General features: G+C 37.0%; 9 protein-coding genes across 10 annotated transcripts; 1 reads left to right on the top strand and 8 right to left on the bottom strand.

The window, feature by feature from the left end:
- The first annotated feature begins 4,435 nt into the window (after positions 1-4,435).
- LOC142339365 (phospholipase A and acyltransferase 5-like) lies at positions 4,436-6,778 on the top strand. The gene is made up of 3 exons (XM_075389367.1): positions 4,436-4,584; positions 5,258-5,785; positions 6,581-6,778. The coding sequence occupies exons 2-3, from the start codon at positions 5,591-5,593 to the stop codon at positions 6,776-6,778; spliced, it is 393 nt and encodes a 130-aa protein (XP_075245482.1). The 5' UTR covers positions 4,436-4,584; positions 5,258-5,590.
- Positions 6,779-15,278: 8,500 nt separating this feature from the next.
- On the bottom strand, positions 15,279-221,611 carry LOC142339364 (protein LZIC-like). Of its 2 annotated transcripts, none has more exons than XM_075389365.1 (7): positions 221,601-221,611; positions 28,532-28,631; positions 28,330-28,459; positions 23,625-23,723; positions 23,467-23,562; positions 23,136-23,208; positions 15,279-15,619 (listed from the first exon to the last, which is right to left on the bottom strand). In XM_075389365.1, the coding sequence occupies exons 2-7, from the start codon at positions 28,621-28,623 to the stop codon at positions 15,441-15,443; spliced, it is 669 nt and encodes a 222-aa protein (XP_075245480.1). In that variant the 5' UTR covers positions 28,624-28,631; positions 221,601-221,611; the 3' UTR covers positions 15,279-15,440. The 2 variants fall into 2 exon arrangements, with proteins under 2 accessions (XP_075245480.1, XP_075245481.1); XM_075389366.1 differs by lacking the exon at positions 15,279-15,619 and adding an exon at positions 22,839-23,029.
- LOC142339986 (uncharacterized) lies at positions 62,541-77,954 on the bottom strand. Its single transcript, XM_075390368.1, has 6 exons — positions 77,450-77,954; positions 70,451-70,706; positions 69,090-69,310; positions 64,601-64,762; positions 64,110-64,232; positions 62,541-62,989 (listed from the first exon to the last, which is right to left on the bottom strand). The coding sequence occupies exons 1-6, from the start codon at positions 77,795-77,797 to the stop codon at positions 62,873-62,875; spliced, it is 1,227 nt and encodes a 408-aa protein (XP_075246483.1). The 5' UTR covers positions 77,798-77,954; the 3' UTR covers positions 62,541-62,872.
- Positions 86,780-139,026, bottom strand: LOC142339363 (ubiquitin-protein ligase E3C-like). The gene is made up of 18 exons (XM_075389364.1): positions 138,817-139,026; positions 138,356-138,484; positions 137,905-138,054; positions 136,651-136,766; positions 136,312-136,448; positions 124,542-125,110; positions 119,725-119,802; positions 119,181-119,368; positions 117,793-117,879; positions 117,200-117,587; positions 102,470-102,622; positions 102,005-102,253; positions 101,463-101,619; positions 100,823-101,073; positions 97,725-97,840; positions 97,398-97,488; positions 87,482-87,889; positions 86,780-87,111 (listed from the first exon to the last, which is right to left on the bottom strand). Exons 1-18 carry the CDS (start codon positions 138,877-138,879, stop codon positions 86,941-86,943), a joined length of 3,501 nt encoding a protein of 1,166 aa, XP_075245479.1. The 5' UTR covers positions 138,880-139,026; the 3' UTR covers positions 86,780-86,940.
- On the bottom strand, positions 168,509-175,209 carry LOC142339362 (pre-rRNA 2'-O-ribose RNA methyltransferase FTSJ3-like). Its single transcript, XM_075389363.1, has 3 exons — positions 173,738-175,209; positions 171,827-172,385; positions 168,509-169,263 (listed from the first exon to the last, which is right to left on the bottom strand). Exons 1-3 carry the CDS (start codon positions 175,160-175,162, stop codon positions 168,644-168,646), a joined length of 2,604 nt encoding a protein of 867 aa, XP_075245478.1. The 5' UTR covers positions 175,163-175,209; the 3' UTR covers positions 168,509-168,643.
- LOC142339985 (pre-rRNA 2'-O-ribose RNA methyltransferase FTSJ3-like) lies at positions 176,648-177,706 on the bottom strand. Its single transcript, XM_075390367.1, has one exon. The coding sequence runs from the start codon at positions 177,608-177,610 to the stop codon at positions 177,158-177,160; it is 453 nt and encodes a 150-aa protein (XP_075246482.1). The 5' UTR covers positions 177,611-177,706; the 3' UTR covers positions 176,648-177,157.
- On the bottom strand, positions 177,685-178,506 carry LOC142339984 (N-acetylglucosaminyl-phosphatidylinositol de-N-acetylase-like). The gene has a single exon (XM_075390366.1). The coding sequence runs from the start codon at positions 178,483-178,485 to the stop codon at positions 177,709-177,711; it is 777 nt and encodes a 258-aa protein (XP_075246481.1). The 5' UTR covers positions 178,486-178,506; the 3' UTR covers positions 177,685-177,708.
- Positions 221,612-232,716: 11,105 nt separating the features above from the next.
- On the bottom strand, positions 232,717-234,389 carry LOC142340359 (uncharacterized). Its single transcript, XM_075390933.1, has 2 exons — positions 233,599-234,389; positions 232,717-233,263 (listed from the first exon to the last, which is right to left on the bottom strand). Exons 1-2 carry the CDS (start codon positions 234,387-234,389, stop codon positions 232,717-232,719), a joined length of 1,338 nt encoding a protein of 445 aa, XP_075247048.1.
- A 12,420-nt stretch (positions 234,390-246,809) lies between these two features.
- On the bottom strand, positions 246,810-251,376 carry LOC142339983 (carboxylic ester hydrolase-like). Its single transcript, XM_075390365.1, has 3 exons — positions 250,381-251,376; positions 247,618-248,026; positions 246,810-247,331 (listed from the first exon to the last, which is right to left on the bottom strand). The coding sequence occupies exons 1-3, from the start codon at positions 250,997-250,999 to the stop codon at positions 246,848-246,850; spliced, it is 1,512 nt and encodes a 503-aa protein (XP_075246480.1). The 5' UTR covers positions 251,000-251,376; the 3' UTR covers positions 246,810-246,847.
- Between the last annotated feature and the right edge of the window lie 736 nt (positions 251,377-252,112).

The following is a 252,112-nucleotide window of genomic DNA, read 5'->3' as shown; positions in this document are numbered from 1 at the left end:
GCATAGTACATGCTACAAAAATAAACTTCGAAAAAACGGAGGGAACAGAAAGCGGAGGCATACTACAAATTGTTTTCAGAAACGCATTCACTTCGGCGAAGCGCATTCAATTGCTCGGCTCAACAAGTTTTGGATGTCTAGTATAATGTGTTTTGCATCCTTTTGTTACTTGAAGCAAAATGTTTTTTACTTCAAAATCTCATCTGTTGACAAACAGTCACGAGTGCAGCAAGGAGATCCACTGGGTCCACTTTTGTTTTCATTGCCCATCTGGGCCCTTATGTACGAAATTGAAAGCAAATTATCAAACCTCTGGCAACATTGCTGGTATCTTGATGACAGCATTATTGCAGGTACCGAAATCAAACTTTGCAACGCGTTGGAAATTCTCACAGAATTAGGAGAAAAATGAGGTTTCGAACTCAGGAAGGATAAGTGCGAGCTATGGTCAATAGAAATCATGACGAAAAATGAAAGATTGATCGAGAGAAACTGTGTAGATAAAATTTAAATTTTCGTAGCTGCAATAGGGTCTGATGCTTTTCTTTCCTCCTGTTTATAAAAGTGCGTACAAAATTAAAGGCACATTTAGACAATTTAGCATATGTGGACGATCCACAATGTGCCCTTGGTATTTTGCGTTTCTGAATTGGTGCCCCCAAAATGGTCTACACTTTGAGATGCAATTATACTTCGGACGAATCAAAGAAAATCCTACGAAATATTGATTCGGTTCAGTGTGCAATCTTTGAAGGAATTCTGGGATTTTTGATGTCAAATACCTCTTGGGACCAAGCATGCCCCCAAATCAACAAAACCGGTGTAGGAATAAGACGATCAGCAGATCAGGTTCAGGCTGCATACGTTGCCTCTGTTTTTCAATCCTGTGTTCTTATAGAAAAACTAGCAGGCCATTTCCCAACTCAGACATCTGGTTTGTTAAGACAATTGATTATTAGGGCGAAATTGAGGCGACACATCCCGCTCAAAGAAAAATTGAGAAAGAAATTGATAACTTAGCTTGCAGCAGCTTGTTAGGAAAGCAAATTTCCATGAGAAAAAGCTCGTTTGCATTCTCTTACTTTACCGCAGTGTAGTGCCTGGTTATCCGCTGGTTGTTAAATTATACGAGAACGAGAGAAAATGCCATTCTTGTAAATCTGAGACTCCAGATGTAATGAGCGATCATGCCGTGTCTTGCCATGGTCGGGGTGATATGATCTCTTGTCATGATCGTATAGGAGACAAATTTATATCAGCTTGATCGGGAGCTCTTTTGCCTCTCATCTGAACAGAAGAGTTTACTGCCCGACAATAACTCCAGACCGGGCGACATTTTTTACTTGTATGGAATGCTGGTCAACCAGCAGCATTGGACGTAACCGTCATCTCTCCCTTGAAATCAAGCCTCAGTATAAATGCGTCGGAGAAGAGTGGTCTTGCCCTGTCAGCTGCTGAGGACAGGATGCACGAACAGTACCCCTCGAAATGTTTTGAAGTCGGAATGCAATTCATCCCTCTGGTTTTCATGTCGTTTGGGGGGGTTTCAGAGACAGTTCGTAAAACCCTCAAATGAATTGCTACTCTGGCTGATGACAGAAGTTTGCAGCCGGCGGGGTTGTCGTTAGTTTTCAGTAGGCTATCTCAATCAGTCTCTGTAACAGAAATTCGTGGAGGGGATGCGAGATTATGGACACATATGAAATGTGAGCAAATCTTTGAATCCTTATCCCGCCAGTTAAGAGGCGAGTCGGCTTTGAGAAATGTGTCACCCATGAGCGGGGACAATCTATACTGATAATTTTTTGACGACTCGCCCAACGAGTGGGGAACTCAAAAGGTTATGTTTTATCAAACGGGTTGGAATTCAGTGGCGGGAAAAATCAGAATGCAAAAACAGGAAGTATTATCTCAAAAAACATTTTCAAGAAGGAAGCCAGTGTGATGCCATTGGTTATTCGGGCTGATTTGTGATGATAACAATGATCGTTTATGAACCCAGAATTTCTAATTGTAAATTTTCAACTCCAAAAAAGTCTATTAATAACTGAGGTCCTGGTAGCTTGTCAGTTAGCAGCTAAAAGATCATGTAGTTGCTAGTGATCATTCATGGCTGATATAAAGAAGATATCTTAAAAAATACGATCCGATCTTGTTATAGCCGACTATGTTATTGGAAAAGACAAAGCCAAAATAAAATTCAATTACAGGTTTTTGCTCATTATTTCGGAAAACTTATGCTAAAAAGTTTCCAGCTTATGGTAACTAAAATGCAGAAACTGTCCGAAGCTGTTTTCAGTTGGGAAAAGGTACATTTCTAATACTATCAAAACGTCGCATCATCTTGCAAACAAAGTAAATCAATTTAAAGAGTTTTTATCGGAACGTTTTGCAACTAAAACATGCAACGGTTATCAAATAGTGGCACTCGGATTTCTTTTCTGTGCTTAAGCATCGTGACCTTGCAAGAAGATATCAAGAATTCTGTGTTAATTTAAAACTTAACAAAAAAGTAACTACTAATGTTACAAAGAGCGCTCCTGCGTATCACTCCAAATAATCTGATCTACTGGGCTAAGTCCAAACGTGCATTTTTCTCCAATTTTCGATCAACAGGTGAATATGTTTTTCTCAGTACTTAGACGCGGGCATCTTAAAGGACAAAAACAATGCTACGCTTCAACAGCTGTTGATATTTAAGTTTCTTTCGCAAAAAGAAGAGACTCCGAACACCCAACCAACTGGGTTAACACAGTACGGATAACAAAACAAAAACTCAATTAAACTCCAATTTCATACACTAAAGATGGCTCTTAATTTTTTTTTAATTATCTCTAATTTTACTTGCTGGTATCAATATCAAAAGCAAATCTAAATGCCGCCCTTTGCTTAAACTAGAAATGCAAACTCAGACAATTGCTCATAACGGCTCTTTAATGGTGTTCAAACAAATTCAAAAAATTTGCGTGAATTACGAAAAATTGACGACAGTAGCAGGAAACTTAGAATCTCACAATTGCCCACTTTCTGAATAGTAATTAGCGAAACAATCCATTGGGTAACAGAAAAGCTATCATCTCAGCAGTTAGCAGAATAAACAATTTCCAGTGCTTTTTACGGATTACGTACAACTATGCCGACGTTTAAGAGTGCCGAAACTGAAATTGATTCTAAAATTGCCGAAACTGCTATTACCAATTAATTATCAAATAATGCTAACCGAATGTTATTTTCAATGCAACTAGGGCACGCTGGTCAGTATTCGGTTGTGATAGATTCATATCAAGTCCCATGGGCCGCTGAGGCATGGCCGTGCTCAGCAATTATCATTGTTTGTTTCAAATATTTCTCCCTCCAATTATCTTGTCCTAATAAATAATAAAATCCAAAATCTCACAACTTCATTGTGATTGGTTCAGAAATTTTGCGCTCATTTCAGTTAAAGTGATTTGATTGGTTTAGAAATTTATCGGGTGAAAAATTGAATAAATTTTCGGCACTCTTATAATCGGCATAGTATTACGTCGGCAAAGTTGAACGTCACCCTTCTCACGGGTAGGTTGTCATCAAAGATTACGTACAACTATGCCGACGTAATACTATGCCGACGTTTAAGAGTGCCGAAACTGAAATTGATTCTAAAATTGCCGAAACTGCTATTATCAATTAATGCTAACCGAATGTTGTTTTCAATGCAACTAGGACACGCTGGTCAGTATTCGGTTGTGATAGATTGATATCAAGTCCCATGGGCCGCTGAGGCATGGCCGTGGTCAGCAATTATCATTGTTTGTTTTAAATATTTCTCCCTCCAATTATCTTGTCCTAATAAATAATAAAATCCAAAATCTCACAACTTCATTGTGATTGGTTCAAAAATTTTTGCGCTCATTTCAGTTAAAGTGATTTGATTGGTTTAGAAATTTATCGGGTGAAAAATTGAAAAAATTTTCGGCACTCTTATAATCGGCATAGTATTACGTCGGCATAGTTGAACGTCACCGTCATCAAATAAAATGAAATTTGTATCGCGGATAGATAACTTTCAGCGGTCTTTTGGGTATGTATATTCAGCTATATTAATGGGTGCAAAACAACGTCACTTGCATGTTTTCGCTAAATGATATGCAAAAATTTAAAAGGTACAAGGCTGTGAAACTGCTGTGAATTGGAAAGCAATTCATTTAATTTTTTTCTCTTGTTGCCGCAAATTTTTTTGACGCTGTAGTCCAGAAAAGTTATCGGATAATTACTGAATTTCTAACAAAACCAATTATTTCAGCATTTTTTAAACCAAGCGCGTCGTTTTATACTAAAACAATCTGTACAATTTATTTTGTTATTCGATGTTCACAAATGGCCACGAGATAGAATTTCACAAGAGAAAGTTATCAAAACCGACAAAATGAAACCATTAATTCAACGTAATGTTAAATTGTATAGTTCACACAAAATAAAATTTGTTTCTACTCAATTTTGTAAAAACCGCTCAAGAAGACAAGAAAACAACAACTGATCCACAACAATTTAATTGCATTAATATTTCAAGTATGGGGATTCAATTCAACAACAGAGCAAACAGAGGTAAGATTAATTTTTTGTTTTTCGAAGATTAGTTAACTCAATTACTCAGCATTTTATCTTTTTGTGTCTCGAGAAACAGCAAAGTTACCGAAGTTAGAATATAAATCGTGGAACCTTTCGACAATTAGAGGTCAGCCTCGGGCGCAAGTGTCCTCGGCTTTCATCTGTAATTGCCTTAGAGAACCCAGGGTACAATTTCATGGGTCACTAAAACTTCGAGGCAGACAGCTTAGTTGGAAAGATTGAACTTAGACTTAAAGAAGAGGAATCTAACTTATTAGTGGTGGAAATATTGAATTATCTGGCGATATTGTTGTCTCTGATCTTAAAGTTGCTCCAAAAAGGTCTATTGGGTCAAAAAATTTCAACAGTGAAGATGAGTTGGAGAAAAAGATGATTGAAGTTGCTGTGAAGCACACAAAAAATAGAAAAATTGAAAACTTTTCTTTCACTAACCTGCTTAGCTTCACTTTCAATTGAAATTCAATTTTCGTACCCTTTAATTCTCTAAATACGTTAGAACAAAATCTTAGGCCCCCTCGGGCCTCATGCTCAGCACTCGGGCGCAAATGCCCTGTTGTCAGGGCATTAAGTCCCCCGGGCGAGAAAGATTCTGTTCTAGCTTATACTTAGGTTTTGAAAAACAATGTTCTATTATACGCTTCGCAATTAGGAGTTACCCGTTAATTGGAGCCATTTTTGAAAAAAATCAGAAATCGCGACTTTCAATGCGGCAGAAAATCATTATCCAAGGCAACTAAAGACGTAACTTGTGAACGGAAACAACGAATCGCTCAGCTAAGCAAATCTGATTACAAGCGTATGTCAAAATAATTTACTTCAATTAACCGAAAGAGACCATCAGCCGGAGTAGTGATAAACTGCTGGAACTGCTGGAGTAGTGATAAAACTGGTTGTTATTGCTATACCTCTCAAATAATTACACAGCTTTTCGGGGAAGATCGTTGAGAACGAACTTCGAGGAAAAAAGGGAAGTCTCTAAATCATGTCTGCAAACAAACAAAGTTGTCCTAACACGATGAAAATGCCTGTACCGGGGGACATGGTGAGGATTAAGAGGAGGCTGTACTCCCACTGGGGCATCTGTGTGTCCAAACACGACATGGTACATCTATCTCCACCCGGACAGAACCATGAAGTCAACATGATTAAGAGTCTGGGAGTGAGCATGCCAGTCCAGGTACTACTAATTGGAATTTATTAAGTTAACATTGTTTTCTTTTACCAAATATCATGATTAGCAAAGAATACAGTTGAATTTCTTAAATTGTACCATTTATATGATATGATGTACAGTTCAAAATTGGATAAGCACAGATGTACGACATCAATCCAAATGCTTGTTTAGTTGACTATTACGCGTGTTTAATTTACTATTACTCGGTAAGGCGAAAAATTGATTATGTCGAATTTAATTTGGAGAGGAATGAAGAGAACATTACGTTGTTATTATTATTGGTAGCAAAAAATTAATTTTGAATCGGAGGATTATGTCCCTGATTTCAAATATTTACGTGATCGCATCTGTGGAAGTGATCGCAATAATGAGAACTGACTAATTTTACACAAATATGTTATGATGCTGATGTCTAACTTTGAGTAAATGTTTCGAAATAGTTAACATTTTTCGGCAGCAAAAGATTTGTAAGGAAAATTTCACCAATGTTTAGAACTGTTGGCAAGGAGCAACAGTGGGCAAAGGGCATCCAATGAATATTGTACCAAAAGAACCTATCAGGTCACATTTTTTGTAAACACCACCAAACACTGACGTCATTGAAGAAAGCTGATTAACTGGGCTCTCTGACGTCCAATCGCAACACAAATATTACAAACGGTCAAAATTAACTGAGGGCGGAACACCCACACAAAGTCTAATAAAGCAATTGCTATAAACGCGTTCAAAAGTTGAATCTAAATGAGCGTACAATAAAATTCTCTTTGTTTATTTCACATTGTTGCTGCATGTTTGCAGGTGACAATATCAAAGATAGAAGATGTTGCATGTGGAAACGAGTACTATGCTGACAATTACCTGGACGGAGAAGAAGGGTTCAACCCCCGCCCAATCAAAGAGATCTGTCAGTATGCAATGGGCCAGTTAGAAGAACCAGAGCAGGACTTTGACCTCGTCTGGAACAATTGTGAAAAGTTCGCCATTATGTGCAGGTAGTGTGGAACAATTGGTAGTTATGATAGTCATACACTCTGGTTGGTTAACTATGTGCAGCCGTTACTCGTCATCTAATTATGCGTTGATTTAAGTGACATTTTACCCAACCCAATATGCAAAAATGCACATTTAACTCCCGTTGATCTGTCCATTCAATGGTCCCGTAACAAATTATCAGTTCCTATTACTAGAGTTTTGATCGGTGTCAGGACAAAATTTTAAATGCAAAGCATCTTCATTAGGCCATATGCTTCGGGCCCATTTCCACGCCTCAGCGGCATGTGAGACTTGGCAAGAATCTATCACAACCAAACATGATATCAAAATATCAGCTTGAGTGTGATAAAAAGAAGCTTGTACTAGCAACTGCTAAATCGCGCCATTAAACTAATACATCAACGGGAGTAATTTAGGTATTGTGACCTTGGGTATTTTGTCACATTGGGTGTTTTGGCATTGGCTAAATGGTCACCATGTCACCATGTATGGTCTTAGGTGCAGAACTTGATCTGATGTTTGGTTTCATCATCGGGTCGCCCAGGGCCGTTCAATCTACAGACCTGATTCGCGTGGCAATTTTCCTGCCTTCTCGTCTGATTTTGAGGTTGATTCGCTCAGCAAAATCTTGTTTGGGCTTGAAATATATTTCCGCTCTGCGAATTATTAGCAGTAATCAGTTGTTAATTTCGCTGCCCCATTTCCATGTTGACAGCGATGCTCAAAGCGCGTGGCAGTTCAACTGTATCTCTTAAAACCTCTCTTTGAATCTCATTACCGATCATTTTTGCGATAAATATGTCGCGCACCACCGCCTCCTCGGAGCCTTCGAAGATACAGTTTTCAGCGATTTCTTTCAAGGTACTGTAGAATTGTTCTACACTTTCACTTTTCTTGGAAATATATATGTCAAAAGTAATATTTCGAGGACATATGGCGTTTGTATCTAGAATTTACCATAAGTGTCTAGCGGTCAAATTGTTTACATCATAATGAGGGTACTTTTTGTTCAATATTCTTCGTCCTTCTGAACAGATAGTGAGATATTCGCACTTCTGATCTGATTTCATTGAGTCCAATGTCACTTTTGGCCACTGTTTGCTATCTCATTTCCCACTGAAGTTTTAGCTCTGGGTTTTGGATTTGTCTGTCTTGTTCCTGATGATCCGCAGCATCTTCAATTGCTTCTTCATACAGTTCCTGGAGAAATCGAACGCGCTCGGATATATTATCCAAGAGTTCGTCCAAAACGATGGTTCGTTTTGCTAAGACCACTAATTTCACTTGTGTCTTCCACTTTTCCAATTGTTTTAATTCAAACGAGCTGTTTATCATGATAATGCATGAATAAGATTTAAAATGCAATAAAGTATGTTTTCCTAAGTTTGAAATGTTGAAATGAAAGACTATAGCTCATTTGGTGAAAAGTTGCCGCCACGATCATGCTTCAGCGGCACGTAGAATTTGACATGAAAACTATCACAAACGAGCATGAGATCGAATTATCCGCTTCATTTCAATAAAGCATGCTTGCAATACCAACTGCTTTTTGGCAATCGGCTTATTGTTCCGACCCCTCTTGAGGGGGGAGGAACTATATACTCAAATGGGTTTTTTTTGTTCAGTCAATTTTCGCCGATCGATATATTCATCGTAGAGAGTTGAGACTGGTATCATTGGAAAGCTCGTCCAGCTTAGAATATGGAATTAAAAAGATTTTTTTAATTTTCGTTTTCTACAGGGAGTTATCGATGTTTAAATTTCTGAGAAAAGTAGAGTGAATTCACGTTGTTTTTATTCACATTTTCCAAAATTTTTGTCTAAATTTCCGTCAATTTTCCAAAAATTTGTTAAAATTTTTAAGAATAGTGCCGTTCGTTTTTTTTAAAGACAAATAAGCATTGTTGATTTTTCTGATTTAATTTTTTTGGTCAAAAACTGTGGATAAATATTTCAACATTCAGCCTTTTTCATCAAAACAACACGAAATAAGCTACTTTAGTCCACTTTGATTAAATTTGCCGCACTACACCCCCAAACAACACTAATACAATCCTTATAGACTCAGAAAGGGGCTATTCCTACCTCAACTTCCACTGAGAATGCTCTGTAATTAAAACTTTGCCGTTTTTTGCTAACTTTACTCGTTGATTATCAAAAATGCATAAACTATGTTTGAGTTCTCAACTAAGAAATTATCTATATCTACAACATTCGAAAAATCAATTGTTCCTAACGGACAAAAAAATTAGCAGGGCTAGTTTTGGGCCAAACTTGGACTGTTACAATCCAATAAGAGTTCGGATTGTAATCAGTCTGTCTTTTTTTTAAAAAAAAAAATTTTTTAATAATAAAGAACAGAACATATCAAATCAAAGCTCAGGAGGGATAGGTCCAATTGGCTTCCTAAGAAGCTCCAAGCTATTGCATTTAGTTTTTTACTGAAAAGTTTACGATCCTTTCGAATTTTAAGAATAATTGATTTTTAAGTAAAAAATGGCTTAATGAACTTTTCCTCTATTTTTTTTCTTCATTTGGTCAACTTGTAGCTTAGTGTCAGCAAAGAAAAAATGCTTCTTCATTCTACAGATTTAAAATTTAGTCTTGATTGCGTTTTCAGGCCTGAAGTTATTGTTTTCTGGCCTTGATTCTACTAGATTTCAGATTTTCTTGTTTTTAGATATTTTACAGTTTTTCACGTTTTCTAGTCACATTATCACATTATTGGCAGTTCTCATATCAGATTATTAGAGTTCAAAGTAAAGCGCAATTGAACATATTAGCATCCTGAAAGATATAGATTATCGTTTTAACGGCCTCGACACTTATTTCTTGAAGAAATTAATTGAACTTTATAATGTCTTTAACTGTCATTTTTACTTTGTCGTTTCGGTCGTATGAAAGTTCCTGTATAGTGATAGGATTCACTGGCTTTTCATGCAAGAATAGATGAGCCGATATTCTGATATTAAGAGATAGCTGATGGCTTTCATGACTTTGAAGACAATCGTTTTCCAGAACTAAAAAAAAACTTTTTAACTTCGCAAGTTTGATCTTTTTATTTTTCTTTTTGTTTCCTAATCTCGTTAATTACAGGTCAAATATGACAATATGGGGATGTCAACTGAATGTGTTAAAGGGGATTTATGTCCCAAAATCTATTTTTTTAAAGAATGCGTTATGACTTTACTGACTTCGACAATGCTTTTTCACAAAGGAAGTAAAATAATTTGTCATATTTGACGTTATTTTTGTAGACGCTAGACATATTCTGGACAATTGCAGGTCTCAAAGGCTTCCTTTGGATGAATGAACGACCCTATTTAAATACGAGCCATTTTATAATTAACGTTCTTCATGACTTTGGTTATAATTTTGTTTCGAAAAAAAATCAAAATTATTACATACTTTTGCCCTTTTCTCTTTTTGTCAGCTTCTTACCTAAGTAGTCGAGGAACTATTCAAAGATGGTAAGATGGAAAATGCTGAACACAAAGAAGAATTACGAAAGTTTGTTACAATTTTTAGATTATTGGGCAATCAAAACTTTTAACGTTGTCGATAACGCTAGCACCATCAGGTTAGTTCCCGTACAAAACCGTGTAAACCGACTTCAAAATTGGTTGCTGTAGACACCGCGAGTACCATCCGGGTGAGCAAGCAGAGAGAGGCATCCTAGCCAGTGTTGCAACATCGGCTGGTCTGGTGGCTGCATCCGCAACTACTCTCATTGCACTGCTACTATTCAAAAGACAGCAATCTAAGTGAGAATTGAAATCGAATGAATAGAATCAAATACATTTTTATCCAATTTCATCTTGTGTAAAAGACACCTGAGTTCCCGAGGTTAGTGGCACAGCAAATCAGCGCTGAATCAGTCTAAAGACAATCTGTTTTTTAGGATGGCCAGTACTCTGTTCATGTCGCAATTTACACTGGCTAGTCTTGAGTTTTAAGTAGAATTTAGAGCATGAAAAATAACAGGTTACGATTATCTCCCGCCAACAAGGTTTGCTTTGTGCGATTCAAACTTCCGCGTGGGTACTTACACTTAATTTGCGTAGCAAATCGTAAACACCAACTAAACCCAATGGGTTTTGTGGCAATTGCCTACAACCTAGCTTAAGAATAAAGAGCGTGTATACTACCCCGTAGGTTGGTGGCACAGCAAATCAGCGCTGAATCAGTCAAAAGACAATCTGTTTTCTGGATGGCCAGTACTCTGTTCATGTCACAATTTACACTGGTTAGTCTTATTTTTGATTAAAATTTACTTCATGAAAATTATTATGTTCAGCTTAACTTCCGCCAACAAGGTTTGCTTTATATGCGATTCATGTAAATGCGATTCATTCGCGTGGGTACATGTAATATTTAATTTGCGTAGCAAGTCGTAACCACTGAGCTAAATGCGCTTCGTTGTAATTGCTTACAAACCAGCTTAAATATTAATAGCGTTTGTACTACTATAGTAATTACTAGTTATAAGCCACAAAAATATGACATTACTGTGCTCAGAATTAATTTTGTGGTATGAGTAAGTTTCAAACTATACAGGACAAATTTAGCCTGGGCGAACTCTATGACCTCAATATAATCATAATGAAGAAATACTGCACATAAGGAAACTTAAAATATTCTGGAGATACAATGTTTCAGAACTGAATTAACTTTTTACTGTTGAAATGAGTTGGTTCAGCGCTGAAAAGCTCTGCGACTCAAATCCGGGACTATCGTAAATAATTGCTCTCGAAAGAGAAACAATTATTGCAAACGTGTGTGTCTTTTTCTATGCAAACTTTTTGCTTGACCGTTCTGCGCTTTTCTTCTAGAATAATCTTTGACTTGTCAAGTGAACTTTTTATGCATTCCTGCGTTGGTTGATTTTGAGGGATCTCAATTGCTCTCACTTCGAAAAAAGTTTATTGTTCAAACAAAACTGATTGTAAGAGACGCGACACCAGCGCCCCGGAAGCCGAGTAGTTAAAACCTCCTTCGAGGTCACAGAAGCGGAGGTTGGGGTTCAAATCTTACTGTCGAGACTCGAGTCCGCGTTCGGGTGCATTGAACCCAGTCACTTTTAAAAATAGCTACCTTAAAAGAAAGGCGTTCTCACATTTAGTTGGTAGCAAAATTCAAGGCACAATTTGTGGCCTTATGTTTAAGTGTCTATTTCAAAGAACACTTAAGAATTTAAATATCAAGACGGTTTCTCTTGATTTTCAAAACCTTAATATTCGCAAAGTGACAGCAGGGCGAATATTCGTCACATGTTTTTATTCAATTCAAAGAACTTCAATTTGATTGTAATCTGATGAAAATTTTATCAGAGTTCATAGTCTGGACAATGGTCCCACAAAATTATGATCATTGGTCGCACAAAAGTCTGGAAATAGACTTAAAAAATTTCTCAAAAAAACATAGCAAGGATGCCAGAAAGTTGGGATCTTTTTTAAAAGTCCCCGTCAGCTTCTCACCGACTAATATTTAGGCAATTTCTTTCTTTTTAATTCGCTTTACCTTTTGATCACGTTCTTCGTTTCACATAAGTCACGATTTTCATGCTTGCATTCTGACTTACCTCACTCACCGTTTCAACTGCGATATTAAAGTCTTTCTTGCTTTGAATTGTGCAATTCGGTGAATACAGTCGAAGTCAGAAGAGCATAATCAAAAGAAACGGTATAAACCGATAAAGCCCCGTCAACAAATCATACTGCATTAGGTTATCAAAGTTCATTAGAGCAATTGCTAGCCGATATTATCGTCCAGCTTAGTAGCTTTCGATTTGGAAGCTGAATCAAATATTGTTAAAGAATCTAACTGAAACTGCCCACCGAAAAAAAAACACTTTCTTGAAACTTAGGAAACATTTTGTCAATTTCTATTTCTTCATTTTTCCTTTTCTGTTTCAATCACAATGTTTGTCAAGCGTGTCAACGGCGGCTTTTTGCCAGAAATCTGCCGGCTCTGCTCAGCAATTGTCCCCTTTTGGAAAGGGGGGCTAATCTTGAATAGAAAGTTAGCCATTTTTTAACAAATCAGAAACAATCAAATAACTTTCATCGTACACGCATACTTTATTAAACTGAATAGAATAAAAATACGGCATTTTTTCTGTTTGTGCTCCCAGCTTAGTGGATTTTATTTTCTCCCCCAGGCGCGCGTGTCATATTTGTACATAATGATTTACTGTATAATGACACGTGCTCTGTAATTTGGAGTGCACAACGTACTGGGGGGGGCACAAATGGAAAAATCTAAAATACGCCATGCTATCGTAGTTAGCCAAACTGGAAAACAAATCAAATAGAATTTACAAATGGCAGGTCTGTGGGTGCGCTTTACGCGCGTCGTGGCTTCGCCGCGATAAACGACAAGCGATTTCCGGATTAAATCCTACAGCGCATATGAGGCAAGGCCGTGAGCAGTGGTCCGCAAATGTGCTTCAATTGATATTCAGCTATATAAAAACTGAAGGCCAAAAAAATTGTGGTAGAGTCTAGCACAGAAGGGGACGGTTCTCTCTGGGTAACAAAGAGGGGCAATTGTTGAAAAGTCTGATCAGAAATCAAAATCTGGGCTTAATTTGGACAATTGTCGCACAAAACTTTGCGCAAGGGTTGCACGAAAGTCTAATCAGAGACCAAAGTCTGAAAAAAAAGTTGCCCTAAGTCTGATCACAGAACATTAACTGGCCATCTTTATCTATTGCTCTCAAAAGAATTCTGTAGCAATTGTATTAGTCCTGTGGTCTTTTTGTATGCGATTTTTTGCCTGACAAATTTTTGATGAGACCCATCTGAGTTTTTGTCCTCAAAATGAATAAAGACTGTATTAAGTTCTTTTAGGGCCTTCGATCTAACCAGTCTCTATGCAATTCACCAAAACTGTTTTGAGAAAACTTCATGGTGTGAAGGGCGGTTCTTAAACTGGATTCAAAAATTTACCCTCCTTCACACCCAAACGCTAATTCCTTTAAATGATTTCAACAAAATTCGGCAAATTCTTGAGTTCTGGAACATTTGCTGATTTTTTTCTTTCAATTAGTCCCATTAATAACAGCTAGTAGCACTTAGTCTGAACAAAAAAATGGATACGTTTTTTAATGAGGCATTAATGAACCCATTTATTGTATTCAACAGATACCTAATTGTTTTTATGAATTGTAAAATAACTTTTTCTTGAAACATTCAGTTTTATTGGTTTGCCCGTAAGTAGTGTTTTTCAGTGCCTTTTTGCTTCGACTCAATAAAGACAGGCCTTACTGTTTTTCTGGTCTGGTGCCAACGAGTCCAATTTGGTATATTGGCGACATTTATTGATTGCTATTTCGTTTACAACTCTTATAATAGTCAATTTTGAAGTTTTGCTAGTAATTTTTGTTGTTTTTGATGACCTGTTACTTATGCTTATCAACAACGAATATTATCAGCTTGGTAAAAAATCAAAGTTATTATATACTTTTGCCCTTTTCTCTTTTTGTCAGCTTTTTACCTAGTCTCACTAATAAATGGACACATACTACATTATCGATGTTTGAAGAAGGCGCAATCGAATATATTTTGAGGGCCAAAACATGGCTCGACGGTTTTGACAGCGTTTTCTAGAAAGTTTCATTTGAATTTTTGTTTGTTGTTTGTTTTGTTGTTCTTTTCAGCCGCTTAAAAAAATTAATAAGGACAGGTCCTAAAACCCTTCTATAGAAGCATTGGTAATTGAAAGCCTTTGAGATTTTTACTTGATTTCTAATGGTTTCCTTTGAAGTTAATTGTTTTAAAAAAATAAGCGAAAATTTGAACTTTACTGTTTTTGTTCTTTTTTGTCTAATTGTAACAAAACTTTTTTATGGACTGGACCATATGTTTTCTGGTGATTTATAAGTTATTTTGTTTAGTTTTAGGTTTATCTGACGGTATGTTGACTTTGTTATTAAGTTTTGTTTTTTAAAACGGACAAAAATTTTTTGATGTAATTAATGTTTGTTGATGTTGTTGTTTGATTTTGCTGTTTGTCTACACTCGCTTTCTTAATATTGTCATATCACAGCAATATAATGCTTCAATTTTTACTCCACTGAGTTATTTGCTTTGGAGGCTCTCTTATCGTTTATACACAATTTTTTGAAAAATACTTGGGCTTTTTTGGGTTTTTTGGGATTCCCAAAAAATAACTTTTGCGTTTTTCTATCTGTTCCTCGTTTGGTAGGAAATTATGCCAAAATTGTGGATGGGCGGGGTCGGAACCTTATGTGCCATCGCACATTACCGAGCCGCCTTGTTGTACAAAAAGATCAAAGGGATTAAATTAGGTACTGATATCAGGTATTTCGGGGCATTGGGCAGTTTTTGACATCGGTTAATTATCACTTAACCGTTTATTGTACATATAGATTTTATCTAATCTTATAAGCAATGAGGCCGTGCCAAACTCATCGCATAGCAGTTTGAGAACGGATATTTTCTAATATACTTTGCTGCGCCTTTTTAACATTTTTAGTTAAGTAATTAATTAAAAACAAATTTGTTTTTCACAAATCTGTCGAGGAACTATTCAAAGATGGTAAGATGGAAAATGCTGAACACAAAAAGAATTACGAAAGTTTGTTACAGTTTTTAGAGTATTGGGCAATCAAAACGTTCTCGGTAACGCTAGCACCATCAGGTTAGTTCCCGTACAATACGGTGTAAACTGACGTCAAAATTGGTTGCTGTAGATACCGCGAGTACCATCCGGGTAAGCAAGCAGAGAGAGGCATCCTAGCCAGTGTTGCAACAGCGGCTGGTCTGGTGGCTGCATCAGCAACTACTCTCATTGCACTGCTACTATTCAGGTGACAGCAATCTAAGTGAGAATTGAAATAATAATAAATTGAAATAGAATCAAATACATTTTTATACAGTTTTATCTTGCGTAAAAGATCCCTGAGTTCCCGAGGTTGGTGGCACAGCAAATCAGTGCTGAATCAGTCTAAAGACAATCTGTTTTTCCTGGATGGCCAGTACTCTGTTCATGTCACAATTTACACTGGCATTGAGTTAAATTTAGTGCATGAAAAATAACATGTTACGCTTATCTCCAGCCAACAAGGTTTGCTTTGTGCGATTCAAACTTCCGCGTGGGTACTTGTAACCGTGACCGGTCAATTGGCCGACATACAAATTAGCCGACACACCTTTTAGCCGACACTTGAGCAAATATAAATACTCGAAAACCACAGTTCACGATAATTATCCGCGCATTAAGCGGTAAAGGTAGCGTCCCTTAGTTGTAAAACAAACATTAATTGGCTATTACTGCTAGCTACTTTGGTCATGCCTCAGCGGCCCGTGGGACTTGATATGAATCTATCACAATCGAACAAATTATTACGGCCGAACATAATTAAGTCGACGCTTCTAATAACACTATTTAAATTACACAGTTTCAATTTCGGTCTTTTTCACGTCGACTTTTTGAAATCTGTCGGCCAATTGGCGTGTCTCCTAATTTTTGTGTCGGCTAATACCCTTAGCCCCACTTGTAACACTTAATTTGCGTAGCAACTCGTAAACACTAACTAAACCCAATGAGCTATGTGGCAATTGCCTACAACCTAGCTTAAGAATAAAGAGCGTGTATACTACTATGGTAAACAATTGCTCTCGAAAGAGAAACAATTATTGCAAACGTGCGTGTCTTTTTCTATGCAAACTTTTTGCTTGACCGTTCTGCGTTTTCTTCTAGAATAATCTTTGACTTCTCAAGTGAATTTTTTATGCATTCTTTCGTTGGTTGACTTTGAGGGATCTCAATTGTTCTCACTTCGAAATAAAGTTTATTGTTCAAACAAAACTGATTGTAAGAGACGCGACCACAGGGCGCTGGAAGCCGAGCGGTTAATACCTCCTTCGAGGTCACAGAAGCGGAGGTTGGGGTTCAAATCTTACTGTCGAGACTCGAGTCCGGGTTCGTTGAACCCAGTCACATTTAAAAATAGCTACCTTAAAAGAAAAGCGTTCTCACATATAGTTGGTAGCAAAATTAAAGGCACAATTTGTGGCCTTATGTTTAAGTGTCTATTTCAAAGAATACTTAAGAATTTAAATATCAAGACGGTTTCTCTTGATTTTCAAAACCTTAATATTCGCAAAGTGACAGTAGGGCTAATATTCATCACATGTTTTTATTCAATTCAAAGAACTTCAATTTGATTGTAATCTGATGAAAGTCTGATCAGAGGTCAAAGTCTGGACATAGTCTGGACAGTGGTCGCACAAAATTATGATCATTGGTCGCACAAACGTCTGGAAATAGACTTAAAAAATTTCTCAAAAAAACATAGCAAGGATGCCAGAAAGTTGGGATCTTTTTTAAAAGTCCCCGTCAGCTTCTCACCGACTAATATTTAGGCAATCTCTTTCTTTTTAATTCGCTTTACCTTTTGATCACGTTCTTCGTTTCACATAAGTCACGATTTTCACGCTTGCGTACTGACTTACCTCACTCACTGTTTCAAATGAATCGATTTTAAATTCTTTCTTGCATTGAATTGCGCAATTCAGTGAATACAGTAGAAGTCAAAAGAGCATAATCAAAAGAAACGGGATAAACCGATAAAGCCCAGTCAATAAATCATACTGCATTAGGCTATCAAAGTTCATTAGAGCAATTGGTAGCCGACAGTATCATTAAGCTTAGTAGCTTTCAATTTGGAAGCTGAATTAAATATCGTTTAAGAATCTAACTGAAACTGCCCACCAAAAAAAAACACTTTCTTGAAACTTAGGAAAGATTTTGTCAACTTCTATTTCTTCTTTTTATTTTTCTGTTTCAATCCCGATGTTTGTCAAGCATGTCAACGGCGGATATTTGCCGGAAATCTGCTCAACAATTGTCCCCTTTTGGAAAGGGGGGCTAATCTTGAATAGAAAGTTAGCCATTTATTAACAAATCAGAAACAATCAAATAACTTTCTTCGTACACGCATACTTTAATAAACTGAATAAATAAAAATACGGAATTTTTTCTGTTTGTGCTCCCAGCTTAGTGGATTTTATTTTCTCCCCCAGGCGCGCGTGTCATATTTGTACATAATGATTTTCTGTATAATGACACGTGCTCTGTAATTTGGAGTGCACAACGTACTGGGGGGGGCACAAATGGAAAGATCCAAAATACGCCATGCTATCGTAATTAGCCAAATTGGAAAACAAATCAAATAGAATTTACAAATGGTAGGTCTGTGAGTGCGCTTCACGCGCGTCGTGGCTTCGCCGCGATAAACGACCAGCGATTTCCGGATTAAATCCTACAGCGCATATGAGGCAAGGCCGTGAGCAGTGGTCCGCAAATGTGTTTCAATTGATATTCAGCTATATATAAACTGAAGGCCAAAAATTTAGTGGTAGAGTATAGCACAGAAGGGAACGGTTCTCTACTGGGTAACAAAGAGGGGCAATTGTTGAAAAGTCTGATCAGAAATCAAAATCTGGGCTTAATTTGGACAATTGTCGCACAAAACTTTGCGCAAGGGTTGCACGAAAGTCTAATCAGAGACCAAAGTCTGAAAAAAAAGTTGCCCTAAGTCTGATCACAGAACATTAACTGACCATCTTTATCTATTGCTCTCAAAAGAATTCTGTAGCAATTGTATTAGTCCTGTGGTCTTTTTGTATGCGATTTTTTGCCTGACAAATTTTTGATGAGACCCATCTGAGTTTTTGTCCTCAAAATGAATAAAGACTGTATTAAGTTCTTTTAGGGCCTTCGATCTAACCAGTCTCTATGCAATTCACCAAAACTGTTTTGAGAAAACTTCATGGTGTGAAGGGCGGTTCTTAAACTGGATTCAAAAATTTACCCTCCTTCACACCCAAACGCTAATTCCTTTAAATGATTTCAACAAAATTCGGCAAATTCTTGAGTTCTGGAACATTTGCTTTTTTTCTTTCAATTAGTCCCATTAATAACAGCTAGTAGCACTTAGTCTGAACAAAAAAATGGATACGTTTTTTAATGAGGCATTAATGAACCCATTTATTGTATTCAACAGATACCTAATTGTTTTTATGAATTGTAAAATAATTTTTTCTTGAAACATTCAGTTTTATTGTTTTGCCCGTAAGTAGTGTTTTTCAGTGCCTTTTTGCTTCGACTCAATAAAGACAGGCCTTACTGTTTTTCTGGTCTGGTGCCAACGAGTCCAATTTGGTATATTGGCGACATTTATTGATTGCTATTTCGTTTACAACTCTTATAAAAGTCAATTTTGAAGTTTTGCTAGTAATTTTTGTTGTTTTTGATGTCCTGTTACTTATGCTTATCAACAATGAACATTATCAGCTTAAATTTTTATTTGCAGTGCCAAACTAATGTTCTTTTTGTTTTGACGCAGTTGATTGTTCTCTTGTTGGGTTCTCACTATTAATGACAGATCTCGTTCAACCAAGCTTTTTATCAAGGCAAAGTGGGAGCGTTTTTTATTTCAATTTAGAGTTAAGTCCCTATAAATTTTACTTCATCTGTTTTCAGACACGATTATTGAGCGTTTTGATTTTTACAATGTTGATTTTGTCTTTTCAATAAGACTTTGCAAGGACGACTCTCATTGGCTCTGCTTGCAGAAGGCTGGATAGATTGATCGTAAAACGTCTAAGGGTTGCTCTCGAACGACTAGAGGGAGCTGTAATCAATTGCACCCTGCTTCAAAAGCAGGCTGTAATTGATTACAGCTCCCTCTAGTAGTTCAAGAGCAACTCTTCCGACGTTTAGTCGGTTGTTTGATAGTAAATTTTTGATTTTATTCAATTTTTGAATTGTAATTAAGACTTTTTGTGCTATGTTTTTTCAACACCTTCAGGTTCATTTTTTGTAATGATGATTTGGTCAAGCGTCAAGAAGCCCAAGTTTGACTTTTTCGATAACTTCTACCACTCTCCAGTTGTTTTTGTGTGCATGATTTCATTTTCACTTTTTTTTCATCTGAGCATACCTTTCATGCAACACAAATTGAAATGACTTCTGCACTAATTTTTGGAATTAAATTGCAAATGTAAACTTAAAAATGACTAGAGGTCATCTATGCGTTATAAGCCAGGGTTTGGAAAACCATCTGAAAAAGGATAAATTGAAATGAGTATCTCTTATTCGGAATCACACTTCTGGCTTTAGTATTGAGCTAGAGGGAACGGGAGTATTCAAAAGTCTATTTCGCGGCTACTGTCCGACAACCTGTCAGCTGTTTTTCAAGCAAAGTATTGGGAATTTTATCGTAAAACTGAAGAAAACAAATTTTTAGCGAGACTGTGCATATCGCGAATTTACAAATCCATCTTAGGTGAATAAGATTTTTATTCAACATGATTAGATCAAAAATTAAAGATTAGAAAAAAAATGTTTTTTTTTTCGTTGATCCACTTTCTTGTTTTAAAAACTCACCGAATGCGCTGGTAAACTATTTCTTTGTTTGCGCTATCTTAAACTTTAGACCCAATACATAAGATAATTCTTCCAGCAATGTTTGAGACACTTGAAAACGGATCAAATTTGTATCCAGAATTGTTCATTTTTTCTGTTTTGTAATTTATTGTTTTTAAAACAAAAAGAAAATTTAAGCTCAATTTTTCTTCTCAATTTGAAATGGTTATTTATGATAGGTGTCAACAACTCGGTTAGGCATCGATAAAAATACAGCTCAATTGAGAAATTGTTTGGTAGGATTTCACATTAGTAAATGTGGAATAAAAAGGCAAATTGCAAATCAGCTCTTAACGATAAGACGGATCTTGTGGTTAAAAATTAGATCTTAAGTATTTAGTAAAGTTCAAACAATCAATTTTAGGTTCACTCCTGTAATCCTACAAGACCCAACATGTACGTTTCGCGGCAAAAGTGTATTGATTGCGAGGCAACGAAGGTTTTTAATTTGCCCTCAACCATTTCGTTCAACTCGCAAAAAATATAAAACCAACAGAACCGATCGTGGCTTACTTCAGTCCGAACCAAACATGAGGCCAACTCCACAAGCGTGACCTGAATCTGAAATAAAACAAAATTTATCTCCCACATTGTGAGACAAAATTTACATTCCCGTGCGTTATTTGCAAAGAGTTCGTCATTTGTGCAACCCTTTTCTTCTGCATTATGCAGCAATAACTGACTAAAAATTTTCAAAATTTACCAGTTTTTCTCTCTTGGCGTTCATTGTCGCCTAGCATTTCAGAAAAAAAACTCTCAAAAAAATTAATTTTGGCGAAAAATACTCAAACTGTTATTTCATGAAAACGATTCGTTAAACACACACAAGCTATTTTGAAATACGGACTATTTTGGATATCTTTCTTAGACATGCTCTTTTTTCTTGCTGAAATAATACAGGGATTGATTCCAATACCAATATATATAAGCCCTAGCGAAGACTAATTAGGGAAAAAATCAATTACTGGGTTTCTAAAATAGGTCTGCATGGTTATACCTTTGTTTTATTTATGATTTCTGTCTCAATGCCAACTCTCTTCATCTTAGATTTTGTTAAGCAACTGCTGTTTTAAATATACTTTGATCATTATGAGAGAACAAACCTGGAAACATCGAAAAGATTTGACGCAAACTGTTTTCAAGCTGTCAAATAAAAAACACAGCTGGCAAATTGCCAGAAAATAGCTTCATAGATCTGTAGTCTCAAAAAGAAGGTAAAATAGACAGACCAAAAAAGAAACTTATTCTTTTCATTAAGGGCTAAGATGTTAATTTTTGATTAAGAATCTGTATAACTGCAACTTGCTGTTTCTATTTGCTGCTCTCAAATAACCTTCAAGTAGAGTGACAAGCACTCAATTGACCTTATCTCTTTGAATTAAAGCAAAGAAAAGTCAATTTCAGAGTGAGTAAGTTATTTTTAAGAGTGAGGTAAGTCACGTGTGACCAAAAATTTAATCACCCGAAAAACAAAAAACTAGCTCCACTAAGAGTGAAAAACGACGTCACGCACGCAATTCAGTTGAAATTGCATGAACGATTGAACAAAACGCAGACTTGAATTGGTTGTGACGTCATATGGTCGTAACAAAAATCTTGACGACGAAAAAAAAACCAAGAGAAGGCCAATAATAGCCTCAGCTATCGCTTCGCGGCCATTAAACAACAAAATATTTAAACATTATAGGCGGCTGAGGGCGGTTATTGATGAAGATAAATACCGTACAATTTTTGACCTTAGGTCGATCAGCTGATAATATTTACGTAGTTGATAGTCAAGCCAAATTACAAAATGCAACCTCGCTCCAAACTAATTCGTTTTTCTGTGCTTCGAATGAAATAGTTTAAAGAGAGGTCACGTAATCATCGGTACATACTTTAGAGGCAAATTGCCCCAATTGATAGTCAACAGCAGGTGAAAAGATAAGATTGATTATTATTAATTCAAATTATTCAGGCAAAAAAGCAGGATGAGGTCAGCACCGCTGTTAAGTTGATTGCTATATCTTGACTTAAATAGCGTACAAAAAGACTTTTGTGGAAACAAAATTTTTTTAAAACAATGAGAAAGTGCGCAAAAATTTTAAGACGCAAATTTCAAAATTAGTAGCCTTAACATTTTTTTGAACAGTGAGCTTAACAAATTCCATAGTTAGTTCGGCACAATACAATTCAATTCCATGCAGAAATTACTTATACGAAGAAACTTGTTATGGTTGCAAGAGATCGGAAACTTTTCCAGTATTAAGTTGCACGGGCAAGCTCTAATAGTTTTATGCAGTTGTTTTGTAATATTTAAGAAACATGTCGACTACTGACTGATTAGCTATACCGTCAAGTTTACAGGCCGATTTTTCGAGTATTTTGGAGAAAATGTGTATTAGACTTACCTCTGCTTTTGAGCAATATGATCCGAAAATTAACAAGTAAACGGACGCAAGTTCAGCCGATTAAAATTGTGAATATGAGCAATTCAGATCACGCAAAAGTCAAGCAGTCGAGCGCAAAAACGGTCAAAATTGAATTTAAAAAGCAGGTCAAACAAGTTTCTTGTGCAGTTGCAATATATAACACTCGGGGAACTGTTTTTCGTCAAACGAAAAAGTCATATCAGGAAGACTAAATTTCTACTTTTATTGGCAATAAATAAAATGGACTTTGCAAAACAATTTAAATGGATCAAGTCAGCACCCGATTAGTAGGTCTTTGTCTCATGATATGCTGAGCACTCAGTCATTAGCAGGCTTCACTTCTTCAGATCTTTCACAGATGAAAGCATTTTTTCGTCGGAATCATCTGTTACAAAAACGATATTCAGATGATAAACCGATAAGTGACCCAACAAAACAACTCTACACAAGTGAGTATTGGTTCTGTAAACACGAACAAAAAATTAACTGACCTTGGCTTAGCTTTTGAAGCATTTCATTGGTAGCAGTTGCCCTCTCCAGAAACAGTTCCTCAGTTGTGTCAAGCTGGAACAAAAAGCTTGCGATAAGCATGAATTATAATTTCGAGCCCAACTAAACTCGAAAAATTTATAGTTAATTGCTAACCTGTAGATTATTTCGTTTTGAGAACTTTACGAAATTTTCATTACTCTTTTACTAGATGCAATTTAAATTTCGCACAACGCATTACTTGTCACCTCGATGAAAAGAAAAATCGCCCGAAGTCGGTCGAACTTTTGAAGCAAACATGAACAACCTACAGCTCTGTAACAACAAACTTACCTTTTCGCCCAACTTTTTGAGCGCCAACAAGATTTCAAGCCGAGTTGAGTTGTAGAATGTTTCGTCAATCTGTCGAAAAGTGTGTTCACGTTCAATCTAAACAAAAAAAAACCATTAATTGTTGTTAAGTCACCAACTTTCTTTAAAAAATTCGTTACCTGTTCTAGCTTCAATCTTAGCTGTCCTGGTTCTTTTCGCGTAAAAAATCGGATAACCTCTGGAGTTTTGAACGCCTCTGCTATAGCCGCCGATACTGCCTGAAATTAACAAGATATATCAATTGAAAGCTAGCTTCATTTAGTTTTTATTTTTGTTAATCAAATATGAGATACGTCTTTAAATAGTTTCCGATAAAATCTTTTATATTTTTGCAATTAAAAGAAAGTCCCTTCCCTAAAAGGGTAGTCGGTTAACTCGGAGGCAGCAAGTCAATACTCCTATGTATATTTATAAATAATGACAGAAGTGAAAAATTAAAGCATCAGAAGTTAAAGATAGAGAAAGTGACAAGCATCAGAATTATAATCAAAATAGATATGATAAATGGCAATCAAATATAATGTGTAGTGATTTTGAATCAGAATTAGAAGAAATATAGAAACATTCAGGACAACGGCCTCCCTTCCTCTACAATGGTTCCTATTGATGCTTCTACTGCAGGGCGCCAACTGATTTTTGTCCTACTGTATGCGATTACACCCGAAGATGAATCTTTCTTATCGCTGATCCTGGAAGCCAATCTGAATTTTTTGGAAGCCTGGAAGCCAATCTCAATTTTTGTTGTTGTTGTTGCTGTTCAAAAGTTTTAACTTTTAGTGCTCAATTTTTTCAGAAGTTGAATTTCTCTGCAATGCAGCGAATTAATCGACAAATCAATTGGGGAATTAAAGTTTGCTATATGAGAAAAAAGTTTGAGAGATCTAGAGATCTCTTAGTAAAATCAGACATTTTACCTGCAGAACTTTTAATAAGCCTGATGAGTGTTTCAAAACTTAGGAATGATATTTCATTATTGAAATCAGAGGGCACTGAGAGTTTTTTTTTTAAGTGGTAATGTCTTAGTAAGAAAAAACAACAGAACTGAACAGCTAATTCTGCTAAGGTCGAGCAGTCGATCATTACAAACAAGAAGCATCCAAAAATGGAATAAACTTCCGCGTGAAGTCCGGACTATCAGATCACGCTCACAGTTTAAACGCATGTTAAAACAGCATCTGTTCCAACAATTCAAACTTGTACCGTTGGAAAGGAACGTTGGTGGCTTCAAAAGTTATTTTTACCTTTAAAAAAACGGAACCACTAATTTTTATTTTTAACATTGAACTAATTTTGTATATAACATTTTAGACTTGTAATATTTAACCCCTGGGTTATATTTTCAATTTACTTGTTTAAAAAAAGATTCCGATATAAAAATTAAGATTATTGAGATCAGAAGATTATTCAGAGATGAATTGACTTACGACAATTTGCACAAACCCCAATTTTGCCTTTGGCCCCAAAGTTTCAAGAAAAACCGTTGGTGTAATTAAACAAATTTACTTCATTGCCGATTACTTCATTAATCGATATAATTATATCAACAAAAAATAGTTGATTTTTACTTTAAAAATTTATCATTTCCTGTCCTAAGATAAGCAAAACTTCAAAATGGCATCCTCCGTCTCACATTTAGCATTTAAGTGAAACCATTCTCTTAAATTAACTTACAACGAAGATATGAAAAACGGCAACAATTTTTATCTGAAAATTATACTGCAGAAGGACGGGGATTTTACAAAATAGTATCCAACGCACCATTGACAGGAGTTCTTTTTATTTAATACAGCCACGAAAATTCAAAAGGGGTAGGGATAAAATTCAACCAGTTACGGGGAATGATCCAACATTAGCTTGATTCAAAAGTTGGCCACAAAACTGTGCAGGTGGGTAAGTGACAACATTCAGCAGACCGATAACAATAATAGAAGAAATAACTTGAATTCAATAAAGGTCAACAATAACAGAACGGTGCTAACATCATTCGAGGTCAAACAAAAAGAGCAAAATCAAAGCAACTGATCGTGAAGACGAAAATTCAAAGTGCACTGTGTGCTGTTGGAATGAAAAATGAGCACCACGTCTGCTAATGAAATGAATAAATTACCAGTCAGTTTCTGGAGGTCAAGGTTTGGTATGAAATAGTATACATGTAAGTTCACGTTAGGTTTCAAATTAGGTTTATATGTACAGATTTATGGGTTGACTTCGGCATTAAATGCACAGGGTGAAGACTCCTCCTTGTAAGAGCGTTGTCCTCTGTGGCCTCTTATACAAAGGATTGTGCTTCTAAGTAGGGCGAAGCTCAGGGATGTTCTGATGAAATTTATGACGTTAGGATACGTGTCTTTCGTCTTTTCAGCAATTCTTGATGCAAGTCGTTTTATAACTATTGTGGAGCCGGGGCCGCTTCCTCCTGTGGTCGAGAAGATCAGAGGGATAAAAGAGCTATGCTCAACTTCAACAATTCTGTCCATGTATTTGGTTTTCTTCGTCGTTTCGTGGAACTTGTAGCTCTCTTTGATTCCAATACGTCTGTTTGTTGGAGCAAACGGGTTGAAGACTTTAACATCATAGTATGATTTCTCAAAGCGAGAACCCCATAGGCCTTTAGCTGAGATATCTAATCGTGCTTCCTCGTCCTTGCAGGTTGCGGGTTTTAGGCTCTCATTGCTGAGAGGCTGCAGGTGAGGTTCAACTTCGATATCGTAACAAGTTTTTCGCATAAGCTCGGCGAAGAGATCTCTTACTTCATTATGCCTGGTTATTGGATATCCTCCCTTAGGGCAGTGAAGGGCATGGGATACAAGAAACTTCGAGCCACACGCACACTTCTCGGGAATATTTTTGAATTGGCAGCCATATCGAATGCATAGAGCGTCTCTGAACTCGGTTTTGGTTAACCAAAGGTCATGTCGTTCTATTGGCAGTGCATTCAACCATGTAGACGCGCCTTTCTCACTGGCTAGTTGTACTGAATATTTGAGATCTTCGGTCATGTTTGCAAGAATTTCTTCTGACTTCTGTTTGTTTTGGGTTTGTTTTTGTCTTCGTATGTCTGTTTTGATTCTCTCTTGATGTAGTGTCGCTGTTGTTACGTCAAAATGATCTAGTGGGCTGCTGAGAAGTTTCGATTGGTCATACGCGGGGACTAAATCGTCAGGAGCTCTGATTGCCATCCCGCCATTCTTTACAGGTAGACTTAACAGGGATCTCATACCATCATCGGGGGAGTCCTGGTCGGTCATATTCGGTATTAGGCTTCTACGTATGATGTTCTCTGAGTCAGCTAGGATGGTATCAGCTTTTGGGGTTGTACGTAGCAAGAATGTCAATTTACTTTGAGCACCTCGGGAAAAACAGTGATAGGCTGCTTGCGGTGACGATTTGGCAAACTCGCTTAGGTTCTTCAGAAGTTTTTGTTGTGTTTCTGATTGCTCTTGAACAAACTTCTGGCAGGCTGCTTCAGACCCTATTACAGAGCCGAGAACTCGTGCACCGTCAACGATTTGTACGTTTGTGTTATTGAAAATATGTTTCGCTTTTTCAATGGTGTGAGGCTTGACAATTAGCTGGCATTTGGGGGCGTTGACAAAGTATCCAAATCATTCACCAATTTTGTTCAGCTGCTTGAAGAACAACAAGTTTTTCAATTGTTCCCGCTGCAGTGCCATCGTCAGCGTACCATTTTTGCGAAACTGATTCCATGTTCATTCTGTCTATCAGCGGCCTTGACGCAATGCCATACATTAGCATTGCCAAGGGATCCCCTTGTGTACACCCTTCCTGGGAAAGAAGGGTCTGCTTGTCGACGTACAGATTGCTGGGGGTTTGGTAGGAGTTGTTTAGGGCGCAGTAGATAGAAGGGCAGATTCTCCTTATGTTTTCAAGCGCTGTTGCTCTGTTCAGGTTGTTGAAGGCATTCGTTGCATCTATAAGTAGCAGAGCTTCACAGGAGTCTTTCTCAAATTCGGTTCGCAGGGAGTGAATAGAGTACTCGATTCCCGCGGTCTGACCCATGCAAAGCTGGTCGTTTCCGCCTATTGAGCGTAGTTCTGCATCCACACTTTTGGCGATACATCTTCCGACTATCCTCCGAAGTACTTCACCAATTCCTATCGGTCTAACTCCAGGGTTTTTCTCCAGAGGAATAAGTCGGCAGCTGTTGTATGGCATCAGGGTTTCTGATTCGACTTTTTGGGTCGCGATTCGTTTGGCAATAGCTGCGACTGTGTTCTTAAGGTTGTCAGAGTTCTTTTCGAAACAGGTCAAAATCCTTCTCCATTGCGCTGAGTCTAAGCCGGACGGACCATGTGCTCCGTTAGTGCGCAGGACAGCTTTTTCAACCAATGCTGCATCGATTCTTTCGAAGACTGCTGGGTGGTAAGCAAGGGGTTGTTGTCCTGTAACAAGACACTGTTCGTCCAACGAGGATGCAGGTGGGTGCTTCGAAAGAAGAATACTCAAAACATCGCTGTCTCCAATCTCGTGTTTCAACGGAAGGACTCCTCCTTTTTCGCCGGCCAGCACTCGCATCGCGCCTGAGACTTTTCCTTCTTTCATCATTTCATTGAAACGTTTGATTGGTTTGGGCTCACTTACTTTTTGTTTGGCTGCTGGCTTTCGTTTTTGCAATGCTCCTCCCTCATGGAAAAGTTCCGTCAGTTTTCCACTAAACCAAATGTCAAGACGTCGGCTTAGCGTTTTATTGGCAGAGTTGTCGTCGGCCTTCTTGGTCCGGCAGAGCAGTAAGTGGGGCATGATCATGGCAGCGAGCAATGAGCAGCGATAACAATAATGTCATAGAACACAATATTAACATACCTGTTTAAATCGTTCAAGGTCGGATTTCAGACTGACGTTCGAAATATTGTCCAATGACATCTGAAATTCCTCTAGTTGTCTGACTGTTTCACTGCGCATCTCATCATACTCATCTACATCCATTTCATCACTAGAGAAACACTATTAAGCCAAGCAACAGGAGTCCACAGTGAAAAACCTATTGAAGGCTAGAACAACTTACCGATTATCATCTATATCTTTCAGCTGAACTATCAAGCGATTCAACTGATCCTCCAGGTTTTTTCGTAGCTGCGTCTCTGGGAGAGTAGCCATTTTATCTAAAATTCACATGTATTGAGTTAAATCAGCATCACGTTTCCATTTGTCGTTGATAACAACTAAATTATGAAAATCCCCTCCCCTACACTGGGAGAATATTGGCTGCACGGGGGCCCTCCCAGCACTACGTCTTCATGAAGCAATTGAAATTTTTTAAATAAATGAAACTCAACAATGAAAACAAAACTAATGGCAAAAGTAGATGCGTCAAACAGCCACCCTTCTTCAACAACAGCTGCCTTCTTCAAAAACAGCTCCCTTCTTCACTAACAGCTCCCTTCTTCAACAACAGCTCCCTTCTTCAACAACTCCAAGAACACAACTATCTTTTCCAAACTGAACGCATACGTTGGCTACGTTGTATTTGTCAACAAGGAGCAAACTATATCGTTTCTATAGGAAGTTAAACGACGTGGTTTATAAGTTTTCCTCGAAAAGAAAACATTTAATCAAACAGTATTACTATGCATTGTTTTGATATAAAAACACAGTTGTTCAACATTGTTATCTGGCACGATATAATTAACAATACCCTCACCAAACATCCTTCAAACAATAATCGGGCTTGTCGCATTGACAAGTTGTTGAGTCTCATCGAACAATTTAAGCCTCGACTAGCTGCCATTGTTTACACCGCGAGATCCTCGGCTCCTAACATACTGGAGCAATTAAGGAATTCTCAAGTAGTGACCATCGACATCAGGAACAGTTTGCTTTCCACTCGAAAACGGAGAGATATTTCTATTACTACTACTACTACTACTACTATTGTTGAAGACATTGGTCATGTCCACCCACCAGTTTACTTGGAATTGAAATTTCTTTCAACAGTTCTAAATAACTCGAAAGACCTTCGTTGCCTAACCCAGAGGAAGCGTGGTTATCGGAAACACCCATCCTCCAAGAAAAGAAAGAAAGCACAAGTAAAGTCAGCCAACGAAGACCTGAGGTTAGTTCATTGTTTTGTTCTTTGTTGGGTTTTCTGCGTCCACGAGACTTAAGTGTTTCGAGGGCAACGAGATCTCGACTTCGGGACTTAACTTTGAAATGCCTCCTAGATCAAACTCCATTAGGGACCCATGCGGTCATTGCTCACTGCAGGTCAAAGATGATGCACATTGTGCTCTACAATGCATAGGTGTGACTTCTGGTTCCACCTAAAATGTACTTCTGTTCCAGCAGCCCTGTTAACTCACTTGAAAAAAGTTCAAGGATTGGTTTGGCTTTGTGAGTCTTTTGAATGTCCAGCTAAAGAAGCACTCTACATGTCATCTCCCAAAGTTGACGAAGTCCGGAAACTTCGTGAAAGCGTTGAGGAGCTGAAGAAGAATTTCATATCCGTTAACGAGATCAAACTTGAACTGACGAAGATAAAGTCCTTGGTCAATTCGTCTTCATCAGAGGTCAACATCAAAGTTGAACTGTCAAAACCCAAGCCTCGCACACCTGAACCACCTGCAGTGACACCAAAACTTTTCGAAAACTCCATTTCCGACCACTCAATACTAGTATTTGGGGTCGACGAACATGAGCCAACGTTGAAGTCCTCCGAAAGACTAGAAAAAACCTTACTACAGCAACAAATTTGATTGAAAAAGTAGATCCATCCAATTGCTCCATCGAAGACGTCCATCCATTTGGCAAGTTCACTCCCGATCATAAACCCAGACCACTAGTAGTAACTTTCCAAAGTCAATGGGACAAATGGATGGCGCTGTCGAAGTCTTATATGCTGAAGAACACGAAGTTCTTTCTGAAACCAATGCTAACTCCGGAAAAAAACGAGCCCTGGAGAAACAACTGCTCGATTTGCGTTTTAAGCTATGAAATCAAGGCATCCCCAAACAGACACCCTTGAGAAATCCTTGGAATTGGACAAAGTGCTCTGCATATCTGGAAAAGTTACTTCCAACCAGGATTCTTGCTTCAAACTCATCGAAAGCTTCAAGGAAAAAAGTCTTTCCCATCCAATGTTTTCCGGTAAATCGAAACTAGGTTCATGGATCGACGTTGCAAATGCTTTCAAAGATTTCTTTGCTTCGAATTTCAACACGAACTCGTACGATACAAGGATACCAGATGACAGCCAAAGTCTTATTTTCTTCAACGATTTCTGTGGTTCAATTACAGACTCTGATATTCTTCAAGTAATTCTTAACAGCACCCCTTGCACTTATGAGACCCATGATGAATTCCCAAATGGACTACAACATCAAAGTTGAACTGTCCAAACCCAAACCTCGCCCACCTGAACCACCTGCAGTGACACCAAAATTTTTCGAAAACTCCATTTCCGACCGCTCAATACTAGTACTTGGGGTCGGCGAACATGAGCCAACGTTGAAGTCCTCCAAAAGACTAGAAAAAGACCTTACTACAGAAAAAAACTTGATTGAAGAAGTAGATTCGTTCATTTGCTCCATCGAAGACGTCCACCGAATTGGCAAGTTCACTCCCGATCATAGGCCCAGACCAGTAGTAGTAACTTTCTAAAGTCAATGGGACAAATGGATGGCGCTGTCGAGGTCTTATATGCTGAAGAACACGAAGTTCTTTCTGCAACCAATGCTAACTCCGGAAAAAACGAGCCCTGGAGAAACAACTGCTCAATTTGCGTTTCAAGCTATCGAATCTAGGCATCCCCAAACACTAGATGAAAATTTTGAACATGAAACTTTGTCATGGGAACACAGTTTTGGACTACTCCAAAGCACCAGATGTTCTAGCAAAGCAAATTAAAGACAATTGACTAGCTAATGACGTTTACGTTTGTTTTTTTCTTCTGAACTTTCGAGGAATGCTATTGCTAGAAAAACGAGCTGTCCTCACAGCCCTCCTGCATAAACTCCAACCACACTTTGCTTTTCTCATCGAGACATGGCTAGATACGAAGCTTGAAAACTGTGACTTGTCAGCTGGGGGACCGTTTTCAGTTATTGGTAGACAAGACCGCATACTAGGTCAACATGGCGGGACTCTGATTTTGCAGAACACCTCCAAAACATCATGTGCGGAGTTACTTGGCAATCCTATCATAAGCAATGTCAATTTTTGTACTTCAGCTTTGATCAAAGTTGACGATCGTCTCGTACTCTTCATTTTGGTCTACCTGCCCCCACAAGGTAGTGAATATGAGGTCACAACTACATGCTTGGCTAGCTTTCTATATCATGGCTCGACTTTTCTGCTGAACTTTAACGAAAATATTGCATTTGAATACCGCCATATATGCCTTCTTGGTGATTTCAACTTTCCGAAAACTGATTGATTGGCATTCAGCTCTTCATTTGCGAGAAAAACCAGCTTTTTAAACATCTTGGATGACTATGAATTGTGCCCTACTATTCTCAACTCCACGCACAACCGTGGCAACTCCCTAAACAACATTCTCGTCACCTCATCTATCACCGGCTGTTACGACTGCCACGTCCTCCCACTCACTCCATTCTCAGATCATGCTCCCATATCAGCAAAAATAAACACAAAGTCCTCACCCTCCTCTATGAGAATCCGATATTATGTGTTTACTGAGCCACGCATTGTCACTTTTTGCTCACTATGGCAAAGTTACGCCTTCCTCAACTATCCTTCTGCGGACACGATCGCCGATTTCTTCCACCATCTGCATGTTAGTGTCTAACAGTCTTTCCGGAGCGTAACCAGAAAAACGGCGTCCCTGCCAACCTACTACTCATCCCATACTGTGCATACTTTGAAAAAACTGGCAACTAGCATGAGAAAGTATCATTCTGGTCATTATGTCGTGCGTAAATTTGAAGACACCCTTGAGAAATCCTTGGAAGATCCTTGGAAATTCCCCATTCAATGTTTTCCTTTACTTCGAAACTATGTTCATGGATCGACGTTGCAAACGCTTTCAACGATTTCTTTGCTTCGAATTTCAACACGAACTCGTACGATACAAGGATACCAGATGACAGCCAAAGTTTTCTTTTCTTCAATAATTTCTGTGGTTCAATTACCGACTCTGATATTCTTCAATTAATTCTAAACAGCACCCCTTGCACTTATGAGACCAATGAGGAGTTCCCAAATGGACTATTGAGGAAATGCTCTGTTCTTTTTGCAACATTGTTCCGGGTCGTCTTCAATTGTGTAATCCTGAACTGCCAATTCCCCGAAATATGGAAGTCTTCATTTATTAAAACTATTCACAAAGGAGCTTGCCGGAGCGACATCACCAATTACCGTCCAATTAGTCTGCTGCCTAAGATCTCCTTGATATTCGAAAAGTTACTCCACAATTTTTTTATTGATCTACTCAAGAATAAATTTTATCCGAGACAGTATGGTTTCCAGTCTAATAAATCTACAATTTGTCAGCTTCTAGAATATGTCAACTACCTCTATCTTAACAAGGGAGACATACTGTTCTCAATATACTTCGATTACGAGAAAGCCTTCGATCGTGTGCCACATTCCGTTCTAATAGTGAAACTCCGAAAAATTGGTCTGGACTCGTATATTGTTTCCTTCTTTGAAAGTTACCTCCTCGGAAAATTTCAAGCAGTACGAATCAACGGGTTTTCTTCGATGCACACAAGAGTTTTGAGTGGCGTACCCCAGGATTCAGTACTTGGGCACCTGCTCTTCTTGATTTTTATCAACGACCTGCTGTTTATTCTTCTGGGCAGTATTATGTGGTTATTTGCTGATGACGCGAAACTAGTTTTCAACTCTTTGAAACTCAATGATGATCTTGTACGTTTCTGCATTTGGAATCAAGCAAACGGGATGTTAGTCAACGCGACAAAGAGCCTATGTATTTCTTTTGGGACTGTCGAGCCCGTGTTAGAGTACGCCAGCATCACAATTCCCCAACCAGAGTGTGTGAATGATCTTGAAGTTTACTTCAACAGAAAGTTTAAATGGAACACGCATACTCATTGTAAAGTCACCAACAGCCGCAGAGCTTTCTACAAACTTAAAAAAACTATACTTTGGAACACTCCATCACTAATCAAGTACAAGCTCTATGTCGCCTATGTTGTTCCAATACTCTTCTATGGCTCTCAAATCTGTTGCTTGTCCCTTGCAGACCTCGGGGCTTTCGAGAATATACAAGAAAAGTGCTTGAGATGGTTTTACGGGAATTCTAGGAACTATTTGGACACTTTCTCACACATAAAATATTACCGATGGACTTTCAAATCCAAGTTGAGGACTGCCGACTGTTCCTTCTCTTGGCTCAAAGGAAGCTATTGAGCGACTTCTGTGATAATGTTGATATTTTATCTCTTGGTGTGACGAGAAGATGGAGAAACGAGTTCAAACTCAAACGTAAAAAAGCCTCTGGATCTTTCTACGAACGGTCCATTAACATGATTAAATTTCTATCGTCATGGGATAATCGATGATGACAACTTCAAGATAAACAAGATTGTTGATTATTTTGAATCCATCATTCCATTTTTCAATCCCTGTTTTCGATGCTCATAGTTTATTTTTTGCAAATGCCCCACTTTTGCAATTTCTTTGCTTCGAATTTCAACACGAACTCGTACGATACAAGGATACCAGATGACAGCCAAAGTCGTATTTTCTTCAACGATTTCTGTGGTTCAATTACAGACTCTGATATTCTTCAAGTAATTCTTAACAGCACCCCTTGCACTTATGAGACCCATGATGAATTCCCAAATGGACTACAACATCAAAGTTGAACTGTCGAAACCCAAACCTCGCCCACCTGAACCACCTGCAGTGACACCAAAACTTTTCGAAAACTCCATTTCCGACCACTCAATACTAATATTTGGGGTCGACGAACATGAGCCAACGTTGAAGTCCTCCGAAAGACTAGAAAAAACCTTACTACAGCAACAAATTTGATTGAAAAAGTAGATCCATCCAATTGCTCCATCGAAGACGTCCATCCATTTGGCAAGTTCACTCCCGATCATAAACCCAGAACACTAGTAGTAACTTTCCAAAGTCAATGGGACAAATGGATGGCGCTGTCGAAGTCTTATATGCTGAAGAACACGAAGTTCTTTCTGAAACCAATGCTAACTCCGGAAAAAAACGAGCCCTGGAGAAACAACTGCTCGATTTGCGTTTTAAGCTATCAAATCAAGGCATCCCCAAACAGACACCCTTGAGAAATCCTTGGAATTGGACAAAGTGCTCTGCATATCTGGGAAAGTTACTTCCAACCAGGATTCTTGCTTCAAACTCATCGAAAGCTTCAAGGAAAAAAGTTTTTCCCAACCAATGTTTTCCGGTAAATCGAAACTAGGTTCATGGATCGACGTTGCAAATGCTTTCAAAGATTTCTTTGCTTCGAATTTCAACACGAACTCGTACAAGACAAGGATACCAGATGACAGCCAAAGTTTTATTTTCTTCAATAATTTCTGTGGTTCAATTACCGACTCTGATATTCTTCAAGTAATTCTTAACAGCACCCCTTGCACTTATGAGAACCATGATGAATTCCCAAATGGACTACAACATCAAAGTTGAACTGTCGAAACCCACACCTCGCCCAGCTGAACCACCTGCAGTGACACCAAAACTTTTCGAAAACTCCATTTCCGACCGCTCAATACTAGTACCTGGGGTCGACGAACATGAGCCAACGTTGAAGTCCTCCAAAAGACTAGAAAAGGACCTTACTACAGAAAAAAACTTGATTGAAGAAGTAGATCCGTTCATTTGCTCCATCGAAGACGTCCACCGAATTGGCAAGTTCACTCCCGATCATAGGCCCAGACCAGTAGTAGTAACTTTCTAAAGTCAATGGGACAAATGGATGGCGCTGTCGAGGTCTTATATGCTGAAGAACACGAAGTTCTTTCTGCAACCAATGCTAACTCCGGAAAAAACGAGCCCTGGAGAAACAACTGCTCAATTTGCGTTTCAAGCTATCGAATCTAGGCATCCCCAAACACAAGATGAAAATTTTGAACATGAAACTTTGTCATGGGAACACAGTTTTGGACTACTCCAAAGCACCAGATGTTCTAGCAAAGCAAATTAAAGACAATTGACTAGCTAATGACGTTTACGTTTGTTTTCTTCTTCTGAACTTTCGAGGAATGCTATTGCTAGAAAAACGAGCTGTCCTCGCAGCCCTCCTGCATAAACTCCAACCACACTTTGCTTTTCTCATCGAGACATGGCTAGATACGAAGCTTGAAAACTGTGACTTGTCAGCTGGGGGACCGTTTTCAGTTATTGGTAGACAAGACCGCATACTAGGTCAACATGGCGGGACTCTGATTTTGCAGAACACCTCCAAAACATCATGTGCGGAGTTACTTGGCAATCCTATCATAAGCAATGTCAATTTTTGTACTTCAGCTTTGATCAAAGTTGACGATCGTCTCGTACTCTTCATTTTGGTCTACCTGCCCCCACAAGGTAGTGAATATGAGGTCACAACTACATGCTTGGCTAGCTTTCTATATCATGGCTCGACTTTTCTGCTGAACTTTAACGAAAATATTGCATTTGAATACCGCCATATATGCCTTCTTGGTGATTTCAACTTTCCGAAAACTGATTGATTGGCATTCAGCTCTTCATTTGCGAGAAAAACCAGCTTTTTAAACATCTTGGATGACTATGAATTGTGCCCTACTATTCTCAACTCCACGCACAACCGTGGAAACTCCCTAAACAACATTCTCGTCCCCTCATCTATCACCGGCTGTTTCGACTGCCACGTCCTCCCACTCACTCCATTCTCAGATCATGCTCCCATATCAGCAAAGATAAACACAAAGTCCTCACCCTCCTCTATGAGAATCCGATATTATGTGTTTACTGAGCCACGCATTGTCACTTTTTGCTCACTATGGCAAAGTTACGCCTTCCTCAACTATCCTTCTGCGGACACGATCGCCGATTTCTTCCACCATCTGCATGTTAGTGTCAAACAGTCATTCCGGAGCGTAACCAGAAAAACGGCGTCCCTGCCAACCTACTACTCATCCCATACTGTGCATACTTTGAAAAAACTGGCAACTAGCTTGAGAAAGTATCTTTCTGGTCATTATGTCGTGCGTAACCTTGAAGAAACCCTTGAGAAATCCTTGGAATTGGACAAAGTGCTCTACATATCTGGGAAAGTTAATTCCAACCTGAATTCTTGCTTCAAACTCATCGAAAGCTTCAAGGAAAAAAGTCTTCCCCATCCAATGTTTTCCTTTACTTCGAAACTATGTTCATGGATCGACGTTGCAAACGCTTTCAACGATTTTTTTGCTTCGAATTTCAACACGAACTCGTACGATACAAGGATACCAGATGACAGCCAAAGTTTTCTTTTCTTCAATAATTTCTGTGGTTCAATTACCGACTCTGATATTCTTCAATTAATTCTAAACAGCACCCCTTGCACTTATGAGACCAATGAGGAGTTCCCAAATGGACTATTCAGGAAATGCTCTGTTCTTTTTGCAACATTGTTCCGGGTCGTCTTCAATTGTGTAATCCTGAACTGCCAATTCCCCGAAATATGGAAGTCTTCATTTATTAAAACTATTCACAAAGGAGCTTGCCGGAGCGACATCACCAATTACCGTCCAATTAGTCTGCTGCCTAAGATCTCCTTGATATTCGAAAAGTTACTCCACAATTTTTTTATTGATCTACTCAAGAATAAATTTTATCCGAGACAGTATGGTTTCCAGTCTAATAAATCTACAATTTGTCAGCTTCTAGAATATGTCAACTACCTCTATCTTAACAAGGGAGACATACTGTTCTCAATATACTTCGATTACGAGAAAGCCTTCGATCGTGTGCCACATTCCGTTCTAATAGTGAAACTCCGAAAAATTGGTCTGGACTCGTATATTGTTTCCTTCTTTGAAAGTTACCTCCTCGGAAAATTTCAAGCAGTACGAATCAACGGGTTTTCTTCGATGCACACAAGAGTTTTGAGTGGCGTACCCCAGGATTCAGTACTTGGGCACCTGCTCTTCTTGATTTTTATCAACGACCTGCTGTTTATTCTTCTGGACAGTATTATGTGGTTATTTGCTGATGACGCGAAACTAGTATTCAACTCTTTGAAACTCAATGATGATCTTGTACGTTTCTGCATTTGGAATCAAGCTAACGGGATGTTAGTCAACGCGACAAAGAGCCTATGTATTTCTTTTGGGACTGTCGAGCCCGTGTTAGAGTACGCCAGCATCACAATTCCCCAACCAGAGTATGTGAATGATCTTGGAGTTTACTTCAACAGAAAGTTTAAATGGAACACGCATACTCATTGTAAAGTCACCAACAGCCGCAGAGCTTTCTACAAACTTAAAAAAACTATACTTTGGAACACTCCATCACTAATCAAGTACAAGCTCTATGTAGCCTATGTTGTTCCAATACTCTTCTATGGCTCTCAAAGGAAGCTATTGAGCGACTTCTGTGATAATGTTGAACTTTTATCTCTTGGTGTGACGAGAAGATGGAGAAACGAGTTCAAACTCAAACGTAAAAAAGCCTCTGGATCTTTCTACGAACGGTCCATTAACATGATTAACTTTTTCTATCGTCATGGGATAATCGATGATGACAACTTCAAGATAAACAAGATTGTTGATTATTTTGAATCCATCATTCCATTTTTCAATCCCTGTTTTCGATGCTCATAGTTTATTTTTTGCAATTGCCCCACATGTACGCGCTCTGTAAATATTAAATAGTAGAAATGGATTTCATTGGTTTTTTTATTGGACCTTAATCGGGAATTAAATCTTTCTCTCTCTCTCTCTCTCTAAATAGGACCTTGCTAAGTCATTTCAAATCCAAGTTTGGTATTTCTGCAGAGCACAACAAAGTTTGTTTATACACACGGAGCTTTCATTTCAACAATTGATGACGGTTAGTCATGCACACGTTTTCTATTATGCACAAATATGACACCTGTATTACTTCTGGTCTGCAGACTGTTGAATCATTTAATGAGTTTTTTTGCTACACAATTCAATCAAACTTCATACAGTTTTACATGCTGTCATTCTAATAATGTAGACAGCAATTCGCTTCAATATTGACAAAACCCAATGAAAATACGCAAGTCCCCAAAAACAGTAACAGCAAGACAAACGAAAACTAGAACTTCTGTGCAAGCCGTTCAAGTAAAATTAGCAAAAACAAGTGTTGTTTTGTCAAAAAACTTATTGCCTGAAATCCGAGTACACTGGTATCATTAAGAAGTTATCGATAAGAGTACACTTGTATCGGCTTCCTATTAAAATATATTTCAAAAGTCTACTCCAAATTTGTTTTGAATGCGCTGAAAAACAAAGGTAATGTATCTGCAAGTAGTGATCCTTCCAAAAAAACGGCTCTGAAAGAATGAAAGTCTCAAAATCCAGAAAAAAAACTTATGCAAGGGCAGTTGGATCTATCAATGCAGGAAAAGTAATGTATAAGCAGCAAAAATTTAATCAAAAAACTCTTGCAAAAACATTTTTTGTTTTGTCAAAGAACTTATTGCCTAAAATCCAAGTACACTGGTAGCGATGAGAAGTTGTATCGGCGTCCATTTAAAAATATTTCATAAATCTACTCCATATTTGTAATGAACGCGCTGAAAAACGAAGATAATGTCTCCACAAATATAGATCATTCCGAAAATAGGACTCTGAATGAATAAAAGTCTCAAAAACCAAAACAAAACTTATGCAAGGACAATTGGATCTAGCAGAGCAGGAAAAGTAACGTATGAGCATCAAAATATTAATAAAAAACTCTGGTTATCATGATTAGGAGAATAGATGAGTCGAAATCTAAGGAAGCTGCTGAAAGAATGCAAGAGTACCTCAAATACGTAGGAAAAATAATCGAGAAACTGAAAAATTAAAAGACAAAAAAATAGGTACGATTTGTAGAGTATAGTCAAGAAAACAAAAAGCCAACATAGAAGAGATCACCAACTCCAGTCGGCAAGCTGCTTAAAAACTACAATTACCATGACAGATCAATCTATATCAGATCTGAATTGCCTTCCCACGAAGCTAAAAAAGAAAAAGTTTTTATAAAAAGACGAAATCTAATTAACACGAAAAAAATCCAAAAGTTTTACATATTCGACATCCTAAACAAGAAAAGAGAGAGGGTGATAATTGGGTTATTGTTCCAAACGTCAGCGAAGGCAACTGGCAAGATAAAGATCGGCTGCTCCACAAATGCACACAAAAAATACAGGCGAAATCTGCGCGAGAATTGCAAGGTCTAAACAGACGAACAGGTTTTGCAAACAGTTTAGCACTTTGCGATTATGAAACAGTGTGTATAATAGAAACATGGTTAACCACTGATATCACTCATGAAAAATTTGTTTTACCCTTAGAGTTTATTACATCACGAAACGAAGGGACACAAATGATTTGTAACAGGGGTGAACATGGGGTCTTCTAATTGCTGTTTGCCGCTTGAGGATGAAAACGTGAGCATTGCTTTAACCCATGACAAGTACATTGTTGTTAAAATACTTTGTCAAATTTTTCGTTAAAAAACTTCTAAATCTACAATGCGCCCGACCGAAAAAAGCAACTACCGATGGTCATTAGGTGACTTCACAATTCTTCTCGAAAGTTTCAAAAGACCCCATTTTGAAGTTTAATTCTTTAAGCATGGTAACAGGCTATGTTAGTTTTACAGAAACAGTTTGGGCGTAGAAGTCCTCATCGAGAGTTTTTGAGGAACTATAATTAGACCGGCCAATAGAAAAAAGCCTTTCAAATATTGCAACCAGTCAGTCAGAAGTATTCTTATGTAGCCATTCCCACATAGTTCTGGGTTGCCACTATGATTATATTCAATTTAAAAACTAATGTTATGATGGCAGACCGTGCTCAGATCATTCTCCGGTATTCACTGAGGTAAATATACAACGCGAACAACATCCGAGCAAACAATAGGTTTGCCTTTAATGGTACTGATTGAAAGGAGTTTAATAGCAACATAACAACTGATCCTTTCAACCAATTTGGCTATGGCAATGTCGATTTCATTTTAAAACAATTTTTACAAATGACTTCAATACAAAATTAGAGAAAACGTGCCATTTGCCAACAAATATCCGGCCAGTTTGCACGCATGGATCTCCGATATCCCATATGATTAAGAAACTGAAAAATAAAAAGAGATGAGAGTAATCTGACGTCAGTTCCAAACTGAAGCTCAACTAATTAGAATCTAACACTCAACAAATTATTGACACTCATCTCTCAATTTTTAGAGCTGAGATCTTTGAAAGCCGACAATTTAGCAAAACACTAATATATACTTCATCGAATTGTACAAAACCAAAAGTACCACATACAATTTTTTGTGGAGGGCAAGGCAATTTATAACGGCCATTGTTATCAAAAACCAACAGATACCGTTTTCTTAGTAGTGTACCACTTCAAAGGTCATATCACTTCAGGATATGTAAACATGCGACAGAAGATTTTATCCTGCTCTGCTGAACAGAAAAAAAAAGAAAATATTAGAGGTGGTTTATAAGTTTTTCTCGAAAAGAAAACATTTAATTAACCAGCATTACTATGCATTGTTTCGATATAAAAGAACATTCGGAAAACCATTAGCCAATACCCAAACGAATATAAATAGGAAATTGCTAAATCATTCCAAATCCAAGTTTGGTATTTCTACTGAGCAGGACAAAGTTTGTTTATAAACACGGAGCTTCCACTTCAACAATTGATGTCTGTTTTCCGCCTCTCATAAGCCTAAAACAAGTTTTTTATTATGCACAAATATGGCATCTGTATTACTTCTGGTCTGCAGACTGTTGAAACATGCGCTTTTTTGCTACACAATTCAATCAAACTCCTTACAGTTTTACATGCTATCATTCTGATAATGTAGAAACCAAAACCGTTTCAATAATGACAAAACCCAATGAAAAAACACCAATCCCCAAAAACAGTAAAAGCAAAACAAACGAAAACTAGTACTTCGTGTGCAAGCCGTTCAAGCAAAATTAGCAAAAACAAATTTTATTTTGTCAAAAAAAACATATTGCCTAAAATCTAAGTACACTGGTAGCGATGAGAAGTTGTATCGGTGTCCTATTTAAAAATATTTCAGAAATCTACTCCATATTTGTAATGAACGCGCTGAAAAACCAAGATAATGTCTCTGCAAATATAGAACCTTCCGAAAAAAGGACTCTGAATGAATAAAAGTCTCAAAATCCAAAACATAACTTATGCAAAGGCAGTTGGATCTAGCAGAGCGGGAAATGTAACGTATGAGCTTCAAAATTCTAATTAAAAACACTGGTTACCATGATTAGGAGAATAGATGAGTCAAAATTTAAAAAAGCTGCTGAAAGAATGCAAGAGGACTTCTACTACGTAGGAAAAATAATCGAGGACCTGAACAATTAAGAAAGTAAAAAAAATGTTACAACTTGTAGGGTATATTCCGAAAAACAAAAAGCCAACATAGCAGAGATCACTTACTCAAGCCGGCAAGCTGCCTAAAAACTACAATTAAAATGACAGATCAATCTATATCAGGCCTGAATTGCCTCCCCAGGAAGCTAAAACAGAAAAAAAAGTTTTTCATAAAAAGACGAAAGCTAATCACCACAAAATAAATCGAAAAATTTTACATATTCGACATCCTGATCAAGAAAATAGAGAGGGTGATAATTGCGTTATTGTTCCAAACGTCAGTGAAAGCAACCGGGCAATTACAGATTGACTGCATTACAAATGCACACAAAAAATCCAGTCAAAATCTGGGCGAGATTTGCAAGGTCTAAACAGACGAACCGGTTATCCTAACAGTTTATCACCTTGCGAATATGAAACAGTGTGTATTATAGAAACCTGGTTCACCACTGATATCACTTATGAAACTTTTATTCAACCCTTTTTTACATCAAGAAAAGACAGGAACACAAATGATTTGGAAAGTGAACATGGGTAGTTCTAATTCCTGTTCGTCCCTCAAAGATGAAAACGTGAGCATTGCCTTAAATCATCACAAGTACATTGTTGTTAAAATACTTTGTCAATTTTGTTCGTTAAAAACTTCTAAATCTACAATGCGCCTGCCCGAAAAAAGCAAATTCCGATGGTCAGTAGATGACTTCACAAATCTTCTCCAAAGTTTCATAAAAACTTATTTTGAAAGTGAATTCTTCAAGCATGATAACAGGCGATAATATTTTTGCAGAAACAATTTGGGCGTAGAAGTCCTCATCGAGAGTTTATGAGGAACTATAATTAGACCGGCCTATAGAAAAAAGCCTTTCAAATATTGCAACAAGTCAGTCAGAAGTATTCTTATGTAGCCATTCCCACATAGTTCAGGGTTGCCACTATGATTATACTCTATTTAAAAACTAATGTTATGATGGCAAACCGTGCTCTGATCATTCTCCAGTTTTCACTGAGGTAAATTTACACCGCGACAAACATCCGAGCAAACAATAGGTTTGCCTTTAATGGTACTGATTGAAAGGAGTTTAATAGCAACATAACAACTGATCCTTTCAATCAATTTGGCTATAGCAATGTCGATTTAATTTTCAAACAATTATTACAAATGGCTTCAAAACAAAACTAGAGAAAGCATGCCATTTGCCAACAAAAATCGGGCTTGTTTGCACACATGGATCTCCGATGCAGTATCCCATATGATTAGGAAAAAGAATAATAAAAGAGATTAGAGAAATCTGACGTCAGGTTCAAACTGAAGCTCCAATAAATAGAATCTAATACTCAACAATTTATTGATACTGATCTCTCAATTTTTAGAGCTGAGATGTTTGAACGCCGACAATTTAGAAAGATACAAATATAGGCTTCATTGAATTGCACAAATTCAAAAGTACCACTTACAATATTTTGTTGAGAGCGAGGAATTTTTAAACGGCCATTGTTATCAAAAACCAACAGATACCGTAATAAAATTGTTTTTTCTTAGTAGTGTACCACTTCAAAGGACATATCACTTCAGGATATGTAAACCTGTGACAGAAATTTTTATCTTGCTCTACTGAACAGAAGAAAAAGAAATTATTAGAGGTGGTTTATAAGTTTTCCGCGAAAAGAAAACAATTAATCAACCAGTATTACCATGCATTGTTTCGATATAAAAGCACACTTCGAAACCATTAGCCAATACCCCAACCAATATAAATAGGAATTTGTTAAATCATTCCAAATACAAGTTTGGTATTTCTACTGAGCAGGACAAAGTTTGCTTATAAACACGGAGCTTCCACTTCAACAATTGATGTCTGTTTTCCGCCTCTCATAAGCCTAAAACAAGTTTTTTATTATGCACAAATATGGCATCTGTATTACTTCTGGTCTGCAGACTGTGGAAACACGAGCTTTTTTGCTACACAATTCAATCAAACTCCTTACAGTTTTACATGCTATCATTCTGATAATGTAGAAACCAAAACCATTTCAATAATAACAAAACCCAATGAAAATACACCAATCCCCAAAAACAGTAACAGCAAAACAATCGAAAATTAGTACTTCCTGTGCAAGCCGTTCAAGCAAAATTAGCAAAAACAAATGTTGTTTTGTCAAAAAAACATATTGCCTAAAATCCAAGTACACTGGTAGCGATGAGAAATTGTATCGGCGTGCTATTTAATTATATTTCAGAAATCTACTCCATATTTGTAGTGAACGCGCTGAAAAACGAAGATAATGTCTCCGCAAATATAGATCCTTCCGAAAATAGGACTCTGAATGAATAAAAGTCTCAAAATCCAAAACAAAACTTATGCAAGGGCAGTTGGATCTAGCAGAGCAGGAAAAGTAACGTATGAGCATCAAAATATTAATAAAAAACTCTGGTTATCATGATTAGGAGAATAGATGAGTCAAAATTTAAAAAAGCTGCTGAAAGAATGCAAGAGGACTTCTACTACGTAGGAAAAATAATCGAGGACCTGAACAATTAAGAAAGGAAAAAAAATTTATTACAAATTGTAGGGTATAGTCCGAAAAACAAAAAGCCAAAATAGCAGAGATCACTTACTCATGCCGGCAAGCTGCCTAAAAACTACAATTAAAATGACAGACCAATCTATATCAGGCCTGAATTGCCTCCCCAGGAAGCTAAGACAGAAAAAAAGTTTTTCATAAAAAGACGAAAGCTTTACATATTCGACATCCAGAACAAGAAAATAGAGAGGGTGATAATTGCGTTATTGTTCCAAACGTCAGTGAAAGCAACCGGGCAATTACAGATTGACTGCATTACAAATGCACACAAACAATTCAGTCGAAATCTGGGCGAGAAAAGCAAGGTCTAAACAGACGAACCAGATTTGATAACAGTTTATCACATTGCGATAATGAAACAGTGTGTATTATAGAAACATGGTTCACCACTGATATCACTTATGAAACTTTTATTCAACTCTTTTTTTACATTAAGAAAAGATGGGAACACAAATTATTTGGAAAATGAACATGGGTAATTCTAATTCTTGTTCGTCACTCAAAGATGAAAACGTGAGCATTGCTTTAACCCATGACAAGTACATTGTTGTTCAAATACATTGTCAATTTTTTTGTTAAAAACTTCTAAATGTACATTGCGCCCGCCCGAAAAAAGCAAATTCCGATGATCAGTAGATGACTTCACAAATCTTCTCGAAAGTTTCAGAAAAGCATATTTTGAACGTGAATTCTTTAAGTATGATAACAGGCGATGTTATTTTCGCAGAAACAATTTGGGCGTAGAAGTCCTCATCGAGAGTTTATGAGGAACTAAAATTGGACCGGCCTATAGAAAACAACCTTTCAAATATTGCAAAAAGTCAGCCAAAAGTGTTCTTATTTATCCATCCCCACTTAGTTCTGGGTGGCCACTATGATTATACTCTATTTAAAAACTAATGTTATGATGGCAGAGCGTGCTCTGATTATTCGCCAGTTTTCACTGAAGTAAATCGTTTACGTGACATACATTCGAGCAAACAATAGGTTTGCTTTTGATGGTACTGATTGCAAGGAGTTTAATAGAAACATAACAATTGATACTTTCATCCAATTTGGCTATAGCAATGTCGATTTCGTTTTAAAAAAATTATTTAAAATGGCTTCAAATCACAATTAGAGAAAGCATGCCATTTGTCAACAAAAATCGGGCCCGTTTGCACGCATGGATCTCCGATGCAGTACACCATATGATTAGGAAAAAGATTAATAAAAAGAGATTAGAGAAATCTGACGTCAGTTTCAAACTGAAGCTCCAATAAATAGAATCTGATACTCAACAATTTATTGATACTGATCTCTCAAATTTAAGAGTTGAGATCTTTGAACGCCGACAATTTAGCAAAATACAAATATATGCTTCATTGAATTGTACAAAATCAGAAGTACCACTGCGAGGCAAATTTAAACGGCCATTGTTATAAAAAAAAAACAGATACCGTAATAAAATTGCTTTTTCTTAGTAGTGTACCACTTCAAAGGACAAATCAATTCAGGATATGTAAACATGCGGCAGAAGATTTGACCCTGCTCTACTGAACCGAAAAAAGGAATTCATGCGAGGTGGTTTGTAAGTATAAAAACACAGTTGGAAAACTTTCAGCCAAAACCCAATCGATTATAAATAGGACCTTGCTAAATCATTCAAAATCCGAGTTTGTCTTTTCTGCTGAGTAGGACAATGTTTGTTTTTACACACGGAGTTTCTACTTCAACAATTGATGACTGTTTTCCGCCTGCCATGCACCTAAAAAACGTTTTTTATTAAGCAAAAAATTGACAACTGTATAACTTCTGGTCTGCAGACTGTTGAAACACGAGTTTTTTTGCTACACAATTCAATCAAACTTCTTACAGTTTTACAGAATGCTATTCTAATAATGTAAAAGCAAATCGTTTCAATAATGACATAACCCAATGAAATTACGCCAAACCCCGAAAACAGTAAGAGCTAAACAGACAAAAATTAGAACTGCCTGTGCAAGCCGTTCAAGCAAAATTAGCAAAAACAAATATTGTTTTGTCAAAAAATTTATTGCCTAAAATTCGAGTACACTGGCATCGATAAGAATTTGTATCGGCGTCCTATTTAAATATATTTCAAAAATCTACTTCATGTTTTAAAAAATTGCGCTGAAAAATAAAGGTAATGTCTCGGCAAACATTGATCCCTCCAAAAATAGGGCTCTGAATGAATAAAAGTCTCAAAATCCAAAACAAAAATCATGCAGGGACAGTTGGATCTGGCAATGCAGGAAAAGTAACCTATGAGCAGCAAAGTATTGATCAAGAGACTCTTGTAATCATCATCAGGAGAATAGATGAGTCAAAATCTAAGAAAGCTGCTGAAAGAACGCAAGAGTACTTCTACTCGGTAGGAGAATGGAGAAATACTCGAGGACCCGAACAATTAATAAAGGAAAAAAATAGGTACGACTTCTAGAGTATAGTCCAGAAAATAAAAAGCCAACATAGCAGAGATCACTTACTCAAGCCGGCAAGCTGCTTAAAAACTACATTTAAAATGGCAAATCAATCTATATCAGGCCTGAATTGCCTCCCCAGGAATCAAAAGAGAAAAATTTTTTATAATAAGACGAAAGCTAATCACCACAAAATAAATCAAAAAATTACACACATTCGACATCCTGAACAAGAAAAGAGAGAGGGTGATAATTGGGTTATTGATCCAAACGTCAGTGAAGGCAACCAGGCAAATAAAAATTGATTGCACCACAAATGCACACACAATATCCAGTCAAAATCTGGGCGAGAACTGCAAGATAAAAACAGACGAACGAGTTTTGCTAGCAGTTTATCACCTTGCGATTATGAAACAGGTTGTATAATAGAAACATGGTACCTTTTTTATTCTACCCTTTTAGTTTCTCTTTTATTTTACATCAGAAAAAAAAGGAACACAATGATTTGGAAAATGAACATGGGAAGTTCTTATTCCTGTTCGCCGCTCCAAGATGTTCGCCGTTGTATCGGCGTCCTTTTAAAAATATTTCATAAATCTACTCCATATTTGTAATGAACGCGCTGAAAAACGAAGATAATGTCTCCACAAATATAGATCATTCCAAAAATAGGACTCTGAATGAATAAAAGTCTCAAAAACCAAAACAAAACTTATGCAAGGACAATTGGATCTAGCAGAGCAGGAAAAGTAACGTATGAGCATCAAAATATTAATAAAAAACTCTGGTTATCATGATTAGGAGAATAGATGAGTCGAAATCTAAGGAAGCTGCTGAAAGAATGCAAGAGTACCTCAAATACGTAGGAAAAATAATCGAGAAACTGAAAAATTAAGAAGACAAAAAAATAGGTACGATTTGTAGAGTATAGTCAAGAAAACAAAAAGCCAACATAGAAGAGATCACCAACTCCAGTCGGCAAGCTGCTTAAAAACTACAATTACCATGACAGATCAATCTATATCAGACCTGAATTGCCTTCCCACGAAGCTAAAACAGAAAAAGTTTTTATAAAAAGACGAAATCTAATTAACACGAAAAAAATCCAAAAGATTTACATATTCGACATCCTAAACAAGAAAAGAGAGAGGGTGATAATTGGGTTATTGTTCCAAACGTCAGCGAAGGCAACTGGCAAAATAAAGATAGGCTGCTCCACAAATGCACACAAAAAATACAGGCGAAATCTGCGCGAGAATTGCAAGGTCTAAACAGACGAACAGGTTTTGCAAACAGTTTAGCACTTTGCGATTATGAAACAGTGTGTATAATAGAAACATGGTTAACCACTGATATCACTCATGAAAAATTTGTTTTACCCTTAGAGTTTATTACATCACGAAACGAAGGGACACAAATGATTTGTAACAGGGGTGAACATGGGGTCTTCTAATTGCTGTTTGCCGCTTGAGGATGAAAACGTGAGCATTGCTTTAACCCATGACAAGTACATTGTTGTTAAAATACTTTGTCAAATTTTTCGTTAAAAAACTTCTAAATCTACAATGCGCCCGACCGAAAAAAGCAACTACCGATGGTCATTAGGTGACTTCACAATTCTTCTCGAAAGTTTCAAAAGACCCCATTTTGAAGTTTAATTCTTTAAGCATGGTAACAGGCTATGTTAGTTTTACAGAAACAGTTTGGGCGTAGAAGTCCTCATCGAGAGTTTTTGAGGAACTATAATTAGACCGGCCAATAGAAAAAAGCCTTCCAAATATTGCAACCAGTCAGTCAGAAGTATTCTTATGTAGCCATTCCCACATAGTTCTGGGTTGCCACTATGATTATATTCAATTTAAAAACTAATGTTATGATGGAAGACCGTGCTCTGATGATTCTCCGGATTTAACTGAAGTAAGTCTCTTCCGTGACATACAAAAAATCCGAGAGAACAAAAGGTTTGCCTTTAATGGTACTGATTGGAAGGAGTTAAATAGCATTATAACAATTGATCTTTTCGACCAATTTGGCTATAGCAAGGTCGATTTCATTTAAAAACAACTTTTACAAATTGCTTCAAAATAAAATTAGAGAAAACATGCCATTTACCAACAAATATTGGACCAGTTTGCAAACATGGATCTCCGATGCACCATCCCGTATGATTAAAAGATTGAATAACAAAAAGAATTTAGAGAAATCTAGCGCCAGTTTCAAACCGAAGCTCCACTAATTAGAATCTAATAATCAGCAATTTTTTGATACTGATCTTTAAAATTTTAGAGCCGAGATCTTTGAAAGCCGACAATATAGCAAAATACAAATATATGCTTTATCGAATTGATAAATCCAAAAGTACCACTCATAATTTGTTGTTGAGAGCGAGGCATTTTTTAGCGGCCCTTGATATCAAAAACCAAGAGATACCGTAATAAAAATGTTTTTTTTGTAGCAGTTTACCACTTCAAAAGATATATCACTTCAGGGTACCTAAATATGCGGCAGAAGAATTGATCCTGCTCTACTGAATAGAAAAAAAGGGGATTTGAGCAAATAACATTGTTTCAGTAGATATCTGCTCGAGAAAAACATGCAGTTTTTGGCTAAATCAAAGATAAAAAATTTTTGCAAATCTACTTCATGCTATTTGTTTAGAGAGAGCTGACAAAGAATTTTTGGCTTTCCTTAATGTAAAAATTAAGGCTGATGGCGAGAAAAAATTCCTTGGCCACTGTTATTAGAAACCAACAGATACAGTATCATAATGTTTTTTCGCTCTGTACCACTTCGATACGAGAACAATGTACATCAAGGCTATATAAGAAGAACTTAAAAACAAACAGCAAATAGAGGGGCTTCCATTAAGATTTTCAGGATCTTCACATGCCATGATAACGTTTTTCTATTATGCTCTGTCGAAATGGTCTAACAGCAGCAAACAAAATCAGTTTTGGGCGAAATGATGAGGGAGCAATACGAATACAGCCGGTCCAGTATTTTTTGGTCACAATGAGGTGTGTTCTTTTCACGATGTTGTTGTCGTTGTTCAAAATGTAGAGGTAAAAATAATAATAGTTGAAACTTTAACTGCTGGGCGAGTAATGAGATCCTTTACTCTGGCTGTATTTTTCTCACTCTCTAGTGTGGTTTTGGTTTATTTTTTACGGGTGTGGTGTAGCCTCGTTTTTTCAGAGACTGGTAAAATTTTTTATGATCATTAAGATCTTTTGGTCAAATTAAAGAAATAAATTTTTCATTTTTTTTAAATTTAAATCAAAGTTTAAGCTACTAGCCATATCCTTCTGATTGAATAGCCGTTTTCTCCTCGAATGGGTGCCTAATCTTAGGCCCACTTTGTTATACGATTGCTCACTTTCATGAACGTTTCATGAGTTTTCTCCTAAATTTGCTTTAGCATTGAACACTGTAGCTCATGGGCAACAGAAAAGATTTCCGAAATAAACAGGTATGCCCCAGAGATCCTAAATCTGCGGCAGAAAAAATGATCCTGCTCTACTTAACACAAAAAAATGGGATTTGAGCAAATGAAATTTTTTAATAGATTTGTGCGTGACAAAATATACAGTTTTTGGCGATCCTCAAGAAAACAAAAGTTTTTGCATATTCACTACACGAAAGCTTACAATTTATTTACAGATAGGTGATGCAGAAACATTGGTATAAATAAATGTAAAAATTAACGTTTATGACGACGACGATTTTTCAATAGCCATTGATATCAGAGACCATCAGAAACGGTATAACATTTTTTGGAGCTTTGTACCACGTCGATAGAAGAACAATGTATCTTAAGGCTGAATATGAAGAATGTTAAAAGCAAACTGCAAGTAGAGGGGCTTTCATTTAGATTTTCAGGACCTTCACAAACCATGATAAAGGCTTCATATTATGTTCTATCAAAATGGTGTAACGCAAGCAATTATTATCAGTTTTGGACGAAATGATGACCGAGCAAAACGGAAAGAACTGTTCCAAAAGCTTTTTTCTTCCTAATGATTTTGTGTTCTTTTCACTATGTTGTGGTTTTTGTTCAAAATGTAGATGTATTACAGCTACCCCTTGAAAAATTACCTGCTGAGCAAGTTTTGGGATTCTTTACTCTGGATGTCTTTTTTCTTTCTCTAGTGTGGTATAGTTTGGGTTATTTTTTGGGGGTCGTAATGCAACTCCCTTCTTCAAAAACTGGTAATACTTTCTGGATAAACAAGAACTTTTGGTCAAATTGAAGAATTCATGTTTTCAAATTGCTTGAATTGAAACCATGTCATTAAGCTAGTAGCATTATCCTTTCTTTTGAATATCAATTTCCTCTTCCAAGAGGTTCCTATCTTTAGGCCCACTTTGCCATACGATAGCTCACCTTGATAAAGGTTTATTGATCTTTCTGCTAAATTTGCTTTTACATTGAACAAACTCTGTAGCTTATGGGCAACAGAAGGCATTTATGAAATAACAGGTATTCCCCAGAGATCTTCTATCCGTGGCAGAAGACGTGATACTGCTGTACTCAACAGAAAAAGAGGATTGGAGCAAATAAAATCTGTTAATAGATTTGTGCATGACAAAAAAATACAGTTCTTGGCAAACATCAGAAATACAAAAAATGAGCACAATCTTTACGCGAAAGCTTACAATTTTTTTAAAGAGAGGAGACAAAGAAATATTGGCATTTCTAAATGTAAAAATCAACGCTGGTGGCGAGGTGTTTTCAACGGCCATTGTTATCTGAAAACAACAGATACGGTATAACATTCTTTTTGGAGCTACGTACCAATTTGGTACAAAAACGATGTATCTCAAGGCGATATATGAAGAATCTTAAAATCCTACTGCAAATAAAGGCACTTCGATTAATATTTTCAGGACCTTAACCAGTCATGATATCGGCCCTCTATTAAATTCTGTAGAAGAGGTATAACGTCAGCAAATAATATCAATTTTTGACAAAATGATGAGCGAGCAACATGAAAAAAAACCGTTCCAGAAATTCTTGGTCACAATGATGTGTCTTCTTTTCACAATGATGTTTTCGTTGTTCAAAATGTAGAGGAATTACAAGTACCACTTGAAATTTTACCTGCTCAGCGAGTAATGAGGTTCTTTACTCTGGCTGTCATTCTCTCTCTTCCTAGTGTGGTAACTGTTGGGTAATTTTTAGGGGTGGAATGCAACTTTGTTGTTGCAAAAACTGGTTATATTTTCTATGATAATTAAGATCTATTGCTCCAATTAAAGAAAAAAGATATTCAATTTCATTAAAATTAACTTATAACAATAAGCTGCTAACAATATCTTCCTATTGAATATCATTTTTCTCCTATAATGTGTTCGTATCTTTGGGCCCAATTTGTCATACGACAGCTCACGTTGATGGACGTTTCATGAGCTTGCACTTGATTTTGCTTTTAAATTGAACACTGTAGCTCAAGGGCATTAGTAAGCATTTCAGAAACAAACAGATATGCCCCAGTGTGATATCCCTGACCGTAGAGATACGTACTTGAGCCACGAATCCACTTAGAAATTGTAGAGTGGGATTCGAGGTGCGAATCCCAGCTGTTACTAATTTGTGGGATTACCACTTTTAGTTTTGTTTAGCAATTGAGCTACGAATGTAGCTGTATTTTATCTGACGTGGAAATCCTCCTCGAATCCAACCGGATTCTTCTTATTGGAAAACAGAGTAGATTCAGAGCAACTGAATTAAGTGATGAAATTTATGAGAACAAAATATGATAAGAAGTGGGTGATGTGAACAAACTGAAAAGATGACTTATTAGTCGGCGCCAAACTTAACATATGTGAATTATGACTTTTAGTCAGACAAAGGCAATCTTAAAGTAAAACCATACATAAACAACTGAATATGAACTTAATATGGTACAACCGTACTACAGATCCTTGGCTCTAATTAAATATTATACTGCAACAGTGTAAAATTTAGGATATTGATAACATTTGTACTGGTTGGTATAATTAGTAAATTAATGAGACCAGCAACAATCAACAGAAATTTACAGTGGAATTGAGGGACTCATGCTGGTTAGATTACATTACATGTAAGTCCTTGACAGTTACGGTTAATCGTAAGTACAAAGCACAAATTGTTGCACAATAGTGGTGCGTATCCAAAACAGATTAAATGATTATGATTTACTGCGAGGAAACCAAATGAATTTTAACAATTTAAAAACTAAACACGTTCACAAAGAAAAAGCGAAATTTTAGCAGAAAATCAGCACAATTGTACTGCAAATCCAGATTTACATTAAATAACTGCTAATTGAATAAATTAAAAATTGAAATGCAATGAAGGAAAAAGTTTTGAACAATAGTTTACTTAGTTTTAAAATTGGTTTTCTGCGTCGAAGACGCTCATGCTAATCTCCCTTACATAGTCGTCGTATTCGTAACTCTCCGGAGACCAGGTTCCGACAGGGGGAGCTGCAGGAGGACTCACTACTGGTAGCTCGAATTCTGTTTCAGTTGCAGGAGGCTGTGACGCCTCTTCTTGGAGTATCGTTTCAATAACCGGATTTGCAGTCTTTTGTCTTTTGGAAGCAGGGACAGAGTCATCGCTAATGGAACAGACAGACTTCTCGAAACCAAAAAAGTCTGGAGCTCGTCGATTCCTTTTGGTTTTCGATTTAGACGGCGAAGCAGTGGACGGGGTGACCGATGACGCAGCAATAGAGGATGCATTGGACGTATTTAAATTGGTTGACGACTTGCTCGAGCAATTACTTCCCGGTTCTGGCTTCCTCGGTTTACGGGAAGACATGGCCTTCGAAATATTGCTATTGGCTGATGAAACTCCTGCGGCCGCATCAGACTGGGTAGGTCGATGGCGAATTTTGATCCCCCCACGATACTTCTTTTTAAGGTCCTTTGTGTGTCGGGCAATTTTTTCTTCCGTGGTTTTCTCATAGGGAAGAGGACGTTTTTGAGCGTGTTGCCATAACTCTGTATTACGTTCAGCGCGAGTGCCGAATTTGGCAATATCGCTGTTCCTCACACTTACCTCTGGAACTCCGGGTTCCTTAATAACTGTGGTTCAGACAACCGTACTGCCCGGGGCCAATGTTTCCCATAGACCACGAACAGCTCTCTTAGACCTCTTAGAAACCTTGCGCGCTAGTTTGATTTCCAGTTACTTTTGCGACCATGGAATGAGTTTATTTAGTTTCGGATGCATAATGAATCTGGACACCGATTTGTTCGTGTCACCATTATAACGACGTCCTGCATCCACTTGTGCCTTTTGCATCGCGTCTTCCACAGGAACTGTATCTGCGTCTAAATAGTGGTGGAGAATGTTTTCATATGATAAATTTGATGAATTTGATATTGTGCTAATATTACTTATTGGTGTATTTGGCTTTCTTCCAAAATGTGCTTGGAAAGGTGTTACATTTGTTGTCTATTGTTTGCATATACGCAATTGATATACTATTGACTTTATGGCTTCTTTAATTGTGAATGTGTTATTTCTACTATCTAATTTCATGCAGCTTAAGCGTCGTTCAATAGTTTGTATCAAACGCTCTACTAATCCAATAGCTCTATGGCCATTAGCAGGAGCGGTGATTATGTTAATATTATGTTGTTCACAGAAATTCTTAACTTTATATCCTTAAACAACGAGCTTGACCTAACCTAATATTTCGGGGAACACCGTGTATTTGAATGTATTCATCTGAAAATTTAATTACATTAGATTCGTTAGCTTTATCAAGGACTTCTACAGTTGGATATTATGAAAAACGGTCATTGCATGCAAGAAAATGTATATCCTGATTTTTTTTACTTGTAATAGGGCCGCCAAATTCAGTTTGTAATTCTTCATTAGGTTCTGACTAATTTAATAAAGGTTTCCATTTTGACGCCGGAACAACGGGTTGGAGATTCTTACCAATATCAGTACAAGGCTTGCACTGGGCAGCCTTGTTTAGAATTTCACGATGCATATATGGCCAAAATGCATATTTTCCCAGGGTTATCATACCCCAGCTGCCAAGGTGCGCGAGATGGAGACTCTCGAGTAGGGCGTCTTGAATGGAGTGTGGAATTGCCACACGTTCGTCCACACATACACAACCGGACCGTACGTGCAAGTCCCTCCGGTATGAGAACAAATAAGGGTTCACCTCTTTATACCGTTGTGGGTCGTTTTGCAAGATGCAATCTCGCACCTCTTTAAGGACCGCGTCCTTACTGGTGAGGACGGCCAGGAGTCCCTTAGTAAACAACTGCGTTAAGTTGTTTTTGAATACAACCTCCTTCGACAGTTCCAAATTGGGAGAGTTTTGGCCGTCATTTGAAGATTGGGTGGAATTCACGGCGGAGTTGGGGGTCAATTGGAATGTGACCCTGCTGTGGGTAGGGGGGTTGTGGGTTTGACCTCGGGCTTGTCATATTGAATTGAAAGATTGAATGAATATGGGTTGAGTTTGCTTGAGCTTTAAATTTCGGCTGGATTCGACTTGACTGTGTGTTTGAATTTGAGTTAGAATGGATTTGAGCTGCGTTTGCAGAGTTCTCGAGAGGCAACTGAGTGGTATTACGATTAATGGCAGAGAGCAAATTAGAATAGTTTGTTGAGTGAGGATGTGAGTGATTGACGCTGCAAAAGGGCTGTGGTGCAGTTTTGCTGTGTGATATTTACATAAATTGCTGCCATAGCGCCATGAATACGGGTAATTGTTGCTACCGCAAATTCTTCATCATATTTGTTTGTAACTTTTGCTTCTTGATTTGGTTGGCGGGAAATATAATCTACCAGCCCCATTTTTGCGCCTGATATGTGTTCAATATTAAAATCAAAAGGTAAAAGACGATCTATCCAACGGGTTAAACGACAATTATAAGATTTGTTGGACCGGTGTTCCTTCATGATTGAAAGTAGCGCTCGATGATCTGTGATGATTGTGAATGATTTGCCAAATAAATAGTGTTTAAAATATTCAACGGACCACACAACTCCTAATAATTCTAATTCGTCAACACTGTAACGTTCCTCGTTGGAGTTGAGGAAACGAGACGCGAATGCAACTGTATGCCAACCTGTAGGTGAGCGTTGCTCTAATGCTGCTCCTAATCCCGCTCTAGATGCGTCGCATTTGATCCGCGTTTCAAAGTGTGGATTATAATGTGTATTTTCCGTTGCATTTGCGACTTTATTTTTAATCGATTGAAAGTGAGTAATTGATCATTTCAAACAAATTTTATGTTCTTTTTAAGTAATGGCCGAAGTGGGTGGCACAATTGTGATAGGTGAGGGATGATTTTTCCTATATAGTGAACAGAGCCTAAGAATGATCGTAGTTGTTTTCAGTTGTTCCGTGCTGGTAGGGATAAGATGGCGGCTGTTTCTGATTCAAGTGGTGCGATTCCTGACTGAGTAAATTTATGTCCAGCCATTCAATTTCGGTTTTAGCGAAGTGACATTTAGGTAAATTTATTCTTAAATTATCCTCATCTAATTTTTTAAACATCTGTCGACTAACTTTAAGTGTTCTTCTTTAGAACCTCGACTAACTACGATTATATCGTCCAAAAAGCAATAAGTATTTTGAAGTCCGACTAAGGTATAATCCATTACTTTTTGGAATGCCGCTGCCCTATCAGTTAATCCGCAGAAACCGGTAATAAAACCATATGTACCAGTTCCCTCATCACTAATAATATTAAAGTTGCAATGCCGAGCCGTTTCCGGGTCTAGATTAAGTTGACTGTAAGCGTACTTCAAATCCAAAGTCGAAAAATATGCTGTCTCTTGTGAAACGGTTGTATATAAATTTTGTTGAATCGTGTCAATTAAATTATCAATTTTCGGCATTTAGTAATTTTTTATGAGTAGATTTATTCAAAATTTTGGAGTCTTAGGCCAGTTTTATTGTTTTGTCTCTCTTTACTCTGATGACTATTGGGGAAATGAAGTTTTTATCTGAACAACTGTTTAATTTTATGATATGTTTTTCGTCAAGTAGTTTTTTAAGTTCTGATTTAACTAGTGGTTGTAAATTAATTGGAACTCGTCGTTCTTTTTGATGTGTAGGTGTAAACTGTTTGTGAAATGTGGATTTGACTGAATGTTTCAAAGATTTACCGATTCTTGTGATGAGACCTGGAAAATCAAATGCAATCTGTTTCTTGATTAAACATCGGTTTTGATCAGTATTTGCGACTTGTTTCAACTGTGTGAGAGAAAAGCCTAGCTTTGAGAAGAGATCTCGTCCAATGGTGGGTTGACGACCATCTTCCACTACTGTTACATCAACGCCCGTGGCTATCTAGTCATTACATTTGATTCATGTATTAATCACACCAAAAATTTTGATTATATCATTAGAGAAACTTTTCAAGTCATGTATCTCTGGTGACTGTACCCAATAGCTTTCTTTGCATGCTCACACCACCGCGTTTGCGAGACTTTTACTATTAATTGTGCACACGCTTCCCGAATTCACCAATGCTTTTGTCGTCATATTCACGACACAAATGTCCAAATTCACTAGTTCCATCTCTCGATTGTCGCTTTTAACTGAAATCGTCGCAACACAATTATCATTATAGCCGTCATAATCCGAATCATAGGTTGCGTCGTATAGGCTCTGCTGCTTGAGTAGTCTGTCTATATTATTGACTTGTTCGGCCGCTGTTGTAGAGGTACCCACTGTGGCTGCCTCAGAAAAAGAATAATTTACATTATTTACTCTGGTTTTGGTTTATAGGTGAATCTAGGTTTGCGACAGACTTTTGCAAAGTACTTAACAAAACCACAATTTCTACAATTCTTTCCATGGGCAGGGCAATTTTTTCTATGCGAAGCTGACCATCCATAGCCACAGTTCGGACAAACTGTAGACTTGAGGAATTGGTTAGTCGATGGGCGTGATCTATTCCATGATCCTTGTACATTATTCACTGTCGTACTGGTAATTTCGTTTGTGGTCGTCTGAGCTGCGGTCCCAGATATGTTCAGTTGATTTTGTACTCCCTTTTCAATGTTCATGGCAACTTCTAGTGCCTTCTTTGCTGTTCTTGTCTCCTTTAGCAATTCACTTTGGATTTCGCCATTTTGCATGTTTGCTATGAAGACATCACGAATTATTAATTCCTCGTGGCTTCCTAAATCGCAATTCAAGGATAGTTCCCGAAGACAACCGTAGAATTTTTTCACAGGTTCTCCCTTCAGTTGTTTCGTGGTGAGAAAGGTATACCGATCGAGAGTGATGTTTCGTTGTTTAGTAAACACCCTATCTAGACTTTCCCAAAGATCCTTTGTTGTTACCCGATCAATCTGGATATTCGGTTCATGGGAACCAAATATTCGTCTACCCTCCATCCCCAGGCTGAGATACTTTAGAGAGACTGCTTTTTATCACAATACTTCCAGGGTTTTTCACCGCACAATATACCTATGAGTTCTATTTTCTGACAATGATTTAGCCACGAATTCTCCAATTGCTCTTTTCGGATTTTTCGATCTCCTTCGCTCTGAGATGTGCTGTTTTCAACATTATCCTCGTATATAGGTTCAGGAGGTAGGATGATTTTGTCTGGGGGATCTTCGAGTAGAGTATCGATTGAAATACCCTCTTTTGCCATGATAGCCAACTTCAACATGATCTGCTAGCGGTCCCATCTCAAGGGTGGTTCTAGTATTGGTTTCTCCCAAAAGAGTTCAATTCCAAGGAGTGCACGTTCGTTGGCTGCTGACTGCACCATGTGATATCCCTGACCGTAGAGATACGTATTTGAGCCACGAATCCACTTAGAAATTGTAGAGTGGGATTCGAGGTGCGAATCCAAGCTGTTACTAATTTGTGGGATTACCACTTTTAGTTTTGTTTAGCAATTGAGCTACGAATGTAGCTGTATTTTATCTGACGTGGAAATCCTCCTCGAATCCAACCGGATTCTTCTTATTGGAAAACAGAGTAGGTTAAGAGCAACTGATTTAAGTGATGAAATTTATGAGAATGAAATATGATAAGAAGTGGGTAATGAGAACAAACTGAAAAGATGACTTATTAGTCGGCGGCAAACTTAACATATGTGAATTAAGAATTTAGTCAGACAAGGGCAAACTTAAAGTGAAACTATATATATATATATATATATATATATATATATATATATATATATATATACATATATATATATATATATATATATATATATATATATGAACAACTGAATATGAACTTAATATGGTACAACCGAACCACACCAAGAGGCCCTAAATCTGCCACAGAAAGTATGATCTTTCTGTACTGAACGAAAAAAGGCATAAAGTTAACGAAATTTCTAACTGATATGTGCCAGAAAAAAACATACAGTTTTTCGCGAACCTCAAAAATACAAAAGTTTTTGCACATTCACTGCACAAAAACTTACAATTTGTTTAGAGAAAGGTGTCGAAGAATTATTGGCTTTCCTAGATGTAACAATTGACGTTGATGGCCAAGAAATGTTCAACGACTATTGTTATCAGTAACCAACAGATAGGGTTAAACAATATTATTTATGTAGCTGTGTAGCAATTTGATTTAAAAGCAATATATCTAAAAGCTATATATGAAAAATTTTAAAATCAAACTGCAAATAGAAGCCATTTGATTAAGATTTTCAATACCTTAACGAGTCGAGATAACGGTTTTTTATTACGTTCTATAGAGGGGGTCTAACGGCAGCAAATAATGTAAATTTTGGACGAGCGAGCAGTACAAAAACAACCGTTCCATAAATTTTTGGTTAAAACGATTTGTGTTCTTTTTACGATGGTGTTGTCGTTGTTCAAAATGAAGATGTAATAAGGTACCACTTGAAATTTTACCTGATCAACGAGTAATGAGGTCCTTTACTCTGACTGTCTTTCTCTCTCTCTCTCTCTCTAGTGTGGTAACTTTTAGGTTATTTTTTTAGGGGTGTAATGCAACCTCGTTTTCCAGAAAAACTGGTAATAATTTCTATGATCATTAAGATCTCTTCGTCAAATTAGAAAATCAGTTTATTCAATTTGATTAAATTTAAATCATAGCATTAAGATACTAGCAATATCTTTCATATTGAACACCAATTTTCTCTTCCAATGTGTTCATAGCATCAGGTCCACTGTGTCATACGATAGCTGATTTTGATGAACGTTTCGTGAAACTGCACATAACTTTGCTTTTGCATTGAACACTGTAAATCAAGAGCATTAGGAAGCATTTTAGAAAATAACAGGTAGGCGCCAGAGATCCTTAACCTGCAACAGGAAGTGTGATATTTCTGTACTGAACAAAAAAAGGCATAAAGTTAACAAAATTTTCAACTGATATGTAAGTGAAAAAAAATAAAGTTTTTTGGCGAACCTCAAAAATACAGAAATTTTGCAAATTCACTGCACAAAAACTGACAATTTGTTTAGAGAAAGATGTCGAAGAATTATTGGCTTTCCTAGATGTAACAATTGACGTTGATGGCCAAGAAATGTTAAACGGCTATTGTTATCAGAAACCAACAGATACGGTTAAACAATGTTTTTTGTAGCTGTGTACCACTTTGATGCAAGCGTAATGTATCTCACAGCTATATGTAAAGAATTTTAAGATCAGACCGCAAAAAGAAGCGCTTCGAATAAGATTTTCAGGACCTTAACGAGTCATGATAACGGCTTTCTATTATGTTCTGTGGAATTGGTCTAACGGCCACAAATATCAATGTTGGACGAAATGATAAGCGAGCAATACGAAAACAACTGTTCCAGTATTTATTTTGTGGTCGCAATGATGTGTGTTCGTTTCACGATGTTGTTGTCGTTGTTCAAAATGTGGAGGAAATACAAGTACCACTTGAAATTTTACCTGCTCAGCGAGTAATGAGGTCCTTTACTCGGGCTGTCTTCCTCTCTCTTTCTAGTGTGGTAACTGTTGGGTGATTTTTAGGGATGGAATGCAACCTTGTTTTTGCAGAAACTGGTAAAAAATTTTATGATCGTTAAGATATATTGGTCAAATTAAAGAAATAACTTATTCAATTTCTTTAAATTTAAATTAAAACAATAAGCTGCTAGCAATATCTCTCCTATTGAATATCAATTTTCTCCTCTAATGTGTTCATAACTTCAGGTCCACTTTATCAAACGATAGCTGACTTTGATTAACGTTTCATGAGCTTTCCTTAACTTTGCTTTTGCATTGAACACTGTAAATCAAGGGCATTAGTAAGCATTTCAGAAACAAACAGATATGCCCCAGAGACCCTAAATCTGCCACAGAAAGTATGATCTATCTGTACAGAACGAAAAAAGGCATAAAGTTAACAAAATTTCTAACTGATATGTGCCAGAAAAAAACATACAAATTTTCGCGAACCTCAAAAATACAAAAGTTTTTGCACATTCACTGCACAAAAACTTACAATTTGTTCAGAGAGACGTGACCAAGAATTATTGGTTTTCCTAAATATAAAAATTAACGTTGAAGGCCAAGAAATGTTCAACGGCCATTGTTACCAGAAACCAAGAGGTACGGTTAAATAATGTTTTTTTTTTGTAGCTGTGTACCACTTTCATGCAAGAGCAATGTATCTAAAAGCTATTTGTAAAGAATTTTAAGATCAGACTTTGATCAGACTGGTTGGGTTGTAGATTTGTTAACGACAAGCTTCTCTGCATTGTCAATACTTAGTTGTTTTAGAGCTAATAGATTGGTCTTCTAGTATGAATTGGTTGATTTTTTTGACTTGGTATACTTGCCAATCATAGTGCTACCTATTTTGTAAATAAATTACCTTTTGCTGCAACAGTTAGTTCGTATTTGGGACTAGACAACTCGGAATTGTACTTGTTTATTCCACAAAGTTCAAGCTATTATACATTTATGTTTGGATCTCAAGAGTATTAGAATGGCATTGTACAACCCTCTCTGTTACTTAGCATATTATGTTCTGTATACTTTGGAAAGTTTTCGTATTGAGGCTGTTATTTAAATCTTGCTGGCTCAAAACTGTTACTTTATGAATTACATGTAGAAAAACGAAATCAATTGTTTAGCGTAGCGTCTGTGAAAATGAAGAAAAAACGAGATAAATTGTGGAATTTCAGTCAAAATCGAACCAAACAAACTATTTTGATTTTTAATTACTTCTTGATTTTGTAGTAACACCACCCTTTCAAAAATTGCTTGAGTCAATAGGGCTAGCGTTAGCCGTAAATATCAATTTCAAAGATTTTGACCTTTGCTAGAGTTTTTTTCCAACTCCTGAAAACTCCTTTAGCAAGAAGTGAAAGTTGAATAGTTTGAAGGCAAAATATTAAATTCTTTGCTAGGATGCTTTACAATTATTTGCACTAAAAATCATCAATAGATCGTTTCCGCTGCTTCTGCTAGAAATTAACTAAAGTTCAATTGAAAGCTGTCAGGCTTTTGAAGAGAGTCTGATCAAGTATGTCTGCTCATATCTATTCTTAATTACTGGTCGTAAAATCGGCTTTTAAAAACAGTGCTCCGTGATAATTCAATTTTGATTTATAATATAAAGGATAAGTACAATCAGGGCAGATAGCGGAATGAATAGAAGGTATTCGATTTAAAAGCTTCATTTTTTGCTTCATTCGAAAAGCTTCATTCGATTTTTTGCTTCAATAATGAAATAAAAAATTTACTATTGTTTTACAATTGTTAGTAGCACAGAAGCAATTGTTTTGGACAGCAGTAATTGACGTCAATTTGGAGTATCCATATTATCTTAAGATAGATGCAAGAATGACAGTAAGTTTAGAAGGTGATTAGCAGCATAGTGATATGAAGTAACTGTATTTGAGTGCGTGTGCATTTATAATTCATCGGGAAGGTGTTCGGGTATTGTGGAGAACAATTTTGCAGTCAATTTCTTGTAGAGATCTGCGACTTCTTCTCTTCTGCTCTTGTTCTCCTCTCTCATCTTCTGCACCTGTTCACAAACACTACCATGAACAATGTAACCCTAGTCTAGATCTCAACTTATGAAAAGATTCTGGAAGTATGATGGGAGCGGGGAGTCAAAACTTACTATAAAACTACAGTCCGGTCCAGCATCAGAATTAGAGTCGAGCGTTCGTATTATCATGTGTCGAGCATTTATCGGCCGAATATGATCTTTCCATAAGTCGAGGCCTAAACTAGTCGGTGTTTTGAAAATTTCCGTGTGCTTTCCTTGTACAGAAAAATTTTCTTTCAGAGCTTTTTCATTTTGCAAAATCAAAACACCAAAATTTTGTTACAAATTAAACGTCAATGATGGCGTTTTGAGTGGAGTGCATGTCACTGTTCTTAGGTATTGTCAACTATATCAGAAATTGGTAGTTTCCTTGCTTGAACAATCGAGTAATTATACGCAGTTTAATGAATTTTTAGGCTGTCAACGTTCTAGAAACACCAATTATAGCAAAATAAAGGGCGGTTTAAACATTTCCAAGCCAATAGAACCAAGGTTTATTGTCCTCATAATACTTAATTTGGCATATGTCTTTAATAATATCAGACCCTCAAAACAGCGTTGTCGATGTGTTGATGATGAGAAAAAAACTGCAATGATAAGAAAAAACTGCAACTCAATGGCAAAAGAAAAGTGTACCCCAACAGACCAATTGCTGCTTCCTCTTCCTTTTTTATCCACTTCCTGCTTCGGCGTGACCAAAATCACCACTCAAATTGGACTTCCAAAATTACCAAAAATTAGTGAACAGATCTATTAAAAATACAGCGCCTCAGAACTATTCAAACTATTTGAATTGCGAAAAAAAACCACGATGAGACCAATAATAGCATTGATATCACTTCGCGACTGTTGATTAGGCTATTGATAAAAGACAGGTAAATTTATATGTTCGGTGTGACCTTGGAACATATATGGATCCGGTGCAAATTCAATCTGGACATTTTATCCTATCTGGGACTTAATTGGGACACCCTTTTCGCGAAACCGTTTCAGTTGGGTCTGATCAGAGCGATATTGGTTCGAAAAACTCATCCTGTGTTCTATTTTAAAGTGTCCTTTTATGACTCAAGGGGAGAAGGCAAAGGTGCTGTACCTGTCTGGCCATGTCCATCTTCATTCCTGGATGCAGCTGATCGTCAGTTTGGAACCTGTGAGTGTATCTCCTTTCCACCTCCTGTGAGTGACGTAACAGGTTCTCCTGCTTCTTCAGTTTGCCCTAAAAACAAAACCACCAAACATGGTCAGAAAAATAAAACGCAGAAGTATTAATAAGGGGCAAAGAAAAACATCGTAAAGTAATGATATTGATTGTTATTCAAAGTCTAATAACGACCCAGGTACGAGCAATTTACCCTGAGAAATTCTGTTTTCCAGCAATCAGCAATGAACCTTATAACATACACCAATTTTGAGGATATTGAAAAAGTTATTGCATATTTGACAAGCGTTCGGATTCGTAGAGAACTGTTGCAGCCTTCATCAATATTGTTTTTTTAAATCGTCTGGAGAAGGTTCAAGACAAAATATTTAACGTGCAAGATTCTTTGTACGAAATCCAATTATATTCATGTTTTAATATATTACCTGGAATGTCTCCAGTTCCGATTTGAAGGCATCCATCTCCTCTTTGGTGAAGTTTGCGCTCTGTGCCTCCTTCCACAGTTTGTTCACGAGGGGCTCCTTGAACCCACCCTTTCGAATATCCCTCTCAGTGTAGTGGTGCAGCCGGTCATAGCACGAGGCCACCTTGTGAAAAAATGTGTACTATTCTGCATAGTTACCCACACTGTTTGACATTAGGTTGTTAAATATGCATGCGAAATAAAATCCCAGATTGAGGTCTAGACCCAAATTGAGCTATGATCAGACCCACTCTAACACACTCGTGTGTTCCCAGACCAAAACTACAGGTCTGGACAGCAGTTCGAGCGCACAATAGTCTGGACCATGGCGATTATGATGTTGTCAGGACAATATACCAATGTCATCATACCCAATGCATTTGATATTTCTTTCAGTAATATTTTTTTCAGACTACAAATTAGCAGTCCCTATTACACGTATATTTAGCGTACTTAATGGCCATGGTCGTGCCTCAGCGGCCCCTGGGACCTGATATGAAACTATCAGAACCTAGGGTGTGATTAAATTATCCACTTGAGTATGTCAGAACATACATCTAAAAGCGGTGGTTAATTTCTAGTCGGATTTTTGAACGAATATATAGAGATGCATTGTTTATAATGGCATTGGGCATATCGTTATGCAACCATTATGATATCATGAGGTCTAAGGGTGATAGTTGAGAAAACTGATTGAAAATCATGATGACAAAATTTCTTAAAAATAAAAGAATTTTGTATCCAATCAAGGAGGCTCGGTAATGTGCGTACGTACATAATGTTCCGACCCCGCTCATCCACATTCTTGACTTAATTGGCTACCAAAGGATGAAGAGATAGAAAGCTTTCAAAAGCATACACATAGTTCAATACACAACCAATAAAAAATGATAATGCTACGCTAGGGGACCAATGAAAGTTGTTAATAATAGAACAACTAGAACGTACAAAAATAAAAATCAAACAACAAACATTATTTACGACAAACACTCGATGTCTATAGTAACAAAAGTCATAACAAAATCAAACTAGCATCAGATAAAAACCAAAACAAAATAACTTAAACTATACTTTTTTTAGAAAAAATATGGGACGTATCCCCAATGCGACTGGTTAACAGATCGAAAAAAAGAGCAAATAAGTGCGAAGTTCAAAAATACTTTTCCACTTTGAAAACAATTAATTTCACAAATATTAATCTCAATAGATATCAATTGAAATCACTAACATGTTCATTTATATCTTTATAGGAAGCAATTGAGACACGTCATTATTATATGTTCGATTGAGTAATATGTCACAGCCTATTGGATTAACGGTTATTGTTATAAGTTAAAAAAAACCAAAAATCCTTTGATATTTACAAATTTATGAAAATGTAACACTTTATGAAATCTCGTAGTAGCAGTAGTAACAAAGCCCAGAAACAAATGTTTAAAGCTAAAAGCGTTATAAAAATTATGCCATAGCTCACTGGAAATGGGTTGTGACCTTTGTTTACAGAGACTGAGCTATAAATCGACCGGAAAACTATTTGAAAAAGACGAATCTCAAAAACCCAAATTGATTTTTGAAAATAAAAATTTTCAGAAGTCATAACAAATAAAGGAGCACAACTGAAAACATTGAATTAGGTTTCAACATTTCAGGAAGCCAATTAAGTCTGTTAACAATGAGACTAATTCACGAGCCCACAAAAAAAAACAAATACATAAAGAAGCCAAAACTTCCAACAATTTTAAGACATGACACTGTTCAAGGCACTATCCTTTTAGTATGTTACCTGCAAGAACTGTAAACCATCATTTATTTTCATCCTAAAATCAACGAGTTGTCCTTATAAAAGGACTAATTAGACATGACAAAAGAAACCAAAAAAATGAACAGTAAACAAATCTCGAAAAAAATTTTGAAACCAAATGGTCGAAGCAAAGGAATCAGTCACAAAATATAACCAAACGCAAAACAATCGTTTGAATCAACAAAAGTAGTTGATACTTCTTTTGAATGAGAATGAGTCAACTGGTGACAAAAATAAAAGCAAAGAAGAGAGAGATGAAAAAAACAAAAAGCTACAAAATGAAATTTTTAACTAGAGTGAGTTATACGTCTTGGGGAGGCAGCTAATATCTATGGCTTGTGTGTTTATAGCGCACAGCAACGAAAATAAAGACAAACAGGCAAAATAAAAAAAAACCACAAAGTTTGCGAGATAACTGTGTCTCAGCCCAAAAAGCTTAAACTTTTCAACAAAAACAATTAACATATCCAGATACGCCTTTTTCCAACGTTGTGCATTTTTCCTACAAAACCTTTTGTTAATTGGACGTGTCATTATTGTTATAATTTGACAAGGATACAAATTGAACTCATAAAATATGCAATTATAATCAAAAATAAAAGAAAAATTGAAAACGCGTAGTACCAAAATAAAGAAACCATTAGTTGAAAACAAAACCGTTACCAACATTAATTTATTCGTCGCAGATAGTCAAGTTTAGTCTGTTTTCACTGGGACTGCGCCTGGAGTTGAGAGAAATATGATAAAATAGTGGCAAAATTCAAAATTTCGCCTAAATTTTCTCAAAACAAATATATTCAAAGTCGCAACAGAAAATAGATAACAACTGAAAAAAAGTCTACGTTCTTTTTAAAATTCTAAAAATCTAACTGGATCTTTAATTGGGACACTAAGTCATTGGGTTTCAAAAAGTATAAGAAATAAAAGCAAAACGCAAGAAGTCCGTAAAACTTTTACAAAAGCAATTTGTCAGCGCCATAAAAACCATGAATTGACTCTGAAACCAAATTATAATCTCGTTGGGTCACGTTTATTGTAAATAGTATCTGTCAATAATTGAGCCCTGATGTGAAATTCTTGTCCGTATTTTACTTAAAAAACATATACATAGCAGAAATGTTTTGAGAAAAAGTCCCGCGCCGTGAAAATCTAAAAATCATAAGGGTCCATGCTCAGGTCAAAATCAGCACAAATAAAGCAGTGCGTCTAACAAAACACTCCATTGTTGAAATGGTTGCGAAATAGATCAATTCTATACAAAAATTTCCAGTTTGTCAAAAAACAATAATGCATTTTGTATAATTATCGAGTTTGAATTTGTAAAAAACTGGCAAAATTATAATTGCAGAAGACTCTTGAAGCCAGCGGGAGTTCAACTAGCTCTTTTCTTGAGCTTATGAAGAATCTGACCGCAGTTTTAAAATGTGTCTACTTCCAGCGAATTTAAAGCAAGTTGGCTAAAAAAAAGCCATTTTTTCGATGAAAAAAGTCTTACTTTTGAAAAATGAAGCATAAATTCTATCCAAAAACTCGGATCGAACAATTTAGCAACACTCCGCTATCTTTAAAGATAAAGTCAATAACACTACAGTTAACAATTTTATAATATGTCTACAAAATTGATGAAAATATGGTAAAATTGACGAAAATTTGGTCAAAATTGACGAAAATTTGGTCAAAATTGAGGAAAATTTGGTCAAAATTGTCAAAAAAATGACGCTGAATTACGTCTAATATTCACAAAACTTTAAACCTTGATAACTCCCTATAAAAAAAATTAAAGAATTTTTTAAATTCCATATTCTACGCTGGATGGGCTTTCTAATGATACCACAACTCTTTACGATTATTATATCGATCGGCCAAAATTGTCTGAACAAAAAAAACCATTTGAGTATACAGTTCCTCCCCCCTCAAGAGGGGTCGGATCAATAAAGAAGAAAGAAATATAGGAGGACCATTGAATTTGCTAAATAATTTTCTAATTTAAATACTTACTTCGATCTCGTATTCATTCGTACATGAAAACTTCTGAAGCATTTGTGTGTTATTTCTGGAGAGCTGTTTGTTTCTGATTACAATTTTTATTGAATAAATGCTTCACATCTACCTCTCAATACGTTCCATAAATGAAAAGCGGGGAAAATTCTATAGGAAAACTGCATCTCAATCGAGCGTCAACTTTTATCGAGCTTCGAGGTTTTATAACTTTATTACGAAAAACATATTTTTTTAAGTTTTGAGTAAGAAAGGGAAGGAAACATTGATCTTTTCAACAATCTTCACCGCCCCCCCCCCCGCCCTTGGTACCTAGCAAAAACTTTCCTCTCATATCTTAGCTATACTTAATAACATCTAGTTAACGCACAATTCGGGTAAACTAATATTACTATAACTGGGAAAGCGGACCACTGTTTATGACCATGCTGCGCTGTTAGATGTTATCCGGAAATCGGAAGCCGGTTATCGTGGCAAAACCGCAACACGGGCGTTGAGCACGACCAACGACCCACCATTTGGAGTTTTTTTGCATTATATCCAAATTTAGCTAATTGTCCTAGCATATGGCTGCGACCCTTTATCGGGAGGGGGCAAATAGAAAAGATTCGTACATTGAACAATGATTATGCATATTGTATACATTTCTGACCTCTTTGCCGAGTTGACTGTAGATGAAGAGTGCCCTCCTGGACTCGTTCTTGCCGTGAGGCTCGTAGTACTTCTCCATAAATTTCTCAACTGCTTCCTCGCCTTGTTTGAACACTTTAGTGATGGCGTCATGACCCACCTCGTGCAGTTGGGCAAATGCTGCGTCATTTTCCAGGAAGTGGTTCATTGCCATAATCTGATCCTGGCAGTACATGAACTCCCCTGTCAAAAGTGGAAATTTTTCATGATGCATTAAACACTAGAGTTTATACATAATCAACGGAACTACCAACGTCACGGGCTTCCACAAGGGTATCTGCGACCTAAGCAGTTATGGCCAGACAAATTTGTGTCGCGGACTGAGGGGCGCAGATTAAAAAAAAGCAGGAGTTATTTGTCGTACCAAACAGACTTTAGCTACCCTTGATGCGCACCTCTACTTTCGCCGGAGCTTTAGTTATTTAGACATCAGATCTTCAGAGGAACGAATTTCAAGCCATGAGACGAGAGCTTATGTAAATTGCTCATTGAGGAGTTAGGTCCCGAGAGCTCCAGTTCTCTCTCTCTCTCTACCATCTTTCGGGACAAAAGCAGAACGTGTATTTTCTGGACCACAGGGATCCCACACAGTTTTCTCTACCACTATCAACCATCTTCTCAGTCGAGTAGCGATCATCTCCATCTCCCCCAATCAGAACAACCGTACTGAACATTCTTTTATTCGAAAAATACTAACACAAATGTAAGGTTTCACAAGCCAGATCATATTTCAAGAGATGGCAATTAGAGCAATCACGTTGTTAAGATCATGAAATCCATTTTAAAGATTGATGCGCTGATTCAAGGATGAAACAGTAAAGTTCATAATAGCTGATTGTGGTTGCCTCTAGTTAATAAGATTGATGACTGCGTTCGACTCTGGGTTTAACATTTTACGGGAAGACACAAGTATCTACGGATTTCATCTTACATACCATGAACTCGAAGGAGCTAAAGAATTTCACATCAAAAATATATGAAATATAAAAACGAAAACTAAATTTCAGTCGAACGAAGTTATTAATAAAAGGCATCATTTCCAGACCCAAGATATCGCCGCCAAAAATACGTAGGATTGACGGTGGATGAAGACAATAATTTAGGATAAGTGGTCAGATTGATGTAAATTTAATAAACTTATATGAATTCATTGCAAATCTATGTAACATGCTTGCAGATTAATAAAGCTTTCAACCGCTTATAATACAAATTTTCTAAGAATTTCCTCGGCATTGGGTGCACATATTTCAAGAAAGTTATTACAGATGCGCTCTGATCATAATCTTCTTCGCGGCCAATGGCCAAACATATTCAAGATGTTACCTTGCAACTCTTGGATATCCCGTTCCTCCAGAAACTCAAGATGCTTAACCCTACTCCAGTACTCCTTGAGTGTTGGGTCCTCCAGTACACTGTCGTTGTGAGGTGTGAGTTTGTAGGGACGAGGGTGGAGTTTTTCGTACTTGTCAAAGAAGGTCTTGAGTTTTTCTCGCAACTGAGTCACTTCTGGCGCATCTTCAGACAAGTTGTCCTTCTTTCGAAGTGTCTTCTCTATTGTGCTAATCTCTGTCAACTCTTCCTTTAAAAATAGTTTTACAAATAAAAAAAAAAGGGCAATTGAAATTTACACTTTCTTCTCACATACGTTCTTAGCTGCCGCCGTTTTTTACATGCTCAGCTGGACGTGTAAAAAGTGGTGGATCTTTTCCGTTTGTGCCCCCCAGCTTAGTGGGTGCATATTATTTGCAACCCCCAGACGCACGTGCAATATTTTTACATAATGATTTACTATGTAACGACACGTGCTCTGTCACTGGGGGGAGCATAACGTACTGGGGGGGGGGGGGCAACGGAAAAGATCCAAAGTGGTTTAAGTCGACTTAATGGATTGGTAATGTTTTCACAGTAGCGGTAAACTTGAAAGTCTGTTGTGCTTTATCAATGTACCATCTGGCCTCGAGTTCTTGGAAACTGGTGGCTCCCGTAAACATTTTCTTCTTTCCCGGTTCTCAGTGTACTTGTAGCCAGGTTCACGATGAACAAGAGAAGCTCTTGTTTTGAACAAAACCATTGCCACATTTAGCTATTCAAAACATTTATACAACTAACTACTTTAAAGCATTTCTCACATTAACGTCTAGTCACAGTACTTGCTCATGTAAAAATAATTATTCTAAACTGAACTTAGATTTGTTTGTTTTATACGTACTCTTTTCACTACTCAAATCAACAGTGCTCTCAAAGTTATGAAATAAACTTAGTTCACAAAAGTAAGAAGTACACATGAAAAAATCTTATTGTTTGAAACAGAATGCATATATTCATGAAATTGAGCTGCCTGAACGCAGTCAAGTACACATTGATGGATTTGACAGTACATTAATTGGTAGATTCGTTTTTCGTAATGAAAATTTTTGAGACATACATATTTGCTCCTTGTTAAACAAATAACATGATTTCAGAAAAAGGTTTGTTCTAAAAAAAACCGAGAGAGATGAAGACGAAAAAACTAAAGACTTTGCGAGAATTAGCCAAATCGGCGGGCAAGCATCTGACATGTAGACTCGGTTCACTAAACACCAAACGAGGACACGCGCGCAGGTGTTGTTGAACGTGTGACATTCGAGAAATATTGAATTTGCTGCATTAAAAACTAATTATTCCTAAATTGAGTCAATTTGAAGGCTTCAATCCTACACAATTCACCATCTTAAGTAAATCTAAGGCGTTAAAACTGCGGGTAAATTAAGCCTGACTTATTTCACCAACGCAATCTCACAGCAAAATTACCACATCAACTTAGAAACAGTCATCGCATGCAATAAGATACGTCGAAAAAACACAAAAAAACTCTTAGATACTTATCATAAAAGTTTTAAGAATCAGCAAAAATGCAAATATTACGCGGTTGAAAAATTGAACTAACCGTATTAGGATGATCGTAGAAGTAAAATTAGACGAAGTTGTTGACAAATCAACACTAAATGTAAATGTTCTGAGTTTATTTACCGATCACCAAAACCCACCATAATCTAATTTGTGCTATTATTATTGAGTTGCAAGATGAGCACTGTTAATAAGCGTGCTAGAAGTGGGGTGAGAATGATGAAAGTGGTGGTGAATAGTAAAGAAAAGAAGTTGGCAGACAGAGAATTGAGGCGGCGGATAAAAGAACTGGATCGGGAGCGTTTGATATTAGTAAGCATGGAGCAAATAGCCCGTGGGAAACGGCTATTTGCTGCCAGGAGTAATGAAACGGAAACAGGGACGGCATCAGAGGAGGAGATTATTAGGAAAATAAAGGAGAGGGAGGAGGCCAAGAAAAACTAAAGACTAAACTGGTATCTCGAATTATTATCATCATCATCATCGTCATCATCATTGTATCTATCTTCATCATCATTTTCGTTGTTTTATATATGTATATAGTCTTGATTTTCTAATTTAACTTACTGTAGTTTTGGCTCCAAATTCCGTGCGAGATTAACATGACCGAATCCTTCGTCATTTACCGAGAACGCAAGATAAAAAGTGGGAGCCGATGCGCCAGCGTGAGTTCCCTCATAACTTTCCCATTGACCTTCTGGCTGTCCTGGTGAACTAACAAAGATATAGATATTAGTTTCGAGCGCTCGCGCAATCATCCGTAGGTCGGTCGAACTGAGCCCGATAACATCTTCGGTCGAGTTACTAGATCGTACGCCATCGGAGAGATCAAATAGGTAACGAATCGATCCTGTTTGTCGCAGACGTTTCACCCAATCTTCGATAATCCACCAGAATCGCGATCCCCAGTAAGCACTACCGATAATGCTGAACATACGCAGTTGTACGTATAATGACTAGTACGTACGGCTCTAACTTGGAACTGAGTGACATCGAGAGAATCCGAAATGAAATAAATGTAGCTATGTGATTACAAAAGTATTGTTTATAGGATACTTCAAAGGATTATGTTACTTACTTCTGCAATACTCGAGAAAGTGATTTAGTTCCATCCAATGGGATTCGCAATTGCATACATAGTCGCGCTACTCAGACCCTGTTAATGTGAGCCATAGGTCCGGTCTCACGAACTTCGATACGTTGTTGGCACTTTTCGCACTGTGTCGCAATTCACTGGCAAATCGGACATAAACTTTCGACGTGGTACTTGCCACGAGCCAAAAACTCAAGCTACACGCGGTTAGGGTGACTTTTGTCTAGGTGCACCTTAAGTAGCGTAGGATATGCGTCTTCACTGTGAAAAACTGGTTTCCCATTTCTGCAAAATTTTCCGTTCCGGACAGTGAATTTTAATTATTCGTAAATTTGGTCAAATCTGAAAATTTTTACAAGTCGGGACCGAAATTTTTTTATCCCCCCGATTTTTTGAAACCGATATGGCTGAACCAAGCTGGGGTCACCATCACCCAAGACACCACTGAGCTATTTACAAACCAGGGTTGCTAAAGCCAGCTTCCCCCAAATTGGGGATAATAACACGTATAAGGGGAGAAAGTGATAATTTTTGGGTAAAATCCGAAATCGGCCATTTTTGAGTTTAAAGAACGATATTCATATTGGCTGCAATAAAGTGCTGAGCCTACGCTTGATTAGGTGGAATACGAACCATACCCCCAGACCGCCCTACGTAAACAAAAGACCCAGAAACACATATTTAGTAGGAAACTAAGTATAAGTTGACTTGTCTGCCATTTTGATTATTTTGGTAATTATGTGCTTACCTCGTGACTAGGCCGTAAACCTGCAACCGTTTAACTGATGCGTAGTCCCTTACTCGGACTTCCCCTATGTAAACAAACTGCCCGTAACATCGAAAAATCTCGGACCCTTTATATGTGTTTTAAAATGTATTTTATTTGAGCGGCCATCTTGACTGACCTTAATAAGTGCGTTCGTTATTTAATACGTCACCATACTGCGGCATTGGTGTTATTGAATGTAAAAAAAGTGGCCAATAGCATTGTAGAGAGCTGAATACTTGTGTCATAATGACGGTTGTTTGTTTAAGCAAACAAATTGTTTTTTCGGTTAGCGTTCTAGCGTCGTTCAAATCACTAGGTGACTAGTTAGTAGTAGAGCAATTTCTCTTGTAGTTTTCGTCTTACGGCGTTTATCGCGGGTATATAATCGAGCCGTATTTTATTGTTTTCCGGTATTTTTGGGTTGATTTGTGCTTAAGGATTACCAGTCAGTACTCTGGGTAGTTCTTAAGTGTATAATAGATAGTTAATGCTGTAGAATTGTTGTTATAGTTGGATAGCAGTTGTTGATTGTTGCTTATTTAGATTTATAAATACTGTTACTTTGGTTGATTATTTATCAATTTATTTTTTTAATTGAATAGTTGCACTAACTGTTTGTTTGAGCCGGAAAGAGCAAGTAAATGTGGTTATAAACAAGATCGAACCACCTAACAAAAAAATTTCGAATTTTGAGATCTGGGCGCTAGTTTCCGTTCTAGGCTGCCTAATAAATTTCAGAATCTTACGGCAGTCAATGTCGGATTTATCAATTTTGCTACTAATCTTCACCAACTGTTTTTAAAGTTACGGCTTAAAGTGTGTGTGTGTAAGTAAATTGGTTACGTCAAGCGAACTCAGTCCAATTTTTATTCCAGATTTTATATATCGGAAAATAGTTTGGACGATGAGTAACTCAATTCAACATGCAGTATCTTAGTAGTAATATAATGTCAATTAGACCGAAAACAAGGAAGGTTTCGATTCTAAATCTTGAATAGGATGACAATTGCCAGTTTAGCGATTACTTTTGAGAACAAATAAATCTTTGAGATTTTTCACAAATACTTATTAGTTAATTTGATGCAATACTGTTGGAGGTTATTACATGCTCAAAATCCGTGAAATTAAGTAACTTGTTTCAACGTATATACTAGTTACGCAAAATGAAAGTTGTTACAAAATACTGCAACACATTTCCACAAAATTCCGAAAGTTTTGAAATTGGCTTTTTTGAACACGGAATAGATATTGAAAAAAAATGTTGACATTCCGTAATAAACCACACGCATATTGTACCAGCCGATTGATTTCTTGAACAGTTTGTTTTTCATTTAGGAATTTTACAATGTTAAACGTTTCGAATGGGTCTTGTTTTCTTTCTTGACATTAATAAATTGAAAAACAGAACTTTCGAGCTGCCTACTTATAAAGTTGAAGAATAACGAAGAGATTTCTATCAGCTTACATCGATAATTGAAATTATTAAATTTGAAGATATAATCATGGTAAATTGATTGTTGTGTATTGAGTACTCTATTTCGATTAACAAACTGTTGACAATGTAAAACTTGCTCACGCAAACACAAGACAGTATTTGTTTTTCAGCAGTGCTGGAAGAGTGAAGTAAGTTCTTGGATCATACATTTTTTCTCTTTGTTAAACCTATAACTTGATTTCAGAAAAATGGTTTGTTCTGAATAAAAACATAGAGATGAAGACAAAATAAGAACACAAAAGAAAGCAAGCAAGAGTTTTAAAATAACTTCAAATGGAGTTTACTTTTGAGTTTTCTTGTGGCGACAATTATCGAAATTGACAGGCAAGCAAATCACATGTACCTTTGTTCAAATACCAGCACAGGGGGCACGCGCGAAGGTGTAGTTGCACGTGTGATATATGAGAAAAACTGAACTTGCTACAGTTTTATTCTTAAATTGAATGAATGTGAACGCTTCGATGCAAAACAATTCTCAATCTTTAGTAACTCTAGGACGTTAAAACTGCACGTGAATTCAGAATGACTTATTTCACGCACTCAAATTAACAGCAAAATAATTAGCCCAAATAAGAAACAGTCATCGCATGCTATGAGATTTGTTGAAAACAACAAAAACTGGGGAATAGTTGTCATAAAAATTTTCAGAACTTGTTTTTTGGATCTATTCTGTTTTGCCCCCCATTGTTTTTTACGCCCTCCAGTTACAAATTGTATGTTTTTATATAGCACGTTACTATGTAAGAAAACAGCACGTACTCCTGGGGGCGTTAAAAAAATAAGCTCACTAAGGTGGGGGGCCAAAACAGAATAGATCCTTTTTTTCTTGCCTCTAATAGTTTTTTTAAAAAAAGACTCGTCAAGCTACCTAATTAAAAAGTTGAAGAATAATGATGAGATCAGCTAACATCGATAGTTGGAACTAATACATTTTCCGGATCTACTCTGTTCCCCCCCCCCAGCTTAGTGAACAGAATTTTTTTATGACCCCCAGGCGCACGTGCTATTTTTTTTTTACATAGTAACATGCTTACTGGGGCGAAACAGAATAGATCCCATTTTCGATTTAACCCGGGTTGAAGTTTCTTTGATTTCATACAAGGATCATATATGATTTCATACTGTCCATACTTGATTTCTTAGTACGATCCCTGTATGAAACCAAAGAAATCATATATGATCCTTGTATGATTACCAAGAAATCATATATGATCCTTGTATGATTACCAAGAAATCATATATGATCCTAGTACGAATACCAGGAATCATACATCTTTGTTTTAAAAATATTTAACCATTTGTTTTTTTGTTTTTATTCAGTAGGGCATCACATATATGATTCCCCGGCATCACGTTGTGATCCGCCAAAAGACCCTAACATACAGTATTAATTGCAAGTTGGGCACAAACTAAAAGAGTAAGTCCAAACAATTAACAAAGTTTTTGACATACTCTGAAGCCAGTTTATACATATAAATGCTCATTTATAAAAAAAAATAGTCAAGAAAAAAATGCATATTACGTCATATTCGTTTTCTGAATACGTTTAAACCACAAAGTTATTATTTTAGCGCACACAAAGAATCAAATGTGGATTGCAAATGCGATATAATAATTTAATAAGTCCTCTGACTACATTATACGAGAATTTGTGGCACCAGTCAATGTATTATATGCCATATATGACCTTGTATGAAATCCAAGAAATTTTTCAACTTCAATGGAAAATCAAAATTATACAGTTTTTAGTCTTTGAATTTTTTGTATGATCCTTGTATGATTTCTAGGAAATCATATATGGTCCTTGTATGACTACCAAGAATTCATACAAATCATATATGATCTAGTATGATTACTAAGAATCATATATGACCTAGTACGAAATCAAAGAAGGTTATATGATGGTTGACCCGGGAACTTCATTGTAATTTTTTTGTGTATTGCTACCTCTAATTAGATTAAAAAACTGTTGAGAATGTAAAATCTGCTCATACAGACACATGAAAACGTTTTTTCAACATTGATGGAAGAGTGAAGTAAGTTTTTGAGACATAAATTGAGAAGCAAAACTTAATTTACCTTAATCTTTTTGAGGGTATCTGCCTCTGTTTGATTGTTGTACTTGCTCTTCGCTGCATTCCAAATATTCTCAATTCTAGGAGAACTGAAATCTCTCTGTGGTGGTTTCGGAAGTTTCGCTCTTCGATCCCTCTCTTTAATTCTGTATTCCCTCAAAGCAGCCAATCTCTCGGCCGCCGCTTGTTTGGGATCCTTACCATCGTTTTTGTCCTCTTTGGGCTCCTCAATGTCAAAAAGGGTCCGGGCGGTTTTGGCTGATGATTGTTCAACACACAAAATAATCAGAAAAAGAAGAATCAATGACAAAAGTGACGACCATCTTTGCATAAATAAGAAAGACGGCAACATTTCCTCTGACTCTGATTTTCTGCTAATAAGTTGAAACAGTCGTAGAATAGAAGTTATTTATTAACTTAAACAGTGAAGAGCAATCAGGTAAAAAGCCAACAATTTCTACTACACGCTTAATTCAGCGCAAAAGCTGACGTGTACAAAAACAAAACGTAACTAATAAACAAGCAGTGTTTCTACTAGCTGGATTTTAAATACTTTTTTACCTTTGCGTATTAATAACAACGCAGTTAATACCTTTCAGATGTTTCAGCTTTTGTATGCTAAAACTAGAGAACAAACAATGCGTATCAACAATTTTGTTTCTCAAGCACAAAAAGTTAATCTCTTAGTTCGATTTTTATATACTGTAAGCTAATTAGACAACATATTAAAGAAATAACATCTTCAAGCTGTCTCACTGTGAAGTAAAAAAGTATGTCATGTATACGCATTACTATGACGATAATATTTTCTTAAAATGTTTATCACATTTTGACATATTGATTTCAAGACTCCCGTTTAATTGTTCCGATACACATTAGGGGTGGTGTGGAGGAAATTGCTCAACTGGGTCTTTTTATTCAGTCACAGTTGTCCGATCAATATATTCATCACAAAGAGCTGTGAGTGGTATCATTAGAAAGCTCGCAACGTACAATATGCACAAAAAAAATTTTTTAATTTCATTTTTTCTTTCAAAAGAGTTGACAAGCTTTATAATTTTGTAACATTTAACATGTTTCCTTTGTTTTTTGTTCACAATTCCGTTTTTTGCTTAAATTGTCGTCAACTTCGCTCAAAAATAAGTTAAATTTGCTAACAATAGTGTTATTGGTTTAATCTTAAAAGATAAAGTCATTTGTTAAACGGTTTGATCCAACTTGTGAATAAAATTTAGGCTAAAATTTTTTATTTCAGCCTTTTTCAGCAAAAATGCCACCAAAGAAGCTTTTTATCAGACCATTCTTTTTAAACTAAACAGAAAAAACAATTCCAGAAACGGCTGACACAATCTTCTCAACCTCCAAAGAGGGTTAAATTTTCTTCCGCTTCCTATGAGACTTTTCCGGAATATAAACTCCTGTTTTTTGATACTTTAACTCGATAATTAAACAAAATTCATCTTTTAGAAAAAATTGTCGAATTTTTTTTGTTTTGCGAACATCTGGAACAATCATGTGATTTTAATAGACTAGCAGCACTAGCAAGGTCGGTTTTGGTCAAATCGAGGGTTTATACAATCGAAAAGTTCAGATTGTATTGGGGCTCTCTCACACTTTAAATATTTGTGCTTTCGTTTTTTTTAATGTTAACAACAGATGAAAATTCAGAACTCATTTTTTGTGACAGATGAGCTTTATGTGCACATAAGACTATCTTTATGTGCAAAAGTTTTCAAAGATTATAAACGTATTCTTTATCCTTGTCCTTTTTGATATTTTTATCTTCTTGTTATCTAGTCTGATTCAGAAAAATTGCCATATATTTTTTATTGGAATACAAGTTCCTAAACAGAATTTGTTATTCAGCGATTTTTAGAGAAAGAGATTTTGAGTCTAAAAATTTTCTCTCTTTCCTTATTTGGCGGAGAAACTTGTCAAACATGTGTAGAGCGTTAAAAAAATTAGTACTTCAATTTGACTTCCCATTGTCATTAAGAAGACGAAGAAAAGAGAACATTTTATTTAAAAGTTACTTCCCAAAAGAATTTAAAACCTTTTGAATTGTAAAAAAACACAATGAGACTAAAAATAGCTTGGCTATTGGGTCGCACTATTTTTTACTCAAAATAATTTGGTAAAAAATATAAAAAAAATGGTCGAAAATTACGCTAGAGTGAACATTTTCAAAAAAAATAAACCTGGATAACTTCTCGAAAAAAACAATAACAATTTATGTTTTTAATTTCAAACTTTACGCTTGATGGGCTATCTAATAGCACTACTGAGATCTTTTTACGTTAAATATATTGATCGATCTAATCGACTGGTAAAAATAGCAGCTGAGCTAAGTGAGGCCGGAACAAATATTGCTTTTAAAGCATCTTTTCAGTTAAGAGATACGCTTCTCCTTTCTTCGTAAGATTACTTATTAACTTTTAAGTTCAAGTAGTTCGCATTCTTTTTAAAATCAAAAAGAAATACTTTTGTTTCAGTTGAACTAAATTTCTAAGATTTTCGAGACATTTTTTTGAACTGAACTGGTTTCTGTTTCATGAAAGCAATAAATTAGATATGTGTTTTGTGCTGATTAGACAACTCATTAAAAACATTAACAAAAGGAAGCAATATTCATTTCAGATTATTTTGCAGCTCTTGCATTTTTCACGCAAAAATAGCAAAAACATAAACATTTTAATAATTGATAAATGTTTAGATAAACAAAAAGTAAAACTTTTTTGAATTTCTGGATTGAAATATTTCTGAAGCTAAATCTTTCTTTACAAATTTCCACAATCTTTATTTTATACCAACTTTCAAATGTTCAACTAAAAAAACATTTGACAAAGAGATTGGTCTTTCATAGTTAACTCATTTTCGAATAGTCGTTGAGTAATTGGCAAAAATTGCTCCTGCTAAATGAAGATGAATATTATCCTGGCCTTATTTTTTCCAGCTCAGCTAAAGCGTCGTTTGCGTTTAACTACTAAACGAAAAAAATTTAAAAGCATTATCTAAATTGGTTGAATATTAAACTTTCAATGATTTTACTATAAAGAAACAGTTGACAAAGAGATTGGTCTTTCATAGTATACTTATTTGCGAATCGTTGTTTTGTTATTGACAAAATTGATCCTGCTAATTATTGTGCAAAAACTTCGTCTGAACTTCCTTCATTAAGTCAAGAAAATACATTATGATAGCAATCTTTACAACAAATAATGAAGATTCTTTGTTTTCATGCAGCCAGAAATGTTCAACAATTTTGTTAGAAAGACACACGACTAAAATATTTGCTTCAAAGTTTGTCAGTGAGCTACTAAAATAGAGTTTTTGAAAAGGAATATCATGAGTATATGTTTTGAAAAGATTTTGTTATGTCTAATAGAATATTTGGTATTTCATAGGAACTCGGAGTCTAATTTTGTCAAAATAGATTGCAGACATGAGTTTCTTTTATTCGGTAAAACCCTGCAAGATCGCTAGAGTGAAGACCATAAAAGGCTGAAAATTTTAAGAACATAGCTGGCAGATTACCAGAAAATAGCCGCAATAGCCTCGTAGATCTGTGGTTTAAAAAAGAGCAGTAAAAAAGGCAGGCCAAAAAATTAAAGATGTTATATTTTGATTAAGACTCTGTTTAAACAATTGATGTCTCTATTAGCTGCATTCAAATATCCTTCATTTACTGTGATACACATTCACTTGACCTCATCGCTTTGAATTTAAGTAAAAAAAGTCAAATTCAAAGTGAGGAAGTCATTTTTGAGAGTGAGGTAAGTCACGCGTGACCAAAAACTTAATCACTCGAATGAACAAAAAAACTCACTCGACTAAGAGTGAGAAATGATGTTACGCATCCAATTCAGTTGAAATTGCATGAACAAATGAACAAAAAGCAGATGTGAAGTGGTTGCGACATCATATGGTCGTAACAAAAAAAAATCTAAAATCTTGACGACGAAAAAAATCATCGCAGGAGAAGTCCTGACGTACAATTAAACAATTTTTCATTGACTAAACAAGAAAACTATACCTAGAAAGGACTGTGAGTGAATTGAGACAACCATTTCTAAACAAAATCAGATAAAAAACAAAACAAACTCAAATTTGGTTTAACAAAAATTCTAGGCCTAGAAGGAACTATGAACAGATTGTGAAAACCGTTTAGAAAAAAAAATCCGATCCAAAAAATCGAAAAAACAGGAAAAAAAATAAAGTTGAATTGCCGAATGGGAACGAAAAACAACGAAAATTAGCGAGAAAGCTAATTTTCGTTCAAAAACTGTTTTCTCACTCTAATTTCAAAACATAGCCGGCAGATTGCCGGAAAATAGCCGCGATAGAAGCTTTTGGCCTGCCATGAATTGAAACAACTAAAAAAATGATTGACAGATCGACCGCCAGCTTTTTAATAGACCACTAGACTTTTTGGGTTAGAATAAGACTGTCATTTTTATGAGACACATTTGCTCTAAATGAAAAAGCCCTATGGAGCTTTTACAAAATTAATATTCAATATTAAAACTCTTGCCGAAACTCTTGCTGAAAATAGCCGCGATAGACACTTGTGGCCTTCCATAAACTGAAACAACCAAAGAAATAAGAGATAGATCGACCACCAGATTGATATTTGAAATCAAAAACTCAAGACCAATACTCACGAATCAGGGCGTATAAGTTTGGCACTATTTAGATGCACACTATTGATCTTCAACCAAAATGTTCATAAAAATTAAAGTTCCATAAGTGAGTTCAGAAGTCATTTTTTGACCAACAAACCATCATACAAAACAGACAAAATGATGCTACTGCAAGTCTTATCATAAGAATGTAATGAAACATAGCCAGCAGATTGCCGGAAAATAGCCGCGATAGACGCTTGTGGCCTTCCATGGACTTGAAACAACTAAAGAAATAAGATGGACAGAGTGACCACCAGTCCTTTAATAGAGCACTAGAATTTTGGGTTAGATTCGGACTCCAATTTTATGAGACATATACGCTCTATAAGAGAAAAGCCCTAATAGACCTTTTCAAACTTAATATTTGAAATCGAAAATTCAAGACACTAATACTCACGAATCAGGGCGTATAAGTTTGGCACTACTTAGATGCACACTATTGATCTTTAACTAAAATGTTCATAAAATTTAAAAATCCATAAGTGAGTTCAGAAGTCATTTTTTTGAGTGAGGTATATTTCGCAATTGTCCTATGAGCAGAAATGACGTCACGCACACAAATTTTAACTGCGAAGCAATAGTAGTTAGGGAAAAAGTCAATTCCAAGAAGTCAATTCCAAGAAGCCAGGTCGTAAGAATCATCGATGGAGACGACGAATTAAAAAAAAACATAGCAGGACAAGTCCTGACGAACAGTTCAAAGAACTTTCATTGACGAAACAATAAACGACTTATAACGGACTATGAGTGAATTGGGAAAACCATTTTTTAAAACATAGCTGGCAGATTGCCAGAAAATAGCCGCAACAGATTCGTAGATCGGCAGTCTAAGAAAAACAGTAAAAAAGACCAAAAAAATTCGTCTTCTCATTAAAGGCTGATCTGTTATAATTTGATTTAAAATCTGTATAAGTTATTGCTGCCTCTATTAGCTGGTCTCAAATAACCTTCATTTAGAGTGACACACACCCATTTGACCTTTTCTCTTTGAATTAAAGTAAACAAAAGTCAATTTCAAGTTGAAGTCATTTTTGAGAGTGAAGTAAGTCAAGTGTGACCAAAAATTTAATCACGCCAATGAACAAAAAACTCGCTCCACTAAGAGCGAAAAATGACGTCACACATGCAATTCAGTTGAAATTGCATGAACGAACGAACAAAAGTGACTGTGACGTCATAGCCGCGATAGACGCTTGTGATTTTCCATGATTTGAAACAATTAAAGAAATAAGATAGACAGATTGACAACCAATCCTTTAATAAACTACTAGACTTTTTGGTTAGATTCGGACTGTCATTTTTATGAGGCGCATACGCTCTGTAAGGGAAAACCCTAATAGAGCTCTTTCAAGGTTAACATTCGAAATCAAAAACTCAAGACTCTAATACTCACGAATTAGGGCATATACGTTCGGCTCTACTTTGATGCATATTATTGACTTTTAATTTGTAGCTGTTTACAAAATTTAAAGTTCCATAATTGAGTTCAGAAGTCACTTTTTTGAGTGAGGTAAGTCACGCAATTGACCCAAAAGCAGAAATGACGTCACGAACACAAATTTTAACTGCGAAGCAGTAGAAGTCACTGAATGAAATGAAAAAGTCAATTCCAAGAAGTCAAGGTAAGACAAAACAAAAATCTGTTCGACGATAAAAAAGATTGAGAGCGCAATATTAGCCGCCTGGAATTGCTGACGCGGCTTTTAAATAGAGTGATTAAAAAAATTTCACGCCGCAAAACCACTCGCTCTTTCGCTCCATTTCCTGTTTCGGCGTGACCAAAATCACTTCACCAATTTGACTTCAAAAATCATGAAAATTTGCGAACAGATCTTTAAAAAAAGACAGCGTCCCAAAACAATACAAACTCTTTGAATTGTAAAAAGAGAAGGCCAAACATGACCGACTAACGTCGGGCGAATTGCTCTCAAACAACCGGCGATCAGTTGAATTTGTCAGCAGCTAGCCACGGTTTAGTGACCTCTGGGAGCTACCTCTTCATCCCGTTTCAGAAGACGAAAGCCAAAAGGGTCAGATAAAAAATCGATCAAAGAAAAATTGCATAAAAGAGAAAAAAGGATTATATTTGCAACAAATTGCTTTTGAGAGCAAATAACAATGATTTTCTAAAAAGTGGTCATGTTAGGTCATTTAAGAAAATATGAATATTTTTCATAAACAACCTGTTAGGTCATTTATGAAAAAAAAACAATTCTACTATAACTAATTGTTATTAAGGATCAGAGTTGATGAATTTACGCCTAAACAGCAGCTGAAGTGCGGCATAAACAAAAAGAGAGAGAGATAGTGTGAGAGAAAGAGATAAAATGGGAACGAGAAAGAGAAAGAAAGGAACCCTAATCGAAAGAAAGAAAAAGAGACAGGAATATTTTCCATGATGGGATTCGACTCTGCAACTTCTAGTTTTCTCGCCTTGTTAAATAAATCATAGAAAACTGAAAAAGGTAAAATTAAAGTTTTCAATTTTGCAGCAAAAAACCAAAGCCATTTTTGTCTTAAAAGTTCTGTCAAGTAACCCATCTCAGAAACTTGAGAAGTTTCATTGGCCAGTAATGGTGGTTAAACTCGTAAAAGGACATGAAATATTGAAAAATTTTCAAAACAAAAAAGTCTTGCTAAAATTCAAGATAATGATATCTCAAGAACCATTTCATTGTCTCCGGAGACTATCCGGTATCCCTGTTTCAAGCCTGAATTAGTTTCACAGGATCATTAAGATCCATACATTTGGAACATAAAAATTATCCAAACATTTGAAAATTTGAAATTATAAATATTTTGAAAAATTGCTTAAATTCGTGATATTAAACTCTTTTAAGAACATTCCATTACATCTATCATCAATGCAGTAGCATATTGTCAAACCCTGGAAGTTCCCTGGCTCTTGAGGCTAGGGAAACCTGAAAATTGACAAAAAAAATTAAAACTTAAAAAATTTTAAGTTTATTAAAAAAAATAAAACAAAAAAGTAAAAACAAGAAAATCAAATCTGTTCAAATATGAATAAAAAAGGATCAAATTTTGTTATAAATTGAGATTCCAAAACAAAAATGTGTAACAAAAAAATTTCATCAAATTAACTAGTACGTACTGAAAACACTTATGTGAATTTTTTAAAAACACTTGAGGCCAAATTATGGAAAAAGTTATTAAAAACTACTTGCACTAAAACTAAAAAACTGGAAAAAGTTAATTATTTTTTTAATATTACAAAAGCAAATATATCCAAAGAAAAAATCGTTCCAATAGGGCATCCAGATGCTCGCAAGACAATAGGCAAGTCATAATAGGCTAAGAAAATTGTCTAAAATCAAAAACAAAAAAAACTGCAAAAAATTCACAAAAATAATTCCAACTTTTGCCTTTGTCATATTTCTTTGTCACAAAAAAATGATTCATATCCACAAAACTGTAACCAATTGTTATCTAAAATTTGCTCAACTAAAAAGGGTCTTATTAATACCCATTTGAGCTAGTAAAACAAAATCGTCAAAAACCGCAAAACATTCCCCGAAAATCAGCAAAATAAATTTAAAACCTCCGCATTAGCAAAAAATCCATATGAATTTTCAGAAACCCTCAAACGACTACCAGAACCAGACTAAAAATAAAACAAAATTATAGCCAAACCTCTTAACCAAAAAATATGAAAACTGCTTTAAAATGCCGCACGTGAACAAAAATTTGCTTAGAATTTTTTTGACACCTAAATTTCTCGCTCTCTAGAAAACAGCGATATGAACAAAAACCACTCTCTTTTCGCTCCACTCTTCATTTTGTTCAGCGACAAAATCACTCCAAACCTTTTCACGTGTTTCGTTTCCCGCTTCAAAATGCACTCCAATAAAATTGATTAAAAAAGACTCCAATACTCCTCTTCGAGTCGCAAAAAGACCGACAGGACTAATACAATTGCTACAAACTTCATTTGAGAGCAATTAATAATAGCCCCAGCTATCGCTGTGCGGCTACTAAAAAGAAACATAGCATGCCTTCTGAAAAACACAGACGCGTTTTCTGCTTTTCTTAAATCAAAGCCCCTCATTTAGATATGCAGTAAAATGAAATTTACTATGTTAATTTCTTCAAAGTCCATATCTATGCAAAACAGCAAAGGCCAAGTCATATTGTGACACAAAAAAGCGTAAATTTCAAACCTTGCCAGATTATTCCGCAAGCCTGATTGTTTTCGAAGGCTTTGCAAAAAATCCCTCCTTTTTTGTCACAGAAGCCAGCTGGTATCCATATGGATTCACAGTATATATTTATCTTCACTCTGCGATCTTCAGTATTCAACCTAATTTGGTGAAAATTAACAAAGATTGACTCTCGAAATTGACCATAGAATTAATACTGCGCTGCAAGCGTATCGACACACCAATATTCATGTTACTAGTCTGTTTCTTTGCTTCTCTTTTAAGACAGTTGTAAAGTGACAATATTGGTTTGTCGGTGAAATGAAATCTTCAGATCTCTTGAACCTCTAGGACAGATTCCACTTCCAAGCAAAGTATTCAATTTCATCACCCTTGTCAGATTGACCAGTTTCTATGGCAGACTTCGGTTCGGTTCATTTCTTGCAAGCTTTCATCTACGTGAAAACCGATTGTTCATACTCGAAGAAAAGCAAGTCATGGATATGTTAACTAAATTGAGATTAAGCACAAATATTTACAACAAATTAGTTGAGCTCTAATCTGATCCTACAAAATAAATATTCAGATTTGATTTTCGACCAAATGTCATTTTTAAACTCTCAGTTCTTCCAAGAAAGCAACAAATCAATTGCAGACTAGCTCAGTTCAAACCCACTCTTTGAATCGACGGCCATGATGAGTTTTTGCTCGAGTACCTCCTTGGATGGAAAAATGGGCAGTTTGAGCACATTCATACACACGCTGGCTGTCGGGAGTCTGTCCTCCGAGGGCCCTGCACTGTGGATCGCAATTGGCGGAAACACCTCCTGCAGAAAAATTAAGGCATAGTAAAATTCAATTCTCCTAGAATAGATTCTTTCAGCTGGCAATTATAGGCCGACCAAATCTGGTTATCGAGCGTGTTTTTAAATCAACGAGTACAAGAACAAATCAGGGAGTCTTTTCAACCAAAGCAAAAAAACAGCTGTTTTTTCATTCGAAATCCAATTTTATAAAACTGAACGTCATTCAACTTGATATCTCTATCTGTTAACCTCTTCAAGAGATTCATAGCATCAAAAATTACAGCTCCTTTATTTCCCAAACCAACAGTTTATTTGGGAACTCATTGCCGTACATTATATCAAAGGTGGTGGTAATGAGGGCGAAAACTTTCAGTCTCCAGTGCAAACTTACCTTAAATCCCAAAAGTGGTGGACGACTGCAACTGGTAATGAACTTAAGGAGCTCTGCTTTTCGTTTGTCATCCCAGGACTCCACAATCTGCCAGAAGCTCTCAATGTATGGATGGGAATCCGAGAAGGCACCATTAGAGTCTGACGAAGATCCAGCATAGACCGCGTTACGTCGCATGTCATCGACATCAATAGACACTGAAGCACCTGAGATTAGAGTCTGCAGCTCTGTAGGATTGAACATTCGTAACCAGTTTAAGGAAATTAGATCTGTCAATCCTGCGAGAAAGTGTGCGTGCTGTGTTCGGATCTGTCTGTTAAGCCAGTAGTCTGCCACAGTGTGCATGTAGAAAAGTCGATTCGCGTTGTCCACCACCACATTAGCACCATCTGGGATTAGCTCTACTGCCTAAAGTGACGTCCAAAATTAACAAACTAACCGAGAGACTCAGATCTTCAGCTTTTCTACTTCTGTGCAAACTATGCTAAAAAAATCAAGACGCAAAAATCCCACCAATTTTTGGATTTAGATTAAATAGAATGCACATAATATTAACGTCAGGCGAATTGCTCTCGAACGACAATTGGGGAGATGAGTACTGAGCTCAATCAGGGGTTTCAAATGGCGTTAATAAAAACCACTAATAACATTTAAAACGCAGAAAAGAACATAACCGGCATATTGTCGGAAAATAGCCACCGTTGAAACCCATAACCAAATCTGGTATTGAAAGAACCGAGAAAAAATTGATCGTTATGTAAAACTTTTTTTGAAAGTGCAAGCCATTTTGATTGATTTCGCAGCTACACATACTTGTTTCTTAAGAGAGCATAGATGGAGTAGTATCGAAACCTGGTAACGAAGACTAATTAACAAACTTCAATTACTGGGCATTTATGGGTCTATACCGTTTCTATTTCTGCTTTCGATACTGACTTTAGATTGCTTTGCTGAGCAACTGCTGCTTTAAAGCATTCTGAGCTGCCTGAGAGCAGAATAAAACAAGGCTAAAGAACTCAAACATAAGCGACCAAACTAACCGAATTGCGAGCGGTTGGCTTCAGTAGTAACCAGGTGGGGCTTAGGTGCGCCAGCATTAAGGAGTGAGCGGAGTTGAGGGGGAAGGGCGTCGAAATTGCCAGATGGAACGGGGGGAGTAAGAAACGCCCTTCACTAAATTTTCAGGAGTAGGAACCACCCTGCACGTCATGAATAAATGTCCTCAAAACAGGTGAATCACATACTTAGAGACTAGTAAGGCTCTGAAGAGAGCCGCTCAGCCAATTAATATCTTCGGGCTTTCAGGATGAAATAGTTGATGAAATAGATGAAATAGATATCAGGATGAAAAGTCGCAAGGGCCAGACAAAAATCGGTCCAGCACAAAATCGCATAAAAGAAGATCCCAGGTCTAAAATAATTGCTACAAACTTCGTTTGAGAGCAATTAAACAGATTTCACGCAAAACGAACAAGCTTTGAGCTAAGGTAAAACACATCAAATTTGACGAAACAGGTCCGACTAAGTAAAAATAAGCATGACCGGGAGACTCCAGAACCAAATTGAGGCAGATATTAACATGGGCCCAGCCAACTACTCGATAGCCAAAATTGAGAAAATCTGGTGAAATTTGGAAATTTTTTTCAGAAGTTCTTAACCCAAAACAGCTAGAGCAAAGAACTTGCAATAGAACTAGCTTGCATTCACTCAACATCTACCAACGGATAGAAAAGCAAGGAAAACGGTACAAAGAAACATAGCTGGCAGATTCCCAGAAAATAGCCGCACTAGCTTCGTAGATCTGCATTCTCAAAAAAAGTAAAAACGACAGACCAAAAAAATTCTTTATATTTTGATTTTGATTTAAAAAAATGGATAAGTTTTTGCTGCCTTTATGAGCTGCTGTCAAATAACCTTCATTTAGAGTGACACCCACCCATTTGACCGTATCTCTTTGAATTGAAGTAAATAAAAGTCGATTTCAAAGTGAGATAGTCATTTTTGAGAGTGAGGCAAGTCAAGTGTGACCAAAAATCTAATCACGCAAATGAAAAAAAAACTCGCTCCACTAAGAGCGAAAAATGACGTCACACACGCACTTCAGTTGCAATTTTAATACAAAATTCACTACAAAATGCCATTTCCTAACATATACGCCACGAAAAACTTTGTTCTGGATTAGTTACCTACGCAATACCCTCGAGAGAAAAGAAAATTACAACAAAGCTAGTTAAAAAAGCAGTGAAAAACAACAAATTTTTATCTATTTCAGTGAGATCAACTCTTTTTAACAATCAAGTGTCACCTCCAATCATAGAACAGCTCTAACTGAAAGGTTAAAAAGGAAAAATTATTGTGAAATGCACATCTCAGTAGAAATGGGCGAAAAAAACAGAGGACAAAAATGTTCCAAATACAACTATAATCACTCAAATTTCTTAACAAAAACAAAAATTACCCGGTATATCGCCGGAAAACAGCCTCCATTGATTCCTATAACCCCACTGGGGATTGAGGGAACAGAAAAACAAGGATAAAAATTGATTGCTGTACAAAAATATTTTTTAGGTGCGAACTATTTTGATTAGACTTCGTAGTTATGCATAGTCCTGTTTGTTAATGAGATAATGCAGGGGCTAGTATCAATTCCAAGAAGCATTAGAGATGTTAGCTAAACCTTATAAGAACAAGGTTCAAGTAGCAGGCATCTAAAATTGGGCTTTATGAGTTTATCCCGTATGTATTTTGATTTCGTTTTTCGATAGTGATTCTGCTCATTTTAGATTGCTTTGCTGAGCAACTGTTGTTCAAGAACAGCAGAAAGAGCAAATTAAAAAACTAGCCAAGAGAAGTCTAATAGATTTCACCCCAAATGTCGAAAAAGCCACAAAGTGAGGTAAAGCGAAACAAATTTTTATTCGACGATGTAAAAAAATAGGAGCGCAATTGATAGCCTGCTGAGAAGACGTGGGCGGCTATTAAAAACAACAGAAAATCAGAATCAGCCAAAAGTAAAATAACTAAAAACTACAACAACTACGCTCACCCAGTAGACTCCGCCAAATGCTACGAAAAGTAAGAAAAAAACTGCTAAAACAGCGTTCAAGGCAGCAAAATGACAAAAGCTCAAAATTGCGTCTAATATTTGCTTTAGATGATCAAAAATATATCCAAACATGCACTTAATAGTAATTATAATTGAAGAAACTACTTTGACTAAAAAAACTACTTTGGCTAAAACTAAAAAAGCTGCTCAAATGCCGCACATGAACAAAGATTATTTTCGCTTAGCAAAAATATTTTACATTTACTATTTCCACACTCTTTCAGAATGCTGTCAGAAAAAACATTTTGTCCCTTCTTTTGCTTTTTGTTTAGTAGATTGAACTAAACACTTATTTTCAAGTGCAGCATTGACTTTAACATTCTGTTTCAGTGACACTTAAAAATTTTATTAAAAACGGAAGATCACCAAGACTCATCTTCGAGCCGTAAAATATTAGCGTTGCAGCAATAGTCAGCTGGGGTGGAGTTTTAAAGGAGGGGTGTGGAGGTGTAACCACGGAGTCAGTAAATGACAGATAGGTGTGTGAAGGGCGTAGACGAGAGGTCGGTGTGGGTACGGGGGCAATGTTAATTATATGAGATAGATGACTGTTAACGCGTTAAATTTCAACTTTATAACCCCACTGACCATTGGGGTTGAAACAGTAGCGATAAAAACACAATTGACATCAGACTAATTTTTTCTAAGCGTCAAGAAACATTCGAAATTTGTTCGCTGGTTCATTAGATTCGATCTATAAATAAGGTAAATTCAGTCTCTTAATAGGAGGACAATAAGCTTAATCCAAATACCAGTTACTTCAAAGAAATCTGATCGCTTAATGAAATAATACTAGGTGAAGTCTTAGTACCCGCGCTTTATTGTGACTTATGAAAAAAGAAACATAGCTGGCAGATTGCCAGAAAATAGCCTCAATAGCTTCGTAGATCTACAGTCTAAGAAAAAACAGAAAGACAGACCAAAAAAATTGTTCTTTTCAATGAAGGCTGATATGTTATATTTTGATTTAAAATCTGTATAAGTTTCTGCTGCCTCTATTAGCTGCTCTCAAATAACCTTCAGTGACACGAACCCAATTGAACTTATCTCTTTGAATTAAATTAAACAAGCAGGCTCGCAATAACATTGCAAAAAATCATTCAACAGAATAGGAGGCTTGAATGAAATTAGGATTTTTTTATACCCAAGCTTGGGCTCGAAAATATGTCCCTCCTTTGAATGCCATAGGTCTTACCACATACGCCACCAATCCCTATTGTTTGCAAATATTGCCCTGTAGCAGCAAACTTTTGGTCAACTTATTTTTGGTTTTGCTGTGTCGCATGTTTAAGAAGCGGTAAGGCTTGTTAGGATGACGAGCTTCTCAATGGCGGCATAACGCGTCTCCAAACGCACATACTACGTTACGCAGCAAGTTCGAGGAGCTTTAAAAGATGCGGAAACTAGAAGCTTAATCATAGTGACATATCGCTATAAAAAATATAACATAGAAAGATGAAGAGGAGGAAAGGAAGAACAGAAATGGATGGAAAAAAACTATTATTTTTGGGCCAATAAAAAAGGAGGAATGTTTGGCACTAACTCGGGCGCGAACCAATGCCCCTCGCTCAAGAGTCATAGGTCTCATTCCTTACGCTACCGATGCGTACTGCACTGGACTATTGCTCTTTCTATAGCAGCAGAACTTTGATCAATGCGTTTATGGGATCGCCTATTTATGCGACATGTTTAATGAGCGTGAACACAAGTGCAGATAAGGAGCTTGAAAATGGAGGTACGGCGCGTCTCAAAACTCTTGTCTCATACGCTCTGCTGCAGCTCTAAGGGAAAATAAAGCATGTGACGATATGAGCCCTGTTAACCAGTTCGCCCATGTGCGACTTTCATTTAACAGAATCAGTGGTAAGACGGAAAAAATAATTTATCAGAGAAAGATAAAGATTTAAAGAGAAAAAAGAAAGACAAGAGTGGATCGAAGACAAAGATTACCTATTTTCGGTTCAAGACCTGAATAGCCATTTTTAGCAGTAAATTGGGTGCAAATTCATGCCCTTCGCTTAACTACCATAGGTCTTATCCCTGACGATACCGATGCGTAATGCATTTGTCTATTGCTCTTTCTGAAGCAGCAAAACATTAGTCGTTGGCTTTAACGCTCACCTGCTTTGGCAAGTTGTGCAGATTAGGAGCCAAAATATGACAAAAGAGAAAAATTGAAAAGAAAGAAACGAAAAAACGAAAAGGAACGATAAAATGAACGAGAGAAAAACAAAACACACTTCTCAAATGTGAGGTCCAGGAAATAATGCGTCTTCTGGCGTCTTTAGTTAGACTCGAACCTATGCCCCTCGCTTAAGAGCCATTGGTCTTATCATCTACGCTACCGCTGTCTGTTGCTTACGCCTATTGACCTTTAAAATGAGCAAATTTTTGGTTAGTGGCTAATTAGCTCGCTTGTTTTTGCTATGCGGCATGCTTTATGAGTGCGAAAAATGAGCGAATCAGGAGCTTAAATATGTCAACATAGCGCGTCTCAAAAAGCATGCATTACGCTAGGCTGCATGTTTAAGGACTAAAACATGTGAAGATAGGAGCTTAAACATTGTGGTACAGCATTCGAGTTAGAAATGATGTATAGATAAAAGTCAATTTCAAAGTGAGGAAGTCATTTTTGAGAGTGAGGAATGTCAAGAGTGACCAAAAATTTAATCACGCGACTGAACAAAAAAAAACTCGCTCCACTAAGAACGAAAAATGACGTCACGCACGCACTTCAGTTGAAAATGCATGACTAAATGAACAAAAAGCAGATTTGAAGTGGTTGTGACGTCATATGCTCGTAACAAAAATCTTGATGACGAAATAAAAAAACATAGCAGGACAAGTCCTGACGTACAATTCAAAGAATTTTCATTGACTAAAGGAAAACTAGACGTAGAAAGCACTTGGATTAATCATTTCCTAAAAAAAATTTCTTGCGAGAAATAGAAACTTGGTTCAAAAAAAACTAGATCTAGAATGAACTATGAATGGATTGGGAAAACCAATTAGAAAAAAATCCGATCCAAAAAATCGAAAAAACAGTAAAAATCGAAGTGAAATTGCCGCATGTGAACAAAAAATCACTAGCGAGAAAGCGAATTTTTGTTCAAACACCGTTTTCCCACTCTACTTTAAAATTAGAGCAAATAAATTTCACACCGCAAAACCAATAGCTTTTTCGCTCCATTTCCTGTTTCGGCGTGACCAAAATCACTACTCCAATTTGACTTCAAAAATCATGAAAATGTGTGAACAGATCTTAAAAAAAGCATAGCCAGAAGAATTCCGGAAAAGACTCGAAGTGAAAATCCGCTTAAATGCCATCCAACTACTCATCGGAAAAAACCTGCCTCCACTAATTTAGGATTATCTTGAAACGAAACCATAATACAAAAAGTAAAAAAAATCAAATCTATTAAAATAAGATAAATCTGATCAAATTTTGTCATGACTTGAGATCACGAAATAACTATCTCTGCCAAAATTACGTCATCAACTCAACTAGTACCTACTTAAACCACTTAATTAGAAATTTTAAAAACACTTGAAGCCAAATCATGAAAAAATTAGCTCTTACAAACAACTTTCACTAAAAAATTGGAAAGTTTTAAAAATTTTTAATATTACAAAAGCAAATAAATTCAAAGAAAAATTTGTTTCAGCCAATAGGATATCCAAATGCTCGCAAAACAATAGGCAAGCCATAATAGGCTAAGAAACTTGTCTAAAGACCAGAAAAAAAAACGAAAAATTGCAGAAAATTAAGACAAATAGTTCCAATTTTTGACATTTTTTGTCATATTTCTCAACAAAAAAAGAGCTTTATATCCACAAAACCATAAACTAACAATTGCTCAAGTAATGGGGGTCTTTTCCAAGCCATTTGAGGCAGTAAAAAAAAAGTCAAAAAAAGTCAAAAATTAGCCCAAAAATCAGCAAAATATATGAAAAACCACCGAATTAGCATAAAATTCATATAAATTTGCAAACCTTCAAACCACTACCAAACCCAGCCCAAAATTAAAGGGAAATCATAACCAAACCTCTTAACCAAAAAAACTGAAAAAAGCTGCGTTAAAATGCCGCACGTGAAAAATTTCGCTCGCTTACAGAATTTTTTTTCACAGCTCAATTTCTCGCTCTCTAGAAAACAGCGATATGACCAAAAAAACACTCTTTTCTCTCCTCTCTTCATTTTGTTCAGCAACAAAATCACTTCAATTTTTTTTACGTGTTTCATTTCGCGCTTCAAAATTCACTCCAATAAAATTGATTGAAACATAGCCGGCAGATTGCCGGAATAGCTGCGAAAGAATAGACCTGCGTGCAATATAGAGATAGAAACAGATACAGATCTAAATTTTAAAAAAAATCGACGCCGCTCAAAAAACTAAGTAAAAAACATTCAGCGATAAATTAATAACGCTTGTTAAAATTCATTCCACAGAAGACTCTTATTAGGGACCTTTATTGCACATATGAGTTCCTTTGACCTTAAACAAATTCAAATTAAACTTAAGTTTTAAAGTGCAAAAGTCATTTTATTGAGTGAGGTAAGTCACGTAAAATCAAAATCTAATCACGCAAATAACCTAAAAACGTTTGCTAAAGCGAGTGAGAAATGACGTCACGTGCGCAAATGCCATTAGTGAGAGGAAGAAGTCATTCAGAAAATTTGACTTTTTCAGCTTTGCTGTGTGAACAAATGTAAAACGAAAAAAGAGCGTCAGACGACGAAACAAAAAACATAGCCGGAAGAATTCCGGAAGCGACTCGAAGCACCAAAACTTCATAAAAAGCTGAAGCCATTACCTTTTGCATTAAACCATTAACTCATTACCTCCGCGGGTCTGATCTAAAAATCGGTGAAATTTAAACGACTGTCACCAAGAGAAAGAAAATGCAGCAAAATTTTATTATTAAAAACGTTTGGTAACGTTAAAAAAGTCTAAAAATTTTTAGGATGGTAAAAAAACTGATAACCTGACAAAGCTGACAGGGCAATCAATTGCCCTCAGATAATTAATGATTCTAATCTCAAAAAGATCGCGAAAGCAAACGGCAGATAAAAACTTTTCAAAAAAGACAGGAAAGTCAAAATTATTCAAAAAAGAGTGCTCAAACTTAAGCATCAGAGAACCACTACCATAAGATTTCTAATCACGGCAATTAAGACAAAAATAATACATGATTCTTCCTTGTTGTATATATGCTAGACAACATGATTTCATACTAATTCAAAAAATAAATTAATTATAGAAAAACAAAAGCAACAGAATAATATTCAAAGGCAAACAATCGTCTAAAAACAATACAAGCCCGGAAGAAAATTGCAATGAATAGTAATAAGTCGAAATGTTGGAAAAGACTTTCTAGCAAACTCCCAGTACTGCCTTATTTTGAATTAAATCAATTGCAAACCGAAGAAACCAAGATCTAAGAAAAAGCTGAATTCATTCAATTTTTTTAACAACTGAAAAAATCAATATAACGAATACAAAAGTAGGTGCCAGGACAAAACTAGAATGATACAAACGAGAATGTGAAGAATATAGACACAATGTTAGGAACACCGTAACAAAAAGACCAATTCTCGATTTTTGAAAGTTAAAAATCAAATTTAAAAAAATCAAAAAAAAAAAAACGAGTACATTTCATTGATCAGCATTTGAGACATAGAAAAGACAACGAGTCATTCAAGACAAAAATCCAACTTGCTGAACAGAATAAAACAAGAAAACGCAGAATTCAGACATACGAAACAATGAAACATTTTGCAAAAAAGTGGTCAAAAAATATTTAAGACTGCATTTATGAAAAAAATTTATCTGTTTTTTCAAAAACATAACAACAAAAAAGATTGAATTTTTATTGAAACGAAATTAAAGTCCCTCATGTTCCCCAAAATACTATTTCATGTAATTAAAAGCAAAATACAAACAAAAAAGTGAAAAAAATTGGCAAAAAATACGAAAATCGGATTAGCAAATGTACAATTTTATGAAACAAAATCACATCGAGGTAGAAGAGGCATTGGGTATATGAATTATCAAAGGGAAGTTGCCATAGTAACTGATTTTTGACAAAAAAACAGCTAAAACATCCAAAAATGAATAAATTAATAGAAAAAAAAGCCAAAAATTAACTAAAAAATCAAGAAATATGTGCCAATTTCGCATTTGAAACGCAATTTCAGGCTATGCAAAATACTGTGCTATCAGTTTCCGTGGTTTACATTTCAACATAGCATCGATTAAAAATTATTTCTACAAAAAACCAAATTACAAGCAAAAAAACTAGGCCACTTAGACGAAAAAACGGCTAAAAACGGTTATCTATATGTGCACTTCAGTCAAAAACTACTTTTCAATGTCAAAAAGTCATTCACTAAACGCAACGCATGATCAAAAAACTTCTCTCGCTCAGAAAAAAATTAGTTCACACTGCAATTTTACTCGCTTTCGCTTTTAGGTCAAAACATTGTCTGAACGAATAGTACTTCCGGTAAAAAAAAACCTTAAGAAAACCAATACTCCTCTTCGAGTCGTAAAAACCAAGAGCACCGCAATATAGCTTCGCTCAGCTTACAGCTTCGCAGCTATAAAAAAGGACTTCTCCAAGACAGCGCCCCAATACAATTCCAATTCTTTGAATTGTAATAAACCAAGAGAAGGCCAATAATAGCCCCAGCTATCGCTGTGCGGCTATCAAAAACGTTATGGGAAGGTAAAACGAATTTACGAAAAGGAGAGCGCCTAAAAAAGGAGAGCGCCGAAATGAAGCAGACTGGTAAACAATTTAACTCACCTGTATATTGCCCAGAACTTCTTGGTCACGGGCGAATGTTAAAGTGAGGTCTTCCACGTTGCCCTTATAAGCTTTCAAAGACAGCAGATTCCTAAAACACAAACAGTGTGAACTCGCCTACAATCAACAATCAAACTATCGAATCCACAATAACAAGCACCAAATGATCGCATCCAAATTTCAGGTTGACTGCAGCAAATCAAAGCACTGATATCATTCATTAAGGAAATAAGAATGCAGCATGCATTCAGATAGAAATACAACCAAAACTGTACTGGAATGATGTTCTTAGAGTGAAAACAAGTACCGTCATTTCAGAGAACTTACTGATGCAGTTCAGGGTCGAGAGACGCGAGATAGTTGATGTCAACTTGGCCAGAAAGGATCTTTGCTAAAAAGAAGGGAGCCAATGGCAACTCCACCAACAGATTCTCATAAAGAACCTAAACAAGACAGACGTCAACAGTACTTAGTGAAAATATTTTCAACTCTTCTCAATTGACAGAAGGATTTATTTATCGACAATATACATGTTACATAATAAACTATCAACTGAATTTTAACTTATGTGATATGTATATAGTGGATAAACAAATTATTTTAAACATAGCCGGCAGATTGCCGGAATAGCTGCGAAAGAATAGACCTGCGTGCCAGATAATAGAGATAGAAACAGATACAGATCTAAATTGAAAAAAAAAATCGACGCCGCTCAAAAAATTAGGTAAAAAAATTTAGCGATAAATTAATAAAGCTTGTTAAAATTCATTCCGCAGAAGCCTCTTATTAAGGACCTTTACTGCACATATGAGTTGCTTTGACCTTAAACAAATTCAAATTAAACTTAAGTTTTAAAGTGCAAAAGTCATTTTATTGAGTGAGGTAAGTCACGTATGATCAAAATCTAATCACGCAAAAGACTTTTGCTAAAGAGAGTGAGAAATGACGTCACGCGCTCAAACGCCGTTAGTGAGAGGAAGAAGTCATTCAGAAAATTTGACTTTTTCAGCTTTGCTGTGTGAACAAATGTAAAACGAAAAAAGAGCGTCAGACGACGAAACAAAAAACATAGCCGGAAGAATTCCGGAAGCGACTCGAAGCAACAAAAAAACACAAAAAGCTGAAGCCATTACCTTTTGTATTAAACCATTAACTCATTACCTCCGCGGGTCCGATCTAAAAATCGGTGAAATTTAAACCACTGTCACCAAGAGAAAGAAAATGCAGCAAAATTTTATTATTGAAAACGTTTGGTAACGTTAAAAAAGTCTGAAATATTTAGGATGGTCAAAAAACTGATAGCCTGACAAAGCTGACAGGGCGATCAATTGCCCTCCGATAATTAATGATTCTAATCTCAAAAAGATCGCGAAAGCAAACGGCAGATAAAAACTTTTCAAAAAAGACAGGAAAGTCAAAATTATTCAAAAAAGAGTGCTCAAACTTAAGAATCAGAGAACCACTACAATTAGATTTCTAATCACGGCAATTAAGACAAAAATAATGCATGATTCTTCCTTGTTGTATATATGCTAGACAACAAGATTTCATACTAATTCAAAAATTAAATTAATCAGAGAAAAACAAAAGCAACAGAATAATATTCAAAGGCAAACAATCGTCTAAAAACAATACCCAGCCCGGAATAAAATTGCAATGAATAGTAAAAAGTCGAAACGTTGGAAAAGACTTTCTAGCAAACTCCCAGTACTGCCTTATTTTGAATTAAATCAATTGCAAACCGAAGAAACCAAGATCTAAGAAAAAGCTGAATTCATTAAATTTTTTAACAACTGAAAAAATCAATATAACGAAAACAAAAGTAGGTGCCAGGACAAAACTAGAATGATACAAACGAGAATGTGAAAAATATGGACACAATGTTAGGAACACCGTAACAAAAAGACCAATTCTTGATTTTTGAAAGTTAAAAATCAAATTTAAAAAAATCAAGAAAAACGAGTACATTTCATTGATCAGTATTCGAGACATAGAAAAGACAACGAGTCAATCGAGACAAAAATCCAGCTTGCTGAACAGAATAAAACAAGAAACAGCAGAATTCAGACATACGAAACAATGAAACATTTTGCAAAAAAGTGGTCAAAAAATATTTAAGACTGCATTTATGAAAAAAATTTATCTGTTTTTTCAAAAACTTAACACCAAAAAATAATTGAATTTTTATTGAAACGAAATTAAAGTCCTCATCTTCCCCAAAATACTATTTCTAGTAATTAAAAGCAAAACACAAACAAAAAACTGAAAAAAATTGCAAAAAAAACTACCAAAATCGGATTAGCAAATGTACAATTTTATGAAACAAAATTTTGAGGTAGAAAGAGGTATTGAGTATATGAATTATCAAAGGGAAGTTTCCATATTAACTGATTTTTGACAAAAAACAGCTAAAAGATCCAAAAATGAAGAAATTAATAGAAAAAAAAGCCAAAAATTAACTAAAAAAATCAAGAAATATGTGCCAATTTCGCATTTGAAACGCAATTTCAGGCTATGCAAAATACTGTGCTAACAATTTCCCGGGTTTACATTTGAACATAGCATCGATTAAAAATTATTTCTACAAAAAACCAAATTACAAGCAAAAAAACTAGGCCACTTAGACGAAAAAACGGCTAAAAACGGTTATCTATATGTGCCATTCAGTCAAAAACTACTTTTCAATGTCAAAAAGTCATTCACTAAACGCAGCGCATGATCAAAAAACTTCTCTCGCTCAGAAAAAATTAGTTCACACTGCAATTTTACTCGCATTCGCTTTTAGGTCAAAACATTGTCTGAACGAATAGTACTTCAGTTAAAAAAAAACCTTAAGAAAACCAATACTCCTCTTCGAGTCGTAAAAAAACCAAGAGCACCGCAATATAGCTACGCTCAGCTTACAGCTTCGCAGCTATAAAAAAACATACCGAGGGCAGATAAATAAGCATTGTTTTGAAAAACCTATCGAATTGTGTTGGGCAATTTTTAAGTTTTTAGGACCCTTTGTTCACAGTGAAATTCATATTTTGTTCACAGTGAAATTCACATTTTGTTCACAGTGAAATTCATATTTTGTTCACAGTGAAATTCATATTTTGTTCACAGTGAAATTCATATTTTGTTCACAGCGAAATTCATATTTTGTTCACAGTGAAATTCACATTTTGTTCACAGTGAAATTCATATTTTGTTCACTGTGAAATTCACATTTTGTTTACAGTGAAATTCATATTTTGTTCACAGTGAAATTCATATTTTGTTCACAGTGAAATTCACATTTTGTTCACAGCGAAATTTGACATACAAAACATATGATCTATAATTGTTTCCAGATTGTGATATAGCCATCAAGATAAACCACACAGATCACAAAGCAATTGCGCAACACCAGTTAATGTTTAGTTATTTTCTGATGTATGTACCTTTCCGACCATTCTGCCGATGAAAAAGAAGTGCTGTTTCACAGCCGATACATCCATCAGCTGAGTCACTTGAGGGAAGGGGTAAAAGGCCCCCTCTGGAGTGGTGGTGAAGAAACCCAGCTTCGGGTCAAAAGCTGCCTTGATCAACTCCTGCAGGAAATCCCTCGTCAGTCCACCCCCGTCTATGCCAGCTTCCTCCACGCCAGTGAAGTTGCGCCACGTGACTTTGATGCGTCTCCTCAGATCACGCTCTGAATAACCAAAGTCTTCTTACTGTAATCATGTTCTGTAATATTTGAACACTTCAAGAATGCTATAAAACAGGAAAAGACGAATTCTCATTGTTGTCTTGCCCATAGTCGCTTCAAAATTTCCAATACTTTCTTTGCCCTAGAAAGTGTCTTTGAAAGCAACAAGCCTTGTTAACCTTGAAGGGTGATATGCCAGGGACATCCCAGCCTGAAGGGATATAATATTTGCATTTTTGTATTGCAGAACATCTTAGCATAACGGATGTCTAAAATTTGGTCAAACTGGCTTCAATTAATTGAACAAACCGTCTCACAATTAAAATTAAGCTTTGAAACGCCTCAGTTATTGAACGCATACAGTATCATCTATTCATGTACGGACTACTAACCGTTCTGCAATGAGAGGTAATCAAATGCGTCCTCATACACATGAGTCCTTCTGATGCTGATTGCAATATCACCAAAGTGCTGGTTCTGAGACACTCCCATTGGCAGACTTCTATCCTCCACTTCCATCTTGTCCAAGTGCAAAATCTTACGGAACAGCTGCAATAAAAACACACTGTATCAACATGCGAAAATCAATGTTTTTTTTATTTTCTCTCAGCTTTAGATTTTCACGATTTCAGAAACACCAAATCAAAATACATCTTGAGTTTACGGCAAGAATAAGATCCTGCTAATCAGCTATTTCATCGGTGAAAAAACTAACTCGCTGTTTCCACTTTAAAGCAATTTGCCAATCGTGTAGATGTCAAGCTATTTGCTGTTTTCTGTTGAGACGAGATTAATTAACTGGTTTTAAGGAAACTTCGATACTTTCTAACCTTCTATCTTGCTGTCTTCTTTAGAACGATTACCCTAATAACTCCTTGTCACAAAAAATAAAGGATGAAGATTAATTTTGGATATTCAATTATCCATATGGTACCTTGATGCGCTTGGGGAATGAGATTAGGAAAGCAAGGGAGGTCAACACAACTAGCAGCCTCCTATCCCTCATCGAGACCACTGACAGAATGTTGTTCTGACCAGAGACATCATCCTCTCCAGAGACAATTCCCGCCGTTCTCACAGGAGTAGCAGCGATTTTCTGTTGAGTGCCAGATGAGAGGTTAGTGTAGGAGGTGGAAAGGATTTGTTCTAAGTCCACACCTCTTCGAAGAGCTTCGCAAATAGTCTAAAACAGTGAGTTAAGAAGCAAGATTAACAACTCCACTTAATTTGTACCCATATCTAAATTTCCTACCAAATTTAACATTTTGTGCATTAAACGACAGCTCGTGGTCTCAAATTCAGGAAAACTGTTATGACAATTCGGGACGTGTTTTCAATCCGTTCACAAAAATCTAGCATCTATTTATTCGAGTTTTGAATAGTCTAGACTGAAATTTACCACATCATTAGGTTCCTTGGGAATGGCACACTTGTTGGATATCCAGAAGTCATGGCTTTCAACTGCTGCAGATGAAGAGGAGGCCCCTTCTGAGGAAGAGAAGCCCACTCTTTGGTCTCGTTCGTGCAACTGCCTCAGTAACTGACATACGAGCTAAACACGATCCCAATCATAACTTCGTTTATTTCCTAATTTAGACACATGAACGACTAGCGTCGGGCAATTGATCTCAAACGACCGGCGAGTGGTTGGCTTTGGTAGCAGCCAGCTGGGTCTCAGAAATGCTTGCATTGGGGGGGGGGGGGGTCAAGACATGGCGATGGTGGATAGTGTTGGACGAGAGGGGGTTCCAAATCGCCAGGTGGATGAGGGTCAACGGGAGGAGTATGGGGGGGGGGGGGTGTCTCATACTTTAAGACTCGCAAGGAATAAAACATTTAGTGAGGTAAGTCAGAAGTCAAACGTGAAAGGTGACTTATGCAAAGCGCAAAAAAAGGTAAAAACTAATTCAAAAAATAATATTCGTTGACAGCCTGACGGCCGCTAATGATAACACCAGTCATGTCCAATTTCAAAGGCACAGTAATTTACTTAGAACTCTCTTTCTAAGTTCTCAAGTGCGTTCTGAGCAATCAATTTAGAAAACTGTATCACCTTCTCCAGTGCGAGTCCAAAAATATATTTCACGAGCTCCGAGAGTTAATTAATGAATTTTAGCTACCGAAATTGTATTAAATTCAAGAACGGTTAAAAAAATGGTTTTGTCTGAATGTGGTTGGTTGACTCCGGCGTTTAGCTTTGAATGCTGGGTCCTCAGCCAGAAGACAAAATGGCCAAAAATGTAATACTTAAAAACTTGAATAGCAAATTAAAAAGCTTTAACTGTAAACTTTTCACTTAACTTCATGTGAAAAATGCTCATACGTGTCCTTCAAAGAAAAAACGCGTAGCTTACTTGAAAATGCAATTACACCGTAGTGATCTGCTTTCTTTTTAAAGAAGATAAATTTTCATCTTCTGTGAGCTTACACTTGATACCAAGAACAAGTAATTGATTTTTCTCAGTTACAGTTTACATACGTTTGCAAAAAACATCCTTCATGTCAAGTAACATGCAGGACTGTTTGGATTAAACCGTTTGTTTTTCACAACGTAAAAACAGAGCCGGCAGATTGCCGGAAAATAGCCGCGATAGACGCTTGTGGTCTTCCATTAATTGAAACAACTAAAGAAAACATAACCGACTAACGTCGGGCGAATTGCTCTCAAACGACCAGCAAGCGGTTGGCTTCGTCAGTAGCTAGCCGCGGTTTAGTGAGGCTAGCTTTAGCTTGATTCGACTCTTCAACTTTTAGTTTTCTAGCCTTGTTAGTAAATAAATCAAATAAAAACCTGATACTTAAAAATTTGCAAAATATTGCAAAAATTAGAAGAAAAGCTTCCAGATTTTGTAGTGAAAAAATGTCCAAAACTATTTTTTGTCTCTGGAGTTATGTCAAGTAACCCATTTGCAACACTTGAAAACTTCGTTAGCCAGTAATGATCGTTGAACTAAGAAAAGGACAAAAGTATTCAAAACTTTTGAAAACAATAGCAAATTTTAACAAAACCTTGCTAAAATTCAAGATATTAAAATCTTCGAAACCATTTCAAGGTCTCATATGACTATCCAGTATCCCTATTTCAAGCTATAAATAGTCTCACTGTCTCATAAAAATTCATAAACTTGGAACATGATAATAATTTTCCAAAAACTTAAAATGAAATTTTATCGAAAAATTGCTAAAGCTGGAGTCCTTAAAAAATTGATAACCATGATAACCATTCCAATAACTCCAGAAACCATGCAACAGCTTATCATGAAACCTTGGAGGAGCTCCCTAGGACCCTGGTGCCGGAAAAAATGATAAAAAAAAACAAAAAGATACAAAAAACTTGAAATTGCAAATAGTTTTTCAAACTGCTGATATTTCAATCTTGAAAAACATTCCATTACATTTAGAAACTATACAGTAAGCTATTGTCAAACCGTAGAGGAGGCTCCTCAGCTCTTCAGGCGGGAGAAACCTAAAAACCGACAAAGATTTTCAAAACTTAAAAATGCAAGTTTTATAAATAAAATCGAAAAGATTTGTCATAATAAAAATTTGAAAGCTATTCCATGGCCAATAAAACTTTTGCAGTAACTTACTATCAAACCCTAGCGGAGATTTTCTGTTGGGCTGATAACCCTGAATAATGAAGATGTCAAAAAAATTGAAAAAATCGCAAGTTGTGTAAAAAGAGATAAAATTCGTGGTGTTGAGATCTTGTAAAACATTCCATCTTATTTAGAAACTACAATAACCTATTGTCAAAACCTAGAGAAGGTTCCTCGGCTCGTGAGGCTGGAAACCTAAAAACGGACAAAAATTTCCAAAAAAATCAAAAAAAAGCAAGTTTTATCAAAAAATTGCTAAAATTTGTCATATTAAAAAACTGAAACCTATTCCATGGCGAAAAAAATTTTTTTAGTAACTTATTATGAACCCCCTAAGGACGTTTTCTGCCCCCTGCATCTGGAAAGAAGTGAATAATGAAAAATAAATGTCAAAAAATTGAAAAAAAATTGCAAGTCTTGTCAAAAAATGCTAAAACTCGTGATGTTAAAATGTTGAAACCATTCCAATACCACTAGAAACTATGCAGTAACCTAATATAAAATCCTAAAAAATTTTTTCTACACCTAGGACTGAAAAACTCAAAAAATGACAAAAAATTTCAAAACTTGAGAAAATTGTGAAAAGTAGTACAAAAGTAGTAGTGTTTTTAGCGATCGGTTGTTCGAACAGAGCCACGGGGGATGCACCGGGGGCTGATGGGGAGGGGGTGGGCACCAGTTGGTTGAGGGAGCAACAGCGCGGTGAGGGGGGGGGGTGGGCGTAATAAGGGGAGAAGTCATCAGTGGGGGTGGGGTGTCTTCAACCTCTAAAAACTGCCCTTCACGCCATAAGTATAGGTCTCCAAAACAGTTTGAGCTAAAACTGAGCTGAAAAGCTCTAAGAGCACTTAATGCCCGCCGGGCGCTACCTGTTTATCCCGTTCTTGAGGACGAAAAGTCAAAAGCGTCAGACATAAGATCGTTCAGCGAAAAATCACATAAAAGACCGACAGGACTAAAATAACTGCTACAAACTTCGTTTGAGAGCATTTAGTAAGATAGACAGATCGACCAGCAGTCCATTAATAGACCAGTAGACTTTAATTGAAACAACTGAAGAAAACATAACCGACTAACGTCGGGCGAATTGCTCTCAAACGACCGGCAAGCGGATGGCTTCGTCAGTAGTTAGCCGCGGTTAAGTGAGGTTAGCTTAAGCTTGATTCGACTCTTCAACTTTTAGTTTTCTAGCCTTGTTAGTAAATAAATCAAATGAAAACCTGATACTTGAAAATTTGCAAAATATTGCAAATATTAAAAGAAAAGCTTCCAGATTTCGCAGTAAAAAAAATTTCCAAATTAATTTTTTGCCCCTGGAGTTATGTCAAGTAACCCATCTGCAAGACTTGAAAAGCTTCGTTGGCCAGTAATGATCGTTGCACTCAGAAAAGGACAAAAGTACTCAAAAAATTTTGAAAACAATCGCAAAACAAAACCTTGCTAAAATTCAAGATATTAAAATCTTCGAAACCATTTCAATGTCTCAAATGACTATCCAGTATCCCTATTTCAAGCTATAAATAGTTTCACTGGCTCATAAAAATCCATAAACTTGGAACATGATAATAATTTTCCAAAAACTTGAAAACATTGATAACCATTCCATTAACTCTAGAAACTATGCAAAAACTCATCCTGGTGCCGGAAAAAATGATGAAGAAAACCGAAAAGGATCAAATAAATTTGAAAAAATTGCAAATATTTTTTTAAAAATTGCTAATATTTAAATCTTGAAAAACATTCCATCACATATAGAAACTATACAGTAACCTATTGTCAAGCCGTAGAGGAGGTTCCTCGGCTCTTCAGGCTGGAGAAGCATAAAAAACCGACAAAGATTTTCAAAACTTAAAATGCAAGTTTTATAAAAAAATCGATAAGATTTGTCATATTAAAAACTTGAAAGCTATCCTATGGCAAAAAAAACTTTTGCAGTAACTTATTATCAAACCCTGATGGAGATTTTCTGTTGGGCTGATAAACCTGAATAATGAAAATGTCAAAAAAATGAAAAATTGCAAGTTCAGTACAAAAAAGGCAAAAATTCGTGGTGTTTAGATCTTGAAAATTATTTCATTACATTAAGAAGCTATACAGTAACCTAATGTCAAACGCTAGCGGAGGTTCATCAGCTCTTGATGCTGGAGAAACCTAAAAACCGACTAAGATTTTCAAAACTTGAAAAAAATGCAAGTATTATAAAAAAAAATCGATAAGATTTGTCATATTAAAATCTTGAAAGCTATTCCATGGCAAACGAAACTTTTGCAGTAACTTATTATCAAACCCTAGCGGAGATTTTCTGCTGGGCTGATAAACCTGAATAATGAAGATGTCAAAAAAAATTGTAAAAATCGCAAGTTTTGTAAAAAAAAAAAGGTAAAATTCGTGGTGTTGAGATCTTGTAAAACATTCCATCTTATTTAGAAACTACAAAAACCCATTGTCAAGCCCTAGAGAAGGTTCCTCGGCTCGAGAGGCTGGAGAAACCTAAACACCGACGAAGATTTTCAAAACTTGAAAAAAAATGCAAGTATTTAAAAAAATCGATAAGATTTGTCATATTAAAAACTTGAAAGCTATTCCATGGCAAATGAAACTTTTGCCGTAACTTATTATCAAACCCTAACGGAGTTTTTCTGTTGGGCTGATAAACCTGAATAATGAAATTGTCAAAAAAATGAAAAATTGCAAGTTTTGTACAAAGGCTAAAAATCGTGGTGTTAAGATCTTGAAAATTATTTCATTATATTATGAAGCTATACAGTGACCTAATGTCAAACCCTAGCGGAGGTTCATCAGCTCTTGATGCTGGAGAAACCTAAAAACCGACTAAGATTTTCAAAACTTGAAAAAAAAGCAAGTATTATTTAAAAAAATCGATAACATTTGTCATATTAAAAACTTGAAAGCTATTCCATGGCAAATGAAACTTTTGCAGTAACTTATTATCAAACCCTAACGGAGATTTTCTGTTGGGCTGATAAACCTGAATAATGAAATTGTCAAAAAAATGAAAAATTGCAAGTTTTGTACAAAGGCTAAAAATCGTGGTGTTAAGATCTTGAAAATTATTTCATTATATTATGAAGCTATACAGTAACCTAATGTCAAACCCTAGCGGAGGTTCATCAGCTCTTTATGCTAGAGAAACCTACAAACCGACTAAGATTTTCAAAACTTGAAAAATGCAAGTATTATAAAAAAATCGATAAGATTTGTCATATTAAAATCTTGAAAGCTATTCCATGGCAAACGAAACTTTTGCAGTAACTTATTATCAAACCCTAGCGGAGATTTTCTGTTGGGCTGATAAACCTGAATAATGAAGATGTTAAAAAAATTGAAAAAATCGCAAGTTTTGTAAAAAAAAAAGGGTAAAATTCGTGGTGTTGAGATCTTGTAAAACATTCCATCTTATTTAGAAACTACAATAACCCATTGTCAAGCCCTAGAGAAGGTTCCTCGGCTCGAGAGGCTGGAGAAACCTAAACACCGACGAAGATTTTCAAAACACTTGAAAAAAATATAAGTTTTTAAAAAAAATCGCTGAGATTTGTCATATTAAAAAATTGAAAGCTACTCCATGGCAAATAAAACGTTTGCAATAACTTATTATCAAACCCTAACGGAGATTTTCCGTAAGGCTGAAAAACATGACTAATGACAGTGTCAAAAAAAAGAAAAAATGCAAGTTTTGTAAAAAAAATGCCAAAAATCATGGTGTTGAAATCTTGCAAAATATTTTATTACATTAAGAAGCTATACAGAAACCTAATGCCAAACCTTAGCGGAGGTTCATCAGCTCTTGATGCTGGAGAAACCAAAAAACCGACTAAGTTTTCAAAACTTGAAAATAATGCAAGTATTATAAAAAAAATCGATAAGATTTGTCATATTAAAATCTTGAAAGCTATTCCATGGCAAACGAAACTTTTGCAGTAACTTATCAAACCCTAACGGAGATTTTCTGTTGGGCTGATAAACCTGAATAATGAAAATGTCAAAAAAACGAAAAATTGCAAGTTTCGTACAAAAAAGGCTAAATTTCGTGGTGTTGAGATCTTGAAAATTATTTCATTACATTAGGAAGCTATACAGTAACCTAATGTCAAACCCGAGCGGAGGTTCATCAGCTCTTGATGCTGGAGAAACCTAAAAACCGACTAAGATTTTCAAAACTTAAAAATGCAAGTTTTATAAAAAAAAATCGATAAGATTTGTCATATTAAAAACTTGAAAGCTATCTCATGGCAAAAAAAACTTTTGCAGTAACTTATTATCAAACCCTGATGGAGATTTTCTGTTGGGCTGATAAACCTGAATAATGAAAATGTCAAAAAAACGAAAAATTGCAAGTTTCGTACAAAAAAGGCTAAATTTCGTGGTGTTGAGATCTTGAAAATTATTTCATTACATTAGGAAGCTATACAGTAACCTAATGTCAAACCCGAGCGGAGGTTCATCAGCTCTTGATGCTGGAGAAACCTAAAAACCGACTAAGATTTTCAAAACTTAAAAATGCAAGTTTTATAAAAAAAAATCGATAAGATTTGTCATATTAAAATCTTGAAAGCTATTCCATGGCAAACGAAACTTTTGCAGTAACTTATCAAACCCTAACGGAGATTTTCTGTTGGGCTGATAAACCTGAATAATGAAAATGTCAAAAAAACGAAAAATTGCAAGTTTCGTACAAAAAAGGCTAAATTTCGTGGTGTTGAGATCTTGAAAATTATTTCATTACATTAGGAAGCTAAACAGTAACCTAATGTCAAACCCTAGCGGAGGTTCATCAGCTCTTGATGCTGGAGAAACCTAAAAACCGACTAAGATTTTCAAAACTTGAAAAAAATGCAAGTATTATTAAAAAAAATCGATAAGATTTGTCATATTAAAAACTTCAAAGCTATTCCATGGCAAATGAAACTTTTGCAGTAACTTACTATCAAACCCTAGCGGAGATTTTCTGTTGGGCTGATAAACCTGAATAATGAAGATGTCAAAAATTGAAAAAATCGCAAGTTTTGTAAAAAAAAAGATAAAATTCGTGGTGTTGAGATCTTGTAAAACATTCCATCTTATTTAGAAACTACAATAACCCATTGTCAAACCCTAGAGAAGGTTCCTCGGCTCGAGAGGCTGGAGAAACCTAAAAACCGACGAAGATTTTCAAAACACTTGAAAAAAATAAATTTTTAAAAAAAATCGCTAAGATTTGTCATATTAAAAAATTGAAAGCTACTCCATGGCAAATAAAACGTTTGCAATAACTCATTATCAAACCCTAACGGAGATTTTCCGTAAGGCTGAAAAACATGATTAATGACAGTGTCAAAAAAAAGAAAAAATGCAAGTTTTGTAGAAAAAAAACGCCAAAAATCATGGTGTTGAGATCTTGAAAATTATTTCATTACATTATGAAGCTATACAGTAACCTAATGTCAAACCCTAGCGGAGGTTCATCAGCTCTTGATGCTGGAGAAACCAAAAAACCGACTAAGATTTTCAAACCTTGAAAAAAATGCAAGTATTATAAAAAATCGATAAGATTTGTCATATTAAAATCTTGAAAGCTATTCCATGGCAAACGAAACTTTTGCAGTAACTTATCAAACCCTAACGGAGATTTTCTGTTGGGCTGATAAACCTGAATAATGAAAATGTCAAAAAAACGAAAAATTGCAAGTTTCGTACAAAAAAGGCTAAATTTCGTGGTGTTGAGATCTTGAAAATTATTTCATTACATTAGGAAGCTATACAGTAACCTAATGTCAAACCCGAGCGGAGGTTCATCAGCTCTTGATGCTGGAGAAACCTAAAAACCGACTAAGATTTTCAAAACTTAAAAATGCAAGTTTTATAAAAAAAAATCGATAAGATTTGTCATATTAAAAACTTGAAAGCTATCTCATGGCAAAAAAAACTTTTGCAGTAACTTATTATCAAACCCTGATGGAGATTTTCTGTTGGGCTGATAAACCTGAATAATGAAAATGTCAAAAAAACGAAAAATTGCAAGTTTCGTACAAAAAAGGCTAAATTTCGTGGTGTTGAGATCTTGAAAATTATTTCATTACATTAGGAAGCTATACAGTAACCTAATGTCAAACCCGAGCGGAGGTTCATCAGCTCTTGATGCTGGAGAAACCTAAAAACCGACTAAGATTTTCAAAACTTAAAAATGCAAGTTTTATAAAAAAAAATCGATAAGATTTGTCATATTAAAATCTTGAAAGCTATTCCATGGCAAACGAAACTTTTGCAGTAACTTATCAAACCCTAACGGAGATTTTCTGTTGGGCTGATAAACCTGAATAATGAAAATGTCAAAAAAACGAAAAATTGCAAGTTTCGTACAAAAAAGGCTAAATTTCGTGGTGTTGAGATCTTGAAAATTATTTCATTACATTAGGAAGCTAAACAGTAACCTAATGTCAAACCCTAGCGGAGGTTCATCAGCTCTTGATGCTGGAGAAACCTAAAAACCGACTAAGATTTTCAAAACTTGAAAAAAATGCAAGTATTATTAAAAAAATCGATAAGATTTGTCATATTAAAAACTTCAAAGCTATTCCATGGCAAATGAAACTTTTGCAGTAACTTACTATCAAACCCTAGCGGAGATTTTCTGTTGGGCTGATAAACCTGAATAATGAAGATGTCAAAAATTGAAAAAATCGCAAGTTTTGTAAAAAAAAAGATAAAATTCGTGGTGTTGAGATCTTGTAAAACATTCCATCTTATTTAGAAACTACAATAACCCATTGTCAAACCCTAGAGAAGGTTCCTCGGCTCGAGAGGCTGGAGAAACCTAAAAACCGACGAAGATTTTCAAAACACTTGAAAAAAATAAATTTTTAAAAAAAATCGCTAAGATTTGTCATATTAAAAAATTGAAAGCTACTCCATGGCAAATAAAACGTTTGCAATAACTCATTATCAAACCCTAACGGAGATTTTCCGTAAGGCTGAAAAACATGATTAATGACAGTGTCAAAAAAAAGAAAAAATGCAAGTTTTGTAGAAAAAAAACGCCAAAAATCATGGTGTTGAGATCTTGAAAATTATTTCATTACATTATGAAGCTATACAGTAACCTAATGTCAAACCCTAGCGGAGGTTCATCAGCTCTTGATGCTGGAGAAACCAAAAAACCGACTAAGATTTTCAAACCTTGAAAAAAATGCAAGTATTATAAAAAATCGATAAGATTTGTCATATTAAAATCTTGAAAGCTATTCCATGGCAAACGAAACTTTTGCAGTAACTTATTATCAAACCCTAACGGAGATTTTCTGTTGGGCTGATAAACCTGAATAATGAAAATGTCAAAAAAATTAAAAATTGCAAGTTCTGTACAAAAAAGGCTAAAATTCGTGGTGTTTAGATCTTGAAAATTATTTCATTACATTAGGAAGCTAAACAGTAACCTAATGTCAAACCCTAGCGGAGGTTCATCAGCTCTTGATGCTGGAGAAACCTAAAAACCGACTAAGATTTTCAAAACTTGAAAAAAATGCAAGCATTATTAAAAAAATCGATAAGATTTGTCATATTAAAAACTTCAAAGCTATTCCATGGCAAATGAAACTTTTGCAGTAACTTACTATCAAACCCTAGCGGAGATTTTCTGTTGGGCTGATAAACCTGAATAATGAAGATGTCAAAAATTGAAAAAATCGCAAGTTTTGTAAAAAAAAAGATAAAATTCGTGGTGTTGAGATCTTGTAAAACATTCCATCTTATTTAGAAACTACAATAACCCATTGTCAAACCCTAGAGAAGGTTCCTCGGCTCGAGAGGCTGGAGAAACCTAAAAACCGACGAAGATTTTCAAAACACTTGAAAAAAATAAATTTTTAAAAAAAATCGCTAAGATTTGTCATATTAAAAAATTGAAAGCTACTCCATGGCAAATAAAACGTTTGCAATAACTCATTATCAAACCCTAACGGAGATTTTCCGTAAGGCTGAAAAACATGATTAATGACAGTGTCAAAAAAAAGAAAAAATGCAAGTTTTGTAGAAAAAAAACGCCAAAAATCATGGTGTTGAGATCTTGAAAATTATTTCATTACATTATGAAGCTATACAGTAACCTAATGTCAAACCCTAGCGGAGGTTCATCAGCTCTTGATGCTGGAGAAACCAAAAAACCGACTAAGATTTTCAAACCTTGAAAAAAATGCAAGTATTATAAAAAATCGATAAGATTTGTCATATTAAAATCTTGAAAGCTATTCCATGGCAAACGAAACTTTTGCAGTAACTTATTATCAAACCCTAACGGAGATTTTCTGTTGGGCTGATAAACCTGAATAATGAAAATGTCAAAAAAATGAAAAATTGCAAGTTTTGTACAAAAAAGGCTAAAATTCGTGGTGTTGAGATCTTCAAAATTATTTCATTACATTAAGAAGCTATACAGTAACCTAATGTCAAACCCGAGCGGAGGTTCATCAGCTCTTGGTGCTGGAGAAACCTTAAAACCGACTAAGATTTTCAAAACTTGAAAAAAATGCAAGTATTATAAACAAAATCGATAAGATTTGTCATATTAATTTCTTGAAAGCTATTCCATGGCAAATGAAACTTTTGCAGTAACTTACTATCAAAACCTAGCGGAGATTTTCTGTTTGGCTGATAAACCTGAATAATGAAGATGTCAAAAAAATTGAAAAAATCGCAAGTTTTGTAAAAAAAAAAAGATAAAATTCGTGGTGTTGAGATCTTGTAAAACATTCCATCTTATTTAGAAACTACAATAACCTATTGTCAAACCCTAGAGAAGGTTCCTCGGCTCGTGAGGCTGGAGAAACCTAAAAACCGACGAAGATTTTCAAAACACTTGAAAAAAATGCAAGTTTTTAAAAAAAATCGCTAAGATTTGTCATATTACAAAATTGAAAGCTACTCCATGGCAAATAAAACGTTTGCAATAACTTATTATCAAACCCTAACGGAGATTTTCCGTAAGGCTGAAAAACATGATTAATGACAGTGTCAAAAAAGAAGAAATGCAAGTTTTGTGAAAAAAAAAATGCCAAAAAACATGGTGTTGAAATCTTGAAAAATATTTTTTTACATTAAGAAGCTATACAGAAACCTAATGTCAACCTTAGCGAGGTTCATCAGCTCTTGATCCTGGAGAAACCAAAAAACCGACTAAGATTTTCAAAACTTGAAAAAAATGCAAGTATTATAAAAAAAATCGATAAGATTTGTCATAATAATTTCTTGAAAGCTATTCCATGGCAAATGAAACTTTTGCAGTAACTTATTATCAAACCCTAACAGAGATTTTCTGTTGGGCTGATAAACCTGAAATGAAAATGTCAAAAAAATGAAAAATTGCAAGTTTTGTACAAAGGCTAAAATTCGTGGTGTTGAGATCTTGAAAATTATTTCATTACATTATGACGCTATACAGTAACCCAATGTCAAACCCTAGCGGAGGTTCATCAGCTCTTGATGCTGGAGAAACCAAAAAACCGACTAAGATTTTCAAACCTTGAAAAAAATGCAAGTATTATAAAAAATTGATAAGATTTGTCATATTAAAATCTTGAAAGCTATTCCATGGCAAACAAAACTTTTGCAGTAACTTATTATCAAACCCTAACGGAGATTTTCTGTTGGGCTGATAAACCTGAATAATGAAAATGTCAAAAAAATTGAAAAAATCGCAAGTTTTGTAAAAAAAAAAGATAAAATTCGTGGTGTTGAGATCTTGTAAAACATTCCATCTTATTTAGAAACTACAATAACCTATTGTCAAAACCTAGAGAAGGTTTCTCGGCTCGTGAGGCTGGAGAAACCTAAAAACCGACTAAGATTTTCAAAACTTGAAAAAAATGCAAGTATTATTAAAAAAAATCGATAAGATTTGTCATATTAAAAACTTGAAAGCTATTCCATGGCAAATGAAACTTTTGCAGTAACTTATTATCAAACCCTAACGGAGATTTTCTGTTGGGCTGATAAACCTGAATAATGAAATTGTCAAAAAAATGAAAAATTGCAAGTTTTGTATAAAGGCTAAAAATCGTGGTGTTAAGATCTTGAAAATTATTTCATTATATTATGAAGCTATACAGTGACCTAATGTCAAACCCTAGCGGAGGTTCATCAGCTCTTGATGCTAGAGAAACCTAAAAACCGACTTAGATTTTCAAAAGTTAAAAAAATGCAAGTATTATAAAAAAAAATCGATAAGATTTGTCATAAGAAAAACTTGAAAGCTATTCCATGGCAAAAAACTTTTGCAGTAACTTATTATCAAACCCTAACGGAGATCTTCTGTTAGTCTGAAAAACCTGAATAATGACAATGTCAAAAAAAGTTGAAAATGCAAGTTTTATTAAAAAGATTTGTCAATAAAAAATTGAAAGCTAATCCATGGCATATAAAATTTTTTCAGTGACCTATTAAGAAACCTTTAAGGACGTTTCGGGCCCCCGCATCTGGTAAGAAGTGAATAATGAAAAATAATTGTCAAAAAATTTATGAAATTTGCACGTCTTGTTAAAAATATGCTAAAACTCGTGATGTTAAAATGTTGAAACCATTCCAATACCACTAGAAACTATGCAGTAACCTAATATAAAATCCTAGAAACTTTTTGACACCTAGGGCTGAAAAAACTCACAAAAATTTTCAAAAAGCTTGTGAAAAGTAGTTATTAGTGTTTTTAGCAATCGGTTGTTCGAACGGAGCCACGGGGGGGGGGGGGTGCTCCGGGGGACTGATGGGGAGGGGGTGGGCACCAGTTGGTTGTGGGGAGCAATAGTGGGGGGGGGGGCAACAGTGGGGGTGGGGTGGTGTCTCCTACCTCTAGGAACCGCCCTTCACAACATAAGTATAGGTTTCCAAAACAGTGAGCTGAAACAGAGCTGAAAAGCTCTAAGAGCACTTAATGCCCACTGGGTGCTACCTGTTTATCCCGTTTCTGAGGACGAAAAGTCAAAAGCGTCAGACGAAAAATCGGTCAAGCAAAAAATTGCATAAAAAACCGACAGGATTAATATAATTGCTACAAACTTTGATTGAGAGCATTTAATAAGATAGACATATCGACCACCAGTCCTTTAATCGACCACCACTAGACTTTTTGGGTTAGATTCGGACTCTCAATTTTATGACACATACGGTCTACAAGGAAAAATCCATAAAAGAGCTTCTTCAAAATTGATTTTCGAAATAAAAAAAATCGAGACTAATACTCAAGAATTAGAGCATATAAGTTTTGCACTACTGATTAGATGCACACGCTTGATCTCTAACAAGTAAACGTTCATAAAATTTAAAGTTCCATTAAGTGAGTTCACAAGTCACTTTTCGAGTGAGGTAAGTCACGCAATTGACCTAAAAGCAGAAATGACCTCACGCACACAAATTTTAATTGCAAAGCAGTAGAAGTCACGGAAGTCATTGAAAAGTCAATTGTAATAAGTCAAGTCGTAAGAATCATCGATGGAGACGACGAATTAAAAAACATAGCATGACAAGTCCTGGCGTACAATTCAAAGACTCTATATTGACAAAAACGATTAGACCTAGAATGGACTATGAGTGAACTGGGAAAACCATTTCTAAAAAATCAGATTAAATTGAAAAAAAACAAAATTAATGTAAAAATGTCGCATGTGAATAAAAAACCACTAGCAAAAAACCGAAACTTAGTTCAAGCAAAAAACTAAGCCTAGAATGAGCTATAAATGGATTGGGAAATTGCCTAAGGAAAAAATCTGATCCAAAAAATTGAAAAAACAGTAAATATCAAACTGAAATTGCCGCATGTGAACAAAAACCACTAGCGAGAAAGCGAATTTTTGCTCAAACACCGTTTTCTCACTCTACTTCAAAGTTAGAGCAAAAGAATTTCACGCCGCAAAACCACTCGCTTTTTCACTCCACTTGCTGTTTCGGCGTGACCAAAATCACTACTCCAATTTGACTTCGAAAATCAGGAAAGTGTGTGAACAGATCTTCAAAAAAAAAAGGCAGCGCTTCAATACAATTCAAATTCTTTGAATTGTACTAAAAAACCACGATGTCCCCAATAATAGCCGCTATTCGCTTCGCGGCTGTTAAAAATGAACGAAAAAATTCATCGAATTGCGGTGGGTTTATTGTAGCCAACTTAAAACAGAGAGAAGATTAATGGGGTTAACTTCAATGATACTTGAGTTTATTATAGTTCACTTATTTTGTATATTGCCTCACAACGTAAGAAAACACGCGTTAAAAAGGCACTAGAAAAACCAAATCGCTCAGGAGAACGCAATTGATGAAATTAACGATCGAGAGGGGGACGTTAAACTCAATTAGAGGACTGTTGATTTGAATTAGAACCATTTAAGTTTTTAAAAAGGGAAAAACTTTTGTATAAAAAGACACGATTGTAATAATTGTTTCAAAGTTCGTTCAAGAGCAATTAAAACTACAATTTTATACAAAAATATTAAAATTGGCTGCTTAAAGCAGAGCTGGACAAACGGTCTCAATTCACTTCGCATAAAACTCACCTTTAGCACAATGGAGCACCTCTGGAGATGGCTAATCTTGCTACTTCCAGAGTTTGAACTTCCGTTTGATGATGAAAATCCTTGCGATCTGTGCATCATACCATAACCACCACCCGATTCAGGGTGGATGATCTCAATCAATCCTAGAGCTGCGTCCTTCAAGTGGGTTATAATGTTCAGAGTTTCACCTTGAGTGAAGGGTAATCCACCGGAGTTTGCGTCAAACAGTTCCTTATCGTCTACCGTGATTAGCAAGAGAGTTGTAAGTCGACAGAAGGAGGCGACTGTTGGTAGAAACATGTGACTGGTGTAATCTATTGGTCTGATTGTTTCACCGCTTGGCAAAAGGTGTGCACTTTTCAACTGTTGGAGCATTGACATTTTCTGCCTAAACAAAGCTAACATTGATGTCCGCCATAAAGATTAACCTGGTTGTTACTCGTTTCTTCGGCTCCATTTGTCATTCAGTGATTCAAATTTACATTTTAAAAACAGACTGGAAATCAATGTTGTTCATTCTATGATAATGTGTAAAGTATTCTCGAGTCAAATCAATACAGTCAATAATATAAATGCGCATAGAGACCCCTTACCCTGATAATGATTGGCCCTGTGTTGAGGTTATAGTTCTCCAAATCTGCTTCAGCAAGCCACGCATGGAGGGAAGCAAGAATAGGGCCCTGAAAACACTCATTCATTATGCATCAACTCCTATCTCTCAAACATACCCGGCAGATTGCCGGAAAATAGCCGCCGTTGATTCCAATAAGCATGATTGGGATTGAAATAACAGAAGATATTGAAAAAAAAAAGATTTTTGTACAAAAACATTTTTTTAAGTCCGATTTATTTTGATGGCATTTCGTAGTTGAACATACTTCTGTTTCTTAGAGAGAGGCTACAGGGGCTCCTATCAATAACAATAAGCATTAGAGATGGTAAATAAGACTTATAGGAACGACGTTCAAATAGCGGGCATCTAAAATTGGGCTTTATGGGTTTATCCCGTTTCTATTTCTGACATCCATTTTTGTACTAACTCTGTTCATTTTGAATTGCTTTGCTGAGCAACTGATGTTCAAAATCACTTTTAGCAGAATGAGAGAAGAGAGAAACTAACCTAGAGAAGTCAAAAAGATTTCACGCAAAATGTTGAAAAGGCGGCAAAATTAGGTAAAGCGAAACATTTTTTTATTCGACGAAGTAAAAAAACATAGCAGGACAAGTCCTGACGTACAATTCAAAGAATTTTCATTGACTTAACAAACAACTAGACCTAGAACGGACAATGAGTGAATTGGGAAAACCATTTCTAAAAAATCAGATAAAAAAAAAACAAAATCAATTTCAAAATGCTGCTAGGGAGAACAAAAAACCACTAGTGAGATATGTAATTTTGATTCTAAAAAAAAACTAGGTCCAGAATGGGCTGTGAATGGATTGGGAAAACTAGTTAGAAAAAAATCCGATCCAAAAAATCGAAAAAACAGTAAAAATCGGAGTGAAATTGCCGCATGTGAACAAAAAACCACTACCGAGAAACCGAATTTTTGTTCAAACACCGTTTTCTCACTCTACTTTAAAATTAGAGCGAAAAAAATTCACGCCGCAAAACCACTAGCTTTTTCGCTCCATTTCCTGTTTCGGCGTGACCAAAATCACCACTCCAATTTGACTTCAAAAATCATGAAAATGTGTGAACAGATCTTAAAAAAAAAGACAGCGCCCCAATACAATTCAAATTCTTTGAATTGTAAAAAAAATAGGAGCGCTATAATAGCCGGCTGAGAAGATGAGGGCGGCTATTAATAACACTTTCCAAAAAATATCACAGCAAATTATCGTCAAATTAACTGGAATCATTTTTTCAACTTGCATAAGCTTCAGAAGCTACCGACAAGGAACTTCTGCTCATTTTCACCATAGCACCACCCCCGCATAGTTGTCTTAAACCTGAAGGTCCCCCAATTGGCAATCTTACCTGGACTTAGCATTGATCCTGTGCAAGCTGTAGATGAGAGAACAAAAATGAAGTGTGATCTTCTCAGACGAAGAATTTGCAACCACTGCCTGTGCTAGAGAGGGCATTAGTTGCGAACAAAACTCTTGAGACTCCAGCTGCTTAGAAACTGCATCAATAAGGTGCTCCTCAAAGCCAGAAAACATTCTCTAGAAAAGACAAGAAATAAAATTAACACCAGACATTACAAGACTTCTCTAGTGATAAGGTTTTTCAACAGCAAAATTTAATCCACGTAAGAGAGATCTTCAAACGTTCTCTAGATTCCAGTGGTTAATATACAGATCTGAAATTTCGTGGTGGAACTATAAAAACCATTCCTTTGAAACGTTTCTACAATTAAGAGGAACCCTGGTCATGAACACATTTTTTATAGGCAACCCTAGCTCCCCCATTGCTATGCGATACTCTGCATAATCCTCTTTTGATAAGGTCGGCTCTTCGATCACTGTTTCCTTAATAGCCCAACAGTTGATAATTTAACACTTAAGAGAGATGTTGATACCTGCTCTCCTTTGCGATTATCTCCATTTTCATCGTCATCGTCGCTGTCTGAGTCCTCGTGCATGCCCACCATCTGAACCTATGAAGTACAACAAATTAAATGACTTCACTCAATATTGATATTACTGTACTGCTGACACTCCGGTTAAACCGCTATCTCTCATTACGAACTTCTCTTTCCGTATATAATTTCGCTTATTTGGTTCCGACAAAATTTTCATATGTCAATGAAGAAACATTATTTCCGGTTTCAGCATTATCATAACTTTCCTCATCTACGCGACCACAATGGGCACAACAATCAAACTTATAATGGTGGTAAATCAACAAGACGTTGTTACGTAGCGTTAACAACAGGTAGCAAAGCCGGCAGATGCTAAATAGTAGCAAAAATAGACGACATTGCTTCATGGCCCCGCGAACGAAACAAAAACAAAAAATGTTCCACAAAAAATGACAAAAAGCGCGCTATTTCCATTGGCTTTCGTAGTTAGGCACACTCCTGTTTCTCAATCAAAGGATACAGATAATAGTATTATTATCAACAAGCCTTAGACCTGGCAACTAAGACTAATTAGAACAATGATCAAATACCGAGCATCTACAGTTTGGCTTTAAAGGGTTTATCCCGTTTCTTTTTTGTTTAGTTTTTGAACAAGCTGTTATATAAAGTAATTATATATAGATAAGATATATATAGATAAAACAATTATTTTTGTTTCACGCAAAAAAACATAGAAGTCTTAAACTACACTCCAAAGAATTGAATGGAAAAGTGAAAAATTCTCGACTGAACGAAAAGACCGATTTAAACTACGAGTCAAACAGACTGATAAGAGTTTAAAACAATTGGAGAAAAATATAATACTATAGATGTAATAAGGGTATTAAAACCAACATTTCCTGTCCAAAACTCAAGAAAAACATGAAATATACGTACAAACAGAAATCTTGCTGGGCATGCAGCAGAAAAAAAGGCAAAACATCGAAAACTGTCAAACATCGCTTTGAAATTGTTAACGATTCCTGGATTTGACGTCTCCGAAAGCAACATTGACCTAATAAACCTTAAAAAACAACTCATTCTCAGGCTCAGCAAAGAAATTTTTTAGCCTCTATAAAAATGCATTATAAAAATATTCAAAATTTTCTTCGAAAGAACCTATTTCTCCATAAAACCGACAAAAAACAATCTCAGAAAATCGGAGATATTATTGGACATATAGGAGACAAGAAGAAACAAACAAAAACTGGTTATAAAATTAGCCAAAATTACTAAAAAGTCAAAACAAATTGTCAAAGCTATTACCTTCAAACCCCATTTTGTGCTGCCAAAAACACCCATTAACCTAAATGGAAAAAGCATCACTGTCTCCTTAAAGAAAAAACTCACAAAAATATCCCAAAACTCGCAAAAACTAGCTTTTGGTGCTCAAATCAGCATGAAAGATATACAGCAAAAATTATTATAAACGTTTCTGATAGCATAAATACATTTAAATTAGAACCTTCATCAAAAACAATTTGACAAAAAATCAACAAAATAAGAAAACTCATTCTGGGCTGAAAGACTTTAATAAACCTTTTCACCCTGAATTTAAGCCTTCCCAGTATTTTAAGCAAATTAAACACTTGAAAGATTACCAAGAGCAGCTTCGAGCCTCTAATTAAGCATAATGCCCCTTGAGCAATACCTATTTAGCTGGATTCTAAATCTCAAAACATCAGAAAGTATGAACACGGAAAGCTGACCATATTACATAACCAATTTTGCCAACCTAAATACCACAGCTGGGCTATCTTTAAACCAAAAACATCATCGGAACCCTACAAGCAGACTGAAGGCTACAAAATGACGGAAAAAAATATTCAGCAAAAAAAATTTTTTAAATGTCGCATCCATTTATCAGTGGTAGAAAAAGGTAGATTTGGTTTTTAAAAAAATTATCTGCCTGGTATTTCGTTGCCTTGTACTAGTTTTCGTTTTGGATTTCTGAGACATTATAAAAAAAATTAATGAAAAAATAAAACATAGCTGACAGATTGACAGAAAATAGCCGCAGTAGCTTTGTAGATCTGCAGTCTCAAAAAACAGTAAAAAAGATAAAAATTACTCTTTTCATTAAAGGATGATATGTTAAATTTTGATAAACAAATCTGTATAAGTTATTGCTGCCTCTATAAACTGCTCTTAAATAACCTCCAATTAGAGCAACACATTGACCTTATCTCTTTGAATTAAAGTAAATAAAAGTCAATTTCAAAGTGAGGAAGTCATTTTTGAGGGTGAGGTAAGTCACGCGTGACCAAAAACTTAATCACGCGAATGAAAACTAGCTCCACTAAGAGTGAGAAATGACGTCACCCACGCATTTCAGTTGAAATTGCATGAACGAATAAACAAAAAGCAGATTTGAAGTGGTTGTGACATCATATGGTCGTAACAAAAATCTTGAAATAAAAAAACCAAGAGAAGGTCAATAATAGCCCCAGCTATCGCTGTACGACTATTAATAAAAACCTGTTTCACGCACGCAGAAATTAAATTTCTAGCTTAGACTGGTGTGCACGGTAGAGTCTCTCTAACTAGAAAGCTAACAATCTAGCGCCAAGTAACTAAGGAGAAATGAATGAAAAAAATCAAGGATTCAGACATATTAAAAAAACGTGCTCCAAATTTTGAGAAAAACTCCTCAAACAAAAACAATATATCAAACCTAAAAGCTCTCCTTTTTGTTGTCCAAAATATGATATGAAACAGATACTGCTCCAAAAAAGAAAGAAAATGAAGAATAACTACAAAAAAATTGGTTTCAAATGGTTACATTGGGATTGCAACAGAATAACAAAAAAAATTAGGAGATAGAAATCAACCTAATTTTTTAGTGTCAAAGTACTGTTACTTGGTGTGTAAAATTCTGCATATTCGGTTAGATTCTAAAATTAGACTTAATTCAGCTTCTAAACTGGAGGCTATTAAGCATAATACTAATGCCAGCTAGCATTCGCTTTAATGAACTTTGATAACCTAATGCACTATGACTTAATGACCGGGCTTTAAATGTTTATCCAGTTTCTTTTGATTCTGCTCTTTCGACTTTGACCATAATCACTACATTAGGTAATTCAATACATAAAAGAATTTAAAATCCATTCAGTTGAAACAGTGACTGAAGTAAGTCAGAAGTCAAGCGTGAAAATCATGACTTTTCAAACAAAAAACGCAATCAAAGGTGAAGAGAATTTAAAAACATAGCAGGGCAAGTCCGGACGTACAATTCAAAGAAATTTCATTGACTAAACTAAAAACAAGACCTAAAACGGACTATGAGTGAATTGGGAAAACCATTTCTAAAAAAAATCAGATCAAAAAATTTAAAAAAAAAAACAGAAAATCGATGTCAAAATGCCCCATGTCAACGAAAAAACCACTAGCGAGAAACGGAAATTTGGTTCAAACAAAAAACTAGGCGTAGAATGAACTATGAATGGATTGGGAAAACCATTTAGAAAAAAATCCGATCCAAAAAATCGAAAAAAAATAAGTAAAAATCAAACTGAAATTGCCGCATATGAACAAAAAAACCACTAGCGAGAAAGCGAATTTTTGTTCAAACACTTTTTTCTCACTCTCCTTTAAAATTAGAGCGAAAAAAATTCACGCCGCAAAACCAATCGCTTTTTCGCTCCCTTTCCTGTTTCGCCGTGACGAAAATCACTATTCCAATTTTACTTCAAAAATCATGAAAATGTGTGAATAGAGAGCTTAAAAAAGACAGCTCCCCAATACAATTCAAATTATTTGAATAGTAAAAAGGAGAGCGCCTAAATAATAGCCGTTGAGAGGCTGACGGTGGTAATTAATAAACACTAAGAAACATAAAAGGATAGAAAAGAGTGGAAAACCATTAAGTTTTTGTCATAAATTTGTCATGAGCAACTTAGCAGTGAGCCGAAGAATATTATTTCCGTTTTGAAAGAAAGAAAAATAAAAGTAAAAGTGTCATCATACTAGGTGAAAAACTTAAAGGCCTGGTAAAGGCCAAGAAATTGAAAAAAAATTGCAAAAATCAGTCGACTTTCTTCCTCATTTTTCAATAATTTTGTGTTGTTTATGTCGCCAAAAAATCAAATCGGAACTATCAAGTCAAATAAAAACTATCAAATCAGCAATAAACGTATAAGAAAAAAAATATTTTTGCCACTCAATCCCATTCGGAAACACATGATTCAATTCATTTGCTGAAAAAATCTAAAACGTTATCAAAATCACCATAACAGTTGAAAACAAAAAAATTTTATCGAAAAACGACTAGTATCTACTCAAAATGTTTAAATTTCAAGAAAATACCTTGAAAACCAATAATACAGCCAATTCTGGCAAGAATAAATCAGCTAAAGTAATATAAAAGACGCGAACCAAATCTGCTTTTAATCTTGGGGAGAATGTTATTCACACCTACTTTTCATGCTCTCTTGAAAACGAGCCTCCAACAGAAAAGCACTCTTATCGCTCTGCTTTTAAATTCTCTTCAGCAGTTTGACTTAAACACGTGGTTTTCACACGCATCCTTTCCTGTTGCAAATACACTTCAAAAAAAATTAGCAGGGCACCAATACAAATCCCAAATTCTTTGGATTGTACAAAATATGACCGCAATAATAGCCAGCAGTAAAGATGATAACGGCTATTAATAAAAAAATTGCGAATTCGCTAATTTAGAGATAAACAGTTAATTTATTTAGGCAACAATGAGCGTTTCGCACATTTTCACCAAGAAATGTTTTTGCATGATCTTGAAATTGCCTCAGACGAACCTGTTTCCGATTAGTGTCAAGTCCAACCAAATCTACAATATAGCTGGCATACTTGTGAATGAGTTGTGACATCACAAACATCAACTTCTCCATATCCGACCTGTCCAATTTACTCACATTCAAAGCTGCTTCGACATTTGAGGCCATTCCGTTCGTCGGTAAAGATTTAAGAACTAGATTTATTAACAAGGTTATTTTGGCACAACTCAGCTCATCGCTTTCCACCTTCAGAAGCACAGTCTCCAACGCGACAATTAACCGTCTTCTATTCAATAAAGTTGCAATGTCTGTATTCAAAACCACAGCCATCCAAATGGATTCATTGCTTTTATGTCCGATATACAGCTCTTGAAGTAAAGCTATTTCTCTAATTGCAGATAAATTATCCGAAGTCGGATCTGAAGTTTCCGGATACGAGAGCATTGCTTTCAGTATCTGCAATACAAATTTGTACATTTCACTTCTTCTGTACAAATCCAGTTCACCATCATCATCTCCTGACTCCATATAGGAATATATAGAAGAAGGCATTTTCAGTCTCCATGCTGTTGTCAGCGCAGAAAAAAGACCTGAAAGCAGGAAAAATGCAAGTTAATTTTACACAAATCTCGAATGTTAGCTAGAGAGATTCTGCATGCCTGGCTAAGACTGTCAATTTTTACTGATGAGGAAATTGATATTCTGAAAATTTATGCCAAGAGCCTGTTTAGCTGCCTAAATACCCGAAACATAGCTGGCAGATTGCCAGAAAATAGCCGCAATAGCTTCGCAGATCTGCAGTCTAAAAAAACAGTAAAAAAGACAGACTAAAAAAATTCGTTTTTTCATTGAAGGCTGATATGCTATATTTTGATTAAAAATCTGTATGTTTTTGCTGCATCTATTAGCTGCTCTCAAATAACATTCATTTAGAGTGACGCACACCCATTTGACCTTATCTCTTTGAAAAAAAAGTAAATAAAAGTCAATTTCAAAGAGGAAGTCATTTTTGAGAGTGAGGTAAGTCAAGTGTGACCAAAAATTTAATCACGCGAATGAACAAAAAACTCGCTCCACAAAGATCAAAAAATGACGTCACGCACGCATTTCATTCGAAACTGAATGAACGAATTATAACAACCCGGTAGGTATTAAAAAAAACGAACGTTTGAATTGCGAATGCGGGATTCGAGATTGGGTTGTTTTAGTTTTTTTTTGTTGAAATTAACAACTTCAATTTAATTGATCTTACCTTGTTTTCTGTGCTCTATCTTTTTCTTTGGAAAATCGACAAAGTAAGTTTTTAGAATATTGAATTAAACTGAATAGGTTATTTATAAAAGCTTGTTGAGAAAAAGCTCAACTAACTGGATTGTAAGCAGAAAAGTATCAAGTGTCGTTTGGGCGAAGGAACATGGCCAACGGAACAAATTCTCAATTAGCTCTTGAAACACGCAAAAGCTAAATAAATTGCGTGCCAAATTGTGTTATCAATAATAAATACACTATGGTCCAGTGGCACGAAAGTAAAACAAAGCTTGAGCGGAAAGGCGCTATAAGATTAATAGATTAATAGCTGGAACATTATACTGCCTAAGGAATAATAATGGGGTAGGGCTGTTACATCACCCCGCTTAGGAAGGACATGTCCTCATGTCCCACTATTCTGTCTCCGAACCCGATGAGGACGATGAGCTCGAAGAACGCGAGCGAGGCTTCCTTTTTATTTTCTTGTTTTGTGGATTATGATTTCCCCGAAGTAATTGAGAACGCAGGGAGCGGAATTCGTTTTGGAGACCTCTGAGGTGACGACAGGTCGTTGAACAGGACTCAGAGGCAGACATAGTGTCCGTATTCACCCCTGCATTGCGGACCTTAGAGGATTTTGGCTTTTTAGGTTGTTTTTTCTCCAGCGTAACAACCTTCGCGGAGAGCAGACGATTTGCCGTCCGAGAATCATCTAGCATTTGATTCAGCTCGGAAATGCGAGCTTTTAGTTTGTCGATCTCATTGGTAGCCTGGTAAAGGTCACGCTCGTGAGCCTCACGAGATCGACGAAGTCGAATAAGTTGATCTCGAAGGTCGCGATTTTCAGCCGAGTTGTCAACAGGGATAGCGACTAGATCCGCAGGATCCAGCAGAGGCCTTCGCCTTGCATTGTAAGGATCCTGAAGGCGAACTTTCCCATTGCGGTAAAATTCAACAACCCGCAACACGGCATGCAAATTTGCTGAATACACCAAACCGTTGAGGCGTAAGGGACCGTTGCGAGGTGGACCCATAGCCTGGCGTGAATTGCTTCCTTCGAGCGGGCTGCTTCTCGAACCCGAAGCTGCTGTTGCAGAAGCAGTCTGAACGACTGGAATGTTTTTGGAAGGCGGACAAAAGATGATTGTCATTTCATCCGAAGAAGCAGATGAGCAGACATCCGTGTGCGGCTGAGGATCCCGATTTTGCGAGAGGTTTTGACGGAACTCAAGCGACTGATCACTTGCCCAGTTGCCAGTTATTCCTGTATCTGCTTGAGAGTCCATACTATCGTCCAGCAACGGAATTGCAGGCGAAGAAGCACCTGAAAGAAGATCTGTGTCCAGAAGAATATCAGGGCCTGGAGAAGCAGGCATAGTGTTGATTGACTCTGAGCTTGTCGACATCTAAAACAAGCAATGTCAATCATTTGTGTACAGAAGTGCATCAGGGCTGCTAGTGATTGATGAACGAAAAGAAAAAAATTTTGAATGAAGCAAAAGACAAAAATCAGAAAGCGGCAGTTTTTTTTTCTCTAAGACAGAACACTATAGGCGATAAAGAGTCAACCTGTGCTTAAATTTTTGTTGTGTAGCGGGCAGAATTTAATTGTGCTGACGGATAAATTGAATCAACTATTACAGTGCGATTATCAGGGTTCCCATCAGTTTCATTGACAAGTTGGTCATGATTGACAGGCGCAGATGCGTGTATATTATTTATGTGATTTTGAAGCATCTGCGTAAAAGGCGCAAGGGGGTTAAGAAGCCGGAAAACTGTCCAGAAAGGAACTCCATGAGAAAGGAGCCTAAGCGCAAATACAAGTTTCAATATATAGATAAAGAGCCCTAGAAGCGCTAAAGTTGTTAGCGTAATTACAGTGCACCTCTCGGCGTAGTACCAACCACCACTCGCAACAGATTGCAAATCAATCAAATATTTCCAAGCCGCCAAATTTTCTAGTTCTTCGGAAACGCTTGGATTAAAATGCATTAAACCAGGATGAGAATATTGGCTGCGAGGACCAAGATATACTTCTCGTCCCGAAATTGTTCGGCGCGAGTATTTTAGAACCCGAGCCTTTGCGCTCTGCCTCAAGTTCTGATAAGAAAAGAGACCAGCGGTGTGTAATGAAGGTAAGTTATCACTAAAATCTAGATGGCTGAAAACACTTAGAGATTCGGGCGTACGTGCGACCGAATAATCATCTCCATAGTGCATCCAGATGCCTTCAGACGTGCGGTACATGTAAGGTGCTATGGGATCACAAGCAGTCAAAGTATAGTTTGGATACACAACTTGTGTTATCGGATTCATGAAACGAATTTGCGTATCATTGCCCAAAAGAACAGGAACTTCCTCTGTGCAGTAGGGGAAGTCTGCAATTCGAGCTTCGACTTTAACACATTTGTGGACGTAAAGAACAGCTCCCGCTTTTTCAGCATGTATGCCTAACATGGAACCGGATCCGAGGAAGAGATTAGGATTGTCCAAGTTTGACGCTAAAGAAATGAGTCCATTTAAGATCATCTGACGCGTATTGCAAATTTCATTTTTGATGAAATTTACAATTCGTTGACGCGAAAGATGCGCGTTGACATGCACAAACTCAATTTTTGTCCCATAGACTAAGTTTGGAATTGCATCTGTGTTGTAATCTATTTCCGGAAGTTGCTCCGTTATAGGTTCAATGACAAAGTAAACACCAGAGTAGGTTGTTGGTCGGACCTTATATGAGCAAACACTAACAGTTGTGTTCAGAAGTTCTATATAAAAGACGCGGGAATCATCCCTGGAAGCAGTTTTTCCACTCAAATACATTGAATCAGCAGAAGAGATCTGAACGCCAGGATGCTCCGGAGAGAACTCAAATATTGATTTAATCTCACACTGACCGTAGAAATGCGGTAAATAGGTGATTGAGTCATGCTGAAAGTCAGAACCTGGAAAACTGCAGGACGTGGATCTTTCATTGGGATCTGTCAAGATTAAGGACCATGGAGAGCTGGTTTTGTCCAAAGTTGCGACTACTTTGCCGATGGTTAATTTTGCGTTTATAACACCAGATGCGTGAATTTTCGATCCACCTGGGGTAATCCAATCCACAGGCCAGGTGAAGTAAATTCCAGCTTTCTTGCCACCACGCATGAAAGAGTACGAATAGTCAAATACCTTGAAATTGCCAGGTTTGTATGGTCTACCATCAAACAAAAGATCCCCCTCAGTCATTTTAAAATTTTCATCTGCAAAACCTGGAAGTTTGAAATTGCGACCACTCCAAATTGCTCTGCAAACCCAAGTTTCTAATGCATAGAAAGTAGGCACTAGGCGAGAATACTCTTTTAAATACACAGAATCATCAAATCGGGCAGAATGCGCTAATCCGGTAACAGCGTAAGAAGCTTGAAACATGCAAAAACTCATTTGAATATCAACTTCGGGCGCATGAAGAACCAAACCACCAAAAGTAATGTTTTTGGTGCTTAATTTATCAGGCGTACACTGTTCACTCGGAAGAAGCGAGTAAATTTTTGTTGTGAGAACTTCCTCGATGTCATAGCCTACAAGTGTAGAGAAACTGCAATCTACTAGGCAAGTGAACAACAGCAACACTTGCTGCACAAAGAGCATCTAAACAAATCACTCAACATCACTGTCTGAATCAAAATAAGCTAAACGGAAAAATCCTGGATGCCGTGCATGATCAGCAACAGCTCTACGCGGTCGTTGAGGAACTGTTGTGGAACCTGAACCACTTTGATTTTCTGACAAAAAAACTGGCGGTGACGGAATGGCGGAACTTGTAGGGTTAGTAGTGTTTTGTAACCTATCAGAGGTAGAAGCCTGTCTTTCAGATAAATCAACCAACACAAGATCATCGTCTTCAGGGACTATGGGTTGAGGACTTGGTCTTACAGTTTGGTTGGAACGATTTCTGCGCAACCGCTGGTCTGATGGTGTAAAAGGTTTAATGCGATCGTAATGAGCAATCTGTTGTTTTTGAGTTTTGACGTCTTGTAGAACAAAATTAATTTGGTTAATAACCTTTTTCACGCAATGAGGTCCAGACCAGAAGCTCTTTAATTTAGGAGTTTGACCCTGTGAGCACACTGGTGAATGAAGAAGCACCAGGTCTCCTTCCTTATACGAAGGACCATGCTTCTTTTTGTCAAAGATAGCTTTTTGTCGGCGCATTTCCCATCCGTTTTTCTGAATTACGGACTCGAAAATGGTGGAAGATTCAACTAAACGTTGAAAAACATAATCCCGATGACCAACAATTGGAGTGGGCAATGTTGGATATAGCATATCAACAGGCATGCGCATTTCTTTCCCAAAAACTAATCGGAAAGGCGATTGACCTGTCGACTCATGAACTGCAGAACGATAGGCCATCATGAAAGATTGAAGATGAACAGACCAAACTTCATGCCGTTCTGCGCAGTACTTTGCCAACCCATCTTCCAAAGTGCGATTTATGCGTTCCACTTTTGCATTTCCTTGCGGGTGGTAAGGAGTAGATCTTGAGCTGGTTAACTGCAGCTTATTGCACATATCTGCGAAAAGGCGCGATGTGAACTGCGAACCGTTGTCACTGTGAATATATTCAGGTACACCAAATCGGGTGACCCATTGATCTAAGAAAGTGCTACAGATTGTCTCAGCCTTGATGTTCTGTAGGGGTGCAGCCTCGAACCAGCGAGTAAAATGGTCTCCAATCATTAGGATGTATTTATAAAATTTCTCATTCAACCGACTTTCTGGGAGAGGGCCAAGGATATCAACTGACACGCAAAGAAAAGGTTCATAGAATGCCCAGAGCTGCATTTCTTGCTGATGTGATTGTTTGGGATTCTTTCGTTTTTGACAAGTTGCACAACCTGAGATCCAGGAGTCCACATCATTTTTCAATCCTGGCCAGTAAAATCGCTGACGTACCCGATCAAGAGTTTTCTTATTGCCTAAATGTCCTGAAGCAGGTGAATCATGCAACTGAAGAAGAACTTTTTGAACCTGGTTAAGTGGAACGCAACACTGATGGAAAAGTGTAGATCCATCCAGTTGTTGAAATAGCCGGTACAAAACACCATCAATAATTTTCAATGTCTCGAATTGCTGCCAGTAACACTGCAAAGCAGATGGTCTACCAAACATTAAGGATCGAGGTGGTTTCTCACCTGTTCGACACCATGATTTGACTACAGACAGAGTTTTATCCTGATCTTGCGTTTCTGAAAAGTGCGGAGACGAAGAAACAGATGTGACAGAAGTAGCAGATAAATTCAAAGGTGGTAATCTGGAAAGAGCATCAGCATTTGCAATAGTTTTTCCAGGCCGATGGACAATTTCAAAATTGAACATACTTAATTTTTCTAGCCAACGCGCTACTATTGCATCAGGCTCTTTGAACGAATAGAGCCAAACGAGGGCGCGATGGTCAGTAATTATCTGAAATTTTTGCCCAAGAAGAAATTCTTTGAAGTATGATGTGAAGAACACCACAGCAAAGAGTTCACGTTTCGTAGCCGAGTAGTTTCTTTGACCTTTTTGCAGCACTTTGCTAGCATATGCAATAACCTTTTCACCATTTTTCTGTTTTTGTGATAGCACTGCGCCAATTCCAGTAAGCGATGCGTCAGTACAAAGAACGAATTGATCCTTTTCATTTGGAAAACCTAAGATTGGAGCGGATACTAGCGCTGTTTTCAATTTCTCGAAAGCTTTTTGGCAGTCTGCTGTCCAATGGAACGTTGTTGTTTTATTCATCAATTGGTACAGAGGGTTCGCAATCAAACCAAAATTGAGAACAAACTTTCTATAGAAGCCAACAAGGCCCATGAACGATCTTAACTGACGAATAGTTTGTGGAACTGGGTATTTCTCCACAGCTGCTATTTTAGCAGGATCAGTGTGTATCCCGTCAGCAGAGACTACATGACCCAGAAATACTAACTTCGTTTGGAATAAGGAACATTTGGCAGGTGAAATTTTCAAATTTGCTTCCCGTATGCGTTGGAACACAAGTTGAAGACGATGTATGTGTTCCTCGAAAGAACGACCAAAGACTATAATATCATCAAGATAAACCAGGACAATTTCATATGTCAACCCTGATAAAACAATTTCCATTAGTCTTTGAAATGCTCCAGGGGCATTGCAAAGACCCATTGGCATCCGTTTCCACTGATACAGTCCAAACGGCGTAATGAAAGAAGTAAGGTGTCGATCTTCTTCATCAATCTCCATTTGATGAAATCCACTGCAAAGGTCGAGGCTAGAGAAGAAAATGCTTCCCTCGAGATTATTTAGAATATCTGATATGCGCGGAAGAGGCCACGATGTTTTGACTGTTTGGGCATTTAGTTTCCGATAGTCAATAACAAGACGATATGACCCGTCACGTTTCGGAACTAACACGGTTGGAGCTGCCCACTCGGAATGAGTAGGAGATATGAGATCTTTTTCTTGGAGTTTGGTTATCTTATCCTTGAGATCTTTTCCTTTAGAAGGATTCATTGATCTGTATGGCACTCGGCTAGGCTGGGCGTCATCTTTCAACTGAATACGCAGTTTATGCAAATTACATGAGCCTAGATCCCATTTGTCGGTAGCAAACACGTCTGCAAACTGCTTGAGTAGACTAAAAGCGTCCTTTTGTTGTTTTTTTAGTGAGAGTGCTGAACTTTGATTTAAACAACTGCATCAAAGTTTCAGCTGAATTGATGTCAACAGCATTGAAACCAACAGTTTGAAGGACAGTCTCGTTGTAGGGTAAGATTTGCGCAATAGTTTGCGAAGGATATAAAGTTACGGAATTACAAGTAGGGTTAAGTACTCTTAGCCAAAATTCATTTTGAGAAACTGTTACAAGAGACGAGGCCACTAAAGGGGAGTTTAAACTGGTGAAACCTACGTGGGGCTCAACCAAACCCACAGTCGCGTCAGACGAAGTACGCGAACTGCTTGAAGAAAACTTATGCGCATGATGTGACTTTAGATTACATTTTACGAGTGCTTCACTTCGAGGTGGAATAAGGAAACGCGAAGTTACAGAACAAAGCGAAGTCTCAGTTGTCGGAGAATTATCCTCAAACCACTGAGACAACGGACTGATACATTCCAGTACTGCGTCACCTACATCTAATAAACCCCGAGAGAAGTCTACTGCACATTTTTGTTTGTGTAGGAGATCAAAACCGACCACACAAGGAACACTGAGGTGGGCACAAATGTAAAATTTGAAAGAAAACATGGGACCATTTTTAAACCAACGACATGGAAGCAAGCACATACCCTTAAATTGAAGCATAGAGCCATTTATGGCGGATGCTTGGATATCAGATGCTTCCAATGTAAGCGAAGGGCTAAAGTTGCTGAACTTGCCAAAAACATCGGCACGAATTACACTAATTGAAGCACCTGAATCAATCAGGGCAGGCAGTATATTATCGGCGATTATTATTTTGGAAAGAAGCGACTGTATGCCAAAAATACGCTTGTTTTGTGCCATGGGTTATTAAAAATGGAGAACAAACTCTTTCAAGGTGGACTATGGCGATAGAAGAAGCTATCGGTTAGAGTATGGTTTTGACTCTGGGCAATTACGTCGCTGATGTTGAGAAGAACCACAGTTCCAACAATTTTTGCAATTATTTTTAGTATGACCTTTACGATTACAACCATAACAAATAGTTGGTCCGGTGAACCTGACTTTTCTTTCATTACTGATTGAACGACTGTGTGAATTGTCAAGAAACGTTTTTCGCGGAGAGGAAGATTGACGACGTTCTCCGTGTTGCGATGGGCTACGAGAGAAAGTAGGTGACTTGCGTTTGTTAAACGGAGACAATCTGTAAGGAGAGTTGCTCCTGCGACCCGATTTTTTTGTTCATCGGACGAGAACGTGGTTGGTAACTAACTTGTCCGGCCATGAGTTTATCAACTTTACGCGAAAGTGCTTCAATGGAACTCACAGAAGTAGATGAAGGCGCAGTCTCATTTGCATTTGCTTCAAGACGGTAAATTGCGTCGAAGTGGAGTGCTGATTCTAAGGCCGCGTTAATGTCAGCCGGCTTGTTCTTTCTTAACTCTACCCTTACATGAATATTGTGAAGGCCATCAATGAAAGATTGAAGCACAATATGGTCTCTGATTGCCTGCGTGTCTTGGGGATAAGCCTTATTAGCTAGAAGTTTGAGCTCAGCTAAAAATTCACTTACTTTTTCGGACTCGCCTTGAATACGTTTTGCAAGGGATGACCGAAAAAATTCAGGAGGTTCCTGATATTGGCGCAAAAATTGCTTTTTAAGCTCTGAATAATCATTTTTTGTTGCGTCATCTAATGACTGATAAAATTCGATAGCACTGCCTCGTAAGCGCAAGGGAAAAATAGTATGACGCTTATCAATGTAAACCTGTTGACCAGCGCTGTCGTGTTGCGGAGTTCCATCACTATTGAATGCTTTTTTTAGCCAATTTTGTAACGAACTCAAGAGTTCGAATTGTGTTATATAGGCCTGAATATCACTTGTTCCGTTAAAAGGCTCCGGTAGAAGAAGTTTAGCTTCCAGAGCTGCGTCAGCCATTTGTTATTAATTACATGGAAATAAAAAATGCTGCACAAAGTTCCAACCTTGCGATTGGACCGGCAAGTCAGATATCGGTTGTTCAAAATTGTGGGGACCAGAAAAAGCTGGCCTCTAAGAGATAACAGAAAAGAACGCAGAGACTTTTTTTAACTTAGGATTTCAGGTCTCTCGTCTTAAGTTATGTATCGTTGAGGTTGCCGTAGCAGCCGCCGAAACCTCCCTTGCTAAGCCCCTTAGTCTTACTACGTGGGACCTACAAACACTGGGAATGTAGAAGCTGCGGAAGCAAGGAGCGTCTATTTTCCGATAAATCGGATAACGCTTGAGAAGCCTCTGAAATCAGTACCTATTTGTCAAAGCGTTCTAAAGTTAAAGGCAATTATTGCTCATCTAAGAAAAAGAACAACCGTTATCTGTCAAGCAGATCACAAAAACGACCGAATATTTGAGTTATTTTTCTCTTTTTTTTTTTTGAAAAGAAGGTAAAGAAAAAGCAGATGTTCCTGAAAATTGCAGGATAGCTTATTTTGGAAAAAAAAAATCCCACTCCTGTCACCAATATAACAACCCGGTAGGTATTAAAAAAAACGAACGTTTGAATTGCGAATGCGGGATTCGAGATTGGGTTGTTTTAGTTTTTTTTTGTTGAAATTAACAACTTCAATTTAATTGATCTTACCTTGTTTTCTGTGCTCTATCTTTTTCTTTGGAAAATCGACAAAGTAAGTTTTCAGAATATTGAATTAAACTGAATAGGTTATTTATAAAAGCTTGTTGAGAAAAAGCTCAACTAACTGGATTGTAAGCAGAAAAGTATCAAGTGTCGTTTGGGCGAAGGAACATGGCCAACGGAACAAATTCTCAATTAGCTCTTGAAACACGCAAAAGCTAAATAAATTGCGTGCCAAATTGTGTTATCAATAATAAATACACTATGGTCCAGTGGCACGAAAGTAAAACAAAGCTTGAGCGGAAAGGCGCTATAAGATTAATAGATTAATAGCTGGAACATTATACTGCCTAAGGAATAATAATGGGGTAGGGCTGTTACAGAATGAACAAAGAGCAGATTTAAAGTGGTTGTGACGTCATATGGTCGTAACAAAAATCGCGAAGACGAAATAAAAAACATAGCAGGACAAGTCCTGACGTACAATTCAAAGAATTTTCATTGACTAAACAAAAAATTAGACCCGGAAGGAACTATGAATGGATTGGAAAAACCATTTAGAAAAAAATCCTATCCAAAAAATCGAAAAAACAGTAAAAATCAAAGTGAAGTTGCCGCATGTGAACAAAAAAACCACTAGCGAGAAAACGAATTTTTGTTCAAACACCGTTTTCTCACTCTACTTTAAAATTAGAGTGAAAAAATTTCACGCCGCAAAACCACTCGCTTTTCCATTCCACTTCCTGTTTCGGCGTGACCAAAATCACCACTCCAATTTGACTTCAAAGATCATGAAATTGTGTGAACACATCTTTAAAAAAACAGCGCCCCAATACAATTCAAATTCTTTGAATTGTAAAAAACTAAGAGAAGGCCAATAATAGCCCCAGCTATTGCTGTGCGGCTATTAATAATTTTCTTCATTATGCGACTTAACTTAGAGACCTTTTACGATTGAACTTAGATTATTAACGTTCTGATAGCACAGAAAGCAACTTAATGTCCTGCTCAGTTAATAATAAGGGTCACAGTCTTTCGACTTATTTCCAAAATGGCGCCACTGTGCAATCTCAGCTTAGCCTCTCATCGGCATCAAATAATTGATGGTCAAAAAGCAGCATTAGATTTTATCAAATCGTAGTCTGAAGTAAAGATGTCATCAGGAATCAACATAGACCTTGTTTGTTCATTCAGAATGGGTCGTCCTATGAGCAAATTTTGCAATACATCAATTTAACTAGGCACAATCGATCTTTATTCACACCACGTCAGTATTCAACCCTACCGTGAATGACAGCATTCTCCTCGGATGAAGCTGAAGTGCTGCTAATCAGGGAGAGGGTGTCGTTCTTTGAGAGGAATTCCAAAATCCTCAGAGATGCTGTCATAACGCCATTGTTCACAGCACAATACTCGATATGCCTGGAAAATCATTTGCGGTCGTAACCACGAAGAAACCTCAGATGAATTTTTCATTAACTTGGGCATTTTATCAGCTTTAATATACCAAAAAAATTCCCAGTCCCCTTATCGTTGAACTATGTAGCTGAAGTCATCGAGCACATTATGCCCCTTTCAATTACAAACTCACATAAAGGTAGATTTTCTAATTAAGACTGATTACCTTTTAGAAATATAGATCAAGCAGCCAATGAAGTAGGTCCATCCGTTCGATGATCTTTCCTTGAGTGCTGTGACAAATGATGCTTTAAAAGACATCAAGTGCCTTGTGAAATGAACCTACATATAATAGCAAAACAACTATCAAACCTTATCTACTCTCAAATTATGTAATAAAAAACATTAAAAAAATGATAGACCTAGAATGCTCCAACCAAAGCGAATAATTTGAAATTTATTTGGCTGCAAAGTACGCAGAAGGTTCATAACATAGCCGGCAGTTGCCGGAAAATAGTCGCGACAGACGATTGTGGCCTTCCATGAATTGAAACAAAAGAAATAAGATTTTTGGTTACTAGACTTTCTTTTGGTTAGATAGCGACAAATTAAAACCACGATGCCCCCAATAATAGCCGCTATCGCTTCGCGGCTATTAATAAAACAACTCCAGTTCCATTCGAGCCGATATGGTTCCATTCGAGCCAGTTCCATGAAACATTGTAATCACAAAGGTACGTTGCGATCTATCAGTCAAATAACGTTTTACACCAAACAACAATAAAAAAATGTACTTCAGGTCATTAATTTAACATTGCGTTACGAAAAATGCATGGGTACGAAAGATGCAGTGCGTACACAAATCTGAACATAGCCAGCAGATTGCCGGAAAATAGCCGCGATAGACGCTTGTGGCTTTCCATGAATTGAAACGAAGAAATAAGATAGACGATTGACCACCAGTCCTTTAATAAACTACTAGACTTTTTGGTTAGACTCGGACTGTCATTTTTATGAGACGCATACGCTCTATAAGGAAAAAGCCCTAATAGAGCTCTTTCAAGATTAATATTCAAAATAAAAAAATCAAGACTCTAATACTCGAATTAGGGCATATACGTTTGGCACTACTTTGATGCACATTATTGACCTTTAACTAGTAAATGTTTACAAAATTTAAAGCTCATTAAACGAGATGTCGTTTTTTTAGTAAGGTAAGTCACACAATTGACCTAACAGCAAAACAAATGACGTCACGCACACAAATTTTAACTGCAAAGCAGCAGAAATCACTGAAATTGAAAAAGTCAATTCCAAGAAGTCAGGTCGCAAGAATCACCGATGGAGACGACGAATTGAAAACACTATGTCCCCAATAATAGCCGCTATAGCTTCGCGGCTATTAATATTCTTACAATTTCAGAAAAAGATAGGATTTTACGCTTCAAACTGACTATTTTTTTCTGCCTCAAATACTAACCCAAAGTGGAGTATCATGTTGTGGCTCGAATACATATCGCATCAAGTAGACCAGCTGACATAGATTAGCCTGGCTCAGGGTTGACACTTGAGAATTAGTTGAGTCACTTTGATTAAGAATGAACTCCAACTCAAGTCGACGCGATCTCCTCTGGAAAAGAAAACAGTGACATAATACAACACATGGTAGCACAGAATAACGATGCTTAAATAACTATGATAAAGATCAGCTATAATATCGAATACCTTCAATTTATCCTAGCTTTAACTTCGGCTGGTTCGTCGCGAGAAAAGTTGCAGATGACAGCAGAATCTTCTCGATCTAATGAAAATCTTACAGTACCTAATATTAGGGGTCCCGGAACTATTTAAACTTTAGCTCAAAGTATTTAAATAGCCTTTTGAGGAAGTAGTGCTCGATTATTGGATGTTTAGACAATAAGTGAACATACCAGTTTCACTCTGCATAGGGATGCTCGCGCCCAGGCCTGAAGCTTAATAGTAGCTCTCTCCACGTTGCGCGACTTTTCCCGCTTCTCTCTCGCTTTCCTCGAAGCATTCACAATATCACGTGCGGATGCCTGTAGTCACAAATTTTTACATTTAATTATTTCACGCTATTCACTGGGCAGTTCTTTCCCGTTATAAAAGAGTAATGCTTTGTAATTTTTAATGCTTTTTTCATTCTAATAATTAGATTGAAAATTTGTATACGAATTTTCAGTTAAAAAAAACAAAAGCTTGAATATACTAAGCACAGTAGTACAACTCGCATCTTTCTTGAATACAAATGCTGAAGACAAGATGCCACCGTTTGTTAAAAAATGAAACTTAAATCTTATATTAACTATATGCATTCTTACTGTTTACTTAGAGTTAATTAATACTTATATATTATTAAGTCTCTGCTCACCGATTGATAATTTCCGAGTGAGACTTGTGGTGAGGACTTGTAGGTTCCAGTAAAAGAGTACATATTGTCACGGATCTCCAGTCCAGGATGAAAACTTTTGTGACTTCACAGAAACGAGCACTCAATCAGAAATACTTGAATTCACAAGAAACAAAACTCCTCTATCATACACTATCTGAATAAGTCAGCATCTGATTGGTTTGTACCGCGGATAACAATGTATTGTGTCCGCGCGTTACTCGGACTCCTCTCATCCGCAGACCCTTGTAAGTTTTGTACCAAAACAGAGCTCAAAATGTGAACTTCTGAAAATATTCGACGTGACAAAAAACCGCACAACATGAAAAACAATAGAACTAGCTAATTTCAACTATATCATCAGAAAAAATAAATTAATAAGGATGCTTCAAACTTCAAAGCCAGCTGACACTTTCTCTGCAGGGATACCTGTCGGATAAAACCAATAATTTGCACCAATATTTGCGCGACAACTCATTATGCAAATCTTTACAAACCTTTGCAAAACATTATGCAAAGGACTTAGAATCGAAAACTCTTGATTTTTTGTTTGCAGACTGTTTCTCATAAAAATTTTACGTATTTGAATTTTCGAATTAAAAAAAACAGCAAGAGCAGCAATTTGAAAAATAAACTCATTCTACATAGTTGAATTGTAGCAGAATTTGATCATCCAACCAGATGACTTTAATGATTTGAAACATTGCCGGCAGACCACTGGAATAGCTGTTAAATAGACTTGCACACCGCCAAATTCACAAATATAGCATAACTAACTACCTCAAACTTGAGTCACTTTATGTCGATAAATTTCATTCCCGAATTTAATAACACGGAGTAGGCTTCTTCTTAACTTAGATTATTACGTCAATTCTACAACGAAATCCTGACGTGTATTTGGAATATACTATGGATACTCTACGTGTTTAACCATTTTCCCCTGACGTCAGTTTTGCATAGAAAAAAAACGTTATGGATTTGTGTCGACATAGTTAGGCTGACCTAATCAACGGTTGAGAATTGACATGTGCAACAAAAACAGCAGACTATAGGTAGAACTGAAACCACTACCCGAGAGGTGCGAAAAACTTAAAGTTTTGTATGTTAAATTGAAATAAATTGTCACAATCTCACTTGAGCAGTAAAATATTGTATCTTGCTAACGTGAAAAGTTTAATTTACTTTACAATCGAATTGCTATTCAAAGTTTAAGTATGTAAGTTAAAGAGAGGAGAAGGAAATCAGAGAACCTGTGATATCTAAACGTTAGGGTGACAAAAAATTCCATTTCTTGGACCGGCGACCGATTTATAATCAGTTCGTTGAAAGTAGAAACTGGTGTAAAGCAGATTTACAGTTCCTGGATTCGAGTTTTCTAAACCAAGAATTCAGATGGTTCCTCATCTCTATAGCTTTGATCCCAATGACCAACGAAGGACATGTTCCGACCAATAATTGGAGTCTGCTTATGGCAAAAGACTAATACTCTTCTGTGAATTGTGTTATATTTTGAAACTGAAGATTCCTTTATAAACATAAACAGCGAGCAACCTAGAGGGAGAAGGAAACAACTGTCCGGTTTTTAGTTCGCCTAATTTGAATTATTGTCGGAGTTATAAACCAAAACTCGAAATATTGTTTGATTAGTTGATTGGAAATAATTAAGCAGTTCCAGCAAACGAATTTAGCTGAACGATTGGTTATTTGGAGTAATAAAACAGCGTTTAATGCGGCGGTAACCTATATTAAAGCGGATATAAAGTTACAAAAGTAAATTTCACAACTCCCGACAGCTTCCACTGTTTCCCCACAGCTTGTAAACCGCTATAACGAATTGGACGGTATAAAACTTTCCTTGTCAATGATAGGAACGCAGCCGTTACACAAAGAAACACAAAAGATGAGTCGGAAAAGTTTTTGCGGCCGCCTTAAACTTTAATTCAAAGCGGGGGTGGTGCACCATTAAAAACATCTTGGGTGCAAAAAGTTGAGACAACGGGGAAGTTCGAACCACAATCTCCGGCATTAGCATTGGAAGCATTGGAAACATTACTACTAATGTAGCTAACAGAATCTCGTAAATTTTATCTTACAATCGACTTCATTTTAGCAAAGACAACTTCCAAATGCGAGCAATTTTAGTCAGGCAGACAGCAAAAAAAAATCAAGCCTGAAAAAGTCAAACAAACGAATGTTCGAGAACAAATGCAAAATGAAAAAGAACTTCAGTCGAATAAACAAAAAATTGCCAGAACAGTTCCAGAAGGGACTCGAGGCGTCGATACTTAAAAAAACAGTACTTGCAGCCAAAACCAATGACTTTTGTTTTAAAACGGAAATTTTCTTAAATCTTTAACCTCAGCAGACTGAAAAAAAATGGTTAAATTTGTTCCACACTGATAGCGAGCACTAACATCATTGGAACACTTTGAAACAAAATTAATTGCGACATCATTCAGTAAAATATAAAAAGCAGCACAAAAGTAAAACAAAAGACACAATTTTGACCAAAAAAACTACGGAAATCTTGACACCAAAAAAAATTTTATTATTAACACTTTTTAGCGTTAAAAATTGGCTAAAAGCTTTAGGATGGTCAAATACTGATACACTCAATACCTAACACGGTTCGAAATTGTCATGAAAAGATAACAGTCCTAAAAATCTAGAAATCTGCAATCAACACTGCGACCCAAAACACTTTGTGAAAGTACGGATATTACTTATAAGACAAAGGTTGGCAGTCATAGCAATTAATACAAAAATTAGATTTCAGTATCTCGTGTTATAGACAAAAATATCACAGATATAATAGACAAAATGAGTTCCAGCTATTGCAGCAAATTAATTAAGTATGAAAAACAGAATATATTCCAAAAGAAAAAAAATTAATACCAAAACTGAGGCCACAACAATATTCGCAAAAATAAAAATCAGTCCAACTGTCAAACCTTTTAAACGGAAAGCCAGCGAAATCTCATTCCAATTTCGTTAAACAAAATATATTGTCAACAAAATCGAAAACAAAAAACGAAACATGCTAAAATTATTAAATTTTTTTAAATATTTGCTAAAAGCAGAGAAAAATTACTATAGGTCTGGTCTTAAGAAACCGCTAGAAAATTACATGATAGAATCTGCAGAATAAAAACATTGTAAAAACCAGACATAAAACGACTTCTTGATTTTTAACATAGCCTGCAGATTGCCGGAAAATAGCCGCCGTTGACGCGCTAGACGCACATTGGGATTGAAACAGAAAAGAGAAAAATGTTACAAAATTTGTTCCTAAGTCAGAAAATAAATTTCTAGCTTAGACTCGTTTGCATGGTAGTCTCTCTAACTAGAAAGTTAACAATGTAGCGCAAAGTAAGTAAGGAGAAAATGAATGAAAAAAAATCAAGGACTCAGACATATTAAAAAAAACGTTCTCCAAACTTTTTTGAGTTTTTGAGAAAAACTCCTCAAACAAATCAATATTTCAAACCTAACAGCTGTCTTTTTTGTGGTCCAAAGTATGATATGAAACAGATACTGCGCCGAAAAAGAAAGAAAATAAGACTACCCAAAAAATTGGTTTCAAATTGTTACATTGGGATTGCAAGAGAAGAAGAGAAAATTCGGAGATAGAAATCAACCGAATTTTTTTAGTGTCAAAGTACTCTTACTTGGTGTGTAAATTCTGCATATTCGGTTAGATTCTAAAATTAGACTTAATTCAGCTTCTAAACTGGAAGCTATTAAGCATAATACTAATGCCAGCTAGCATTCGCTTTAATGAACTTCGATAACCTAATGCACCATGACTTAACGACCGGGCTAAATTGGTTTATCTCGTTTCTTTTGATTTTGCTCTTTTGACATTGACCGCATTCACAACATTGCATAATTCAATGCGTCAAAGAATTTAGAATCCATTCAGTTGAAACAGTGAGTGAGGTAAGTCAGAAGTCAAACGTGATAATCGTGCTTCATGTGAAACGAAAAACCTGATCAAAAGGTAAGGTGAATTTAAAAAAATAGAGAGCGCCTGAATAATAGCCGTTTGAGAGGCTGACGGCGGCTATTAAAGTTTAAAAAATCAAAACGAAAAACAATTGGATTAGAAAAACAAATACATTTCATTATTTAGCATTAGTGCTTAGTAAAACTATATAGCCAGGATAGTAGTATAAAAAAATGACTAGAACCTCAACGGGGGGGGGGACGGACATTTTTGGAAGCCTGATTTTCTCGGCCCAACAACGGGGTGGGACAATTTGAAATTTCTGCGGGCTGGCCACTTACAACGGAGTGGGACAATTAGAATTTTTTAAAATGAAGTAAAATGTCCCCCCTATTTTACATACTTACATACATATATACATATACACAATATATACATACATGCATATATATGTATATATGTATGTATGTTTGTATGTATGTATGTTTGTGTGTATTGTTGTATGCATGTATGAATGTATTTATGTATGTATATGTATGCATGTATGTGTATATGAGTATCTATATATGTATGTATGTATGTATGTATGTATGTATGTATGTATGTATGTATTATGTTAATGTATGTAGGTATATACATGTATATATGTAACGTGTATATGTATATATGTATATGTACGTATGTATGTATGTATGTACGTATGTTTGTGTGTATTGTTGTATGCATGTATGAATGTATTTATGTATGTATATGTATGCATGTATATGTATGTGAGTATCTATATATGTATGTATGTATGTATGTATGTATGTATTATGTAAATGTATATATGTATATGCATGTATATATGTAACTTGTATATGTATATATGTATATGTATGTATGTATACATGTATGTAGGTATGTATGTATGTTTGTGTATTGTTGTATGCATGTATTTATGTATGTATATGTATGCATGTATATGTATGTGAGTATCTATATATGTATGTATGGATGTATGTATGTATGTATGTATTATGTAAATGTATATATGTATATGCATGTATATATGTAACTTGTATATGTATATATGTATATGTATGTATGTATACATGTATGTAGGTATGTATGTATGTATGTATGTATGTTTGTGTGTATTGTTGTATGCATGTATGAATGTATTTATGTATGTATATGTATGCATGTATATGTATGTGAGTATCTATATATGTATGTATGTATGTATGTATGTATGTATTATGTAAATGTACATATGTATATGCATGTATATATGTAACTTGTATATGTATATATGTATATGTATGTATGTATACATGTATGTAGGTATGTATGTATGTATGTATGTATGTTTGTGTGTATTGTTGTATGCATGTATGAATGTATTTATGTATGTATATGTATGCATGTATATGTATGTGAGTATCTATATATGTATGTATGTATGTATGTATGTATGTATTATGTAAATGTACATATGTATATGCATGTATATATGTAACTTGTATATGTATATATGTATATGTATGTATGTATACATGTATGTAAGTATGTATGTATGTATGTATGTTTGTGTGTATTGTTGCATGCATGTATGAATGTTTTTATGTATGTATATGTATGCATGTATGTGTATGTGAGTATCTATATATGTATGTATGGATGTATGTATACATACACACATTCAAACATACATACATACATACATACATACATACATACATACATACATACATACATACGGATTTCAAGACAAACAAGTTTTTACCTAAGTATGTGCACAATTATGGTCATAATCACCTATGTCCATAAATGCATACATAAATTGGTGAAAACAACAGTAAAACAACTAACCTGATAGTAGATGTATAAAATCATTAATGATATATTAATTGGAGAGTCATCAGATCATGTTCAAACATGTTCAGGGTCACAAAACTGTCCAAAATAAATTGACCAATCGGAGTGCTTGATTTATTATTCAAGTTGACAACCAATCAGAATTGAAAGATTCATAAACAAAAACTCTAAACGCTCACGTTCAGTAAACAGTAAATAATGAACACAAAAGGAACAAAAGACATCAAGCTCATTCATGAGAAAGTTTTATCACTGAGTGGTAACATAAATTATACACACATATCTTATCGACATTTATATTTCGTAGCTGCTTGTTCTTTGTTAGATCCAGAAGTTAACGGAGAAATAGCACTTAAATTTAGACCCTATGGTGGTTTCATTGGAATTGATAATTCAAGACTAGATCCTTTATTGAAACGGAGCAAAGTGCTACGACTTCATGCTGCATTGCATGACGCCGCTGGATTTATAAAAGATTGCCGAAACAAAGGCCCTGGATATGTTTACGCTTTCCGTTACTCACCAGTAAACAATTGTCTTTTTAGACACCTGACAGGAATATTATTCATTCTATCAGTGAAAATTTTTCATTCACAATTGTTTCGTGAATAGGAATGCTAGAAAATTTTGGCAGCAAAACTACAAATATAATTGTCCTCGATCTCAAAGGTTTCAAAATCAAGTCACTTGGATTCATTATAAAAGAACTCAGTTTGTGTTAGAGTTACAACGATACAATATTTTTCAAACCACCGCTTAAATTCGCTGATTTACCCGCACACGATAGACAAACTGTTATTTGGCTGACCAATAACCTACACGGTCTTGATTGGGACCAAGGTGATATACCTTACTGTGATTTGAAAACAATCTGTCTGAGTTTCAGTTTCCGATTCACACGGAAAAACTTTTTTGCCAAAGGCATTGAAAAGTGTGAGCTCCTCAGTAAGCTTTTACAAAAAACTGTTTATAATCTGGAGGATCTAAGTTGTCCCCGAATCTCAGAGATAAAATCAGAAGAACAAGTTCCCTCCTGTTATCTTCATTCAAACTTTCGCTCAACAAACGATCAATTATCAAATCACTGCGCGGAACGTAAAGCAAGAATATTTTCACAGTGGACACAAAGTGATGCACAGAGAAGACACGGCAACTTTAACAACCTATCTGTCAGACAACTTGAAGATATTCACTTGCTTGACTCCACTTGACGATCAGCCGATTGTAATATTCAACAGAGTTCAGGATCCCTCTCCACCAATACAGAATAATTTTTCAAGTGATCAACAGAACCGAGCGAACTATCTCAACAATAAGCCAAACACAGCACAACAACCGCGTTACAATTCGCTTTATAGCGCAGCAGCAAAACGTTATTTTGCAACCATTACTCTTTCTCCCGACGAGCTAGACAGCTTTAGGGCTTTCCTGCCCGTGATAGATAATTTCTATCACTTCCAACTGTACGTAAAATAAACAGAGAGCTCGAGAACATCGGAATCAGTTCAATTATGGCTATGAACCAAACAAACCAGAAGCCTATGCAGTCCCCCAACGAGCAGCGAATCCCACGTTGGAAGCAATGGGCGGACAAAAAAGTTCCTCAATTTAGATTGAAAAAAACTCCACCAGAACGTGAGCTGTCACTTAATGAGATGCCGAATGAGTTGCGGTTATATGTCTTGGAGCACCCCGAAGTTGAAAAAGTCTTAAATCAACCATCGTTCAAGGAAAATGACTCATCAACTGTTTGTTATAAACTAGAGATAAAAAGTCATATTAAAGGTTTTAATTTGTTTGAGTTCTGGTACATGAAACAATTGCCCAGTGAATAATTCAAAAGTTAACATTTTATATCATTCTTGTTTCAATTCACTTTTCAATTAATTATTTTTCTCCAATGAATCAAAAAGACGAGGCTGACGCTGGTATCAGTAATTTAGTCTTTGATGTGAACAACAAGGAGAGGCCCCCATGGCGTTGTTGTTCAAATTCAACAGTGCCAAAGTCCGAAGTAATTTTTTTTGTTCAAGTGAGTATCATTGTCTTAATGATCATTCTTTGCTTCTCTATGCTCTTTCTATTATCAGAAAGCTGTGAAGAGAAATCAATTTGGATTGCTCTCTTATCGAGTTTAGTTGGTTACATTTTACCTAATCCCAAACTATGAACAAAGTTATTCTTACACATGACAGGGTATTTATGTCAATTGTAGGACCAAGTGGTTGTGGTAAAACAGAACTCCTTGTTTCGAATGCTAAAAGGTTCGACCTTTTATCCACGTTTTGAAAAAAATTTATTATTTTTACAAAGAGTTCCAACCACTTTTCAAAGATATCCAACGAGCTATACCAGGGATTGAGTTTCTAAAATACTCAGGCTTTGATATAACAAAAAAACTATCGCATTGTCTGCTTATCTATGACGATTCATGTGAAGAAATCTTCAACGATAAAGAATGTAAAAATAGCGACCTCAGGACGTCATCGCAAACTACATGTTATATACGTCAAGCATAATTTATTCCATCAAAGCAATTGGTCCAGAACCATTGATCTGAATACAACACACATATTCAAGTCGCTTCGTGACATTCAACAAATTGAATATCTTGGAAAACAGTTGAATTGTCTCCAACTGATTAAAGAAGCATACAAACTAGCAACTGCGGAGCCCTTTGGACATTTGATGATAGATCTCGACCCAAAAACCAGTCAGGGTTTACGTTTTTCATCGCAACTAATTGGACCGGATCCTTCTATTTTTTACATTTCGTCCCCTGAAGCAGTCATTACGGCAATTACAAATGAAAAAGAAACATTTGCTTATGCTCAAGCAATGGGCAAATAAGAGGAATGAGAACACAGCTCAAATAGAAATATTACATCAGGGCGATTTCATTTGGTTCTTGAGTGACTGTGTGATGAACGTACTCTCTGGAGTTGTACCAATCAATAAAGTTGAATTAAAAAAAATCGAGAAACCACTACGTAAACTTGCAGACAGGCGAGTTGAAAAAAGTGAGAGAAAAAAAATTTTTCGATCAGATTCTGGAATCCGTCTAATTAAACTGATTGCGTTACCTTGTATTGCTTTTCTGGAGCAAAATGCACACTGAAGAGTTTGTGCTAATTCCTCGTCAAATGTATGCGAATGAACAACCTCAAATTTCTCAACTTCTCAACAATAAAAATGTCCGAGAGAAAGCAAAACAAATATCACTGTTGCAAAGAAGCAAGTCTCCACCAGCACCTTCTACCACGCAACAAGACACGCAACAGCAGACCGATAATATTTTGGAGAATGCCAAAGATGAGTTGAATGAGACTAGAAATGACAAAATTGATACAAAAGTTTCAACTGAAATCAGGGAGCGAGTTTTGAGAGATATTAAACACCTTGACAGAAAAAAGTTTGAAAAAGCGAGCATAATATTGGAAAAAATAGAAGAGTCAGAATCTCTATCGCTGGATCAGACATCAAGACTAGTGGTTAATAAGTCAAGCACGGGAATTCTTGTCGCAGATTTTCTTTACGATCTACAACAAACAACATCTAAGCTTTCACTTAAACATTACAAAGTCCTGACCTTTCTAGATATCAGTTCACAATTAACTTGTAATACATACGCAAAAAAATTTCTTGCCTTATCACTAAACGAAAAGTTACAGTTGTTTGAGGATGAACCAGAAAACGAAGAATCAGGAGTCTCGAGAACAGAAGAATCAAAAGCTTCTGGCGACGATGAAGGAAGCTTTGAAGATGCAAAAGACGAAATCCAACCGTCTAGCTCGTGGACAAATTACTTCCTCTCACGTTAAACAATTGAACAAATCATACACAAAAGGTAGTGCAGCTTTTGGTAGTATTGCTAACTTGAAGAAAGCCAGTGGTTTACCAAGATCCAAAGTGGTTCAATACCTTCAGTCGAAAGCCCCATACACAAAATACAAACAATTCAGAAAAACTTTTCCGAGACTAAAAGCTGTTGCATACAGAATAAACGAAATCTGGTCTGTCGATGTGGCGTATATGGATAAAATTGCCCAACACAACAATGGAGTCAAGTATTTACTGGTGGCTGTTGATGTTTTATCGCGATACCTACGGGTGCAACCAATGAAAGCTTTATATGCAAAAGATGCTGTTGAAGCGTTCAAAAAAATGATAAAGCAGAAAAAGCCAGAAAGGGTTTGGACAGACAAGGGATCCGAGTTTAAAGGTGAAATCAAAACATTTTGTGAAAAGAAGGAGATTCATTTATATACAACAGAAAACGAAACCAAGTCGGCATTTGCTGAGAGGAATATTCAATCGCTCAAAAACATTATTCACAAATACCTGGAGGAAAATTGGACTTGGACTTATATTAAGGAATTGCCCCAGTTTGTAAATACTATAAACAGTCGTGTTAATCGTGTTACCCAACATGCACCTAATAAAACTTTTAAAAAACATGAACCGTTTCTAATATCCCTAGCAATTAGCACAAAAAAGTACAAGCTGAAACACGAAGAAGGAGAACTGGTTCGGATTGCAAAGCCAGACGAAATATTTAGGAAAGGTTATAAACAAAATTACACAGACGAAGTCTTCACAGTATTCAAGGTTGCCACCCTCAGTCCACCAACATACAACCTTATAGACGCAAACAACGTTATAATTGAAGGTAAATTTTATGAACCAGAATTAGTCCAAGTGAACGTCATTCCTGTCGAAGACTAAACATGAGTATTAATAAAGAATTTACTATTGATTTGATATCGAATGCATCAATGGGAATTTTTACCAATAATACAATGGCCAAATTTCGAAATCAACTTGCCCAACAATTACAGTTAGATGGAGATTGGCAAGTTGCCCTTGCTTCAATATCATTTCCATCAAACATCAATAATGTAAACTCAGCCGAAATAGTTGCGTATGTCAGTTCTGGCGCTGAACTTGATGCTTCACATAACCGCACCGGACAACTTTGACACTGTAACGCAAAAGTTAGTTTTGAAATTTGGACCTAACGAAGGTTTGTCATTCGAAGATGAAGAAGTACCCAGTATTCTTGGTTTTAAAGGAATAAGAGATATTTCGAATCATGGTTTTATTCATATTGGTTACAAGTCAGAAAATGCAGGCAACTCTTTGAACCGACATGTTGGAGATTTTCCAGTTGATATCACTTGTGGATCACAGTTAATATTTGTATACATTGATATAATTGAACATCAGAACGTTGGTGATGTGAGAGCTCCGGTAATAAAAATCATTGAGTCTGAAAGACGTTTGAGAAACGGTAGCATAAACACAGTGACACCCATACACCACAAGTCCTACACAAATTTGGATTACAAGCCAATATTATCAAACAACATTCAGAACATCCAGGTAGAGTTGAGAAACGAAACTGGAAAACTAATTCCTTTTACTGGAACCGGAAAAGTTATAGTCAGTTTAAAATTTCAAAAAATTATTTGATATGGAGGCATACTACAGCAATCAAGCATCTCAATCAATGCCGCATTTTTCCGGACACTACAGACAAAGGGGCAGCGGTTTTGGAGCCCTGGCTGCAGGTATTGGAAGAGTTGCTCTGCCATTAGCACGCAAATTTCTCTGGCCCGCAGCAAAAAAGATTGGTCGTGATTTACTGGTTCAAGGAGCACCGGAGTTAGTAGAAGTTGCAACCAAAAGAAAGTCAGCAAAACAAGCACTGAAAAGTACAGTAGCCAAAACAGCTCGCAAACAAATAGGTGGATCTCTTCAATCACGTATTGCATCAGGTCGTAAAATAATTAGACGAAAAAGACGACAATACACGAGACCTCGCTCAAACCAAAAACGAAAAATCTCAACCAGAAGAATCATTTCTCGAAAACCCGTCCAAAAAGGAGTCGTCTGGATTTTTTCTCGCGAGTGAAAAATGCGAACTAATATTGTAATACCATCTGAAGCCACTCACAGTTCTTTAGACTTATTTGAAAAACCACCTTTGCTGGTAACATTTGATCAATCATTCGAGCAAAAAACAGGACCGCTTTATTCGCCTTCAGGATCATCATTGGAATTTGAAGTTGTTGGTGATCGCAACAATTTTATTGACTTGCAAAAAATTTACCTGGAGATCAAGCGTCGAATACTTCAAACAGATGGAACGGATTTGCGCTACACAGCTGGTGACGCTAATGCCAGTGATCTTCCATATTTTGCTAATAATATCCTTCATTCACTTTTTGCCGACTGTACTGTTTCTGCAAATGGTATCAAAATTTCAACAGCTAATGGACACTATGCACCCAAAAGTTTCATAGAAACTGAATTCTCTCATGGGACAGACGCAAAGAAAACCTGGCTGAAATGTCAGGGTTACGAGTATGAAGAAAACCCCGGCACTATTCCAACAGCAATATCAGACATAAGAAAAAGAACAATGCGACAATCCGCACGTATAACGTTATATGGAAAGTTGGCGGTTGATTTCTTTTCATGTGAGAAACATTTGGTTAGTGGAGTTACCTTACGCATTTCAATGAGATCTCAAGATGACTTTGCCGTCATCAGCGAGGACCCAGCAAAACACTACAAGGTTAAAATAGATGAGGCGAATTTATTTATCAGGAAGATGACGGTGTCAGATGTTGTAGGTGCAATTGAGAAGACATTATTGAAAACTCCGGCAATTTACCGATACAATGAAGTAATTACCAAAACATTCTTGGCTACAACAGGCCAACAAAGCTGGAAACATGAGGATATTTTCACTAAAGAGCCAATCAGAAGAGTCATTGTTGCATTATGCGTTGGTACAGCATTCATCGGTACCAATACCGCTAATCCATTCCATTATCAAAAATTTGGTTTAAGAGAGATAACTATTTATCGAAATGGTTTTGCCACGGCTGGAACTCCAATGTCAACAACTGACAACAAGAGGTTGTACTACAATTCAATGAGTGCACTAGCTTATGTAGAAAACGGCCACGGAATACCTCCGAGTGAGTTCGCAAACCATTATATAATGGTATTTGATCTGACCAGCACTCAAGAGGCAACTCATGACTTTATTCATCCAGAGCTCACAAATTCATCATTGTCTGTTGAACTCAAGTTCGATGCAGCGTTAGCTCATAACGTTGAAATTTTTTTTCTTGGAGAAAAAGCGTCTACTATCTACATTGACTCGGCAAGAAACGCGTCTAAAAATGCTATTCCCATGATCACATACTAATGGACGAAGACCATATTCATCATCAAGTGAAAAAGTGTAAACACCTCAAATTCAAATTCAGAGGGGTTTATGCCGCTGATAATTATCCTCTGAACTTGCAAAGCAACACATTCATTATTGTTAATGCATCACGATCCAACTCTATTGGAACCCACTGGGTAGTGCTAGCTAAACGATATGCATACCCAATAATATACTTTGCAGATCCATTGGCTCTACCCTTGACTACCTACAAGGATATTTTCAACCGTTTACAACAGTGTAAACACTTGGAGATAATGATGGATATCATGGAACATAGAAGAGACATTCAGTCTCCATTGCAATCCTCAGACTCCCAGCTTTGTGGTTTATTTTGCATATATATTGTTCATTATTTTTATAGTGAGAAATTTCCATTTATACCTGATGTAAATGAATTAGCTTGTAAATGAATGCTAGCTTTTGTAAAACATATGAAGTAAAATTTAATTTAATTTTCAAACAACAACATTTTTTGAATATCAATTTTTACAAAATTGAAAGGTTATGAAAGAGTTTGAGGTTTCTCGCACAAAACTCCCGTGGCCACTAAGCAGAATAACCATTATCTGATAAAGAGTTGAGGAGTGTTCACCTAGCATAAGCTGGCAAAAATCGTTTCAAAGTTACATCAGGGACTGTAGAAAAACGTTTGTTTGCCGCAAAAGTACTAATAGATGTCGCTGTTGCCTCACTCAAAGGTGCTGGAAGTTTTTTCTGGTTCTTGGTAACTGAAGAAGAAGTTGATTTTGAAAGGTACTCAACAGCAACATGCAGTCGTGAAATAATTGCACCACGTTTAACAAAGTCTTTTTGCGTAGGCTGAATAAGTAATTTGAAAGAGTTAACAAGACACGGTATCATCGCAGGTACATAAAGAGAATCGAATATATTATCATCCTGCGAACCAAATTCATACATAACATGATAATGATTGGAGCCAAATGTACAACCTTCGATAACTGTTGCAGATGAGTGATAACCATATGCATAATTTTCAATTGTTGTGTTTTCAAGTTTTGGTTCCGTCTCAAAAATATTGTACTTGAAACGTTTTTGAAATTTCTTGAAATACTCAGGACTGTTCTCATACATTGCCTCAACCATAACGAACAAAAAAAGCTAATGAACTAACTATGAAAGCATGAACAATGACAGGAAGCAAAAGGTATAATAGAAATTATTCCGATTCCTCGTTGACTGTTACAGATGTTTTCGGTATCTTCTTTTGGCGCTGAGTCGGTGTTTTTCCGGCCCGTTTTGCTGGACGCTTCGAGTCATCAGTTGAATCCGGTTTTAGAAGTGAGTCGATCAAGCCAACTGGTTGATCAAGCATTTGTTCTAGTTTTTCTATGTTCTGACATATCAACCGTGTAATTTTTTAATTGAAATCCCAATCGACATGTTCACTATCACGTTTAAACAATTTCAAGGATAAAAAGGTGCCAGTGGTATGATAAGTCTTAACAGCAGCCCTAACAAGCCGTTTTGTATTGAGCGAGAGATCCAAATGAAAGTCGCTGTACTCAGCATCCTTAGACAAAATATTACCCATAATGTTGCATATATTCAGACACACTGTATCAAAGTGATCTGAAACGAAGAATGACTAATACATTACTGTTTGTTGGAATGTAAACAATTAAAAAACCCACGCCAACATGTCTAGACAAGATAACAGCTGAGCAAACAAACCCACCCACCCTAGCGTGTAAACAAATTTATACTCCTCTATATCAGCTATGACGTTTATACGAAATATGAAATTCAAAAGATCGGAAAAAATCTACCCTGCTGAATCAAGACCCATTCAATGTCACAATTGTCCAAGGCAATTTAAAAATTTCCATTCACTAATGCAACATCGCCGGGCCAAGCATTATAAAGGCCATAGCAGAAAACAGTTTTACAAGTCCCGACCTCTAAATCTAAAAACTGACAAATTTTCATTAGCAATGGATAAATTAGCTCGCCTACTCGAGTCTATTTATATTTCTCGAGAGCAACCCAATTGAACTTTGGTCAATATGACATAATTCTATTTATAGACATGACGGAATAATGATGAAATGATTAAGTCAAATAAACAAATCGGTCTGCAACAATTTTTTCAATCTTTCCGCCATTGGTTCTTTCTTGTTGTTCAATATAAGTTTTGTGAAAACTCTTTAGTTCTTTGGCACCTTATTACATTACTGCAAGTCTTTTGTTACTTAACCTTCTTCTTGAATTTGCTTTCATCCTGCTTTTCCTTTCAGTTCCATACGATATAATAACAAGTTTTCATTTCTCTTGGTATCTAGACTCGGTGCTGTTAAGTCTTTATAAAATTTTCCTTACAAAGAAAACTGTGTGCGTTGCTACCGTTTAAATCCGTAAAATCAGAACAAAAAACATCTCAATTGTTATCCATCACCTGTAATATGGCTGCTGAATATTTAGAAATTGCAAAGACAAGTGAGCGAGGCACTCGAACCCTTGTGCGAATGTGTCACAACTTCAAAAATATTGTCCTTGTAAAGGAAAGCTTTGATGATAAGACAGATTTATGGCACACAAAAAACAGCTTTATTGTTCCAGTTAATTACATTGAACCAATACTTGAATACACAAAACAAAACGATTTATTTCATCTTACAAAAACGCCAGAAAAATCGTTACGACAAGAAGAGTCTCCATTTGCTCATCGATATTATGGATGTATTACTCCCATTCAAACAAAAAAGCAGGATGTGAAAAAATTGGCGAAGCGAACAAGAAAACTTTTTGCAGACTACGATCATGACTGCATTGAAATTTGGGAGAATCAATTGGGGCAGCTAGAAGTTGAGCAAATATCTGGTTTTTGGAATTTTGATCAGTCGCCAAGTGAAGAAACAAAAACCCCGGAAAGCCTCCCGTTGCTTGTCAACAATTTTTCTGATGATATCAACTTCGATGAAACACCTCCATTGAGCCAGTGCTATGCCCCCGTCAAGAAGGTCATCAAGTTATCTCGACTCTAAACAAAACAAACCCACCTCAAACTCATTGTGCATATTGAACCTTTCATTTGTTGCTTTTCATTGTTCCAACGTATGAACTTTGTGTTTCCTTCTTTAAACTAGTTCTTAATTTAATTTTCTCTAACAATCAATCTTAGCGCTAGACATTGCATGATTTTTTGAGAGAAAGATTTAGGCGATGCGGCGAAATTCAGACATTGAACAGACAAGTATGTGAGACATTGCCGTAAAAAAATAAGCAAAAACAGACCGGGTTGAAATAAACCCAGTTAAAGCTTGGATTTTTTCATATCATGACAAACAGTCAATAAACATATTTCACCAATTGCTATTATTCAGTAGAGAAAGTGAAACAAAACTAGGCTATGTAAATAAGAAGTAAAACTGTGAGCTCAGAATCACCTGTGATGAACCAACAAAAACTAGCAACGCAGGTAAACAAGTGCATCTGTGATATTGACACAACAGTCTGGTAGACTTGCTGCCCCCCAACCACTATTTGTGGAGCAGTAGCTTTCAGTCCCAAAAGTAAACAAAAAAGACGCGCACTCTGATTGGTTGAGAGTGTTGTGAAAATGTGTCCCCTCCAACAATAAATTTTTCTCATTTGCTTTTTGCCTTAACTTTCAACTCAAGTTACAGACATAATTTTCAACAGTCTTATCAAAACTAATCAGCAACAGCAAAAAACTTTCATTCTTTCCTCTTGAAAACTTTCGCCCCAGTTCCTTATTTGTCTCAAGTTCTTACACCTGTAATGAATTCAGAGAAGTGTAGAGTTTGCAAAAAGCCACTTTCCGACAAACGAAGCTTACGTCGGCACATGAAAGATGTGCATAAACATTATGCACAAACAAACGTATTCGTGCGCGATGAGTGCGCATTTGCAAATGAAAAAGTTGTCGAGCTCGAGACGCATATGAGACAACAACACAACTCAACCCACCCACGCTATTGCCTATACTCCAGCAAGTTTTTCACAGACAACCTCAAGTACTTGGAGCACATGAATAAAAATCATGGACTGCCAGTATGGGATGCTAATGCTGAAAACAACCCAAGTTCTGGAATTCTTCCGTCCGAGCAAGCTTTCGGCGGTGTTTTGAAAACACATGACATACCAGTGGGAGAACATGAAATAGACTTGCTAAGTTTCAAGCGTAGCAAACGTGATGAGATTGAAAACTTTGTTCAACTCAACACCCAAAATCAAGCACAAAAACTTGAGTTTAGCGCACTGGTACAAGTCACAAAACCATCGAGCGATGAAAATGTTAGCAGCCAGCCAGATCGCATCAAAATATACATCAACTCAAAAATGCAGCGGGTCGACTTCACAGGCTTGAGCAAATCCTGTTTCCCTGGAATGGTTGAACAAATGCTGCTTGCCTCGAACAACTTTGCATCCCATGGTAGCGGCTGGACAGTAGATAGCATTGAAAACATTGAATTGAGGCTCGCCAGGTCAAAACCAATTGCTGCTTCTTCATATTTAGCTCTGCCTACTGAGCTAGCAAAATGTCAGTACCTGTTGAACATTCGAAACCGACAAGACGAGAAATGTTTTCTCTACTGCTATACAGCTCAGTACCATAACACATTCGGACCCCGGTTGATACCCGCCAATGCTTCATGGAGACAAAAGACAATTCCAATAATGTATAGTTCGGAAAATCCAGGAGCAAAACAAGCGGCTGGTGAATTCATGATGCCCATGGCTTTTCACCAGATGGAAAAATTTGAACTGCTGAACTTGGTACGCGTTAATGTTTTTCGACACTCGAACAAGAAACTGATTCCTTTCCGCATATCAAATAATAAAAACTACAATTTCAATCTGGATCTGCTCTTGCTTAGTGATGGATCAATGCATCACTATGTCCTGATCACAAATATCAAGGCACTTATTCATAAATATCTTGGAAAACACCAGCGCATTGACAACCATTTGTGTCGTAACTGTTTCCACATCAGCACCTCATTGGATCGATATGAGAGACATGAAGAAATATGCCATCAAAACACGCAAGCAATAATTAAAATGCCGAAAGCCGAACAGCAAAACTTTGAATTCAAAAATGTTCAAGCCCGATGGTTTGCGCCAATAGTTGGATTTTTTGATCTGGAGTCAATAATTGAACCAGTTGCTAACACTATTAATACACAACAAAACTCAGTTACTAGAGCATTGGAGGAACACAAGCCATGTAGTAATGCTTTGCATTCGTTGCTTTAAACGAAACAAAGCCATTCTACTTCGATCTCAAATGTGGTCCGAATGTCATGGTTGAATTTGTTAAGTCACTGGAACAAATTGCTAGGGATATATACGACGTGAAACAACAACACAAAAACTTTTCCGGCGAGCCAACAATCACTAAAGATCAAGCTAGTTTGTGTTGGATTTGTGAAACTGAATTGAATACATCCTCACAAGATCCCACTGTTCTAGACCACTGCCATTTCACAGGAAAATTTTTGGGATGGGCACATGCGCAGTGCAATTTGAAACGCAAAACTCTAAACTTCACCCCCCTATTTGCGCACAACTTGGCAAACTATGATCTTCATCACGTAGTATTAGCACTACAAAGTCTGAATGACAAAAACACAATTTCTGTTGTGCCAAGCACGAGTGAGAAATTCATCTCATTGCAAATTGGAGTGCATATGAAAACAACACAAAACAAGAAAGGTGTTTGGACAAGCCAGTATGAGTATATCAGACTATTGGACTCATTTAAGTTCATGAATGCACCGCTCGACAAGTTGGTACAGAACCTGCCATCTGATCAATTCACCTTATTGGAACAACATTTTCAAGCGTGGCCCACACCATCGGTTAATTTGCTAAAACAAAAAGGCTCGTTCCCTTATTGCTTCGTCGATAGCTTTGAAAAATTGCAAGAGGCCCAGCTTCCCCCTCTCGAGAAATGGACAAACAGTTTGCAGCAGTACGAGGTAACAGTGAGTGAAGATGAATACAAGCGAGCCCTCGAAGTGTTCAATTTATTCAAGTGCCGAAACATTGGTGACTACTACAACTTGTATTTGACAACAGATGTGTTTCTCCTCGCTGCAGTAGTACTCTGCTTTAGAAAAGTGTGCTATGATACATATGGGCTCGACTGCTGCCAGTATTACACGGCTTCAAACTTGTCAGGAGATGCAATGCTTAAAATATGCAACCCTCAACTACATCTTCTAACAGAAAGGGAACACCTCGACATGGTAGAAAGTCTTATAAAAGGAGGCGTGAGCTCGGTTTACAGCAAGCGGCTCTGTCGCGCAAATAACAAGTTTCTTTCGGACTACAAACCGAAGAACATTTCCTCATTCATAATAATGATCGATGCCAATAATCTGTATGGAGGAATCATGGAAAAATTCCCCCTACCCCTCCATGATTTCGAAATGTTTGACAAAAGTGAATGGACCGATGAGGAAGCCCAGGAAGTTTTGCGTCGAATATTGAATACGTCCGATGATGATGAGGTTGGATACATAGTTGAAGTCGATTTCAGTTATCCCGAAAGCCTGCACGATCTACACTCTGATTTTCATTTGGCGCCCACAAAAGAAGCGATTGATGAATGCTGGCTCAGTGAGTATCAAAGCAGCTTGTTGGCCGACATGCAAATTAAAAAACCCCCGCAGGTGAAAAAGCTCATTCAGACGTTGTTCGATAAACAGAATTACACTCTGCACTATCAAACCCTCAAACTCTATCTTGAACTAGGATTGGTAGTGACCAAGCTTCATAGAGTGCTTTCGTTCAAACAGCAAAAGTGGCTGGCACCGTACGTACAACTGAACATGGAAAAGCGAAAGCAAGCGAAGAATAAATATGAGGAGGATTTTTTCAAATTGATGGTTAACTCATCGTTTGGAAAAACTTGTGAGGGAAAGCGAAACCGAATGAAAGTCAGGATAACCCGCACGGAAGAGGAAACGCTAAAGTGGACAGACAAGCCCGAGTACCAATCATCAAAAATTATTAGAAGATCTTCACCCTATGCCTTCAGCAATCAGAAATACTTTGGGACAAACCAACCATAGTGGGTGCCTGTATATTGGATTTGGCAAAGAAGTTCATGTTCGAGTTTCACTACAAAGTCATGAAGAAAAACTTTGACTGCAATTTGCTTTAATCAGACACGGACTCTTTCGTATATGAAGTGCGTTCAAGAGACTTCTTTGCAGAAATACAACGGAAAAAGTCGGTCGCTGAACAGTTCGATTTCTCAAACTTTCCACCAGAACACCCCTTGTATAGCAGGGACAATGCACGTGTCACTCTTAAATTCAAAGATGAGATGGGAAGCCGGCCAATTGCTGAGTTTTGTGGACTCAAGCCAAAGCTGTATTCAATCAAGCTCGCTGAAGGCTAGTCTTTTTCACTAGCCCCCCTTTCACTCTACAAACACAAGTAATCAAAACAAACAGGCATATGCAAATCATTCTAGCAAATAAAGTTTGTTTGGGTATGGAAACAATGGAATGAATTTGAAATAAACTAAGTTTTTTTTCAGGTTGCACCAAACAGTCAGCAAAAGGGCTCACAAAAGATGCACGTCGCAGCATGACGCATGAATTGTACAAGCAAACTCTTTTGGGCGGTGAGGTGGTGCGTCTGCTCAACACGAGAATAGCTTCAAGCAACCACAGGCTGCACACAATTGTGGTCAACAAGAAATCTTTGTCAGGCTACGATGACAAACGATTTATTATGAATGACCAAGTTTCCATGCTGCCCTATGGTCATCGTTCAATAAGAGAGGATATGTTCTTCAAATCAATAATGAATGACCCCGATTGGGGCGCCGATGACTTGGGCGAAAGCGAGCAGGAAAGCGGGCAGCAGGCGCAGGAAAGCGGGCAGCAGGCGCAGGAAAGCGGGCAGCATGCGCAGGAAAGCGGGCAGCATGCGCAGGAAAGCGGGCAGCGGGCGCAGGAAAGCGGGCAGCATGCGCAGGAAAGCGGGCAGCATGCGCAGGAAAGCGGGCAGCGGGCGCAGGAAAGCGGGCAGCATGCGCAGGATAGCTCGCAGCAGGTAAAAAACAAAAAGCAGCAAAAAAAATAAACGTCAAACGCAACAGTCAGCAAACGTTCCAAAAACTAATAGCATTCTAAACACAAGTTTCAACTCAATTCCCGACCCAGGTTTTCACCAGCGAAATTATAGCGAGGACGAATTGAATCAAAATTTGGTAGATTTTGACAATTTGTCAGAGTTTTCGAACAGTGGTTCCTCTACAGACGCAGCTTGCGATGGATTCATTCTAAGTCAAGCGATGGAAGATTCAGATAGCAGCCCCCAACCTCTAATCACAATTGATGAACAACCGCCAGCCAACCTCCCAGTAACAATTGATCAACAAAATCTGCAAGATCAACCACCTACCAAAAAGAGGACTGACGAACCAAACAAACTAAAAAGTCTTGTAACATCCTGTATTTGTACCTATATTGTCCAAAAAACACTTGCAGCCGGGCTTATATGGCCCAATTGACTTTTTTAAAAAGTTAAATTTGTACCGTCCCCCCTTTTTGGGCTAGAAATTTCGTGTGTATAGTGAGAGTTTGTGATGGTGCACGCGTGAAGTGTGAGAAAGTGAAAGGTGTAGTCCAACGTACCAGGAGGGGTTGAACTGCCACAGCGTGTGACAGAGCACAGTTCTTCCTGCACATATCAGACTGTATCAAAATTCGTTTTTGCAACAAATTTGTGTCGCAGAGAACCTACTAAGTCAGCTTTTCCGCTGCCATACATGCAGGGTTTCTCTTATTATTGTGTTACACCCAATAATAGTCAGCAGAACCAGAATTTTTGAAAAATAGTTCCTACCCATATCGGTCTACTATAAAAAAGTCTTACTCAATTGTTGCGCAGGGTGATGTGAAGTTGTCCGTTTCCCAAATCATGAACAACCCGGTCTTGACGTTCAAAAATTTCTGGATTTTTGCACTTCCCGCAATGGCAGATGTGCAAGTCAATGAAGTCTCTGTTAAGGCAAATTTTTATTGGTCGAAGTGATTTTCCTGAAAGAGAACCGCTGTTGAACAAAAATTGATAATTTCTCTCATGTTTACCTATTGTTTTAGACTAAAACTGATTTACAAGCGTATTGGATTTCGATTTCCGGTACAATAAGAAATATAGTTTTGAAATGAACAGGGAACGGGTTTAACTGCAGCGTTTCCAAAGCTTCCTTAATTTTAAAACGACATTCGCGAGTTTTAAAGAGTTGAGTACCAAGGCTTGTAAAAACAAGGATTAGTTCGACAGGTCATTTTTGAATCTGACTGAGTTTTTTTTCAGTAAAGCAAAGCTCCATTACTATCTAAATTTACTTACTTGTCACAGACGCTGGACGCTTTCCTGTGTCGTTTTCCATTAACTGATTACTCTTTATATCTATCCCAAATTGGCAATTTTCAATTATTTTCCTCTCTTTTGGAAATACTGGATTCCTTATTATTTTATGAACGCTAATAACAATTGTGTTACATCTTGAAATATCACTATCTAAAAGAATGCAAACGCTCTTGGTGTGGGGGGGAGATATATGTGTCCCACTAAGTTGGTGGAGGAGGCGAATAGATTCAGAAATACTAATAAATCCATGCTAAACATTCAAGTAATTTACACCACCATTGACTTATTATTCTGAGAAAAAATATCAGACTTGGTTTGCATTTTCACAGCTCTTCATCCCCTCATCCCAAAGTCATTTTCCTTTTTCTGAAAACGTTTTTATTTAAAGAAAATCGGAATTGCCAATTTGTGAAATTGATTCAAACATCTGGAAACTTGACTGATAACAGAACTTGACGAGATTAGGTTTCCGTGCAGTGAAATAAAAAGAGAAACGATAGATCGAGCTAATGCTTTTATTAACGGCTATTGATATAGTATTATTTATTCCAGTTATGGATAGCTGTTATGCCAGCAGTTATGGATAACAGTTATATTTATTATATTTATACGAGATTTATTAAGCCAACTCAAATGATAAGAGAAAAATGGAATTTAATTACCTGCTAATCCTTGAAGTTTAAACAAAAATAGTGATAAAGACCACTAGAATTTAAGAATTTTGAGCGAAGTTTTATAAGCTTGAATCACTGTTTTTTAACCAAAAATGTTTATAAGCTGGTTTCCCTGGGTCCCCTGAAACCCTTTATTTAATTCCCATAATCTTGATTTTTTGATGTGTCGGCAAATTTTTTCTTTGATCTTGCCGCAAAAACCTAGTGGGGGACCAAAAAAGCTAAAATTCTGAACATTTTTGGCTGAAAATTGGGTTAGGTTTTGTTAAAATCGGATAAATGCACGCTTAAAATTTGCAGCGTCGAACAATAGCGCTTCTAAGTGACTGAATTTACGTAGTAAAACAAGGTCTAGCTAAAGCGAATTTGTCTAGCGCTGCACAATATGGCGGGAAATTAGCAAAATTTGCAAAGAATTAGAACTGGTTTCAATTAGCCTAAGAAAAATTTAGACGAATGGAATAATAATATAGCCCCATAAAATCTTCAAAAAAACTGACTAAAACCTCAAAAATAGGGGGGACATTTTATTCAAATTCAAAAAAAATTCAATTGTCCTACCCCGTTGTTGTCGGGCCGAGAAAATCAGGCTTCCAAAAATGTCCGTCCCCCCCCCCCCCCGTTGAGGTTCTAGTCATTTTTTATACTACTCAGGATCCTGCACAGAGTAAAGTGAAAACAGTTTAAAAAATTCGTATATAATTTCAAAAAAAACTTCAAAGTTGCATATATGAAAAAATTTTTCAACTCCAAAAAATAATTGATAATCCAAATACTAATAAAGAGAAATTAAAATTCCTCAAGGTGCAAACAAAAACTTCCTAGTTATTACAACCGCAATGCAAGAAAAATTAGAAAAACTGACAAAATCTGATTGGCATGCGTACAATACTAAAAAATACTCCACATTAAAAGGAAGCATTCAATGCATGAAGTATCAAAGAGAAGTTGCCATAAGCACTGATTTTGAAAACTTAAAAGTATAAAAATGAAAAATCAAAGAATAAGGCCACAACTTAACGCAAAATTTGAGAAACATGCGCCCATTTTACACTTCAAACTCAATGTTAAGACTATCGGAAACACTGTTGTATTAATTTCAGAGGGTGACATTAAAACAGCATCGACTAAAATATTTCCTCAGAAAACCAAATTACCACCGAAGCGGGCCAATTGGATGAAACAACGGCTGACGGTCATCAATATGCACCATTCTGTCAAAAACGCTTTTCAAAGTCAAAAATCAATCACATAAGAAGTTTGCTGACACGGAAAATTTTTCTGACTTTCTCTTAACGCCATCTGAACGAACAGTACTTCCGGTAAAAAAAAATCTCAAGAAAACCAATACTCCTCTTCGAGTCTTGAAAAAACCAAGAGCACCGCAATATAGCTGCGCTCGGCTTACAACTTCAAAGCTATAAAAAGAAAAGGTAAATTCATCAACCTCAGAATCGTTTTAAGTGAGCAACAAACAGCGTTGAATTGCATAATGGTCAACAAACAAAAAAACAAATGAGAAAAACCCAGCAGGCAGATTGCCAGAAAAAAGGCAGCATGAAAAAGTGGGAAAATGAATGAATGAACGAAAGTTGATTTGAACTGGATGTGACATAAGGCAGCAACAAAAACTTGATTACCAAAAAGACTGAACTACAATTCAAATAACTCTCATTCACTAAACAAAGAATGAGACCTAGATATTACTAGGAATATATTCAGAAAAAAACCTCGAAAATAAGTATGAAAGAGAGTTACAAATGCCTCACGTGAGAAAAAAGCCACTTACAAGAAATATTTTTATTTCGACCCCATTTTCTCCCTCTTCTTAAAAACTATATAGCGTAAATAACTTACGTCGCCAAACCGCGCTTTATCCCTGCGCTTTCTGTTGCCAAAACTACAACTCCTATTCGACTTAAACATCCACCAAATATGTTTAACAAAATCTCTAAAAAATGCCAGCATCCCAATAAGATCCGAGATCTCTGCAAAAGTCAACAGCAGGCCAAAAAAACAACTCAGCTATCGCAGCAACTTAAAAATAATTCAACTAATTAAATAAAAAGTCTTCAAGTCTCAGTTTCTTACGTGAGGAACCATATATAAAACATCGTAACCCAGCAAAACCAAAAATAAGTCAACTAAGATTTTTCGTATTCTGATGTCTATTCTTTTTTCAGAAATGTGTATTTCTAAATCATGCTGACAAAAACCCTTAAAACGCATTTAAACAAGCTCAAACTACTGCATGTCCACAATTATGACTGCAATAAATTGCCTTTATGACGCTTAAAAAAAACTTCTCCAGAAACATTTTCCGGATTATTTAACTTGCACCTGTTCGAACTTGAATAAAATGGCAACAATAGGTTCAAATCAAATTTTAGTTTTGATCAGCTTTAAACCTCTGTAACAGCAGCAATTCTCATAGCACTTCAAAATCACAAGCGAAGTGCAAAATATATGGGTAAAAAATCTCAAAAAGAGGTTAACAAACGCACACGCTGTATTATCTAGGCCAATTCAGTTTTCGTTCCAAAGCATATCACATCGAAAACAAGGAGGCTCGACAATGTGCGTTTGCACATAATGTTCGGACCCCGCTCGACAACATTTTAATTAATTGTTTTCCAAATGAAATATACAAAACTTTCCACAACTCACGATTTGTTCAAAAACAATCAGTGTATGAATACAAAATTCCTTTGGACTCAAACCAACTAAAAAATTTATGCATTAGAAGGCCATCGAGAACTCTCATTAACGAGACTAAAAGACGAAAAACAATCAGATTACATCAAAACATTAATTACGACTAAAACTCAACGTATACATTTAAAAAAAAACTACTTAATAAGAAGCTAAACTGCAGATAAACAAAGCTTAATTAAACAAAATACTTCAGTTCAGCATGAAGATATGGATTTGTCCTTCGAGACTAGTAGACAATAAAAAGAAAAGGGCAAAATAAAAAACGTTTAATATTTTTGAAGTCATTATAACCATTACCAATAAACTGAATGCATTCAATACATTCATTTATACTTGCATGCGAAACCATCAAGATCTGTCATTACTCATAATTGTCTTTTCACTGCAAAAACATGCAACGAATACAGGAAAACATCAAAAATCAACTCAATTTTGCGAGGAAACCATGTCCAAGCCATTAAAACAATAACCTAATCACTGAAAACATCAGATATATTCATTTGCGCTTTCCCTCATCGTCATCCATGTGATATGTCGCCAGCCATCAATTTAATAACAAGACAAGACTACAAATAAGAACCTCAATGATGGGCAAAGGTCGAAAATTTTAAAAAAACGAAAACTCAAGGCCAAGTATAAAAGCCAAAAACCATTGCTTAAAATATTCAACTACAGTGAACACTCAATTCCATTAGCAAGAGAAAGGATGATAGCTCTCTTTGCGGAGATTAAGCTGCAAGCTAACATAAATCAGGCAGGTGGCAAAGCTCAAAAATTATCTCTTTTATAAACAAACAAAAATTATTCTCAAAACAACCTTGGACTTTCGAACGAAAAAAAAAACTGGATAGAATAACTTATAACTCCTTATGGTGCCAATAAGACGAGTTATTAGTGAGATTTATTCATAAATTTTATTTATTCATGCAAAATGAGATTTATTCATGCAAAATAACAACAACACATGCAGAAATCAAACTTTCACTAACAATTTTCCGCAAAATATTGAAGCCATCAAACCATGCGTTTTTCAGTGAAATTCTAATATAAATTCCTTGGGACTCATTGCACATCAACAGGATCTGTCAATAATCTCGCCTTGATTTGAAATCATTCCGGTCTGTAAATAATCTATGCAAAACAAAAAAAATTCAAAAATATTTCAAAAATTAATTGAACCAATAAAAACCGATTGCTTCCCGTCCATTAGAAATATACACTGCAACATTAAAAAAATTCGACTCAAACATCTCCCAAATATGTTTAGAAAACCTCTAAAAATGACAGCATCCCAATAAGATCAAAAATCTCTGCAAAAGTCAACAGCAGGCAAAAAAAATAGCTCAACTCAGCTATAAAAATCTCTGCAAAAGTCAACAGCAGTTAAAAAAATAGCTCAACTCAGCTATCGCAGCAATTTAGAAATAATTCAATTATTTAAATTATAAGTCTTCAATTCTCAGTTTTTTTACGTTTGAGGAACCCTATATAAAACAGTCTAACCCAACACAACCAAAAAAAACTCAACTAAGATTTTTCGTATTCTGGTGTCTACTCTTTTTTTTCGAAAACGTGTATTTCTAAATTATGCTGACAAAAACCCTTAAAACGCATTTAAACATGCTCAAACTACTGCATATCTATAATTATGACTTCAATTAACTGCCTTTGACGGTTAAAAACCTTCTCCAGAAACATTTTCCGGATTATTTAACTTGCACCTGTTCCAACTTGAATAAAATGGCAACAATAAGTTCAAATCAAATTTTAGTTGTCAACAGCTTTAAACCTCTGTCACAGCAAAATAAAATAAGTCCGAAAAACCGTTCACGTGAAAAAGCAAACTTTGAAAAAAACAAACAAAAAAACTTCTGCTCTAAGATCTGCTTCAACTACAAAAGCATGGCTGAGAAATAGAATAATTGTTTATATTTCGTAGCATTTGAGATGTAATCTTTCGCAGCGCTTGGTCTCATAGCACTTCAAAATCACGAGCGAAGAGCAAAAAATATGGGTAAAAAATCTTTCAAAGAGAGCTTAACAAACGCACACGATATATTATCAAGTCCAAATCAGTTTTCCTTCCAAAGCATATCCAATTCCATTGAAAGTACATTGAAAACAAGGAGGCTCGATAATGTGCGTTTGTACATAATGTTCCGGTCCGCTCGACCACATTTTAATTAATTGTTTTCCAAATGAGATATACAAAACTTTCCAAAACTCACGATTTGTTCAAAAACAATCGGTGTATGAATACAAAATTCCTTAGAACTCAAACCAATTAAAAAATTTAACAACGATGCATTAGAAGGCCATCGGGAACTTTTAGAAGGCCATTGAGAACTCTCATTAACGAGACTACAAGACGAAAACCAATAAGATTACATCAAAACATTAATTACGACTAAAACTCAACGTATACATTTAAAAAAAACACTACTTAATAAGAAGCTAAACTGCAGATAAACAAAGCTTAATTAAACAAAATACTTCAGTTCAGCATGAAGATATGGATTTGTCCTTCGAGACTAGTAGACAATAAAAAGAAAAGGGCAAAATAAAAAACGTTTAATATTTTTGAAGTCATTATAACCATTACCTATTAACTGAATGCATTCAATACTTTCATTTATACTTGCCTGCGAAGCCATACAGAGCTGTCATTATCCATAATTGTCTTTTCACAGCAAAAACCTCTAAGGGGGCCAACCTCTAAGAACCGCCCTTCACACCATAAGTATAAGTCTCCAAAACAGCTTCTGTGAATAGCATATTTGGAGACTTGTGAGCTGAAAGGCTCTAAAAGAATTTAATACGCTCTGGGCGCTACCTGCTATCCTTTAATCCTAAACATCGCAAAGGAAAAAAAGACCATCAGGACTAATATAATGGTATCGAACTTTGTTTGAGAGCTATTAAAAACTATTCAACAAATTAGCTGTCTGAGATTTCAGGACCAAAACATTTTATAATAATTCAATTGCAATTGTACTTAAAAACTGATACTTTTGCGGCTCGCAATTTTGGAAAATTTCACAAACCAGACAAATTTTGGAACAGCTGTCAATTGCTGCCTTTTTACATCATCTACAATAATGAAATGAATATTCATTTCAAGTCTCCGAATAAAATTATTTTGTCTGAAAATTTTTTATTCTAATAGTTACGTTCCTACGAGACAAAAAACCAGGAAGACAATTCTAAGCAAATTCTAAAACAGGTTGTAGACACACAAAATAATTCCTTTTTAAAAATCTTTTCAATGAATTCAATATGAAATACTATTACATAGGTTCCGAGTTCAATCTACCAAACTATGTCCAACGGTATATAATTGAAAATAATCCAGATAAGAAGACCATTACGGTAGAAGCTGTGAAACAATTTGATAAAAACCGACTCTTTTGCCCTTAATTAAACTGAGACAATAACATTCAAGCTGCCAATTAACCATCTTTGGCATGAACATGCAACATAAACTCAGTTCTCCGCAATAAGCTACAAAGACAGATAACTGTGGATAAAGCTTGGCCAAAATTTAGTGCTTATTTTTATGCGTCTTTTTTATAACTTCAATTAAAACTGTCAACACCAGTTCCAGAATGATAAAAACATTCAAACAAGGAAAAATTGTTCTAGTAATGAGACGAAATAGGAAGAAATTTGTATAATGGAGATACAAACCTTTACGATAAAAAAATAAATTTTGAGCTTGTTTTATAAATGTTTTATATTATAGCGGGTAATTAACTTTTCTATGGTACCAACGTTAGTGTAAAATAAGTATTGACGATTACTGAAATATTCTTTAAAACCTTTGAACAATCCCCTGTGTTAAGAAAACAACAATTTGGACAAAGATCAAATTAGAAGCTTTCAGACTGCATTCAACATAAGATCCATTCATTAGATACTATTAACTGATATTTTACAGGATCTTTAAATAACATCGTTCAACTCACACAAAAAGGAAATTCTATTCGATCACGGTCTCTTTTTATTTTTAGACATATGCCTCATCTTATTGACTTTTTGTGGCTTGGTGCTCTTTTTAACGGCTGTCTTGCCTTTCTTCTTGGCATTCCTCATCTTCTGTTTCTGGTTGTACTTGTCAGCTTTTAGACGACTATCCACAAATTTGACTGGACCTTTTTTGCTTTTACCTTTACTTGGTTTCACAGCTTTACCACTGCCTTTCTTCCTTGTTACAACGTATGTCTTATCCTTGTTAAATTTCTTGTCAACTTTCGCTTTTTTATACAGCCCTTTGATCTGGAGAAGTTTCTCGCGCTCTGAGGCCCCTTGTGTGTTTGCTATTTTCTCCGCCTTTCCTCGGATATTTTCTAATTTCTTCATAGTTTTCGCCTTTTTTCTAGCTTTTGCTTCCGCGACTTTTTTGATAGGACGAGAGTTTATTTCCTTTAGTCTCTCGCGGTACATTTGGACTAGTTCCTTGCTCACAGGAACTATTGGTCGGGTGTGTCTGTCCTCCTCGTGTTTGAACCACTTCGGTTTCTCCGTGTCGTTATCATCATATACAAATCTATTGAACCCGCCTTCAATGATTTCTCGCCTCCGCTTCGCTGAGAAAGCAATTTCATGACCTGTGAAAAATGAACATAGTTTCCAGCAAAATTGGTTGATCGACAATTGGATTTTCTTCAAAACTTATCCTTTATTCATTTCTCAAATGTATGGGTGAGCTTAATCTTCACAAACTATTACGCAACCAAATGACAAAATTTTGGAAATATAAAATGTAAGGCACTTAATTTTCGGAGAGCTAGATGAAGCCGCGAAAGAATTCGAAAAATGTTATAGACTTGACTTAAATCAAGCACATTTCAGAGAGCTATATGTAAAAAATATTTTAAAAACCAATGGCGAAGACAAAAAAACTGCATTACTAAACCAGACACTAATAATTATAAGAATGGTTGATAGCAACTTAAGGGTAAAACTGATAGATACCAGTCAAATTGCACTACTAATCCTCCGGTGTCTCAAAAACTCATCGAAGATCTGACCGGTTACATGAGAATTTGTCAATGCCAAAATAGCCCATACACTCTCCTTGATCTTTTCGTTCAATAATCCGAATACACTATATTTATGCGTCTAATATTTAGTAAATACAATTTCGTATCAACATAGCTAGGGTCATCTTATTTTCCGTTCTTATTTTGATTGACCAATCGCAATTAACTAATTTGAAAAGAATACAAACACCGACCAATCGAATTGCTTCGATAATTTTTACCCTATTCGATGTGAAGCATCGGCTATTTTTATTGACAACGTCGATAGGGAAATATCACGAGTGATTTTTTTGGATAAATTTGTCTCAAGTTCGGTTGTGATATATTCATATCAAGTCCCAAAGGGCCAAAGCGACATGGCCATCGCACGCACAGAATGGCCGATTGCTGAAAATCATTACGAATAGAGATTAGGCTTTGTTGATTTTATACCAACAGAATCCTTTCTTCTAAAACACCCCCAAGTTATTATTTTCAAACATTACTATTCCTAATTGAAAACTCGTAACAATGGTTACGTGCAAGAGAGCCGACGTAATAAAGAGCCGACGTTAGAAAGCGCCGAAACCTAACTTGATTTAAAAAGAGTCAAAAGCAAGAAGTTACCTTTTATTACCCTAAACTGTTAGTTGATTACCAAGAAATGTACTTAAGTGGGTTAATTGGTCTCATGTTCGGTTGTGATAGCTTCATATCAAGTCCCATAAGCCGCTGAGGCATGGCCATGTCCCGCAATAATTTCAAGATAATTATTTATTAATTCGCCTTCAGTTTTTTTACTAAAAAATATTAAAACTTCAATTCTTAGATACTCGGCTATGATTGGTTGAGAATTTGGTAGTCTCATTTCAGAAAGCAATTTGATTGGCTGCAAAATTTATCTTAATTTATCGACTAATAATTGAAATATTTTCTGCTCTTTCAATCTGCTCTTTTCAGTTCGGCTCTCTTACAAGTCACCCGTAACAATTGCCGTTGCTAAGGGTATTACTGACACACAAATTAGAAGACACATCAATTGGTCAACAGATTTACTCAGTACGATGTGAAAATGACGGAAATTGGATTAGTATTATCTAACTAGTGTTATCAGACGTTTCGACTTAATTATTTTTGGTCGTGATAATTTGTTCGGTTGTGATAGATTCAAATCAAGTCCCACGGACGGACCGCTGAGGTATGGCCGGTACGGACCGTATTGGCCGACAGGGCGTTTAGCCGACAACCAAAAAATGAGAAATTTAACCGACAATTTAACTAAAATGAGCAAAAAAGCTTATTCTAAAGCTGTGATTGGCCAATTTAAAACACTATTTCGTAAGCGGACAAATATACCGCTGTTTTCTCATCAACTAGTGTAACGAAGGTCTATCCGTCGTCGAACCGTATTTTACCGCATCTGACCATGCCTCGCGGGCCATGGGACTTGCTATTAATCTATCACAACCGAACTACTGATTTATGGACCAATTATGGACTTTTATTAACAATTATGATAAAACTGTCAGCTAAATTTCTTATTTTCTCCTTGTCGGCTAAACGCACTGTCGGCCAATTTCCTTAGCACCGGTACGGCCAAATTAGCTAGTAGTTATAGCCAAATCACGTTTGTTTTAAAATAACAAAGGGACGCTACTTTACCCGCTTAAGACGCGGGTAATTATCAGGAAATGTGGTTTTGAAGTAGTTATATTTGCTTAAATGTCTAGGTGTGTCGGCCAATTGACCGGTCACGACTATTGCTATCGCATCTGATGCATTATTGACAACCTAAATGATTTAAGTTGAGTACTTTGTGTAACAGTTGTATTTGTAAGCGGTAAATTGTCAGTCCTTAACTTTATTCTGACGTTAAGTGTACATACTACTGCATTTCTGATTTTATTTCTTGCCTAACTTGGTATATTTCCTAGCGCACGCAGTTAAATTCAGCTGCTTAAAATTCTGCATGTCACATTCATATTAATGATAAATTCTGCATATCACATACTGAGTCAATATTGAGTCAAGTGTGAAGTCATTCAAAAATAATTCACAAAGGTCAAAAACTGGATAAACAGATTTAACAAGGCCTAAATAACAGCCTCGAAGCAATTGATACCAAATAGTTCGACTTATTAATGCTTACCTAACGCAAGCTGCTCTGGTGTGAGTTTTCTCTTTAGCATTTGGTTTTTAGTCAGCGCAGCCACGTCTGTCGGATCTTCATCTTGACCCTTATCGGATTCGGAACTGTTTGAATCACTGTCACTTTCTATCTCCTGATCTTCAAGATCGTCTTCCTCTGACATTTCATCTTCAAATGACACCTGCTTTTGTTTATTCTTTCCGCTTTTACCAGTTACTAATTGGGCTATACTCTGTGCTTTCTTTGCAGCCGCAGCATTCGATTCGGATTGCTCTTTTCCAGTACTTTTCTGTTTGGATGTTTCCACTTGGGACGTCTCCGTTTTACCTTTTTTCGACTTTTTTGAACTCTTCGATTTCTTTTCATCATCTGAGAGTTCCAACACATTTGAGTTTCCATTGAGGTTGAGATTTGAAAATACTTCATGACTAGCAAACCACTGTTTAGCTCGTTCAGCAGCTGATGACTTTTGGTTGCCGGTTGCCAAAAGAGGATTGCCTTCAGGTGCCAGTGAGCTCTGAACATTTTTCAGATTCTCTTCCTCCTCCGCTTCATTCACCTAAAAAAATTCTCTTTAGGAACTAACTGCAAGTTATTTTAGCGCCCTTAATTTACAGACAAAACAAGTGATGTTTAGCTACTACAGTAGTACAAGGAGAACTGTCCAATATTTCATTTGCTCAATAGCACACTTCAATACTGTATCGGAAATTAAATTAAAAACCACAATCATGAACACTAACTTAAGCACATTAGACTATTATCTTAACGATACTCAATGTAACCGGATTCGCTTCATTAATACCGGACGTTGTATTAAAGTTAAAAAAACACTCACTTGAGCAAAATCAAGCAACAGAGATTTCATTTCGCAATCGCCAGGTTAGTCCATGCTAATACAATCCTTACCATTCTTCACAATTGGTTAGCCCAACATAAGCGTCACAGATCAATGTTTAAAAATTGGGCAAATTTAAACATAGCTGGCAGATTGCCAGAAAATAGCCGCAATAGATTCGTAGATCGGCAGTCTAAAAAACAGTAAAAAAAGACAGACCAAAAAAAACTCGTCTTTTCATTGAAGGCTGATCTGTTATATTTTGATTAAAAATCTGTATAAGTTATTGCTGCCTCTATTAGCTGATCTCAAATAACCTTCATTTAGAGTGACACACACCCATTTGACATTATCTTTTTGAATTAAAGTAAATAAAAGTCAATTTCAAAGTGAGGAAGTCATTTTTGAGAGAGGTAAGTCAAGTGTGACCAAAAATTTAATCACGCAAATGAACAAAAAAAAAACTCGCTCCACTAAGAGCGAAAAATGACGTCACATGCAATTCAGTTGAAATTGCATGAACGAATGAACAAACAGTGGCTGTGACGTCATATGGTCGTAACAAAAATAATGACGACGAAATAAAAACATAGCAGGACAAGTCCTGACGTACAATTCAAAGAATTTTCATTGACTAAACAGAAAACTAGACCTAGAAAGGACTATGAATGGATTAGGATAGCCATTTAGAAAAAAAATCCGATCCAAAAAATAAAAAAAAAACAGAAAAAAATCAAAGCGAAATTGCCGCATGTGAACAAAACACCACTAGCGAGAAAGCGAATTTTTGTTCAAACGCCGTTTTCCAACTCTACTTTAAATTTAGAGCGAAAAAATTTCACGCCGCAAAACCACTCGCTTTTTCGCTCCACTTCCTGTTTCGGCGTGACCAAAATCACTACTCCAATTTGACTTCAAAAATCATGAAAATGAGTGAACAGATCTTTAAAAAAAGACAGCGCCCCAATAGAATTCAAATTCTTTGAATTGTAAAAAAACCAAGAGAAGGCCAATAATAGCCCCAGCTATTGCTGTGCGGCTATTAAACAGCAATTCAAAGCTAAACAAAATACCTCATCCAGTTCAATCTCTGAGTCGGATTCAGAGTCCTCATCTTCAGAGTACAAGTCCTTCATCCACTCATTGCGCTTGCTGTGGTCCTGCTTCGCTCTCAGCCAAGTTGCAGACACTGAATCGTCAATGTCCTCTTCATTATCATCCAAATCAACTCTCGGTGTTGTTTCATCAATCGCTCCGTCGTAAGCTTCAAACTGCTCTCTAGATTTCATTTGAGTTAGCGTGAATAAAGTCTCGTCTTCCTCAATTTGAGCATTGGCTCCAAGAGCCATTTTTTGTCGTAATTTGACTTTCTGTTCTCGTAACTTTGATTTGCGCTTTTTGTCAGTCTTTGCAAGATATTCCTCCAATTGAGTCTCTTTCTCTTCTTCAGTCATGGGTGCTGCCTGGTCTGTATGTACAGGTCCCTTAGGTTCTGAAGCCAACTCCAGGGTTTTCGCTAATGAGGTTCTTAACTTTGTTCGCCATTTCAACAACAACTTAACCTCTTTTCTACCCAGTAATTGCACATCTTTGCAGAAATCTTTGATATCTTCAGTGGTCAGCTCATGCTCAAGAGCCTCAGGAACATCAAATCTAAGCTCAGAACAAGAGTTCAAAACTGGGATAAAATTTTCCTCCTTCAGAAATACTGAGATAGGCGTTGGTTTATAAACACTTAAAGTATTGTCTTCGTAGCCTAAGGCTTTAGGTTTTGATTTGGTGACTGGTTGACCAATTATCAGCTTATCCGTCGCTGCAGATGGCGCATCTGGGTCCGACATGTCTTTAAAAACATGTTTGATATCAAAAAATTTTGGATCTATTTTGTCAGGTGCTTTGAAATTCTGACAGATAACGTAAATTTCAGCACTCTCATTACGTGACGCTTGAGGTTTCGTTGCCTTAACTTTGACAAAAAGTTGTTTAAAGGCCCAATTGAGAGCTAAATAATCTTTTGATCTGAAGATTTTGGTGACAAAACAGCCACCTTTGTTGAGAAATCTGGAGGCTAATTTGAACGCTCCTAATGTTAACTGTGATTGGGTGAAAGCATCCTGAGCCCATGATTGACCAACATTGGGAGCACCGTCGTTAAGCACAATGTCAGCTTTCCAAGTCTGCAGATGTCTAGAAATGGTGGCCGCGCAACTGTCTGATGTAATGTCATCTTGAATAGTTATAACATTAGGGATCGGCTTTATAGGAACTAAATCGACACCTATGATTACACTCGAAGCTGGCATGCAATTCTGTAGCACTTGTAGCCAGCCACCTGGAGCTGCACAAAGATCAATCGCAACTCGCGCTGATTCTAGAAGTCGCAACTTCCTATCTAGCTGGATCAATTTGAAAGCTGATCTAGCCCTGTAGCCAGTTTCTTTCGCAAGGTGATAGAACTTATCTTTCCTCTGCTTTCCCTTCTTTGTCTTTTGAGGCATTTTTCAGGCCTGAAAAGCGATGTACAATTCAATTTACAGAAAAAAATTGTAAAAGATGTACTGACAAATAAAACTTTACAGAGAAAAAATTTACCATTTTATGTGACCGCCGAATCTTTGATAATTATGAGTTCATTTATAACCATATATTTTGAGAACAAAATGTAAAGATATCTAAACCACATCAGTTGCGATTTATGCTTCATCATTGCAAGAAAATTACACCAAACCTGCATCGGCGAACTCAGTGCGACCAGACTAGTTTTGCCACAGATATATAAAGCAACAGAGATAGGTAAATTGAGTAACCCAATGTATTTCCGGAATACACTGCAGGTCTTGAGCTCATAAAATAACAAATCACGATGATACTTTTGCACAACGGAAACAGCGTTACGCAATGCACAATGATTTGGATGCCCAGAAACACCAAATGAGTCAAAAGTTAAAATTAAATGCAGATTGGCAATAGTTTTCATGTGCTTTCTGATATTTTCAGAAAGCTGATGAATAGGCCACAGCGCATTGGGATCGTCAGGAAAAACATCAATATCCAGGCACTTAACGTTTTCGCTTTTGATATTGAACACTTTCAAGCTTTTAATCAATTCTTCTGTCCTCAATTTTCCTTGCCCATAAAAATTTCCATTGGTCAAACACAAGCATTGAACATCAAATCCGATTTCAAGAAGCTTGTGTATAGAGGGCCCAAAGAACATGCACTCATCATCAGGGTGCGCTATCAACAAAAGAGCCACTTGTTTACTCCTTCCATCGACATATTGAAGATTCGACTTTTGATAGCGTAAATACATATAACACACCAAACTTATCCAAGCAAATACAGTAAGCAGCCAAACTGCCACAATAAGCATCTGAAATTGCAATCGTAAAATCTTAAAATCAGATCAACGGGAAAAATATGGTCACACGTTCTACTAGATATGGTAGAACACAAAACAGTCGCTTGTGGGACGTAGGGCATGACCAAAAAGCTGGATAGATGGCCTGATGAGGGACTAGAGAACTATATATAAACTTATTCAGAGAATCCACGAGGGTTTGGACTCAGTCACAACTTAGCTCTTTATATAATAATAAAGAGTTTTAGGTAAGCTCCCTTGGAAACTATCGCTTCCGAAGTCTAGTTTAATCAAAGTTTAGTTTCTTTATGTTTAAGTTAAATCTCTTTCTTTTCAGTTTCTAGATTATATGAATCTCACTTTTTTTTCCGCAAGTCAAGATACAAAACTTATCTTAGCACCATGATTTTCAGTGGGGTTCGCAAGGGTTACCCAATATGGTTTGCTTCTGCAAATTTCCCAGAAATCAGTCGCAGGGGGTACCATAGATGGTATGCATTTACACTTTTCTAAGAATTCGTTCACATTTCCGGTGGTATCATAATCATTCAATACATTCCGGGAAGATTTTACATCAAAAAATCTCACTCTAACATTAGTTATCTAGATTCACCAACTTGAAACGAATATTGATTCTGGGCATCATTTCTTGACGATTCATTTATATAAATTCTCAAACTTTCTTTCTAATTCTCACTAAGTTTAAGACTATAGTTTGATCGATTTTCTAACAAAAACTATCCATCTAAGATGCACTCTTGGGTCTACTTTTAAGCTTTTAGACAGGCTGATATCAGGTTTGAAGAACACCAATTCCAAATTTCCCTTGCATCAATTTGGAGTATGAGTTTTTTAGCTAACCAACCACCTTATAGTCGTTAGAACATCCAAAGCAATTGTTCATGATCTATTCAAGTTTGTTTATAAAAAGGTTGCAGTGCAGCAGCCTCAGGACACTCCTTGGGGTACACGAAACTGGACATGCAATTCAGTTGATGAATCGCAACCTATCTTTTTTTGGTATCGTTCACTCACGTAACTTTCGAGTATATCCTGAGCTGCTCCAACGGCTCCGATGTTTTGCAGCTATTCGGTCTTTTCTGTTGCGTGTGTGTGTTTGTGTGTGTGTGGTTTAAGTGCCCAGAGTTCGTCTGGCGAACGCCACTGCCCCATCGGGTTTCTCAGTCAGCAACTTCCAGTCATGCTTTCGTGGTTGACCAACATTGGGAGCACCGTCGTTAAGCACAATGTCAGCTTTCCAAGTCTGCAGATGTCTAGAAATGGTGGCCGCGCAACTGTCTGATGTAATGTCATCTTGAATAGTTATAACATTAGGGATCGGCTTTATAGGAACTAAATCGACACCTATGATTACACTCGAAGCTGGCATGCAATTCTGTAGCACTTGTAGCCAGCCACCTGGAGCTGCACAAAGATCAATCGCAACTCGCGCTGATTCTAGAAGTCGCAACTTCCTATCTAGCTGGATCAATTTGAAAGCTGATCTAGCCCTGTAGCCAGTTTCTTTCGCAAGGTGATAGAACTTATCTTTCCTCTGCTTTCCCTTCTTTGTCTTTTGAGGCATTTTTCAGGCCTGAAAAGCGATGTACAATTCAATTTACAGAAAAAAATTGTAAAAGATGTACTGACAAATAAAACTTTACAGAGAAAAAATTTACCATTTTATGTGACCGCCGAATCTTTGATAATTATGAGTTCATTTATAACCATATATTTTGAGAACAAAATGTAAAGATATCTAAACCACATCAGTTGCGATTTATGCTTCATCATTGCAAGAAAATTACACCAAACCTGCATCGGCGAACTCAGTGCGACCAGACTAGTTTTGCCACAGATATATAAAGCAACAGAGATAGGTAAATTGAGTAACCCAATGTATTTCCGGAATACACTGCAGGTCTTGAGCTCATAAAATAACAAATCACGATGACACTTTTGCACAACGGAAACAGCGTTACGCAATGCACAATGATTTGGATGCCCAGAAACACCAAATGAGTCAAAAGTTAAAATTAAATGCAGATTGGCAATAGTTTTCATGTGCTTTCTGATATTTTCAGAAAGCTGATGAATAGGCCACAGCGCATTGGGATCGTCAGGAAAAACATCAATATCCAGGCACTTAACGTTTTCGCTTTTGATATTGAACACTTTCAAGCTTTTAATCAATTCTTCTGTCCTCAATTTTCCTTGCCCATAAAAATTTCCATTGGTCAAACACAAGCATTGAACATCAAATCCGATTTCAAGAAGCTTGTGTATAGAGGGCCCAAAGAACATGCACTCATCATCAGGGTGCGCTATCAACAAAAGAGCCACTTGTTTACTCCTTCCATCGACATATTGAAGATTCGACTTTTGATAGCGTAAATACATATAACACACCAAACTTATCCAAGCAAATACAGTAAGCAGCCAAACTGCCACAATAAGCATCTGAAATTGCAATCGTAAAATCTTAAAATCAGATCAACGGGAAAAATATGGTCACACGTTCTACTAGATATGGTAGAACACAAAACAGTCGCTTGTGGGACGTAGGGCATGACCAAAAAGCTGGATAGATGGCCTGATGAGGGACTAGAGAACTATATATAAACTTATTCAGAGAATCCACGAGGGTTTGGACTCAGTCACAACTTAGCTCTTTATATAATAATAAAGAGTTTTAGGTAAGCTCCCTTGGAAACTATCGCTTCCGAAGTCTAGTTTAATCAAAGTTTAGTTTCTTTATGTTTAAGTTAAATCTCTTTCTTTTCAGTTTCTAGATTATATGAATCTCACTTTTTTTTCCGCAAGTCAAGATACAAAACTTATCTTAGCACCATGATTTTCAGTGGGGTTCGCAAGGGTTACCCAATATGGTTTGCTTCTGCAAATTTCCCAGAAATCAGTCGCAGGGGGTACCATAGATGGTATGCATTTACACTTTTCTAAGAATTCGTTCACATTTCCGGTGGTATCATAATCATTCAATACATTCCGGGAAGATTTTACATCAAAAAATCTCACTCTAACATTAGTTATCTAGATTCACCAACTTGAAACGAATATTGATTCTGGGCATCATTTCTTGACGATTCATTTATATAAATTCTCAAACTTTCTTTCTAATTCTCACTAAGTTTAAGACTATAGTTTGATCGATTTTCTAACAAAAACTATCCATCTAAGATGCACTCTTGGGTCTACTTTTAAGCTTTTAGACAGGCTGATATCAGGTTTGAAGAACACCAATTCCAAATTTCCCTTGCATCAATTTGGAGTATGAGTTTTTTAGCTAACCAACCACCTTATAGTCGTTAGAACATCCAAAGCAATTGTTCATGATCTATTCAAGTTTGTTTATAAAAAGGTTGCAGTGCAGCAGCCTCAGGACACTCCTTGGGGTACACGAAACTGGACATGCAATTCAGTTGATGAATCGCAACCTATCTTTTTTTGGTATCGTTCACTCACGTAACTTTCGAGTATATCCTGAGCTGCTCCAACGGCTCCGATGTTTTGCAGCTATTCGGTCTTTTCTGTTGCGTGTGTGTGTTTGTGTGTGTGTGGTTTAAGTGCCCAGAGTTCGTCTGGCGAACGCCACTGCCCCATCGGGTTTCTCAGTCAGCAACTTCCAGTCATGCTTTCGTGGTGCCAAAGATTTCTTGGCGATCTTTAGATGTGGCTGGGCAATCCAGCCGATGTTCTAACGGGTGTAACTCTTGATAACACAAGGGGCACGCCTGGTAGACCGTTGGGCCATTAGATTGGCGTAGGCTTTCAGAAGTCTGCAGTGTCTACTGCAATGTTGCACGCTCGTCCTTTTTGCATTTGATAGTTTTTGCTTCTGGCTTGAACTTGTAGCCTTTGTAGGTTCTCATAGCAAGTTGGTGGGACGGCCCGTGGTGACGGAATGTTCTGCGGATGCAAATTAGAGCAGCGCAAAGTGTTGTCGGTTCTGGCTCTGTTTCTGCGGTGTTTGTTGCTTTCCGAGCCTCTGAGTCAGCGATTTCATTTCCTGAGGCATCTGAGTGTCCCGCTATCCATTGTGACCTTCGGTTTGTGACTGTCTAGGTAGGCGTGGATGGCGGAGGGGCTTCCTCTCTTCTTTATAAGTGCTGTTCAGAGATACTGGTTGTCCGTGCAGATTTTGGCATGACTGTGGGTGTTGATTGCACAGTAGCCAACTGACGGCGGCAAGCACTGCTGCTTTTTCTTCGTCAAAGGAGGAGGTGCTAGTTGTTCCTCTCTTGCTGAGCGTCGCTGGCAGTTCTGGCAAGCTTAGGTCACCCATTGACACAACAACTGCTTATCAACACGTCTGGTTGCAGTTTGACGCTGAGCCGTCTGTGTACAGGTAGACGTCACCTTCCAGATTCTGGCGTTTGGTTCGGCTGCCTGCAATGGTGTCCAACACGTTCCATTATGCTGATCCCTTGACATCCCACGGTGGCCGCTCTAATTCGGGCTGCTAGCTGTTTTCGTTCTGGAGCTCGTCAGGGCGATTCAACAGCAATTCTTGTGTCGTGGACTTCCAGCTTTGGCGTTGCAGGTTGCACACTTTCAGGTTGTACGTTTAAAGGACAGTGTAGGAGTTTAGGCCTTAAACCTAGCTAATACAAAATTCCTCTACAATGGACTTTTTTCTTGAGAAATGTATCTTATAAATTTTGATTGGTTCTGTTTCATCAAGTTGTACCTGAAAACCGAATTTTGTGCGTGTCAAGTGGGTAAATTTGTTGGACGCATTTGCTTTTTCTAGGTCCGTTGTTACCTTTTCCTCTTGTAGTTACCAATTTTGATAGCGCAAATGAATAACACGCCAAACTTATCCAGGCAAATACAGTAAGCAGACAAACTGCCACAATAAGCATCTGAAATTGCAATAGTAAAATCTTAAAATCGGTTCAACGGGAATAATATGGTCACACGTTCTACTTGATATGCTAAAAAACAAAAGAGTCGCTTGTGGGATGTGGGATGACCAAAAAACACGATAGATGGCCCGATGAGGAACTAGGAACTAGAGAACAGAGAATCCACGATGGTTTGAACTCAGTCACAATTTCGCTCTTTATATAATAATAAAGAGTTTTAGGTTGGCACCCTTCGGAAACTATCGCTTCCGAAGTCTAGTGTAATATACCTTTGTCCGCCTATATTATCGCGTTGAATTTGTTGAAGTAATGTTTCTCGCTAGTTTAATTAACATCTTAATAACATAACTCTTGTCACTTAAATTATTCTTTTCACGTGATTGTTCAGGGACTGAGCGGGTTTTCAATTTTACTTCGGAGCAGGGCCGACAGCTATTAGTTTTGTCACTAGAGAAAAGGGGGTTTCAATCTAAGACTGAATTACTTGTCTGCTGATTTATAACTTGACAATCTTGGTTGTGTCTTTTAAATTATTACTTTTTAAGACCTGAGGGCCGTATTTACATTTGAGTAATCACTTATACAAATACATCAAGATTAACTCAAGATAAAAAAAACTTCTGGCGTGTGCTGACAAGTGCCAGGCAATTAAGATGAACATAGTAAAGTGTGCATTGTAAATATAAGTATAGGCTAGCATTGTCACAAATTCCTCTATTATGGGTAAATCAAATAACAAAAAGATAATTAAATGGTTTTTAAGACAAATATACTTGAGAAAGTTTACAGGATGTTAATAAAGTAAATATACATTTTCTCATCTTAATAAGGCAGAAAAATGAAGTCTATATATGGCCTTGAGATTATAGCAAATATAGCACTAAATAAGGTGATCAGTAAAATTGGGGAAAATATATATCGATTACTATATAAAACGTACTTTAGGACGTTACACTACCCACGTTTAATGAAAAATTTAGATAATTTTTTTTTAATATAAAATACACAGATAAAGATGTTAATAAGGAACCACCCTTAAGTTTCTGTCGCGTTTTCGTCAGTTTCCATAGAGTCGTTATTAAGTTGAAGAAATTCGGGATTCACTCGGTTGGAGCGCATAGAAATTGTCGATTTAGTTCGTCTAATCGGCAAATGGGGCTTTTGTGTAGTTGCAGAGACGTCATCTTTGTGATAGATCATTGTTTTAAGAACGCATATTTCATTGTCAAGGTATTGAATTTCTTCCTCAATTTTCAGTAGACGTGCATCTATATTGTTATCAACGTTTGTCTCTCCAACAATAGTCATCAAATTTTTCAATTTGTGGTCAAGGGACTGTATCTTTGTCAACTCACTGTTTGCAACCGAAACTACTGGTTTGAGAGGGATTTTTCCATCGGAGAATTTCATAAAATTAGGGGTTATTCGTTGGAAAAATTTGATCTTATGATACAGATACATTACTAGAATGTGAAGAAGAAGATTTCCAATGAAGACTGTAATAGTCAGAGTTAGGGAAAGCTTTATTGGAACATAAGATTCTAACTTATCAACAAGAGATGGCTTCAGGAGTTGCATTTTGTGGACTAAAGGGGCTGCTATTTTGTCTAAATCGGCTTGTTTAAGAGTATCAGTTGTACTGATCATTTCTACTCGCAATTGTTGAAACAATTCAATATTAGCATCTATTTTCGACGTAAAGTAGGGAAGTTTCTCAATTTCGGGCAACGATGAAATCAAGTGTTGCAAGTTTAACATCGATTCGAGTGGCTGGAATTGTTCGGCAACTCGAGAGGTCCGGTCGGATTTTAATGTGTTTGCTGATCAATTGAATTCCGCATTGGAGAGTTATTATGCAGAGTCGACATCCCTCATTCTCTTCACTGGTAGGCAACGAAGCATCGTTCAAATTGTATTCTCTCCACGTAAATGGCTTTGCACTCATGATTAGCCAAATCCCGTAACCGAGATTTCTAGCAGTTTCAGGCGTTGGGAGCATTACCTTTTCGGTTTGGCATACTGAAAGTGCAACGACTGTCGCGTGAAAATAGAGTGTTGCTAAGCAAAATGATGGTGCTAGATGAGTCTCCATTGTTTCGTGACATATACGGTAAGTTGAAGATCCTAGACAGTTATCGAGCTGTTGTTGCGTCAATGTAGTCGTCTCCATGGAATCCTGCGAAATTGCCAAGTATGGACCTTCAATGATCCACTGAAGGGCTTCTTTAGGATCCCGTTGGGGCATTGCGATGACGTGCGCACTATAGACGTGAAATGACGTTTGACGGGATGCAAGAGGAATTGCTAGAGTCAAAAGTAATCCTTGTTCAACGCTGGCAATTTCGTAAACAAGTTTGGCATCATAATATGACATGAGATCCTTCATGGGTATTGCCAGTGCCAAACGATCTGTTGAATGTTTCTGGCTATCATGAACTGAGTCTTAGACGGCTAACAATGATTCGCGGGGAACTAATGACATTGGTAATCGTTTATCTAACAGAATGGGTATGGAATTTAACAAATTTATACTATAGGCATATAGAGCTGAACGATAACTTTTGATGTTGGCGTAAAAAATTGATAACAGCAAAGCTACGGTATCAAAATTGAATTTTAATTGCTGATTTGAGAAAAGCATTTGTGTACAATCTCGTAATAAGTGGAAATTTTTCTCGAAAATGTCGAAATGATCTTGTACTATTTTCCAGTTTTTATTTTGATTATCTTGCATTTCCTGTTGGATTTCCAAAATTTTAGCAATTTCATTAGAGATAAGAAAGAATTTTTCGTTGCTGGCTGACTCAACTTCGAAGATATAATCAGTAAGAACTGATGCGTATTCATTAAGTCGTTCAATGTTTTCTGCATTTTTGCGTCCATAATTTTGGCATTTTCCAAACAATCCAGTTATTCCGCATCCTTCTGAACCTGCCATTGAGACTCCGAGTGATCCAAAGAGTGCTATTCCAGCAACTGCGGCAGCTGCTGCTACTGGTGCTGCACGTTTTCGTCTGCTTCTTTGACCATTTTCTTCTTCAGGACTTAAAAATTTCGCGGTAACGTTGCGCATACGTTTCACTTCGTTTTCTGCTAATTTTGTCTCATTTGTGATTTTTGAGAGCATCCAATCCAAGTTGAAAGGTTTATTAGACGAGTTAAATGGCGCTGAAAAGTTAACTGGGCACAAAATTGACGGTTCTGTCCACATAGTTGCTAATTTTTTCAGCATTTCTTCAATTTGTTTTTTCATTACAAAATCGTACTGCGGAAAAGGAACTAAGAATTCTACGTTGACAAACTTTTCTGCGAGTCGAATTTGAGAGTCCTTGTGAAATAAAATTCCTTTAGTAAGCGCTTCGTATTTTGTTGGTGTCTCTTCATTAATATTTTCAGAAACCAAGAAGAAAAGAGAAAGAGTCGAACAAATTGTTGTTTTCATCGTGAAAGAATAAAAGTGTACTGTAAGTCGAAAGTCAAACCAAGTGATGTCAATTAGACGCTTAAAATGTTGTTCGACTAATATTTGCTCAAGTGTTGACTTTACCATAATGAGATATTGTTTATTGTATAGTAAATGCTTGCTCTAAGATTGTATACATTTGTTTCCAATTTTGGTGATGTAGATGTATCTATAAATAAATATAGTTTTCCTAGCTGCGCGGGTCGAGTCAGCGAAAATTGATTATATTAAAAACGCCCAGGGAGGCCACTAGGGCCGGAACTCGCCTTCGTGGTTAGTTTATTGTCAGTCTCCAGGAAAGGTATGTTGCAGATTGTTACAGTTTTTCTTTGAGTCTTTTAGATTGAAGCCATGTGTTTTAACATAACTATCTCTGGCAATTTACTAAAATGTTGTTCAAATGGAACGTTCTTCCCAAAGTTCAGTGTGTGGGTTAAATCAGTTATTCCACAATGCCAGGATATCTTAATCAAAAGTGATGTTAAAGATGTGGAAAATTCTGGAGTAGCAGTATTCCTTATGGTTTTGGTTTTGCTGGTAATGCTAGTTGCCGTGCTGATTGGGATGTATTACAGTGAAGGGTTCAGGAATTTGATGTATAGAGCTTTTACAGTTGTTTCCATTTTGGGGAGCTATTTTCCTCGTATGTCATAAATCCTTGCTGATGAGTTATCGGGTACTCCTGCATTCTCAGATGTTTTACAATACTGAACTACATAACTGCATACTCAGATGTTTTACATTACTGAACTACATGACTGGTTCATAACTTGAATGATTGTTAAACGCGTAGCTTTGTTCGGACTTTAATTGAGCTCTAGACAATGTTAAGTACGCTACCAGTTAATTAAATACCAGATTTGCTCTCCTTCTCTTTTGCTGCCATTTTCTTGTTACAGTTCTGTGTGTTTTAATTTTGTGTAATCATTTTACGGGCATTGTTAACTGTTAAAATAGGTCACTCATTGATTGTTGTTAAATTAATTCGCATGTTGTTCGACTTAAGTTCTTTTGGTTCGTCTGTGACATAGTTATTTTTTCTTTCAGTTGAAATGTCAAGTTTAAATGCTTTCTGTGAGTTATTTAATGATGAAGATGTTTGGACTGGAGTTGGCTGGAACAGAGTGAAGGTATTCTCGGGCGCTGGAAAGAAGAGTTGGGAATCGATTTGTAGTTCTGTTTGTGGAGCTGGTTATGGAAATGTTGTAACGGAGTCAGGTGATTGGTTCAAGGAAGTGATTGTGATAAAGGAGCAAGAATTGTTTTCGATGAACTCGAAGTTTATGTCTGGTATATCGAAGTGCAGGAATACCAATACAATGATTTGCTTGTGGGGTAGCAACGTCAGTTCAGCTGTCAGAAAGGGCATTGTTAAAGAACTCCATCCTCATGCTGATAGTCGTTTCAGTTCCTCAAAAGCCTGGTCTTGTAACGTTGAACAATTGAGCACGTTAGGAGTGCCTTCTAGCCTTGAATTTCGCGTAGTTGCTGGTATTTTGTGCAGTGATAGGTGGTTTACTGAAGCTCATATTGAAGTTTGTGCAGATCATTCTATTTCAATTACTTCTTTCGGCAGGAAGGCTTTTATATATGCTCATGGTGTTAATGCGTCAAAGTGGCTTGTACGAACGGTAAAATCAGTTGATTCCTTCATGGATCTCGTGCAAAAAAGAGCGCCAGCGAATCTACAGTCTATGCTCTCTTTCCATCTAACAGAGCCTGGGGACTTGATTGTACAGCCTTCGATGTTCGGACACGCAGTTCTTAATTTTACCGGACCTGCTTTCGTTGTTGGTTGGGAGGCGAATTCCAAAATGACAAAAGTCGAGGCCTCATGTGCAAGCCGGAATATTTCCAGCGGTGTAGGAGTGAAAGAGCAGAGAATCGTCCGAAATTTGTCTCCAGTTCGACAAAAGGAAGTTTTGCATGAAATTCCAAATGATGCAGGGGAGGCTCTTCGGCGGGAGGCCGAGACAGGACATCTTGTTGCCAGTACTTCAAAATTTGGGCGGAAACCGAAGAAAAACAGGAATCTGTGGGGGCACAAAATTGCTCAGAAGAAGAAGGAACAGGAGAAAGAGGGTAAATATTCACTTTCTTTCGCGGTTTCTTATCATTTGGATAATGTATCAATATTCTTTATATTTGGTGTCTTTCAGATTTTTCGCTTTTATTTCGTTTATTTTCTCTATCCTTTTGATTTCAGATTGCAAGGAGAAACTGCTGAAGAAATTCAAGAAGAAGTCTGATGACGACGGGCCCGAGAAACCTGGGACAAGTTCCGACTTATGACTAGGTATTTACACATAAGCAGTGCATTATTTGTTTCCACTTATAGCGTATTGCAGAGCACCAACTTCAATTAAGCGTGTTTGCTAGTGTAGGTTATTAGTGCAAATTAGCGGGGGCTATAATTATAATAAGAAAGCTCACTGAGTAGTATAGGTTGAGTTTTATGTTCACATTCGTCTACTTTAAGTATGGATTTTTGGCAAAAATTTTTTCAAGAGGTCTCCGAAAATTTTCATTCGTGCTAGGGAGCTGAAAGTAGTCGCAAATTGAAGGCCATGTACTGGTGTATAACCCTACATCTCAGATTTTTGATTTTCGTCCTAGTATTTGAGTTGTAGAGTTCAAATTTTTCACAATGATTGGCGAAATTTGCAAAATTTTCCAAAATTTGTTTAAAATGATTTGGGTTCTATTTTCTTTCATTTAAACTGACCACTGCTGCTGTTTTTTGTTTCACATATATAATAAGCCGCATCTGGGCTAATTTTTAACCAGTGGGGAGGATCTTTTGGAACTCCATAGTTTTTGAACGTTTTTGTGTATCTTGGCCCAAAAAATCACTTGGACTACGAAATCAGTTTTGTCGAGCTTTGATGGTGATCTTTACCGGTTTTTTGGGCTGACTGGTTGCTAATGTTATCTTAGTTTTTGGTTTGTAGGTTATTTTTTCTCGGTTATCAATATTGCGGGCACCGTAACTTCGTTTGTCCAAGTTTTTGATGTTTTTGGGAGGTCTGAATCATGTGATTTCGTGTCTGCAGTACTTTCAATTTATTGACCTGGGACTCGTTATTTTGGCCCTGGGGCACCTGGGGCCTAGTCTGGATCAATGGAGGTTCAGGAAAATGTTTTCGGGCCTCTAGGGGTCTTTTTCGAGGCTCTAACTCAGCTATTTTTGAAGGTCACATTCGTGGTATCAGTTTTCGGCTATTTGTTGAAGAAAGTCCATTTTTCTTTCAACATATTGGAAATTACCTTCGTTTCTGGGCGTTCAACATCATTGGCAACAGATTTTCAAGCTATAGATGAACTTTGTATCATCTAGGGTTGATTTCTGTAAATAACATTGTAAATAAACTAAGTGCACAATTTACGATTTCTGGTTATTTTTGGAATTTAGAGGCTGTTTTTGGCCCTCTGGTGATTGAAAATATGCATCAAATGCTTAGTTGGCCACTGCAAACTATCGATTTAGGTCTGTGCTGTAGTTGTAGAGGTAAATTACTACAGGGACATCCGAGAAAACTTCAATAATTTTTCGTACAACACTTTTTTCTGAAAGTTGATCGAGACCGTATCCGGGTTTTGGTAAACTTATCGAACGTATGTGGTACTTCAAAATGACAAATCGTAGTGTGTGAAGGGCAACAGAGAAGTAGCAATAAGTAGATTTATCATAATAGTTTTCTTTCGTGACCAGACTGAAGATATATCGACTTAAAGTCGTATCATAAAATGATAAAACTGAACCTATTGGCGGTTTTCTCGCGAATGCTTGACTCTGCGGTATTTCTGGGTAATAGTAGGCAATTTGCCGGGCAAATCCTTTACCCATCTTCATATCACTTGATACACAATGTACAAAAGAGCTTCTGGAGTTAAGTATGTCACCTCTATGATAGAAGAATTTGGCTCTTGTTTTTCGAATTTCAATTACATTTAGGTTTGAAGTTGTTTGTTTGCTCTTTGACTGGTTCGGGTTACTTGTCTGTTCTCATCAGTTGAGCCCCGCCGTTTATATCTCTCAATGCTAGATCGTACTTGGTCTAGTTTCGTTACTCTAGTTGGAGTTTGATCCCTTCTTGATCTGCGCGATGATTCTGTAATTATTTGTTGTTTTTGTTCTTTTGTTAAGATTGGTGGCTGTGTAGGAGATTCGGGCAATCGTGGCGTTTGTGGACGTGAACCGTAGCGTGCTACAGGTTCCCAGAATTCAAATTTTCTGACTCCGCGCATTTTTGCAAAGTTAACTCTGTTTTGATTGCTTCGGGTATTTGGTCCCGGTTGTTGTTCTGCATCTTCTTCGTCGTTTGCTGTAATTCTCTCGCTCTCAGCAGCTCCAGAGGGGCTTTCAGGATATTGAAATTTTTTGCGGTGTTGCAATAATCTTGGGGCTGTCTGAATGGCTGGCACGGGGTGATTTTTCTTGCGAATTTCTTGGCGAATTCATTGGTGAGGGTGTTCTGATTTCCAGTGGCGGTATTGCAAGTTTTGGCGGTATTACCGGCACTATCGGAGGTGCTGGTGCTACCAATGGCACTGCAGGTGCACCATTTAGAGGAACAGTAATGCCTAGGCGTATTTGCGACGGTTGAGCTGTTGCAGTCTTTGAAAATGCGGCACTTTGCTCCTCTTGTAATAAGTTTGGAATGTACTCGTCAAATAATTCTGGCTCATTTCGAGTTGTTTTTCTCGACTGATCCGCTTCAAACTTTGCAGGATCAATTTCCTGGATGTTTTTTGGTGGCTCTGTCAGTTTGATAGGTCTTAGTCTGATCCGATGAACACATTGAGTATAATTTGTTCCTGTTTTTCTAATAATTTAATTTGAATTTGTCAAGACTTTTTCGACTCTGTAAAGTGGTAGCCATGTTTGTACTGCTTTCTGGGTAAAATCGTTTTGCCTTGTTAAACGAGGGTTTAGTAGTAAACAATGTGAATGCAATTTGAGTGGCTGTGCATCAGCTTTTTGATCGTAATAACTTCTGCATCGCTGGTAAGGGTCTAAAAGTTTTTGTTTATTTCCACCAAATTTTCGGAACATTGCATCTTGTAACTGTGAAACGTAATCTGAATTGACTTCAACTGCTTGCATTTCTCGTGTAGAGAAACGGAGATCAAGGGGTTTAACAGGTTCACGTCCATGAAATAGAGTTGTCGGGCAGCAATTAATTGAAGAATGATACGATGTATTGTGTATAAAGGTTGCAAGCGGTACATACTTGTGCCAATCGTTCCACTGTTCATTGGAATTGAGTTTTAGGATCCGTTTAAGTGCTGCGTGTGAGCGTTCCACTACTCCAATTGTCTGTAGGTGTTTCAGCGTAGCATGTTTGGGTTTCACTTCGAGTAACTTCGTTAGTTCAGCCTTTAGATTTGAGGTGAAATTTGTTCCTAAATCACTCAGTAATGTACTAGGCAAGTAGCTATGCTGGAAGAAAATCTTCACAAGCTCTCTGGCAACTGTGTCGGCACTACCATTTGTCAGTGGTATTGCAAACAAGTACTTCGTAAACACGTCAATTCCACTAAGAAGAAATTTGTAAATTGGGCCTTTTTGTTCCGCTAAGTCGATTTGCATCATTTCTCCGGGAAATGACTGTAGTGAGGATACCGGCTGTAATGGTGGTTGCAGTTGCTTGCTCGTTGTTTGCTTGAGCTGTAGGCATGTGATGCAGTTTTTGATGAAATTGATAAAATGTTCAGTAAACCAGGATAGTAAAATCTTTTTCGGAATTCTTGAATTGAGCGAAGTACTCCCAAATGTCCTCCTGTTGGTGAGTTGTGTAGTCTGTAGATTACTTCTTTCTAGAGGTGCTTTGACAGGAAGTATTGTTTGAAAATTATTTGGCCTGTATCGTCAAAGAATTGTCTATATAATGTGTTGTTTTCAATTTCCAAACGGTCAAATTGTTTCGCGTATTTTTCAATCGCCGGGATGCATACTTCAAGTTGCTGCTTATGCCGTTGCGTTTCCACTCAATTGCCTGCATAATCTCCTCGTCTTTTGCCTGCTCACTCGCCAAATCTAATATTTCTTCTCTATCCGTCAAATGGTTCAAAAGATCAGCTTGGTTCGCTTATTGCATTGCGTTAACTTCCGCACGCTTCAACTTAAAGAGACTATTTATTTCATCTCCATTCTCTCGTTTTCGTTCAATATACGCATCGCAAAGTCTGAGTTCCTGTAGTAGTGAGATGATGGTAACTTCTTCTATCTCTGATTCAGAGACAGTGCTCAATTGGTCGATATTCGAAATCGAAACATCAGGTGATTTTGCTTCAGATTCAAAATATATTTCACGGACTGGTACTTTTTCTGTTAATTTAAGGGACAGGCTGGCGCCTCTGTCCGTCTGTACGCGTGAGAGAAAATCTGCTGCATAGTTAGCTTTGCCAGGAATATGGGCAATGACTATGTTAAACGAAAGAACTCGGTCCAGAAAGTTCCATAGTGATGGAGGAATGGTTTTTGACTGAAAGAAATGCGTTAAATTTCGATTATCCGTAAGTACAATTACTGGATGGTTGGATGCCCAGGTGTAATGGGAAAACTGGTCTAATGCGAAGTAAAGTGCTAAGAATTCTTTGTAATATGTTGAAAACTTCAGCTGTGCTGTAGTGAAGAGCTGTGATCCAAAAGATACCGGAGCATAGACTTTCTTTTCTTTTGACTGTTTTCCTGTCACATAGTCTTCGACCATAAGCACAAATCCGGCTCCGTAGTAGCTTGCATCACAGAGGAGGACATACTGTAGGCCAGGTTTAGGCAATCTGAGCGTCATCTCTGTTGCTTCAAGTAAATCTTTTTTCACAGTTTCTAATGCATTGTAATGTGTTTCTTTCGCTTCAAAATCAGCTCCTTTACGTAACAATTGGTAAAACGATATAAGCTTCTCACCTTAATTTGGGATAAAATTTCTGAAGAATTGAGCGAAGCCAATTAATCTTTTGACCTGTTTAGTTGTTCTTGGCATCGTAATCTTCTTTAAAAACTTTTCTCTGCTTGTGGAGATATTCCCTCATTTGTAATTGTGCTGCCCAGAAATTGGATTGACTGTGAGGCAATTTCACATTTTCCTGGCGACAATTTCAGTCCAGATCTTCGGATGCAGTCAAAAATTTTCCTTAGACTAGGAAGTAGCTGACTACATTCTGTTACTGCAGTCCCAATATCGTCCATGAATTGTTTGCATATACCGGCTGCTAGACAGGGGTCTAGATAATGGCGAATGAATGAGCTAAAACCAGTGACTGATTTGCTAAGTCCTTGAGCTAGACATTTGTACGCGTAAGTTCTTGATGAGAAATTGAAAGCTAAAAGTTGTACTGAGGTGTCGTTCCCCATCTGTACGCAATGATAAGCTTGTGAGCAGTCAAGTTTTGTGAACAACGTTTTTCCTGCAAAATGACTAGTTGCATCAGCCATGTTTGAGATTGGCAAAGTTGTGCTGTGGTAATCATTTTTGAGTAGGTGGTTGACTCTTCTCAGGTAAATTAAAATTCGCAGTTTGCCTGATTCTTTTCTATGTGCAAATAATGGACTACTGTATTTAGACTGTGACAAAGTTGTTATAAGTCCATAGTAGTGCATTAATGCTAATTCAATATGTAGTTTGTCACGTAGATGAATTGGGGTTGGTGGTCCTTGTACATATACGGGTATGTTATGCTCTGAGGTTAACTTTATTTTTAGTTCCGTATTGTATCCAACATCAAATCGGTGTTTGGCAAAAATGTCACAATATTCAATTAATAAATGCTCGCATTCTTCGATTTGCTTCTGGTTTAATGGCGAATTTTCCCAGTTAAATTTACTGAGAAAAAGTTTTCGATCCTCCTCATTACTTCGTGGATCGACCTTCTCCAAGTTTTGGAATTTTAATATTTGGTCATAAATTTCTTGTTGTAAGAGCGGCAAATTACTTGGATCCTCTTAAGTTTCTGGTGTTGGAAACCATAGTTTTCTATATTCGGGTGGAGGTCTCCTAGTTTGGCCTGGTTTGTGTTGAGTGAAATCTTGGATAAGTTGGTTCAATTCCGCAAAATAATCATCCTTGTTTCTTGATTTTGCTAACGTTATCAGTTGTGGGTCAATTTGTATCAATTGGTCGGCTCGCTCGGTTGAGAGGATTGAGAATCTGCCCACCTCTGTTCGACTATTAATTGTAATAGGGTGCTCAGTTACGTTCAGAGCAGAAACGTAGAGTGTATTGTTCTTTCCTACAGTACTTAGCGAAGAAGTTAGTGCGATTTCTGTTTCTTTTTCAAGAATTTCATTGGGAGTGATTACTCCACTTTTGTTCTCAAACTGATCGGTTTTGTCTGATAGATAGCATTCCAGGAAAATTTGCTCGTTGGGCTGTATTGTGTGCTTCTTGTTTGTGTAAATGGGAATTTTCTTATGTCTTACTGATCGTCGTTTTTCGTTCACTGGCTTGATTTCATTAATTTGAACTGTCAGATCGGGAAATTGAATAAGAGCTTGTTTTGGGCTAATTAAAATATCATGCTTGACAAAGAAGGGGTTGCCAAGGATGACCGAGTTTGTTGAGGAAAGGACGAGGAAGTCTTCAACAAACTCTCTGTGGGCGAGTTTAAATTTAATTTCAGCTTGTTTCTCTATTCTGACTAGTTGTCCTCCAGCCATTTTAACTGAAGTGCAATCTGGTTGCTTCAATATGACTGCATTCTTGTCAGTTTTGGTAGTTTCTTGGAGTAATCTGTTGCTTATGACATTTGCACAAGCGCCGGTGTCAATTAGTGCTCGACGGCTTATTCCGTTATTAAATTTAATTTTGACATAGGGAAGAAGGGAAGATCTCATATTTGAGTTTATATTGTAAAGATTATATAGTTTACTAGACTGCTCTGTAGATTTAGAAGACTGTTTGCGACTTTTGGGCGTTAAGTGTGGCTTTATTAGTTTTTTGATTTGCGATTAAATGGAAATGAGGTTCCTCTATTATTAGTTTTACCTCTCTGAGAACATCGACTTGATCGATGATTTGTATAACCACATGTATAACAGAAAGTACCGTTAGATCTAGTCACAGGCATATATGGGCTGGTGGGCATGCGAAATTGTGACTGAGATATTAAATTGCGAGGATAAAACACTTGAGCGTTAGTGTTTGGGAATCGGGGTCTCGGATTTCTATTAAGGAAGCTTCGACCTCTAGGATTGTTTCCTCTGTAAGAGTTCTGATACAGTTGGCTTGCATAGTTATTTCTGGGCGTGTAGGGCACCGCGGGAAATTGCCCCTGCCTATTAAATGATTGCTGGGGAGAGTGAGTTACGTATCTCTGTGTTGTTTCTATCTGTGCCGCCGTGATGCGGTCGTCAATTGTTTGAAGCTTTTTGTCTAGTGAATTTTGCGTCTGGTTCAATTTAGAGAGCGCATTGATCAAGTTTTCGGACACGGTGTTATTAATTTCATTGAACCCATCTTACGGATAGTCATCTTTTCTGCACATGTCTCTAATTGTCATCTGTTGTCGAGCAGTGGTGCAGAGATCGGTAACAAGCGTGGCTGGTGGTTGTTCCATCAATTTTGATCGCAGCCATCCCGGCATGGCTTTAATTAAGATTCGTTTCACTTGTTCGTTCTTATTATCCTCCGCCGCTTGCAATCTAGCAGCTCGTGCGGCTTTTTCTCCATCGAAGCGTGCGTGCTCTGCTCTATCCTCTGCTCCTCCATCTCCTGGAAGCGCTAATGCTGCAACTGGTGGCAGATTTGGCGTTGGATACGCACGCTGAGCCTTTGTTTGTAGGTTCACTGGGAAATTTTCGGGGCTGTCTGTTTTTGGGTCAAATCGCAGCTGTTCTAATTTAAGAACGTGTACTTCTTGCAAATCTTGATTCGCGAAGTGGACCCTGAGTGCTGTGAGACTTAATTCAAGATCATTTCTGGTTGCTTCGGGCAACGTTTGAAAATATCGTAACGCGGCGTCTCGGAGGTGGAGTTGCAAAAAATTTGATTGTTGGTTGGCAGGAATTGCTGCGACACCAATAAAACCTCGGAAAAGGTGCTCAAATTGGCGGAAACTTTGACTTTTGGCTCCGCTATAGGGCTCTACTGTTATTTGGGCGTTTGCGGCCATCTTAGTTTCTTATAATTTTAAAACTGCACTGGATGAAATTAAAGGTGATGATCTGGATGGGCTGGGAATGCAGTTATTCAGAAATTACGATGAGGGGAGATTCAAAATCATCTAAATCAATGTCATAGCCATGGGTCATGAGATGTCTAACTTTAGAAAATTTGCGTGCTTTTTGTCGCAAGGTCTTGGGGATAAATATTAATAAGGCGCGTTTGTCGATAGAATTTTGAGTTAAAAGCACAATTTGTTTTGGTTTGTCAGATACAAAGGCACTAACAACTGTTGAGATAATAAGGTTGTTAGTTTGGGGGCTAATGAATTGTATGTAGTTACAGTCTACATATTCCACAAAATGATTTGAGTTGCGGCAGTTATTAATAACAGGGAGTATTTGGGTATTATATAAATCGCGGGAAGGCATTTTAATTTAGCATCAAAATTTATATGTTCTAACTCACAGTTTCCAAATTTACTCAATTTGGTTACCAATAAGGGGTTTCACTCTCTCATTCTGTGTGTATGTTTCTCAGTGTGACGTCACTGTCATTTGGCGTCACCTTCTTTTAGACTCCAATCTCTGTTGCATTGACAATTGATAATTGGAAAGAAAAGCTAATGGCGCTGTTTGTCATGAAGAGGTAAATGAAGAGTGCTGTGATCAGATAATAAGCAATGATGAAGAAATTAAAGAATGCTGCAGTAAAATATAAGCAAAATTTGTTGAGAGACATCGGTAATAGGACAACTATAAAGTACTAATTTTAATTTGAATCTCCGCTTTCGAGTATTAATTGAGTTTTCAGGCTTTCTAAGTGGAGATGCATTTCCCTTTTAATGTGCCTAAATGCTGCTTTGAATTCATACTGATTGTCGAATGCTACTATTGCAATGAGCCTGTCTCTATAGTCTTCTGTAAGTCCAACAATAAAAACAATGAATAATTTATCTTCAAGAAAGATAGAGTACGTTTGTGCGGAGGTATTTTCGATGTTGGGGCTTCCGTAAGAAAAGAATGTTAAATCAAATTTGTGCAGTTGTCTAACTTCATCTGAATTGTGCAAATAACCTAATAATGTTTTGAATAGCAATGGCATTAGGAAAAAGAAACATTTAAAAGATAAACAATTTTGTTTTTTTTTTGAAGGAACTAATTGGAAAAGCTGTCTACACTCCTGTCACTATGTAATATACCTTTGTCCGGCTATATTATTGCGTTGAATTTGTTGAAGTAATGTTTCTCGCTAATTTAATTAACATCTTAATAACATAACTCTTGTCACTTAAATTATTCTTCTCACGTGATTGTTCAGGGCCTGAGCGGGTTTTCAATTTTACTTCGGAGCAGGGCCGACAGCTATTAGTTTTGTCACTAGAGAAAAGGGGGTTTCAATCTAAGACTGAATTACTTGTCTGCTGATTTATAACTTGACAATCTTGGTTGTGTCTTTTAAATTATTACTTTTTAAGACCTGAGGGCCGTATTTACATTTGAGTAATCACTTATACAAATACATCAAGATTAACTCAAGATAAATAAAACTTCTGGCGTGTGCTGACACGTGCCAGGTAAATAAGATGAACATAGTAAAGTGTGCATTGTAAATATAAGTACAGGCTAGCATTGTCACAAATTCCTCTATTATGGGTAAATCAAATAACAAAAAGATAATTAAAGGTTTTTAAGACAAATATACTTGAGAAAGTTTACAGGATGTTAATAAAGTAAATATACATTTTCTCATCTTAATGAGGCAGAAAAATGAAGTCTATATATGGCCTTGAGATTATAGCAAATATAGAACTAAATAAGGTGATCAGTAAAATTGGGGAAAAGATATATCGATTACTATATAAAACGTACTTTAGGACGTTACATCTAGTTTTATCAAGGTTTAGTTTATTTATGTTTAAGCATTCTGAGACAGGACAGTCTCCAAGCACAGATGTCTGTAGTCAAGTTTTTCATCAAAATATTTAAAGTAGACCTGGTGCATCTTGTTACATTACAGATATCTTCCAAATAAATTCGCAAGGTAAATTCCTCTAAGCCAGAAGTCGCTTTCTTGGATTCGTTTAATGTTTTCTCAAGCTATATCATTGTTGCAGCTGTTCTCGTTCCTTCGTGCCAGTCCCATGATTACGGCGACAAACATCAATTTTACGTGCACCTCGTTGCCATATGGCAATCATTGTAGTCTAGCCGTTCAGTTTGTAGAATCCAAAAAGCCACAATTTTTGCACTGTTTTAATTGGTCTGAGATCCGGTCTGTTGTCCTTCGAGAGAATCGACACGTACGATTGTCCCTATGTAGTTAGGGTCTTAATTTTTTTTGATATCCAATTTAAAACTGTTTCTTTTCACAGTTTCTAGATTTCATGATTCTCACTTTTTTCCGCATGGTATGTCCATGATAGAACAGAGGAGACAATGATGTCTAGCTCATTCTCTGATTCCCACTTGTCAAGGACTATCCATCTAAAATGTACTCTTAGGTCTACTTTTAAGCATTTACACAGGCTGATATCAAGTTTGAGGAGCACCAATTCCAAATTTCCCTTGCATCAGTTTGGAGTGTGAGTTTTAAACCTAATCAACCACTTTATAGTCGTCAGAATATCCAAAGCAATTGGTCATGACCTATTCAAGTTTATTTTTAAAAAGGTTGCAGTGCAACAGCCTCAGGACACTCCCTTGGGTCACACGAAACTGGTTATGCATTTCTGTTGATGAATCGCAACCTATTCTCACTTTTTGGTATCTTTCACTCACGTAACTTTCGAGTACATCCTGAGCTGCTCCAACGCCTCCGATGTTTTGCAGCTATTCCATCTTTTCTTTTGCGGGTGTTTGTGCTTTAAGTGCCCAGAGTTCGTCTGGCGAGCGCCCTTGACCCATCGGGTTTCTCAGTCAGCAGTTCCAGTCGTGGTTCCGTGATGCCATAGATTTCTTGGTGATCTTTAGATGTGGCCGGGCAATCCAGCCAATGTTCTAATATGTGTGGCCTTTGAGAACACATGAGCACGTGGGGTCGACCGTGGGGCCATTAGATTGTCGTAGGCTTTCAGAAGTTTGCAGTGTCCACTGCGGTGTTGCGCGATAAGAACGGCGTCTTTTTTGCATTTGATAGTTTTGCTTCCAGCTTGAACTTGTAGACTTTGTAGGTTCTCATAGCAAGTTGGTGGGACGGCCCGTGGTGACGGAATGTTCTGCGGATGCAAATTAGAGCAGCGCAAAGTGTTGTCGGTTCTGGCTCTGTTTCTGCGGTGTTTGTTGCTTTCCGAGCCTCTGAGTCGGCGATTTCATTTCCTGAGGCATCTGAGTGTCCCGCTATCCATTGTGACCTTCGGTTTGTGACTGTCTAGGTAAGCGCGGATGGCGGAGGTGCTTCCTCTCCTTTTTTTAGGTGCGGCAGAGAGACTATGGCTGTCCGTGCAGATTATGGCATGTCTCCGGGTGTTGGTTGCACAGTAGCCACATAACGGCGGCAAGCACTGCTGCTTTTTCTTCGTCGAAGTAGGAGGTGATAGTTCTTCCTCTCTTGATGAGCTTCGCTGTCACTTCTGGCATGCGTTGTCGCCCATTGACACAACAACTGCTTATCAACACGTCTGGTTGCAGTTTGACGCTGAGCCGTCTGTGTACAGGTAGACGTCACCTTCCAGATTCTGGCGTTTGGATCGGCTGCCTGCAATGGTGTCCGACACGTCTAATTTGCTGATCTCTTGACATCAAACGGTGGTCGCTCTGGTTCGGGCTGCTGGCTGTTTTGTTTCCGGAGCTCGTCAGGGAGATTCTGCAGCACTTCTTGAGTCGTGGACTTCCAGCTTTGACGTTGCGGCTTGAAGATTTTCAGGTTGTACGTTTAAGGGAGAGTGTTGCAGTCTGGGCCTTAAACCTAGCTAATACAAAAATCCTCTACAATGGACTTTTTTTCTTGAGAAGTGTATCTTATAGTAGTAGTAGTAGTAGTAAAAGACTCAATTCACCTTACGGGAAGTACAAAGGAGTATATAAAACCAAATGATATGAAACAAAAAGTATATAGGATTTGCTATTCAACGACAAAAGTTACAGTAGCATTTTATGAAGAATGTACATGACACAGTAGAATTAAAGTCTGAAATGGATGATTTTAGGAAGTTGTGGAATGCATTTTTGTAAGATGTAAACGGCATGTCAAAAGAAATGATTTTTCGTCGCAGAAATTCGTTTGCTGCGCGTGTTGACCTCACGTAGAAATTCGCATCACTGTTGAATTTTTGAGTAGCTCAAACTTCGAATACGAGTGAGCTTGAGAGCGAGTCTGTTGTTGGGAGAATGACAATTTGTGATGTATGTCTATTTGATTGTGTTGGATTTTCCACAAGAGTATGAGATCTATTTTGATGAGCTGGAAACAAATCGGTAGCATATCAAGCGACTGAAGAGCTGAAACATAATCTAATGACGGAAGAATCCAGTGTAAAACCTTTTTCTGGAAATTTTCAAGTGATTTTAGAAAGGATATTGATGCATTCCAGGCAGGATACCCATATAGTATAACGGAAAGCAAGAGACTTTGATAATTAATTTTGACACACTGCTTCCGATTGGAAAGGTAAGAACAAATTAGTGTGAGAAAATTCAGATCGAGCCCAACATTTGCCAATTTGTTCAGAAGAACATCATGAGGAACGGTATTGAAAGCCTTCTGTATATCAAAATATATGGCAAGGCATGGTATGTTTTGATCACGAGCCGTGTAAACAAGATCCAGATATTCGATGAGTTGGCTAACCGTACTAAGTTTTGAACATGTTGACCACGAACAATGAGAGGCCGAACAATTGGGAAAAGATAATCAAAAATAGCACGTTCGAGGACTAGTGACAGCACTGGTAAAATGCTGATTGGTCGGTAATTGGATATAAGTGCTGTAGATCCAGATTTATGAAGTGGAGTAACTATGGACGTTTTCCAAATAGTTGACCATTTCTGGTTTTTCAAAATCCAGTAGAATAATACTGCAACGAGAGGAGCTAGCTGAGAGGCACAATCTCGGGCAATGAAGGATGGGAATAAATCATTGCCCATTAAAGTAGAATCTGCACATGATGCCAAATATTTTTCAATAGACAGGACTGATATATTTACATTATCCAATAAAGCAATTTCTGCCTCCACGGTGCTAGTTAGAGCGGTGATTGGGCTTTCGCGATAAACCGAACCAAAATACGAGTTAAATCCTTCCGCTTTTTTCAAATCAGTATAGAGGACTGATTTTTCATTTCGCAAGGCTGTTGGAATCAATGACGAAAATCCAAAACTTCGCAAAAGCTTAAAGCAGTTTCGTGTGTAGTGTAGGTTAAACTAATTAATAAACACTTCTTTATCCAGATCAATGGATTCGGAGACAGCCCTACTCAGCTCCAGTTGCTTGAGAGAGAGCTCCAAGGACCACTTACGGAATAGTTTTCGAGAATTTGTGAACTTCTGATTCAGAAGATGGATTGTATCGGAAGAATAGTAAGAAGGGAGTGCCAGCCGATTATTGCGTTTTTTTCGCAACGATTTTTCCAACGACAAATTTAACAGGTAAAACCACGAGCCGAGAAATGATGGATCTGGTGAGTTGTCTCGAGAAATATAATTGAAGAGGTCATGGAGACAGGAGTTAAAAACTAAAGGATCAAAAGAAGATCGAGAGTAGCATGACTGCACATGAGCTGAGTGTTCATTGATAGAGCAGTGGAAAATCATAGGATAATGATCGGAGAAAAGTTTGTCAACAATTATGAAAGGAACTTCGTTAGCAGTGGTAAGAATTAGATCAAGAATATTGTTCTGTTTGTGTGTTGGGCGGTCAACTACTTGTGTGACACCCAACTCATTGATTAGCTCCAGAAAAGAGCACTCATTACGAGAGGATCCAGTGTAAGTTTGACAATTGATACCGGGTAAGTTGAAATCTCCCAATAAGTAAATAACATAAGACAGACACCCATATTGATTTCTAATTTTTTCAAACAGCTGAACGTAACTTCTTAAACACACAGAGAGATCATCAAAGTGAACATGGAATGAGGAAGATGCTGGTGGGTTGTAGATAAGTAAGTAAAACAATAGTGTATCAGAATGCAGAACACAAGCAAGAGAGAAGTGATAGTCGGAAATTGAGATATCCGTAACATGAAGATTTGACAATTTGGTATCAGCTATTGCACGTCGATCATTTCTTGAGACAACATCATATCCTGCTCCCAAAGATAATTCGCTGTTTTTGACGTTATCAGAAAACCACGTTTCTGTTATAAATAAAAGAGATATCGCATTGAGAGAGCACAATTTAGTAAGTTCATGCCTTTTTGAAACGCTGAGCAAAGATTGCGCGTTTACCAGTAGGCAATTTAGTTCATGTCATTTGGTCGGCACTTCAACACCAATCGGCTGGTTGTTGTAGAATAATTTAAGTTTTCTGATTCTGAATAAGGAGCGATCGTATCCTTTGTTCTGGATTAGGTTGTACCGTGTTGACAGTATCTCTTTCTCGAGCTTGCGTTCGTCGGCTGATAATAACTTTTTCACGTAAATTGGTAAGCGGAAGTCTTGAAGATGGTGACTCCTCGCAAAACAGTTGTTCATGAAGTGACTGTTGTTTGAGGTAATCAGTAACGAGCGACATTTCCTGGGTTGATTAGATTCCGGGTTCAAACGCTTTCCAAGGCGTCGGACACTGCTGATGTTTCCACTTGGGTGCAAACCAATATGTTGCACAGCTTCATCGATAACTTTTGAATGTGCTTCTAGTTGTTTAAGGTATGAAGTTTCATTCTCGGGAACACCAGTGATAACAAATTGCAGATCAGCCGACTGCTTTGCCTGGGTTGATTCCTTTTGGAGAGCATCGCGGTAAGACGGGAGGGAATCTGTAACCGCCTTTTGAACATTTTAAGTCAAGGCAGTTGTTAGAGCATCGGATAAGATTTTTGGTAGCAATTGTTTCAATGATGACGTAATTTTTTATCAATATTTTCAACAATTAAATTTGAAAACTTAGCTTCGGAAGGCGAGGAGAGGCACGAGTCGCAAAGCCACAGGAAGTTCGACCGGGCCCCCATCCACAGAACCTCATCCACAGTCAGGGAGACACACTCTCCATGGAACCAGGACCCACATGAGTGACATCCAATACACGAGGAGTCATCGTCTTTTACCACCTTCTTGCATCCGGGACACTTCGAAGACGACACAGAGTTTGTCCGTTGACTTTTTGGGGCCATATCATACGGTTTAAGAAACCAATTTTGATTGGTTCTGTTTCATCAAGTTGTACCTGAAAATCGAATTTTGTGCGTGTTATGTGAGTAAATTTGTTGAACGCTTTTTCTTTTTCTGGGTCCATTGTTACCTATTCGACCTGTAGATACATCTCAGAGTTGTTAGGCCCCATTTCTGATTCTCTCAAGGTAATTTTGTTTTCCAGAAAAATTTTGGGCTCCAGTTTCTTCTTTGAGCAGTACGGAACGACGAGCTTCAATTGCTCTGCAGCTTCAGAGAAGAAGAAAAGTTGAGAAGTCCATTATTGCCGAGCTGGGGTTACTTCGTGTTGTGTACCAAGAACTGTTTGTGAGATTGAGATGGTATGAGATGATTCGAAAAGTTTCAGTTTGGTCACTGGATCTGGATTACGTGTTGATACAAAATCCAGTCGTTTCTTTCGACCTGTTATCCGTTGCTGGAAACTGATGTTATAAAATATTTCCAGTATTATGGCTTCGAACGTGTCGGTCGAATCCACATACCTCCAAAGTAGTAGAATCAAAATTGATATCTCGCGGGTTATCAAAACTGTGTCACATCATAGATCTTCTTTAAGTCGGATTATCTCGTTAATGAGAGATTACAGTTTCAGGAGTTATTCGGTAGGGCCTTTTCTTCGTTGCATTGTATATGCAAACCACTAGGCATCTAGGGTAACGTAGTTCGGCACTAATATCAACCATATCGGTAAAACCAGTTGAAAAATTCACCAGAGCGTGTTTAATAGAGACATTAACAGCTCTAAGTGATCCACCGTGCTTTGTTTTGCCAGTGTTTTGCTTTTGTTGTTGTTGTTGTTGTTGTTGTTGGGGATTCGCAGCGGGTTTGCTGCAGGGCTGATTTATGCCCAGTCGTCAGTTGTTAAAATAGAGTCCACTTATTTCTGCATACATGGCAGTCGCAAAAGGTTTGCCAAGTGCAGACGTTCTTTTCGCAAAATCGTTTATTGACAAACTCCCACATTAGGTTTATCAGTCTCTTCTTGAGTCCGTAAGGTCTACTGAATTCAACATATTTCTCTAATCGGTTTGCGAGTCTGCAGTTTCGGAAGTTGAATTCACTTCTAGTTTTTTCCGTTCTTGTTTTTTGTAGCCGAAAGACTTCCTTTGTGCGTCCATTGGCGCTGTTGAGGTCAGGTAGTTCGATGCAGTGTGAGCTTTCATTCATGACTTTCGCAAAAAAAGTAGGTCGTTCACTTGGAGAAACATAGGCAAGGGGAGAATGTTGAGCAGCCAAAGTTGACTGATATAATTCAGTCCTTCGTTTTCTGTGATCCATTTCACTGCTTTCTTCTGAAAACTTTCGAGGTTTTGTAGCTCGCTTCGTGATGAGTTTATGCAGGTGAAGCCGTACAGCAAAACGGGTAGGATTAGTGATTTGTAAAGCCCAAGTTTGATGAGTGGTTTAACTTGTACTGCGACGTTTCGTCTGAGGAGGTACAGTACTTTGTTAGCTTTCCTGAGTCGCTCTTCTATATTACTCCAGCTCAGGTCATCTTTGATGTGAATTCCCAAGTCTTTTATTGTATCTGCATTTGCCAAATCTTCACCCACAATTTCGAAATTTCGTTTTTTCCCTCGAAATGTTATCTGAGCACATTTGTCCAGTGCCAGCTTCATCTTGTTTGATCTGACCCACGTTGCAATGCTGTCTAGGTCTTCCTGGATGATCCAATGATCTTTTCCAATCGCGAGGATTTTCAGGTCGTCTGCGAAGATCAATGGGTCTGAGAACTTCAGCGCGTCGGGTAATTCGTTGATGAAGATGCAAAACAGGAGCGGGCCTAGTAGTGAGCCCTGAGGCATTCCACTAGTCACGTCTCGAACACCGGAACATGTGTTATCGATTCTGACGAACTGTTTCCGGTTGCTTAGGTAGTCCATGAGAACTTGTAGGAGACATCCTCCTACCCCAATATTTGCAACCTTTTTTAATAGCTCAAAATGAGGTACTTTATCGAAGGCTTTCGAGAAGTCCGTCTAGAACGCAATAACTTCTGAGTTTTGATCGTTATCGAGTGCGTCGTGGATTTTTTTCAGGAAAGTATTCATGTTTGTGAAAACAGACCGATTTTTAACAAATCCATGCTGGTGCTTTGTCAAGAAAGAGGCAAAGTGGTCGTAAAGAGCCACGTAGATGCACTTTTCCAGGATTTTACTTTCTATGTCCAGTAGGGACACTGGACGGTAGTTTTGTACGTAGCGTCTGTCTCCCTTCTTGTGGATTGGGGTCACAGCGGCTGTCTTCCATGTGTCAGGTATCCTTCTTTGCTTCTTTATCACCTTTAGAAGCTTATTTAGGACGACCGAAATTTGTCGTGACGTTTTCTTGAAGAAGGCCAGAGGGAGGCCATTTGGGCCCCTGGATTTAGTAATGTCCAATTCGGACACAAAGGAATGTATGGTTTCAACCGATATGTTGAAGTTTGTCAATGTAGGATTTTTCGTTCCGATGTCAGAAATGCTGAATGGTTGCTTTGGAGAAAAAACTGAATGGAAGAACTCGTTCATAATGTCGACTTGTTTGTGGACAATGGTGCTCACTTTATCGCCACTCACGATTTGCTTCGGAAGGGTGTGAGATTTATTGAGACTTTTCAGATGTTTGAATATAACGTCGGTGTTTCTTGTCTCCTGGTAGTCTTTCCTGTCTGCTTCTGCTGATTCGGTTAACAAGTTCTCCAGCTTCATGACTGCTGCTTTCCGATAACTCGTTGGTTTCCTTTCAAGGAGCCTTTTCTGCGTTTTTAGTTTTTTCCTAAGATTTGACGTGAATGCAGAGATCCATGGAGGGAGGCTTTGGCGATGTCTGGTTCTTCGAGGTAGATATGTCTCAGCCACTTTGTCGACATATTGGTAGAATTCTTCACACATTTTGTTGACGTTTGTATGGAAAATAAGTTGGAACGGGTTCTGCTTAAGAAAATTTTTCATTCCATCGTAGTCAGCATTCCCAAAACTCCTGAATGTTTGGAGTACGGGTTTCGGTTCAGTTACTGGGCATTCGAACGAAAGATGGATCGCATCGTAATCAATGCAGTCGTATGTCCTAGGGAAGGACTGATCCTTTTCGGCAAAGAGAAAACAGTTGCGATAGAAGGCCGCGTCAAGGGTGTTATTTGAACAGTTCGGAAAGTCAATAGCTTGACTGAACAGAGCTTCGTCAAAGATTTCGATGATTTTGTTTTCTTCTTTATTAGAGCTGCTCGCTGTTTTCCTGTTTGCATCCGGGAAGTTCAGGTCGCCACAGATGAGGTCGGTTTTGACTTTGGAATGGTTTTTAGTAGTTTTTGGAAATCGTTGATATTATATCGGTATGCACTGCCTTTTGGTGGGTTGTAGAACGAACAGATTATCACTTCAGACCTGTCTAGTTGAATTTTGCAGGCTAGGCATGAGTCGGGAAGATCCGCATTGATCTTCTCAGAGTTTAGAAAGTTTTTCACTGCTATGAGGCTACCGCCGTGGGCATTTTTATCTCCCAAGAGTATACGGGCGCTTCGATATATGTTGTAGTCATTTGTAAGTAGTTTGGAGTCGCTGATCAATTCGTTCAGCCTGGTTTCGCAGAGACATATGACAGTGTAGTCTGCTATTTGGACTGCATTGGCAAGTTTTGCTCTTCGTTCGGTGTTTACCAGACTTCGTGTGCTGAGTTGAAGAATGTTGAGGAAACCTAGTCATGAAGACTCGGTTTTCTCAGATTCTAAGTGAATTTTCTTCCCGTCATTGAACAGCTCCAAATTTCGAATTCGCAACTTTTCTCGAGGAACGCCTTGGTCGAGTAGTTGACGTCTTGTTTTCAGAATGAGGTTTTCCTTCATTGCATCTTCTCGCGAGAGAGCAGGCAGGAAGTGAATGTTTCGCTTAGTGAGATCTTCCCTGTGTTCATGACTTTTTGCCAAGGTCAGGCGTGCTTGATGTTCGTTCGCTACCGTGACCAGAAGGGGTCTAGGTTTCTTTTGCTCGGGGTCGAATTTGCCAAGTCTTTTGAACTCGAGAACATGTGGTTCAGCTCCAATCGTAAACAGTATTTCGTTCAGTTCAGAGTTCGTTGGGACAAAATTTTCGGATTTAGATTTCGATGGGTCTTCTTTTAACCCTCGGATTCTGAAACTTTGGTTGATATTGTGATTTGACTTTTGGGCTTCCGCATTTTGTGCTCCTTTGGTTTCCCCGCTCGTGGTTTTGTCCACGGCGACGACAGCTGCGTATGTTTTCTCCACTTTGTCGCAAGTGGTCGTCATTGCTTCTCCAATTTTAGAATCGACTAATTCCGTTTGCCACTTTTCCATGTTCTTTAACTTCTCACCTACGTCAAGGCTTTCCAGTTTCTCAGAGACACTTTCTAGCGCGCGTCCTCTGATGAAATTATCTCGCTCGTTGTTTTCTACGCAGGTGTTGCACAGTAGCATAGCATTCATTCCCAATTCCATTATTCAATTTATAGCAGCATGTGAAAGGGCGGTACATTCAGTGGTTAGATGCATGTGGGTGTTACAAGATACGCAGAAGTAAGTTTTCTCTTGGGCCGGTATGCCTCGCTTGCATGTTGTGCAGTTTCTACCCATGACGTGAGATCTTCTATTTCATATTCTAGGTTCAATTGGATGTGTGCCAAGGAAGATAATCACTATGTACTTACAAAAGAAACTTAGAACTGACGACTGATGTGAAATTGTAGACTGGTTTTAATCAGTGCCAAGGAAATTAATCACTAGGACCTCACAAAATCACAAAACCAGGAACAACTTCAAAAATGAAGCACTTACTTAGAACTTCTTCGCTTGCTCTTTCTTCTTTCTTCGTTTGGATTGCGACGGGCATTGTCGTTTCTTGATGATTGCTGTCATGTTGCTGTCGTTTTTCTTGACAATAGAGAGGGTTTAATTTCAAGGGCTGGTTTTTGATGGAGTTTTCTGTATTCGGTTATCAGCTGTCGATCCTTCTGTTTTCGTCTCGACAGAAGGTCACGAACGACGTTTAAGGTCTGGATTCCTGTTGCCTTTAGCTCCTGGTAAACGTTGGGAGCTCCCGCTCGTTGACAAAAAAAACTATTCCAACAACTTTTCGTTTTAACTTCTGTATTTCGGTGACTAGTTGTTCCGCAGTTAGGGGGCTTCTGGGGTCAGACTTCGGATTGGTCGTGGAGTTGTTTATCAAATCGTGCCAGAGGATGACTTCCGCCGATTTGGGGAGTCGATTGATTTGATGAGAAACAATCTTCAACTTATCTTTCGCTTGAGGGATGATGGCTTCTGGAAGTTGTCGTCTCTCGCGGATATATCTTCCCAGGGCGTAGTGAAGAGAGCTAGCTCCAAAGATATATACCATTTAGAAAGGGCCACCACGGCTGCCCTGATGAAACATTTAACCTGAAAGGCTATTTAATGAGACTATTTTGCGGAGAATGACAAAGTTAATTAGGTAAACTCCAGAGTTGAAGACGTCTGGCTCTAACCAGGTATCGATAAGACAGAAAATATCATAGAAATCACAGTTCATCAATGCATTTAAGACATCATGGCGTGTCATTGACGATCAAGGAGGCTGCTGACATGAAAGCTGAAGAGATACAGATCTCTCATTTTTCTAGTTTTGTCGGTGAGTCATGAGTTTGGTTCTCCTTCTTTACATGGGTCTGTTTTTTTAGCACAGCTGAGTACTTCCGTTTCTAAGAGTAGATTTTACATAGTTTTAGCGCTGATCAGTGTTAGATATATTAGGTCTTACTGTTTTTTGACATTTCTAAGCGTAGATCTTACATTAAAAATTCTATTATTCAAATATTAGCGAAAAACTGCCTAATTGTTGTGATAAAATTATTGAATAGCGTTTGCTATTTTATAAGTTAGTTCTTTCGATTTTGTGTTTGGCCATCCAATGAGGTGACCGACCCGTGACAGAACACGGACCTGAGACACCCAAGCCGAAGAGAATTCCAGATTTTTCAAGGAGATTGGTCATCGGAACATCGCGGACGAAGTACCTGGACCCTAAGCAGACCAAGGCGACGAAACACTCCTTCAGAGGTGCTATCCTTGAGGATTTGACTAGAACTCTTCAACAGTATAGATCAAAGAAAATTCACAATAAAACTGTAATTGCTGGTTTTAATGATCAAGACGCAAGCGCAAATGAGTTTTCAAATAACTGGAGGAAATTAATAAACACAATTATTGACAAATTTCACCAAACTTTCATCTTTGCACCAAAAACTTTTGGCTCCACAAATAATCGGTTTATGAATAATGAAATTAATAATCCTAATTATGTTCTTTATAAATTAAATAGTAGTGTTATTCAGCCAACCAATCAAATTGTGCAGAGAAGTAATTGTCATTGAAAACTTATTGTCAATATTGTCAATTAAAACTTATTGAGAAGTAATTGTCAATCAAATTGAGTCCCCATACTTCAATCTCCCTTTTAATCACTTCTGTAAAGATGGTAAACATTTCTCTTTCTAAAGTAACCATATGTTTGCCTGTTATTTAACTCGTATGTTTGAATTCTTCAGTCGTTAGTTAACCATATGTTTTCAGACTACTAACAGCCTCCCTTATTTATCTGTTCCTTATGTTCGAGCAGTCACACTGCTCGAAATGTTCGAGCAGTCACACTGCTCAAGATGTTCAAACCATATCAGGGGTGGAGGGGTTTGGTGTTACTCATGCGCCAATTACCAGCACGTAAAATTTAGTGAACTCAGCGCCAGGCAAGAACACCAAGAGAAATTCCGCTTCGTAAGCTGCGAAACGAAAGCAACAGAAATCTCAGAGGCAACAACTCTACACCTTGCAGCGGCCGATAGCTCGATATCACAAGCGTCTAGGGAAGCCTGTCCTGAAGCCTGCAGTTGCTGGCTGAACCTCGAGGAAAGCAAAAAAGAATATATGAAGAACATCTACAAACAATTTGTTCATTAGAAAGCAATGTTTTTTACGCTACCAAGAAGCAAGACAGGCATTCAGTTCACCGATAACTTGAATTAAATACTGTTTGCCACTTTAAATGATTCCAACGCCGAAACCGCAAAGTACTGCGCAATGGTGATGCCTCATCTCTTTCTTGCAAGAACAAGAACGGAGTATTAAAACCGAGCTTAAGATATTAGGTGGTGATCAGCAACTACGTATGTGTCAAAAAGGAGGAATTGAATATGCTATTGACACAGATTGAGCTGCTTTTAAAGACACAGATTTGGAGGCGATAGTGCTTATTAACGCAAAAACGCTTTCAATAGTCTCAATCATGATCTTGCCCTACAAAACAGCGAGAAATTATGGCTTCTATCTATCGTTTTATATGTAATTCATACCTTGAACTATCGAATTTGTTTATCAACAAACAAACAATATTCTCTTGAGAATGTACAACCCAAGGCGACCCCCTTGCTATTTCAATGTATGGAATTGCTATTATCCTTTCAATTGAACTTTTAGACGATTGCTCCACAGTTCAAAAATGGTATGCAGACAATGGAAACGCTGTCGGCTCTCTTGATAAATTGAAAAAACTTTTTGACTTATTGAAAAAACACGGTCCTGTTTTCGGTTTCCTTCTTACCAAATGCCACATCATTACAAAACAACATTTTTTTGAAAAAGCACAGAAGATTTTTGTTCACAAAAAAATTGAAATTGTTGACGATTGTAGAGTATTTGATAGTGCAATAGGTTCTGATAATGCAGAAAAGAAATTTGTAGAAAAATCACAAAAAACAGCAGAAATTGTTGTTCAGAGAGCTAGCCGCTTATGCCAATGTTTCACCTCAAAACGTATATAATTAGTTCACTTCATTGACTCGGCATAAAATGATCTTCTTAGCACGTAGAAAACCCAATATTGAAGACCTTTTAAGAGAATGTGAGAGATCAACCAACGCTGAGCTATTACCTAATCTATTAAAAAATCCCGCCTACAATCCAAATTACAGGCATATTTTTTAATTGCTATGGCTGGGACCGAGTGAAGATGCCATCACTATGCGCTTGCATTGAACATTTCAATGTGGCACTTGCCCTCCACTGTCCGAAAGGAAGATACACGCACAGAAGACATAATGAACTCTGCAATTCCTTTGCGGACTTGTTAAGTGATGTCTGTCAAGGTGTAGAGATCAAATCTCACCTTCAGCCGATGCAAGGAGAAACCTTTGTTCTTAAATCAATAACAACTGATAATGATGCACGATTAGATATCAAGAACAATGGACATTGGGAATCGAGGTTCAACAAAACCTATTTTAATATGAAAATTTTTAACCCGCTGGCAAAAAGTTGCCCTGAAAGCAGTAGCGAAGCCTACAAGTACCTTGAATCTACTTAAAAGAACAAATATGAACAAAGAATAACTGGGAGTGAGAAAGCAACGTTTTGTCCACTTGCCTTCGCTTGCACTGCTGGAGCTGGCCCATCAGCTTCATGAGCACTGAAACAACTGACATCAAAGCTCTCTGAGCGAAAAGAGGACAGCTACGCCGATATCATGTCGTATCTAAGGAGAAAAATCAGCTTTACTCTCCAGCGGAGTTCTATCCTCTGCATTCGAGGGTCAAGGATACTTAGGCGGCGCAGAAATGTAGATGCCTCGATGGGAGTTGTGGTTGAAGAAGTGAGGTTGTTAGTTTGACTCATCTACTTTTGTCATTATTCGTTTGTTTTCTAATGCTGTCTGTCTTTTGTTTTACTTTCTCAGCGGATGCTTGTATATACCATTTTATTGATTAACTTAAACAATGCAAAGTGCTTTGTGAAGACGTAGTGCTGGTAGGGCCCCTGACCAGCCAATATTCACCCAGTGTTGGGAATGGGCATTTCTTAGTTTACCTTTTTTTATTAGCGAAAGAAAACATGAAAAAACACTTCATATTCTTCTAGGCCAGCTACGAAATCAAACTTCTGAATTGATCTTTTATAAACCTTTAGGATCTCTGTTTCAAGTTTGTTTGAATTTGAAGAACAGGTTGACCTGGAAAAAGCCTATATATAAATATCGTTATTCGCAAACATCTTTTTGAAAAATTGATTTTTTTTGCAAGCTACAACAAATTTTTGTCAGATTGACACCCTATACAAACAGTGGATCTCAAATACAAATTATTAGTTGATCGCATGATCTTAAAACCCATTCGCAAAACTCATAACAGGGACTAATTTTTCCCGGGCAAGCTACACCAAAATCTCTGATAGAGACTTTATTCACAAAGTGGATCTCGTATTTAAAATTAGTTGTTTTTGAACAGTTGCTTTATCCGTTAAAAATGTCTGTTTTAAATACCGTTATTTGTATTTTTTTGAATGAAAACCAATTTTTTTCAGGTAATTTTTTACCAAAAATTGCTTCTGATTGAGACTATGTATACAATGGGCGTCTTCCTTGACATGGTTGGATGAATTTGAATATTCATTGGATAGTAACCCCTAAGTAGAGCGCATGACATTCTTGTAAATTACAAAATGCATACACCATTCAAAACTTTCACAAATAATAATAAGCAAGAGAAAGCGATTGTAATCGAGAACAAACCTGATTCTAACAGAAAAGCAGAAGCATCATAAATTATGATTGGAAACATCACGAATTTAGACCTTGACGGGATACGTCAACGAATTTCTTTCTTGACGGCAATTGCCAAGCATGTAAACATGTTGTCTGTTAGTTTAACTAACAGGGACCCCTGTGGTTAAAATAAACATGAGAAGTTCTCAAACCGATTAGAGAAAATGGTAAAAAATAAACCAAGATAATTTAACCATTGATTTGAACACAACCAACCAAAATAATTAAGGCCTCAACTCAATTATTCAGCTGCCTTGCTCCAAGCAATAACACTTATTCATCTGTTTAACAACAGTTCTCATATAATTATTCTTGGAATCTATAAATCCGTAACTTAAACTCTGTAATTTTTGTTGGAAAATTCTTATTCTTAAATTGAATATAGTCTTTCACTTTAAACATTTTCTCTAGCTCGCACCCGAGAAGTAAAGTGCTTTAGAAACCCCCAACCAAAAACCGTATCAGCATAAAGTGCACGGATATTATACAAGCGACAGACCCAAAATCAACTAAATAAATCAAAAAATAAAAAAAAAATTCGGTAAAAAGACAAACAAGAAAAGAAAATTAATTTTCGAAAACGAGAAAAAAATACTCGGGAATGGGATTAAATTTTGAACAACAATAAGATTTGGGATAACAAATCAGAATTCAATTCACCTCAACACATGTCATTGGAACCTCTAGTGTGAATTCACTAGTTTGGTAGCTAGCTATTAATCGTTTGTGGAAAAGAGAACAACATGTCAGCGTGGGTAAATAAAACAAGAAATCAAGTAAGCAGAAATACCAAGTTTACGCAGTCGTTGTTGTCGTTGGTAACTTATACTGCGCAACACTGCAGTCGTTCTGTTAGTTTTGGCAGAACGTTTGGTTAAAATTTTGTTGCACTCCTAGTTGTAATTGTGAGTTTTTGAGTAAGAACGGCGAAAAGAAAACAAGAAAAACTGCAAAATTGCAGCAATATTGTGCTGTAAACGAAAATTAAATTTGATTAAAACAATCAAATAACAAAAAAAGAAGGAATTTTAACAGAAAATTAACTATTTCTTGTTCTTGAAGTAATTATAGCAAAAATAGAGAAAAATAATTTTGAAAGAAAGAGAAATTGCAGTTTAGTTGAAAATAGTTCGAAATCTATAACAATCTAGGTGGGACGGTAATCAATAAAAAGACTGTATAATAAAAATATTAAAACTTGAGGCAAAAAAAATATTTATATTTCTAAATGGTAAAATTAATCAATTAATATAAATTTATACGAAAACAAAAAAGAGGACAGATTTTAGTCACAATCAACCCTCTGAGTATCATGGAGAAACTAGTGTTTTAAGCAACAAAAAAGGGTCTCAAAAAAGGTATAAGTTAAATACGGGAACGTTAAAATGGCAACGGGCTCAACTTCAGAAATGCTATTACCGGAAGCGCTCACCGGTTTAAACGAATTGGAGAGTTACGTGACGCACTTTGAGCTCCTAGCAGAACTACAAAAATTGAAAACAACAGAAGGACACCCAGCCCACCAAATTGATGAACGGCCACATTACTTTGCACTTAGGCTACAAAAATCTGCCATAGAGTTCCATCGCACTTCACCGCAAGCGACAAGAGAAAACTATGATGAAACCGTTAAAGTTTTTTGAGAACACTATAATGAGAAAGCGGTCGTTTTCCGGGGACGACTAGTTCGTCGCGTACAGCAACCAGGAGAAATACTGACAGACTTTCTTGGAGATATAAAGCAGTTGGCTCTGACGGCTTATCCAACGGAGTCCCAAGGTATCAGAGATCACGTGGTTTTGAGAGAGTTTCTGGAATAAATTAACAATAATCAGGTTAGGTTAGATCTCAGGAAGCAAAATGGCGACAAGGATATGAAAACTGAAGGAGTTTTGAAATGAGCGTTGCATCTGGAAGCTGTTACCAGAATATGAGAGGAAGAGCAAGCACCAAAAGTTGCAGTTATTAGACGGGATGAAACGAAACAGTTAATGGAGTCCGTCATCAAGCTGGTAAACCAATTGTAAGTAGATGACAAACAGCCTGAAAACCGTCGGAAATGAACGAGCGAATGAATTCAATCTCAGGGACGGCGGGGTGACAACAAAATTGATAGAGTAGAACAAAATCGCGAGTTCAGCTATAGGCGGCGTTTTCCGACGCCAGGACCTAGCATTAGAGACAATCTTTCGGAAGAGATGAACCGTCCGGGAGAAACGACAGGCAGGGTTCAAGTGCAGAACCCGTGGACAAGAAGGACACATTTCGAGGAATAGTCGAAACCGTTTCTCATGTGGAAGTTCCCAACACTTGAAAGGAAACTGCCCTTTCAAAAATAAAGTCACCGAGAGCTGTGTTTCATTAGAGTTTGTTCGACAAACACAATTAAATGTCTAAGTGCAGAAATCATACTTCATGGGAACAGATGTTTTGGTTTATTAGACAGTGGTAGCAGTATATCGTTTTTGATCTGGTCAACAAACAAAAAACTGGGCAAACTGTAAATTGTGTAAATATACACAAAACGAGTGTTAACAGCCAATAATTCAGATGTAAAAATAATAGGGAGATCAACACTGTTGGTACAATTGCAACCAAGACTACCGGAGGTTGATAAAGAATATGTTATAACGTTAGACGAAGCTATAGGATGTCTGTTTGGAATTGAATTCCTGAAAACCAATAATTGTGTATTAAACTTACACGAAAAAAACTACACAGCAGTCAGTTTAAAGTTTCAATCACGAAAGGTGTTCAGGTTTTTTGCAATTGCGGTATAAAACACTTATACACAGAGTAAAAACGAATGTCTGATGGGAATTAGTTTAGCTGATAAAAATGGATGAGAAACTCCCGGAGTGGAAGGATTAGTGGAAGCAATTGATGATTTTGAATGAAAGACTGGCTTGTTTTTAGCCGCCTGTATGATATCAATGAAAGATGGTTCAAGTTTAATAAAAAGTCTTAAATCTAACGGACGCATCAGTGACCGTGTATGAAAGCACTAAAGTAGGAAGCTCTCTTGAAAAAACAACCAAGGTTAGTTGTGATTGGAATGTTCACAAATCAAAATAAGCCAAAAACATTGGAAAGTTTTCATATGGGAAAACACGTAAATTTGGAAGGTTCTAACCTATATAACCAACAGAAAGGGGAAATACAGGCATTTTTCATAAGAAATCAACAAGTTTCCTCCTGAAACTCGAATGACATAAGATATTGTGACAGAATTGAACAATACATTAAGCTCAACAAAGATACACAGCCGTTCAGAAGAACTGATTGCAGTATGAGCTTTGATAAAAGAAAAGCAATGAAAAAAATTGTCGAAGATCTAGAGGATGCAAAGTTTGATGAATCAACCCATTCGTATTGGGCAGCGCTGTCAATATTGGCGAAAAACGAAGATGGCAGCTACAGACTATTTATAGATGATAGAGGTTTGAACAAGCAAATCGAGAAAACCAGTTGGCCGCTACCAAGTATTATTGACTCTCTAGGACAAAAGTTGTTACTTTTCTCAAAAATCGATATGCCATAGGGATTTTTCCAAATGGCGCTCGATGAAGAGGGGCAGAACGTGACGGCTTGTAACTCCAATGGGACTCTACAAGTGGAAGAATCTACCCATGGGGTCAGCGTCAAAGATAGGAGCTTTCCAAAAATTAATGGAGTTGCTCATGGAGGGACTCTCCTATGAGGTTGCTTCAGCATACCTGGACAACATAACCATCTTCGCTATATCTTTAGGAGCATCTCAACCGTCTAGATCGTATACTTGGAAGACTTAAAGACGCTGGATTGAAAATAAAAAGCTCAAATAATAAATCTTTTGAGGAAAAATATTCCTTCCTGGGACATATTGTCTCAAGTCAACGCGTAGAAGTGGATCTGAAGAAAGTAGCGGCAGTCAGTAAAACGAAAAACCCACGAACAATTAAAAATAGCGAATTATTTTAGGACCAGTTGGTTTTTACAGAAGATTCATACAAGATTTTGGAAAAATAGCAGAGACGCTTCATAAGCTCTTAAACAAAAAAGAACGTTTTTCTTGGAGCAAAAAATGTGAATCAGCAGTTGAACAACTAAAACAGGCACCATAGAAAGCACCCATTTTGGGTTATCCCAATGACACGGAACCCTAGACGTTAACAACCGACGCCTCTCTGTTTGGCATTGGCGCAAATATTTCCTAAAAACAACATATGGTTGTAAAAATTATTGCATACGCAAGCAAAACACTCAGCAAAAGTCAACAAAACTACTCTGCGGCAAAACGAGAACTTTTTGCGATAGTTTATTTTACTCAATACTTCATATATTATCTTCTGGGACAGAAGTTTTTAATTGTTACCGACAATAGGGCCCTCAGGTGGATTTATAGTTTTAAGGAACCAGAAGGATTATTGGCCAATCTTGACAAATTGATATTGAAATCAAGCAAGATCTGGTAAAGAAGCTTCTTGAAGCAGACTGTCTGTCGGGACTTCCAAAGACTGTAGAACAAGTCAAAGATTGCGATCAAGCGAACCAAGTAAACACGGAACACAAAAATATCTGATCCATCATTGGACTACGGAAAACTGTGGAACAAATAGTTGAACATAAAAAAATGCAGCCAAACTTTTTATACTAAGAAATTGAAGTGAGAGCGGGAAACGTCCTCAAATTAAAAACATGGCAGGAGCCTCCAGGGCAATGTGGAAACTTTGAACTGATTCCAGAAACAAACGTATTGACAAATTTAACAACTTAATACAAATAGTCATTCAAAAATCCCTTTTAAAATCAATAAAAATCTACCTTTCCTTCATGAACCTTGAGGACATTTTGATATAGCTATGACATTTGATTGGGTTTGAGAAGGATTCTATTGGCCCGGGATGAGAAAAGATGTTCACGGATGGGTAAGTTCTTGAGAAGTATGCTGTCAAAAGAAGCGGCCACACCGGAAACACATACACAGCCTAACAATTTGGAAGCCAAGTCACCCGTTTTGGCAGGTTGCTTTGAACAATATAAGACCTTTACCGATTCAAGTCGAAACAAATTCTTTTAATTGGAGATCAGTTTACAAAATGGTATGAAGCAATTCCCATGAGCAACCAATTAGCTTTAACGGTAGGTAAAGCCACTGTAACCGTATGGTTTCAAGATTTGATAGTGCGGTAAATCTCCATAATGACAAAGTCAGTAAATTTACGTCGATTATTTTCACGAACATGTTTAAAGAGCTGGGAACTAACAGGAAATCAAAATAGCTTATCATCCTTAATGAAACGCAATGAGAGAACACACCAATTGCACAGTCAAAAAGAGTCTTGCCAAATATGTGGCTGAGCATCACAACACTTGGAGCGACTACCTTCCGCTAGTAATGATGGCGTACAGGTAATCAATTCACTCTGTGATCAAATACAGCCCTTTTTACCTACTTTTGGACAATCATGCGCTCTGCCGACTGATTGCAAATATCAAACAAGACGCACCAAAATCTACCCGACCTTGAGTGATTATGCTGGTTGCTTGAAAGAGGAACTAAAAACGTGATATGAACTGGTACGGGAGAGCAAGGATGTGGAGCAAGAAAGACAAAAAACCTACTATGAACGTAGCTCATTTGGACCATAATCAGAAGTAGGTGATTTAGTAAGGGTCTTCAGACCCACCATATAAACTGGCCAGACAAAGAATATCAGAACAGGACAGCAAGTAATACGTGAAGTAATCAACGATCTGAACCTTGTTATTGAAAATGTGAAAACGATAAAACAACAAAAAGTCCGTAACGATAGACTCAAACGTTTTAACAGTAGAAGTGCTACCACTGATAGAAAAAAACTAAAACGACAAAAAGTGAACCGAAAATACCACAAAAAAAGACTTTACGGAGGACAACGATTTTGTGGAAATTGAAGTAGTCGCTCCAAAATTGAATGACACAGAAAAAAGAGAAGTTAATCTTGGAGGTAATATTAGTCAAATTAACCCTAGTAGTGAAACAAAAATTGAAACAGTCGAGATGGAATTGCTTAAAACACCAATGGGTGGGAGTACAAGAGAATCAATAACTTCTAACACAAACAACAAGAGCAGAAGTAGAGATATATTTGAGGCCGAAGTACCCACACAACATAAGCAGGATAACCTCGTGGAAACAAACGAAAGAAGTGAATGCGAAGGTTTTCCAAAAAGAAGCACCGCTTTTACTTCGCAAAATGTTAACCAACGACGATATCAAACAAGAAGTGCGTCGAGAATAACAATACCACGGAAACTGAAAGACTAATTTTTATTCAAGGATAACGATTCAGAGGAAAAATTTGATGACGAATTATTTTTTAAATAGGTCATACGACAAAATGCAGAGGGCGTGGAACCCACATTGGAACGTGCAGCTGAATTGGAATTTTCTCCAATTGGTTATCAATTTAGGTTTTTCACAATCCTTAGAGATTGTGGGTTTTTGATTTTGAGAACATTCTGCGGGCGCAGAAGTTTGCCCTTTCTGAACGGACCAAATATGACAGGTCACATATCAAGGAGGAGCGAGTAAACCAAGGAGTACTCATCTACTCTGAGAACAGCATGAGTAAATTAAATTACTGGATGTACAGAGCCGCGTATATTGTGACTGCGTTAAAAAACGTCGCTGGTATGACGATGCAACAAACTTCAACGAGAAAACCCATATTATTCTAACGTTTTACCCTTTGAAAGAATCAGTCTGCCAAAAACTTTGGAAGGGGGAAAATGTTGTTACCGGGACTCAATGACTTTGATTTTAATGCTCCTGAAGGAAAAAGTTAATGGGATGGTTGATGGCGGAGGTGACTCAGAGTTTGTTAAGAAAATATCAAAAAAATCATCTGGAAGGTGGAGATGAGAAGGAAAGGGACTATTTCTATCCCATGGACTGAATCAAACCAAAAGGTGAAAAACAAAAAGGTAACATCATTATAAAGGCTGAAGTATTCATGGGAAGCTTGCTCGTTCAAACTAGAGAAACGACTGAAAGAACTTGGTTATATATTAAAGACGCTCTGAAACAAGACCAAACCTTGTTATATCAAATACGTTTGAATTTGATTCAGTACAAAATATATTTGACCAAAATACGAAACCGAATATGTTTACGATAGATAAATTGTCGATCTCAACAACAGCAAAGATAGTCAACTCTTGTAACAATAGGTATTTGACCAGCATTTAAGACGAAAAAACAATTTAGCTGTTCAGGTAGAAAACAAGACCTATCAGGTAGACGATTCTCAGCTTTTTGAAGCAAATCACAGAAACCTGTATTACACAAAAGAATCCTTGAGGATCAAGGAACGTAATTTTTCAGCAACAGTTATATCTGTGACAGATCTCAGGAACACAAAGCTAGATCAACTCTCCGTGGGGAATTTTCGAGATATTGTTCGAAAACTTGAAAAAAATAACTATTGAATTGTCACATAGAAAAACTTCAGAGAGCAATGATTCTAACTACAACAATAATTGCACATCAAGTTTTCTAAAATTAACAAAAGGCTTTGGGATTACACGCCGAAAGAGCGAGAGGAGTACTTTATGACCATAAGTGCAATAAATTGTCGTCCGTGTCAAAGAAAATTCTTTTTGTACCGAGGAGGTACCAGTTAGGATTTCTCCTGACATCAGTCCAGAAGGGATAAGATACAAGGATCCCATTTCTAAAGTGTTCTATAGGAATTTCACAAAAACGAATTGCAACCCCTCGTACCCGAACGCACTTGAGTTGCAGAACGGGTCATGGATAACTTATGGCCAACGACTAGAACTGGTTGAAAAGCCTGATGAGTTGCCCAACCACAGATTTATCGTCAATTGCTCAAAACTGCACCAATGGAAGGACTGTTCATTGATAATGACCATGAACTTAGCAAAGACAGCACAAAGGTTAAGACACTCGAGAACAACAGTAGAAGGGACTTCACATACGGGCACCAGTGGCACGATCACTTATTTTTCTAATTACTTTGGTAATAAAGTGAACAAATCTGGCATGTAGCCTGGGAAGCCACAATAAGTTCGATGACTATTTTCATTGGCTTGAAAATTTTTATTTGTGTCATGCATGTGTTCCTATCAATCGATTTGCTACGCAGTGGTACCAGTCTTGTAGTTGCACTGCAGCCCATTAACCCAATGGGGGAATTAGGTATTTTCATCATCTCAAACAGCGTTCTAGGGAACAAAATCCGACAAGAAATAGGACCACAGTTGAACTGTGTGACAGTGATACCAATCTTGTAGTTGTAAAAGGAAAAAAGGCTAACTCTATTCCTGAAACAGCCGAAATGGAATTTGATACACTGGATTAATTACATTCCGTAATACGTACGAAAAGCAGAACCAAAAGTGGGCCATTACTGTTATTACCTACTCGAGCTGTACAATTTGAAGTCAACCGTCAGGCGTCAGGTTTATAGGATTGTTGGAGTGACGTCCAATAAAAATTAGTAATATCATTGACGCAGCTTCAACCAGCCAATATCGTGAACATAGCGCCAATCAGTGTGATGGGACTGAAATAGCTGCAAGGCAAAATTGAAAAGAGCAACAGGAAGGATAAAAAACAGCGAAATGCTTGGAACTGCTGGGGCTCGGCTCGATGAGGAGCTTAGGCAATTAAAGCTAGAAGGTCAAAGGTTACACGAGCAACTTCTAGATACGAAAAGACTAATTGTAAACGCTGGAAAACAGCGGGGGTCCTGCAGGAGTCAGGTTGAATTGTTGAACAGAGAGTTGGAGGATGCTAAAAGCCATGAAGGGGAATGTGTCGCTTTAGTAGATGAGCAAGAGTGTTTTTCTCCGGATCTGGTGAATGTCGAGGAGGATATCAGAAAGCTTCGAAGTAGGGTGAAAACGGAACAGACGTCAAGAAAAGTTATCCGGAGGAGGGTGGAGGCTATAAATGCACAAAACCTTTTCAGTCGACCTCCCAATCTATACGAGCTGCTGTTCCTGCCTCAGGGGGCAAAAACCACTACAATTTTGAAAGACTACAAAAAGGTTGTCTTCGCTGTGTCATCCGGACAAGGGTGGTCAGAAGGATCTCTTCAAGATTATCTTGCTGGCGAAGAATAATATTGAGGACAAGAAAGCCCTAGTATTTATAATAACTAAGGAATTCAAAAAGCAGAAGATTATTTGAACTCATAATTGAACCAATAAAAGGCTTCTGAGTGAGTGGAAAAAACATTTTTGTTAGAGGGAGGCAATACAGTAACCCCAAAATAGAACGTATGACATGCTTGTAAATTACAAAATGCAGACTTCATTCGAAATTTTCTCAATCAATATTAAGCAACAAAACATCACGGATTTAGATCTTGACGGGCTACGTCAAAAAACGTTTGTTCTTGACGGCATTCGCCTGTAAACCTGTTATCTGTTAGTATAACTAACAGTAACCCGGGCAGGTAAGATGAACCATGAGAAATTCTCAAACTGATCAGAGAAAATTGTGAAAAAGAATTAACCATCGATATGAACACAACCAACCACTATAATAAAACCTAAATTCAATTTTTCAGCTGCCTTTCTCCAAGCAAAAAAACTTCTTTTTCATCTCTTAAACAAAACTTCTCATACAATTATTCTTGGAATCTTTAACTCCGTAACTTAAACTCTGTAATTTTTGTTCAAAAATTCTAATTCTTAAATTGAATAAAGTCTTTGACTTTAAACAATTTCTCTAGCTCGCACCCGAGAAGTAAAGGGCTTCAGAAACCCCCAAACCAAAAACCGTATCAGCATAAAGTGCACGGATATTATACTTGAGACAAGAAGAATCTATTTCACAAAAATTTGCAGTTTTCCATATGAAAATCAAAATTTCTGTGGGCAAGCTACTCCAAAGTATCTTAAAGATTAAAATTTTATTTACGCGGAGCAATTCCTAAACAGTGTTTGGTTGTATTTGAATAACTACGTGACCTGATAAAAATAGCTGTTTTCAAAGCTCGTTTTTGGCTAAAGTTAAAGGTTAAAGTTCTGTATGAAAACTTGCGTAAGAAAATTTAACTTTTATCCTGCGCAAGCTACACCAAAATTGAGATCTCTAATTAACACTCTCTGTACACTGGCGATTTGCACACTGGGATTTTCCATTCAAAATCTAACTGTATTTTAATTCAATCTACACAAAAAACTTCTAATTGAGATTTTAAGTGCACTCCCTCGCTAAGTAAAATTTGATTGGATTTGAAGTCGTTATCTTTAATAAGTTATAAACCAAATTGGCATATTTTGTAGTAAGAATTTTCTAGGCAAGCTAAACCAAAACTTCTTTATGATTGAGATTCTTATAAAATTGGAATCTCAAACTAAATTAGGATAAAAAGAAATCAATTTGTCAAACTAAAATTCATTCTAATATTTAAAACAAACGTTTCACGAATTGTTAAAGGATAAATAGAATATGTTTTTACATGCACGAGAGACAAAAATATAAACAATTCTGGGAACTATCCTATATAGTTAAATCAATAATTTTTCCTTATATACAATATTTAGCCTATTTACAACTCATATTTACAGCTTTTGCCAATTTCATAAAAACCTTCCTATTCCGGATTTTTCGATTTTGGCCACATTTTTGTACTTCCAGGGTGATTCCAAATTTGCCCTAGCCCTCAGTATTCCTCTTGTTGAGGTTTTGCGAATTCATTTTGTCGTACAAAAAATGTTTTTTCCCCTATGTATCTTTCTCAAGTCAAATTTTCTGATTGATTTAAAATTTTGGCGTGAGTTCCCGCCCCCATTATTCATCGCGTTTGTTTAGTGCCGGCTTCAGCTTGCTGATGTGTATAGCTTCGATAGTCATTCTCTACAGTGCTGTAGGCTTCCAGAATTTTCCATTCAATGTCAGTCGTGGAGCCACAAGATGTTGATCCACCTGTGAATCGTTTTTTAATGTTCTGATATCCTAATGGTAACATGCCGATTTTTCAGTCAAAAATAGGTGGATTTGCATCGATTACATTCTGATCTCATATACCGCGTGGGATTTCAGGTCTTTATCAAAAGATGATTTTGGGGTGGGGAGGCACGATCTTATTTTTGGCGTTATGAATACCACTGACAAGTCGCATAGTTTGTTCAATTTGCTGGCAAATTTTTGAGCAAAGTTGCCTCTGTGTTTTTGTGGTGCTCTTTTGGTATTGTCTTCAATTGATCTTTACTAACAATTACTATCCTTTCTAAAGTCTGGTTCACTATTTTTGAAAACCAATCATCTGGATACTGATTTTTGGTCGCGCAAGTTTTGTTCTTTTCAAGAGCTTCATCGAATGTCAACCAATTAGATGTCGCATAAGAAACACTATGAAAGGTCCCTTGATTCACACTTTTTTATACTGAAGCGGCGCACAGCGGCAAAAATTCAGTATCTTTCCTGTGTCAGTTGGTTTTTGATACCAATGACAGGTGATTTTACTTTTGCTGCTCAAATTAACGTTGATATCAGGAAACGCCAAATGCCCTTCCTTCTTTACTCTTTCTAAGGTAAATTGTGTAACTAATTTGCAAACTTCAAGTATTCGTCCGGGTCACCATGAACCGTGCAGATAACATCGTCCACATACCTTTTGAACTCTTTCATCTCCTCAAACCGCCCATATGTCTGTTGATTGCTGCAATACATACATATCCAAACAATACGGTGCCTAATGTGTTGACCTATTCCTCATTTATTATTTTTGGCATTTTGCATGAAGTCAGTTTTTGCACGACTCACATTCTACTCCTTTTCCCTTGAAGGTCACTCTTTGGTTGCTGTCTTTGCAATTCCCATATTGATCAGATCTAGAGACTTTACTGAGCTATGGTTTTTACAGTAATGTCTCAAACGATTTTTTCCAAACGTTTGCTGGTATTACAGCCAGTTATGAACCCAAATCCAGACCACCTGATTGTACATGCCAGATCCCGTTACATTTAAAATGAACATTTGTCACCACTAGCTTCAACAAACTTTTCATTGCGGATGTTGGGAGCTAAGTTGCTTGATTAGAGTTCTCTTAGAGCAATTTGTATAGCCTCTCCAACAGGCGCGTTGATAAACAAAATTTTTATGTCAAGTGATACTATCTGCCCGTTACTTTCCAGAGAGAGTGACTCTAAGTCTTTTCTAGCATCTTGCATGTTGGTTTCAATGTTTGCGCACGGTAGTTTCTGGAAAAAGCGGTGACAGAATTCTGTTCCAGTTTTTGAAACTGCTACCAGGTATTGAAAGAACACGTTGGAGACGTGTATCTTTTTAATTATTCCTTGCTAGGCCATAAAACCTCGCTGATTTTGAACCTGTTGACCTGTCTCTTTGATAATTTTGTCAATGATTTTCCCCTGCTTCATCAATTGTTGAATGCTGTTATATATCTGTTTTTCAATTTCGATCGCAATTTCTTTTTTATAGCTGATTTTGGTAGCCAATCTCTGTATGGCTTTAATGCTGATGGACCAGCTCCTCTTGTACATAAACCTAACGGTTAGAAGAAGGCTTTCTGAACTTTGATGCTCGTTTTACAACTTCCTGACGGACTCGTGATATTTGTAAGCTTCTTGGGTAACTCTTTGTTTTGTATTAAACACTTTTACATAATAAAAACGTTCTGCCATCAGTAGTGGCACTATTAATTGTGCGGGTTTCACCTTGCAAAGTCTGAAGACAGGGCTCTAGTTCGACGTGATCGCAGACCTTTTACAGCAGGTGTGCAAAAGGGGGAAACGAATGCCATTGTGTCTGATGTGCGTATAGTCACCCTTTGGACAATGAAGAACATGCGCTACATTAAAAATTTCTGCACATACTCATGTTGGTGGCAATTATACGGAATCCCATCCATATCTAAAAGCAAGTCTAGCTCTAAACCCTTCCTTGGCTAAATCAAAATGACATCCTTTCAACGTAAGTGCGTTGAGCCAGCATGATGCTCCTTTGCCTATAATGAAATCTAGAGAATGAGCCTCCTTCGCATTGAAGAGATCTCTTATTGCAAACGTTTTCTCTCAAGCCTGTTCCTGCTTTTCGTTTCTGATTTTCTGCAGGATTTTTTCCTGATAACACCGCTTCTACAGTGTTATGATTCTGTAACGGCTTACATATCGGAATAGATCTTCAAATTCGTTTGCCCTGTCTTCAGTTAGAATGCTTAGGCCACCGTTTGTAACCGAAAGAGAGAAAATTTTCCGTCATTAGTCAACGGAAGAGTGATGGTTCACCAGTGAAGGGATAAGATTTTTGTCATTTATTTTTTTGGCTTCCCTAAGCAGACTGTCAGATTTGGGACAATTCCTAGCAATTAATAGGTTGATGCCCATTTAAAAACAACTTGTACACATTCTGAGAGGACACTTTTTACTGTTTGACGACTTTCTTAGGCATAATAGAGTATTTCAAAAAATTTTCTTGCATAAATTTGTTGCAGTTTTTATTGAAGCCAATAACTGAACCCAGAACAGGTTAATTCTCAATTACATCAACATCTTATCCCAAAAAATCTTTTGTCTTCTCAACAAACTCCGGTTTTGCATGGAGATGAAATTTCACCAAATCATAGCCAAATGCACCACCATGTTCATTGACACTATCTAGCACTATTATTAGTGATTCAAGGCTACGGGCCACATTACCGTCATCTGCGTACCATCTATTAGACAAATTTCTGTACCGCAAGCATGTCAATGAGAGGATGTAAAGCCACTCCGTACTTTGCCATGACTATTGGTTCACCTAGTGTTGTTCCTTTTTGAGAACCGATTGCTCTTTTATCAATGAATAGTTGTTATGGGGTCATTTAAGAGTTTCTGACAGCAGTAAAAACGGAGGGACATAGCTTCTTAGAGTTAAATCTTGTTCAATCTATAGAACGCGTTTCTGACATCAATCAGATGGATCGCTTCAGTACGACCTTCAAAAAAGCGTCGGCGGAGTGCATGGGTATCATGCTCGATGCCACGTTTTTGTCCAAGGCACATCTGTACGATTCCCGCAACTATTTGGAGATCTCCTTTAAAGCAATTCATTATACTCCTAACTATTGTTCGCCTTAAAGCATCGCCAATGACAATTGGTTGAACGTCGTGCATTTTTTTAGTGCAAGCAGACACCAAGCGTTATATGAATTGAAGAAATTTAAATATTTGCATGCAATTCTGATTGCATGTATGGAATGATTGCAGATATTGATTTGAAAGATGTTAAAAGTCGTTTCCATTCCCCTGCAACAAAAATAAATGGGCCATGGTTGCAATTTAACTTCTTTGCGGCACGTTTTATTTCAGAGCCATTGATTTGTTTCAAAAAAGAAGCACGAAACGGCAAACCTCGATTTTTTCGATCGGTATAAAATTTTCAGATCGCTATAATATGATTATATATCAGTCACATAATTTATTTCGCTGAACTCAGCAGCTATCTTTTTGGAAAGCAAAAGTCTAGCCTATTGCTGCGTAAGCGCAATCTTTTTCCGTGCAGACAAACACAAATTGGTTGAATGTGTTATTCTCTTAAAGCAATCACTCCATGTTCACATTTTTTCCCAAAGACTTAATTAAAAACTATGGTTCAAGACTTTCGGGCTAAGATATTCTAGGAAGTTAAGGATCTTAGAAATGAATTTTGTTCTGTTTGAAGAATTCAACTGTTTTATTGTGAGTAATTCTCTAAAGGTTGTTAGAGTAGTAGTGAAAAAGCTAATAAAAAATTTTTATAAAGCCAACCAAGAGCCGTTCAAAAAAGTTGACACAAATCGAAACAAAACAATAAGAGATGAAAATATCCAGAAAAGCACAAAATGAAAGTATCTTCAAAACCAATTATGTTATAAGGGTACTTTCTGCAGTATTTTTGTAATCAGTCAATGACTTTTGTTGTTGCTGTTTTTTTCCCAGGGTTACTAGTGCCAGTCATCACGTTTTAAAATATTAACCATTTTTTTTCTACAGAGATGGCAATAACAGAACAGTTACCATGTGCAGACGTTCTTTTCAGAGCAACTTTTGTTACTGAAACTCCACATGATTGCTATCATTCGTTTTTTCAGTACGGCTTCGTTCTCAAATTCAACGTATTTGTCCATTCTACTCTCAAGTCTATAACTTTTGAAGACAAGCTCTCCTCGAAACTTTTTTTGTACATTTTTGTCCAGCATAAAGACTTCATTTTTCCTTTTTTTTCTTGCACTATCTCCGGCAGTTCAATGAGGTTCGAATCTTCGTTCATCACCTTTGACAGAAGCAAGAGATGGTTTACTTGCAGAAACATCGGTAGTGAAAGTATCTTTAGCAGTCGAAGTTGATTTTGATAACTGACATCTCTGAGTCCATTGATCCACTCTGCAGACTTTTTTGGAAATTCTCAAGCTGTTTCAGTTCAGTTCGCGATGCTGTTATGACTTTGTAATGTTGAAAGTAATTTAGTTTTTCAAATCATTAATTTTTTTAGCACTTTTTGAGATCTTACCAGAAACTGATTCACGGCCTGAAAGTTGTTCCTTCTCCTCATCACAGGCAAGCCTAATTCTGTTGCCAAACACTACATGGAAGTCTGCAACGAAAATGCTATTCATTGTTTCAAATAGAAGTGTAAGATGGATTCAAATTCTCGCAAAAAATGGCAAGAGAATTAATTGTAGCGCACATATAAATTTGTTGCTGCATTTAGAATGGTGGACGCCGTATTGCTTGACAAGGCGTTTAGCCGACAATCAGAAAATGAAAAATGGATCTTTTCCATTTGTGCCCCCAGCTTAGTAGGCCCATATTAATTGCAACCCCAGACGCACGTGCAATATTTTAACATAATGGTTAGCTATGTAATGGCACGTGCTTTGTAACTGTGGGGCACAAACAGAAATTTTGCTAACAGATTAATTCTGAAGCTCCTATAAGCCAACTTAAAACGGTTAATCGTAAGCAAGCAAATATACGGCACACTTTTTTTAAACTAGCATGACGAATGTCTATCTGTGGTTGCAACCCCCCATCAGGGGGAAGTGCGGCCACGGATAGTCCGAATGGAGCGCCACCCGACGACTCACCAGAAATAATGATCCACCGAACTACTGATTTATTGAACAATGAGCTTTTTATTGACCAATAAAGCTTAATCTGTCGGCTACATTTCTGTTTTTTTTTGTCGGCCTAATGCCCTGTCGGCCAATTTTCCTAGCACCATTTAGAATCAATGAAACAAATGCTCGCCTTCGTTTTATGGTTTGTTCTAGCAGAAGGTCATCAAGCCAGTGACTTACAAAGTACACCTTACAAACATTTGAGTTGTGATGTGTGACCGAATCAAACGATAGCGGAAACACTATTATTACTGAACTTTACGCTGGTTACAAAGTTACAAACCTATGTGATGGCAAAAGCAAAGAAAGCAGATTTGCAGTTCAGTTGGAAACACTCAATCTATGATTGGGGACGGTTATATAAAGGTTTTAACTACTGTCATGGGATATTATTGAATGCTTTTATATCTGGTGCGTTTGCGTCTTTTGGGAATCAACAGTTTTGAGAGATATGAAACTGTTGATTCGCGGAACAAATCTTCTCTATCAAACTGGTACATTTTTGGAATTACAGGTTGCCTCATTCCGCATCGTGTTGCGTGGATCTCTTGAAGAGCGGTAACATAAACTCACCAGTGTTCGTTGGTACGGCATCATAAGACTTGCAGCTTGATAATTGATAGACATGTTTTCAATAGGTGGTTGATTAATTATTAAAAATGTAAAAATTTATGTTGGAAAAAGACATTCAACAGACATAAAAACAAAATACGCAGCAAAAGCTCTAAAAATTACATTATCTGCAAACTTGAAATTCTGCCAGGAATTAGCCGATTGAGTCCTTTTTTTACTCCGTCACCTGATGGGGCAAACGTCGTCTGAGACAATCGTTGCAATAATTTTCCCGCTTTCGTATAAAATCATCCAATTGTTGTCCGGGGGTTTTTAACAATTGATTGTAGAAAAGACAGATCTAAACGACGCGTCGAAGGGTAAATAGACTCGTTACCAAAAAGTAGTTCTAATCTGACCACTTTCTTTTGAAAGCTCTCTGATTTTGCCAGAATAGAATTACTAACGTCTCCCCAAACAACCCATTAGTACAAAAAATGAGGAAAAATAGGTGACTGATAAAGTTTTTTGATAGACTCCAACAGATATCCCGCAATTTTCAAATTCAGCAAGAGAAATAAAAGAGAAAAAACATTGTGTCTAACAATCGCCACATGTGCAGCTAATCTCAAATTATCCGTAACGGAAATCCTCAGAACGTTAATGTCAGTGCACTGCCTTATGCCAAGAATAGGTAAAACATGCGGACCAGAATGGAAATACACATAAAGCTCGACACTCCTCGACTCATTAAAAGTCATATTGATGCTTTCACAGCAGGTTGTTAGCTCCACGAACGCTGCCTCATCTATGTTGGGTTCATTGAATCTACCAGGAAAATTTGGGCTAATTTTATCAACTTACTTTATCAAATGTCCGGTCGCTTCTGAAATTTGCAACTCATCGTAGATTAAATTGAACAAGATAGGGCCAAATATGATTCCGCGAGGGAGACCAAACCATATACGAAGCACAGCTGACTGTTCGATGTTGATATCCACATACTCGGTCCGATTACGCAGAAAATCGGTCAGAACGTGAGCAATTTGCATCTGATTAGACCTCCATTCTCTCACTTTCTGAAGAGTTCGGACTCTAGGGAGCCGGTCAAAAGCTTTGCTCAGATTGAGTGCAAAGATTCGCACATAATCAGAACTCCTGTTGTAACACTTGCAAACATGTAGCTTCTTCAGCAATGCATAATGACGAGAGAAAATCGTTGGTACCGATATTGGCCAAATATCGCTTATAGAATAAATATGGAACTGGAAAAACACGTGATATCCCGAATGCCGATGGAAAATAACCAGTCCTGAGGAACTAATTGTACAAAGAATGGAGAACAGTGGCAAAATTTGAGAATTCTGACGATACAACCAAGAAGGAGGGGACAATTCGATAACAACCGAGGAAGCTTCAAGTGATGTGTTCGAAGAAATAGTATATACTTTAACGATTTCTTCGTTGATCTCAAGCAAAATAAAAGGAATTCGGGCAGCGTTCTGCTTTCTACGAAGTACTCTATTGCAGGTTGTTAGCCAATTTTTGCTGCTGCAGTAGTCCTTGGGCTGCCGATTTGAGATGATCTTTCGCTAAATGTTAGCACTCAGACGCTGAACTTCATATGACCACCGCCTCTTGAAGGCACGTTGTTTTTTCCTCAACAGATATTTTTATCTGCGAAGTCATATACTCTGGATCTCTACTAGAAACTTTGACACGGACAAGAGGACAAGCAAGATCGCAGTGTGATCGCAAGGTACGCAAAAAATCGTCCGTAGCCTGACTTGGGTGTTTAATTTCCAGTAGCCATGAGAAGTCACATACGTCATGCAAGTAATCCGGATGCAACTTATTGGCAACGGCTCGCTTTCTTAAAAAGACAAACCGTTGACAATTTTCATTGTCTGCAACAATTCAATAAATAGCGCAACATAGTCAGAAGGCAGTGAGGGAGCAAACGAGGCTTTAGAAATTACAAAGTCAATTTGAGAATCTGTGTGAGTAGATCCCTTAAAAGAATTAGTCATAGACAATTGCTGGAAAACTTTAGAAACAACAAAATAATTAAATTCGCCAGGACTATTAAAATGTTCTTGAGGATATGAACATGTTACATTCTCAACGGTGTCAATGAAATGATTATCATACAAGTCGGCCTTACCAAACGCCGGAGGGTAATATGCAACCAAGAAATTAAGGAAAGACTGAGAATGACTCATAGCTGTAATCCCTTCTGCAAATTCTAGTTAACAATTTGTCGTTCAGACAATCCACGGTCAAGCAACACTGGACCGTGCAAAGTGCGCTCATGTTTCCTTTGCTAAAACTCTTTTTTGTTGCATTTTGGGAATTTTTTTTCAAAGTCTGGGTTTTTTTTCGAAACCTGGGGATTATTTTTTGAACTCTGGGGCTTTGGAATATTCTTTTTCCTCGCTCTGAATGCAATCACGCAAAAATTAGATCTTGCCTCCCCATACTAAAATCATCTTTCGAGAAAAACCTGAACTCCTTCGTTGTATTTGAGATAAAATTTAATAGATGCGGATCCATCTATATTGGACAGACAAGCGGGCATGTTACCACTAGATTATCGGAACAGAAAACTACCTCTTCTGACGGCTTGAAGTTTATACTTATGAACTGAAACGAGGGTTCCAAAACCCGTAGGTTGACCCCAAATCCGTGTCCACTATTACTACTACTACTACTACTACTACTACTACTACTACTACTACTACTACTACTACTACTACTACGACTACTACTACTACTACTACTACTACTACTACTACTACTACTACTACTACTACTACTACTACCACTACTACTACTACTACTACTACTACTACTACTACTACTACTACTACTACTACTACTACTACTACTACTACTACTACTACTACTACTATTACTACTTTTGGTACTACACCAAAAGAAGGATGCACAGATGCGTCAACATTTGTTTGATTGTAGTGGCTCCATGAATGACATTGAATAGAATATTCTGGATGCCTGTCACACAAAAAAGAAACTCATGACTATCGAAGCTATATACATCTGCAAGTTGAAGCCGGGACTAAACACAGGCGATCAATATAGGGGGCGGGAGCGCACGCTAAAATGCTAGTTCAATTCATGTTTTTGACCTGAGAAAAAAAATAGGACGAAAATTTTTTGTGCACGACAATTCGACATTTCAAAAACCTCCACAAGAAGGATACTTAGGCCCAAGGCAAATTCGAAATACAAAGGATGTCCCAAAACGAAAACTCCGGAAAAGGAATGTTTTTAAAGTAACTGATAACAGATGTAAATTCGAGTTGTAAATAGGATAAAGTTTGTTTTAATGAAAACTTTTTGATTTAGTTTTTTGAGATAGTTCCTAGAATTGTTCAAATTGTGGTCTCAAAAAATGTAAATAGATATTTATTTTATCCTTTAACAATTGATGAAACAGCCATAACCTTACATTGAACATAATGTTCAAAAAAATTTTCTCTTAACTATCAGAAATATTTCTCTTTTGACAAATTATTTTTCACAACTATTACTATACTCAAGGAGGTTTCAGCCTGTGTCCCGAAATTGGCCAGATCAATTTTTATAATTGTTACGTCCAGTTTCCATGGCATTGGTATCTCAGAGGAGTGCGTATTTCTCTCTACAACGGAACATAACGCGGATTTCTGTTTTGTTGAGAAAAATGGACAAAGGAGCTCTAACGGCTGATTACTAACTATAGCGTAATAATCTTTACGCCGGCCCTGATTCCAAAGTCAAACTTGAAAACTTTTCTTCTCTTTATTCAAAAATGTTGTCATTTGATTTATTCGAGTTAAGAATAACTTTGATCACGGTTTACAACAGAAGAGGTTTTATTAGAAGCATGAAATAGCATATAGTTGCACTCAACTTAGCTGGAAAGAATACAAATTCGCTCTGGCTATTACCTTATGGTTCCTTTATTCAATCGCGTGATATTTACATATTATGTAACATAAGAGGTATAGATAATTCAAATGAGCAACTAATAACCATTAACAGCACTAGCATTGAGATGAGGTGACAAATAAACTCAAATGAACCTATTTTAACTGAATAGAAAGTTCAATATGAAACTGGGGCTCGAAGGCCATATCTAAATGAGAGCAATTTTGAATCTTTTTTTCCCAATACCTCGGAAACAAAAAAGGAATGAAAGTTCTCTTTTTGACGGGTTACAGACAATTAATGATACTACACAACTATTAGAATGAAAATATTAGCATCAGTTTAAACATATTTGTGGGGCTACCAGATTTATTCTATAGCTAATGTTAAAACATGGGCAAAATTTAGAAATTAATATTTCTCAATAAATTGGGCCTCAGATCTACTGATCGGAGAAATGGGACCTTAACAAGTATATAGAAGACGTATAAAAAAGAAACAAACGAATTCTGACAATTATAACTCAAAATATGATATCAAGGTTTTCCTATATCTGTCTATCTGAGCTGGCGCCAACATGGCCGAACCTGTTTTCTTCTGGAAAACACACACTGTCAAATAGTGGGGCCAGTTTCACCACTGGTTGTTTGTAGGTGCCAATATTGGTCTTAACTGTTGCTGAACGCACTATTCCATCTGAATTGGGGAATGTTTCAATCACCCGAGCCATTTTGTAATCGCTTCTTTTCAAAGATTCGTCTACCAACCAAACAAGTTAGCCGGTTTCAAGATTTCTCTCGCTTTCTGTTTCCCATTTTCTACGCTTATTCCATTCTGGTCGATATTCTGTTATCCATCTAGTCCAAATCATATCTGCATAACTCTGTGATGATTCAAAAGCTTTGCGCATGTCAGCATATTTCGTTGCATTTGAAATAAACGGAATAGCGACACTTGATCTTCCCAAGAGAAAATGATTAGGCGTTAGCGCTTCTAAGTCTTTGGGGTTGTTGCTGGCTGCTGTTAAAGGGCGCGCATTCAACGTCTGCTCGACTAAGCACATTGTCGTAGTGAGAACTTCATCTGACATTGATCTTTCAACGAGAACAGCGACCATAGTTCTCTTACAGCTTTTTACTAGCCTCTCCCGTACTCCTCCGAAATGGGGTGCTCCGGGTGGGTTCATGGACCACTTGATCTCCTTTTGTGTCAGATTGTCAGCAATGTCTTGTTTGTTCCAATTGTCTATGAACTGTTTAATCTCCTTTGCTGCACCGACAAAATTCGAGCCATTATCGCTCAATATTGTACAAGGTTTTCCTCTGCGAGAAACAAATCGAGAAATAGCAGCAAGTCACGTTTCCGCGTCTAATGAATATGCCATTTCGATATGCACAGATCTCGTGCTCAAACAAATGAACAATCAGCACCATCTTTTCATAGTTCTTCTCAACAGCTTGACTTCAAAAGGGCCAAAATAGCCGATGCCCGTATTTGTGAAATGGTGGATGTGATCCTCTACCCTTTGTTGTGGAAGATCAGCCATCTGTGGTCGCAGAGTTCGAATGTCACGTTTACGACTGAGTACACAATTGCGTTTTATCCTCCTCAGGGCGTTTCGTAAGTCAGTTTTTGCTTTAAAACACTCCTTACGTACTCGGTGCCCTCGTGGTGGTTCATTTTGTGTTCTGCTTGCAACATTAACTGCACTGCGTTGTGCCTAGCTGTCAAGAGAATGGGTTGCTTTCTTTCGTAGGCTAAATTTGAATGTTTTAGTCGTCCTTTAACTCTCAGCACGCCTTGATTGTTCAGGAAAGGTACAAACCTTGACAGGTTTGACGCTTTTCTCATCCGACTTTCTTTCTTTATGTCCCTGTAATCGTCACTAAAATTCTCTTGTTGGATAAGCATGAAAGATTTACTTTGCGCTATTTTTCGTTCGTCCGTTGTTAATGATTTTGTTCGAGTTTTTGTTCTGAGTGTGAGAGAAAACGCAATTGTGTTCATTAACCCATTCCAACTGCTGAACCAGCTCCAATCAATCACTAGCTTTTCAACACACGGCGGTTTATTTGCCAAATTGGCAGCTTCTTCTATATCAGTGCTGTTGTTGTCCAAGTCGAAAACAGGTGGTTGTTCGGGCCATTCGTCGGTTTTATCTCGGAGCCAAGCCGGCCCAGTTATCCACTCGATTTCTTCTAAATCTTTGATCTGCATGCCACGGGTTCCAATATCTGCTGGGTTAACCGTTCCTTGAACTTGCTTCCATTCATCAATAATTGAGGTCTCGATGATTTCGGCTACACGGTTTGCAACGAACACTGTTTGCCTTTTGTGTGATGAGTGAAGCCAATGAAGAACAGTCACTGAGTCGGTCCAATGGAAAATTCTGCTAAACACCAGATCATGTTCATCAACAGTGTGTTTTCTCAGGCGCGTTGCGTACATTTCTGCCTGTAGTTCGAGTCTAGGTATTGATAACTGGCGCGTAGTTGTGATTCTTCATTTTCTCATAATGAAATTCACCTACGGTTCTTCATCGCAGTCATCACGAATGTATGCTACTATACACATTGCATCTAAGGAGGCGTCTGAGAAGACATGTAGCTGATATTGTCCTTGTCGCGTAATAACGTATTTTCGCTGCAGAGCAAAATTTCTAACTTGTTGTAATTCTTCAACCCAAACTTCGCAAACTTTTGTTTCTTCTTCACTTAATTTCTTATCCCATTCCTGTCCGTTGCAGTTCCAAGTTTTTGAGAAGTATCTGTATGCGCATTGTGAAAGGAGCAAAAAGACCCAAGGGATCAAAAACAGAAGAAACATGTCAAAGAACCGCTCGTTGCACAACTATCTCGGGTAATATCTTTTGAGGTCCTCTCGAAACTTCCAGTGAGTCACCTTCGACATTCCATTTAAGACCAAGAATTGAAAGTTAAATGGCTCCATCTCGAATTTTTTGCTTAGGGCAGTAGATCGAAGATCTTCGGGAATCACTTTTCGTAGTTCCTCACTGTTCGTAATCCACTTTTTGAGCTCAAAACCACGAGTTGTTAGGCAACTTTGCGAATCTGAGAACAACTTCACTGTTACATCTTCGTCGTTTTCAGACCTAACAAATTCATCCATGTAAAAAGATTGTAACAAAAGCTTGTCAATTCCAGGGAATTCGTCCTTTTGATCTGTTCCAGTCCTCTGCAGTGCGTAATTGACACAAGTTGGAGAGCTTTTGGCGCCAAATATGTGTCTTTTGTACTCATAGGTTTCCATTTTACTGTTGGGGTCTGAGCGCCAAAGAAACCTCAAAAACTTGCATTCGTTTTTTGGCACGGCCACTTGTAGGGACATTGACTCAATGTCTGCTGTGATAGCATACTCTTTTTCGCGAAATCGGAAAATTATTCCGAGAAGGTTTCTCAGAAGATCGGGACCAGACATGAGTTTGTCGTTCAATGAGAGACCTTTATACTTCGCTGCCGCATTACACACTCCTCTTACTTTCTTTGGTTTGTGTGGATTGACAAAAGGGTGATGTGGAAGATACGATTTGGGGCAATCACTCGTCTTCTTAATTTCGTCATAGTCCAGTTTCCTGATGAATCCTTTGTTCAAGTCGTTCTGAATTGTTTCCTCATAGCGCTTTTTTAATTCAGGTTGATTATTGAATCAACCTTCTAAAGATTTTAGCTGTGTTGTTGCAGAGGCAAAGTTATCTGGCAACTTCTGCTCATTGTCGTTCCACAGTAGTCCAACTTCAGTATATCCAACTCCATCAAACACAGTAGTTCTTTCCAAAATACCTTCAGCTTTCTTGTCGCTTTTAGATTTTCCCTGTGTTTTACAGTTTGATGCATATCCTTTTTTACCTTTTCTGTCAGGGGTTCTTCAGCACATGAAAATTGCGTGGTACAATTTAAGCGTTTGGTGACTGACTTAAGTAGTGGGCCACTGGTTGTCCATCCTAAGTCAGTCCGAACGGCCCACGGTTGGCTAGGCTCTCCTGATATGTACTCAATTGGTCTCATGAGACTGTAGGCGTCCTGTCCAATGATCATTTTCACTTCATCTAGTCGCAATAAAGTATCTGGTAAAACATTAAGGTATGGATACTGTAGTTTTAATTGTTTATGGTCCAGATAGTCATTTCCTATCTCCAACTTCGGATCAGTAAACGTGAAAATGGTTTGAGTTGGTTTCGACTTGTTTATTGGTCCAACAAGAAGTTCAACTTACTGACAATCTAACTCTACCATTCCAAGGATTCCATTGACATTCATCGAAACATTTCTTTTGGATGCACATTTTGGCTTTTCTGCCAATGTTTTGTCAATGTAGGACACTGTGGACCCACTATCCAGGAATACTACTGTTTCTGTAGAAAATCGAGATCTTTTTCTTTTGAGTTTGATTTTCACCAGCTGTAACAATCCACTGTTGTCATTCTGAGTGATGTTGGTTGAGGCCTTCATCTCCGATTTTTCGAGCGTTTGTTTTGATTCTGTAGTTTGATGTAACAACCGATTGTGCGTTTTTGCTCAACCATACACGTCACAAGCTCTGTCTGATTTGCAATTCTTTATCAAATGCTTTCCATCAAGACATCTAATGCAGAGGCGCAAGTTCTTGACTGTTTCGTAACGCTCTGCAACAGTTTCTGATTTAAATTTAGGGCAGTTCCATAGCTTGTGAATGCCATCATTGAGAGGGCAGGAATATGCGTTTTGACTGTGATTATTTGCTGGTGAATTTTGCGAAACTAGGGCAGATGTCAGAGTTCTTGTACTTTTCTCTTTATTCTGAGCTGGTCGTTTGTCATTATATTTGTCGCTTGAGAATTGCATACTCATTTCATCATGTACAAACGCAACATTGTTTAACCACATAATGAAGTATTTCAGATCCACTGTTGCTATTCCAGTATAAGCTGTATGAAAAAAAAATTTCGATCTGAGTTCAAGTGGAAGTTTTCTGACAGCACTGTTAAGCACTGACGCTGAAGTTAAGTCTCCTACACGTTGATATTGTGTTAATACATTAACACTGTTTGAGATCGTTTGAGAATACTTTATGATTGCTTGTGAATCATGTTGTTTGATGAATTGATGTACATGGATTTGCTTAAGTTGTGCATTTACAATTATTTGTGTTTGACCAAAGTTCCTTGAGAGCGTTTCCCAGGCAAGACGATACATCTCACCTGAATAGCCCATTCCTGCAATTGCTGCCATTGCTTTTCCAGTTACCAATGTCTTCAGGTGATTCATTTCCAAGCTATCGTCAATACCACCATTGTCGACAGTTGCAAGGAACAAACTTGACGTTTCTAGCCATTCTAGAGGGTTTCCTGAGAACTCCTGGAAGCGTTAACTTTGGGAGTTTTATAAGCTGATTAACGCTGGGTTGCATTGTTGTCTGAGTAGAGGGGGTGAAAATAGCTGTTGGGTTGTACGATAAAATTTTCTTTGGTTTGACAGAAACGGTTGTGTTTTGGATAAGCACTGGTTCTGCTGCTTCAATTTGCAGACATTTGTTAAAATTATCATTTTCATTTTGAGCAGGCGATAAGTCTCCTTTTTTCTTCATCTTTTGGTCACTTTGTATTTGCTGATTTCGGAAATTGACATTGTCGGCGCTCTGGAGATCTAGTGTGAAGTCCTCGGTTAGCACATTGTCTACCCAGTCACTGATTCGTGACGCAGAATCTTTCCAGGAAAAGGCTTGTAAGCTATGTATCGAGCTATCACTTTTACGGGATGACAGTTCATTTAATTCGATTTGCATTTGTCTCATTTTCTGCTCCCGAAGAGTTCTTTCCTCGAGCTCCTGAATCTCAGCTTCTTTCACTAATAGATCAAGTTGCCTTTCTTCATGTCGAGTTGTTGTCTCTTTCTTGCTGCGATCTCCATTTCTGCTCTTTCGCCAGCGATTGCAGCTTCAAATGATAACCTCCTTTTATCACTACGATTTGAAGAAGAAACTGATGGTTCTTTTCCTGAGTAAGTATCTGCAAAGATACTGGTGAACAACGTCTGATGGTCTGGTGTTTGATTTTGCATTGGAGTCTCCTTTTCATCACAGTTTTTGCCGACTGCTGAAGTTTGTTCAATTTTTTTTCCGATGGGTTGACTTTTTTTGTTTTGACGAATCATCTTCTTTTTCTCCATCCGCTGGTTGCTGGTCTTCTGCATCGTCATTGTCCACTTCTGATGGGACTACATTTGTGTTTTCAGTAGGATTGCTCATTAAAATGGAACTTCTGTTGAAGCTTGTTTCTTCTCGGTCTTGTTCGTCTTCGAAAGAAACCGTTAAACCAGTTTGCTTTGCTTCCGATTTTTCTACGTACTCAAGCTTAAGGCAAGGCTCAATTTCTCTTCTTAATTCCTGGCTCGATCTCCGAGAATGACTTTTTTGTGCAGATTGGGTTCTTAGCAAATCTATCTTTTGCTCAACTATTTCTTCATAGTCTTCAAGAAGCGTTTGCATCTTCTCGATTTCCGGTTTAATTCTACTTACACGACCTTCTGCCCGCACGATGACATTGACTTCAACTTTAAACTTAAGAATGTTTGTTTTTTGACAAGCTAGTTGGTCACAGTACCTAAAATATTGTAACAAAGTTGCGGAATCTTTCAATTGTCTTCGTTTTGCTTCAATTACTATAAAAGTTGGATGCCAAACTTTCCAATAACTACAGGCAATTTCAAACTCTTTCCCGTTTGAGGAGTATAAATGAGCTCTTTCGCTTTTGCAGTTGTCTTTCAGTAAAACTATTGTGGCATCGAGAGCTTCTTTATAACTTTTAACTAGCTTATGATGTCTAATAAAACAATTTGTCAACTCACTAGACTTGAGTCGCGTTACATAACTCTTGACGTCCACTCTGTGCTTCTGTAGCCTTGTGTTGAGTACTGTACTCCATGCTCTTCTTTGATTGAAGAAATCACCTGAAGCAGTTTGTCCCATCGCGCTTTGTCATCGGGATCAACTAAATGTTTTTCAATCTTCGAATAATCGATCTTCATTATTTGTAATCGTGATAAACGCTCGTACCTCAAATCAAAGTAACCACAGAACAAAAATTCAAGTCTTTATTGGGAACCAAATAATGTTCCCGGGTCGCGGCACCAAATGTAACGGCTGATTACTAACTATAGCGTAATAATCTTTACGCCGGCTCTGATTCCAAAGTCAAACTTAAAAACTTTTCTTTTCTTTATTCAAAAACTTTGTCATTTGATTTATTCGAGTTGAGATTATTTTTGAACACGGTTTACAACAAAAGAGGTTTTATTAGAAGCATAAAATAGCATATAGTTGCACTCAACTTAGCTGGAAAGAATATAAATTCGCTATGACTATTACTTTATTGTTGCTTTATTCAATCGCGTGACATTTACATATTATGTAACACAAGAGGTATAGATAGTTCAAATGAGCAACTAATAACCATTAACAGCACTAGCATTGAGATGAGGTGACAAATAAACTCAAATGAACCTATTTTAACTGAATAGAAAGTTCAATATGAAACTTGGGCTCGAAGGCCATATCTAAATGAGAGCAATTTTGAATCTTTTTTTCCCAATACCTCGGAAACAAAAAAGGAATGAAAGTTCTCTTTTTGACGGGTTACAGACAATTAATGATACTACACAACTATTAGAATAAAAATTATTAGCAACAGTTTAAACATATTTGTGGGGCTACCAGATTTATTCTATAGCTAATGTTAAAACATGGGCAAAACTTAGAAATTAATATTTCTCAATAAGTTGGGCCTCAGATCTACCGATCGGAGAAATGGGACCTTAACAAGTATATAGAAAACGTATAAAAAAGAAACGAACGAATTCTGACAATTATAACTCAAAATATGATATCACGTTTTTCCTATATCTGTCTATCTGAGCTGGCGCCAACAGGAGCAATGAATCCAAGCGCCACATTTTTCGAATGCAATTGCAGATTGGTTATTGATCTTCATTGGATATTTACTTGAAAGACTCTTTGGTTGTCAAATTGTTGTCATGGCATTCAGTATATGAAATTTTTTAATAGGAATATCACAACGATCAGGCTAAACAGTTTCATAAACTGAATTCAATCACGTGAATCGGAATACCAAAATGTCCCTACTGTAGAACAACAGTGAAGAATGACTACCCTCAATCTTCAAGAGAATGGGAGAATGCTACAGCATCACTGTATCGCCTGGAAACGTCAAAGAGCTGGGTGTCCTAAAAATGTGTCCCATTGAGTGACCAATGTCTGAGCATCGATGTATTTTTTTCAAAAGCTAAGTTGATTTCGACTCTTGATACAGCAGCAAATAAAATTTGTGCATTTTCGTTTTTAGGAAACCAACATCTTTGAGAGACATGAAATTGTTGATCCGCCGGAGGAATCCTCTCTATCAAACTGGTACATTTTTACAAGTTGCCTCCTTCCCATTGTTGCGCGGATCTCTTGAAGAGCGGTTTTTGGTATTATATACTCACCAGTGTTCGTTGGTACGGCATCAAAAAGAGCTGCTGTTTGAGATTCGGATGGCATATTTTCAATAAGTGGTTTATTCATGGTTGTAATCCGCGTTGCAAATTTTTGTTACTGCTTTGTCGTTCCGACATTTGAAAAGCAAGCAACACTGGACCTTGCAGAGTGAGCACCTATTATCTTTGCAACGTTTTCTTCTGAAACTTTTTTGGAATCAAGTTTTTATATATATATATATATATATATATATATATATATAATATATTCATTGCAGGATTCTTTTTTGAAATTTTGGATTTTGGAGCCATTCTTTCGCCTCACCTATTAATATACCCCTTTTGAAGTTCTTTTCCAATCGACATGACATGTGCTCCAAATTTGGCCAGATCACTTTTTTGATAGTTAAGTCCAGTTTCCATGGCACCCGTATCCCCGGTGAGTGCGCATTTGTCTTTACAACGAAACTTCATGCTGTTTTCCATTACAAAGACAAAACAGACAGAGGAGCAATAAAACCAAGCGCCACACTTTTTGAAAGCAATTGTAGATTGTAGATTGATCATTGTTCTTCATTGGTTTTTCACCTGAAGAAATTTTGGTCGTCCAGTTCTCCTCATTGCATTCAAAATATAAAAAAAAGTATCTCCAGTAAATCACAGCAATTAAAATAACAAACGGCAACCAAATGTCCTTCCTGCAGAAAAGCAGTGAAGAGCAACGACCCACAATCTGCAAATGAAGGCGAGAAGTTTATTACTCGGTTTCATGGCTCCTGTGCCACTTGATGTCTGGAAATGTCAAATGGCTGAAGGTACAAAAAACATTGTCTGGTTGCGTGACCAATGTCTGAGCACTGATGTCTTTCTTCTGAAGCTCAGTTGATTTCGACTCCTGATTCGACAGAGAATAAAATGTCAACTGTTTCAGAAAAAACAGCCAAAAGCTATGCAACAAGTAGTTTAAGAAAGAACTGAACCCAAAGTATCTTCTAAAGTGATACAAAACACTAGTCCAGCTCTAAGACAAAAGAAAAAAGGAACGATCATCAATCAAAGTTTATAATTACAGTTACACATGAGCATGGCGACTCCGTTAATGGTAATATACAGAAGTGTTTCACGAAACTTGGCAAAACAAATTCAAAGAATGGTGAAAAGCGAACGCGCAGGCCATTATTGATATCATTCACAATTGCAGTTTTCTATCGAGATGTATTTTAGAAGTTGCCAGCCAAAAAAGTACACGCATCCATTGTACAATAGGAAATTCCTGTCATCGGATTATAGAGAAGTTAGAAAAGAATTTATGAAAAAAGTTACAGTATCATAAACCAGGAGGGAAAAACTTGAAGTGGTTTCAGAATAGAAACCAAGAGCTTTTCTATAAAATTGATTGTTTTCTAGTCACGGAATGAGCTTCATGACTGACAACTATCAATTGCCTGCTGCTTATTTGGTTATCAATCTGATCTTTTGATCGCCAACACAACGTTCTCTAATTAATCTCTCCATCTGGGTATACTGTCGCGTTTCCTACAAGAAAGCAGAAACTTGATCTTCAAATTAAATGCATAAATCAAATGCCTTTTTAGCGACAATTATAGCTGTTGCTGAGTTTTAGTCGACAGCGTACTTTCTTCGAAGTTTGTATAATCCGCTTCCTCAACAATTTTCGCTGTTAGCTCAGTAGATCTTCAATTATGAGTTGATCTTCGCGCTACTTGACTGCAATTAATGCCTTGACAAGAATTCGCGTTGAAATTTGGTTATAAACATAATTAATTCGAGATATTCAACGGTTTCCTGCGATTTGCATTTGATTGCCCGCGCCAATTTAAATAAAAATTTCAAAATTTTTGACAGTTGTCTTGCATGGACGATTTTGTTTTTTTTTCTGTAGTTCATTATCTTGCAGGTTAGAAAGGGAGACGTAGCAGCACAAGTTATCTTCTTGATAACCAAGATCACTGTTTTCTGCGTTCTTTCATTTTCATCAAAGAATGGTTTTTATTGATTGATTAGCCTTTCGACTATTTTCTTGCAAGAAAAACAATTTACTAGGTCGAATAAAAGCTTCCACTATGAGACGCCACAGTTCGGTTGTCTTTAAAATGTCCATCGACAGATGCAACTTCCGACTACAGACAACACCATGATCTTCGGTCCAAATAATGAGATATACTATTGTAGCAGTTCGTCGACCAGCTTGATTCCATCTTTTATCACCGCAAACTATTCCAACTTTATTTTGCATTTTTTTTATCTGTTTGGCCTATTCATCTTGACTTTTGCGGTTCTACAACTGTGTAACGTGCTCCTACAATTAAAATGAGCGTTGTTATATACCAGCAAAGAACTGCTGTGCCTTCACTTGATGAAAGTGTGTCTCTGAACTGCTTTGGTGTCTAGTTATCCCGAAAAAAAGGGCGTTAATGTTTTTTGTTTAACTTGAGGTTCTAAATTCTTTTGGTTCTTAATTATCTACTCAAAATTATGAAAAAATCATTTAGTTTTCAAGAAAATCTAAAATGGTTGCAATGAAATGACATGTTTCGGTTCAATTTGTTAGAGTTTTGCCGGCGACTTTGCTGATATGTTTTTAGTAGCCTTAGTTCTTCTGACCACTTCCAACATTCCATTTTGAGTCTTTGAGTCTAGCCTGACTCTGATTATGGTGTCATTGAGCGTACAAAGTTGAGTTTTAGCTTTTTTTTCTGATGACCTATCTTCTTTTCATTGCAAGCAGAAGTCGAATATTTTTGACACAAAACTTATATAAATTTTGGTAGATTGATTGAGCAATTTGAGAATATTCAATTCCAGTGACCAATTTCTTCTCTGAGTAGTCTCAAGTGTGTCAGCAGCAATTTTGAGAAGATTTGCCTATAGCACCGTTTTAGTTTTGGGATTTTGTTTTCCTTAACAAAATTTTGATTCCACTGTTGCCTGTCGCCAGATCAGATGCAAAAGCAAGAGAGCACAATAAAAAAAATCGGGTAAAACCTAAAACTGAATAATCAACTAATGAACATGAACCTACGTACGTCGGATGAACTGCTCTTAGACGACAGGCGTGGCAATTTAACTTAGGGGATGTAGCTTAAATATTTGTCATGGATGCGAAAAGATCCAATCTACTCTGGATGAAAACTCGGACCTCCTTGATGACAGTCTGCCCTATGAACCAGTAAAGATTTCTCGACTTTGATCCCTTCAAACTTCGAGAGCGTTAGTTGCAAATGTGTTAGTTTTTTTTCTACCTGCTTGATCCCTCAATGCTCTTGTTATACTTTATGCACATGCACCGTCTTGCATTATATTTCAAAGTCGGCCCTCGATTATAAAAACTCAAATCATGTCAGTTTTTTTTTATTTTTCTACAATTTATTTCTTATCGAAAAGGCTATGTAAAAGAAATCAGCAAATTGAATGTTCTAAATAAAGGAATTTTTTTATAAACTGCTTTTTGAAACCAGAAAATGTTTATGTTTCCGGATATCTGCTGCAAAGACGTGCACAAGGCTGACCTGTGTGATAAGCGAAATGACGATAGCTCTAAATCAGTACTGAGATTAGACTCACAACAAGGAGGCTCGGTAATGTGCGATTGCACATAAGGTTCCGACCCCGCTCATCCACAATTTTGACATAATTCTCCAGCAAATGAAGAACAGATGGAAAAACCCAAAAATTGAAGTATTTTTCAAAAAAAATTGTTGTATGAACAAAAAGATAGCCTCCAAAGCAAATAACTCAGTGATGGAGTGAATAATGGTGCATTAGACTGATGAGATGTGCAAATATTAAGAAAGCGAGTCAAGACGAACAGCAAAATCAAACAGCAACAACAAAAATTAATTACATCAAAAACTTCATGTGCGTTTTGAAAAACAAAACTTAATAACAAAGTCAAAATAGCGTCAGATAAAACTGATATTAAACAAAATAACTTGTAATTTTCCAGAAAGCATATATGACCAGTCCATAATAAGGCTTGGTAACAGTTATACAATAAAGAACAAAAACAGTAAATTTGAAAAATTCGCTTATATTTATTAAAAACAATTAAATTCAAAGTTAAACCATTAGGAATCAACTAAAATAACTCATTGGTTTACAAATACCAATGCTTCTTTTGACGGGGATTAACAACTGTCGATATCACATTGATTAGGCTGTTACAAAAAGAACAACAAGTAGACAACAAACAAAAAATCAATTAAAACTTGCCAGAAAACGCTTTCGAAGCCGGAAGGCCATAATTTGGCGCCCAAACTATGTTCGATTGCACCTTTTTTGAACACTGATAAGGTACTTTGTGACGTTTCATTAATGAAACTAGTTAACAAGAAGACAAAAAAGAAAAAAAGGGGCAAAATTAAGTAACATTTGTTTTTTTTTTCGAAAAAAAAAATTATTTCCAAAGACATGAAAGCCATTAATTACAAAATGAAATATTTAAATAGGTTCGTTTATACTTCCAAAGGAAGCCCAAGAGATTTGCAAATATCCAGAATATGTCTTACGTCTATAAAAGGAACGTCAAAAATGACAAATATCAAAACTTAAATTGTTTTTTTTTGTGAAAAACCTGTGTCGAAGCCGGTAAATGCATAACGAATTCTTTAAAACAATAGATTTTGTGATACCAATTGTTTTTGGCACCTTTTTTTGACAACAAAAATGTCATATTTGGCCTGTAATTAACGAGACTAAGTAACAAACAGACAGAAAAAAAAGAACCAAATTGCGAAATTAATGTGTTTTTTTTAAATTTTGGAAAACAATTGTTTTCAAAGCCATGAAAGCCATCAGCTATCTACTAAAATCAGAATATTGGTTCATCTATTCTTGCATAAAAGCCAATGAGACGGGGTACTTGTACAGGATATTTCATTCAACTAAAAAGACAAAGTAAACACGACAGTTAAAAACAGAATTAAAAAAGTTCAAATAAATTATTCGAGAAAGTAGTGTCGAAGAAGTTGAAACCGAAATCTGAATTTTAAGGATTTTAATATTATCAATGGTGTTTTATTTTGAACGCCAATTTTGTGATATATCAACTGTGAATAACCTGATAATGCGACAAAAATAGAAGACATGAAAAATGGGCAAAAATATAAAATTTAAAAAAATGTAAACTCTAGTAGTATCAAGGCCAGAAAACCGTACCTTGACACGCAAAAACCTTAACAGAGATTGTATTTGAATTCAGTATAAAGAATAAGCTTTCTTTCATTGCTGACACTAAGCTACAAGTTGACAAAAAAAAAGAGAAAAAAATGGAGCCAAAGTTCAATAAGCCATTTTTTATTTAAAAATCGAATATTTATAAAAAGTCAAAACGACCATAAGCTTTCAAGTAACAAATTAGATACATTAGTTTGGAGCTAATTAGGAAGCCAATTGGACCAATCACTAGTAAGCTTTGATTTCAAATGTTCTGTTATTTAATTAACATAAAAAAGATCAAATTTTTTTAATAAAAAAGACCGACTGATTAAAATCCAAATTATTTTTGTATTGTAACAGTCCAAGAATGATCCAAAACTAGCCCCGCTAATGCTGTTAATCCATTCAGAAGACCTAATTTTTCGAATGTCATAGATATAGATATTTTGTTAGTTAAAAAATCAGAAATAAATAATGCGTTTTTGATAATCAACGAGTAAAGTTAGCAAAAAACGGTAACGTTTTAATTACAGAGCACTCTCAACGGAAGTTGAATTAGAAATTGCGCCCTTTGGAATCTACAAAGATTGTGTTAGTGGTGTTTGGGTGTTCATTTCCTGCAATTTTAATCAAAATGTACTGAAGAGACTTATTTCGTGCTGTTTTTGATGAAAAAGTCTGGATTTTGAAATGTTTAGCCAGATTTTTTGACAAAGAAATTAAATATAAATAGCCGACAATATTTTTTGTCCTAATAAATAAAATCAACAAGACTTTCTTAAAAAAATTCTAACAAATTTTAGCAAAATTGTCGAAATTTTTCTGTCAAAATTCCGAAAAATGTGAATAAAATCAACGGAATTCACTCTATTTTTTCAAGAGTTTAAACATCGATAACTCCCTGTAAAAAACGAAAATCAAAAAAATCTTTTTAATTCCATATTCTACGCTGGACAAGCTGTCTAATGATACCAGTTTCATCTCTCTACGATGAATATATCGATCGGCCAAAATTGACTGAACAAAAAAACCCATTTGAGTATATAGTCCCCCCCCTCAAGAGGGGTCGGAACAATAATAGACTTGCCCAATTTTTAAATGGAATCGGCGTTAAGAACGGGAAACTATAGCTGTGTTTGAACAGATAGTTAAACCTCTTTTATGCTCTATTTTCAGTTAGCTGATCACTTTTTCGAAGGCATCATCTTTAAAATTAATTCTAGTTATACTATCTAAGTTTCAAAATTTATTAGAGTTGCTAATCAAAAGTAACCCAGCCGCTATTGTTTTTACGTAAAGAAGATTCCTTCTGGACCTCAGAATAATCGGATCTTCGGCTGTTATGCCATATTCGCTAATTCTGTTCACTCTCTGGGCAACTTGGTATAATTCAAGCGGAAATCTTTCATCATCAGCGTGAATAAAAGACCCAATCATGTTGGCCATAGTTTTGCTCACAAACAAATCATCTCCTGAAGGTTTTAAAATATCTGAACTTTCTGCGACTCCACTCAGGATGAATGGAACGTCACAGGAATGGAATTTTCCGTAGTGCCATCGCAAATGGGACTCGGGTAGGATGTTACTGCGGCTTTGGCAGTTGTAGTCGAAGAGGTAAACTGAGAATGGGTAGTTGGGTATTGTGGATAACTGGCTGACAAGTTGTCGAAGGGGCTCTCCAAAATGGGTTTCGGTGACCAGGTCGGCTATCACTCCTCGTGCCCTCCAAATAAAAGAGACAACTTATATTTGACTTACTTTACAATAGGCGCATGATAGGTCTCTGGATAATTGCATAAGTGATGGAAATTTCTTTTAGTTGAGCAGTTTTTGACATTGCATAAAATTTCAATACTTTTTTGTTTTGCATAGAAAAAACTATTCCAAGTATTACAGTGAATAAATTTTAAATGTTATCTTTTGGACAGAGAGTTTGGGGGCATATTAAAGATTTCAGATCCCCATTCAGTGAATAGATCACTAGCAAGCAGTTTTATATATTTACTTACCAAGTGGGTTTGTCATTGCAACTTCTAGGAAACACAAAATCCGGGAACAAATTTCCCTCCTCAGCTGTTATTCCCAGAATCAGTGGCTTCTTGTACACTTTCATACCACCCTCGCAATCTTCAAACACATCCACCGGAATAAATTCATCGTTCAAACTCTTCACCGAGGCCTCTCCCAATCCTTCAAACACTGAGCTGGGAAGTGAGGTCAGGAAATCCCGAATTTGTTCAGGAGACGTCAAGTTTGAGGGACAGTGGAACTTTTTGAGGAGTTTGTTGACCTTTTCCCTCTGTTTTGTCCTTGGGGTGCGACACCAGGCCTTGTTAAATGTCCCACTGATGGCAATGGCTCTTGAGAAGTACTTACAGCTCTCACGTGACATTAAGTGAAAGTGAACACTGGCACCACCTAGGTAAAAATTATAGTCTCATGAGTAACATTGGCTTCTCACTAGTCTTTCTGCTCGAATAGATTGAGTATGAGGATATGAGTTTCTTAGACCCGATATTCTAAAAGTTTGTGTTGAAGGAAACTAAAACTGAAGAGCGAATGAAAATGTTTATATCTTAAAAAAGGGATTCGAAAACTAAATGTGAGGTTATTTCTTAGTTAGATCTTGTTCGATCCCTTTTCTCCACTCATTATTTGAAAGATTGTTTGAAATGTCAAATACAATTCAAAATAGATTTCTGAAAGTTAAAGAAGGGTCTTTTTATGATGCAGTACGATGAAAAACTATATACCTACCACATTGATAGGAGAGATTAATATCTTATACTTTCGATAGATTAATTGCGACGAATGGGAAAAATAGTGAACAAATCCTAGTTTCATTTACAGAAAATTTATATTGTTTTTTGTAGTTACTGCTCAATAAATTATTTCGAAATTAATTTATTTCAATGTAGGTCAATTAAAAACTAAACAATTCAAGGCCCTGATTTAATTTTTCATGATACCTAGAATAATTAACAGGAGACCGAGTACAATAACAATAGAACTCACAATTAGCGCCAAAGTTTGAATTAGCAGAAAAGTAAATGAACATTTCCACTAATTTTCAGAATTTTTCGAAATTGTAACTATTGTTGATTTGAGATGAATTGGTCGCAACTCATTGTTCATACAGCATAACAAAAAGAAACATCATTACAAGCCTTTGCCAATCTTGTATGGATAAATTCACAGACTCTGGATTGTAAATAAGAAAATGGCTTTCAATTGCTTTTATATGCCTTAATCCCGTATCACTTGATTCACTTAAAAAAACAAAAAAGCAAATTAAATAACTCTTTTATATGGTAATGGGTTAAAACACTTTTTCCGTGGTTATCGAAAAAATTGACTTCAGTTTATGTTGCAATTTTTCAGATAAACCGAAAACTTAGTATTGTCTTCGAGACATTTTTTGTGAGTTTCCTTCTCTAGATCAGCAATTGTTCTTGTTTATCCGCTCGGCCACTTAAAAGTTACGGCAAACAAAAACAAAACCACATTAAAAATGCGCCGGTTTGCTGATAGTTTACCATTGGTTCATAAACAAACCCTTTTGGACACTTATAATTATGTACTCGTAGTTGAATCTGGTCAAATTACGCGAACCAAATTCTTCAAAGCGAACATCTTGAATATAAACGCCCACAATGAGTGCCACAATCTTTTTCTGTTCTAGATTCTTGATTACAAATAAAGTCCGGTGTCAGATAGCACTACCAATCTTTTGAGAATTTTTTTTATTTTCAATGACAAACCCCCAAAAGTTTCTATAGCGAGCGGTGAAAAAAACCTTTATAATCGCACTCAACCGTATGTGCATAGTGATTTCGCGCTTCAGCTATTTTGAGTGCCGCCTTTGTCTTCTCTGCCGCTTTGAAAACTGTTGTTGACGGCAACGGTGAAGTCATGATAACATCAAAAGCAGCTGGTTTGCCATATGTTCTTGATGAAATCAAAACGCCACCAGGTGTGTTTGTGCTTTCAGGAATCATGTTTTTTTTCTGTCCGATAGGTGAAAGATTTGCAGACAAAAACAACTGCTGAAAAACGATCTTGTTCATCATGACGAACTGGATTGTTATTCGGGTTTTTCTCTTTACCTGACTATCTTTTTACTGAATATCAAATCCGCAAATGATTTTTGCTTCGCGACCATCTTGTATTTTTCTGCATAATTGGTAAGGCCGACATACGAGATGCTTAAAACTAATTCAAGGTGAATTTGTTCATTTCTTAAATGCGCATCTGTAATTTCAGAAACTAAAGTAGAAAATGTTATCCGACCATTATATGGGGTTTTTACTTGATCCATTGATTTCCTTGCTCGTAATCTTGGCTCTACTATTAATTTTTACGGCATAAATTTCGTTTTTGATAGATATAATTGGCCTTACACAAAATGATAATTATCGCTCATTCTTCAAATACCAATCAATGAATATCACAGATGTACGAGTAGAAAATCACTGTTCTAAATATTTGAGCTTTCATTGTGAATTAGATTTAAAATTGATCTAAAAGTGGTCAAAGTATTTCAGAAAGGTTGCCAAAGTTTTGCCTTTTTTAGTTACATCGAAATGTTACCCATTGTGCGAGAATAACTACGGTCAGAGTTTAAAATAAACTAAAGTTGGAGTAAGATTTCAGTCACAAACTTGCCATATTTTTTCATTATTTTTGTTAACTACAGTCTTCGTGAACAAAGTAATTTTTTTAGTTTTCGGTGAAATGTTAGTTCGTTAAAAAAATGTTAATTAAAGTGTTACCTGCAGAACATCCAAATATGGTCACATTGTCCGGATCGCCTCCAAAACATCCAATGTTTTCATGCGTCCACTTAAGGGCAAACTGCTGGTCTTTCAACCCCAAATTCTCTTCAATCACGGGTGGGTAACTCAAAAACCCCAGAGTTGACAGTCGGTAGTTGATGCTGACACATACTGCGTCGTGTCTAGCTGCAAAGTACATCATGTTATAGTAGGGCTCAGCTCCACTTCCCCGGATGAACGCCCCTCCGTGAATATGGAAAAATACTGGTTTCCTTTTGTCATCCAAGCTCGGCACTGTGTGTTCACACCCATCACTCTCGTAGCCCAAGTTTGAGTAAATATTCAGGTAGATGCAAGCTTCAGACATTGGATGTTTGGTTGAGAAAAACGAAGTTTTCGTTTGAATTGAAGAGGGTCCGTATTGGGTTGCAAGGAATGGGGACTCATCGTTGTCAAGCTTTGATTCCAGAGGTTGCAGGGGTTTAAATCTGAGTGGTCCTACTGGCTGTTTGGCATATGGAATTCCGAAAAAGCATCCCACTTTGCTCGTTTCGAATTGTCGTACGTAGCCACGAACTTTGCCAAAACTTGCATCCACGTCAATAAACTCTGACATATTTTGCTGTCAACTTTTGCAATGTTGCAGTTTAGAAATTCCAAATTAAGCGTGAAACGTGACCACGAACTAATTTATAGGCAATGTTTCAGAACCGCAACGATGCGTGTAAGGCGATGACTTTCAGCTATTATTTTGAACAAAGCTTTTGTGGTAATCTGTTACCATAAAAGGAGTTACTTGCAAGCAAATGTATCAATTAAGTGAACTGAAAGCTGAAATTTCAAGATGAATAATCTTATTACGGAAGCTGTTTTGATACGCACAGTTGCCACTATTCGGTAATATTAAATATATAAAATTGGATTTTGACTTATAAGTCTGAGATCAAGTGAAAGTTAACTGGTTATGCGTGATTTGATGGTTGTTAGTTAAGGGCTCACGTGTTTGTACACTGTCTGGGGCATCGGGTAAAATTAACTCATGTCAAATGTGAAGTCAAAGGTTACATACATACACAACAAACTGAATAACTTATCTCTCCCTTTGATGTCTATCTAGGGCAAAAATTGTTACAATTCAAAATGAAGGTCGATTCATTATCATTTATATATTGAGGGGTTGATTATTTGATCATAATTGGATTTTGAATTTTGAACCCACTTTGCCTGTTTGATCGCCGTTTAAAGTTCATTGATGTGAAAAGTGGGATCATATGAAACAATGTTGTTCATCTATGAAATAAGGGCAGCCTTTAATATTTCTGCACTTTTCTGCACAAAATTCCACGAGAAACTTTGTATCAATATTTGAACTGCTTCTAAGAAATGTTTTTATAGCCTCACCCCACACAGTTTGGTCACACTGGTCGGACGGAACATTCCCAATTTTAAAGTTTTTTGACTATATTTCAGTGAGAAAACACGCTAATCTATGAACAGTGCTGTTTTTGAAAACCAAATTGGCGTGTTTGCCCAATTTTCCCAGCAAAATTAGTCAATTGAGCACCGGCACACTATGGTCACCTTTAACAGAGGACCGGCTCTTGTCTTGAGTGGGACTTTTTGCCTGTTACCGAGTAAATTGAATTGAATAAATTATATCATTAGATAGAGAATTTTTGTGCGTATTATATCAAAACTTTCGCTTAGATTTTCCGTTCTAAATGCAACA

Source organism: Convolutriloba macropyga, chromosome 5, assembly GCF_964194025.1.
Source record: "Convolutriloba macropyga chromosome 5, txConMacr16.3, whole genome shotgun sequence".
NCBI classification, from domain to species: Eukaryota; Metazoa; Xenacoelomorpha; order Acoela; family Convolutidae; genus Convolutriloba; species Convolutriloba macropyga.
This window is presented reverse-complemented; position numbering and strand designations above follow the sequence as displayed.

Coding starts and splice junctions, on each gene's coding strand:
- LOC142339365 (XM_075389367.1), top strand. CDS start 5,591: ATGTCTGCAAACAAACAAAGTTGTCCTAACACGATGAAAATGCCTGTA. Junction 5,786..6,580: donor GAGTGAGCATGCCAGTCCAG/GTACTACTAATT, acceptor GCATGTTTGCAG/GTGACAATATCAAAGATAGA.
- LOC142339364 (XM_075389365.1), bottom strand. CDS start 28,623: ATGGCTACTCTCCCAGAGACGCAGCTACGAAAAAACCTGGAGGATCAG. Junction 28,460..28,531: donor AAAGATATAGATGATAATCG/GTAAGTTGTTCT, acceptor GTGTTTCTCTAG/TGATGAAATGGATGTAGATG. Junction 23,563..23,624: donor TAAGATTGAAGCTAGAACAG/GTAACGAATTTT, acceptor TTTTTTGTTTAG/ATTGAACGTGAACACACTTT.
- LOC142339986 (XM_075390368.1), bottom strand. CDS start 77,797: ATGTTGCCGTCTTTCTTATTTATGCAAAGATGGTCGTCACTTTTGTCA. Junction 64,233..64,600: donor CGGAACTGGAGACATTCCAG/GTAATATATTAA, acceptor TTTTGTTTTTAG/GGCAAACTGAAGAAGCAGGA. Junction 62,990..64,109: donor AGATGGACATGGCCAGACAG/GTACAGCACCTT, acceptor GTTTGTGAACAG/GTGCAGAAGATGAGAGAGGA.
- LOC142339363 (XM_075389364.1), bottom strand. CDS start 138,879: ATGTACTCTTTTACTGGAACCTACAAGTCCTCACCACAAGTCTCACTC. Junction 117,588..117,792: donor CAGGGCCAATCATTATCAGG/GTAAGGGGTCTC, acceptor AGCTTTGTTTAG/GCAGAAAATGTCAATGCTCC. Junction 97,841..100,822: donor TCGGCAGAATGGTCGGAAAG/GTACATACATCA, acceptor TGTCTTGTTTAG/GTTCTTTATGAGAATCTGTT.
- LOC142339362 (XM_075389363.1), bottom strand. CDS start 175,162: ATGCCTCAAAAGACAAAGAAGGGAAAGCAGAGGAAAGATAAGTTCTAT. Junction 172,386..173,737: donor CAGAGATTGAACTGGATGAG/GTATTTTGTTTA, acceptor GAATTTTTTTAG/GTGAATGAAGCGGAGGAGGA. Junction 169,264..171,826: donor ACCAGAGCAGCTTGCGTTAG/GTAAGCATTAAT, acceptor CATTTTTCACAG/GTCATGAAATTGCTTTCTCA.
- LOC142339985 (XM_075390367.1), bottom strand. CDS start 177,610: ATGCCTCAAAAGACAAAGAAGGGAAAGCAGAGGAAAGATAAGTTCTAT.
- LOC142339984 (XM_075390366.1), bottom strand. CDS start 178,485: ATGCTTATTGTGGCAGTTTGGCTGCTTACTGTATTTGCTTGGATAAGT.
- LOC142340359 (XM_075390933.1), bottom strand. CDS start 234,389: ATGTACGCAACGCGCCTGAGAAAACACACTGTTGATGAACATGATCTG. Junction 233,264..233,598: donor AACCACCACGAGGGCACCGA/GTACGTAAGGAG, acceptor TGTTTCTCGCAG/AGGAAAACCTTGTACAATAT.
- LOC142339983 (XM_075390365.1), bottom strand. CDS start 250,999: ATGTCAGAGTTTATTGACGTGGATGCAAGTTTTGGCAAAGTTCGTGGC. Junction 248,027..250,380: donor CATATTTGGATGTTCTGCAG/GTAACACTTTAA, acceptor ATTTTTACCTAG/GTGGTGCCAGTGTTCACTTT. Junction 247,332..247,617: donor TGCAATGACAAACCCACTTG/GTAAGTAAATAT, acceptor TTTTATTTGGAG/GGCACGAGGAGTGATAGCCG.